Raw genomic sequence first — 280,261 nt, 5'->3', positions numbered from 1 at the left:
TTGATGCACAAATAAACATTTGATATGGATTAACCTTTCATTGTGAATTTTACAGTTTGAAATGTTATTCAAGTTTAGTTAACTAAATAAATTAGTTTTTTAGTTATTATTCAGTTGTTAGCCTTAAGACTATACAGTGTATGTGCTTAAATGTGAGCATACTTTAACTGACTATAGAAACTGCATTTTCTCTCAAGGGTTACACCTTGAATTACCTCATACATAATAGCAATAAACTGACAACTGGTACATTTCTTATCATTAATAAACACTAATCTCCTCCTTGCATTTAATTTATGACAATACCCATGACACATTCTGAAATAGTAAAACAACAGATTGTGTGACAGAACAGAGAGGGGATCCCTTAATATCCATGCCGAGAGTGTTGTGAAAGGAACACTACTATATGCTTTGTATCTGAGAATGGAGAGGCTCTCATCTGGGGCAGACAAGCAAGGGGACACTGTTTACAGAACAGCTTGTGTGGTCTTTCTTCTTCTGAGACCAGAACCTTATATGTCCATAAAGACTTGGACATTCAGGTCAATCAGCACTTCTCATACCAGTCATGATTTAAGGCTTCTGTATACTGTTCAACAATGGATCTTTTTAGAGAATGTTGTCATGTAATATATAATGTTTCAGGCTGGTTAAGCTATTTGGACATTTCACTTTGAAAGATGGCTGTTAATTATATAATCAATTCATGATTCATGGCTTTTGCATGTTACAGCTAAATGTAGTTGCTATTACTATATAAACCTCTATTAGGGAAGTCGTGGCCTAATGGTTAGAGAGTCGGACTCCCAATCAAATCGTTGTGAGTTCGAGTCTCGGGCCAGCAGGAATTGTGGGTGGGGGGAGTGCATGTACAGTTCTCTCTCCACCTTCAATACCACGACTTAGGTGCCCTTGAGCAAGGGATCGAACCCCCAACTGCTCCCCAGGCGCCGCAGCATAAATGGCTGCCCACTGCTCCGGGTGTGTGCTCACAGTGTGTGTATGTGTTCACTGCTCTGTGTGTGTGCATTTCGGATGGGTTAAATGCAGAGCACAAATTCTGAGTATGGGTCACCATACTTGGCTGAATGTCACTTCACTCACTTAATATGGCTTTGGTATACCCCCCCCCCCCCCCCCCATTTATTATGCATTTAAAACTAAATATAGATAATTATACTTTTTTACAATTAAAAAAATATTATTATTATTATTTTTATATATATAAAGGCACCAGGAAAAATATATTAAAGTAATGTGATTTTACATTTTAGAGTAATTAGAAAATGGTTATACATTTAACGCACATAAATGAAGGCCATGAGACCAAAATAAAATTATATAAAACACAACTTGGCAAATATGTTTTAAACTACATTTACAGTGTTTCTTCTTTATTATCTTCTTTATATTCATTATGATTTCAAACATCAATCAATCTATGAAATCTACCAGACTAGACTGTGGAAAAAAAGACTAGGTCTGCCATCTCGTGGTAGATCATTTGACCCAACTATCCTCGTTTGAAATGCATAGGTGAAATGACGTTATTAGAGAGAAACGTAAAGAAATGTTTTTTTGTTGTTGTTGTTGTTGTTGTTATCTGTCTATAATCTCCATATAATATAAGATAATCATGAGGCCGGAATTGTAGTCTTTATTAAATCTTATTTAATGCTTGTATGACCTAAATATGACCTAAATATGGAACAAATGGACCAGTCTGTACATAAGTTGACCTGTATCTCCAGACAGATGACGTGATTGGCAAGTGCAGCAGACACGTCATAGTGGGCGGGATTACAGTAGAATCACTTCCGCATTACAGTTGTTTATAGTTTAGATTTGGACTCAGTTTCGCGTTGTCAGAAAAAAATTGACTGAGAAGTAGCTCTTTATTTCGTAAACACATTTCGTAACCATTCATTTGCATAAACAGATTTACAAGAATTAACTTAAAAAAACTGTAACTTACGTGATACTGCAGCATATTAATCAGATTTCAGTCATCCTGAAGAGTTAACTGCCTCATATCTGAAAGATGTTAAAAGCGATTATCATAATTGGGGGCCCTCAAAAAGGTGAGGCAGTGATTTTTTTTTTTAATGTACGAATGTTATGAATGCCAGATGAATGATACCACAACAACAGTGTACGATGACGTGGCGCAAAGGACGTAGCTACGTGAGCGCCTCCATTATGATAAAATCAACTTAGCTGTAAAAATGAACGGTCTTAATATAAAAGTAGAAAACATGGTGGAATATGGATATTAAAACGCATTCATTCATTAATATGCCCTGCTTTCAGGTACCAGGTTCCGCCCCCTGTCATTCGAGGTGCCCAAACCTCTGTTCCCTGTGGCAGGAGTTCCCATGCTGCAGCATCACATAGAAGCCTGTGCCCAAGTAAGACCGTTGATTGTGTTTAGAGCACACGTGAAGCAGCAAATTTAACATTATTCACAGTAATCAATATCTGTTTTGAAAGTTTGCCATGCTTTATTCTGTTTTATACAGGTTCCTGATATGAAAGAGATCATATTAATTGGTTTTTATCAGCCCAATGACGAACTTAACCACTTCATTTCTTCTTCTCAGCAGGAGTTTAAAATCCACAATACGGTAGAAACGAGTTCAGATCACTAGATATTTTAAATAAGGACAAATTGAAGCTGTTTATTGTGTTATATAATAACATTGCTGCTATATTGATATTTTGTTTTACAGATCTGATAGCTCTGTAATTAAACAAACAATTAAATCCGTAGACTTAAACACATTTTCTTCCTTTTTGTATCTCAAGGTACCTGCAGGAGTTTGCCGCCCTGGGTACAGGTGGAGGGATCTATCACTTTCGTGACCAGATCCTGTCTGGGGGTCCAGCTGCATTTTTCCTCATGAATGCTGATGTATGCTCTGAGTTCCCGTTGAAGGAAATGCTTCGGTTTCACCGTCAACATGGCGAGAATCATTGTGGAGTCTTGCTTGGAACTACAGTAGGTATACCGTAGAGAGATGGTAATATGGTCTTGGGAATTTAATCCAAATGTTTTACTGCAATAATATAATATTCTATAATATAATATACAGTACTGTTCTAAAGTTTACATTTAAAACAAACAATGTTTTTTTAAATTAGTCTCCAATGCTCACCAAGAGTGATTTTTTTTTAAATTAAAAATACAAGTGAAAGCATTAATATTATGACAAATTATTACTATTAAACTGAAAAAAATTTGTAAAAACTCTTTTCTATTTAAATATTTTAAAATATTGAAAATTGTGGTGCTGATTATTAATTTTGTGGAAACAGTGGTTAATTGTTTCAGGTTTGTTTCTGTATCTCTCTCATTGAAGGCCAATAGAACACAATCTCTGAACTACGGTTGCATTGTGGAAAACCATGAGACAAATGAGGTACTATAAATAAAACTGCAATATGATGGAAAAACATTCTGTTTAATAAATACCATTAAGAAGATGCTTACTTTTTCACAGTGCGCTAAGTATCGCTCATTTTCTTTCAGGTGCTCCATTTTGTGGAGAAACCTAGTACTTTTGTAAGTGACATTATCAACTGTGGTATCTATTTGTTCACACCAGATATTTTTGGACACATTGGGAAGGTTTTCCAGAGGAATCAGCAAGAGAGGATTCAGTGAGTGTCACTGACATAATTCAGCCTTTGCAGCCTTCCCTGGATAGATTTACGTGTATAAGAATAGGCTGGTCTGACCTGTTTGCACAGAAATGAATTATTCTTTTTTTTCCACAGGGAAGAGTTCACTAATGGCAAGCAGATGGCAGAGGTGATTCGGCTAGAACAGGACATCTTTACAACCCTAGCAGGACAGAAAAAACTCTTTGTCTACAAAACACAGCATTTCTGGAGTCAGATAAAGTCTGCAGGGTAAATCTGTCTTTCTTTCAGTTTTTACTTATTTCCCCTTTCTGACACTGTTTCTTATACATGATCTCATATAATGTAATACAGGTCAGCAATATATGCTAGTCGTTTGTACCTCAAGCAGTATCATCAGACACATCCCGAGAGACTAGCCACAAACCAAGACGGAACCCCCAAAATTATAGGTATGTTGCATGAAGTATTCACTCTCTTAAGAGCTTAGCTCTAATTAGGTGTGTTTTAGTAAAACATAATTTGCCTGTGTAAATATAGAACTGAATAGTTGTGTTATAAAACCATGTGCATCTACAAGGCCACTGAAAATGATCTTTTTTCCACCTTCAGGAGATGTTTATGTCCACTCGACAGCAAACATTGATCCCTCTGCTGTGGTAAGTACATTGACAACAACTTACCGTATTTTTCGGACTATAAGTCACACCTGAGTATAAGTCGCATCAGTCCAAAAATACGTCATAATGAGGAAAAAAACATATATAAGTCACACTGGACTATAAGTCGCATTTATTTCGAACCAAGAACCAAGAAAAAACATTACCGTCTACAGCCGCGAGAGGGCGCTCTATGCTGCTCAGGGGTAGGCTACAGGAGAACTGAGCAGCATAGAGCGCCCTCTCGCGGCTGGAGACGGTAATGTTTTCTCTTGGTTCATGTCTCTTAGTTCATTTCTCTTGGTTCATGTCAAATTAATTTTGATAAATAAGTCGCACCTGACTATAAGTCGCAGGACCAGCCAAACTATGAAAAAAAGTGTGACTTATAGTCCGGAAAATACGGTATATAAATATATGTTTCTGTATTGTACTCAATTTCTTTCTCTCTGTTCAGTTGGGTCCTAATGTTTCCATTGGCAAAGGAGTCACAATTGGAGGAGGCGTAAGAGTGAGGGAGTCCATCATTTTACATGGAGCCGTGTTACAGGTGGAGCTGAATGCTTCTGTTTTCATATTTGTAACAATGTCATTCAGACGACAGAAAGAAAAGTGAAATTGATCATTAAATATATGGGTCTCTGTTTCAGGATCACTGTTGTGTGTTGAACAGTATTGTTGGGTGGGACAGTACAGTGGGGAAATGGGCAAGAGTAGAAGGAACTCCAAGTGACACCAATCCCAACGACCCATATGCCAAGATTGACAGTGAGACACTGTTCAGGGAAGGAGGTCTAACCCCATCCATCACCATCCTTGGTATGAAAATCTAGTGGAACATAGATAGATAACACAGTATAAGATAATTCATCAATATCATTTTAATATGCTGATTTGGTGCATTTCTTATTATTAATGTTGAAAACTGTTGTGCTTCTTATTATTATTTTGGAAACAGTAGTATATTTTTTCAGGATTCTTTGCTGAACAAACCCCCCCCCCCCCCCCCCCCCCACCCCCCAGTATTTTAAATCTTTGTAACTATATAAATGTCTTTAATGTCACTTTTGATCAGTTTAATGCATTGTTGCTGAATAATAATTTATTTAAAAAGAAAATCTTTTACTGACGCCAAACTTTTGAAAGGTAATATAATATAATGTAGTCATATTGTAACTGCAGTTATTGATTATAACCTGAAGAGTGTTTTAAACACATCAATGAGATGTACTGGTAGGTTTAGTACAGAAGGTGGAGCTGTTCGTTAAGAAATTATAACCATTAATCATCCTGCTATTGCATGTATGTGGCAACAATTTTTCCACAACTGGAAGTTTGATTGACCATATTTACTCTATATTTCTGTTCTAGGCTGCAATGTGAGTATTCCATCAGAGGTCATTATTAGGAACTCTATCGTTTTGCCTCATAAAGATCTCAGCAGGAGCTTCCAAAACCAGATTATCCTATAGAAGACACTTTCCTCTATTGTGTTTATAAATAAACACTGTAGGGTCATGTAGAAAGTATGCCTAAAGATTGCACAAAGTATTGTTTATCATTATTTAATGTTTATGTATTTGTTAGTTACAGTTCAAAGAAAAGGAGTCCACTTGTGAGGTCAAATTGTGTTGCAGTAATATAGCATGAAAAATATGGTTCAGCTGTGAATTTTCCTAATAATTTTAGGACTGGGAATTTTGTACTGAATAGCTCATTCTATGTTGATACAGCAGCCTTATACACATACAGTAACATAACTAGATTTTAGTTTTATTCCTTCATTACAAATCACGCATACCTGTACTGCCTTTTTAGGAAAACAAGGAGTGAGCAATGAAGTATTTTTTAGAAACTGACACATCTGAAGCCAAATATTTTTGGCAGGAATGTAAAAGATGGTGATAAGGTTTAGTAAAAAAAAAAAGGTTGAGGATTTTAATTTTTGTTTTCTGTTGCAACAATGTATTAAAATCATTTAACTACAGAAACATCAGAACGTGTGGAGTTTTATCATAACAAATTGACGAGTCCCCTGTTTGAGCCACCAGACTGAGCCTAATGCTTTTATATTTTAATTAAAAGATTAGAAAAAATTAATTGAATACACCACAATGTTTTAAACATGTTACTGAAATTTCCATATATCAAATGATTGAGTAATGGAAAAAATAAAACTGATAGTGCCGTACGAGTGACCAGTCTGACTGGTTATGGGTTTCTTTGCCATTTACAAGTTTTTCTCTGGGTTTCAGTCAGCCAGTGAGAATTGCAGAATAATTTAGGGCTTAATAAAACATAATTGCCATTTAGTGGTTTTTATTTCATTTATTTTTATGACCAAAAAAGCATCGCTGCAAATGTGATATTGTATCCACTGACATTTTCAAATTAAGTTTACTTATGTACCAAATGTAAGTTAAATGAATGAGGTTTTCTTACTCCCATTATTTTTTTTTTCCATTTAATTTGTCTGCAGTTATATAGAAAGGGTCTTCTTATCACTCATTATGTTTCTTTGATTTATCTGTCTGGTATGTAATGTTGAAGTAGCAAAAATAACTGAAAGGATATTCTGTATAAATATCATATTAGTAAAGTATAACTACAACATTAACATACAATATCTATGTTTTCAAATATAACATAATATCTTCATATTAACAAAATATCTATAGGGCTAGGATGCATCTGCATAGTATCACTGTGGGAAACCAATGGCAAACTAAGTTCAGCTTTCAAATATAAAGATCATACATACATATATATATATATATATATATATATATATATATATATATATATATATATATATATATATATATATATATATATATATATATATATATATATATATATAAATAGTTTAAATTAACCCACTAATTAGGAAATGGCCAACTTATAAACTTTAATCGACAGATCTACCAAGAGAGATGCAATGATTTGTTAATTATATATATACACTTATCTTAAAGTGTGTGTCAGTTATTGCACTGTGTACATTATTTCATATCCTTTTTTTTCTTTAATTTGTTTTTAAAAAGTTCTATTCTTAGTGAAGGACTACACTACCCATGATCCAGCACATAAATATCTACCAATCACAGAACTCAGGCAAACTAATGGAACCGGAGGACCTCAGCAGCAGAACCCTTCCTGTAGGGGAAGCCTTCACGGTTAGCAAAAAAGTGTAACGCAGCTGGAGTACTGTAGACTGGCAAGAAGATGAGGCAGATTTATTTAAAGGCAACAATGGAGGAGAGGCTTCAATACGCTGAATAAACTTTTGCGAGGAACCACTTATCGCCTTATCATTTATCACTTTGTATTTCAGTTGACAAATTTGGTTATTGGACCAAGAAAGGCAAACATCACATTATGAATTTTTTTTGAAGGACTCACGATCTACCTGATGAATCGTGCTTTGAGAACTAATAGTGTAACCATAGTCCTACAAAGTAACTAGTTTTCAAGCCCCTAGTTTCAATTTGATACAAGTTCTTTAGGAAAATCTTTGTTATTCTAGTCTAATTTGTTGACCATTAGTTTTGTGTGTGTGTGAGTAATTCTGAATCTGCACCAAGCTTGTTGTTTAGCTTGCCCTTACAGTCAGGATACATGGAAATAACTTAATACAACAGAAGACCAATGTCATACGTAGGCTTGCATTAGCTCCGACAGACAGTTGAATTCTTCTTTTTTTCCCCTTCTTTTAGAATACACCACAGAGTACCTTATACATTTGAAATAATGCTTCATTGGTATACAGATAATATGTAATTCAGAAAGGTGACAGCCTCATCCTTCCTCCGTAAAATGTTGATTATTCACAGAGTGGAGCGGCTCAGAAGAGGTTTAATGGCTCCTTTGTGAGTGGATTCTTGCAGCTTTATCTTTACTCTCAACCTCCTCAGACACAGCACATAATTCCAGTTGGGACATAGAGTTCTTTTTCAAAGCCTTTTCATGTCAGAGTATTTATAAATAAAATAGCCTATTGGTGGTGGCAGGTTTGTTGAGAGAAAAACATGGGAAAAAGAGAAGATGGCTTTAAATGCAAAACCACTCAAACCCTTACGTATGTTACACAGCCAAAGGGAACCAGGGTGAACCATGCATGTGTGGAGTGTTTTGTCCATGTGTCATCGGTTAGTATTGTCACTATACTGTACATGGTTATAAAAATTGTATTGATCACTGTAAGGATTTTCTTCTCGATAGCTGAGCTAATGTTAACAAGCACAATTTTTGATTTCAGTAATGCATTAGTAAATGCTAAAAATTACATTAACTAAGATTGATGAATGCTTCAGAAGTATTGTTCATGCTTAGTTCATGTTAATTAGTTAACTAATGTTAACTAATCAACCTTATTGTAAAGTGTTATGTTTTTTAGAATGTGATCATTTACCTATTACCCCTTTTTGTGGAACTCTATGCTTAAACTTAACAAGAATAAATAAATACATAATCAGAAGGTTGTCCACCTAGAAAATGATTTGGACAACTGTACAAACCAAATATTAGCTAAACATTATTTCAGAGTTTATTGCATCAAACAAACATATATGGATTTTTTTTAAAGAGAAAATATGCATTTGAAACAAACATCTTGAAAACTTTTTGACGTCCTAAATTACTATATTATGTCATACAAGGCAGATTGCAGCATGAACCTTGGGAGATTGGAATGCACTTTAAGTATCTTTGAACTTACTACTGTAAGTAACATTAGCATTCTTCCCTTTAGTTTCCCTTTGGAACCAAAAATGATCTGCAATCCAGTTGAGTTTTGGTGTATCAGCATTCTTCATCATCTTTTATATATACAAACTAAGTTCACACAAGATAACATCTGAAGCCTGTGAATTTATCAGTACAGTGGTGCTCATTTGGGATTCCTGTCCTCTTTTGATGAGATAGCTTTTTCTGTCCTTCTTTTAAGTTCATTTCTCCACATACTCACTTAATCTGACAGCTTCAGGGTTTGTGAAGTTGGGAGGAGAACCTCTCCCTATCAGGATATTTACAATCTATTTTTCTCTGATAAGAGATTTAAAGATGTCAGGCGTGATTATCTTCTTTTCAATGTAAATAACTTTAGTCTTCAGTGTTTAACTCACCCCTCCAGTTTCGTCAGTGGTCCCTGTCAAAGTTCTAAGTTGTTAATCACACCAGGCTACTTCCATTGCTCCATTATCCAGTTCTAATGCTCACGTGCTTGAAGGCACTTTCGGTAGAGGACAGGTGTCATCCTGAGCACTCTAATCAGTCTGCGGCTATGCAGCCACATACTCAGCCAGCTGCGATGCATTGTGTGTTCTGACAACTTTCTATTATGGTAAGTATGAGGTTTTTCAGCAATTCAAGCTTCAGCAGCTCTTCTGTGTGATCAGCCCTGTAAAAAAAAAACTGTCAAAATGGAGCTGTGCTGAGCCCACTTGCAGCAGGGCCCTCTGCTGGGTCGGCAGCAGGGTTAACTCGTGGCTTGGAGATCTCTCTCGAACTTAACCAGCTAGTACAGCTCGACCAGCTGCAGGCCAGCCACTCTTTTCCCACGGAGTGATCAAGGGTAACATTTGTCACCTTGCTCTTGGAGGGGAAAGGGAGAGTGGGGAACGGCCATGTGGGATAGCGAGGATGACTGCTGCTCTTCCTTTGAGGCATTCTCGGAGGAGCTGCACAAGGTGTTTGATCGCTCAGCTCGGGTTTTGAGGTTTGAGCCTTGTCTCTTCTTCAGCAGGGAGAGCACTCCTTGTCCGAATATTCGATTCAGTTTCGCACGCTTGCCGCATCCTGTGGCTGGAATGCTAAGGCACTCTGGGATCACTCCCTTCAGGCCTGGCTGAGCACATGAAGGATGAGATCTATTCCTTTGAGATGCCCTCTAGCTTGGATGGGTTCATGGATCGATGACTGGATTGCTCTCTGTTCCCGGCACCGGAGAGGTGGGATTCCCCGCGAGCACATCACTATTGCCAGTCAGTAGTCAGTAGCGGCTTGTAACATGCAGTCTCAATGCCTCATCTGCCCAAAGGAAGAGCTGATGCAGGCAGGGAGAACACGGCTAACTGGGGGAGAGCATATGGTGAGTGTCACTACTACTTGACTGCCATGTGGTGGTCGTTCAGAGTTTCAAGCCTCATTACAGTTTAGTGGAGCTGTGTTTCAGGTGTCTGCATTAATCAAAACCCATTTAAGCTAAGACACTTTTTGGCACCCTTCTCACATTACCCATGTCAAGTTTGTTATGCTAACTCTGTCTGGTAATCATGCTGGGGAGATCCAGTTTCTCCTTATTTACTCGGGTCACACCTGGTTGGTTAAACATAACCCCCATATTGATTGGGCTTGCAATTCTGTTTTGCCTTGGAGCCATTTTTGTTTAGCTCAATGTTTGGGTGCTGCATTTTCCTCCGTCATATCTTTGTTCTGTGCTGCAGGAGGAGTCAGTGAGCCTGGCGGATGTACTGGAGGCTTACAATGACTTAAGAGCGTTTTTCAGTAAGTCTGAAGCTTCATCTCTGCCTCCACACTGCCCGTACAACTGTGTGATTGACCTGTTGCCTGGCACTTCTCCACCTAAGGGGTGCCTTTTACTCTCTGTCCGGACTAGAGAGGGAGACCATGGAGAAGTATATTCACGATTCTCTGGTAGCAGGCATAATCCATTTCTCTTCCTCTCCAGCTGGGGCGGGGTTCTTCTTCTTCACGGTAAAGAATCATTTTCCTTTGTCATCGATGTCATCAGCCTTTGAGCTATTGCAGGGAGCAAACTTCTTTACAAAGCTGGACCTCCGCAGTGCTTATCACTTGGTTTGGATTAGGGTGGGAGGTGAATGCCTCTATGGGGCATTTTGCATATTTGGTCATGTCATTCGGGCTTTCAACTCACAGGCGGTACTCCAGTACTCGTCAATGATGTGTTTTTGTTTAAATCGATGACATCCTGATCTTCTCCCAGAACTAGCACAATCATGTCCAGCACGTCAGGCGAGTACTCCAGCGGCTGCTTGAGAATTGTTTATTCACCAAGGTGGAGAAGTGAGAGTTTCACACACGGTCGGTTCTATTCCTGGATTTTGTTCTCTCCCTTGAATGTATCTGTATGGATCTCGATATGGTAAAAGCAGTTGCAGATTGCCCGACCCCAGATAGTCATAGAGTGGTCCAGCGTTTTCTGGGGTTCACCAATTTTTGTTTCCATTTTTTCCCCCAGTAAAATCAAGCCCATCTTTTGCTCCCCACTTCAGTCCCTGATCTCTGCCACTCCACCTCCTAGGCTCATCGAGGGGTCGTCAGCCTATCCTGTGCAGTGGCTCATCTATGTGAGGCGTAGGGGTAGAGGTTACCAGTACCTGGTAGACTGGGAGAGTTATGGTCTAGAGGAGAGATTATGGCTTGCAACATTCTGGATCGTTTTCTCATTGATCAGTTTAATCAGCATCATGATGAGTCTTCCAGGAGGCTTCCCTGATGTTGGGGGTACTGTCACAGTTCAGGGTGCCTTCTCGGTTCCTCTTGCTGTCTGTGTTGTCCTGTCATTTTTGGCAGCTTGCGGTCTGGGCAATCAGTACTAATCTTGCAGCGGGAGTGCACAGATCATGAGCTGACTCTCCTCCACCTGTTGCTTATTCCCCAACTCCCATATATGTCTCTGCTTTTCTGTTCTTCATCGTGAGTAGATTGTTTTGTCTTTGCTAGTTTTCTGTGGATGAGTGCAAGCATAATTTTCTTACCCTCTGTTCACCTGTGCATCAGGACTTGTAGCAAAGAGATCTGGCAGCTCTGGAATCTCCTCTTACCTGAGCAGTATTTAATTATTGTTTATGTTATTTTGTTTTTGTGGAGAGAATAAAGCATCTATTTTCACACAGCTCCTCTGCATCTGAGTCCTCTTTCAATCCCAGGCCATGACAGGTAAGTTTTGAAACATGACAGCTGGTTTAAGCTGGTCCTTATAATGTTTTTTAATAACTCCTGTCCATGTCGGTAGAACAGCTATTTTTTTTTATTTGTTCTAAGCAAACCCCAAAGTTAAACTTAACTTTTTCCTTGCTGCTTTACTAATTTCCTAACCTAGTCTTTGCCTGCCCTAGTGTCCTTTAACATAACATTACAATTAAACATTACAAAATTAAACATTACACTCATGCGCTGGTTTAAGTTGGTCCTGAGCTGGTCCTAAGCAACTAACTCTTACTCAGGACAAGCTTATAATCAGCTCATGACCAACTAAGGACCAGCTTAAACCAGCTCAAACCAGCTGCCATGCTTAAAACACAAGATTTTTAATTTAAGTATTACACAATAAACACACAAAACTCCTGTCACATCAACAGCCTGCATACATCTTTGATATTATTTGTATTTAAAGAAAGAAAAAGATCAGTGATATGCAACTGTTTTGGACATATTCCTTCATTAATTGGAGTTTTATGTTAATAAGACACTGTGTTATCTGAGGACATTTCTGCAACAGTGAACACATTAGTGAGGCTTTTATATTGTCCCACTGGCAATTTGTTTATCCATCATCTCTAATCTTATATTCAGTGGTTCACTCTATGATTAGCAGAAACATTCTACCCCTGCCCCTGTCTGGAGAAGCATTTTAATTTAAGTCACATGCGTAATTTGCTTTGTAAGTCACATACTCTGATCGCTAACCTATATCAAATTTTACGCTATTGTGATGAGTCAGTGGGCGTTAATTGGTTAAAATACTGGTGTAACTGAATCTGAGTTGTGCTTTAACACTTTTGGCACTGCTTTGCCTGATTTCCCCAAGCATGGAACTTACTGAATTTTTCCTTTCACACACACATGCATGCATAAAATGTGCATGTATGTAAACAAATTTGAATACATCTTAACTGGTGTGGGTCAATGGATGTAACAGGATAATTGAAAACTGTAGACACACGCCCCAGAGATGAATCTTCACCCATCAATTTTGTGTTTAACTCTTCATTAGAGGAATTAAAGCATCTAATAAAATACTTCAGGAAACTAGCAGGAGATAAGAACAAAGGGCTCGTCTGGACTATTTCATAACTCAGGTTTTAAAAGATTTAATATGTAGCATTAACTGTAGTTCCTGCCTTGCCCACTCACTGCCCTTCGTAATGGCTCAGCTGGAGGTAGATGGCGAAATATAAATTGTGTCTGTCTGTCTGCTGACGAGAAAATAATGTGTTTTTAAAGTGGTGACAGCACTTAAAGAGAGAGACGGAGAGAGTAAGTGAGCAGTGATGCATAAGGGTCTAACTTACACAGAATTGCCTGCTCTTCTACAGCAGGCAAGGCTGCCTAGGTTAAACTAGCTCATCTAATAGCTTGTATAAAAAAGATTTACAAATTAGTGACATTCCCTCTATTTTTTTTAAACCTATGACTATGGTTTATGAAATATTAAATAATCCCCCAATTTATAATCAATAATACATTCATTAGTACTGAATATACCCAACGGGATCATTATTATTATTATTTTTTTTTTTTCAATGAGCAATGGATGTAAATTGGTATAATATTAAAGATTGGTACGATGCCTCGTATTCATGCACACATATAAACCAATTAGCCGCTAGATTTATATTGCATTATAGACTTATCTGGCTGTTGCAGTCAGACTCAGAGGCAATCCGTGTTAGTAAAATCCCAGAGAATCTCTACTATGAATGCATTTTAACAGCGCACTACAACCTAACCTAAAGTTATTTTTTCACCACACACTAAAATCCTCTTAATGTACACTTAAAGCAGTATTGAGGAGCAGAGGAATAATTCCTGAAATTCTGAAACATCTACTCTTATTTAAAGACTGTCTCTTTGCTAATCATGTGATCTTGCCCATCAGAAAATCTTTGAATCTGTTTTATTTTGAAAATTCTGTTGGTAAATTAAATTGTGCAGCTAGTGATCAGAGATGTTTGCAGTTCATGTCATGTGTTCTTCTGTTGGTGAAAGAGATGAAGATAGGATAGGTGAAAGCAGGATATTATGTATAATAAACAAATTTACATCCCTAATCAATTTTTTTTTTTACAAATGAGCATGCATGATGTGGAAAGCTGGTGGAATAAGAACAAATGTCATTTCGTAAGTTCTGAGAGAACAGGTAGAGTTGTTTAGTTAATCCTCTTATAGATTGAGATTCATACAATCTGTTTTATTTTCATGCCTCACCTGTTTTTGTACACTCTGAGCTTCTAAATAGGGATGCACCGGTTAACCGGCCATAAATTGTAACCGTTTTTTTTTGGCCGATTTTTCCGGAAATGTGGATGCATGCACATACTACACTGTAATCATTCGCTATCATGTCATTTGTGTGGAAGTATTTCGAAATCTGTGCGCACGACACGGGCAGCCGTTCAGCACTGGAAGTGCAGAGCTACATGTCAGGCACAGATAGCAGTAAGCGAACATATAAGAGCCCCTTCCCTGCGCTCACTGAAGCTGCGCGAGCATACCTGTCCGCGCCCTGCACAAGCGGAGACAGTGAAGGGATCTTCAGCTCAACTTCTCGCTTGTTGAAGATGAGAAACAAAACGGACTAAACTGTGACAAAACTGAAATGCTTTTGTAAGTAGAACTTGTATACATGTTTGAAAAGCCAGAAGTAAATGTCAGTTCTGTATAGGATGATTATTTTTATTTTACCTTAGAATTACATCGACTTAATTTGATTTAAAAATCACCTGCTGTAGCACACTGAAAAAAAAGTGTTTCATTCATCCAATAAAATCTATCTAAATTTTTTTTTAACTTGAGTTATTTTTCATTGGCTCAAGTAAAGAAATATAGATGTGAATCATTACCCTATTTTTTTTTCTTAATTAGACGAATGAAACACTTTTTATCTTGGTTTTATTCGCACCAACATTATTTGATTTTAACATTTTGGAATAATTTATTTATATAGGATACTTTTATTTAGTCTCACTGGTAAAGATCTTTTTTTTTTAAACCAAATTTAAAAACTGGATTGTAGAACGCTGCAGTTTTTTGCCTTTAAAAAAAAAACAAAAAAACAAAAGCTAAATGCTGATGTCTGTACCGTCTACGTTTGTATTGAATGTAGGCTACTTACTGTGAAGTTTCTGCCATTAATTTCAAATGTTTACAGTTATTGTTTTCAGTAGCCAAAAGCCAGTTTGGCCTATTAAATACCAAATAAACATCTTGTTTATGCATACTTTTTTTTTTTCTTGTTTGTTGCTTTAAAGAAAGAAAAAAAAAACGGGAAATCGGTATCGGAATTGGCCAGTTTGCTTGTAAAAAAATCGGTATCGGAATCAGCAATGAAAAATCATGATGGTGCATCCATACGTTTAAACAAACCAAATGCTTTTAACAGACACAAATCTGTTGTTTCACTCTAAGTGGAAATTAAAGGTCATGTGCCTAATTTAAAGGCATTAGGCTTAATGGAAAATTACCTAAATGCACTCCAATTTCCAGAACGGTAACTATACATTCTGATTACATTGACAGATTATTTTAGCATGGTAATTCTTATATTATAACATCAAAAAATGATTTATAAACTAATACATGATGCTTGCTTACAGAACCAGCTCCATATGTATGGCTTGCCACAGTGTTGCCACATTCACGTTCACCTGTTTCGGATAACTCTAAAAGCGCATTAAGAGCCACTTACTGGACATCATTTTGCAGAAATGTTGCCATAGGCAGGTATTTCCAATGAGCCTTAGATGAACAGTCGTGGCCAAAAGTTTTGAGAATTACATAAATATTAGTTTTCAAAAAGTTTGCTAAACTGCTTTTAGATCTTTGTTTCAGTTGTTTCTGTGATGTACTGAAATATAATTACAAGCACTTTATACGTTTCAAAGGCTTTTATCGACAATTACATGACATTTATGCAAAGAGTCAGTTTTGCAGTGTTGGCCCTTCTTTTTCAGGACCTCTGCAATTCGACTGGGCATGCTCTCAATCAACTTCTGGGCCAAATCCTGACTGATAGTAACCCATTCTTTCATAATCACTTCTTGGAGTTTTCAGAATTAGTGGGTTTTTGTTTGTCCACCCGCCTCTTGAGGATTGACCAGAAGTTCTCAATGGGATTAAGATCTGGGGAGTTTCCAGGCCATGGACCCAAAATTTCAACATTCTGGTCCCCGAGCCACTTAGTTATCACTTTTGCCTTATGGCACGGCGCTCCATCGTGCTGGAAAATGCATTGTTCTTCACCAAACTGTTGTTGGATTGTTGGAAGAAGTTGCTGTTGGAGGGTGTTTTGGTACCATTCTTTATGTGTTTTTGGGCAGAATTGTGAGTGAGCCCACTCCCTTGGATGAGAAGCAACCCCACACATGAATGGTGTCAGGATGCTTTACTGTTGGCATGACACAGGAGTGATGGTAGCGCTCACCTTTTCTTCTCCGGACAAGCCTTTTTCCAGATGCCCCAAAATATCGGAAAGGGGCTTCATTGGAGAATATGACTTTGCCCCAGTCCTCAGCAGTCCATTCATTATACTTTCTGCAGAAGATCAATCTGTCCCTGATGTTTTTTTTGGAGAGAAGTGGCTTCTTTGCTGCCCTTCGTGACACCAGGCCATCTTCCAAAAGTCTTCGCCTCACTGTGCGTGCAGATGCGCTCACACCTGCCTGCTGCCATTCCTGAGCAACCTCTGCACTGGTGGCACTCCGATCCCGCAGCTGAATCCTCTGTAGGAGACGATCCTGGCGCTTGCTGGACTTTCTTGGACGCCCTGAAGCCTTCTTTACAAGAATTGAACCTCTTTCCTTGAAGTTCTTGAAGATCCTATAAATTGTTGATTTAGGTGCAATCTTAGTAGCCACAATGTCCTTGCCTGTGAAGCCATTTTTATGCAACGCAATGATGGCTGCACGCGTTTCTTTGCAGGTCACCATGGTTAACAATGGAAGAACAATGATTTCAAGCATCACCCTCCTTTTTAACATTGGGTTAGAATGTCTGCCATTCTAACCCAATCAGCCTGACATAATGATCTCCAGCATTGTGCTCGTCAACATTCTCACCTGAGTTAACAAGACGATTACTCAAATGATCTCAGCAGGTCCTTTAATGACAGCAATGAAATGCCGTGGAAAGGTTTTTTGGGGGGGTTAAGTTAATTTTCATGGCAAAGAAGGACTATGCAATTCATCTGATCACTCTTCATAACATTCTGGAGTGAATAGCATTGCATTGCTGAATTTGCATTGCTATTATAAAAACTTAAGCAGCAACTTTTCCAATTTCCAATATTTTTGTAATTCTCAAAACTTTTGGCCACGACTGTATATGTTAAAATTAGTGCTATACCAGAACACATTGAACAGGGCGCTATGAATAGATTCCTTCCACTGTAGCGTCTCACTGTTTAAAAATTCTCCTTATGTCTTACATATTCCTTTCAACCATCCGTTGACAACCCCTTACTGTGAAAGTAAATGCTCTTACAAGTGTCAAATCCTCAATACATAAGCACTTTGCCATTGTGCTGCCTTCTTGTGGAACAATTTATATTCTAATGTCTTATATTCACACTGAGCCTGTGAGCCGAGAGCTTAGAATTTATCGTTTTAGCCATGCTAGGACTTTAAGACTTGTCTTTGTTTTGGAATGGGGCCAGTAACAGTATCATAGGGGTCCTGTCATCTTCTCATTGATTGGCTGTGTTTTGATTGCAAATCATGTTGATGGGACTGCATCTGGCTTACATTACTGATAGTGTTTCCTTTGCAATTTATCCATATACTGCCATGTTGGTCTTGGAGAATGCATATTTTCCCTCATTATTACCTGACCATGTACCAGAATCTTTTACTAATTGTCCTCCCCTTCAAATCTCCAGAGACTATTACAGTATCTTATTTACCATACATACCCTGGCTACCTGTGCCCTGACTAGACACAATCTGCCCTGTGATCTTTCTGACCTTTGGTATAATTTGCGCAATTTCTACAGCAGGCCACATGCAGATACTCCCAACCTAGCTTCAGCCTGTCTTATAGTTCCTCATGAGACTTGACCTTTAACCTCAGTATTGTTCAATGTTTTTTTCTATGCTTACTCTGTGCATTCATTAGGATTATTTATATTTTTAATGACATTAACGGCTGAGCAGAAGCACACCTGGGTTCATCCTTTCCACTTACTTCTATGAAAAGAAGGCTGTCTTTATCATGGTACTTCATTCTTGCTTGTTGTGTTGTTGTACCATTAGCTTTTTTGGCAATCCTGCAATTGCATTAACACTATATATTTGTGGGTGTGTGTCAGTGTATGTGAACAGTTTTCATATAACTTAGCAGTCTGTTCTTTCTCTCTACTGTTTTAGACTAAAAATAATTAGAGGAATGTTGGCAAAACCCTGCCACACCTCACAGAGGGAAAAAATAGAAATCAATACTCTCATACCCAAATAAGCCTCTCTCTGTGAACTGAAATCAGTTTCCTGTGGAGTTTTTTTGTGTATTTTTATTCATTCATTAATTTTATTTTTTTGTAGCAGTTTAGGAAATGTTTAGCAAGTCTAATAGTTGTTTGCAGGGTTTGGTATGTGATTCGTATGAAAATGTTTGTTGTTGTTTTTTATGAATATCTTAACTTTTTGCTTTCTTATTAATATGTAGTTGTTAAGTTTAGGTATGGAGGAGATAATTTAAGGGATCTAAATTATGGTCATGAAGAATAAGCCATTAACATGTCCTTTATAAGTACTAATAAACACACAATATGCTTGTAATATGCTAATAAGTCATTTGTTAATAGTGAGAATTGGTCCCTAAACTAAAAGTGTTACCCTAAAGTTTTACCATGTTGTGTTTTGGGAGATGTCTGTAAACTTAATAGATAATGTCCTGGTACAAACTTACCACCATCTGTTTCAACTTTCTACAGATTTTTTTCTTACTGTGTACAAATGAAGTCATAAAAAATCATACGCATTTGCAACCAATCAGAATGTTGGCACTTTAAACCTGTGGTGGTTGGGTGACACTGAAAAACTGCAACTTAAATGCTTCATAGAGTTTGTTGTTACTTTTAGAGTAAATCTTTTGTGGAACTAAAAAAATATATATGAAAATCAAAGTGTCTCACTCATTCCCTTGCTGTCTCTTTGCAGCTGTTTTTTCCAGACATTTTGTCCTTTTCGTACCCACCCACACTGCTTTTCTTCTCGTTTTAACTGCCATAGATGGTTATCACCAGGTAATGGAGTGTTCTGATAAAATCAGTTGAAATCATTTGTCCTAACAATAAGGAATCTGCCCAAAAGAAGTTTCCTCACTTCAAATGTTGTGCCAAAAAGTACATTTTTGGCTTATTGCCCTTATCAACTTTTCAATTATGATTATTATGATTAAAAAATTTTTAACAGGCTGAAAAAGTGCCTGCAATTTTCCTGCAATGTAACAAGAAACATTTACCACAACTGTACTGCAAAATATATTAACATTTATTAAAATAAATATTGTTTGGAAGCATACAGGATTGGAAAACAAGAAAACATAAATATGGTGATGATGTTGAAAGCGGCATGATTTTATCATGATAAACTTTGATTTGTAGTGTTGGCTGCTCAAGAGTAGACTTGTATCTACTCTTGAGTGTTCTGCTATGCATACAAAGCATATTTTTAATGATGCATAGTGAACCACCATTCAATCAGGGAGAAAAGCTATCCATTCTGAATGCTGTGTTGGCTGAAAATAATGCTGACTAGCAAACTGACCCAAACTATTCATTAACATCCTCAAATATACAGGAGTGTAGGCAAAAAAATAAAATAAAAACATTTAAACGGTTTACACAATGGTAAATTCTGCCTTACAAACAAACTCTTTCAAATTGACGGATTTCATTCCTCTACCTAATCAACACATTATTAATCAAAACCTTATAAATTTTAATTAACATAAGTTCCTTCTGATCTGTATATTGTGATTTTTGTTTTTGTTATCTCTGCGTTTTTCTCTCCCATTCAGCCGTGCTGCAGGGCTTCTTGTGTTTCTCTGTAATTAGCTGCTGGTGTTTGGCCTTCATCCCCCCTGCAATCATAATTACTAATTAAACGCCCATGTTCATTGTGTAATTTGCTGCTTATTGTGACATGATTAGTTTTTTTATTTTTATTGAATTCTCAAATTTATTAGGGTTGCAATGCACCAAGGTCATTTTAAGGTAGTTTGTGTCCCAAACTTCCTGAAGAAGTTAAAAAAAAGGCCATTGATATTGATAGTTATATGTGAATCAGTATATCATAAGCATGTATTTGGACACTAACAACCAGCTTCATGCATTAAACATCGACATTAACATTACATTAAATGTAGTGGGTATGTAACATTGCTGTGTAATGCACTCATGCATCTTACTGTATCTGTTAAATCTACCTTGTCATTATGAAATATCTTCTTCTGCTGAATTTTGTTCTAAAGCATTAAAAGTTGCAATTGTTCTCTGGCAACTTGAGAGACAAGGATGAAGTTTCTAAAAACAAAGAGAATAGTCAGTGTTCACTGGTTTTTATACTCCATTCTGGGAATTTCTAGGAAACATTTTAGTGTAATGGAATAATTGACAGCACTAAAAATGGCTCACTAGGAAACTCTCAGACTCTGTAGTACACCGTTTCAGAGCAGGAATCATATCCCCAAAGACCTTCTAGCAGATGTTGTTGAAGAATACACCTTATAGTGAGCTCACTAAGAATTTTCCTTGGGTCTAGTGTACAACTTGTTATTGGATTAGGAGCATTTCCCACCAGTGCCTTTTTGAATTGTGAAGGCGTGGAGGAATGGCAGCCAAGCAAGGAAAGCAAAATGATGATAAGGGATTTTCGAGTGAGCAAAAGCACTGATGTGAACAAACTTAATATATCTAACTCTTGAGAGACTCCTCATAAACCTGAAATAACCATTTGTAATAGTCCTTCAGATGTGAAGAAATCTAACATTTTGCACAAATTTGCTTATTTCATTAGCCAAGTAAAATTAGTGCATATTCATATACACACACATATTCCTTTTTTATGTCTTGGCATGTTGCCTTTGCCGATAGGCATGATTTCTAAAGGTAACTGCAAGTTATTAAGTGCTTTAACAACCTCTAATTTGCTTAAAGCTTGAAGCTATATGTTGTCATCTCTTTGGTTAAGATCATTTTTATTCATGAGAAAATTAATTAAATCTACAGTTGCATTGATATGGATGGTCTGGCTGTGCCCATGTTTGCGTAACATTTCGTGGCAAATGTCAATATAGATCAGTTTGCATTGCAGGCATAAAATGTCAAATTATCATATGTTTGGTGTTTCAGAGGTTTTCAGTAGACAAAAGATTCCTCCTAGATACAGTTTGCAGTAACAGGAGAAAATGGTAAATCAGATATCATAATAGTGGGTGAACCAAATGATTGAGAAGTATTACACATCCATTTCTGTGTGTGTGTAGATACAGGTGCATATGATTCTGCACACCAGCCTTCGGGCACCCAAGAGTGTCCATCAGTCATCAGGGTGTTGAGATGATGCTGTTTCTGTGTTTCTGTGACAGAAAATCAATGTCTTTCTCCCCACAGTGGCTGTTTAACAGTCAGAGCAGCATGCTGTGAAAACTGGGTGTCTGTTTTAGTCAATGAACCAGCACTGAAGCCTTGTAACTGAGTATGGAAACGCAGATAGAAAGAAGAGGTCAAACACATTAGATCAAGAATATGTAAATCTATCTTCTCTCCTTGCTGTCTTTTCTCAGAAATGTTATTCCATTATTAGCAAAAAGCAAAAACATAACTTCTTCTCTAAACACACCTTACTTAAGATCACTTTATGATGTGGAACCTGGTCTCAAATTTTCTAACTATGTATTATCCATTAAAAAGTCAAAAATTATTAAAGCAAACGTGTTTAATGAGGCTGTAGCAGCATGCTAATGGCTACATGTCTGAATTTTTCAAAGACTCGTGAAAAGTTTTACTTTTCAAACTGACAGTCTAATCTGAAATGTAGCACAAAGTGCTCTAAGTACAAAACCATGAGCAAGTTAGTTACTAGCAAGTCTAGTGAATGTAACGCAACAGCTTAATTAAATTTTCTGCACTTTTCTTTATGCTGTGCTCCCTAGTGAAAAACTTAAAATGTATTTGAAATACATTTATTTTGTGCTAAGTATACTTAAATTACATTTACATATTTATGTGCTTAATAAAAATACCATTATTAAGCAGCACATACCTATTAGTGGAACTATTGCAAGTATACTTCAGGTACACATTAAATATCAGAGATCATACAATCCGTATTAATAGTGATATTAAAACACATTTTAGCATAATATTAAGAAATGTGTGCTGTGCAATAAAGAAATACTTCAAATAAAGTTATATAATTATAATTCTATATCAGTAAGTCTTAAGTGATATCTCAATAAATATTTTAATGGATGTGAATTATACTTAGTATGAAATAAATGTATTTTAAATAAGTTTTGGCATAGGGTTTTTTAAATGTATTTATTTATTTTAACTAGGGCTCTAATTCTTCTTTCACTGTGTCCCTCCCTCTTTCTTTTTGATCTTAATAATAGATCAGGGCCCGGTTCCCCGATAACGTTCACTCTTAGCGCGCTAAGAAGACACCGAAAGATATATCTTACCAAAGTTGTTGATGTTTCTAAGTGTGTTCCCCGAAGTGTCCCTTAGGAAGCTTCTTAGCACGCTGCCTCTTACGTCCGACGTTACAAGAGCGCTGTCCAAAGTCAGGGTGCTGAATTAGTTGGCATCGATTGCTCATGAATCGATTTTCCACTTCACATGAAGGTGCATTACAGCGTTAAGAAAGACAACACGTTCTATGCAAATGAAACATTCCTCAAATTATTACAGTAACATTTATTTTAACAGTTTAAGTTATCAGTAGAATATAGACTATAAATTAAATTATCAAATGGTCAGTAATATGTTCACACGACATGTGGTGACGGTTAGACGAACCGGGTATCCCTCGCTAATCATCCACCCTCCTTATCCCGTTGTGCCGCTTTTTGACATGGGTTTAACGACTTATGAAAATTATATAATACACTTTTATATTAATGGTAAGGTACTTTACAATTAGAATTGATTGGCAAGCAGCTGCAGTTACTTCTGTTTAATGCGGTATTGATTGCAATTGGTTTATGTTTTTAATAAAAAAACAACCTATCTACAATGAACAGAGAGAGAGAGAATTAGATACAAAATATGCTGGGGAAGCAACGTAAACAAGGGCACCAAGCTTCTCGTCAGGGAACTTGAAGTTTTGCTGGACCTTGCCACCAAGTCGAAGATCACACTCCTATGGTCCACATAACCTGCATGTTTATGGTCGCGTATCCCTTTCGCGACATTTCCTCCCGATCAATCACTGATGGATTGGCGATAGGGATGAGTGTGCCATCCACCAGGATGTATTCCCCGGCATGGCGCAGAAGGGCGTTGGTGACTGTGTGGACACACCTCCACACCGAGGTCTTGATTAGGCCGTAGCCCTCTCCCACGACCTTGATGAAGCTCTCTGTAGCAAAATAAATAAATAAATAAATAATAATAATAATAAAAAAACGTAGCGCTGGGCTTCAGGGCTTAAAGCAGAATTCCGCCGCGTTAGCCTGGCCAGCGCAGGTCTGGGAAGGTCCAGCTGCTCCACAATGAGTTGTCTTGGGAGGGGATTTTTTTTAATATAGCCACGTCAGGCAAAATGTCGAAAGGGCTTATAAGTTTTGCCGAATAAAAAAACTGACATGGACTAAACGGCTCCGAGTCCGGCTCCGTCTTTGATTCAATACAATGACACGTTGGATCGCTGCCATAGTTGGTCGCTTACTGGACACCACCATGCTTACCCATTTAAAGATCTTAGCCATTTAGAGCCAAATTGTTTGCCAGATTTTAATTATCAAAAAAATGATTGCCAATTCGCTTTAATTACATTACGAAAAAGCCTAGGCTAATTACCACCATATTAGTTCTGTAACCACATAAAGTCAACTTCATAAATAGGCCTGTATCCATTGCGAACATAATTTATTATGAGTCTTAAAAAATAACAGAAAATCATTGTTGAGCCACAAAATTGTCAACATACCATAGTTTGACTTGTACTTCGCTGCGCTGGTTTCTAAAGACTGCTGTACAGTAGCGTCATGAGCTCAAACAATGCTAAGAGAGAGAGCTACGAATGGTCCAGACCAACCTTACGAAAGTGTGACTTACAGAAGATATACTTAGCGTACGAACGTGTCGGGAACCGTGCCATAAGGTTAAGAAAGAGGTTAAGGAATAAGTTAAGAACTACTTAGCGATAAGAACGTTTTGGGGAACCGGGCCCAGGACTATAACTGCATTTTTTCTGAAAAATGATTTTAGGGTAAAATGGACATGTTGGAGAAGACATTTAACAGACAGATATTGTTGTTTTGAGCATTTCAAAACACATCACTCTGTGTGCTTGATTTAGCATTTGTTTGAGTTTCTCCTGTAACCATTGTAGAACTAGTGGACCAGCACTATAACTGTTTATTGTCTCTGCGTTTCACAACTGCTGACAGAGATGAAATGCTTGCGCTTGTGTTATGTAATGTCCACTTTGTGTCTCTGAACCCAGTGTCAAAGCCATTACCAGAGAGGACAATGGGAGTATCTGGGGACTTCCTCACAGAATCTCTCCCTTAGAGGTCACAGATCTTGAAACAGTCTTTCTTGACTGTTAAATATGCTTCCCTTATCATAACCGTAGATTGACTTCAAGTCAGTGAAATCAGAGCAGACAGATAATCCACTTAATAGCTTATAATTTACAGCAAAAGGTGCCTGTAGAAGTGCAGATGGACTACTAGTGGGGAAGGATTGTCAGAAGATGTAAAAGAAGTTGCACCTGGGTGCTTGTTAGTGTGCAGGTGCATGTCATTATGTTCTCTGTTGCCCTCTATTGCATGAGTCCTGTTAGTGCTAAGATCAGCTTTATTTGAGAAGCAGATGTACCAGGAAGATATTTAGTATTAATGCCAGTGCTACACATACATACAGACAAGCTTATTCCCCATTATTTGCTATTTAGTCAGGCACATACTACTATAGGATCAGAATATTACCTGTGTAAAGTTGCACCAGCTGTTCATAATAATGAACTTAATAATAATAAACTTTATTTTATAAAGTGTCTTTAAAAGCAACTCCTCAAAGTGTTGAACATAATATAATCAATGCAAAAAAAACAAAAAAACAAAAAAAACAATACAAAATCAACAGGCAACTGCAAGTTGAATTTTAAAAACATCATAATTCTGAAGTTCAAGAGGCAGAGAATTCCAAAAGACAGGATCATAGAAAGAGAAAGCCTTATCAACCATAGACGTGTTTGAGGAACAACTAACAACTTTGACTGAGAGGAACGCAATACAATTCTGTGTTATGTGGTGCCAGACCATGTGCTGTGTTCACACCAAACGCGAATAGAGCGTCTGGCGCGAATGATTTCAATGTTAACTCAATATAAAGGGAGGTCTCGCAGCGCGAATGATGCGTTTAGCGCGGCGCGGTTTGTCTAAGGGGCCGTTCACATATCGCGCCTAAAAACGCGTGGAAAACGCTAGGCGCGCCGCTTTCTCCTCCTTTCCAAAGCGCTCGGGCAGAAGCGCTCCTGAGGCGTCTGCCGTTGCTGAGCAACCATGACGTGCTCTCTCCATGAAGATGCAGAAATTTCAGCAAAGGATAAATGGATTTGCAGCTCTAAAAATCGCTTGCAGTAGCTCTGCTACTAAATTTATTTCAAAATGGCAATCCATATACAACTATGGTCAGCTGTTCCTTCATCTTGGCTGAGCTTTCAACGTTGTTACGGGAAAGGATGAAGCTGATTGGTTAGTTCTTGTGACCTGCGGTGCGCTTGCGGCATTCTGAAAAGTTGAGATGTTTTTAACTCGATGCGGTGCGGACGCGCCTGGAAAAAACGAGCGCGTCGCACCGCGTGCGCGTCGCGTCCGCGTCGCTTCCATTATGAGAGCGCATACCGCGCGCCTACATTGGAAATAACGAAAATGAGCGCGCAAAAGACGCGATATGTGAACGGCCCCTAATTCGCGTGAATGACGCAAATTGAGCGGTTTTTTAGATTAAAGGAACCTAACCTCACCATGATGACTGCAGGATAGGTCTTATAATGTATCCTTCCTATAATATGAGGCTGAAAAAAAAAAATAATAAAATGAATATTTTAGACGATGCGAAAAATTTTATTTTGTCAGCTTTGCCCGTGAAATTAGTCATAGCCCAGCTCAGGAGGGACATGCGTTTATCGCATGAATTAAATAAGACATGAAGTGTCTAAAATAAATGTGCACAGTTCAGCTGAATGATGAAGTTTACTTTGTATACTTTGCACAATATTAACAAACTGTGGTTCATTCATGGTTTATCTGTCAATCAGATGCGCTCTCGGCCACTGATCCATGCTCGTGACGTGTTCTTTTGTAATTTTCATTGGCATAGCCAGTTCCACCGTAAAATAACCTCTGAATTGTATATATATATATATATATATATATATATATATATATATATATATATATATATATATATATATATATAATAAATAATCTTTTATCTCACAATTGTTGTAATTATGGCTTTGGTGAATTTTGCTTCTGAAACGGAAGGCTACCTTCAAAAATTCTTCTTTCTGTTTATTTTCGTGAATTTAAATGTGTGCAGCCTTTGTCGGATGCAGCCTTCCGTTTGAGAGACTCCCATAGATAAGCTCTGTTGAACTGAAAAAGACTCTGAATGAGGAGTCGATTCCCCTTGATGGAATCGATTCCAACCATTGGTTTGGAATTTCCGCAACTGTAAATTTTAACATAGGATGTAATCTTGCAATATTTCTTGGGTGAAAAAAAAAGAGGTTTTAACAGTACACTGGACAAAAGAATCAAAAGACATAGTTGTATCAAAGATAACTCCAATGTTTCTCACTCGACTCTGGATTTCCAAGACAGAGCTGTCAAGAGTCAGGGACAGACAACAAGCTGTAGAAATTTGATAATGGGAACCAATGAGCATAAATTCAGTTTCACCATTCAACCACAAGAAATTATTATCCATCCATATTTAAATCTCATTCATGCAGTCAGACAAATAAGCAACATCAAGGCACTCGTGAAGTTTTGAATGTATATAAATCTGCATGTCGTCTGCATACAAATGGTAATGAAGGCTGAGCGATCTCAAAAGGTGACCTAAAGGTGACAAATAAATTCTAAAAAGTAAAGGACCTAAAACCGACCCCTGAGGGATGCCAGTTGAGACAGAGCTAATCTCAGACCTATAACCACCCATAGAAACAAACTGGGAGCGGTCAGTAAAATTAGACCTTAACCACCTTAAGGCAGTCCCAGACACACCAAACACTCTTTCAAGTAATCGACTGTGATCCACAATATCAACATGGCTCTTAGATCAAGAAGAATAAGAATAAATGTTGTACCAAAGTCAGAAGCGATCAACAAATCATTAGTGACTTTGACCAATGCCGTCTCAGTACTTTGAAATTTATGAAAACCTGACTGAAGAGTTTCGAAAAGATTATTAACTGTGAGATGATTACACAAATGAGAAGCAACAATACGCTCATGCAATTCTGCCAAAAACTGGAGATTTGAAATAGGATGAAAGTCATTGAAGTCCTCCAGTGCAACATTTTATTTTTTTTTTGGTACAGGGGTTACAGCAGCAATCCTCTGAAAGAGGTACAGAGTTGTGTGACAGACATAGTGATTGAATTTGCAGTACACATTGAGTGTTCCTGTGACTCAAGCTGTAACACATTGTGTTAGCAGCACAAGGTTGTGGGTTCGGTTCCTAGTCAACACATGTTAGCTAAAAAATGTTAGCCTGAATGCACTGTAAGTCACTTTGGATAAAAGCGTCAGTTAAATTTATTACATTTACACAAGCCATGGACGGTTAAGACAGCTGACTCCGCTGTGTGACCCTATCTTTCTCTATCTCTCACACACGCACGCGCGCACACACACACGACATGCAAAACTCCACACTCCACATTTGAACATTCAATAGTAACAAAACATTTTTACAGGAGCTGATTCAGAAGTGTCAGATTGTTATAGCAAAGTCAGAATTACCTCCTCTCCTAGGTTCATGAAATGGTCGTCCATAAAATGCATTGCTGTTCTGTTAAAGATTCCTAAATGCATCTACTTTCGGAAGGCCAAATAAAGTGCTTTTTCTTTCACCTAGACGCATGCAGCATCTCCCTGACATTGCTGCTTCAACACTAACTCCAGTTACTGAAACCACGTCTTCTTTCTTTGCTTGAACATTTGGGCGGCATTGCGCAAATATTTCCACATAGTGACGTAGACATGTGGGTGTCACACACCTGGACTCATTTTGTGTGTTTTTGCCCCTGTGACCCAGTTTCTGTCTTCCGTGTTCGGTTTGATTAGTTCCCAGGTGTGTCTATTCTATTTCCCCATGTGTTCCATGTCCCGGTTAATTTAGTCATGCCATCCACCTGTGTTTTCCCAATTATCCTTTGTATAAAAGCCTTGTCCTTTCAGTTCTGTTTTGTCGGGTCTACTCGTTACTAGTCACTTGTCAACCTTTCTACTTGTCCACTTGTTACCTGTTACTTGCCACTTGCCACCTGTTGTTTACTACTTACCTTGCCTATGTTTTATTTAATAAATCCTTGTTTCGTTTATCCCTCGGCTCCGTGTTCCTTCCAGCAGCGTAAGCCGTGACAGAAGACCCGACCTAAAAAGTTAAAAACTGCGTGTTTTCCCTCCGTTTTGTTTTCCGTTTTTTCACTGTCTTTTTCTTTCCGTAGTGTGTAATGGATCCCCTCTATCGCCCCGAATACCTCCTCCTCCTGCTGGAGCAGGAGGGACTTTCTCTCGAGGACCATACGAGACGGTTTCTCTTCCTAGCTAATGCCACCAGCTACCCGGACCACGCGCTCTGCACCTTTTATCACGCCAGCCTGAACTCCAGGTGCAGAGCGTTGTCGCCCGAAGATGGTCCTCGGGAGGATTTCGCCGCATTCATAGAGTGGAATCTGGTGAGAAATGGGTCACCTCTCACGGTCGGCCCAATGGAGGATCTCGCCAGGTCCACTCTGGACCCAGAGCCCAGCCTACAATCTCCCCACGGTACGAGGCATAAGCCCGAGCCCACCGATGACGGAGAGCCAGAGAGCAACCCGTCAGACCAGGTGCGAGAGCCGGCGACACTGCCCACCACGAGGGAGCAAAATGTGGAGCGCCAAATGGGTCAAAATGAGGGGGTTTCCAATTCACCTATGCCAGATCCTCTGTTAAGCCCAGGAAGGGCTCCTGATCCTCTGTTAAGCCCAGGAAGGGCTCCTGATCTTCCGTTAAGCCCAGGACGGGCTCCTGATCCTCCTGTAAGCCCAGGACGGGCTCCTGATCCTCCTTTAAGCCCAGGACGGGCTCCTGATCCTCCTGTAAGCCCAGGACGGGCTCCTGATCCTCCTGTAAGCCCAGTACGGGCTCCTGATCCTCTGTTAAGCCCAGGAAGGGCTCCTGATTCCCCGTTAAGCCCAGGACGGGCTCCTGGTCCCCCGTTAAGCCCAGGACGGGCTCCTGTTCCCCCGTTAAGCCCAGGACGGGCTTCTGTTCCCCCGTTAAGCCCAGGACGGGCTCCTGATCCTCTGTTAAGCCCAGGACGGGCTCCTGATCTTCCGTTAAGCCCAGGACGGGCTCCTGATCCTCCTTTAAGCCCAGGACGGGCTCCTGATCCCCCGTTAAGCCGAGGACGGGCTCCTGAACCCCCGTTAAGCCCAGGACGGGCTCCTGAACCCCCGTTAAGCCCAGGACGGGCTCCTGATCCTCCGTTAAGCCCAGGACGGGCTCCTGATCCTCCGTTAAGCCCAGGAAGGGCTCCAGCCCCAGAGCTTACTCCAATGCCTGCTCCTCCAAAATTCCCACCCTCCCACCCACTCCTGCCTCCTCCTCCGCTGGCGTCTGGCTGCCCCTCTGCTCGCCCTCAGCCTACCATCATTGTGGTGCGAGCTCAGCGGGACCGCCATCCTCCAGCGACGCCTTGGTCGGCATCTCCCTCACCTCCGCCTCCAGCCTCTGAGGCCTGGACTCCGCCTCGGCCCGTTGACCCGTCGGCTCCACCATGGCTCCTAGCTCCTTCCTCTCCGCCGTGGCCCGGCAGTCCGCAGGCTCTGCCTGGCTCCCTCGTCCCTCCGGCTCCGCCTTGGTCTGGCGTCGTCCATCCTATGCCTCGGGACTCCACTCCTCCGGCTTCGCCTCATCCCTCCGTCCCTCCGGCTCCGTCAGGCTCCTTCATCCCCTCGGCTACACCTCAGTCCTCGGTCACTCTGGCCTCACCGCGGCCTTCCGGATCCACATCGCCGCGTCAGTCACCAGAGCCATCAGTTCCGCCTAGGACCTCCGGCTCCTCCCCGTCACCCTGGCTCTTCGGCTCTCCGTCTCCGCCTCGGGCTCCTCCTCCACTTGCTCCGTTGCCGTGGGTCGAGTCCCTGGAGTCGGTGACCATTCCTCCTCCATGGCTCCTTCCACCGTCGGCCCCACCTTGGGCCGTTATGGCTGTGGCCTGGGTCCTGCTGGGTACCTCCTGCTTCAGATCCTTCCTGTCTCCTCCCTGGCTCCTCCCTCCGTCATCTCCTCCCTGGCTCCTTCCTCTGTAGTCCCTGTCTGCTGGCCCCCTCCTGGGAGGCTGTCCTCCACCGGAACCTCCTCCCAAGTTCCCACCCACGCCTCCCTTTGTTGTTTCTACGGTGCGAGGACGCACCTACCGGGAGGGGGGAGTACTGTCACACACCTGGACTCATTTTGTGTGTTTTTGCCCCTGTGACCCAGTTTCTGTCTTCCGTGTTCGGTTTGATTAGTTCCCAGGTGTGTCTATTCTATTTCCCCATGTGTTCCATGTCCCGGTTAATTTAGTCATGCCATCCACCTGTGTTTTCCCAATTATCCTTTGTATAAAAGCCTTGTCCTTTCAGTTCTGTTTTGTCGGGTCTACTCGTTACTAGTCACTTGTCAACTTGTCTACTTGTCCACTTGTTACCTGTTACTTGCCACTTGCCACTTGCCACCTGTTGTTTACTACTTACCTTGCCTATGTTTTATTTAATAAATCCTTGTTTCGTTTATCCCTCGGCTCCGTGTTCCTTCCAGCAGCGTAAGCCGTGACAGTGGGGGCGTGTTTGAATGAGCCATTTTAGGGGGCGTGGCAGAATTTTAACTTTAATAAAGAATATCTCTTTGGATTTCAGACTTTAGTCTTTGCAACTTTACAGAGCTTGTAACACTCCAAATAGAAAGAAAAAATTTAAATTGCATCATATGACCCTTTTAAAGGGGTCTTATTATGCTCTTTTACAATGTCTTGAATATTTTTAATTGGTGTACTAGAACATGCTCTCATGCTTGATGGTTCGAAAAATGTATTATTTTTTTTACATTATTTACATTATTACAACACCTTTCTCCCCAGCCTTGCACAAACGGCTTGATTAGTTCCGGGTTTAATGAAGGCCCGTCTTCTGAAAAATTTGTGTGTTTTGACTAGCGAACAGTTTAGAGGGTGTTTTAGTACTGCCCGGCCCCTTGCCAAAGCAACAAGTTCCATTTGCTCTGGTATAGTTAAGGATGGTGTCAATATTGCTTTATCAATTTTTAAGCCGGATTAAGACCCAGAGAATATTGAACATGAGGACTATGCAGAACCTTTGCAAGCATGGATATTGCAAGACATATCATCGTGGTAATGTTATTGTTGTTTATTTTTTGTGGCTAAATCACCTTTTAGATAGGATGTCAACAACCGCTTAAAAATAACTGCTTTTACTATGTAGAGATAAGTGCGTATGTATTATTTTTTGTATGTTATTTAATTCTAACATTATAACATGAATTGCAGTGAGACTGTTATACAGTTGAATTTATTTATACCAAAGTCCAGTGTTTCCCAGGCGGCATATGTATGCAAACTCATTCTCTGCCAGCAGGAGGCACTGTTGGAGTGGGAGGGATCAAGGTTTCCCCGGTAACCACTGTACACAAAGCAGTGCTCCCGGTCAAAAAATCACTGCTTTATCAGACATAACATTCAAGATTAAATGACAATGACATTCAATTTTCTGAAGACAGTCGGTTTCCTTCAGAAATACATGGATGGGAAACACTATAGTCTCATAATTGAAGTGTAATTTCAGCAGATTACATCATTGTCCAGTATGGTAATGTCAGCAATTTATTATAAAAATGTTTTTATTATTGTAACATACATATTTACGTACATAATTATTCAGATGCATGTGTAATAACTTGTGACAACTTGAGGCTACAGCACTTCTTCTTCGTCATCTTGTCCCCACCCCCCAACCATTCGAATTTCCATAGACAAGATTTATTTTAATTATATTGTAATTGGCCGCTTTGTGATATCACAAAACTCGGAAAACAAATGCTGTAGACCAAACAAGCCGTTCGTTGTAGTTCTTGAAAAGGGATTTTTAAAAAACGAAATATCTCCCTTTGGGGTTGACTTTGAGATTTGTAAGTTTGAAGATCATTTTTATGCCGAAACATAGCCTACACACTACACACCGACTAAAATTCAAAAAGTGGAAAAACATAATAGGACCCCTTTAATGGTTCAACAGCAACCTTCAAATACGTTAGCAGAAGTTGTGTTGAAATACTGTGAATTTGAGTTTATCATTAATTCTAACTTTTTTTTTTAGCCATATAGCTAACTGATGGTAAAAAAAACAATGTTTCTATGAAATATGATAGCCTACTACTTTATTATTAATAAACTAAGAGCTATTTTTATGTCATATTAAGAAACAGTAAGAGTGCACCTTTTTGTGCACCTTTTTAAATTTATATTTATAAATTTAAACCTTTTAAAATGATTAAGGATCAATAAATAAATACTGATGAAAAACATGATAAATTACACTTATTTTTTATGATTGATTTTATTTAACTTTTGAGGTCATGTTGAAGAGCCGTTCACATAATTTTCTCTCTTAAAATGAAAACATTTTCATATAATTCTAAATGTTTAGTTTTTTTTATTAAACGTTTTAATTAAAAGTAACATATTTCCATCATTTTATTATTATTATTATTTTAGTTGTCGTTGTTGTTATATGAATATATGTATCTGTTTTATTTAATTTGAACTTTTGTTTTATAAAGGTTGCATTAAAATTGTCTTGGAAATGGCCTTTATTTAATTTTGCTACTTTTTAAAGGCCTTATATATTTTATATTTTTACCCTTGATGTTTAATTTTAAAATATGAAATTCCATCATAAAAATGTTAATTGTTGCATTTTAAAACTATGTTCTAAACAAAAGAGTAAAATAAGCATTAACTATTAAAATATTTAATGTGTGAAAATTATTTTTACACAAATTACCACTGTCCTTCAAGCCTCACTGTCATGGCCAACAGTTATGCCACTAGCAATTTTATCAGAAGTTTTATCAAAAGTTAGTGTACTTGGCAATCAAGGATAAAAAAGTCTTAGCAAAGAACAGCCGTAAGATGCAATATGTGGTCAAACATAATAAATAATTTAAACTGTAGTGGAAATGTTCATGACAGAATTCTCTTTTATATAGCTGTACTGTTTGACATTGTTAGTGGCAAATTAATAGAATGTGAATCTGTGAAACTGTTTTAAAAGTTTATTTTCTAAAAGTGCACAACTGGGGCAATAGTTGAAACATAAAATACATGCAAACGGAACAAGGTATAACTGCAGAGATGTGTGCAGTGCATAGCTTTGAAGGAAATTCCTACTTGTGGTGAAATTTCAGCAATATTATTTTATGATACTTCTTTCGAAATGTCTAGTGAGAGGTACTAATCATGCGATCAATTTTATCCAAAACAGAATGTGAATCTAGCAATTATTTATTTTATTTTTTTACACTGGTGGATGTATGTATCGTGGCAGTTTGGAAATGAATTGTCCGGTGAGTTGCGCTGCACTATTGCACTTGAAAATAAAATACCACCTACTAACAAAACCAAACATGAGGTGAAACATATTTGCTGAAGCAGCCATGCTAATTTAGCTTGTTTCTTCAAGTCTTTGCGGTTTGCGTGACTTATGTTTCACGTGACTCCAGAGTGCAGTATGGCAAATGCTGCTCTTTACCAGGCGAGGTACTGAGCAAGTTTACTTCAGCAGAAAAGCCAAACATATGCAACTGGTTTTGAGATGAAAATGTCAAAATGTATTAGCTGACCAATAATGCACTGTTCTGAAGTCATATTCAAAGAAACAGTGAGGAAATAGTCTTTACTAATGTATAATCTGCCCCTCTAATCATAATGTTGTTTTAAAAGAAAAAAAAGTTGTTAGTGTTTTTACTGCCTCTAGTGTTAATTTACACTAGAAACTGCAGTGAATGTTTATTTTTATTTTTTATTTTTAGGTTTATCTGAGTGCACAGGGCAGAATTAATGCAGTGGACTTTTTGTGATTGTTATCTGTCTCAAAGGTCATTGGTTAGGTTAATTACATTTTATTCACTTGTTTTGCATCAACATGATCCACACCCAGCCATTTTCTTAAAGTTACTACATTCTCATCATTGTTAGATATGGGGGACAAACAAGATTTACTCAATAACTTGAACAGATTTTCACATAGCCCAATGATTGATTTTGAAATTCTTGCATTAGAGTACAGCATGCCCAAGGCCAGAACACATTTCAGCTCCACAGGCCACTGCAAAATACCATTTCATCATCAACCTTGTCCAAAGTCAAGTATCCTCTCTATGACTGTTGTAATTTGTCAACACAAATTAAGTTTTTAGTTACTATGCAGAGACTGAATGAGAAGATAGATGGAAAGTGGAATATATTTTAACTGACAGTACTCCCCAGGGAAGAGCTTCAGGCCATCCCTGCTCAGGCTTGTATAAATCAAAATGGTTCTGTGTGGCCAAGTCACCTTACTCATCTCCTACTGTAACCTAAAAGATGATGTGATGTTCTCCCAAGGTGCAGAGAGATGCAGGCGACAGATGTGGTTATGAAAAAACAAAACAAAACAAAAACCCAGACCTTTTTTGATGAGTGTGAACAAACATTGCACAATATATACCCATGGCATGTTCAGTCAACTGTTCTCCTGGGTTCCTTCTATCAGAGTATTGCTATTATGAGATGAAAGTAGACAGGAACATACATTCTGGTTTCTAATAATCTAAATTACAGAGTGAGAAAAGATTAACATTAATGCTAATAACAACCGCTATTGTTACAGAATCCAAAACTAGAATTTTCAAGAACCTGTAAAACACATCATTTTAGAAAACAAAACATCTAATCATATTCCAGAGTGCTCTCTCACTTTGACAGAAAAAGGATAGAAGTGTGTTTAGAGCTAAATTGTCCACAAAGATGTTCCTAGTTAATATATTCATGTTTCCAGCACCTCTTTATTTTTTCCTGCATTGCGAGCATCAATAATGGCATTCATCTTCTCATTTAGACATGGTGCCTGAGGCAGTCCGATAAACAGAAATCATTTGCATAAATATGAAACACCTCAGTTTTGAATTGGCATGGGGTGATCTAATGAACCCTCTTTCTCCTGTGTGTGGAAGGGAGATTGATTCCTAAATTAGACAGACAGGTTGTTTTCCATCGTTCTGACTGAGGCGGTCATATAGAATGTTTCTTAAGTGTGTGTTATACATGGACTTTGCCTGAGTAGAGTTGTGTCTTTATTATTTATTTAATCTGAAAGCATTCCAAACTTGTGTTCAGACTATAAAATGCCATCTAACTCAAACCTATTTTAAGATGCAATGTTAGTCTTAAAAAAACACAAAAAAAACTAATAGAGGCTGTACGATATTAAAACACTGACACTTTCACTTACCTCAAGATTCATTAACTCCTCTTGATGATAAACATATTTGTTAAGTGCTCATGCCGTACACCATTTACTGTGGTTCTCTAATGTGGTATTCAGGGACACCAGTGTACACTAGACATCCTTCAACTCACTGCATCTGATGTCTTTGATCTCACACCTAGACACCTGGATATGAGCAGGGAGCAGTTACAGATAACAGGTACATATAAATCCAGAGTTTCAGAAGTAGCTTTCCTCATAGCTGCTTTTTTGCACGTCTGAGGTGTGATTGATAGTAGCTGATTTTCTCTACCAAGAGATACGAGAATCTTCTTACCCTGGAATTGCACATTCCCTGATCAAAGAATAGGCCAAAGCCTGATGCATTTACTATGTAAGCTGTCTCGGTTGATCACAGTGATTACAATGTCCCTAAAATACCCAGATGATGCAAAAGGGAAATCAGGTTTTCTCTTACATCACAAGACATCTGCGTAACTGCACTAAAGCCTATTCATGTTTTGTAAATTATGTTTAATATATATAGCGCTACAGTTCATTCAAACACTCTGTACACAGCAGGACACATCATTCTGCTTTCTCCCCACACTCATTCAATCCTTTCAAAATCCAATCCTTTATTTCCTCTGCCAATCATTTCTTTCTTGTTGCTATACCCTCTGAGTCATCTAGCAGTTCTTCATGACGGATGAAGCAAGGAACCAAACAGAGAGCGATGACTGAGAATCACATTCCATTTAGATTATCAATAATGATAGGTTCTGGGTAAGATGGATTCAAACATACTTTAAAAAAAGTATTTTCTTTTTCCAAATTAATTGTAATTTTGTTTCAACACAAATCCACAAGGTTACAGCACTATTTCTTTTTAATTAAGTAATTCTGTTTGAATATGCTATTTGCTTTTGTAAATTGATGCATCCCCAACATAATTTCTTTGATTTTATATAAACTTCAAATCAATTACATGTTTCTAGGTAGCTAACTACTATAGTGGGAAGTACAAGCAGGAGGTGATCAGTCACTGCACTGGCTTTTGTACATAAATTGCTCACTTTTAGGGAAATTAAGAGGATTTCTGTTTTTACCTCAGTATCAGTTGTGAATGCTGTCTGCGTTCTGAAAATATATGTAGCGGGATCTTATTTCAGTGGGATCTTATGCGTTTGTGCACTGTTGATTTGTGTAAATGACCGAACTACATGAAGCCAATGGGAATGTGTCTCTATTGGCGTGTATCTTCACAGCACCCTGGGGGTTTTATTTCAAAAACTTTCATTTTTTTATTTTTTATTTCAGTGCATAACTTCTTATACTATTTTAAAAGCCTTTTTTAAGCTGTATTTATTTTCACTATTATAAGGGTCAAAGGCCCTATAATTACAAATGCGACATGAAATGTAATAATGTAATGTGGCTATAGTATGTACATGTACTATACTGTAAGTACATTCATTTTATCTCCCCTTAAGTTTTCAAAAGATAGCATGCTGTGAATTATAAAGCCCCTCCCCAGTTTCAGTTGATGCCAACAAAAATGATTCATGCAACTGAATTAAATAAATTTTTATTATTATTATTTTAGAACTTACTTAACATGCAATGAAATTACATTATGACAAAATGAAAAGCAAAATGTATTGCTTTACAATAAATTTAACAATAATAAAAATAAAAATTATATATATATATATATATATATATATATATATATATATATATACAGTACAGACCAAAAGTTTGGACACACCTTCTCATTCAAAGAGTTTTCTTTATTTTCATGACTATGAAAATTGTAGATTCACACTGAAGGCATCAAAACTATGAATTAACACATGTGGAATTATATATTGAATTATATACATAACAAAAAAGTATGAAACAACTGAAAATATGTCATATTCTAGGTTCTTCATAAAGCCACCTTTTGCTTTGATTACTGCTTTGCACACTCTTGGCATTCTCTTGATGAGCTTCAATTCAATTCAAAAGTTTATTTGTATAGAGCTTTTTACAATACAAATCGTCACAAAGCAACTTTACAGAAAATTATGTTTCTACAATATTTATTAATAGCTTATAAGTGGTGACTGTCAGTTTGTGCACGTATGACATGATTTGTAGAAAGATTAATACAAGACGTAGTCAGCCAGATGATGAATATTATTAATATTATTAATAATTAATAATTATTATATGATGCAGTCACACTTGTAGCAATATTTGTTAGTTCTGTGGTTGATTCAGGGTTAGCATCATCTGAGGTCCTCTGAGGGTCAGCATCATGCATCAGCATCACGGAATGTAAATCCCGTGGCAAAACATAGAAACAAATAGAGACATCATTAGCATAGCTGCTGTTCCAACAAAGTAAAATTAATTAGTTTAACCCAAGCTTAAGAATAAGAATGCACATTTGATCAGATACAACTATACTCACAATTTAAGATACATTATTCAAATGCTTGGCGAAAGAGATGCGTTTTTAATCTAGATTTAAACAGAGAGAGAGTGTGTCTGAACCCCGAACATTATCAGGAAGGCTATTCCAGAGTTTGGGAGCCAAATGTGAAAAAGCTCTACCTCCTTTAGTGGACTTTGCTATCCTAGGAACTACCAAAAGTCCAGCGTTTTGTGACCTTAGGGAGCGTGATGGATTGTAACGTGGCAGAAGGCTAGTTAGGTATGCAGGAGCTAAACCATTTAGGGCCTTATAGGTAAGTAATGATAATTTGTAACTGATACGGAACTTAATAGGTAGCCAGTGCAGAGACTGTAAAATTGGGGTAATATGATCATATTTTCTTGACCTGGTAAGGACTCTAGCTGCTGCATTTTGGACTACCTGTAGCTTGTTTATTGAAGAAGCAGGACAACCACCTAGAAGTGCATTACAATAGTCCAGTCTAGAGGTCATGAATGCATGAACTAGCTTTTCTGCATCAGAAACAGACAACATGTTTCGTAGCCTGGCAATGTTTCTAAGATGGAAGAATGCAGTTTTTGTAACATGGGAAATATGATTTTCAAAAGACAAGTTGCTGTCTAATATAACACCCAGATTTTTGACTGTAGAAGAAGTAACAGTACATCCGTCTAGTTGCAGATTCTAATCTAAAGATTCTGTGTAGTGTTTTTTGGTCCAATAATTAATATCTCCGTCTTATCCGAATTTAATTGGGGGAAATTATTGGTCATCCAATCTTTTACATTTTTAACACACTCTGTTAGCTTAGATAATTTAGAGGTTTCATCTGGTCTCGTTGAGATATATAGCTGAGTATCATCAGCATAACAGTGGAAGCTAATTCCGTATTTTCTAATAATATTACCAAGGGGCAACATGTATATTGAAAATAGAAGGGGACCTAGGACGGATCCTTGTGGCACTCCATATTTTACTGATGATAAATGAGATGACTCCCCATTTAAGTAAACAAAATGGTATCGATCGGACAGGTAGGATCTAAGCCATCTTAGAGCCTGCCCTTAAATACCTGTATAGTTTTGTAATCGATCTATGAGTATGTCATGATCTATGGTGTCGAACGCAGCACTAAGATCTAGTAAAACTAGCAATGAGATGCAGCCTTGATCTGACGCAAGAAGCAGGTCATTTGTAATTTTAACAAGTGCAGTTTCTGTGCTATGGTGGGGCCTGAAACCTGGCTGAAATTCTTCATACAGATAATTTTTGTGCAGGAAGGTGCTCAATTGAGCAGACACAACTTTTTCTAAAATTTTAGACATAAATGGAAGATTTGAAATAGGCCTATAATTTGCCAGTTCACTAGGGTCTAGTTTTGGTTTCTTAATAAGAGGCTTAATAACTGCCAGCTTGAATGGTTTTGGGACGTGACCTAAAGATAGCGACGAGTTAATAATATTGAGAAGCGGTTCTTCGGCTACAGGTAACAACTCTTTCAGTAATTTAGTGGGTGCAGGATCTAATAAACATGTTGTTGGTTTAGAGTCAGTGATAAGTTTATTTAGCTCTTCCTGTCCTATATTTGTAAAGCACTGCAGTTTATCTTTGGGTGCGATGGATGAAACTGAAGTGTTAAACGCTGTAGAATCTACATTCGCTATTGTATTTCTAATGTTATCTATTTTATCAGTGAAGAAATTCATAAAGTCATTACTATTTAACGTTGGTGGAATATTTGAATCAGGTGGCGTCTGGTAATTTGTTAATTTAGCCACTGTGCTAAATAAAAACCTTGGATTGTTTTGGTTATTTTCTATGAGTTTGTGGATATGCTCTGCCCTAGCAGTTTTTAGAGCCTGTCTATAGCTGGACATACTGTTTTTCCACGCAATTCTAAAAACTTCCAAGTTAGTTTTTCTCCATTTGCGTTCAAGACTGCGAGTTACTTTCTTGAGAGAGTGAGTATTACTGTTATACCATGGCACAGTACGTTTTTCTCTAACCTTTTTCAATTTGATGGGGGCAACAGCTTCTAATGTATTAGAGAAAATAGTGCCCATGTTGTCAGTCATTTCATCTAATTCATGTGTATTTTTGGGTACAAATAGCAGTTGAGATAGATCAGGCAGGTTATTTGCGAATCTGTCTTTGGTGACTGGAACAATAGTTCTGCCCAGACGGTAACGCTGAGACATATAGTTAATATCAGTGATACGTAGCATGCACGATACAAGGAAATTGTCTGTAACATCATCACATTGAGGTACGATATCTATAGCAGTAAGATCGATTCCATGCAATATAATTAAATCTAGTGTATGATTAAAATGATGAGTGGGCCTGGTGACATTTTGCTTGACTCCAAAAGAGTTTATTAGGTCAGTAAACGCAAGTCCTAATGCATCATTTGTATTATCAACGTGAATATTAAAATCTCCCATGATTAGCGCCTTATCAACTGTAACCAGAAGGTCTGAGAGGAAATCTGCAAATTCTTTTAGGAATCCTGTATACGGCCCTGGTGGTCTATACACAGTAGCCAGAGCAAGAGATACATTAGATTTCTTTTGTATGTCTGACAGTGTAACATTAAGCAGAAGTATTTTGAATGAGTTAAACCTGTATCCCGTTTCCTGGGTAACATTGAGAATATCACTATATATTGTTGCAACACCTCCGCCACGACCAGTCTGACGGGGCTCATGCTTATAACAGTAGTTTGTTGGAGTCGACTCATTTAGACCAAAATAATCATTTGGTTTTAGCCAGGTTTCAGTCAAGCAGAGTACATCAAAACTATTATCTGTGATCATTTCATTTACAATAACTGCTTTGGGTGTGAGTGATCTAATATTTATGAGCCCGAACTTTAAAGATTGTTTTTGTTCATTTACTTTACAAACATTTACTTTACATGTTTCTGGTTTAATCACGATAAGATTTTTTCTAGATCCTACATTAAATTTATATTTTGACCTCACTATTCAGGGAACAGACACAGTCTTAATAGATTGTACAGCGCAAGTACTTTTATCATTTAAGCGGGTGGAACAAAAGTAATCATAATAGTTATTTGAGAATTGTCTTACTAGTCACATGGAGCGAAGTGTCCTGGAGATGTTGTCAGAGAGCAGCTCCGCTCCGCCTCTGCTGGGGTGCAATCCATCAGCGCGAAACAGCCTAGGACGCTCCCAGAAAAGATTCCAGTTATTAACAAATAGCAGTTTCTGTTCTTTACACCATGAGCTTCAAGAGGTAGTCACCTGAAATGGTCTTCCAACAGTCTTGAAGGAGTTCCCCGAGAGATGCTTAGCACTTGTTGGCCCTTTTGCCTTCTGTCTGCGGTCTAGCTCACCCCTAAACCATCTCGATTGGGTTCAGGTTCGGTGACTGTGGAGGCCAGGTCATCTGGCGCAGCACCCCATCACTCTCCATCTTGGTCAAATAGCCCTTGATCCCTTCAGTGTGACTCTACAATTTTCATAGTCATGAAAATAAAGAAAACTCTTTGAATGAGAAGGTGTGTCCAAACTTTTGATCTGTACTATATATATATATATATATATATATATATATATATATATATATATATATGTATATATATATACATGTATGTATATATATGTATATATATATTATATCGATTTATGTACATGTGCAAGCCTGCATCAGAATTGTATTTCTTGTAAATGAATATCCACCATTACTAACCATTCATTCCCTTTCAGTCGGTCCCAATTCATCGGTACATCATTCATATCTGTGCATGTCCAGACAAAAGTAACTCTGGGTGATAGTAGTTACAGACAGTGTAAGAAGTCAAGCTGTTAAATGAACAGTAGTTTCATGATCTACATTTTGCAATTCATCACACTCTTGTCTATCTTTGTTAAAGAAATGAGAATTAATGTGCTGTTTAAATGACTGCCCACAATCACTAAACTGTAGCGTAATAAATGACAAAAGCATCTCCGTTATTTCCAGAAGAAATTATCAGAAAATATAGAGAGTAGTGCAGGAAAAGAATTTTGGTTTTTAGAGGGGTCATAAATTAAGAAATCACATTTTCCCTGATCAATTGACAACAAGAGGTAACATATTGAAACATACTGAATTTAACTCAGAATTCAAAAATATATATAGAAAAGAAAAAAAAAAGAAAAAAGAAAAAGAAAAGTAGCTTTTACAACTTGTTTCTACTTCAGGGCTTTTATTATATAGCAGAGATGAAAGCTCACTGACTGCACTGTTATAATCAATGATACAGTCTACACTGCTCAATGAATCTCTTATTTATATTGTGTTTTCTCTGTGTTAGTTATGATGAAAGCATTCCAGAGATTGCAGAAATTAAGTTTGACTAGTCAGGGTAGTGCCAAATGCAATTTTTTGACAGGAATGAAAATGAGTCTTTAAGGGATAGAAATACAGTGCATTCAGAACATACAAAATGCATGTTTCTTGATTTAAAAAAAAACACTTTACATGATTAGTTAATCTGTATTAAAAGTTTTCAAAACAGTCCACATGTAAAAATGCTACCCAAACATATCATTTACCCTGAAGGCTTAAAAAAGACGCTTCCCTTGTAACACTGTTCAAATCAAAGAGCTAAAATCAGGATAGAAAATGGCCTTTCATTTCCTAAATTATGTTTTTAATATAAAAATATTTTTTTTGTTTTCTTGTTGGGACAGGATGTAGAGATGGAGGGTCAAAAATCAAAGCACACTCCAAATCTGATGTTCTCACTCTGTGTTTACCAAATATATTTGAGGACAGTCATTCAGGGAGAGTCATCGCAGGGTAAATCATGCGTGAGAGGCATTTAAAACTTCTTCTCTGTCAGTCGGAGTGGCTTAGAGTGGTTGATGCGTGGAAAGAAGTCAGAAGTGGGGCGCTATCAGAGCAGTGCAAAAGGAGAAGTGAAGCAGCACTTACTTTCACCTCAAATCTTTCTCAAGTTGAGTGTGTGTATGATTACATGTTTGTTTGTGGGGGAGGCATGGATCACTGCCAGTGTTGCTTCCTGGGGGGAGATTAATAATTCATAAGATGGTTGGTGAGACTGTCAAGTCTTTGTTACATGTCTTTGCGTGTTTGTATGCCACAGTGCAAAACGTAACATTCTCCCCACAACGAGAATAAATGATGGAGCACTTCTCTTCGGAACATCTTGAGTGTGTTAGACAGGCTGCTTCTCAACCTTTTTTCAAAGAACAAGTCGAAAAGAGTAGCTTTAATGTTCAGACTACACAAAATTGGGACGAGGTCAAAATGTCCTCAAAAATTTAGCCCCAAGACCCACCTCAGTGTTTTTCTTTGAATGAAATGCTGTCAGACTAAATCACTTCATGATTCACAGGACCAATTCTGTTTAAAACTCAGAGCTGCTTTTGAAAGGCCTTTATTAGAAGGCAGACCCCGGTGGCCTCCGATTTTCTAATGCTTTCTCTGTTGAGATGGATGCATTTGTTCAAATGGAAAAGTCAGGTAGGCAGTTTTGTTGTAAAACAGAACTGTATATAATACATATTACACAAAGCATTTTTTTAAGATGACGGATGAAGAGTCAATGTTGCTTGAATGTACTTTTCTAAACACAGTGTTACATTTCACTACATACGTAGAAAGCATCCTCATGGTGCTCAACTATTTATTGCTCCTTTTTTACTCTCTGATACTTGTCATTTCAGTTTTTGTTGGCCATATTTCAGTTCAAAAGACTCTGTGTTTAATGTATTGATGATTATTGCATTTATTTTTGTGTTATGAATATCTAATGTTCTTTAGGAACTGCTTATAAAGACTTTTCCCAAAAGGACTGTGTGTGCTTGTGTTTGTTTGTGTGTGATCACACTACTCCTTAATCACTTGTTCTCACGTCTATCTAATCAATGGGCTGTCAGTCTCTTTTTTTCCAGCAGGGAGGGACATTGATCTTCAGGGGTCGCCTAAGACTCGTTACAATGTTCTCAGTCTTCATTAACACCACCATTAGTCTCACGTTGTTGCTCTCTAACACAACAACACAAACAACACTTTGGCAACAACATGCATGAGGAGAGTGGAATAGAATATAGTATGCAACTTGGGAAGAATGATTCCCATGTGCATGCACAAACAAAAATACAGACATACATAAACACTGATTAAACTCAGTCAGCGTATAATTTCATTTGATACATATATTCATATTTATTCATCTAGCAGATGCTTTTATGCAAAGCAACTTACAAACGAGGAACATCACAAGTAATTTGTCATAAGAAGCAAAAATATTTATAGTATGCAATAGAGTGCTGCAGCCGTGACATCAAAACCCCGAAGACTTATTCACCATGGGTTCCATCGTGATTTTCCTATGGGTTTTTATAATGGGGTTTTTCAATTTATGAGTAAAACAAGGTCTTTGGTAAATATAACTTGATGATACTTGGAGGTTTTGCTGTTCAATGCAAATTACACACACGGATACTGAAAACACAAATTTTGAATCATTTATGTATATTTAAAAAAAAAAACATGTCTGTAATTAGTAACTACATAAGAACATTTGTGGTGTGATTGTGTGCATTTTACATTGTACAAACTGTCCAATTATCATCAAAATATGTTTACTATTATTTTACTGAAAAACCTATTATAAAAACCCATGGGAACATCAAGGTTCTGGGTTTTGATGTTATGACTGCAGCACTCTGTGCCATGGTAAACTAATAGAAATTAATTTGTACACAAGATAGAGTCGAATGTAACCAAATTGACAAGATTTTTAAACCTAGAAAAATGTAAACCTCACTACCAAAAAGGAGTACATAGAAAAGTTATGATTTACGATAAATTTAACATTCTGCACTTTTTCATTGTAATCTCATTATTAATTTAACATTCATATGTAAAGTGTGTGTTCTAGCTCACATACATTTTCAGACATTTGCCTAGACACTAGGAAATACCAAACTGATATATCATAATCTAATACACATTTCACGAACAACTTAATTTAGTGTTTATATTTAACTTTATATAGCGACTAAATAGGTCTTCCTATTCTTTGTTTTAATATTTTGGGTTTAAATTAGAGTCTTAAAAATTGTTGTAACGTGTTGTACAAATTCATTTGCATAATTATAAAATATATATATAATAATAAAGGATTTTTTTTCATTTCTAAAACTGTTAAGCATTTTATGCTTTCAATAAATTTATACTGAGTACATACAGAATTGTATGTATAAATTGTATGTACATATAACCTAGTGAAAAAAATACTAAAATGTATTTGAAATAGGTTTATTTTGTGCTAAGTATACTACAAATACATTTACATATTTCCGTGTTTAATAAAAATACCATGCAATTGTACTTTTGGTATACTAAACTGGTATACTTAAAGTCTGCTAAATTGGAACAACTAATTTTGTACTTAATGCACTTTAATTGTGCAGAAACTGCGGTCCAACTGTATACTTATTTGTGTATTTTGTTATGCCGAAGTGAAACTATTGCAAGTATTGCAATCTTATAAACCTAATTAAACAAACCAACCTGTGATTTTCTAATGATCCTGAACACATCATTAGCAAAAGTTTGATTAGGGTTAGAGCTAAACTCTGCAGGAAAGTGGATCTCACGAGCCAGATTTGAGGATCACTTGTTTAAGTGAACATTTATTTATATAATGCTTTACACAATCCATGTTTTTCAAAGGAACCTTTTTTGTGCAACATACTTGTAAAGTGTGCTGTATTCAAACCATGAAGGATTTACCAAATGTGATGCATTTTCTCAATCAGACTATTGCACCCACTTTACCTACAGTACAGTTACATTCACACCTCCTGGTTAAAAGTAAGATAAAGAAAGAGCAATGAGTGGTAGAAAGAGAGTGTCATGGTGCAGACAGTGAGTGACCGCTGTAAGTGGATGTAACAACCTGCTGCTGTGAGAGGAATAAAAGCTCTAGTGTGGTTTGGGATGGCTCTTCTCCACTGAAGGGGAAATAACCCCTGCCTTCTCTGCTCATGTAATATTAAACATCTCTCCTTCCACTTCTCTCTCTGCCCCTCCTGTTTCTTGTAGGGCATGTAGAGAGGGCAGTATTTGTACTCTCTGTCTTTCATATCAGCTCTCTCTCCGGTTCCCTTACTCTCTCCATCGCTCTCTCGCTGTCTTTGCGAGAGGAGTTCGGGCAGTAACTACGTCAGCCTTCAGCGAGCAGCTGAGGAGATCTGTGGAACTCATATGTGTGTGTGTCTCTCTCTCATCCTTCTCTCATAGTCTCCAGCTCATGCCTCTACTCTCTCTGGAGTCTACGACCGTGGCACATCCTGGGGCACTGATACGGCGAACGAAGCACCTCCTCTCACCATCTGCACTCCACTACTCAAACAGCAGCAGACCACAGCACAAACCAAGGAGAAAAGAAGGAGAGAGTGGAAGCAAAGGATGGAAGAGAAGAAAAGAAAGATGGGAATCTGAGGAAAAAGTGCGGAGGTAGGAGAGACGGATGGACAGAGTAGAAAAAGTGAGTAAAGGAATAGTATTGGAAGAATAAAACCGAGATGAAGTGGGGAACACAGAGCTGATAAAGGCGAAACTGATAAGAGAAATATATTTCTTATAAATAGGAACGTAGCTGGGTCCGGCAAAGAATAACAACCTTAGAGAGAGAAGATTTAGAAAAATAAATTCTAACAGTCATAGTGTGGTAGAAAAGCTGGTGAAACGGAAAAGAGCAAAGGCTCAGGGAGAGATCAGCAGGGGGGATCAGAGTCTTTTGCAAAGGACTCTTCAAACACAGCCCTGGCAAACCACATGCCCATCGAATTAGTTTGTAAAATTAAGTTTGCTAAAGGCCACGAAGCCAAGGGGGCCTCAACAGAAGGAGGCGGAACGGTTATGCTAGATGAAGGCCTTCGGCGTCAAAAAGGAGGTATGGCTGACCTGGCGTCCTTTGCGAGTTCCTCTTCGCTACACGGTCTGGCTCGGGTATTGGGGACCTCAGGGCACATGGGATTCAGACAGACCCTTTGGGGACTGGCACTGTTGGTCTCGCTTGGTCTCTTCCTGTACCAGGCGACATGGAGCATGGTGACTTTTCTAGAGCGACCCCATCTCGCAGCTATGAGGGAAGAAACCCGCCGTGAGCTCACCTTCCCAGCCATTACCCTCTGTAACGTCAACCGATTTCGCTTCTCAGCCCTCACCGATGCGGACATCTACCACTTGGCTAACCTCACCGGCCTGCCGCCCAAGAGCCGTAAAGGACACCGGCCAAGTGAGCTCCAGTACCCACCCCCTGACATGCTAGACATTTTCCAGAGGACTGGCCACCAGCTGGAAGACATGCTGAAGAGTTGTAACTTCAGCGGGCAGAACTGCTCGAGCAAAGACTTCAGCGTGGTGAGTAGCACAAGTTATGAAGGGATTAAGTTAATTTGTGTGACTTGAAAATCCTCCCTTTGCATGAATCTCTTTGTTTGGTGACAACATTTTATAATGCCTCCTTTAGTCTTTTCTCTATGAGAGACAGCTAACAGCTAAACGATTTGTTTGGAAAGAGGAAATTAAGCCCCATCCATCTGTGTCTAACCTCCATGCTGGGGCAACAGACAGTTGAACGATGCAGTTATTTGCCATCTTAATGGAAGATCTGCCACATTTCTCTCTCCCCGCTTTCTACGTCCCTTTCTTTTCTTGTTGCGTCACAGTCTGTCCCATTTGATGCTGAGTCTTATTTTGGCCAGAGAATAGATGAAAAATTCAGGAGAGGGACAAGCGACATGATTCCTGCATTAGCCCAATCGGCCTTGAGGAGACATGCACTTAAATCTCCAAAGAAAGTTCCTTTCTTTACTTTGACATTTTTTGCTTGTCACAATGGTGTAATTTGCTTTAGTTTTGCTGTTGTTGTTGTAATTTCAGTCAGTAATTTCCTCTTAGGGCTCTATCAATCTAAACAAGATTAGATAAGAGAGATATCCTTGATATAGACCATGAGACTTCAGTCAAGGATATCACCTCTCTCTAGATTTCGAGCCATCCTCTTATAACTAATTTACTCCTTTTCTCTTCTCTCCTACCTCCTTCACTCTTTTTAGTCTTTGTTTCTTATGTAGAGTTTTTAAATATAAACATTTACTATGTGATTTCAAGGGGTTTTCATAGCGAAGGCTGGTGATTTACTTTATTGTCCTGTTCATATATTTGTTTGCCATGTATAAATTTTCATTGTGCTCCATGAATTACCTGAATTTCTGGTTTCTATATGCACATCCAAATTGTTGCAGTTTTGTGCATATTGCTGATCGTAACCTGCCCTCATGAAAGTATTTTCCCATGTGCACTTGGAGAGCTTTAGTCAGTATTTTAAATCAGCTTGTGTTTTGCAAAACCTTTGGAAATCGTTATCTTAAAAGTGTATTTTAATTGTTATATTATTTTAGAGATTGTTTTATTTTTATATTTGCATTATTATTCATTTTGTTAATGTCACAAAGATAATAGAAAAAATATTTTTTAGCCAATATTAGAATGTGAGAAAGTTGCTGTGCATTTGTATATCTTTGGCTTGATTTGCTCATTTAGATCCATCACAACAAATGTAATGGTCGTCAGATTTACATGTGCACATTGGGATTTTAACTGCTTTATTATGTTGCAGTTGTGAAAACTGCTGCCAGTTGCTGTGTTATTTAATTAGCAAAGACTAATTTTACTCAAATTTGGTGCTTGTTAGTTAGTTTTCAGTGTTGAGGTATGGTTATTCTGTTGACATTCTATTTAGTTTCATGCTCTTAGCAGCTGTTATCTCTCTGATGTCTTCAGATCTTGAACCATCCTTATTAGGCCTTTTTGTTGCTCAGTTATAATTTCCTGTTTTGTCAACAGGTGATGTAGTAGTGCTGAAATGCATTTAACACAGTACCTGTGAGGTTAACACATCATAGTTTTGACATAAAGCCCCTGTTATGTTCTGACTTTGCAGCAGGATCTCTTAAAGTCTGCAGAATTTGAGGTTGCTTGATGCAATAATGCATCTGTAGACATCTCATTGCACAGATATGAAATAGTGCTACTATTCTAATTGTTATTTAAAAATTAAGGCATTCTGTCGAAATTTATTTCAGTGTCTGTAAATTAGTGCTTTAAAATTGAAAGTTTCATGTGAGATAAGACTGAACATAAAAAAAGGTTTGTGTTGTCAATACAATCAATTGCTTAGATTGTTGTGCCATATTGGAATGAGCTATGACAGCCTATCTATTTTAAACTTTACCTGCCTGTCAAATCAGACTGAATTTACTGGATGACCTAGTGCTGACTAAATGTTCCTTCATTCAATTTCATCCATCTAAAGCTTTTTTAGAGCAATATTCAGTAGAGATGTGAGACAGACCTCTCTAAGTAGATCTATCTGTTCTCCTGTCTTCAGAGATCGTAATGGCCTTTTTTATGTCTCTTACACAAAAATTGTGCCTGCCTAGTTGTCCATCTCTTATGATGAACTGGTTAAAGAGCCTTTAAAATCTTTTTTTTCAGTACTAAAAAAAGACTGCTGTAAAGGCTTAAAGGCAACAAACCATGTGTGAACTCTTTGTTGACACTCTCACTGACCAATAAAAGAGTGTGTGTAATCAAACCTTATGCAATCCACCTGGCACTTCTAAAGAATGATCATCATGTTAGTTAGAATCAATGAATACCAATGTCAGTTTAAACAGGATTAATATTTGCCGTTTATAGCAAAACATGTAATGTTCAAGGACATTTAATAATAAAAACAAAAGGCATAATAAAGCATTATAAACATGTATCAAATTGTATTACAATATAAAGATGTAAATGCATTGTCAGATTTTTTATATATAATGAAAAATATTAACAATATATTATTCTGTATATTTTCAATATACATTAAATAATTTAACACATAAATGTCATTATATTAGGACATATGATTTATTTGCATAACACCATGTCTTCACTGCCAAGGCCGTAATCAGGGTTTGAAAATTGGGGTCCTGGGTGGGATTAAGAATTGTGCTATTCACCTTTTTCCCTTAAGAGTGGGCGTGGCCATTTGTCAATTACATGGGACTGGCTTCCGGTATTATCCGCTTTCAGCTATTTTTAGCTGTACAAAACAGCTTGTTTTGCTGCTTGATATTGCAAACTGGTGTGTCTTATTATTTTAATGTATTATCATAATTATGAGCACACTGGTTTGTAGTGCAAACAGTTTTACTGTTTACTTGTACTTTGTTATTTTTCTTGTTATTTCCCTACTGCAGCTAATGAACCAGAAGTCTCGCACATTCACAGAAAACGGCTAACATCCGCATTAAAAAATAAGGTGGATAATATCCCCTATAAATACTAAATACCAACTTATTATATATGTTAAAACTTTAAAAGTGACAGTAGATGTTTGTGGAAGATGTTTTCTCTGTTTTGGAGGGATGAACAATGCTAAATTATACCATATATCAAAATTTGTTAAAAGTCTACTTTACTAAAGGTTAGGGGTGGATATTTTTTATCAATTGTTTATTATTCATGCAACAACGCATAGGCTATAACTGTTGTTCTGCCAGATAATATTATGATGTTTTTTTTTTTGCGTTTGCCTTACAGAATGTGGTATCCTGTCAGCAATAATCTGTCCGTGGGCTTTTTTAATTAGGCTACTGTCAGATTTAGTGCCGGAGATGCAATGTTGCCAGATATTGATAATGAAAACAAATAAAAACCAGAGAAAACAAAAATCTAAATTAGAAAATAATATAATATAATAAAGATATCAGATAAAGATATCACTAATCCTAAACTGCAACTTCCCATTTTATTACCTTTATAAAGTGTCAAATCAAGTGGAAAAGACAAGTCGAAAGACGCTTATAGCTGGATCTGACCATCACTCCATCACTCACAGCTCTCAAGCCTCATTGTCTCGTTGACTGTGTGATCACTTTCACACCACAGACGCTAATCATTCTTGCAAACTATCTAAACTGAAGGTGTCCGTGATTTCAACAAGTAAAACATGTTCCCGGATCAACATTCTTCTCGTCAACATCCAAAAAAATAAACAATTACCGTCAATACAGACGTTGCATGCAGTTTATAGTCTTTGGCTGCACCCATTGCATCCAACATGTTTTCTCACTGACACGCCCCCAATTCTGAAACTCCTGGCTTAAAGGTGCCATGTGCAAAAATTGAGGTAAAAATATCCTAAAAATGACCTACACGCATCAAAAGTATGAGAAGAAATAAGGGCGATGATGTCATTAAAAAAATGTAAAGTTATAGTGCTGCAGAGATATCAACCTTAATTAGCAGTAGCATTACTAGCCCCAGCCCGACAGGTGTCATAATACCAGTTTCGGCCATGGGAGGCGGTATGCGGGCAACATAACCACCAGCCAACCTGCAATACACGAATAACTCGCACGGCTTGTGGGCGTACCTGAACCTGATGTCAATCGTGTGGAAAGTACAGCCCACTACTTCATTTCAGTTCAGGGAAGAGAGCGGAAGGATGACTTAAGTCCTTGGCAAGAGACCACCACCCGCTACAGGGAAACAACCGTGCTCGGAATCACAAATCAAATCCGATAAGAAAAGGAGCCGAACCAGAGTAAACATCGGCACTGCTTTCAATCGCTGGAGACAACTGATGGACCTGAAAGAAATGAGGTTCGACACCGAACTTGCAACATTTCTTTTGGATTGGTAAGTTAGATGCTGTTAGTATTTCGCTAGAAGTTTGTTTTATATGTTTGTGTATTTTTTTTTCGGGAAGTTATAACATAGAAATGTATCGAAGGCTGTTCTATAAACGTGCTAATGTTAGCGATGGCTAACCGTAGCTGCGTTTGATAATTAGCTAGCTATAACTTACTCATTTTTTTATATCATAAGTAACCTGCTCTGTCTAGTCTGTTGGTCCGCGTGTCCTCTTTACTTCGTGGTTTTTCTGTAAGTGAGAAAATTGATGTGTGGCGTGAAAGCGTGTGAAAAGAGTCAATTGCGTGTGTCTCACGGTGAATGCTTGAGAGTTGGCAGCTCTGGTTACGTTGGTTGGTGCTAGCTTGGTCAACATCAGCTGTCTGATGTTGACCAATGATGTTGACAGAATGCTGTCTGTCAAATTAATTTAATTCAAATAATGTGTATATACAACTCAATGTAATATGAACAAAACGAATATGAACATATTCACTTGTAAAGGTGAAGGGGAGTAGCTTGAAGATGTCATGTTTCAAAATCACTTGACATCACCCAACGTTCCTCTGGAGGCAAAACGTCCTCTTATAGCAGCGGTTCTCAATTCCAGTCCTCGCGCCCTACTGCTCTGCATATTTTGCACGTTTCTCTTTAACACACCTGATTCAGATAATCAGCTCGTTAGAAATGAACTCCGTGCATGAACTGTTTTTCAATTGTTCATTGCTCCCTACTCTCTGTGCAGGGGAAATCTGTTGAAGTTTACCTCACATCGAAACATTCATTCACTGATTTGTGCTGTGCAGCGTCTTTACACATGGACAACTGTGACATCATATACCTCTGTAAATCAATACAATTTAAATTCACGTCTTGCACACTTCAATGTACTTTGATTGGAACATATAGCTACGTTCACTTCGAACTGGAATCATGGCTGAATATCCTGTGATGTCCACTTCGCAGGGCACTTATGTTCGAATAGAACAAATGTCTGAAGCGCTAAAAGAAACGTTCAAAATGTGCAGAGCAGTGGGGCGCGAGGACTGCAATTGAGAACCGCTGTCTTATAGGCTTCAGCTATGCTCTAGGGTTGTTGTGAAGGTAGGGGCGGAGCATAGAGACTATGCCGTTTCTCGTTTGTTACTCTAGAGTAGACCAATACACTTTATTGAGGCATACTGCCCCCATCTGGTATGGAATGTGGAGTATGACTTGATTTTTTTGCCAGATATGACAGATGGCACCTTTAAAGAAAATGTTTAGTTTCCCACTTGTAATATCAACTTTGTGGTGACGTTCATGTGGATTCAACTCATAAATACGATTTATCTGACATGACTTGAATGCACTATATCAGTAGCTCTGTACATCTGTGGTTCCACCATTACTAAAGAGATGAAAACTTATTACATAATTTTCCCATACAGATACAGATATCATTTTCATGCACTCAACAATAATTAGATAATTTATAATAATATGATATTATTAATCCAATAGTCAAAATGCATTATATGTAAACCAGTTTGCTTATACAATGGCACTCAGAAAACACAAAAAACACAAACAATTTGCATTTCCATTCTATTTCCATTCAAATCAAACCAGGTTGAATTTGTAGCAGCCAGTGGTCGAGGTGTGAAGGTTGCAACATCCCAGTTGTCAGAGATAAATGTTATTACTATTTTTGGCATACAAGAAAGTCAGCAGTAATCATTTCTGAAAATAATGACCACACAAAGATCATGGGGGAACAAGAATTAACAAGCCCAGTGGAGGTCAAAGGATCAGTGCTCCGGTTTCCTTCCATTCTTTAGCTCTGTAATGATTTTGCATGCTTGATTCTCCGCAGTATAGTGGCATAGATTAGTGAAACTCACATGAAACATTCATCAGAGCTTCCTACCACTGAATTGGCAATGGATGGCTCCTTCCTGCCACTCACACATACCGCCACTGAAACACTTATACTGACCATAAATTTAAAGCAAGTTTCTCTTACATTCAACAAAAATCTCATTACATGCATGAACACAAACATGTATTTTTTTTTGTTCACAGAAATACAAATTAAATATACCATAAACAGTTACTTCACACATTCTTTCCTCTTTTCTGTCTTACTCCATTTGTCTTTTCCCTCTTAAATATATGAATTAATGTAGTTTTAAGAAAAGAAAAGAAAAGAAAAGAAGAAAAAGAAAAAAGGAACGAAAACAACAAAATCTCCCAGCAGCAGATATGTCAGCTGTAGTCTCAGACTGCAGATGATTAATGTGTGTGCAGCGGGTGATGTTAACAAACTCTTTGGCTTTCACATAGCTTTTACAGTTCAGTTAGTTCAAACATGAGACGTCAAACTGAGATAATGTTTAGTTCCTTCATTTTACCAACCAAGAAACAGATTTTACTTAAAGGGTTAGTTCACCCAGATAGCAAATTTATGTAATTAATAAAATACCCTGATGTTGTTTCAAACTCGTAAGACCTCCGTTTATCTTTGGAACACAGTTTAAGATATTTTAGATTTAGTCCGAGAGCTCTCAGTCCCTCCATTGAAGCTGTGTGTACGGTCTACTGTCCATGTCCAGAAATTTAAGAAAGAAGCATCGAAAATACATTTTGGTCCAAAAATAGCAAAAACGACGACTTTATTCAGCATTGTCTTCTCTTCCGTGTCTGTTGTGAGAGAGTTCAAAACAAAGCAGTCTGGATATCCGGTTCGCGATCGAATCATTCAGTTCACCAAATCGAACTGAATCGTTTTAAACGGTTCGCATCTCTAATACGCATTAATCCACAAATGTTTTAAGCTGTTAACTTTTTTAATGTGGCTGACACTCCCTCTGAGTTCAAACAAACCAATATCCCGGAGTAATGCATGCACTCAAACAGTACACTGACTGAACTGCTGTGAAGAGAGAACTGAAGATGAACACAGAGCTGAGCCAGATAGCGAACAATAGACTGACTCGTTCACGAGTGAAGAACCGGTTGCATCGATTTTCGGATCACCAGTAGTTCTTTCGGACAGTTCGATTCAATAAACCGGTTGAAGAAAACGGTTCACCGGTTCTTTTGCGCTCGACGTATAATGGCGTTATTTGCGATGATTGCCCTTGATTCAAGCCTTCGGTTTACCCGCGCTCATAACACTAGCACAGAATCAGTTCAGAATCAATCACCAAAAGAATCAGTTCAGTTCAGACGCCCTGTGTGTCAGTTTGCTTCACGCTTATTCACACATGTGCAGTATCATCAGCTCGAATCGGACGCGTCTGACAGAAACGGATCTTGACTCGTGAACGAGTCAATGTTTTGTTCGTTATCTGGCTCGGCTCGGTGTTCATCTTCAGTTCTCTCTTCACAGCAGTTCAGTCAGTGTACTGTTTGAGTACATGAATTACTCCGGGATATTGGTTTGTTTGAACTCAGAGGGAGTGTCAGCCACATTAAAAAAGTTAACAGTTTAAGTCATTTGTGGATTAATGCGTATTAGAGATGCGAACCGTTTAAAACGATTCAGTTCGATTTGGTGAACTGAATGATTCATTCGAAAACTGGATATCCAGACTGCTTTGATTTGAACTCTCTCTCACAACAGACACGGAAGAGAAGACAATGCTGAATAAAGTCGTTGTTTTTGCTATTTTTGGACCAAAATGTATTTTCGATGCTTCAAAAAATTCTAACTGACCCCCTGATGTCACATGGACTACTTTGATGCTGTTTTTCTTACCTTTCTGGACATGGACAGTATACCGTACACACAGCTTCAATGGAGGGACTGAGAGCTCTCGGACTAAATATAAAATATCTTAAACTGTGTTCCAAAGATAAACGGAGGTCTTACGGGTTTGAAACAACATGAGGGTAAGTTATTAATTACATAAATTTACTATCTGGGTGAACTAACCCTTTAAATTCATTTGTTTTATTTCTTATCTTTGAAACAGGTTTTCACATGGAGGAGTAATTGAGGGCTTCTGGTCTAATCCAGGGAATGTGAATCATTTACTCTGATTAACTGTGAACTGTATGAGCAACTGTGAAGTGAACTATCTTGGACTGCTATATTTTATGGTCTGTTAGTAGCAGCTACCCTGATCTTCATTGAACCTAACCCGCTATCAGTTGTATTTCTATCTTTAGGCTCTCACACAATTCAAACAAATAGCATTTGTGTTTCACATCTATTTTTCACAATTCGCATTGCACTTCAAAAGTGTAAACTGCTTGAGGGTCATGTCTTTCATTCAACTATTTTGAGCAACTTTTCAAAACTTGAAATCATTGTTTTTTTGACTGCTAAAAGGAGGGTTCTTTGTACAAATGCTATAACAAATTTGTGTGACTGAATGCTCTCTAAACATCTTAGTATGCAATGCTTGTGAGGTACTTTTATGCTTTTATTTTATTTTATTTTTTACATAAAATAGTCTTAAAATAGTTATGCATTAATAAATGTTTACTGTACCTATGTGTTGTAATTTGCACAGAGCACAGAATAACTCATTAAATTTTTATATGTTGTATTTTACAGAAAAACACAAATGTGTTCAGAATACAGTGCATGTGTGCATAATTTAAGACAGAAAGTGAGCTGAAACAGGAAGCTTTCAGGTGCTTATCTATCAGTTATTTACTTGGTTGATGTCTGGTCTTGGGTGTAATCCACACATTGTTTATGCACAGTGATTCTCATAGCCAAAATCAAGCTATGAATCAAATCAGTGATGTGGTAGATGATTGGTGTTTTCAGCAGGATCTGTGATAGCATTAGTGACTAAGTAAGTCCAGGAGACAAGCTTATTGCATTATTGCATGAGTTATTTTTGCATTACACCTGTGAGGGAGACACTGATCTCACCTGGTTTTCACTTCTTACTCACTAGAGCAATGTGGCATTCATCCTAAAACCTCACAGACACAGGTTTTGTGCATCCACAAACCTTAATTGTAATACAAATAATACATATCATAATAAACAAATTATAATATAGTGATATATCATGCACTGGCAGCCAAACATTTATAGAAAAAAGTCAATAAAAATACAGTAAAACAATAATTAATATTTTGTTAAGTAAAACAAGAAATATTATAAAGAAATATATATATATATATATATATATATATATATATATATATATATATATATATATATATATATATATATATATATATATATATATATATATATATAAAACTGATATATAAAGCTCAAATTTTAGCAGCCATTACTTTAGACTTTAGTGTGCCATGATCCTTCAGAAATCTAATATGCTCACTTGGTGCTCAATTATTATTTGGTACTCACTTAATTATTATTCAATTCAATTCAAGTTTATTTGTATAGTGCTTTTTAAAATACAAATCATTGCAAAGCAGCCTTACAGAAACTTAGGTTTCTACAATATTTTCAGTAGTAGCTTATAAGTGGTGACTGTCAGTTTATGTGCATATGATAGGAATTTTCAGAAAAATTAATACAAGACGTAGTCAACCAGAGGATGAACACTATTAACAGCAATTATTATGTGATTGCATAGTTAGAAGCAATATTTGTTAGTTCTATATGTTGTTTCAGGGTTGGCATCATCTGAGGTCCTCTGAGGGGTTGGCATTATGTCTTCTCAGGTGTTCTGGATCCAGACTGGAGCTTGTGTAAATCCTAGTTACATCTTGTGGCAAAACAGAGAAACAAATAGAGACATAATTAGCGTAGCTGCTGTTCCAACCAAGTAAAATGAATTGGTTTAACCTAAGCTAAAGAATAAGAATATACATTTGATCAGATACAGCTGCAGTCACAAATTATGAGATGCATTATTCAAATGCTTGGTGAAAGAGATGTGTTTTTAATCTAGATTTAAACAGAGAGAGTGTGTCTGAACCCTGAACATTATCAGAGAGGCTATTCCAGAGTTTGGGAGCCAAATGCGAAAAGCTCTACCTCCTTTAGTGGACTTTGCTGTCCTAGGAACTACCAGCATGGAGCATGATGGATTATAGCGTGGTATAGTTAGGTAAGCAGGAGCTAAACCATTTAGTGCCTTATAGGTAAGTAATAATAATTTGTAACTGATATGGAACTTAATAGGTAGCCAGTGCAGAGACTGTAGAATTGGGGTAATATGATCATATTTTCTTTACCTGGTAAGGACTCTAGCCACTGCATTTTGGACTACCTGTAGCTTGTTTATTGAAGATGCAGGACAACCACCTAGTAGAGCATTACAATAGTCCAGTCTAGAGGTCATGAATGCATGAACTAGCTTTTTTGCATCAGAAACAGGTAACATGTTTCTTAGGTTGGCAATTTTTCTAAGATGAAAGAATGCTGTTTTTGTAACATGGGAAATATGGTTTTCAAGAGACAAGTTGCTGTCTAATATCACACCAATATTTGTGACTGTAGAGGAAGTAACAGTACATCCATCTAGTTGCAAACTGTAGTCTACTAGATTCTGTGTACTGGTTTTTGGTCAAGTAAGAAATATCTCTGTCTTATCCGAATTTAATATGAGAAAATTATTGGTCATCCAATCTTGTACATTTTTAACACACTCTGTTAGCTTAGATATTTAGAGGTTTCATCTGGTCTCGTTGAAATATATAGTTGAGCATCATCAGCATAACAGTGGAAACTAATCCTGTATTTTCTAATAATATTACCAAAGGGAAACATGTATATTGAAAATAGAAGAGGACCTAGGACAGATCCTTGTGGCACTCCATATTTTACTGTTGATAAATGAGATGACTCCCCATTTAAATAAACAAAATGATAGCGATCGGACAGGTAGGACCTAAACCATCTTAGAGCCTGCCCTTGAATACCTGTATAGTTTTGTAATCTATCTATGAGAATGTCATGATCTATGGTGTTGAACGCAGCACTGGCATCCCCTCTTCCCCTTCCCTGAAAGAGACGACATCTGGATTATACCTTTCTGCATTGATGGTGCCTTCCCCATACCATCAGAGATGCAGGCTTCTGAACTGAGCGCTGATAACAACTTGGGTTGTCTTTGTCCAATTTAGTCAGGGTGACATTGTATCCCAGTTTTCCAAAAAGAACTTCAAATTTTGATTCGTCTGACCACAGAACTGTCCACTATGCCACAGTCCATTTTAAATGAGCCTTGGCCCAGAGGAAATGCCTGCGCTTCTGGATCATGTTTAGATGACTTCTTTTTTGACCTATAGAGTTTTAGCCGGCAACAGCGAATGGCACGGTGGATTGTGTTCACCGACAATGTTTTCTGGAAGTATTCCTGAGCCCATGTTGTGATTTCCATTACAGTAGCATTCCTGTATGTGATGCAGTGCTGTCTAAGGGCCCGAAGATCATGGGCATCCAGTATGGTTTTCTGGCCTTGACCCTTACGCACAGAGATTGTTTCAGTTTTTCTGAATCTTTGAATGATATTATGCACTGTAGATGATGATAACTTCAAATTATTTGCAATTTTTCTCTGAGAAACTCCTTTCTTATATTGCTCCACTATCTTTCACCGCAGCATTGGGGGAATTGGTGATCATCTGCCCATCTTGACTTCTGAGAGACACTGCCACTCTGAGAGTCTCTTTTTATACCCAATCATGTTGCCAATTAACCTAATAAGTTGCAAATTGGTCCTCCAGCTGTTCCTTCTACGTACATTTAATTTTTCTGGCCTCTTATTGCTACCTCTCCCAACTTTTTTGGAATGTGTAGCTCTCATGAAATCCAAAATGGATATTTGGCAAGACTCACTTTCAACATTTGATATGTCATCTATATTCTATTGTGAATAAAATAGAAGTTTATGAGATTTGTAAATTATTCCATTCCTTTTTTACTCCCAATTTGTACAATGTCCCAACTTTTTTCGGAATTGGGTTTGTATGTTTGTGTTTTTATACTAAATTTACACAGTACACACATATATTATGTAAATAAAAACTTTGATTTTGGATGTGATTAATCACGGTTATTCATTTAACAGCACTAAAATATTTATATAATATTTAGAATATATAAAAACAAAACAGTTTCAGTAGTAATAATATTCAATATTTGATAATATTTCACTTTGATCAAATGAATGCAGACTTGGTGAGCATGATAGATATAAAAAAAATCTTAATTTCAAAAGCATAAAGCAACAATCTCTCAGAATGATTTTATTTAGCTCTTCTCTATCCATATAGTTCTGCAGGCAGTGGGATCTTCAGAAAAAGTGATGTAAATCTGAGATAGAGATGAAAATATGAAAAGAAAAATATGAAATATGAAAAGATAATCATAAAAACAGATGGAACAATAAAGAGCAATAAAGCACAAATCCTCAGAAGGTTAAATGCTGGTCAGCTTTGCAAAAAATCCACACCGTATGACTCTAATAACATAATTGAGATCACATAGTGGTCATTGTCATTTCATCTCATTGCGAGCCTAGTCGTGGAAATATATCAGCAAAAACACACAGTACCATAAAATTATTTTTGCTGTATGATTGTCTTGGATTCCTTCCTTCACCTCTGTTTTGGACCTCGGAATTATGATGATTACTCCTAGATGGTTCTCTTCATTCATGACAACTTCAAAGGCAAACTCAGTATAACAACAGGATTTAAAGATTACAGTCTGGGCTTGCTCTAAAATCAATTGAGTGTTTGAAGTTGCTTTAGTATGAATGTAACGTTTCCCATTACACGGCATCATGCAAATTGAGGGGCAACAAGAGGATGAGAGAGAAAGAGATGGATAGATAGATACTAAGCAAGTGAGATCTGATGAACTCTACCACTGCCTTTAGATGATTTAAAACACTAATCACATCTCCATCAAAGACTGCTTGAGATAAAAGGAAATCACTTCTCTTCTATTAATACAATCACTTTCAAATGGCATCTCATTAAGGTCTAATCATCTTTCATTATCTTAGGTGTCCAGAGATTTTAATCTGTAGTACAATGATTAAGACTTTTTTTTTTGGCACATTGACATTTTTATGTAATCCTGGTGAAAATGAACACATGACAGTTTATTTCTTCAAGACTCATCAATGGATTGAAAGTTGTTTTTGTGTGGCATCTAAAGTGTTTTTTTTTTTTTTACATTCTCTGTGTACACAGTCTGAATGTGCAAACTAATTGCCTGAACACATTTTCTGCTCCTCATTTCTGATTGCTTGTTTGATGAAGCATGTGCGAGCATTCAGCCACACGCTCGAAAATAAACTGTAATGACAGCACAATATATCAGACTCCTTAGATAAATATCACACAATCATGCTCATCTGTTCACTCACCAAAGCTGTCAATGCAATGCCAAATCATAGAAGATATGGAACCACTATGGTATGAACAAAGCTGTTAATAGAATTTGATAAAATGTTTTTTTTTTTTTTTTTTGTAGAACATGTTATTATTGCTTGTTAGGAAATCACCATCCTATCATTTCATGAAGAAACACAATGGGTTATTTATGGGTGACGTTTCTTTCAATTCCCAAAAATCTTTTTCCATTTATTTTGTTTTATCTGTTTTCTTTTTGCTCTGTTTCTCATCGTCTTTTAAAATAATCTTTTCCCCCTTAGATATCAGTGTAAATAACCCATTATATCACAGATGTAGCAGTTCGAGTGCTGCGGTATGCTGACACCCTCCATCACCCAAATGGCCGTAACCAACCACGGCTGTCATAATTACACAGAAATGACCTGTCACCAAGCAGACACATTATGCACAACACAAACACAAAGGATTCAACACTGTCATTGGGTTCTTTGATCTGTTTCTTGATATGTGGTGGAAAGCGCTTTTGTTCAGACAGGTTTTAAATTGCTGAAGGAAATCCTTTTTAGTTCAAAACAAATTCATACAGTTTTAATGTCCGGAGCCCTGAAGACACCAGACATGAGCATGTGATTCTCTAGAAGAAATTGAAGCAACACAGAGCTCTCCTTTTTGTTATCGGAGATTTTATGGTTTTATATGTAAAAGTCTCAGAAGGGATTCGTGTACTCGGTCCATTTTCCCTCCTCTCAGCAACAGAATAGATGTACTGACATTTCTTTTGACTCTAGGCTGATTCTCTGTGATGTCCGTGCAGTGTTCCGTATGGTTTTTCCAACAGACAGAGCAATACACAAGCAGAATTTTATTCTTGCTGTTTCTGCAGTAAAAACTGAGATGTACTGTAACTGACACAATGTTAGGTCTAACCTTTACATAATTCGATGAGACATTATCTCTTTAATGAAAGGTTTGAGGGCTGAAACTGACAGACAAGATGATTGCTGATCTTTGTGCTCAGGAAAACATGGCCAAAAAAACTAAACACAACAAACACAGATAGATATGTGAGTAATGGCAAGCTGTCCCAGTGAGAGTTCATTATAAGGACAGGAAGAGAGAGTGACAGACAGAGGCATTAAAAGAGATAGAAAGAGATCCAGAGGTTTCAAAGTGGGATACTGGGATGTTTTTGTACATCTCGCCATCTCTCCAATTGCAGAACCAAACAGGTCAAACTATGCCTCCAAATTTTATTCAATCGAAAAGACTAAGTAGCATTTCTGTCAGCACCTGCCTGTTTCTGAGTGGTAAAATGAGTCAAAGACAAGCCCTCCAGCTCTGATGCAACATCTGCCTCTGAGTTCCAGGATGTCTTAAACTGCCCAAGGCAAAATGAGAGCACACTTTCAAAACATTCAGCTCTACTACAGAAACATGCAGAGAGATTCTAACCCACCGTTCAATGAATAAACTACACACGTACACATGCTTGACACACTATCAATCAGACAGGTATAATCACATTTTGATTATGGGTTGTTTAATCTCAGTTTGAGACATTTATTGCTATTAAGTTATGAGAATCCATTAGTGTTTTGCATCATCTCATTGTAATTTGTCTTATTGGGAGTTCATCACTGTCAATAAACAAAAGCACATGCTGTTTGTGTGTACACTATTGTACACATGACAAGTTGAAATGAAAATGATATTTTCTTTCCCTTAGTATTACAGCAGTGTTTTGATTAGAAATGTCCCTTTGTAGTTCTTTTCACCCAGATATTTATTAATATTTTGTAGTTATTTGATTGAATAAATGTATGTGCACTGTTCAAAGGTCTGGGGTCAGTAAGTTTTTTTATTATTCTTTTTTTAAATTAAGAAATTAATACTTTTATTCAGCTATAGGATGCATTAAATTGTTCAAAAGTGGCAGCTATAATGTTACTAAAAAGGTCTATTTCAAATAAATGTCATTCTTTTAAACTTTCTATACACCAAAGAATCCTGAAAAGAAAAATAGTTTTCACAAAATATTAAGCAGCACAGATCTTTTCAACACTGTTAAGTTTCTTATCAGTGATCAGCATTTTAAAATGACCAGATCAGCATATTAAAATGATTTCTGAAGGATCGTGTGACACGGAAGAGTGTTAAAAATTAACACATGCCATAAAAATAATCTAAAATAAATAGAAAACAGTAATTCCAAATTCTAATATATATATATATTTCACAATAGTACTGCTTCTACTGTATTTTTTTTTTAATCAAAGAAATCCAGCCTTCATTATGGAATTACATTTAGTTCTATAATAATGAACGAAACTTTACAAAACGGAACTTAACTTTTTCAGAAACAATCAAAAATATGCCAAAAACATAAAACAAAAACAAAAACAAAAAAACATACAAAAGTATAAACATACATCACATAATATCAACCACAAAAAAAAAAACAATAAATAATAAAATAGAAATAAAGACAAGAGGGCCAAAATCTAAACAAAATTACACAAGGAGATCAAAGGCAGAGCAAATTCTAACAGTCCTTATTAGCTTTCTTATTAGTAGATACTGAAATTACATTCACATAGTTTTCCATTTCTTTTAGGAAAACAGAGAAGACAAGTTTACAGTTGGAGAATTTGCATTTGTAAATGTGAAATTTGTTAGGAAAAAATGTAAATTAATAACAAAACTGTTATTTTCGTTTTGTGGGGTCAGAGTCATAATACCCAAATATAATGTTTTTAATATGTACTGAGAAGCCTGGCAAAATCTTAGAGTTGACAAACACACCAATACAATCCCAAAGTTTCTGAGTCTAGTGACATGACCAAAATAAGTGTACAGTTTCTTCAGAACTCGAACAAAAAGAGCTTGTAAGCAGGGCCGCTGCTGGCCAAATGGGTGCCCTAAGCAGGATTGTATTTTTTTGCCTCCCTTCCTCAAATATGATGATGGAAAAAAACACCTACTATAGGGGTGAAAATAGAACTTTAATCAAATAAAAAAGTAAATGAATAAATTGTATTATTTACAAATTACAATTGTAGCTCTCGACATTTACCTATGGCTATAACTTTATTATGACTAATTTATTTTATAGTCTCAAGCATTCAGAAATAATGCAAAAGGAAATTAAGCAGTTTTACTATGATAAAACCATACAGTAGTTTATTTTTGTAAGGGTTGTGATATGCACATTTTTTGTTGAAGAAATTATAAAGGCTGTGTCATCTATAGCAAAAAGGTGTCCAAAAATGAAAGATTAAGTGAATATTTGAATAAAATGTTTGGTCAGTAGCCTAAACAAGGATTTGATGTAAGTATAACAGCAGCAATTACATGGCATTTGCCTCCCTTTGCAGGCATTTGTAATAACATGTACATAAATTGTTTATTTTGTATTTGCCTACATTATGTATTTAAACAGTGTTATTATTAACCAATCATTATTGCATCATTGTTTTTTTATATAATGCATTTAAGTCATTTTAAAGGCTATTGATGGCTTAGGTCTGTTTTTATAGAAACAACAACAAAAATATTACAGTATATTAATACTTCTTTGTAAATTATTATTTGAAGTAACAAAACCATGGCTAATTTGCATTTACCATGGCTACAAGAACGATTTGTGGTGTTACTGTTAAAACCATGGGTAATTTTCGTAAGAGAACCTGAAAAAAAAACAAAAACCTTTCACAGGAATGTGCCTGAAAGTGATAAACGGGCCTCGTTTTTACCTAAATGATTTATAATTTATTTTAATATATATAAAAAAATCTATAGCCTAAAGTGTGCATTGTAGCTGACACAAAAAATAAATGAACACATTACAATTGTTTGATGACTACAAGTCTTTCTCCTTCAAATGCTATTGAGCTTCAAATTTGCGTTTGAGTCCATGTGAAAACGTAGCATAATTTACATATGATTCAGCCGCAAACATGAGGTGGGAGCGGTCGCGAGCGCGGATGGGAGAATGGCGCATGTTTTTTTTTTTTTTTGAGCAACTGGGATGGTGCCCCCTCTGGGAGTTGGTGCCCTACGCAGACTGCGTATTCTGCGTATAGGAAGCGGTGGTACTGCTTGTAAGATCAATGTCAGATTTAAATATTTGTATAAACTTCTTTACAGGGTAGAACCTGTGTATGAGCTTAAAATAAATATCTGTGAAAAATAATTTTTGCGGTAGAGTTCAGATTTAATCAAATCTTTCCCATATGCACCCAACTGAGTAACGTCTGTACTTCCCAGTCAGAGAGCACCTGTCCATCAAGAGCTCACTATCCAATCAGAGTAGATCACTGTTAAGCCCGCCCCCACGAGAGGTTTGTGTCAAAACACCAAACGAAAATCTGTGGCAATGAATTCAGAATCCACGATTAGCGAAAACGAATCTTTGAAAAACATTAACAAAGAATGAAGCATATTTGAAGAGCCTGCTAAATTTGTGCGACAGTTAATTTTTTTCCTTTTCATTGTGTTTTTCTTCTTTTGTAATGGCATATTTTTGATAGTTTCTGAAAAAGTTAAGTTCAGTTTTATAAAGTTTCGTTCATTATTATTGAACCAAATTTAATTCCATACTTCGTAAGCATGAAAGACTCACCAGTCCTACCAACCCCTAACTTTTAAACACTATTATAAGTAAATATAAAAAATATCAAATAAATACCAAAACAGCATTCCGCATCATGCACATTTGTTATTACATATTTGGAGTATTTTCTGTTGTTGTGCTATAATGTATAAAGCACAGACTGTATATAAGGCAAGCAGATGCGGTACTAAACACAGCGTGGTGTGTGAGTCAGGATGACAGAGAGACAGAGAGGTTCTAACCTCAGCAGGGGATCAATCAAGCGATCATTAAGTGTGATGTTGTGCATTGATTAAGCTCAGCATGAGGCCAAGAGAGTGATGGAACAGATTCTATATAACCTTCAGCTTCAAGCATATTACACACTGGTGGAAAATTAAACAGGTCAATGCTAGCTAACCTGAAGTGAAGCAAACACATATTCCTGCACTGTAAAACATTTCACGTTGGTTAAACTTATAAACGAAAGTTCACCTAATGCCTTAGAAATGTGAGTTAACTCAACTTACAGATACTCTTTGTTTCAACTCAAGGAGATAAGTTTTACATTTTTTTTAACTAATGGTCATTAGTTGTTTCAACTTGATGCTCTGAGTTAAAACAACTTACTATGTTACATTATCAGTTCAAGAAAACTCAAATCAGCTCATAATAAAGCTTTATAATGAAGTCTTTTTTAGGACACTGTGCTGTAAACAGTATTTAATTTTCCTTTTCTTTATTCGCTCATAACAATATTTTAAGGTTGAAATTTATTTAAAATAATTTCAGTACTAAACGTAAAATACTATAAATAATTGCGCATCCTCATGCTATTCCAAACCATTCGACTTTTGTTTATCTTCAAAACACAGATAAACATAATGAAACCCGAGAGATTTCTGTCCCTCCAAGTAAATCATAAAGACATCGTAAAAGTAATTCATATGAATCAAGCTATTTAATAGCCTACAAGTCTTCTGAAGAGATATGATCACTTTATATAATAAAAATATTACTGACATATAAACATTGGTAAATGAACATAGAGCATATCAAATATGGTGAAGAGATGCTCAACTGAACTTGCCTGATGCAGTAGAACAAACCTAATTTGGTTTTATTGGTTTTGGTTTAACTTGGATGGACATGAATTTTCAGGTTTCATAAATACTATTTTAATTAGTGTGTTATGGCTTTGAAACACACAAGGGAGTAAATGGTGACAGAATTTTAAATTTTTTGGGGTGAGCCGTCTGACCTGCATTGTGTCGCAAGCTCATTATTTAAAAATCATTTAAAATCATTATTTTTGATTGGATAAAATGAATTAATATTTTTTAAAATAACAGTGTCTGAAATAGTTTGGATTTGAATATTTCAGTCGTGTATATAACCCTGACTCGTTAGCAGCCTTTTAAAAGTGTTATAATTAATCTGCATATTTTAGATAGGAGCGTAAAACAAACAAATTATTCTCCAAAAATGTAGTTGTGACGAACTGTACTGAATTGAAAGAAATAAACAACAGTTTGTAATAACGAGCTTAGGAATGTGATGCTGAGTTAACAAATGTGAGGAGTAAATAAAAAACGGGAAATCCCAAATGAGAGTGAATGCCTGAGGAAGACCTAATGGGAACAGTAGAATCCATACAGTATGCCTCCTGTGTTCACTTCCGCTAAGTTGCACTAACCGGTCATAACCATGATTTTTTTTTTTTTTTTTCTTTGGTACAGTAATATATTTAAATAAAGCAAGTCAATTGTATCAAATGTAAGATTGTGCTGTTTCTGAGGAAACAATACATGAAGAGCCTTTAACATCCATGGAACCTTTCCATTCCATAAAAAGGTTCTTTATAGTGGATACATTTAATAATAATAAAAATAATTCTCTCTTCTATGGCATTCATGTGAAAGCCCCTTTTTTGTACATTTATTTTTAAGAGTGTAAGTGAAAAATCATTGTTAGGAATAGGCCTCAGATGCTGAGGCAATGTTGTGCAGCTTGAGGTGAGACATTTGTGTTGTGATATGTATTTATCGTCAGCAGCACCTTCACAAACACCCGAAAGGAAAATCACTCAGTAACAATAACAAGCATTGCCGCAGGCACAATTAAAGACTACACGCAAGTCTGCTGTCAGAAAGAATTAACGTAGGAACACACACACACGCTCTGTCACACTCTCTTTCTAAATCTTACTCTTAGACATTCTCTCTCTCTTCTTTGAACCTGAACTACTTCTGACTGGAATACGTTCACACATTACTTCTATCCAGTTAGCATACTACTCATGAAATATGCATCTCACATCCATCTCTGCGTAACTTACATGAGAGTCGGTCATGTTGTTTTTTATTCCCACACTTCTGAAGCTAGTTTGGAAAAGTTTTTATCATAATGCCATTTGTTTGTTTACATGAGGTTAGTATTTTCTTTAATAGGCTTCTGGAGTTCGCTTACCATTTTGTATAATACCAGAGTGAGTATAGCATTTGTTTGAGGTGTTTTTTTTTTTTGTCTTTTCCTGACCTTTAGAATAAACCTTAGGTTAAGCTTCTCTCTCCTGTCCTTTCAATAACCCTAAATAGGAACTGTGTGTAATGAAAATCAGCTGCAGTTTAACAAGGAAGTGGGAGATGACAGATACAAAACAAAACTGATGCACAGGTAAAAGTGATATAAATATAAAAGTGGCACATACATATCAAGATCTTAATTATGGACTACAGAAAAAGTATATAATGTTGCTTTGTCTGTCAAAGAAAATAGTGATCCTAGGATGAAAAAAAAAGATAGGTTGATATTCTCTCTTCCTGTCTGCAGGAATTGTGATTTAATCCCTACTGTCACTCTGAACAGTACCACAGTACCACAGATGCACATAATTAATTGTCTGGCCAGACACATGCATATAAAATATGTTATACACAGACACATCATCCACAAAAAACATGGGTCACACACAAGGGACTAACTATAGAGGGCATACGTTTAAATAATTACACAACATTTGTAATATTGTCTATATTGCCTGAAGAATGCTTTCGAGTTCTGGCCTACAAGAATACATCACCCCTGCAGCACTCTATGAGCAGCTGAAAAGCATTTCAAAACAAGAGTCCCTGTTGTTGGGCTTGTTTATTAAAGCATGCATCAGTTTTATAGATCTTGTCATTGTAGATATGTTGGTTACACAAGGAAAGACAAAAACATTACAATATTCAATAGATTCAGTAGTATCAGCACAGTCTATTTATCCACATTCTACTTGACAAAAAAGGTTAATCATTTTCTCTACACAGTGTTTGTGTACGTTTACATGTCTCCTCTATCCACCACATCTGTTTTGTGAACCATCTCTGGTCATTGTAGAATTTTACACCACCTTGTCTGTTATCAGAATGACTTGTGGGAGGATGACTTGTGGCTCTACATGAGTATTTGATTTTCTCTGGGGGAACGTTTCATGCACTGAAAAAAAAAAATGTTTGACTACGTTTGAGTGACAGTACTTTGTACAATGTGAAATCTATTTTATCAGACTAAATTGGCCTTTTGAAGAAGGAAAAGAGTTCTCTTTTACATTCAAGGCATTTAGCAGATGCTGTCTTTTTTTATAGCTTAAGCATTGCAATTTGGAAAGCTTCCTATACCAGTACAAAAAAATAAATACCAATAAAATAAAACCAATAAAAAAATAAAACTTGTCTGCATGAATTTGATGAACAATGGAGCACTTGGAAGTTCACAATATCATTTTTGTCATCAGGAGAGAGAGAGAGAGCAGAAGGCGTAGGTGGAGGGTTGAGTATGGAGTAGAAGGTGCAGAAGAGTTTCCTCGGGGCAGTAGCGTCAATCGTTGCACCATAGCTTTTCGGCAAGATTGGAATATGAGGTGAAGTCATCTGGTGTTCCCTTATGTGCTGCCTATAAACTTGCAATTTCTTTTCCATGGCAAAAAAAAAAAATGAATTGAAAAATGTTAAAATAAAATTCAAAGAAAAAAAATCCAGAATTGTGTGATGTACACTTGCTATAATTGAGGTAAAGTCAAATCGTTTGATATAAACTTGTAATTACAATGTGAATTTAAAAGATAAAACATAGAATAGGCTTGATTACCTTTTTTATTATATATATATATATATATATATATATATATATATATATATATATATATATATATATATATATATATATATATATTTATTTTTTTATTTTTTTATTTTTTTTATTTTTATTTTTTTGTGGTGGAAACAAGTTTCAACCAGGCAGAACAGAGAGTCAGAATAAGAGAAAGATGCAACAGTTGATGCTGCTGCTTCGATAATGGATAAATCCTAAGGTGATGGTATGGATAGGAAATCTGAGAGGAGTGAAGTGCCATTTGCTAACACCTTTCTATGAAGATTTTGGTGTGTGTGAAAAAGACTAGTCAGAGAAGCACAGTTGTTGAGGTGTTTCCAGTAGTGCAAATATCTCTAATACATGTTTGTGTCTGTGGTCTGCAGGTGTATACACGGTTTGGGAAATGTTACATGTTTAATGGAAACAAGACGTCACCCAAGCGGGTAAGACAAGGCGGCACAGGAAATGGACTGGAGCTGATGCTGGATATTCAGCAGGACGAGTATCTGCCCATCTGGAGAGAAACCAGTGAGTGACAAATGGATCTGCTGCCAATTTACATCTCATTTAACAATTATATTGAAAATGACTTTAAAATATTTTCAGCATTAATTATACTATTTTTTGCCAAGCTGATTGTTTTGTTTTGTACAATGAAATTTTGTTCATATACTACCATTTAAAAGTTTGGGGTCGTAAGATTTTGAAATCTCTCTTATTCTCACCAAGGCTGCATTCACATATTTGACCAAAAATATAAAGTACAAAGAGTAAAATTGTGAAATATCATTACAATTATAATACAACTACAGTATATTAAGTTTTCTACTTTAATACATTTTTAAATTACATTTATTTCTGTGATGGAAAAGCTGAATTATCAGCAGCCATTACTCAATGTCTTCAGCGTCACAAGATCCTTCTCAAGTCTTATCAATATGCTTAATATGCGTGTACCTTAATATACTGTGTATATATATATATATATATATATATATATATATATATATATATATATATATATATATATATATATATATATATATATATATATATATATGACCCTGGTGGTGTATACTACTAGTTAAGTATGTACAGGTAAAATTAGAAAATATTTTCAAACCTTAAATCTGTATTTTATGACCACTTATACTTTTATTTATTTAGCACACAATCATGCAATAATATACAGTTACATATTATTTTTTGCATAATAAACCCCAAAAGATTGATCAGGACTCCAACATGGAGGGGATTCGCTCCAATTCACCTTCAAAAGAAATGTAGTGTCTGTCAGACTTTTTTTACCCATACAATTATTCCATTTTCAGATGAGACGACACTGGAGGCAGGTATTCGGGTTCAGATTCACAGTCAGAACGAACCCCCGTACATCCACCAGCTAGGCTTTGGGGTCTCTCCAGGATTCCAGACTTTTGTTTCCTGTCAGGAACAGAGGGTAGGCTTGACTTGGGTAAAATGCATACAAACTGCTAAGGTCTAAATTCAAATGCAAGCTGTTCTAAACTTGAATTCCAGACATTTTAAATTAGGAGCTAATTTACAACAAGTCAAAAAGATTTCAAGGCTGACTGGTATATATTCTAATTGAGACTGCATGTGCTAAGAATTTCAAAGCCATAGAGTGCACTCAGGCAGACAAAGAAGAAGAGACACACAGACTTTTTCTCTAAATGTCTGCTGTTTTTGAAGGTAACATACCTGCCACAGCCGTGGGGAAACTGTCGGGCTTCGTCTGAGCCTGTGATCCCAGGATTCGACACATACAGCATCAGCGCTTGCAGACTGCACTGTGAGAGCACACAGGTGCAGAGAGAGTGCAACTGCAGGATGGTGCATATGCCAGGTGCGTGCAGTAGTATGTGAGTGGGAGAGTTGTCATAAAAACTGTCTGTATGAGTAAGAACAAATATGCCGTATTGGTACTTGTCACGACACCACACAGCTCCTCTGTAAAATCGTTCTTAAAACTGCTGACAGATTGACAGCTGCATCCCAACATTCCTTGTTTCCCTGTCAAGACAGTGGCTTTCTTGGAAACACTTTATGTAGCAGGCTTCTGTAAATATACAAGCCCCCTAACTGATGTGTTGGTTCAGTTGTTTACATATCAAATATCTCTCTTCAGGTGATGCTGATATCTGTTCACCCAGCAAAATCAAGTGTGTTAACAAGGCGTTAGGTAAGGTCATCACAGACATCTTAAACACATAATTATAGTAATGCTGATTTATTGATCAACTCAGTTAATACATTTAAAGGGATAGTTCACCACAAAATTTAAATCCTGTCCTTATTTACTCACCCTCATGTTGTTATAAACATGTATGATCTTCCTTCTTCTGTGGAAGATATTTTAAAGAACTGCAAATGATGTAGATGAATTGTGTGAATGATTTATGATTAGTATTGATTATTCATCTCAAAATCATTATATTCAAATGTCAAATCACTGTGGAATTTAACTGAATATAATATGGAGGTTACAGTATATTGGTTTTAGTTTAACATCTGCTGAAAGTTTTACATACTGTAACTGGGACTTTTTAGATAGATCCAAGTGCAAGCTTTATTAACACAAAGGCGTAGTTGAACAGGCAAGGTCAAGATCAAGCATACAGGATAATCCAAGGCAGTGGCAAAAGAGTAATCCAAAAAAAAACAGGCAAGGGTCATAATCCAAGTGAGCAGTCCAAAGTAACAAATAGCCAAAACAATGAAACAGGGTAATGGCAATAGCAAATGAAAATGCTTGGTAGAGTCCGCAACAGCAAAATAATACTTCTCTCTCTCTCTCTCTCTCTTGTCCGGAGGCTCTTGAAGCGCCTCCCGGAGGGCAGGAGGTTAAACAGTCTATGGTCAGGATGAGAGGAGTCCTTAAGAATGCTGCGAGTTCGACGTAGACAGCGTTTTCTCTGGATGTCCTCAATGGCAGGAAGTGTAGTCCCTGTGATGCTTTGGGCAGTTTTCACCACCCTCTGCAATGCCTTGCGGTCAGCAACTGAGCAGTTCCCATACCAGACTGTGATACAACTGGTCAGGATTTTCTCAATCACACACAGATAGAAGTTCACCAGGATGGCTGAAGACAACTGGTTCTTCTTCAATGTTCTAAGGAAGAAGAGGCACTAGTGAGCCTTCATGACCAGGCTGGAGGTGTTTGTGGTCCAGGACAGTTCCTCTGAGATGGTGGTTCCCAGGAACTTGAAGCTGGAGTCACATTCAACAGCCATCCTGTTAATGTGAATGGGGTCATGCGTGCTTCCTTTCTTCTTCCTGAAGTCCACAATGAGCTCCCTTTGTCTTACTGGTATTAAGGAGCAGGTTGTTGTAAGTGCACCATGTGGCCAGGTGCTGAACCTCCTCCCTCTCATCGTTGTCTCTGATGAGGCCAATCACCGGTGGTGTCATCTGCAAACATAATGATGGAGTTGGATCCATGCATAGGTTTGCAGTCGTGGGTGTAGAGGGAGTAGAGGAATGGGCTCGGCACACAGCCCTGTGGTATGCCATTGTTACGTGTGATGGTGGTAGAGCAGGTGTGGCCTGACCTAACATGTTGAGATCTGTTAGTCAGAAAGTCCTTAATTCAGTTGCAGAGGGAGGTGTTAATGTCCAGGTCTCCAAGTTTTGTGGTCAAATTGGAGGGAATGACAGTGTGAAATGCTGAGCTGAAGTCAACAAACAACATCTGTGCATATGTGTTGTTATTGTCCAAGTGTGTGAGTACAGCACTGTGCAGCACTGTGCATACTGCATCCTCTGTGCTCCTATTGCTAAGGTAGGCAAAATGGTGTGGGAGGCAGTCCTTGAGGTGTGCAAGGCCATCTCCTTGTTGTCACCATTGAAGCGAGCATGAAAGTAATTTAACTTGTCAAGGAAGAAGACATCTGTGACCATTGGAGTGGAGTTGCTTGGCTTGTAGTCACTGATGACCTGGATGCCCTGCCACATGGGTCGGTGGTTCGTTCATAGCAAGCTTGGCATTAGAATCCATCGGAATATAGGCTGCAGTTATAATGGTGGAAGTGAACTTCAGAGGATCTCATGGGCATTCCAGCTGGGGATCCTGACACATACTCAGAACTATAGAAAAAATAATGACAGATTTCTTTATAGTTTTTCCATAAAATAAATACTAAAGAAAAAAAAGAATTCTGTACAACCTCTTGTTTCAAAAGTCAGTTTAAAGGTAAGAACTTTTAGAATGCTGATACCTGAGTACATTTTTGGAAATAGTATCTGTACTTTTATTTTTACACCCATGGTAAATAATGTCAGTAAATAATAGTGATTTATTTATTTATTTTTAACAGTGATTATACACAACTTCACTTATTTGAAGTAATTGGGGATTTGAAAACTTACTATTGTATTCTAAACTACTGAACACTGAGAGCTTGATTATTGAGGATAACTATAACACCATTCATTGCAGTTCTTGTCCTCAGTAAATATAATTCATCAATATTTCCTGTACACTTCTGCAGCTTTACTCCAGAAGAGCACAGGTGACTCATGCCCCTGCGAGACACCCTGTAATTTCACTCGGTATGGAAAAGAGCTCTCTATGGTTAAAATCCCCAGCAGGGGCTCCGCTCGCTACCTTTCTCGCAAATACCAAAAATCGGAGGAATACATCAGGTAAGTCTTATGAAAAACGGCCACACATGCACACAGTCTCATGGGGTAGTTTTCATTCTGCTGCAGAACATTTTGAACATTATAGTTTATACCCTCAGACCAGCCAGAGAGGAAACAGACCCAGCATTTCTTTCATAGGAAACTTAATATGCTTCTGCAAGGATACCTACACAGCATATTTTATTTATTTATTTATTATTATTATTATTTTTTTTTTTTGCAAAACCTGCTTCTCTCACAAATTCTGTCATCATTTTTAATAACTATAGCAGGATTCCTATTGTCTTTGCAGGCTTTTTTCTGTCAGTTGTATAATGGGATGTAAAATGTAATTGTGGTATTCCATTCATTGGCTCAATAGAAAAAAAAAAATAATAGACTGATCTATAATTACATTCTGTGGTTTCCACTAATTATTATTTTTTAACCATTTTTGGTGCTAATCCTTTTCTTTCCATAATACAAAAATAATGGGCTCATTTCTATACTGTTTGCAGTATTAAATCTATACCTAATGCAGGGAATTAAAACATTTTTATTAAACTTTTCATTGTGCAGAGACAACTTTCTCATCTTGGATATTTTCTTTGAGGCCCTTAATTATGAGACAATTGAACAGAAGAAAGCGTACGACATCGCTGGTCTGTTAGGTAGGTTTCCAATCCCCACACACTATAAACATCTGTACAGCATCTGTTATGGTCATCATCCTTCTCAAAAAAGTATTAAATGGATAGTTCACCCAGAAATGAAAATTGGGTCACTTTCTTATGGACAACAAAAGAGATGTTTTTCATATGAAAGACAATAGGGTCCAGTGTTGTTTTTAGTAGAAAATCAGAATATTAGAAGGATTTCTGAGGGATCGTGTGACTGGAGTAATGATGCTAAAAATTCAGCTTTGATTTGAGAAAGTCAGCTTTGATTGTTCCTAATAAACTGTTTAACTGCACTTGCAAGTGAATCTCAAATAATTTTGTGGGATAATGAAATATATTCTAAATAAACTTCAAGCATAAAAATATATACATTTATTTTGTCATCATATTCTTTCTTGTAACTCTTCTCTCTCAGTAACACACCTGACTGAAAGGATAATTATGCAGTTTATTATGCGGTCCGTTGTCTTCTTAGGTGTAAATCACAGTAATATTCATGATAGTTGATGCCTACTCGCATATGCCCTTTCGAAAACAAAATGTTTCTTAGAATATTTTAATCAATCTATTGTTTTCTGTGAGTGAGTAAACAAGATGATTTTCACATCATTTTGAAGCAAAAATTCTAGGCTACAAGCTGTAGGTTTGACAGTCTTGTGAACAAATGTTCTGTATGTGTTTTATGACCTTATTTCAGCAACTTTCAAATTTTAGTTTTTCACTAACCATGCATAAACGTTGTTTTCTCAAAAACACAATCATGTACATACATGCTATTTATATATTATTGTAGTCCAGTTTGTATTGAATACAGTGTTTTAAGACTTTAGCTATGTGTATGTTTATAAGCAAGTGAAAAAATCACAAAAGTCAGGTCATGTCAAAACTTCAGGCCCCCAAAAACCCCTTAGACCTCAGATGGTTAAAAACCCTGGAAAGGGGAGTAGTCACTGAGCTATAAAAACAGCTATCCTCAGATAACTATCCTCCAAATGTCCTAACTGAAGATTGCCAAGACCACAGAGAGTGGGCTATCTACTTAAAATCCTGGCAGGGGAGACAGCACAGTCTAGGCAAGGGGCTCAAGGAGACAGCTATATAAATACCATAATAAGGGGAGTAGTCATGGAGCTGAAACACAGCTATCCACGAATAGCACTTTCCTCAGACAAGGCTTAAGATTGCTCAGAGCCCTAGGCGTGGCAAGGGTACGCAGTGTCTCATTCCCTCTCAGGGTCACTTGTGCAACCCGAGATGTACCCCTTCAAGGGAACTCACACTGCATCCCCAAGAGAACAATTTGGGGAATGAAAAAACCCTTGCTATTGTGCATGCCTGTCCATTTGAAACCTTAATACACTGGAGATAGCATGATAAATTAGGAAAACTGCCTGCTTGAAAAATGAGAAAGCCTAGCACAATAGAATGGGACCTAAGGGGGACCACCTACATGAAAACCCTTGAAAATAGGGAGGGAACCCATGCCCTCCTTCCTAAATATTAGGCAGGGAGCTAAATAACTTGAGCTAGCTGGAAATATAACTGTCCTCAAACAGCTATGTTTCTAAAAGCAATGAGCTATCTACCTGAGACCCTAATACAGGAAAGACAGCTTAAAGCATGGACAAACAAGGAAACTGCCAGCACGAAAAATACCCTGAAATCAGGGGAGGCAGCCTAGCACAAAAGAAGCAACCAAAGGGGGGCATCTAAAAAACCATAGAAAACGGGGAGAAAGCCCAGCTGTCCAAGCCTCATCTAGCCAAGCTGGAAACATAGCTATCCTCAAACAGCTAAGTTTCTAAAAGCAATGGGCCATCTACTTGAAACCATACAGGGTAGACAGCTCAAAGCATAGAGGGATTACTTGAGAGGGCTTGTGCCAAGAGGAACAAAACCTAGTCATAGAGTTATTTCACAACTGTTACACAACGCAAGTTCCCTAGAAGGGGAACTATATGCTGGGTAAAGGATTTTTTCATTCCATGATATTTTGGGAGATCAGATGTATTGGGAGTGAGAATGTGTTTTAATTTTTTTTTATGGATGTCAAAGGAGGACAGATTTCAATATACCGATTTCAGTATGCTGTCTTCTGAAAGAGAACAGCTGAACATATTTTGAATTGATAATAAATATAAAACTAAATATATTTAAATCTTAGCTGTGGTTTGGATAATATTTTTTATTTCTGATGTTATTGTTTTGACTAATACATGTTCTGAATGGTCGGTAATTTAAAAATTTAGTCTGCAAATAAAAAATAATAATTTCAAATCCTGATTAGTTTGCAAATTAATTCTTTAGAAAATAGATGATTAAAACAGAAGAAAGACTTAATTATTTTATGTTTTTTTGTTTATTGATGTTTGGTTTCCATTTACAGGAGATATTGGCGGACAGATGGGGCTCTTCATTGGAGCCAGTATTCTTACTATACTGGAAATACTTGACTATATATACGAGGTATCTTAACTTCATTGTGAAATGACAGTTCTATGACATTCACATAAACAGATTATCATAACACACACACATATCTTGTCCTTTCAGTCTGCTTTTAATCTTTATCTCTGTAGGTGGTCAAATGCAAAATCAAGCAACCCCTGAAACCTAAAAAGAGTCAGAAAAAACAAAACCAAAGGAACTTGATTCAAGAGCAGATCCAGAGAACAAAGAACATGCGAGAACTGAACCTGCGAACACAGCTGGCAGATAGAACTATAGCTACTGTAAGATTTGAAGAAGTCAAAGTCAAGGTGAGTCCGAGAAAAAGAGAGATTTTTGGTGGCTTATACACATTGCACCTTATAACTGATGAGGCACATCACGTGATTGGTTTGTCAACAGGAAGCTAATGAAGTGGCTCAACTCCACAGTGCACATCCAACTTCAATATTGCCAAATCATCACAATGCACAAGCAGTTGTACAGCAGGACTTGGCTTGTTAAGGGATGCCTCTTCTTCTCTTTATTTAATTTTCATATCACTGAACTTTGAAATTGGGATTCTGAATGGACCCTGCAAACTGAAATACAAATTTCATTTTTTTCCCACTTATAAAAGCTAAAGCCAAACCTTAATCCAGGGCCAGGAATCATGTGAAACCTGCTCAAACCAGTCACACCATCACTGGTCTCATTGTTCAGGTCAATACCAGATGAAGAAATCACACAATGTGATTCACATGTGCTTTTGTTGATTTTTTTCCCCCATCTGGGTTGTCCTATTATGGACTTCAAAGAAGAAAGGACCAGAGAGGATCACATTCGATCAGAATGTTGCATTTCACGTAAATTAACTATTTGTCAGGACAAATAAGAACTAAATGAAAGTTATAAGGAAAACAGAGAAATGAAGCAAACATACAGCTGTTGCTAAGTGCAGAAAAATGGGTTTCTACGTGATTCTTCATTTGGTAATGTACAGTGTTTGCATAATTTCACCTTTTACATTTCTTAATAACATAAGGAGACTTCTCAGTAGGAGAACAGCTAAAATATACCACTTGGTTATCTGTAGGAGTAGGTGTTTGTTTGTTTGTTTGTTTTTTGGTCTTATGTAACTTCTTCATTTTGCTATAGTCCTTATAATGAATTTGCTGAATATCCATAATTTGCATCTGGTCATAAATCTTAAAAATAAAGATAAATCAATAAATCAATCTGAAAAGGACTAGAATAATGACTACAGCTGAAACAAAACTGTCAGAGTATTATCTTAAAATTACCATGAGTTCTTCTTCTTCTTCTTTTAAAATTCATGTCTTGAATAATGTATTGGAGACTGGTTTTAAGCCAGAGCCTTCTGACTGAATATGCAGAATTTCTACAATTAACCTTGTACATGAGGACAATATTTCAAGGAGAAAATAAATCTACTTCTACTGCCATCTAGTGGGACTAACACTAAAACACAAAGACCTATCAGCTTCATCAACACCACTTTGTATGAACTTTGCAACACCAGTCAAAGTCTGGTGGCTCCATGATTACTGTGGAAGTATTTGGTGAATAAAAGTTTTTTTTTTTTTAAACAATATTACATGGGTGGGCTAAAGACTGTAATGCAAGTTGTGAGCAAATTGGTTGTAAATGCATAATAATAATAATAATAATAATAATAATAATGAAAATGTACTGTCACCTACAGTGACACATTTTCAACAAATAGAATTGGAGCTTCTTAAGCTCTTCATCTGTAACTTTTCTGTTAGCAGCAGCACAGCGCTCACAGTAAACATCTGCAGTGTGATGCACTTTAACTCAATAACCTCATTACAACATGTCAGTTCCAAAGAGCCCAACACCTGGTTCTCTGCTCACAAACATCTTTTTTTTTTTAAAGAAATATAGAAGGAATAAATAAACAAACCACCTAAACACCTGTTGCTATGACAGCATGGTAGTACCCTTGCTGTCTATGGAGGGTCAGAAAGCTCTTGGATTTCATCAAAAATATCTTAAGTTGTGTTCTGAAGATGAACAAAGACCTTATGAGTTTGGAACAACATAAGGGTGAGTAGTTAATGACAGAATTACATTTTTTGGGAAGTGAACTATCCCTTTAATTTTGTCTCTTTTTTAATTTAATAAAACATACTGCATTTGAGAAAAAAACTACAGTGCCCTCCACTAATATTGGCACCCTTTTAGCACACCAGGTCGACTAGGAGCATGTAATTGTCCAGCCATGGCTTCCTGTACCACGGGATTATAAATATGAGAAACACAATGGCCAAATTCCTTTAATCATCCATCACAAGTAAAAACAAAGATTATAGTTCTGAGGTACAGAATAAGATTGTTCAGCTTCATAAAATAGAATATATATATATATATATATATATATATATATATATATATATATATATATATATAAGAACATGACCATATTTTCATAGAAAGCACATTATTCCATTAACATAATCATGGTTTCTGGACACCCACTTGTTTTAGTGAAGTGACATGACATTCAGCCAAGTATGGTGACCCATACTCAGAATTCGTGCTCTGCATTTAACCCATCCAAAGTGCACACACACAGCAGTGAACACACACACACACACTGTGAACACACACCCAGAGCAGTGGGCAGCCATTTATGCTGCGCCACCCAGGGAGCAGTTGGGGGTTCAGTGCCTTGCTCAAGGGCACCTAAGTCGTGGTATTGCCGGCCCGAGATTCGAACCCACAACCCATAGGGTTAGGATCCAAACTCTCTACCCAATAGGCCACTTACTGATGCTTTATTTTCAGGTCACTGCTTTTTTGCGTAAATGTCCAAAATTAAACACCTAGACTGTCCTTAAAGACATCATTATTGTTTGTCATGATTGGATCTATCCATGATTATTCTGAACTCTGAAGTTCGCTTGACTGTGTAATTGAGTTGACCAATGAAAGCTGTTTGGCTTTGTATTTAACTGGTTTGCTTCCAAAAATTTAAAACCACTAACTGATTTCTAGTTTACAGCATTTAGTCTACAAATAGAAAATATTTATATTTTTTATGAAACCATGTGGTTTAATTATTTTAATTGGTCTGAATCGACAATGATTTTGCATTAGCTTACAATTTATTTAAAGTTTTCTTGAAATAAAAATGTATATTTACAGAAATAGCAAAAATTGAAAAGAAAAAAAAGTTAAAACAGAAAAAGCTTATCAAGCTTTAACATTTCTAAATGCAATTACAGTACAACTAAAACGTCTTATTTTTGTGTCCCTGTAACATTACTCTTGTGTCAATGGGCTACAGATGTATTTTGTGAGACATGTGGTTCAGAGTATCTACACTACCATTACAAAAGTTTTGGCCCGGTAAGATTTATGCTCACCAAGCCTGTATATATTTTATTTAAAATAGAAAAAAACAGTAATTTTTTTTTATATCATTCAGATGTAAAATGACTGTTGTAAATAAATAAATTATATATATATATAATATTTTAAAATACTATTTATTCCTATATATATATAATAAAATATTTTAAAATACAATTTATTCCTATATATATAATAAAATATTTTAAAATACAATTTATTCCTATGACAGCAAAGCTACCAGTACATTTTCAGAAGCCACTACTCCAATCTTCAGTATCACATAATCCTTCAGAAATCATTATATGCTGATTTAGTGATCAAGAAAAAAATCTTATTATTATGAATGTTGAAAACAGCTATGCTGCAAAACTGATAATGATAATTTTTTTCAGGATTTTTCGACAAAAAGAAAATATAGCAAATAGCAGCATTTATTTACAAATATAGTATTTTCTATTACTGTCGCTTTTGATCAATTTTATGCATCCTTGCTGAATAAATGCATTAATTTCTTTACATTTTTAAATTTTGACTTTTAACACATTTCAGCAGTAATGCATATATTAGCAATTTGCATCATGCAAAAAAACAGAATTCAATCAGATCAGGCTAAGAGCGCAACAGTTTTCTTTCACCTCTACTAAAAATTTAGTAATTTGGGACCAGCATAAACATGGCCAACTAAGGGAAACCAGCTACATGAAAAGTCCACTTTTTCAACACAGGCCTGTTTTCAGCATTAGCCAGGATTATCTGTACATAGTTCAGGCTCTGAGCCCCCCAATACCCCTTCTCCCTTCCTTCAGCTTATTTCGGCACACAGCTCTCTTAGCCACATTTCCCCTAGGATAAATACTATTTGAGCTTGTGCCTTATTGGAATCTCATGATATGATAAATGTAACTGCCTTTGTGATAACTGATTAGAGGAAAGCAGAAGACACGATCTGATCCTGGATTGAGATTTGGTCATTTAGATTTAGATTTTGGATTTAGATTTTGTAACTTCTTTAAAAATGACCAACAAGAATTAAAGGAACAGTTCACCCAAAAATATTATGTGTGAAAAATGTATAATATCCATCCATGTATTTTCTAAAACTACCTATCCTACGCTGTAGTCTATGCCAGTGTCTCAGGCTGGTAATGTAATATGCTGGAGATTTAATTTCAATATAGTTACAGGAATAGTTCATCAGAAAATAGATGAGTCAATGATGACAGAATTTTTAATTCTAAATGATCATAAAAATATAATGAGGTTTATCATTACCTCTTACAGCGATCAAGCCACTCATCGGGTCTGATGCTTACCATGTCAGTCCTGCATTGCTCCAAGAAAAAATGGAGCTTCAGAAGTAGTGCACGGGATAGTAGAAATCCTGGTCCACTGTGACAGTACCTCCCCTTGGTTTCACCTCCTATGAACTCTCTGGGATGGCTCAAGTAAAGCTGAAGGTCCATGCCCAGGTGGCTTACTAAGGTACTAAGGTCTTCAGCCTTTCGGGCTTCGTAGGTATCATCCTGGACAAAGTAGAACCAATCATAATTGGTAATGTGATGTTCTAGAAGATATTGGACAGACTGGAACATGTTTGGATCTGGACGCTGGTCACCGTGGGCTACCACAAACATTCCATTAGGGAGTTTATGATTGCGATTGCCTGGAAACAAGATGAGATGGCCATCAAGGTGGTGATTGAGGGTCTGGTTAATGGCCACAGCTAACGTGTGAGACAAAGAGACATTCACAGATTACAAGCTCTGTGCTGGCATACTTGGCTCTAAAGAGAGGAAGATTGAGGATATATAAAAACAAGAATAATAAATAATAACATGAAGAGTAAAGAAATATAAATCACAGCACAGTTACATTAGGAATTCATAAGGACAACTGGGTTTGATGTGCCAGTTGGTCAAATAAACCAACACAACCATAAATAACATACCACACACCGAAGTCCAAAATAGGCAGCAGTTGTGTCATTTAAAACTTGTCTGCTGTCATTTTTTCCATGAAACACAAAATAATTATCATGCAGCTCTTTCTATGACAGTTCAGAGTGATGGGACAAACCAAAATCTGAAACATACTGATAGTAGTTTCGCGTAAAGAAAGGTTTGGCCAAAATTTTAAAGAACATTATCTCCCATTCTCAAATCTCATTCTTCTTTCCACACGTTTGAATTGGCATGTTGTGTTCAGTTATGACACAAAGATATTTTGGCGTTCTTGACCCTGAATGTGAATGCAAACTAGATTTCAGAACTTCAGCGAAGAGGAAGATTAGTAGTCGACGATGTGATGACTTAATTTTCTATATTCCTACATAAAGCTATTGTGTGACTTCATTGTAAGTTTGAAATCCAATAAACTTGATCAGCTTTATTTACTATGCAACACTTTTGGAAAAGTGCTGCATAAAGATTCATCAAAATTCCTTTTGTGTTTCACAAAAACAACAGCAACAAGGTTGGTGTTGAAATATTAATTGTAAAAATGTGCTTAGATTATGTTACAAACTATAGTAATTGATCATGTGTATTTTATGTTTAAAACATTTTTTTCAAATTGCCAAACATGTTGACAGGCAGTTTGGTATTTATTCCACAAAGTTTTTTTTTTTTTTACTTCTAACTCTGCAGAAATCATTCTGTGTCCTATTCACTCACACTTTAGATGCCATGTCCCTTTGATGGAGTAGCCATTCTTACAGGGTTTTCCCTGCTAATGGCCTGATATGCTGGGATAGAGGATATTTTCTCTCATTTGTACATCTATTGGTGTCTGACATTTTCTTTTAACCCTCTGGAGTCGATTAACGCGGATACGCGTTTTGAGTCATTTTCTCCTGATAACCCCGAAAAGAACTTAAATTACACTTTCAGTTTTAATCGTACAGATAAGAACAATACATCAATCGAATCTGTAAAGGGTCTACTTTTTTTTGGATACAGACATAATAACAACAAAACTTTGTGCACTTATAAAATAAAGATAACAAACAAGGTGTGCTGTCTGCAGCCTTTGTCTGCGCTGATCTTCATTTACAAACACGTCATTAACTCCTGTTCTCTCATCTAACATGCATTAACTTGATTTTGTGAATCTTATTTTAACCAAGAAGTGAAATGTTCATGTTTTGCCTTCAATCAATCAATCAATAAATCAATCAATAGCTTTTGGTCCTGAAACAGGAGTTGTCAATTGCATTATCTCCAAATACACACAAACATAATCATATGCTTTGCCTTTGTTCACACCAATTTTTCCCCCAGAAATCAGCTATTCACAGGCAAATAATTACACCACTCTCAGACTTTAAATGTGCACAAACATGGTGCAATACACACAAAAACATAGCTCAGACCTTGCTTTCTCTTTCATTTTGTCCTCCCCTGGAGCATCACATCTGTTCCTTCTACTGCATGCCTGCAGCTACAACTGAAGAACAAAGTGGACTCCCCAGAGCTTTGCTGTGTCTTTCTGTCCCATAGATGTTACAGAGGAAAAAAATTCTGTGGTTGTTAAAACAGTAAATAATCTGACAGTGGGTTGGGTTTGTTACGGGATTACTTTGTAAATGAATGGTTATTGTACATTTGATGTGATTCTGTGTGTGTAGTTACCAGCTTTGTCATTTTCAACAGTGCCTTACATTTTTCAGTGTAAAGCACCCAAAACATATGTAAGCTGAAGATCAGATACAAGAGAACTATTTAGTCAAGTATTTAGTAGTTTTATTCTTCCTCTAGGTGACAGAAATTCATTAAACAGAGTGCCATAAAATTTCCCCATTACATTTAGATGAATGTAAAAAGGGAGCAAGCCTAAGGAGTGCCATGTGTAGAGATGCATTCATGCTTTGCAACATTTTTTTAAACCGTAATGTGAACACATGGTGAGAACAAATCTGGAAATTATTTAGAAGAACTTGCTTTCATATTCCATATTATACAAACTCATATATGAAATGTGAGATATTGATGTCATTGTGAGGTACAGTGGATTAAATGAAAAACTATGTAACACCAATGAAACTTTGTGAAACTGTTTACCCATTTCCCCCCAGATGTCCACTTGTCCACCCAAAAAAGTACAATGAATAAAACCATAGGAATACATTTGAAGGTCAAAGACCTTTTCTAGTGGATGGAGATGATTGTCCAGGCCCACAGTTGTGGTATTCACAGTGTATGGGGCTCTGAGCCAGACATTGTTCATTCACAGATCACAGTTTTCGTCTGAACACCGAGGCCGTTTACTTGTCTCTGGGATAAACACAAGGATTGTATGGCAGAGTTTACTAAATAATGTGACTATGCCACCACCTCCCTCGGAAAGCCCAGATCATATGATCGCAGAGGCTTCTGCCTCTTCAACGCACCCAGTGTTATTTGAAGGACTAAACGGAAAATCAGAACTGTTCCAATAAAGAAACAAACTCATCTACATCTTGCCTGAGAGTGAATATTTTTTCAGCAATTTTTTTTTTTTTTTGGGTGAAGAAATTATTTAATTAATTAAATTTCACCCAGAGTCACTATCTGAGCATACAGCAAGCTGTTTGGAGAATGCATGGATGGATATTAAGTTTTTGGTTTCTGTGTTTTTGTTTCTGAAATATGCCCGTTCAGTTTAGAAATATTGTATTAATATTTAATAATTAAATGTGTTTTTAGAAGTGTCAGGTCATCGATTCTTGGATTTCTTTTTAGTATAACTACTATGAATTTCTAGAATGAAGTGTCCCTTTCCATGTGTGCATTGTATCATCAAAATAATTGTCTGCCAATTGATTAATTCAAGCACTACATCTGATTATGCTGGCATCTTGCAATAAATAAATTAACTAATAAATTAAAGAGGCCGATGCAAAACAAAATGTGTATATATATATTCATCAGTGGCCATGTAAGGCTTCCCAATTTATCCCAAGATTGTCCTAAGAGAAAGACTAGAACTCTTATCAATTTTATCAAAGTTTGATAAACAAGAAGATGATGAAGCAAGGGGCTGTGGAGATGATGTGGACTTTGTCTATGAGAAGTCTCCTCAGTTCATGGACACCAGGCAGCGAAAAGGCAAGAGTGACATCAGGACACTTATCGACCTGCACAACAATGAGGCAGGAAGGCTGGTACTTTCCATTTCAGGGTTTGGCTTAGAACACAGAAGGACAACATTGTACATGGGACATTTTAGTAAACATAACTTTTGCTTTCTCATTTCCTTCAGTAACAAAAGGGAAAGAACACTATTACATTTGCACAACTATTCAAAAGAGGAAAAATATCTACAGAAGGCTGAAAAGAGAAGAATTTTAAATCTACATCACTCATTCAACACCTGCAGTGTTATATATATATATATATATATATATATATGTTGCCTATTTTGATACTGTTGACAAAAATAGTCATTTTCATTGCTGAATGAATCAGTGATTTGAATGAATCTACTGAGTGAATGACTTGCTCTACTGAATGACTCACTCTTAAAGACTGATACACCTACTGGCGTACCATAGCCTGATGTAAAGTTTGGCATGTATTTCTTTCAGTACCGTCTGTGGTTGCCAATGTTCATATATTATAGTACTTTTTATGCAGTCTGAGATTCTTCTAGAATACTAGAAATTTCACTGGTATTCACAGAGATTCTTATTACAATTGTTTATTAAATAACTAATAATATAGCTAATAAAATGCACACTAAACAATATTCAAAGCAGTCAACATACTGTACAATGTGTTAGTTTTTGTCGAAAATTATTTATGGTTTAATTTAAACTTTAATTTATGTAATGATAATAAAAAAACATTCATAAAAGTAAAAACATTTATTATAAAGACCATAATTAATACTATAATTGTAAAGCTTTTTGATCCTTATATTCACAATAAACAAAAGTTAGCTATATTTCCACTTACTTTTTGCACTCACTAAATTCTGTTAGTCAGTGTCTAATTTAGTTTACTTAAATAAAAAACAACTTTGAATGACCTTAATATTTATATTTACTGTGATTTATTTTTTTTTAAATATGAATATTCTCTGTTAAGTACCAATACATGAATAAATAAATGAACTAAAAAGAAAACTGATAAAACCAACAATCATTTCTACAGTCAGTAAAGGTAGCCAGTATGTTTTTTGCACATCAATTTGTGAATTTTTCATCATTAACACTGTTATTTTCCTGTTTATTACAGTGAAACTACTGTGAAAAAGTAATTGTTGTCTAAAGCACTGTATGAATAAATGTGGCTTATGAGATATCTGAACAAACTCACCCAGAGGTGCTTTTAATTTAAAAGACTGGATGAAATGCAGGACAGATGAACAGATGAAGAAAAAGTGCAAATGTTGTCTATTTTCTCACTTTTCTCTCTTGCCTTATGTGCCTACAGGCCATACGGATATAAATGTGGACAGAGTGTAAATGTCATGGCCTTTTTGGGTCCTGCACTCTTCACAGCTGCTGGAGGAAGATGCCTCTCTTCCATCAGGTTGGTGACTACCTCATGCAGAACTTCCATAAGGCCATCCGCGTGATGAGTGGGAATGATGGTAAATTGCTTGTTCCCATCGATCCAGATACCCCTCTGCTGGATAGTAATGTCCTCATCTATTCAGCTGAGTCACCTGATTTCTGTCATGCCAATCAAAGGGTTGGTACAGAAGGCACACAGGGTTGTGTGTGTAACAGCACAGAGACAGGGCAGGAAGGCTGTGACAGCTTGTGCTGTGGTAAAGGATTTGCAGACAATACACTGGAATATGAGGAAAACTGTCATTGTAGGTTTCACTGGTGCTGTGAGGTTCAGTGCCAGAGATGTTCTTTGAGAAAGGACGTGAGCCTTTGCTTGTGAAGTCTGCTCAAAGAGATAAAAAACAGAATTGCGCCTGTAGTAGCTGTGTTTGAGCTGGAGGTGCACATTTGTTTTCTCTCCTGTGTATATACAAATATAATATGTGTGCATTGATGACTATGAATTTCATTATTTAAAAAGTTCCTTACTGTTACATTAAAATCAGCCTCTGGAATGAATAACAGCCGCATTTCAGTGCTAAGGAGGAGAACTCATACATGCCTCTGAAATCTACTTATAGCACTCATTCAAACAATCTGCAATTCCCTTGGCATTGATAGACAGAGAAACATCATCATCCACTAAATAATCATAAAACAGTCACACAGTTTGTCCTATAGGTGCCAAAAACTAACAAGCCCAAATACGTCACTGTATTTTAGAAACAAGCCCCACACCCCCCAAAAAATACATCCTGTGACTACTAACATAAATAAGAAATTTCATGAAAAAGCAATCTCAAAGTCGCTTATGTGTGGATTTTGCAACACTGGGTGGGAGTCTGGGCTTGTATGGCTGCTTTCAAAAATAAACATTAATCATACTGCCACCTACTGGTACTGTCCAAGGTGCTGATCCTGACTGAGACAGTTGATTTAGATTTAGAACAATTGTTGGTCTAATTGTATATAATTTGTCCATTATGTACCTGCACATGCTTTTTATTAACTGTATACATTTGTTGCTAAAATTATGCTGAAAAATGTAACCAAAAAATTCGTGAATCAACCTAAATATATTAGCATATACCAACAAGGCTATCTTTATGGGTAGGAAAGGGTAGGGGAAAATAGTTTGAAATAGAGAAATACAAAGTTTCAAACTTTCTCTTTTTTAATATTTGAAGCTTGGAAATATTTCCACAAACTCGTAGAAATAGGTTGAAAGAGGGCATTGCATTTTTTTCCATTTACATGCATGCAAATAAATCCATGTTTGCAACATCAGAGGTCATATATTAAACAGAGGAAATCTTGTATAACAATAGGAGAAATTGTCTTCATTTTTACGGACAACTAGCTATTTATATCAAACATCACAGAAAAAGAAAAAAAAAGAATATTAAAGTGTTCCAGGAAAATAATGAAATATCTTTAAGGTAACAGTTGCATGTCTACCTCTTTTTACAGTGTATAACAACATCTCTAAAGATAATAGTGGGCTTTTTCACAATGCTGATATTGACTTTGTGTTTTATGTTATGCTTGTCTACAAATGAATGTCCACAAGGTGGAGCATAATACTGCGAACGTGTCTGAGGCTGCTGTAAGCACTGCGCCGGTGCCCTGTACCACTAGGGTTTTAAATGACCGCTTTCTTGTGTTATGATATCTATCAATTTAAAAAGTAAGAATGATCTAAATATTTTTTTGGGGGGTTAGTGAAATACAATTACGAATACACAATTAAGAAAAAGTGTTGGATTTTGTTATTATCTATTTTTCACACTCGTTATTCTTATTTCCCTTTTTGACTTGCACAGTAAAAACATTTGGTGTATTCACTCAGAAATTGCTAGTAATTTTGAAGAAGGACTGATTTTCTTTTTCAAAAAATACTTATTTAAAGAATTGTATACAGTGTAGCAACTGTGAGACATAATTTCGTAATATATTTTGTGTCTGTGTTTGTAAGCTACCTTTCTAGCTGACATGTTGAACAGCTGCAATAATGTGATACAGTGTTCAATTGTTGGGAAAAATCCATAAATACACTCTGAAGCACTTGTATAAAAATAGAAGTCTGAAAGAGACTGTCTAGCCTATATACACACTCATATAAGATGTGGGCAAATGCTTTTCAGGCTTCTCTGGTTGGTGAAAGCAGACATCAATCCTTTCACTCCGCGTCAGGATTGGCAGATTGAGAAGGCTTATCCCGGTTTACAGGTCTGTACCTTAAGTTTATTTGCCCGGCTACACATTACAAAGTCCTGCCCATTGCTCCCACTGTCTGAGGCTGCGCGCGCAGTGGGATGCAGAAGGAGTGGCGGAGAGAGCGCGTGTGACTGAGGCGAGCATCGATTATTATATAGGTACGGTAACCTAATCAACTCAACTGCTGTTTTCCCCACTGTATACCCAGTGGTCACACGAAACATAAATGGACGTAAACCTGTGACTCTGAAGTCGCAGCTCCCCGAGGCACTCAACGGGACGAAAGGCGAGACAGCGCATTCCGAAGGACCGGTGGGTGTTGGTCGTCAGTGGAAAAGATGGGCACGGTGCTCTCGATTTCTCCCACGTCCAGAAAAGGAGGGATTCTGGATGAGAAGACGGATGGAGCTAGCGGCAAAACAGAGAAGAGTCTCAAGCGCCATTCAGTGCTATTATCAGCTCTGACGTGGAAGCGGTTAGTCGCTGCCTCGGCCAAGAAGAAGAGTGCCAAGAAAGTGAACCCTAACCCACCCGTTTCTCAGATCAATAACCCCGTTGACCAGCTAAACACCGACAATCTTAAGAAGTCTCAATCAGGCTCGGAGCGCAAGACGAAGCCTGGGCCACTTGCAGTGCCAGTCCCTACAGTACCGGATAAAAGCCTTCGATCCAATCAAACCCAAAATGCATCACAGAACGGAAAGCAGCTCCTGTCGGTCCAGCGGCAACCGAGCAGTCGCTCCATCATATCGCCTAGACGAGTCATCGTGCAAGCCTCCACAGGAGAGCTCCTTCGCTGCCTGAGCGAGTTCATGTGCAGAAGGTGCTACAAACTCAAAGAGCTGAGCCCAAATGAGATCATCCTGTGGTTCCGAAACGTCGACCGATCACTGCTCATCCAAGGTTGGCAAGACCAGGGTTTCATCACTCCTGCCAACATGGTGTTCGTCTACCTGCTCTGCCGGGAGGCGGTGACCGAGGATATTTCCAGCGAATACGAGCTGCAGGCCACCTTTCTAACCTGCCTCTACCTGGCTTACTCTTACATGGGCAATGAGATCTCGTACCCTCTCAAGCCCTTCCTGGTGGAAACCAACAAGGAGGTGTTCTGGGAGCGCTCCCTGCGGATCATTGACAAAATGAGTGCCAAAATGCTGCAGATCAACTCCGACCCGCATTTCTTCACCGAGGTCTTCCAAGACCTAAAGAACGAGGGTGGCTCGAGCGATACGAACGGAAGATGGAATAATAACCTGGACCGCTAAGTTTGTCTCGTTTTAAAGGGAGAGAGAAGCTCTCCGATACCTCTCCACACCCTTCCTTAAAGGGTGAAATGAATGTAAGGCCCGACTGCTGAAGGTGTGAAGAGTGTTTCACTCTATTACTGGTTTATGGAAACGGACGGGGGATTTTGCCTCACCTCCATGAGAGGAGGTTTACGTTAATGTGTAAAATACAACCTTCATGACCCAGTGAATGTCACGAGCGCGATCTGGGGTTTCGTCATAGTTTACTTAATGCATGCTTAAAGTATTCTACTCGTATCATCGTGGTTTTTGAAGAAGAAACAAAATAACGATATCTGGTGCCGAGCTAAAGCGAGAGATGTAAATTATTAGCCTGTGCGTCAGTGTTGGGATCTTATTTTTCTATTAGTTTCAGAAACGATGTTGTCATCGACGCTGAGCTGTCCGGGGTGCTGGCCTGCAACAGACACTCTCCTCTTGTCTCCTGTGGCGCCTGATGCTATATGAACGCTGAATGTACTGTTTTACAACAAAACGATTCTCTACAGTCATATGTGCCAATTGTCATAGTATAAAACGTAATGTTTTATATTGTATATTTGAAAATATATGAATACAAATAACCCCAGACTCTGCCACTTCTTTATTGTTTTGACAATGAAAAGGGGACAGTCGTCCATACAGCGGTTAGTGATTGAAGTGTCCTTGTTGCTGCGTTTTTCATCTAAGCACAAAATAATCAAGGTTTTGCTGACATTGGCTGGCGCTTGCATAATATTGCATGCAGATAAAGACCTGGCTAATCTGATTTAACTAAAAATGATTTGCTGCTGCTCATCAATATTTTAACAAACTCGACCTGGATTTGTAAAATCTGCAGTGAAATCACGCATGAGAACGAGCAACAGTGCAGAGATAGTGTCTACGTCATTCCTGTGCAGGCAAATGACCGCATGCTTGAAGATAATCAGTCGGATAAGCAGCACGGTAACAACATAAATGCAGTGCCTGAATTCACCGGATCCTTTTTTTATGTTATTCAGGACAACATACACCTACTAAATTTAATCAATCGTTCGTGACTTCTGTGTAAAAATATGTGTCGGGTCATTTTTAATAATGGCTGGATGCTAGCCGTGGTGCTGAAACTCTCCTTTAGTTCCTGCGTTAGTTTCGTTAACAGGCCCACAAAGATATGGGTTGTGCATCTATGGAAACTAAGTCTAAAGTTGACTAAATATGGGGGGACCTTGAACTTTACTTAAGTAATCAAATTGTTAGTTTCGTAATAGGATTAAAGTCGGGATTTAAATATGTATTTTAATATTATATGATCCAATGCAGACCATAAAAATTAATGTGCTTTGAAACATTTTAACATGTTTATATGTGTGTGTGGTATATATATATATATATATATATATGCTGACACCTGTACAGGTAGTCCTCAACAGAAACATCTTGTGTGTGAAAATGGCCTTAGGGGTGCATGAGTCATTGAGCGAGTAAGAAGCATCTGGTTTGAAGCGAGAGAACCCCCAGAATTTGTGAATAAAACACGTGGTTCGGGAGTTCGAACATTTGATTGGCTGGATTTTGGTGCAGTCTGATAGAAGTGTCATTGTGACGGAAGGCTGCAGAACCGGGCCATAGGAATTCTGGGGGCGCATTCCGCTTTGTCTCTATGGCAACGGCTATATTAGTAAAAGGGTCTGATCCAGATCGAACGTGGGCTGAGAAACGTTAACAACAGCAGCCTTCTCTGTATAAGAAACCCGGACGCCCCAGAGTTAAATTATTACCTATAGTGCCTGTAAGCATATCATCTCGCCCAGTGGCGGTCTTAACATAGAGGCATAGGTAGGCGGCTGCTTGGGGCCCCCTACCAGCGGTCGTAGAAGGGGGGCCCCCAACAAACCTCAAAAAAAAAAAAAAAAGAAAAGGCCCCTTATCATCATGAATGCTTCAAAAGCAAGGTACACTTTATTAATATTCTTAAGAAATACGTTGAAACGTTGAAGTAGTGGTTAAAATGTCCAGTTCATGGTTATCTGTCCCTACACATACACCCCCTGTTTTCACAATGAAATGGACTAGTCCATAACGCTGCGCGGCGCGAAAGATAAACACACAGTCAGTGACAGGAGGACTGAGAAATACACAGAGACGACGCAAGGCAAATCAAAACGGGAAAATGAAAAGAAGTTACGAAAGCGGGTCAATTAAAAGAAAAAAGCGAAAAGACGCCAATAAATATTTGGCAACGCTGCCAAAGTTGACACACTTTTTTACGGCTGCTAATACAGACTGGAACAACAACATCCAAAGCGCTAACATTACAGCAGCAGCAGCAGCAGCTAACGTTAGCTGTGAAGTGGCGCTAGGTGAGGAGGAGGATAACGCTGACCAAGACAATGAGGACATCACGTTGTTGCTGCCCGCCGTCACCGACAGAGTTATCGAGGTTGACACAGATGAGGTGGAAGAGTTGTCCAGTGATGGCCATTTTGACACCGATGACGGGGATTTGGTGAGTCAACCGCCTAGCCTAGTTCTACTGTTAGTGTAAAAACGGTGAAATTTACGGTAAAAAAAAAAAAAACGGCAGATGTGGCTGATGTATTTTACCATGAAAAAAAAATGGTGGCAACCTTTTATGTTTTACGGGACTTAAATTTACGGGCAAAAAAACAACAACAACAACACAATTTAAAATAACCCTGTGAAATTTACCTTTTTTTTTTAAACTAAGTTAATTGTAGTAGACTTATGATTCTACAGCATGTGATCCATCCGTGTTGTGATAATCTGAAGAATCTGTAAAAAAAATTTGCACAATAAAGGTTTGAACTACTGTATTTTTCAGACATACACAGACATCAAGATTCAGCATATGAATCTCAACAACGGGGATATAAGTGCAGTGCATGATGGGAGCCATCAATCAAAACTCAATCAATATCTCCCAACATGCATTGCAGCATGAATAAATTATGCTGAATTGCCTTAGTATTTTCTTTTATTATTATTATCTGCTTTTATTTTTGCTGTTGTTTTTGTTGCAACTTTTTAGTAACTTGTTTTGTGATGTTCAGAGTTTTATCTGATTATTTTGTTGATTGTCACCGTTGTTGAGATTCATACGCCGATTCTTGATGTCTGTGTTGATCTAGGCTAACTCATATAACGTTAGAAGTTTTAATCCTTTTTTGTACATCGTGTGTTTTTAAAGTTCTTCAGATTACCTGTTTGTCACTGCTAGCTTGCATGCGGTAGGGTCACAGAGCTATAATACTCAAAAACATGAAATATTAATTAGTATTAAACATTCCCCATACAATGAAAGATAAGACTCTTTATGAGCTCAGTGAATCAGGCCACTACATGACGATTATGCCATCATCAATAAATAGCCACAATGTTTTTTTACGGTAAAATTTAGTTCAATGCCATTAAACATAAATGTTTCTAAAGTATTTTTTACGGTAAAGTATTGGCAACCACAGCTTCCAGTTTTATACCTTAAATTTTATTTTTATTTTTACGGTAAGGTACGGTAAATGCAATGGTAAGTTTATGGTATTTTTTTTTAACAGTGTTCTTCCAAAATCTGTACATTTAACAGTATTTTACAGTAAAATTACATGAAATGTCCTGTGAGAGCTATTACAGTTTTTCACTGTAAGGGTACATACTGTTAAGCAATTAATTAACATACTGTTAAGCATTTCCGTTGCTTTTTTACAGTTTTTTACTGTTAAAATTACAATTCTTTTTTTTACAGTGTAGTAATAGCCCTAGCTGTGCTAATCCTGCTGCCACCAACCAAAGCACTGTGGGCTTGCTGACAGATGACCCGGCTCTCTGGCCTAAGAAGCTCACAGCCGAGGAGAGATGTGCGATCGTTCGCAAAGGTCCCATACAAGCCGGTGTAGAATTCCCCAAAAATCAAGAGGGGCGGAGATTTACCAGTAATAATTACTGCATCCAAATGAAGAACGGGGAGAAGATTAATAGGACGTGGCTTATCTACAGTGAATCAGGGGACTGTGTTATGTGCTTTTGTTGCCGACTTTTTGGAGAGGGGAACACACATTTAAGTTCAGATGGTTTTAACAATTGGAGAAACCTCGGAGCTCACCTGAAACAGCATGAGAGGTCCGCTGAACATGTGTCTCATATGGAGTCCTGGCACACACTTACCCAAAGACTTCAGACAGGCACAGCCATTGATCAGCTGAACCAAAATGCAATGATGGCAGAAATTGAGAGATGGAGAAATATTTTAAAAAGATTGCTTGCCATAATTACCCATCTAGCTGAGCGAAATCTTGCTTTCCGTGGGCATACGGAGAAATTATATGAGCATGGCAATGGAAACTTCCTAGGACAAGTACAGCTGATGGCAAAATTTGACCCATTCATGAAAGAACATTTAAGAAGAATCCAAGAAAAAGAGCTGTCAGACACTTATTTGAGTAAGCACATCCAGAATGAATTGATATCACATGTGGCAAAGAGCACCCTTGATGCCATTGTTGAAAAAGTGAAGAGGGCCAAATATTATGCAGTCATAATGGATTGCACACCTGACATCAGCCACAATGAACAGCTGTCTGTGGTCCTGCGCCTAGTTAATTGCGAGCTGCACAAAGACGTGTCCATCCACGAGCATTTTGTAGGCTTTCTTTTGGCAGAGGACACAACTGGCAAAGGCCTACTCGAACTTTTTCTTGGACATCTGGAAACACTGCACCTGGATATCTCTGACTGCCGTGGTCAATCTTATGATAACGGCAGTAACATGCAGGGAAAGAAGCAGGGGGTACAAAAGAGGGTCCTTGACCTCAACTCCAAAGCCCTCTGTGTCCCGTGTGGAAGTCACACACTGAACCTGGTCATTGGGGATGCTGCCAAATCATCCACAATATCCCTCAACTTCTATGGTGTGTTACAGAGACTCTACAATCTTTTTAGTGGCTCTGTTCAGCGGTGGGCCATTCTCCAGGCGAATGTGAAGGATTTTACCATCAAGGCCTTGTCAACCACCAGATGGGAATGCCGTGTGGAGGCTGTAAAAGCTGTACGGTATCAGCTTCCAGAAATTTTGAATGCCCTGGAGGCTTTACATGACTTTGCCATAGAAAAGAGTGATTCAGAGTGTGCATCCAGTGCTTCAAGCCTCTGCCGGGAACTGAAGAAATGGCCATTTATGGTAAGTTGTGTGGTGTGGTACAATGTATTGTACGTTATCAACAAAGTTAGTAAGATCCTACAGGGCCCCAAAGTGAGCATTGAGACCATGAAGAGGGAAATCTCTGCAGTCATAGACTTCCTCCAAGATTTCAGGGAGCACGGATTCAATGCCGCCAAAATAGATGCCAGGGAAATTGCAGAGAAGATGGAGGTGGAGATGATCTGGGCAGACATTCGGCAGAAAAAAACAAAAAGGCAGTTTGACTATGAGGGCACAGAGGAGACTACTTCAACTGCAGAGGAACGTTTCAGAAGAGAGTTCTTCTTACACCTAGTTGATACTGCCCTGGTCAAGACTAGGGAGAGATTCTCCTACATGGAGAACTTCTTTAAGTTGTATGGATTTCTCTACTCCACTGATATAATGAAAAGCACCATACAGGCAGGCAATCTAGATGAATGCTGCAACAGGTTTGAGAAGGCAATGGAGGATGTGGATGCAGGGGACCTAAAAATGGAAATTACAGGTGCTGTTAAGTCTTTCCCCCCACACATCTCATCACCATTGGAAGTTCTTAACTACATATACAAAGAGAATCTCCTAGATCTGTATCCAAATCTTAGCATAGCCCTGCGGCTCTTGCTTACTCTTCCTGTTACAGTTGCATCAGGTGAGAGAAGTTTCTCTACATTGAAACGACTGAAAACATATCTGCGCTCATCTATGTCCCAAGAAAGACTGTCATCCCTGGCTGTCATTTCCATCGAACATGACATAGTGGAAACTGTTGATACAGACTCCATAGTTAGAAAATTTGCTGAGGCCACTTACTCACTCACTCAGACACTCACTCACTGACACTCGCTCACTCAGACACTCACTCACTTACTCAAAGACACTCACTCACTCACTCACTCACACACTCGCTCACTCAGACACTCACACTCACTCACTCAGACACTCACAGACACTCACTCACTCAGACACTCACTCACTCACTCACTCAGACACTCACAGTCACTCACTCAGACACTCACAGACACTCACTCACAGACACTCACTCAGAAACTCACAGACACTCACTCACTCACTCAGACACTCACAGACACTCACTCACTCAGACACTCACTCACTCACTCACTCAGACACTCACAGTCACTCACTCAGACACTCACAGACACTCACTCACAGACACTCACTCAGAAACTCACAGACACTCACTCACTCACTCACTCAGACACTCACTCAGACACTCACAGACACTCACTCACAGACACTCACTCAGAAACTCACAGACACTCACTCACTCACTCAGACACTCACTCAGACACTCACAGACACTCACTCACTCAGACACTCACTCACTCAGACACTCACAGACACTCACTCACTCAGACACTCACAGACACTCACTCACTCAGACACTCACTCAGAAACTCACAGACACTCACTCACTCAGACACTCACAGACACTCACTCACTCACTCACAGACACTCACTCACAGACACTCACAGACACTCACTCACAGACACTCACAGACACTCACTCAGACACTCACAGACACTCACTCACAGACACTCACTCAGAAACTCACAGACACTCACTCACTCAGACACTCACACTCACTCACAGACACTCACTCACTCAGACACTCACACTCACTCACAGACACTCACTCACAGACACTCACTCACTCAGACACTCACAGACACTCACTCAGACACTCACACTCACTCACAGACACTCACTCACTCAGACACTCACACTCACTCACAGACACTCACTCACTCAGACACTCACACTCACTCACAGACACTCACTCACTCACTCACTCAGACACTCACACTCACTCACAGACACTCACTCACTCACTCAGACAATGACACACACACACACACACACTTTCTGTCATACCCTGTATCCTGTACATGGGTCTGCTTATGCAATGGCAATTGCAACTTCAGCCCTCTCTCTCTCACACACACACACACACTATTATGTATATCATGTATATCATGTACATAGGTTTGTTTGTAGAATGTTTGAAATGTTCAATCTCAAATGTAATGTCAATTCACTTACAATATCCTGTATCTTGTACATGGGTTTGTTTGTAGAATGCAATATTTGCTAAGTATATGGCTGTTTGTGGGGGTTTACCCTTACTACTTGTCTTGCTGGTTATGTTAATTTGCTCTTATAAAAAATAATAAACAGTGCTGGTTTTCCTGGCATTTTGGCAAATTTTGTTATCTGTTATCTGTTGGGTTCAATCGTGACTATTAGTTTGTGTAGTGCTACACTTTGTGTGGTCTCTGCTTTCCATCTTCATTTTGGAGTAAAGAAGTGTATGCAGGGTTCAAAGGGGAAGTTTTTTTTTTCTCCTCTTCAAACTTCACTTCCCCGTAGATTAGCTTTACCTGCCTATCCACAATTCAGTCTTTTTTTTTTTTTTCGCTCTTTTTTAAAAATCGGATGGGGGGGCCCCATACATACCTTCGCCTTGGGCCCCCAATTTGCTAAATCCGCCACTGATCTCGCCTATTATTATTGTTGTACACGAATGCTCTTCCTATTAAATCAATGTTCTTGACAATGAAGCAGGAGAGGCTGGAGACATGAATGTTAATCTGTGTAAGGTCCGTATAGCTCTTAAAGCCATTTACAATTAAGAAATGCACCAGCAATCATGAATTAGGCAGCATTATTCCTGAATGAACCGGTAATGTGAAGATCATTCTTGTTAAGTAAGCTGTTTATGTAAGTGTATACTGCTGGAGCCGTAGCAACCACGGACGAATGCAGCCCTATGCGGTTGCCGTGGAAACGCCAGCAGCGGGAAGCAAGATCCAGGGACCACTGAACGGAGGAAGTCGGCAATTAATAATTTACAGTATTTCTTTCAGCTTTCTGTTTTAGAGATGACTGTCAAAACTTTGGTGGGAATGTGGGATTAGTCCCCAGAGAATGCCACAGGCTACATGTAAAGAAGCCTGATTAATACTGAATTCAGAAGGTAGGCGAGAAAGACAACAAGAGAGGTAGGGAGAACCACCAGACAGATTCTTTCAACCATTCATGTTTCCACTGAAATACAAATAAACAGATGCAGTAATGCTACTTACCTGAAAGTTATAATACTGTTGCCACAGGTTTTGGCGGAGAATTACTGGACATAAAATAACAACAACATACAATTTCAAACTAAAAGCACATTAAATGCTAAAAAAATATTAATTATTATTATTTTTATTTGCTCTAAACAATATATAATGTATCAAAACCCCCCAAAACTTTGACTTCTCTAAAACTTATGATAATAATATTTTAAGCCTTGAATCTTTCTAAATTTTTGCTTAATGCATTAGACAAATCTAAAATATGCACTTCTTGTTACAAAGTTGTAAAAATCCCTGTGCATTTATTGACTCAATTGGTGATGTCTGGGGTCATTCTGTCCCCATTACTTTTTTTGGGGTGAAAAAAAAATTGCTAAATATAAATTATGACTTGGTATACATTTTAATTTTACCATTACTGTACTGAATATGAATCTTTGTCATTTTCAGAGTTCCATATACCTATTTCATAACAGTGTGTTTACAAACACTGTATACACATTTTTACAGGCATCTATCAAAAAAAAAAAATATATATATATATATATTGTTGTTGGGTTTCTATATATGGGGACTTTCCTTTGACATAATAATTGTTATACTCTACTAACTGTATTTTCATTTCCCTAATCCTACCAATTACACAAAACATCCTGCATTTTTTCATTTCCAAAAAATAAAAATAAATAAATAATAATAATAATAAATCAGTTTTCCTAATGGGGACCAACTAAATGTCCCCACAAGCTCAAAGTAAAGTCATTTATGATATATTTAAATATTTGGGGTCAATTTGACCCCACACATTAAAAACATGGTTGAAATTTGCACATAACAGGAGGGTTAATTCAGCATGATTGGGACATTGATTTAAATGACAACAAACTATAACTTAACTATGACTTTTGTCTCATTAAACTAATAATTTACTTCTTATTAGTTGTTAAGTTTGGATATGGGGTAGAATTAAGGGATCTAAAATATGCTTATACACAATTAAGGCATTAAAATGTGCTTTATAAGTACTGATAAACAGCCAATATGCTAGTATGAATTCCAAAAAGCAACTAGTTAATAGTGAGAATTGGTCCCTAAAGTTTTACCTTTAAATTTTTACTAAATATTTAGTTAAATAGAAATGCATACAACTACTTTTGCTACAATTTTTGGCAGATATATACATACACACACACACACACACACACACACACACACACACATATATATATATTATATATATATGTGTATATATATATGTGCTCCATTCCCACTCAACTCTCTCTCTCTCTCTCTCTCTCTCTCTCACACACACACATACACACACACACACACACACACACACACACACACACACACACACACACACATATGTAATTATTATTATTATTATTATTATTATTTAATGCTTTTCACCTCAACATTCTGCATACTTTTTCAAACTAAAAGTAAATGAATGGTAAACTGATACTCAGTGAATTGCTGTCCAATCTTTGTCCAGCAGCAGGCAGGTCACAGGACTCATGTCCTACAGTTTTTTACAATCACTTTGTTACTATTTTCAGAACCTTGATGTAATTTTTCACAACTCTAGACACAAAACTCACAACCAATGATCAAAATGCACATTTTTCATACTCTAACCCTTTTCTCAATTGCTTGGATACAATACACATAAAACTTAGATCATTTGTTCATTCAACAAAAATCACCTGTTCAATATGACACAACTTAACATCAAAGTGCTACTATTTCAAAACGCAATCCACACATTACATTTCAAATGAGTGCCTATTCATTTCCTTACAATGATCTAACTATCAATTGATACAACTGCTCAAAATGATAAGTAACTGTTGCATTACTCTTAGTATGGAAACACACAAACAATCTTCCATGTTTACTGTAAATCATGAACGTTTCAAGATAACGAGATTCATTGTCACCAATTAGTGCGGAGCATGAACAAATTAGACTACAATATCCATGGATGTAGCCTAATATTTTATCATAATGCTTCATCAGAAACTGTGTCTATGGCCCCAAATACTGTACCACCTTTTCAGACTATTTACAGTATTGACAGTACTTTTGTGACCAGGCCAAATAGTGGAGGCAGAGGCAGAATTCTAACTGACCAACAAGAGCAGGCTGTGGTCGATTTGGTTCGGGCCAGAAATGATATTCGCCTTACAGATATTTGCCAGCATATCTTGGACAATGAAGACCTGTTCAACAATGTGGGATCCATAAGTTTACCGACTATTGCACGCATACTGAAAAGGCACCAGGTACTGTATCTATAAAACAACTATACCGTGTGCCTTTCGAAAGAAATGCAGACAGAGTGAAGCAAATGAGGACTGAGTATGTTCAGGTAAGTTCAGTTTCAAGATGGCTGTTGTAAAAACATTCCCAAAAACTCTACATTGTACAGTAATCTCTAAATCTCTTTCTAAAACTTTTTTTCAGAGGGTGACGGAGCTGGATGCTGATGATGACCATCACAAATTCATATATTTGGATGAGGCAGGTTTTAATCTGGCCAAGATAAGGGGGAGAGGTTGGAATTTTTAACAGTAAAGTTGTGTTTTGAACCAATGATTGTGCAAGTGCAAGATTTCTTTAAAGATGTGAATGCGCAAGGCAATGTTTTGAACATTAGACAGCCTGTGTTACAAGTGATAACCGTTTTGAGTTTTGTGTCTAGAGTTGTGAAAAATGACATCAAGGTTCTGAAAATAGTAGCAAAGTGATTGTAAAAAACTGTAATCAAAGTCAAAGAAGGCAATGATTACACCAGTAGCATAACAAATAATTTTAAGTATAAAACAAACTGCAAACAGAACGTCCTTGGCCCTATACTGTTGTTGCCACTTTGTAAAGAGGTCAGAATTATTTTCACTGTCTCTCTCTTTCTCTTTCTATCAAAATACAAACACTCTGGCATCCCAAAGAACCCATATAGCACAGCTGATCTATAAGTTGCCCTCCTAAGGCTGATGTCTTCAGTATTAGCAAGAGTTTGTTTATCTTTGTACTTCAAACATTTTCAGCAGAGGACTTATGTCTCTCTGTACTGCAGGCTATATTGGTATATACTAATCTTGGCTATGAGATTATTCCCTTGTCCCAGTGCATGCAGTTAGCCCCTCTGAGACACTCAGCTAAAAGTGGAAGACATAATCCACATCTTTGAAAATATAATTTGGGCCAAGACAAAAGATTAATAAAAATTAATAGAATAGACCTAATATATATATATATATATATATATATATATATATATATATATATTGGGTCTATTCTATTAATTTTTATTAATCTTTTGCATATATATATATACAAAATAGAAATTATATATATATATATATATATATATTTAGAAATATTATATATATTATATATATATATATATATATATATATATATATATATATATATATATACATATATATATATATATATATATATATATACTAAGAAATTATATATCATTATACAATATTATTAGATGCCCATGCCATTAAATTGTACCTGAAATAACAAAATCTATTCAAACTTTGAGGTACATTAACAAGCTTTTATTAACAAGCTATTGTTATGACACAAGGGTTAATGCAAAAGAAAGGGGAAAAAAACATTGAGGCAATGTTATTTATATAATTCAACATTCGTGAAACTTTGCCAAGGACTTCCAACAAAAACAACTCGCCCACATATCGTGGTTAGATAATGTGAAAGAGGGGGAGTCATCATTGCAGCTTTGATGATTTCATACAAACAAAATGAGGATAAAGACTGCATCAGAAAAATGGCTTGAATCAGTTGTTATTATTAAAGATAATTTACTTTGGAAATTACTAGAAAACATACTGACATTGATCATAACAGTGATACTGAAGGACCCATCCTGCCTTAGCTCAGATCCAATATTGCACCTTTTTAAAAATTATTATTATAAAAGACCTCTGCACCAATTGTATCACAATATGTCTCTTTCCCTTCATGGCAAGTGTCAAGATCAATGCATTTTGATCTTCCTCATGGTCTTTCAGAACCCCACAGAACATTCTCAATGCTCTCACAGTAAGACTCAATGAGGATTAGTCTTCTTCCACCCACCTAGCACAATTATGAATAAAGTCTCAGAGCTGAGAGATATGATTATATATGCCCTGAATTTAAGCTCACTCAGCATATTCAGGCTTCAGCTTGTATGTACAGGGCAAGTCAGGGCAGAAAAGGGCATCGTTTTACATGTGTGTACGTTTTCAGTGGGCTTGATCTCATCAGAAGGTTTTGTAAGTTATTTAACCCTCCAAAGCCTACTGTATCATATCTAATACGCAAAGTTCTAACGCCTCAACATTACCAACATGTGTCACAGTCTTCAGCTGGTGTGCCCAGGATGGCGACCAGATGACACTGTTTTTCTGTGAGCACATGGCTTGTGTTGTGTTTGTTTGGTGCCATGTGCTCTCTCCTGTCTATTGTCTAATCCCACCCATCTTGTTACGTCATTATTGTTTTAGTTGCTCCACCTGTGTCTCCCTCGTTACCCTCCCTCGTTTAGTTTCCTACTTATTCTCCTTGTGTCTGCAGTCCTCTGCTGCTTCGTTAATTAATGTTATGTTTCAGAGTATTGTTAGATGTGTGTATGTTCCTCTTGCCTTGCCTTGCCGTGCCCTGTCTTGGCCTGCCTGCCATTTTTTGTTGTAGTTTTGTTTATATTTTACTATTAATAAATGCTCTTATCTTCCTGCATTTGAGTCCTCGCCTCATCCCTGCACCCAACCATGACAACGTGATCATGAAACATGAAAACATGAAAAATCACAATCACAAATGTACACATTATGCTATTTTTTAGAAAGTATAAATTATAAAAATGTACTTCGGTTTGTAGTTTAACTATTAACAAGTTGCTTATTAGCATGCATATTACTATCATATTGGCTGTTTATAAGTACTTATAAAGCACACATTAATGGCTTATTCTGCATGACCATATGTCAGATCCCTTAATCCTAGCCTATAAATAAATTTAACAGCTACCTTATTAAATATTAATAAGCAGCAAATTATGAATTTATAGAGACCAAAAACATAGTCAATAGTTAGTTAGTTTTGAGAATTGGTCCCCAAATTAAATTGTGTTAATATTTGTATGCTATAATGTTATAAAGATCTCATTATTTTACATTACAAACTATTAGAATTTCATTTGACTTTTTATCCATTTATATATCAGCAACTGGACCATATTGTTCAGTTTGGCCCTCTGAATAAAATGTAGGTGTTTTTTCTCCACAAAGCCTTAATTATCAAACATGATACACATATAAAAACATTTGTAAAAGATATTTAATAGATATTTTACCTAAAGTTTCAACTAACTGTTCCATTTAAAACTATATTTTTCTGACTATAATTTAATATGTCAGGCTTTACAGGGTTAAGTAAGAATGTAGCTGTATGATGCTTATAATAGAAACTAAGGAAGAAAGACAGGTCTTCATATCTATTTTGAACCATATTTTAGGAGATACTGTATATAAAAAGGATACACTTATCTAAAATGCTAAATTTAATCTGCAAATAAAAAACAGTAAAAATGGCTCCATTGCTTATTGTTAATTGGTATTTGAGTGTTGCCATGGTAGCCAGCAGTGACAATAACAGCAGAGTGAGGAAAAAAGAGTGAAAGATACTGGCAGCTGGGAAGGAGCGGAAAGAAGGGGGAACGTCTGGTACTGTTCAGAACACATAATAGAACAGAAGAGAACATAAGAACATGAATGGGGACAATATAATGATAGATGCACAGCAGAAAGTTAAAATAGGCTCAGAAGTATGTTTTTGAGGGTGGTGGGCAGTAGAGATGATAGAGTGGTGGTAAGAGGGTGATTTGAGCTCTTAATGCCTGATTAAACTCTCCTGATGAAGAGACTTGTGTAATGGCTCGTACAATTAGTGTAGCAACAGATGCAGTGTTAGTCCTTTAACGTGCAGAAGCCTCATTCTGTCTTAAGTCGATGAGTTTCCATCAGCATCCTTGGAAGATTTCACCCATTCAGTTAATTACAGAATGTGTAGTAAAATTTATAAAAAAAAATATTTTCTATTTAATTTGGTGTTTTAAGAAATATCTATATTCAGTTATCAATTTAACGTATTTGGTCAACCCACATTTCCCCTTCCATTTGTTTCTCTGTGACAAATTTCCATCAGAAATACGTAAATTTACAATAGATGTTATGTTATTAAACTATATTTTTCAAAATGGGTAATTTTAATGTCCACAGGGATTGCATGCTAAGTGATGAATTAAACTTAAGAAAACGCATTTTCACCTTTAGACAACGTAAAATGGGTGACAATGGCCGAACGTTTCAATGCAAAGAGCCAAAGCGCCATCATGTGGCAACATGGGTCTGGGAGATTTGCGTTTTGCTTTAATTTAATATAAAGTGTATTAGGTTGTCCTAATTTTTCAAATCATATATATATATATGAGGGTGTGGTCCTGGTCAAGACAATCTCCTGAAAGAATGCTTTCAGCACCTTGTTGAATCAATGCCACGTAGAATTAAGGCAGTTCTGAAGGTGAAAGGGGGTCAAACACAGTATTAGTATGGTGTACTTAATAATCCTTTAGGTGAGTATGAATATATATATATATATATATATATATATATATATATATATACTACAGTGTGTGTGTGTGTGTGTGTGTGTGTGTGTGTGTGTGTGTGTGTGTGTGTGTGTGTGTGTTGAAATATAATGCAAATCATTAATAATAGCCAGACGTCATGATCATAACCCTTTTGCATTGCTAAACATTTTTATTCTAATATTGTAAGGCCTTTTTTATTCAAACATACATTTTCGTAATACGGGTTACTAAATAGGCCTTACTTTATATTCTTTTGTCTGCCTAGATAATGTATATTTTGTATATGTATATACAGTACAGACCAAAAGTTTGGACACACCTTCTCATTCAAAGAGTTTTCTTTATTTTCATGACTATGAAAGTTGTAGAGTCACACTGAAGGCATCAAGGGCTATTTGACCAAGAAGGAGAGTGATGGTGTGCTGCGCCAGATGACCTGGCCTCCACAGTCACCGGACCTGAACCCAATCGAGATGGTTTAGGGGTGAGCTGGACCGCAGACAGAAGGCAAAAGGGCCAACAAGTGCTGAGCATCTCTCGGGGAACTCCTTCAAGACTGTTGGAAGACCATTTCAGGTGACTACCTCTTGAAGCTCATCAAGAGAATGCCAAGAGTGTGCAAAGCAGTAATCAAAGCAAAAGGTGGCTACTTTGAAGAACCTAGAATATATTTTCAGTTGTTTCACACTTTTTTGTTATGTATATAATTCCATATATAATTCCACATGTGTTCATTCATAGTTTTGATGCCTTCAGTGTGAATCTACAATTTTCATAGTCATGAAAATAAAGAAAACTCTTTGAATGAGAAGGTGTGTCCAAACATTTGGTCTGTACTGTATGTATATATTGTAACTATTTTTTAAGGCATTTAAAAAAAAAAAAAAAGCTAATAGAAACTTGAATTGTATTGATTAGTCATTTTTGCTCTTCTTATATATGTGTTATCTTGTTAAAGCACTTATCAACAAAATACGCATTTTTAGAAACGTTTTAAAATTATGGCTAAACTATTTGCGCCAATTGAAAAAAATGAAAAATCAACCAGCAGAGGGCGCTTAATGATCATCTCGTGTGCTGCCAGACTGCTATTTTATGATATTTTAATGCGCCCCGTTAATCACAATATTATATTTGCTAGACCTTTGTAACTGATTGTGTTATAATGTTATGTGTGCTGTTTTAAAGCCGCTGTAGATCCGCTTCAGTCATACGTGCTGACTACATTTTCTTATTCTCTCTAAGTCTTCTTCATTCATTCAAATCGAATGGAAACTTCTGTGAAGTTTAGAAGCAAATGAAAAAATACAATGCTAGTACATAGATCCCAAATATTATTCATGATTTGTTAGTCTTGCGCTCTATATGCAGCTAGAAGATGTCAGCACCGTGGACAGCTCTGGATGATTTACTTATGTGATCAAATCTGATCAAATGTAGAGATTTAAACAAATTAGATGTATTATTCAAATAACCAACGCTAAATCATCATTATAAATAAACGTTTTGAGCAGCAAAACACAATAGATCTGGCAACACTGCACACAGTAGAAACACTATAGCCATCATCTCGTGCTTTTGTTTATTGAAAATAAAATACAATCCGACAAGAACAATATACATTCTATGTCTGACATTAAGAATAAATAAATAAAATAAAAACCTAATCTAAAGATGTCTAATCTGAAAGCTCTGTAAATAATATATTAAATCTATATCCTGTAAGTACAAAGGCCTGTTTTCAATTTCTTATAAAATAATAACACTCCAGTTTTTAACGATCTAACGTTAAATTTTCTGGGAACTGGTTGAATAAATAAAAAAAGGAATGGCGACAAGCACACTCTTTTTTTCTGGAGTTTGAAAAAGCGTTTATTGCCTACTTTGTCTCATGTAATAACATGCTATCACTTGATACACAGTAGCCAATAGGAGAAGACTGGGGGCGGACTTAGTGCTGAATTCTGCGGATTGATTGGATCTGGTTGCTGTGGGCCTGGGTGCCGTACTCATAATATTTCCTGTATTCTCCTTGACGTCTGTCTCTCTCAAAGATATATTGGTATCCACGGTAACCTGGAAACTGGTAGCCCACCCAACTGCAAGGGTGAGATGAAGAAGAACATATTATTATTGAGATAAATCTATGTGCAGAGAGAAGTAATAAAAATATAACTTATAGGCCTACTGGAGCAAATGGAGGATGACTTACGCTCCAGAGTTGACTTTGATAGAAGGAACCTCCTTACTGCACCAGCCCATGCCTTGAAGAGAGGGGTAGTCATCGCACATCTCAAACTTGCGTCCCATCATGTCCTCACACTCATACAGGGTAATTTTACTGTCACTGTGATTCTGGTGATGAAACAGGACAAAAATGAAGGCCAAAAGCTATATTTTGGGACGTTCATATTTCAGATGCAAGATGCCTTTTTAATTATTTAGATGTAAAATTATCTGCACATTTCATTGGAACGGGTAGATTGTAGGCGTGTTATTTCTTTATCATACATTGCCATTATCAGCATTATCACAATATTAATTTTGTGATATTTCACACACACACACAAAAAGATTTATTATAAAAATCTAATGTAAGTAAATGAGACACTTAGATGCATCAAATGCAAAACTTACAGCACACTTAATGGGTCTGAAGGAAAGCAGGTGCTCAGTGCGGTAGCTGCTGTTTCCGCTCCAGGCCTGATAGCAGGGATAATCTCCCTTCTCCAGGATGAACTGCTGACCCTGATACTCGGGGTACTCATAACCAACCCAGCTGCAGAAAATAAGATCAATATTTATATTATCTCCCTCAAAGCATGTTTACACACACACACACACACACACACACACACACACACACACACACACACACACACACATATATATATAGAGAGAGAGAGAGAGAGAGAGAGAGAGAGAGAGAGCATTCTAGCTTTTTGATATAGATTTTTGATGATTTACATGCATGTGAGACACTAATAAAAGCAATAGATGAGCTCTCACACACACTTACGGGCCGTTGTCCACTTTGATAGAACGAATCTTTTGGAAATCCCTGTCCAGAATGTTCGGGCACTCCAGCATGAACTCACAGCGCTTGCCCTGGAAGTTTTCCTCTTCCCACACTGTGATCCTCCACTGCCCCCGCTGCTCCATCTGCTCTCGCTGATTCATGTCTGCTCTCTCCAGCTACTGCCAACATTAAAAGATAAGGTTAATAATACAACAACACCTGCCAGATTATATGAACATTACTATTCAACATTCAGGCCTAACCTAAGACCTCAGTGCTTTACTTTTAGTGTCAAGTTATCAAAAACAAGATTAGTGATAATTCAAGAGAGAATTTGTTTTAGGTCACTTAAGAATATTGTACTAGGCCCTTTCAGTGTAGCTGCAACAAGAGAAAATTCTCAAACTGACACATTTGCACTGAAACAACCAGAGAATACCAATAGTTGTCAAACATAATGGGGGCCCCATGAATCCAGCGATGGCTGAAACATCTCAGTTCAAACATTGCTTTGAAAATTAATTTAGTAACCACCAGAAATGGGTGACTTTTCAGTCCATGCAAAGATTCACAAAGGCCTCTATCTCCCGTCATTCATGATGATCCATGATGATTGTGTCCGGTCAACGCAAATGAGCATCAGTTTATCAATTTTCACAGTTAAACCCGCTTTCATGAACTTTATGATGTTGATTTTGACAGCATGACGGCGACTCATACTCACATGCAGTTTGTGGGAGAGATTTGGCGTAATTAACATTGGGGGTCGGTCCAATACGGAGTGTTTATATAGCCGCTGTCACTGCAGTTACTGCAGAATGTGCAGAGGGACTGCCAGCTCAGCAGCATGTGTCAAAAGAGAGCTTAAGTCCTGTTATTGTCTAACAGGGGCTTAAATTTTCTGACTCATCAAAAAACAAGGACCAGCTATACAGTTTAACACAGACACATATACACACTCTGAATGCCCTTTCAATGTCCAATGACTGCAGATTCATAGGGTTCAGTGAAGAAACGGTAAAACAGTGTCAGAAAATGATTCAAATCACTGATTTTGCAGATATTGCTTCCATTTTTCTTCTTGTCAGAAAAATAACAATAATCTGCAGGGAAAAAATATCAACCAATCAGTCATCAATCTCAGATAAAAGGTATTTTCAGCAGTGTCACATCAAGTGTAATCTAGTATTAATCCTGTTGTTTATTACAGTGGATCATCTATCCATTATACTGTATCCTCTCAGAAGTTCAGGAACATGATTGCACTATTATGAGAACCCAAACAAAAGGTATTGTTGTTCAATGGTCCTCATCTTTTGTGGGGGTAAAATCATTGTACCACCTACAGATAGACTACAGATATTCATGTCTTTCATTTTACTTCAAGCATGTTCTAGCATGCTGAATATGAACTTCTTAAAAACACACTTTAAAGTGCTTTAAAAAGAGATTCTGGGAACTATTCTGAGAGAGCACCGAAATTCACTCTAAACTGAGAAAATATGCATTAAATGTTTCATATTATTTGCACAATTTGGATGCTGTTATTGTTAATACATCTGCTATATGGGTGTTTATTTAACTTTTATGTCCCAGAGGCTGATATTACTTATTAATCAAATTAAAACTGTATTGGAAGCTTTTTAATGCCTACATCGTTTGCTTTTGCCACTTTTTAAAATGTGTATAGATTTTGTAAAAACTTTGTCCCAGACCTAAACTTTCAATCTTGAAAATACATTATTACATGTTCAAAAAAAAAATATATATATATATATATATACATATATATATATAAACTAAAGACCAAGTTTGAGATTAAATATGAGATGTGTGATGAACAAGATTATTTTCTCTTGTTAGTAGTATATGTTTAATTGTGTATCATTGACAAATAAGCTGTAATTCTGCCAAATGATTTAACTGTGTTTAGGATACATAAAATGCAGCTATGAGACAAAGGAGAGAACCATTTTGTTCCAAAAATGTTGAACAAAAAAATCCACTGCTATTATTTAAAAAAGACAAAAATTAGAAAAAATGTGATTCTCTTCTACACAAGCTTTCCTCAAATACCAAAGAAATGCAAGACAGAGAGTGTTGTAACACTAGGGTAGTCAAAATTTTTATAATGGACCAACAAACATTGTGCAGAATGAGACAGCACGTAAGTCTACGTTTGCTTTTAGAATTGTATGCATGTATTTATACTGATTTGTAATACATTGTGATGATCAAAATGTCAAACAGATGTTTGCTCATGGATTACATACTTATTGAATTAAGTGAGAAGTGTTTCTATGCTTCTATGGGTGTGAGACAAAGGAGTTGGCAAGCTTAGTCAAGGCCGCAGGCTAATCACATCTTTCCTTGCATCACTACAGCATTCATTTCACAGTAAAATTAGTCAATTTACATCACAGGCCAGCCTACTCTCTCTCACACACAGATAACCATTCAAAGTAGTTCAGTGAGTCAGCCAGGTCTTTATGAACCAGATTAAGACAAGATAGTTGGTGCTCACAATGTGGGGTAAAACTTTTCCCCCGAGAATCATTCACTCCACCTACTCTTTAAGACTCAGGGGCTGACACATGTAGTCTGAATGTACTATATGGAGCTCAGTGTTCCTGGACCATCACCTACTTCTCACTTCCCTGGTCATTCAGCCATTACACAGAACAAACAGGTAGTGTTTACACATCTGCCCCCAGTCCTGCAGTCTGCGTGCTACACCCTATACCTGTGTGTGTGATGAATGTTGATTAGTGTGTATCTCATTCCATGTGTGAACGACAGGGTCAGTTAGTATGCAAGCGCTTTGTGTGTGTGCGTGTGTGTGTGTCTCTTTCATAAATCCATCTGTTCCATGGTAACACTCTTCGTCCCCTGTTCTTTCTGTGTCTCTGTGAGATGGCATTAGCATCCTCATGTTGTCAGGTAGGCTCTGAAAAACAAGAGCTGTCTATATGACGCACATCTCCAGGGCTGTTAACCAGTCATCTGTCCTTGGAACTATATTCGGTGAAGTTTACAAACACCTTGAATATAATATCCACAATACAGACACGCAGCACAACAGTTACACCAATTTCACTGCCAAATTTCTAATTTGCATTCATTTTAAAGATTCTATCTTTTATGTAAATGCAACAGACAAAGAAGTATGGATATGTTTACTGGCATTGAAAAATGGAAAAGAAATACATTTAATACATATACGTTTTACGTTTATATGTTAAAAATAACATTTACACCAAATTAAAAGAATTTACCTTTTTTTTTGTTATTATATATATGGATTTATAACAGATGCTTCCTTCTCCAAAATGTAGTCTTTATTTTATTGCTGTCATTATGGGATTTCCTCATAGACAATGGCAAAACTGGTGCCTTTTTCTGCTTGTAGTACAAAGCTGAGGGCCAAAACCACCTGCCACATGTTCACTGGCACCATGGAAACTAATCCTGCTCTGTGTGTGGAAAAACAGGACCTGACAGCTCAAACTCAGACATCTGCATCACCAAAAAATATGCTGTGACTCTCACTCTGGATATTTGTTTTGAGTGATAATTATTTTTGTGTATGTTTGCAATTGTGTGTTTCTGTCACATGCATGTTTGTTAGCCACAGCATATTCAATATAATAGTTTTTTTTATTTTTATTATAACATTACAAAAGATTGCGGTTTGAAAATTTAAAATGCTGTTTTGAATTTTATATTCATCAAATAATTCAAAGGGGTAAAAATGTATCACAGCTTCAATATTAAGCAGAACTATCATTTTCAGCACTGATAATAATAATGTTTCTTGAACACAAAATATTAAAATGACTTCTGAAGGATCATGTGACACTGAAGACTGTAATAATGGCTGTGGATTCACCATCACAGGAATAAGTTATTGTGAATTAAATCACAATAAATGGTAACAATATTTCACAATATGTTTATGATCAAATAAATGCCTGGGATAAAAGACATAAGAAAATAAAACACACACGTGCACAATATTAAGTGCAATTATAAGAATGCATGCTAAAATGTGGCTAATAAGTGCAAATATGTTTTTGAGACACTGTATAAGGCTTGTATATGTGCATGCGTTCTATGCAGGTTCGTTTATGTTTGTTTGCCAGATCTGTCAGTAAACAATTCAAACAAAAAGACTCCTGCTAATTGCTTTGGGCATATTAAATGTTGACCTCAATATTTCTCAGTTTAATTGGTGATATTGAAGATACTTGTATGACCAATCACAGGCTGTGAGGCAGCCTAAAGGCACTTGCATATTTCATTAGTGGTATTGTAATGGTCTTTGGCTGAAACACATGGCCCCTGTAGCCTATTTAGTTGCCGTAACTTTCAGCATCATCAGAGCAGAACATGAAATTCTGATCTAATAACAGCCCTCTGATTTCACATCTGCTATAAACTACGTTTTGCTTTCAGCTAAACTGCTTTTGTCTTATTGCTTTGCTTGTATGGTCTTTGAGTTTTGTTGTAGGGCTTAAAAGAATCAACAGATGGAAAGAAAACAATGTGCTTAATGCTATAACAATTAATATAATGCAAATGTATAGTAAATACAGCAGAGATGTGCTATGAATCTGCACTTTCTACCTTATAACAGCCACAGATATTGAATGGCTTTATGTGTGTGCTATCCAGAACTGTTGCGGTACTAATGGTAATTTATTTGAATTAATTTGACTTGAAAGATATGGACTCCATGGTGACTGAGTGTGAATCTGTGTGAAACAGCCAGGAGCAGTTGGTTAGACTGATGGAGAAGGAAGAGAGAGTCTTGTTAATGTTTTACCTGTCACCTATTAGTGCCGATTACCCATTACCCCTTCTGCACATCAAACTCTCCATTGACTTCTAGATTTCCATAGTAACCATATGCTTCCACAGTTGCCAGGCTAGCATACGTGTGATAACTCAACATACAAACATTGAGGAGTTAAGAAGAACTTTATTTTGCCATTACATCACTGCAGCATATGTGAGAACTTTGCCCTCATTTACCAGCACAGAAGAGAGGAAGTGGATAACTCAACAAACATGATGTTGGATAACAGGTGACATTGTAAATCATGACCATTACATAGGACAAGTTATCAGTTGTGGCTCATTCATTTGTCTGCGAATCTCTCACATTACACTCTTATTTTCCATTTAAAAAACAATTCCAACGGAAAGAGCATAGCAGTTATTCTGGCTTCTTATCTAAATATGTCACAGACGTTTGGCATCGAAGAAGTTCTGCACTTGCTTAACGCGAGCCGAACGAACAAAACTGAATCCACATGTATTGTGCGCGTGGCTCAACGTAAAGCAAGTGCAGTTTTATCCATCGAAGTTCTGGAGGTGCTCTCTGATAAACTCCAAAATTACTGTAGAAAGTACAGTCCAAAATTTGAATCTGAAGCTTTTCAGTCATCTAATTTTTTCAGGTGTGCTCTCTGCCCATTACCTGCAAATAAGTAACAATTTTAAAAAGGATATTCTAGTATTATTGTGTATTTATTTTATATTTAATGGTTACAATAAGTTTCTTTTCCATCCATTTAGATTTGAAATTATATATATATATATATATATATATATATATATATATATATATATATATATATATATATATATTCTGCTTTCAAATAAATTAGCAAAATATATTCTGCAAAATACAAAAATCATAGGATAGCATTAAAGCTTATTTTTGTTTTACCTGTCTTGATCACCTCTGTAGTTTCATATCCAGGTTGATGGGAGGCCTTAGTAGACATGCTCGTTTCCGTACCTGCAGGTCCTATGAATCAGACTGGCCAGTGACGGGTTTTTATAGTCGACAAAAATCATGCCCCCTCTTCTTTTCCTGCAGCTGTAAAGGTGCTGATCTCTCCTCGCACCTGTCGCACTTTAGAGCAGGTCTAATGTTGACCGAGGGGCGGAGTGAGATGGCCCTGCTGAAGTAGCTATGGTTTGGGCCTCCAAGGCTTTAGATGCAAATTACCTTTTAGCTAGCCTACTTCTGCGACCTGATATATACCGATATTTTATGCGGATCATCCGTGGTCGTAAGCGGTTAACGCGTTTGAACCATTCAGTCACTGAATCGTTACAAATAAGATGACAAGGAAGGACTTGCTGTTTCACGCAGGGCGGGTTTAATTTGCACAAAATTTACATGACACTTGCAAATGCCTTTTTTTCCTGATTCAGATCAGGCACTAAAAAATAGTAACCCAGTGGACGTCCAATATACTACTTTATATAGCGATGTGCAGAGAAAATGTCTCGTATTAATATTAGGCTACAAATATGAGTTAGAGTCAAATAGCCAGCATATATCACACAAAAAAATTAAAGTTACCTCAGATAAAATATGTAACTTTTTTTTTAAGATGAAATGCGATAGAAAAGATGTAGCCTATGTTGAACATCCAAAACCTTCATCTTCTCGCTTCAATTATTGTTTGTTTCTGCTCGGTCGGTGCTTGTAGCAGGAATATGGCGCCATCATGTGTTGAAAAATGAAAAAGACGTGAATTTCTGTGTGTCCATGTGACACACAAAATTAAAACTTTCATATTATGTATTTAAGAGATATGAGTGTATAAAAGAACATTGTTGGATGTCCATTAGGCCTACTGCTTGGGGACTATAGACATGATTAGATGTTACAGTTAACTGCCTTTGATAAGGTGTTAAACTTATCTTATCTTTGGGGTGCTCCTTTGGGGGAATAAAGGGGGGATTTTGGAGGTTATCAACTTTGGGGTCATCAAGTGGGAACCCTCTTTCCTTTGTGTTTCGTTGATATGGCCACGACATCAGAGAGTTTAACCGTTAACCTATAGCAGCTACAAGTCACCATCCTCTTACCTCTTTTCAATTTGAGGCCTAAGTCTTTTTCTTTTTCAAGTTGTCACTTCTCTGTGCAGTGTCAGTAAGGCATCTGAAAGCCTACCATTGATGTTTTCCTCAGACTCACATTTGTTTCAGTTGCGTAGACACAAATTATGAACCCTCTTTCCAAAATAAAAATAAAACCAATTTACTCCATGCTGCAGCAAAAATGACTGGCCACTGCTCTGGGTGAGGGTGTGTTTGTTCACTATTCACTGCTCTCTGTGTGCACCTGGATGGTATAAATGAAGAGCACAAAGTATGGGTCACCACTTGGCTCTATGTCATGTAACTTTACTGTTCACTGATATATATATATAATGATTTTACATAATGACCTGCCTCCTCTTGCTGTTTCACTTCCACTGATTTTCTTCTTGAGGAACATTGTTTTATGCCATGTGCCAGTTTAGTTGCCAGCTGTACCTTGTTGCACGCATCATTACAATATCTCTATGTCTCCAATCCTGCTACTGGAGAGCTACAGTCCTACAGATTTCAGTTCTAACCCTGCTCCAACACACCTGCCTGGCCTGCAATTATGAAGTAACCCTGAACACATTGGTTAGTTGGTTCAGGTGTGTTTGATTGGGGTTGGAGCTGAAATCTGCAAGACGGTAGCTCTCTAGGAGCAATTTTGGAGACATTTGACATCTCTGTTTGTGTTCCATATTTGGGTGATTTAATCATTTAAAGGGATAGTTCCCAAAAATGAAACGTATCCCCTACTCACCCTCAAGCCATCTTAAGTGTATATGACTTTCTACTTTCAGATGAATGCAGTTATATAGTTATATATATATATATATAAATGTCCTGGCTCTTCCGAGCTTTATAATGCATCCATTCATCACAAAACGTGCTCCACACTAGGGTTGCACGGTTTGCAGTACTACGGTAGTACTGACTGAAAAGATTTTTAAAATTAGCAGTTTAATCACTGCATTTTAAAATAATAACTTTCTATATAGTATGGATATATTTTTGTTGCTCTTTTGTCCACCTTCTGGATTAATGGTTTTCATTCTTTGCAACAATCTTTGCAACGAAGAATGTTGTTATATTCATTAACATGACGACATCTGCAGTCTGTTCTCGTCAGCCCTTTATTCATTTCTAATGTTAAAATCAGCTTGTTTAGTTCCTAAAAAATATTTGTTTTGAACGAACTGGGTGAGTAAATTGTTAAATGAGCCATTCAGGAAGTTTCGTGTGAATAATCACTTGCTTTATTCCTGAAGTGACCAGACGTTTCTTTTGAATGGCTCTGTCAATAAATTATTTTGAAAGACTGCCACCTATTGGATGTAGTGGTTTCCCATTTAAAGGTAGTCCATAAAATAATATTTTTTTTCAGCATTTCATATATATTTCATGTATTTGGCATTTCATATTTAAGACTTCACATATAAAATAAATACTCATTATTTATGCAGTTGTAATTGCAGTGTCACTTAAAGTGCAGCTTCTGTGCCAATTCTGGAGTTCTAAAATGTATTTTGCTTACACTGATTTCATTTGATTAATAAAAAAATGTCGTATCAAACTGTTTTTATTTTATGAAATGTACAGTACTAACATACAACATAAATGTAAACATTTTCTGTATTCTATTGTATTGAAAAAAAATGAAATGGGCAATTGAATATATCATTTTTTTATATATATTCAAAATTTTACAGAATTCAAGTACCGTATTTTTCGGACTATAAGTCCCACCTAAGTATAAGTCGCATCAGTCTAAAAATACGTCATGACGAGATAAAAAAACTAAATAAGTCGCACTGGACTATAATGCCGCGTTTCCACCGAAATTACCCGGAACATTTGTACCAGGAACTTTTTTTCCCAGGAACTTTTTTCCCCCCAGACCTGTTGCATTCTGCATTTCCACCACGGTGTAAAGTACCGGGAAGATTAGGCAAATAGTCTGGTGACGTAGGTCTGCGCACGTTTCTCAATACAAAGTACGCTGATTTTGGACGTGCATCCTCGGTAGTTCAGACTTTGTGCATTCGACTCTAGAGAGTGATATCCGCGACGACGCAAATCCGGTAAATCTGCAAGCAGCAGCGTACTTGATAACATCAGTCAGCTGACCATGGCTACTGCAATTTTCCTCTCTGCATATTTACCATAACATGAAATAGGATATCAAATACAACTGCCTCCTTTCGTTTTCATTTAAACATAATAACAGCTGCAGAAATGTACTTAGTTCATCGAAATGTGTATATACAGCCATTACAATGAAACGAAAAATTATATAAATTTGCCTTTTTTATTTTCATTTTAACATATAGATAAACTGAATACAGACCAAAGATAACCTGTTAGATTTACCCAAAATGAATTATATTTTATGTTTAACCACTAACAAGACATCAGAGCCAGTGGCACACATCAGAAGGTCTAGCCGAGGTGAGGCTGCTCTCTGCGGATACATGAGGACTGAGCTCTCGCTGATCATGTGGAGCTCACATCTCCAAGATTGGAGAAACACATTTTTAAATAGACGCTGTCCACAGATTTGAGTTTTAAACAACTACATTCTCGCCTGAAATACTTTTAAAATTACATTTCATGACACAATAACAGATATATTTTGAAAATGATCCGAATAAATGGTGGTTGAACCCAAACAATGCATGAACTCAACCAATCAGGATGTTTAGCGTCCAAGTCCCGCCCCCGAAAGTTCCGAAACTTTGAAAAAGTACCACCTCGCCAGCAGGGACTTTCTGAGGGGCATTTTTTTTACCCGGAACTTTATTTAGGTCCTGGTTCCTGTGGTGGAAACGCACCGAGTACCAAGCCAAAGTCTCTAGTTCCTGGGTAAAGTTCCTGCCGTGGAAATGCGGCATAAGTCACATTTATTTAGAACCAAGAACCAAGAGAAAACATTACCGTCTACAGCAGTGAGAGGGCGCTCTATGTTTTCAGTGGTAGACTACAGAAGCACTGAGCAGCATAGATCGCCCTCTCGCGGCTGGAGACGGTAATGTTTTCTCTTGGTTCATTTCTCTTGGTTCATGTCAAATTAATTTTGATAAATAAGTTGCACCTGACTATAAGTCGCAGGACCAGCCAAACTATGAAAAGTGTGATTTATAGTCCGGAAAATACTGGTGCCCAAAGCCACACAGTTAAACCTGCCACCAGCAAGTCACATCCCACCATCGACAGCCTCTGAGAAATCCAAGAAATTAAATTCTTAATGCAGTGTTAATGCTTAGTACACTGAGAAGAGTTTCAATTTGCATGACTTCATTACTGTACAGATGGAGTACATGCATGCATGACACATTTTAATTAGTTGCTTCATGACTGTTCTTGAGTTTTTCAAAGAGCCAGTTATTCAATATATGGTGTCTTATATGGTGTCTTGATACTACTTGGTATCATGACTCTTCAGCTGGTATAGTATCGTAACATTTGTTTATGGTATCGTGACAACCCTACTCCACACAGCTCCAGGGGGTTAATAAAGGACTCCTGAAGTGTATCAATGCATTTGTGTAAGAAAAAAAAATCCATATTTAAAACTTTATAAACAGTAATCTCTAGCTTCCGCTAACTGTTGTTTGTGCATACAAGATGAGAGTCGCGTTCCAGCGTATGACGTGGGCGAAAGCATAGCGTAAGCTCCAGTGAGAAGTGACGAATGTGAAAGCACAGAGGAGAGACCAAAACAAAACCCCTGTCATGAATTAGAAGTACAATATGAGGATTTGTAAAGTCAAATGTCAGAGGATTTACATATAAGCCAAGAGCAGACTGGTTTCCCCCCCAACTCTGCAGTAAAGTGCATTTTGTGGGCCAGATTTGAGGATCACTTTACTATTTAATCACAACAGCCAATCACTGCCATTATAAAGCTGGGAAGAGCCAGGACATTTTTATAACTCCGATTATAGGCCTCGTCTGAAAGAAGAAAGTAATATACTCCCAAGATGGCCGAGGGTGACGTCATCGGACCTCAGAAGACTACAGAGGGTAGTCCGGACTGCTGAGCGAATTATCGGTACAACCCTCCCATCTATTCAAGAACTGTACTTATCCAGAGTGAGCAAAAGGGCTGTTAAAATCACTCTGGACCCCTCACATCCAGCACACTCCCTCTTTGAACTGTTGCCATCTGGTCGACGCTACAGAGCACTGAGCACCAGAACGACCAGACACAGGAACAGTTTCTTCCCTCAGGCAATCCATCTTATGAACAGCTGATAATAACTGTGGGACACACTACACTATTTATATTTATATACACTACACTTTTTATCCAACACACATACTTAGCGTACACGTAAATCTTTTGCACATAATATACATGTACATACATGGAACACACTATACTACTTATATTTATATTTATATACACATACACTTATTTATCCAAACACACATACTTAGCGTACAGTTACAATTTTTCCACATAATATACATGTACATACATAAATGCTCTTTTTAATATACCTGCCATACATTGTCAATTTGTATATTGTCAATCCTTACCCACCTATTTGTATTTTTTATTCCTTATTGTGTTTTTTGTTCTGTCGCTGTTATGTTGCACTGCGGAGCTCTGTCACGAAAACAAATTCCTCGTATGTGTGAACATACCTGGCAATAAAGCTCATTCTGATTCTGATTCTGATGGGGTAATTTTTATATTTGGGTTAACTATCCCTTTAAGTAACCATAATTTCCGCAGTTCACTTGAGCCTTACGTGTCTATCGACCAGAGGGCAGCAGTGTATTTTGTAGGATACTTTCTTTGTCAAGTTGCTCACGTCATTGTTTTCCTTCGTCTGCTGGATTGTTGGGCTGAAATGTTTGAGTAGATACTTAATGTGAGGACAACGACAAATAGTTTACAGTGACATATTATATATTTAATCATGTCTTGTCTGATAAATGTACTAGCAGCATGCTTTGATTTTTGAATCTACGCATTTTTGCCAGTATAGGCACTTAATTCACATTAAATTAAATTAAATGTTCTATAATCTGTAAAGGCTATCGATTGTGTAACTACTACTTATACGGTTTTTATTTATTCTTTTTAGGAATCGATGAGAAAAGCAAATGAGCACGACAGTCTGAGCGTTTTATTACATGGATTATGCAGATGTATTGGTTCTTCTCAGATTTGCCCCCGATGATCCTCCCGAGTAGAGACTCCCATTAATCGGAATGAATTCCATGGATTTGCCCCTGTGTTCATTCAAATTCACGATCATCCGCTAGTAGCACTCGCGTGCCTATATCTCCTTGACCCCGCCTGCTCCGGTCAATACGGTCCGCCCAGATTCAGAGTGAGTAGGTAACATCAGTATTTATGTGTGTTTCGGCATCTTTTTGATCAGTGACTGTCATCCCACTAAAGCCACTGTACAGTATGGTATAATGTAGATCATATTTGTGCTTTATCAGTTTTAGATGACTTGTTCACAAATGCAAAACAATAGCCGGTGCGTGGTCTAATTGGCAGCACCCACGACCAACGGAAAGCCAATCGGGAGTCGACGGAACCTCGGGAACCTCACCGGAGCTTTCTGTCAAGACAAGTGCTTTCTCTCAAGTGTGCAAGGCTGCATCGATAGGACTGGAATGTGTCTGTTTAGATTAGACTGTCGGACGAACGAAGCCGAAGCACGGGACCGGGATCTGGGAGAAGCAGGATGCTGAACCGCGATCAGGGTGAGCGCATATGGCCACGTCTGGACGCTTTGTTCAGAATAACATCTTATGACAGTCGCTGGGTTGTTTTAAGCATACTGACATTGTCATTCATGCAAAAGACGCGTGTCAGTGTAAATGGCTGTACATCAGTAGCACAGGAGGATTTGTTTTGCGTGTTATGTACGGGATCATATCAAGAAAATAATGCCGTGGCCTACTTCGCTCACGGTGTCTTATCTGCACACACAGTCTAGATAAGTTTATGCATGAGATTTTAGTTCATTTAAAAGAGCATATGTTACGACATCGGTATGGTTTACCGCAGTCCGTCATTCATTTACACGCAATAACGCACGGAAATCTCCATGCATGTGAGTTCATATTTGCGGGTAAAGTGAATATGACCTTGTTTACATGCAACATTTGGGCATTGGCATGTCAGACGAGACACGACTTGCCACATACACATACTCACAAACTAACTTGAGTAAGACAGTCTCATGAACTTGGAAATTATTTTTGTTATTTGTTGGATGTATTTCAAGTGAGTGTTATAGGAAATTCAATTCATTTCATTTTAGTATATAACCATATAAACATAATTTTCTTGCTCCAAAGAAAATAAAAGGTGGGATTTTATTTTATTTTTTATTTATTTATTATTATTATTATTATTATTATTAAAAAAACAGAACATTTATTGAATTCCGGGATTTGACCGTTTTCATGATTTAAAGTTCTTGAACATTTTTGGTTATTGAACATGCGTGTATGGACTGTGCAAAAAAAAAAAAAAAAAAAAAAAACCTTGACAAAAAAAACCCTTTGACAATATATTCTGACCTATTATTAAACGTTACTATTATTGGCGCTTTTCCACTACACAGTACCAGCTCGCCTCGACTCGGCTCTGTTTGGTTTTCCACTGTGTAAAAGTTGTACCTGTACCGGCTTCCAGGTACTTTTTTTCGTACCACCTCCGGCGAGGTTCCAAGCGAGCTGAGGCGATACTATAATGTGACGTGAAAACACAGCAGACTGCTGATTGGTCAGAGAGAATCGTCACTATTCACTGCGTCATCATTACACGCGCCAGCTATAGTATCCAGATAGTATCCAGAATAACCCCGCCATTTTTAAAACAACGTTTGTCTTCTTGCTGTGAGAAACAGCCACATCCCGAGGATCAAAAACAACATGCACTCGATTTCCTCCATTGTCCTGTGTGTGTGGGTAGCGGGTGTGTGTCGCGTAGAAGATTACGTCACGGCAGTTTCCTGCAGCGTCGCTATGACAACCAGGTACTATTGTGGAGGTACTATCTGCAATGGAAAACGGAGCGAAAAGCGAGCCGAGCCGAGTCGAGTCGAGCTGGTACTGGTAATGGAAAAGTGCCATATAACACCACATTAACTAAACATACAGCACAACAAGTGTTGTCTGATTCCTGAGCGCATCCACTTGTGAACTAGTCATTTTTAGTGAACTCAAAAGAGCACAAGCAGCGCAGTCTGATTCCAGAACGAAGAACGTTTTTTGAGCCAGTTCTTTTTATAATGTTTTTATATTCAATAATGCTAGTTTAAAGTTAACTAAAACAAAGATTATTGTAATATGTTTTACATTTCGAACTTTTATTAAAACTTAACATTTAATTCAATGTAATACTTTATTGTTTCCAATTGTTCGTATTTTACAGTATATGGGTATCTATATACACATTTTCTGGTAACATTTCTGAATAATGACTCACCAAAAGTGAAATGAGAGTGTCATTCCAGTGTTTTTCATTTTATTTGTAATTTAATCTTATTTACGAACCGTGCTTTTCCTAAAGAAGAGTCAGTGATCTTGATCAGTGTCCTGTACATGTATATCCTCTTGATCTGCAAAAAATAATAATTTTTGCATCATCTTATCACCATGTCCTCCTCAGTTTTTTTGTTTGGTCTGATCCCATCAGAGTACTCATGCATTGTTGGTACATGCAATGAAAAACCAAAACATACCATATCAAGTCTGTTCACTGACAACAACAACACATTCACACACTGGCATTTGTCTTTCTAAACCGTCTGTTACTTTCTCATCCTCATTGTGGTGATCCAAGAAAATTGTAGACTGTTGCTTTAAAGAGTTGGTGACTGGCAGCACGTGTGCTGCTGACGGTTTTATATGTGTGTCTTTTGGCCTTTAGCCTGTGTTCCCTGGGAACATTTGGTATTGGCACATGTCACCCTTCGATTGCAGTGGTACAGTAAAGCAGTAGTAGTGGCACAGCACAAATGATGCCCCCAGGACAGTCCCCATCATTTGTCCTAAATGTCAGCACACATATCGAATCAGAGTTAATTCATCATGTCTGGTGAGGCTGTTCCTGTTTAGACAGCGTCACATTTAGCAGAGCTATCATGTGACACCACAACAGTGTTTTTAAATGGGTGGGAGCTTATCATTGCTATGCTTAGGTTACTATGATTAGTACCTGGTATATTATTGATTATGCCTTGGTCTGTTGTCAGGTGTTAGCGTAATTAATGTTGATAAATGTTTAATTCACATTGATTTGGGTTGTCAATATGGACATCAGATAAGGGATCACACTCAAGTGACATGGCTTCAATACACACATGCCTTTTTTAATCAATTCAGTAATCAAGTGCATATAACCATATAAGGCCTTTTAAGTCAAAATCCTGTCATTTCAATAGGAATCCATACAACGTAAGAACATCTTTAGTTTTCATTTTTGCATGAGCATTTTCAATGATTGGATGCATTTAACAAGTTGCTCATGTTGTTTGTACCACCATAATTTGACATATTGCTGCAGATATTGATGTGGTTTAGCTCTGTTTGCTGGCTCAAATTCCATGAACACAGAAACAGAGAAAAGTATTTTCCCCGGATGCAATTTATGATGAACAGACAGATCCATTGTCCTGCAGGCCTCTAGCTAGTTGGTCACATCAGAGTCTTTCCTACTCAGTTGTGTGTGCCACATGGGGATCTCTTTGTTCCATGTGCAAATCACCAAAAGACTTGTTATTCTTTTGATGTCCACCAACTCTTAACAAATATATGTTTCATTTTTATGATGAGAACAAGAGATTTCAAGTATGGAGAGCAATCTCAGCACAAAGGGAAAATGAACTCATTGCTTTGTTTTAAGAAATCTCAATCAGTCTGAATGTTTATTCCCATGTTATGTAACAGTTGTGTTGGTTGCGGAGCAGATTGTGGTAATTTCTGCATGTTGGCTAAATGGGTGTTTGAGGATCGGTGTTCATAGCATTACAGGGTAATAATGAACAAAATGATGGAGTTAAATGGTGTATGCAGCGAAGTCACAGGTGGTTAGGTGGAGGCATTCCTTAAGCTCTGAATAAACCCAACAGAAGAGAGCTGAAAAGACAGATAGGTGTTATAAAGTTGGCTCTTAAGAAAAACAAATGTGTAAAGTGAGGGTGGAAGGCATTGAGGTCATAATTCTAATAATCCACTCAACACAAGCCACATGTACTGCAGAATCTTATTACTGTAAATACCAGCGTGCACAAACACAGTTGTTGAACTAGCATCACGCTTGCATTTTCACTATTGTGTTATGAAAACCGTTACTTGTTATTGGATGGGACATTTCTGGAATTTTAGTCTGTTAATTTTAAATAGTCATTTATGAAATAAAAATGGACATGTGTACAAAGGACAAGGGTAGACGGCAGTGTTAATTTGAAGTAAATGAAAGCAAGGATTTGTGGGATGGTACAGTCAGTTTGAAAAGTTGTTCTGTTGAGAATCTTAGTGTAGATTGTTCAGCCAACAGAACATAAAAAAAATTCTAAGGATGTCCCAATCAGGTTTTTTGTGCCCCCAATCAGAACGGATCATTCGAATCTGCTTTATTATCAGTGCTGGAAACTCTTAACTTAACTTGTTGCTTAATATTTTTTTTGGAACCTGTGATTCTTTTTTTTCCAAGCTATTTGATTGTCATTATCCTTCAAAATATCTTCTTTTGTGTTCAACAGAAGAAAAGGTTTGAAACAACATGGTGATGTGTAAATTATTATTTCATTTTGGGTGAATTATCGCTGTAAGACATCAAAGCTGTACTGGAATAGACTCCAGTATGTCCATTCTTTATAGATTGTATAAAGGTCCATTGTGATGCTTTTCCGGGAAATAATCTAATTATTCATGTCAGTTTTCCTGCAATTTAGTTATTATTTGGCAGTGCTGTAAAATAAACTGTAATGATACAGAATAATGTATTTCAGTCTGATTCAGATTTTATGAAACCTTAAATAAACTGAATGTGCCATGGATCTGATGTCCTTGTTAGATTGGTAGCATTCCCATCTAAAGTCTGTCATCACTGATCAAATCTGTTTACTACAAAGCTCTTCCCTAGCTGGCTGTGATATTCAGTGGTCTGAGCAATGCCATAACTTATTTGTGTTGAGTTGTAGTGGAATAACCACAAAAGCTTTTGTTTGGCTCCCTGTCAGAGCCAAGCATTGTAGTGAAATAGGTTGTTGTAATCTGAGTATTTTCTTTTTTCTTTTTTTTTTCTTTCATTTCAGGTAGATGTCATGTGCATTGAATCATCCTGTTGCCCTGGAATGATCTGGTTTTATCCTTTTAGTATTTTCTCTGAACATTCATTTGACAACCAGATATTAAATTTAACACGTTGTCCATCATTGTTACTTTAAGGATCAATTAACCACCAAACTGGACAAATTTGGGGCCTTGAAAACCATGAATCAGCATAAAAAAATGCTAAATTTGTTCTTATATTATCAAAAAAATGTCCAGCCCATAGTAAGCATTTGTTTTGCATGTGTGTCTCTCTCGTTTTCCATTGATGTGACCTCTCTTTATTTAACTGTAGTTTGCCTCACGTGAGCATCCCTGTGGGTACAATTACAACTCTGACGCCAGAGGAACCTGGATTCAATTCAGAAGTCACAAGGTTTCTGTAATGATACATTGTATTCATTACAAGTGGTAGTTCGATGGGTTTTGTGTTTTTCCGTGTGGTTTTTTTAAATTATTTTTTTTAAGTTTTTTGTTTTGTCCAGATTATTTATTTTATATATATATATATATATATATATATATATATATATATATATATATATACACACATCTGTGGTATTTGCTTTGAAGTTGTCTGCTGTTTTGATACAATGTGTTTCCTGTAGACTAAAGCCCTATTCGGACGGGACTAGTTTTCTGAACTACGTTTGAGTTTCGATTCTTACTACCTGACGTCTGCGATTTTCATGTACAAATTCAGACGGGACTAACATCTCCGTGTTTATTCCATGTGAAATAAAATATCACCGGCAATCACAGACATTCGCATTCGGACGGGATTGGTTTTCTCAGAGGATCACTGAGTTTGCTGAAAAACTGTAGGTAATTTGCTCTGGAATTATCACAGAGGTTGTGTGAGAAAAACACAGACGTGGCAGATTCGGACGGGATTAAAATCACCAAGTACGTCTGTGAAACACATACAGTACAGACCAAAAGTTTGGACACACTTTTTTTATTCAAAGAGTTTTCTTTATTTTCATGACTATGAAAATTGTAGAGTCACACTGAAGGCATCAAGGGCTATTTGACCAAGAAGGAGAGTGATGGGGTGCTGCGCCAGATGACCTGGCCTCCACAGTCACCGGACCTGAACCCAATCGAGATGGTTTAGGGGTGAGCTGGACCGCAGACTGAAGGCAAAAGGGCCAACAAGTGCTAAGCATCTCTCGGGGAACTCCTTCAACACAGTTGGAAGACCATTTCAGGTGACTACCTCTTGAAGCTCATCAAGAGAATGCCAAGAGTCTGTAGTGAATCTACAATTTTCATAGTCATGAAAATAAAGAAAACTCTTTGAATGAGAAGGTGTGTCCAACCTTTTGGTCTGTAAAACTAGCCCCCTGTAAAACTAGTTCCGTCCGAATAGGGCTTAAGCCATGTGGTGTCAAGAGTATTGAAGCCTTGTCGTGCTGCGTGGCCCAGATTTTGGTTGTTTGAAACTACACCAGGAGGTTAATTTCCTTGTCATTCGGAGAAAAAAGTTATTGTTGTTAAAATAAGTTCTTGTCCACATTCATGCATTTTGGTCAGCTTTGTAAAACTCCGTCTGAAGAGTTGTGAAATCTTTCATCTGATTCCATTTTCTAGTTCTCTGCACAACCAGGCTGTGGGTTCCTTTCAGCCTACGTCAGCAGATATTGCAGGCGACACATGAACAGAATGAGCAGAGCGTGACTGATCCATTATGAAGGAGTTATGCAAGAGGGAGATCTCTTATTCTTCCCCCCACACACACTTTCACCCTCTTCTTAATTGTTTTATTCTTCACATTATATTCCCCTCTAAGTCTCTTACACTCTTTAAAAAAATCACTTTTTTCACTCATTGCCTTTCAACACAAATTCTTTCCTCTTTTTTTTTTTTTTATTCTGTTCTCTCTATTCTCTACCCAGCTTTCTTCCACTGGCAGTGTTCCAGGTTCACCCACACACATATACACACATTCACTCACACTGATCTTTTCCGGAGTGGAATTCTGTAACTCCACGCTGGGTGTTTGGCAGTGTCCAAACCGCAATGGGATGAAAGAAAAACAGCCCCTGCAGGGTTTGGACGAGACGGCAGACTATTTTAGTAGCAGCCTGTTCCGATTCATGAAAATAGAAAAATCAGCTAGTGGTGGGTTATCATTATGATGATGGTTGTGGTGTGTTGGGCGCTATCTATATAATGTGTGAACGAGATTCTGCTTCCAGGTCTGTGCAAATACGAGTGTTTGTATGTGTTTTTACATCGATTGAAACAGAGAAAATGTGAAAATGTTTGTGAAAGGAAAAGATGGGGTGTAGTTTTTGGCATCTTTGTGAGGATGTGATTTAAGCTTACAGCTGGACAGATGCTTTTCTGAGATTCTGCAGCAAACTAAGTCTAGTAGACAGTACTGGAACAAAACACACAGTTCGAGTCCAGAACTTTGAGTCTGAGTACATGAGCAAAACTGGAAAGAAAGTTGGCAAAGAAGACAAGCAACTCTAGAGGCTAGATAAGATATGCGATACAGTAAGAGAACACTATGATCTTGTAGAAGGGTGATGCATCAGTCTAGAACCCTGTGCTCTGATGAACATACACACTGTTCAACCTATCAGCCAAATTATTCACGAACTGAATGCTTTCCAAACACGACACTGTCTAAAGCACGCACACACATACTCACAATATAATCTGCAGCCAACGCATGCTGACAGTGCTGTAGGTGGGTTACTTCATAGATTATTGGTGTTGGGTGTGGGTGACTAAGGGAGTCGTGAGAGAACGTAGCCCACAGACAAGGCCCTGCTGCTGGGTAAGACAAGACAGCTTGTAGGGGGTGTAGCAGGTGGTACCGGATTGGTTTCTGCTATCAAATACCACTCACATAGTGCCACTCATTCAGTACATCATCAAACACTTACAAACAAATTACTATGGCATAGTTATTCATGCGTGAATCAGTCTGGAATCAGTTGCCCTTTTTGTTTTTCAATTGGGACATATTCCAGTATTGACTGTTATTATAAAAAAATAATAATAATTATATGATGTTAATTCTACACATACTGTATGATAATATCGTTAATAATCCAGCGATAGTAACGTATCTGGTTGACAATCCAACATAATGAGTGGTGGTATTGCACCTTAAAGCTAGTTGCCACCCATCAATAACATGGGAAGAAGTCAAAGATAAATTTGACTAATAGTATCATTTATTTATTTAAAAGGTCTATATATATCACAATAATATTCTTGCCCTAATCACACCTGAGCATGCTAATCAGTGTCTTCAGGATCATTAGAAAATCACAGGTAGGTGAGTTTGATCAAGGTTGGAGCTAAACTCTGCGACGCATTGGCCCCCCAGGACAAGATTTGAATAACCCTGCGTTACACCTTCTCTGACTTTTAGTATTAAAGGAATAGTCCATCCAAATCTGAAATTTCTGTTTACTCACCCTCAAGTTGTTTCAAATCTGTATGCGTTTCTTTCTTCTGTGGAACATAAAAGACTATGTTTTAAAGAATGTTGATAACCAAACAGCTGCCGGTCTCCATTTACATTCATAGTATGAAACAAATACTGTGGAAGTCAAAGGGGGAGCAGCGACTGTTTGGTTATCCACATTTTTCAACATATTTTGTGTTCCGCTGAAAGAGAAATTCATTTAAGTTTGAAGCGGCTTGAAGGGTGAGTAAATGATGGCAGAATTAGCATTTTTGTGTAACCTATCACTTTAAGTTCCTCCCACTAATGTATCTTTAAGACTTGTTAATAAACTCTGTGTGCCAGTGTAGCTCTCACTGTCACTCATCAAACAAAAGCTAGTTACTGAATACTGAATAGGTGTTGATTTGATATGTGGGAAAAAGTATGTAAATGTCTTCATGGTTTTAATGTCAGTAACGTGAAATTCTAAATGACACTAATTTTTCAAAATTTTTGTAGCTTAGTTTTCATAAATGGCATTTCCAGACTAGTGAATTGTGAATAGTCATATGCTGAGCATATCAAAGTTTTTTATTTCATAGAAGCCTGAAAATTCCAGTTTTTCACAAAACGTCCTCTTTAAACATGTTCTTTTCTGTGTTAAAGGTTTAGTTCACCCAAATATAAAAATTATGTCATTAATGACTCACCCTCATGTCGTTCCAAACCCGTAAGACCTTTTCTGGTGCGCCCAAAAACAAAGATAACACGTCAATGCTGAAGACGTCAAACGAGAAGACAATGCTGAATAAAGTCGAAATTTGTGTTAATTTGGACCAAAATGTATTTTTGATGCTTCAACAAATTCTAACTGACCCTCTGATGTCACATGGACTACTTTGATGATGTTTTTATTACCTTTCTGGACATGGACAGTATACCGTACATAAATTTTCAATGAAGGGACAGAAAGCTCTCGGACTAAATCTAAAATATCTTAAACTGTGTTCCGAAGATGAACAGAGGTCTTACGGGTTTGGAACAACATGAGGGTGAGTCATTAATGACATAATTTTCATTTTTGGGTGAAATAACCCTTTAAGTTGAAAGGTTAAAACAAGATAATTTCATGGAGGAGGTGGCAACATCTCCATCTGTAAAGTGTTTAGCTATATTTGCACTAAAGCAGTTTATCAAGTATACAATGGTGCATCTCCTCATTGCCTTTTATTCAGAACAGCCACTCATCTCCCGGTTGGATGTTATTCATTTTTTTATTTATTTATTTTTTTAGGGGGAAGGTTGGACTATTTCAGTTTACTGGAATTATGGGTATGTAAGGGAAAATGAACAAAACAAAGAGATTTAATCTCATTGAGTGCTCAGCTTTTACATAAAATGGTGAAAGATGAATTGGATGGTTGTTTGAACATGCTATCTGAGATAGAATTTACCAGGTGGCTAATGTTGGACCAGCGGATGATGAATCATAGTGTTTGTCAGTAATCTGATTATGTTGTTGCTATGGAGGACAGATAAACACAAGAGTGTGACTGTGAGGTTAATCAAAATGCGTTAAGGTGAGAAACTGAAGCACAGGTGTCCGAATCCACTAAAACACCTTCAGGAATTGAAGATGGGGAACGCTAAGCCTTAAATGGAAAGAAGTGCAAGTTGAGGTAAATTACCACAGATGAAAGTAATTAATGAGCTTTACAGAAGAACAGCAAGGGAGGAGGAGCAAAATACAGTGGGAGGATATGAACTTAGCAAAAGGAAGGCAAACAGAAACAATAGAACAAATTGAAGCCAGACAAACCTAACAGCTGTGTCAGATTATGTTACCACGTTTAAAGTGTCCATCTCACTGGCCAACAACAGGCGGGACAATACTCTTAAGAGGTCATGATATCACCATGACCAATAAAGAGGTGTTGTCTATTTGAATGTGGTCACCCCTGTGACCTCAGGTAACCTCTGTAAAGTAACAGAGTCAGAAAGTATCAGAATTCACAGCAGTTTAACTCATTTCACCGTCACCAGAGCCCAGTAGAAGAATGGAGATAACGGTAATACTTTAGTATAGGGACCCATTCTCAGTATTAACTACAGTAGTTGCTTATTAGCATGCCTATTATTAACATATTGGCTGTTTATTAGTACTTATAAAGCACATGTTCTGCATCGCCATAAACCCTAATCCTAATCCTACCCAATACCTAAATTTAACAACTACCTTACTAACTATTAATAAGCAGCAAAATAGGAGTTTATTGAGGCAAAAGTTGTAGTTAATGGTTTGTTAATAGCAAAAATTGGACCTTAAAATAAAATGTGACTTTGCACATGAGCAAAGTCAGTCTCTTATGCTCCCCGAGGATGCATTTTTTGATTTAAAAAATACAGTCAAAAAGTTATATTGTGAGCTGCTATTATGGCAATTTAAAATAACTGTTATCCGTTTTAAAATGTAGTTCATTTCTGTGATGGCAAAGCTAAATTAAGCAGCCTTCAGTGTCACATGATGCTGATTTAGTGCTCAATTAACATTTCTTATCAATATCAATGTAGAAAACAGTTGTGCTGCCTGCCTGCCTCATATATTTTGTGAAACCATGATACATTTATTAGAATATTTTGATGCATAGAAAGTTCAGAAGAACAACATTTATTGGTGATAATTATTTTTGCATCTTTTTTTATTTTTTATCTAAACACTTCTCATTTCATTCTCCATTAAAAATGATGTGTAAAACTGAGTCTGCTGAGTAAAATCTTCGGTCTTCCCCAAACATTTTCCCATTTGTCAGTCTTTAACTGTCATTACATGTCAAACTTGGACTCTGTGATTTAATTAGACTAGTGGCTTCTTGTGTAGCCAGATGTGAGTTCAAGCATTTAGGAGAGCGGTAGTGTATGTCTGTGTAAAGCATGAATGAGGCTATGGTGGTTAGTTCATTTTAGTTCCTCAGGTTCCACAAGCTAGAATGACTCTGATTGGCTACTGGTCTGTTGCTATGGAGGGGTAGGCTGTCTTTGTATTGGTTAATACTGCCTGTCCCTGAGCCGGTAAGGTTTGCAATCCTTTCATTGTTATGGTCACAGACAGGAAGTGGAAGGTCATTATTTTTGGACGTCTGACTGGATAGGCTGATCTGTTGATTTATAATGAGGAAAGAATGGCTGTCTTTCTCTCTGTGTCAGATTGCAGTTTGGTTTGGCAGGGATCCTCTGCCACGTGAGGGTTTGATGTAAACCAAGCTTTGATTATCCCTAAGTTAAAGATAATTACTAAGGCATGTGTTTTGTATGACAGAGCAGGGGAGAAAATAGCCAGGGAGTGTAAGCGAATGAAGAATGTTCTCACGTTCAACTCGGATTGGCTTCAGGGGAATTATGGGCTAGGGATATACAACACTATAGTTTCATAATCTACTCCTCAGTGGCTTTTCTGAATGACTAGTTGACTAGTCCGTCTCAAGGAAGCCCTGTATAATTAAGTTGGTTTAGGGCCATGCCCACCAGATCAGACGCGTTTCGTATGATGTGTCTCTGCATTCAGAAACAGCACAGCCATATATAACACTGCAGAATGGGAAAAAAGCAGCACAGCTTTTATGGCTAATTTGGCATTGCTTTAAAAGAGACAGTTTTTTTTCTTGATTTAGTCATTACATGATTCACTTTCACTATTCAACTATAGTAGTCAATTGACTGCAATAACAATGTCTGATTTTTATGAAATAATTGTCCTTTCAGGCATTCTTTTCAGGCATTCTTTCAACACAAACTTCTCAGAGTGAATTGTGGACTTATATATCGTAGAGTCAGCCTTACATGACCCAAAATCCTTTCCGAGGAGATTCACACATAATAGTTAAGTTCAGGGGACAGAGTAAACAGAAAGAAGGGGGAAACCTCTGATCTGTTATGGATTAGGAGTGGAGTGAGGATTATTATAAACCTGTAAAACTTGAATACTGTGCTAGATATAGGCCTTGTTGGATTTTCTATATTCTATGTAGCAAATCTTAACTGCTTTCTTTTGGTACATTTTTAAGATGGCCTGAAGCACACTGTCATACTGAAGTAAACACAAAAGACACTTAAGTAACTGTTTACGTAACTGTTTACGCGTTCATTTATAAGCGAAAGCCAGCTAATTCCTGAGTTGGCGATAAGCAGGACGAAGATGAGGAGACCGTAAATATATTTTATACAGAGTAAATTAACATCTCTTGTCTCTTCACCAAGTGATCAAAGAAATACTGGTATGTAAAATCTTTGAAGTGAATCCCAACAGCGCGAAATTATGACAAATGTCAATCTAAAGTGATGTACAGTTGCATGAATACCATTTTGGCTGTTAAGACCGCGTAGCAAAACATCTTACTGACCTTAATCAGATTTAGTACCATATATGGACGTGGCCCAAAAGATCAGATTCCATGTTTGTGCTGTTTACACTCTTATGAAACGAAATGAACTGAGTCAAATATGAGATTTGGGCCACATTTTCCTGCAGTGTGAAACTGTGAATGTAGCGAAGTTGAATATAACCAAAGACTATAGAATTCCCAAGACATGTCACGAGTATTGTTTTGAATAAGGAAAAATGCAATGCTCAATATGGCCACTCAATCACTGGAAGCCCCACCTTCTAAATGAAAGAGCCTATCGGTGAAGTCACCCCGTCACTGCAGCTGCCATTAGAAGTCCCGGTAGAAACCATTAGCGCTCTGAGACATGCTCCTAGGTCTGCGCATGCGCACTGGCTGATCTAGCTTGAGAAATAAGCTTTTTATAACGCTATTTGAGCAAAAGTAAAAAGATTTATGACATAGATGTTGTCCGATTGCTTTGGTGAATTTCAAATATGAAATGTAATCCTAAATTTAGTGAAATTTTTTGGAGAATTGGATGTTTACCCATTCAAAGAGATAGGAGCTGCACTTGGATGCCCAAGAGGCACTTCAAACATTTATTTTCATCATTTATTTTCCTATCTCTCTCTCACAGGTAGATTTATGTGGACTCGAGGTGTACCCTGATTTCCCAGCCCCTAACCCTTCCCTCCATCACCCCCACCCTACAACCTGTTTATTCCATCCAGCACACTACAGTCACCATGACGTCCACCTTGCAGACAGTTGCCCTTAAGCTGGCCCCTCCTTCAAGAGAAGCTGGACCAGAGCAGTTGGAGCCTTGTAATGGAGCGGGGCAACGTTATGAGGTGGTCCCCTCAGTGGTCTGCTCTATGTGCTGTCTCTTCGGAATAATCTATTGCTTCTTTGGTGAGTTGAGTTTTCATGGAGGTTTTGAATGTGTTTTTGTCTATTTCTGTGTCAAAGCCATGTTCTTATTCTAAACCCCCCCCCCCCACTTTTAAATATTTCATGAGGTTCTAAATAAGGTCATGGCTTGTATAACTGTACTGCACTCTACATGAGATGGGCACAGATTTAAAGGGGACATATTCCATTATTTTGCTCCATTTGTCTTTCCCCCTTAAAGTCCACTTTTCTTGTTAGTCATCAGCTGTCATGTAGAATTTGTAGAATTTAATGGATGTTTTTGATATTGTACCTTTAAGCCTTCCCTATCATGAATCAGAAATGCAAACAATAGCGTTTAATGGACATTGATTAGAAAATGTGGGTGATCATGTGTTATATAATCTACATTGTAATATTTTGATGCATTATATATATAAATTAAATAATGCTCTCCTAAACTTGGTTTTTGCTTTTCCCTTATGTTTTTTTTATCAATCTGTAAAAGAAGTTTTACCATGGTGTAGAGCTGGCAATATTATACATGAAAGGTCCTGAGTGATTAATCCTCAAAATCAATTTTCCATATTGTTTTGGATTTTTTTTGTTCACTGACAACACTGGAAAGTGTTGAACTGCTAATAAACTGAGCAGAAACATGGTCTCACACTATTGTGCTATTCTTGAGCTGTGAAATCAGCCACTGCATGAATTTCCATCTAGCTATTTGTATCTTTTTCTTCTACATCCTTCACTCTTTCTCACATTTTTTTCACTCACTCAGTTCTCACCTCCTGTTCTTTCTCCCTTTTGCAGGTTACCGCTGTTTTAAGGCTGTACTCTTCCTGACGGGGCTCATGTTCGGTTCTGTAATCATCTTCCTGCTCTGTTACAAAGAGCGAGTATTGGACACACAGCTGAGCATTGAGGCCAGCGTGGGCATTGGCCTGGGCATCGGCACCCTGTGTGGCCTAGTGACCATGTTGGTACGCAGCGTTGGGCTTTTCATGGTGGGGCTGCTCCTGGGACTGCTGGTGGGTATCGGGACCATGATAGGAATGGAGGAGCTGTCGTCCAACCCCCCGCGGTCAGTATGGGTGCCCCTGGGTGTCCTGCTGGGGCTGGGCATGCTGTTCGCCGTCCTCACCCTGCAGTGGCAGAGGTGCTTCACCACCCTCTCCACAGCTGTGTTTGGGGCTGCAGTGATAGTCGTGGCTACAGATTATTTCGTGGAGCTCTTCGCTCTGGTGAGATATATTTACGAGCGGGTGAAAACGGGCCCCCGGGAGCCAGTGTGCTGGACTACGTGGGTGGTCCTGGGAGCCTGGCCTGCTCTCGCCCTGCTGGGTGTTTTGGTGCAATGGAAAGTGACAGCAGAGGGCTACTCCCACACGAAGGGTGAGTCAGGGACGAACAGAGTATTTGCATTATATGGCCCACTGTTCTTGTGGATGTACTGTACTGGAGAGGGAGAGAAGGTTGTATGAATGTGTGCAGCACAGCAGATGGATCTTGTCTGTTGGTGTGCTCTCAGGCCTGTGTGACTAATGATCACAGAAACAATCATGCAGAGCATCTCTGTCTGTCTGTTTCCAGTACAGTAAAGTTGTGTGTGCACTGACTGGTTTATAAAGTCTTTCTTCTTAAAGAAATAGTTCACAAAAACATGAAAGTTTGGCACTATTTCACCCTCAGATCATTCCCAAACTGTATGATTTTCTTTCCTCCATGGAACACATGAGGAGTTTAATAAAACATGCAAAAGGCTCTTTTGAAAGTGAAAGAGTACAGATGCTGTCAAACTCCAAACATGACAATAAAAGTACCATATAAGTAGTCTATACTAGGGCTGAATGATTAATCTAAATAAAATCAAAACTGTTTTTAACGGCTTAGTGCAATTATCAAATAGTAAAGGCTGTGATTTAAGTAAACAAATATATACAAAGCTGGTTTTAGAGCAAAGTGTGGCACTTGTGTTTCATTACACACATGCAGCTCATGATCCAGTGTTTTTAGTGTTTTGGAAGCATCAATAAAATATTGTTGTAGTAGTAGTTATTTTTCTTTTTCTTAAATAACATTAAATAGTAAAATAGTATTATTACAGAAGTAATATTTCTTATTTTTGCCATTTAAGGGATTAAGATAAAGTGTTACACCTGGGTTTGTGCCAGAGAATGTGGCTTATGTAGACATGTAAACACAAATGTAGGTTTTTGAAAAGTGTGCATGAGTAAAGAGAAGAACAGATAACTAAAGTAAAGGTAGTGTGGGAAAAGCAGCTTACTGGTGGATCGACATAAATATGCAGGTTGGTAACACCGTTAACACAGTGCATGTAAACATGAACAGCGCTTTTATGTCTTAAGCAAATTTATTGCAATAACAAGAAAGCCGATGTGCATGTTAATATACTCTGTCTGTGCAAACATGGGGCAATCGACAAAAAAAAAATTTTTGCATGCAAGTCATAAATGTACATGAATGATGACCGTTTACATTTTTTTATAAATAAAACATAATGTTCCATATGTATGTTGCTGTTATGCAATGTGCTCTCTCTCTTTCTCAGTGATGATCAGTCGCCAGCAGCGGCGAGTTCAGCTTATGCGTATTCGTCAGAAAGAGGAGAGGAGGGAGAGCAGCAGAAAGAAAAAGAAGAAGCAGCCGCAGAACTCAAACCACACACATGCCGCCAAAGCCCTGCACCCAGAGCCCGCCTACCGCAGGAAACCCAACCCTATACGACGCTTTGATGGAGATGTGCTTTCTCCTGTGAGTCCACACACAACATCCTACACGTTCCTGCTTGCTCTAAGAGTTGAAATTAATTTGAAGGTGACAAACACCACCGCAACCTATTATGTGCAAAAGATTGTCCCCTTAGTTAATTGTTTCTTGTCAACTGTTTTTTCAGCCTTGTTAATTTTCTAATTATCTGGATGGATAATATATTTAACCCTTTACGCAATGATCGTATGTGTAATGATCACTCAAGGCTGGTCCCTGACTTGTAGAATCACACCAGTGTAATTAAAACATTTAGTACGTCGTGTTCAACTGCTGAATTTAAATCTGCTTTTTGACTGGCACTGAGACAGAAAAGAGACTTGCTTAGCACTTGTCATTTATCACAACTGTTCAGTGTTTAACCACATAATGTTTGTTTTAGGTTTAAGACATTTAAATACACATAAGGTCTACCAAAAACATTTAGAGTTCATAAAATGCACGTTGTCGTTTATGGAAACTAATAATAACAATATATATACAGTACTTAATTTGTAAATTGCGAGGTCCCAGAAAAAAATGGGGTAAGGGATACAGCATGTGATTACAGAAAGGAAAGGTAACGGAGCATTCGCGCAATCACATTGGTGGACCAGTTTAAGTGATTAGGAGCGTGCATCAAATGCTTTTAGGGTCTGTGCCATGAATAACCTGGAAATGCCATGCAATTTTAAAACAGCAAATTCCAGGCCTAAAAAAAAAGTTTTAAAAAAGTACTGGTATTTTATTTTACAAATCTCTGTAATAGAGTTATATTTAGTCAGGTCCTAAATATAGGTGGGGGAGTGTGTGTAGCTATATCGCATGGTTTATCGCAGCTTTCAAGTTCATAATGAGGGAAATCATGCATTTTTTCAACATAGCATGTAGGTTTGAATAATAAAATAAATCCACACAAACTGATTATAAAGTAGGAGTTTATATGAATTGTATCTCTGAGGGGAACTGACTTCAGAATCTTCAGAAAAGTTGACTTTGTATTTTCTTTTCATCTTGCCTCTGAACAATGCATATTAAAGTAGTGTTCATAAGCAGCTCTGCTTTATTTACAGCGGTAACCCAGGAAACATTGAATCATTGCTGTTCTTAAGCGCCACCTGCTGTCAGAGAGTGAATCTGCGTCTCATTCAGCACGTCTGCGGTTTCGTTCAGATATGTTTTATGTAGTATAGTTTCACAAAACTAAAGTCAGACCATTCTGTTTTTGCTTCAAATTTAGAAATAATACAAATGTAATAATACAAATACAAGTGTAATTTAGATTAAAAACTGCTCATGCTGCATGTATGCTGCCTCTTTGTTTGGATCATGGTTAAAATCCAGTGGTTGCCTCTAATTTTAAAATGGAAGAGCACAGACAAAGCCTTGTTCATATTAAGAGTTATTACGATTTGTGTACCTTACTAAAATTTCAAATTAGTTTTGTTATATTTCAGTTTCACAAAGAAAGGTGCAGCAATAGCCTAATAAAACGACACCTTTTCATTTACTGTATTATGTCTTCAAACTCATTTTGTTAAAAAAAAATTGTTAGAAAATCAAGTCAAAATGAATCGTTGAGTGAACTGTTGCATTCCTAGATTATTTTTTTATATAATGTAGTAATATTTTGGTTTTTGTTCTATTTATGTGTTTTTCTCTCTGGCAGAGCTACATCCAGAGTTTTCGGGACAGACAGGTGGATGGACGTGCTTATCCTGTGGGTGGACTGATGACTTCGGGTCACACAAGTGTGGACATGGACTATGACTGTGGATCCAGGGTCCCCCTCACTTCTGGGGTCGGACCACATGTTCGAGTCTGACCACTTCTTGACAAAAACACACACCCAAACACTCAAATCCGGTGCTGCCCTGACCCTGGGTCCTGCACACACAGAGGCTTGGGTCTCCACATCATTCGAAACCAACAATGAAAGCACTTCTAATTATAATACTAGACGCATCATTCCGAGACCACGTTTGTATTAAAAAACGCTGCTTTAACACACTCAATCACACTAACACACTTGACCTGAACATGTGCCTGAGACGTGGCATTCTGTTCACCTAATACTGAAACCATCATGAGGTGGTCCAAAAAAAAAAAAATCTGGTCACCATTCTGTCAAATTTTCTAAAAACGTCTGTGGTGAATTAGCGTGTTGCCCGTTCATCAATGTTTCCCGATATTGCATTTCTGTTTGTGAAAAATTCGTCAGTTGGTGCTGAATCTTGTCTTTGTACTACAACGCCGGCTGCCATTTTGAAGTCAGCCGTTCCTCCTCTCATTGTGAAGTCTGTGGATTCCACCAGTCAGTGTCTGTACTGTGAGATCCTGCATTCCAGCCCAGGACTGTACCAAATACCGTCAAGCAGGGGTGCCTTCGAGACACCACTAAGAAACTCTCTCAGGAGAATCTAACTCCTTAGCCTTGCTTCAGAAAGGCTGTAGGGCAAAGAGCCATATTACTGCTGATCAGAGCCACCTGGTCCACTCTGGGATGCAGAGCTGAATGCCTGGTGATGAAAAGAACGAGGACAAGATGGAGGAAAAGAGCGAAGATGATACTCAGGGACAGCGTGGATGTTTTAGAATATTGGGGGAAGATCTATAAAGCTCATGGACAAGAAATGATGATGCAAAAACTGTAAATTTGTCCCCTCGGATGCAAGTGCAAATGTATGTCATCATGAGCGTTCAGTTACTGCGGTGTATAAAACTACTTTGCAAGTAAACATATAGGGTGGAAATTAGGGTTAAGGAGCAAATGTCCTTCTTAAAAGATCCCCACAATCCTTTGGGGCAAACTGCATGACATAAACAACCCCATTTTCCTTTCCTCAGTGCATTGTCAGGCCCATCTTCATACAGACAGTAGAAATGAGCAGTTTCCGCCATGGTGTCTCTTTTTTTTATTCTGCAAAGCAGAAAAGTCTATGTTATGTACATAAAATGCACATTTAGTATATCCATTTCAACATGGGCTCTCATATTTATTAGATATTGGTTTATTTCTAATTAATTTCTTTTCAAGGGATTCTGAGTCCCGACAGGTAGATGGATGGTGGTATTTATTAGTTTGTTCGGTTTTACATGCCTAGTTATGTTTTCTTTATAACTTACCGTCTGATAACGGAGTGTATTCTTAAAAAGTCTTAATGCAATGAAACCGTTGACAATCTGACATCAACTTTGTTTTTTGTTTTTTGTTTTTTTTGCACTGTACAACAGCATGTGTTAGTATGGGCCTGGTTATTATGGTAAACTTTGTGAATTCACTGTCTCTTGTGATCTATGATTCATCTCTCTATTTCTGTCTGGGCATATTTATACTCGTGTATACAGTAGGTGAACAGACGCACACACACACACACACACACACACAGAAAACATTAATGGAATGTGTTGGCTTAGGTATCTTTTAGTTTATTTATTTTTTCTTATGCTTGGCATCATCCTCACAATTTACTGCACTCCCCTCTTTTTCCTTCCTTTACTATTTCAGTCCTTCTCTTACTTTACACCTACCTCACATTCTTCCAAACTGACATTTATAACTGGAATAAAAATGCTTAAAAATACATATATAACAAAAAAAATGTGATCGCAATGTGATCGCTCTCTTTTCCCTCTTATGCAGATGTGCTCATATCACTTTTTGGATGTGTGGAAAAAGAAAAGTACAGAAAGGGTTTTATTTTCATCTTGGTTTGATTCTTTGGTTGCAGCTCCTTGTCTGAGGTTTACATGATGTCCTTCTGGTGTTGTGTAGATTCACTCACCACCTGTAGGAGGCAGTAGACTTTAATTTCAAAGACAGATTTAATCACCTTTCAAGGAGGAAATCACTCCTTTTTAAATTGTATTTATTGATTTAAATACTGTAATCAAATATTTTTAAGTTTTACTTAAGTAGTTTAACAACTATTTTTATTCCACCAAAGATTAACCTAATATTGTAAAGGCTATTGAGGTTGAGGTTATACGAATGAATTAAGAATATAGCACACTGGGGTGAACTGAAATTTTGGGTGTGTGTCTGTGTGCATATCACACCTCCCCATCACGTGTCTCAATGGTCTTGATTAGGACGGTTTTCTTTGAGTGCATTTCAGATATTCTCTGTTGATGTTCTGGACTTGTCTCTGTTGAAAATTGTTTAATAATAAAACACAACACACACACACATATATACACACACACACACATTACCAATCAAACGTTTGGGGTTAGTAAGACTTTTTAATTGTCACTTGATTCTTCAGAAGCCATGAGCTGATTTGCTGCTCCAGAAACATTTGAGTAAGACTTTACAATAAGGTTCAAGTAAACATAGTTCATGCATTATCTAACATTAGCTAAGAATGTGCAATTCATTTGTTACAGTGTTCATTAATCTTTTTAAATGTTAGTTAATAAAAATACAATGTTATATCAGGTCCATCTGTAACATTAACACATACAACTTTTGATTTTAATAATGTATTACTAAATGTTGAAATTAACAACAACTAATAAATGCTTTATAAGTATTTCTAACTGTTAGTTAATGTTAACAAAAATAACCTTATTGTAAAGTGTTACCAGCATGACATATTATCAATGTTGAAAGTATTTTTATTTTTTTGGAAACCTTACATTTTTCAGGATTCTTTGATGAACAGAGTGTTCAAAAGAAGATAATTTATTTGATTTAGAAACCATATAGTATGTCATTTTGATCAATTTAATTTATGAAATAAAAGTTTTAATTTCTTTTAAATAAATACCAATTATTTATTATATTTAATATTTTATATATTTAAAAAAAATATATAAAGTATACTACCTGTATTTAAATTTAATTAAAATCACAGTTCAGGTCATGTTTTTTATAATAATATTTATAGTAATAATGTTTTTTTAAATACACACAAGACGAAGTTGGTCAGGTACAACACCTTCCAGTGGCCCCTGAGTAAACATTTCTACAACATTTCTAGTATAACTATCACGAGGTTTCCATCTTACCTCTAAAACTTATAGTGGAATATGACTGCATGGGCATCACAATCCTTTAACATGAGAGAGGAAGAAAGATAAAAAGTTTAAAAAGCCATCAGAATAAGCAGAAAGTATGGAGTATGTTAAAAACAACTAAGAGACATCCGTTTTATTTCCTTTGTACCTGCTCTCCTCTCCTTCTAGCAGCTTCCTGTAGGTGGCGATCTCCACATCCAGGGCCATCTTAATGTTGAGCAGGTCCTGATATTCTCGCAGGTGACGTGCCATCTCGTCCTTCATGTTGGCAATCTCTGCCTCCAGCCTGGCGATGGTGTCCTGAAAAGCACCAGCTTCACGACCGTGGCGATCCTCCATATCTCTCATCTGCCTCATGAGAGACTCGTTCTACAAAGTGAGAGACAAAGAAATGAATGCCACACGGAAAAAGACAAAGAACATTTATATCCATCGCATTGGACAGAACAGATAAACATACAGTGCCCTTGAGGGAGTCGATCTCACAGGTGTAGGACTGGATCTGGTGTCTGTACTCCATGGAATCCAGCTTGGCTTGTTTGAGAGCCTCGTTGTTCTTGCTCACTGCCTGGTTAAGGTCTGACACCTGATGGTGAAAATGCAACGTCAAAGATCAGCAGACTTTCCTTTTTGTATCTCACTAAGCTCAGTAGTCCCTGTTTGAAAAAAAAAAACAGCATATGCTGGTTATCTATGTTTTGAAGCATGGCTGCAGCTTTGAGCTGGTTTAAGCTGGTCAGTTGGAATCGTTGGGGGTTGGGTGCCTTGCTCAAGGGTCCCCCCTCAGTCAAGGTATTGAAGGTGAAAAATAGAACATTGTACATTCACTCCTTGCATCTGCAATCGTTGTCGGTACCGAGACTCCAACCCGTGACTTTTGGGTTATAAATTTGACTCTAACTATTAGGCCACGACTGCCCCATATTACCACCAAATCTTGGATACAATTTTGAAGCCAACTTGTTTTCTTTTGGTTTGTTTTTGAGTGAAAAATAGCATTATTTGTGGAGTATTTTTTGCAATATTAACTCAAAATCTGAGTAATTTATCTCAGGTCAGTGAAGCCTATGATCAATACAAGTCAAAAAAGAAATAAAAAAATCTGTTTTAATTGAAAGAAAACAAGCTTATTAAAAGAATGAATCCAAGATTTGGCAATAAAATAGCATAAGGAGAAATTTATAAGCAATTATTTTAGACAGGTCATTTTTGCTTGAGAACACCACAAGTTTAACAAGTTGAGAAAAAACGTATAAGAATTAATCAAAAAAAAAAATGTTTTTTAAACTGGGTTAGTTGTTATAACCCGTAAGCTTAAACTGAGTTTTAGTTCACTGCAATACCTTTAACTAACATTTTCAGGAAAAATAAAATCCTCTCCGGGTCAAACTGATAAAAAAAAAAAAAAACTACACCACAATTTTACAACTAAAAAGTAGCTACAAGTTACTAAAAAGTTGGGACTGGCACAGAAGGCCCCAAGTAGCATGTTGTTACTAGTGTTATTTTTGTATTTAGGATTTATTGCAATTCATTCAGTAATTACATGAGATAGACAGCTTCACTTTTCAATAAAACCTATAGACTAATTAAGATAAATAATTTGATTCGAATTTATAGTGTTACTATTATGACATATCTTAAGTTAAAATAGAAAAAGTCACATATGTAAATATTGCAACATAAATTGACCTTTAAGATTAATCTTTTATTGGGATTCTGCTTTGTCTGTCAACAGTTACTAATAATTTAACTAAATTGTCAAAGCACAGTTGTACATAAGAGTTGATTTAGTATTTTATATCAGTGACACTTTAAAATATATTTAAATATTAATAAAAATTATATGAAAAGTAATTTACACTTTCTGTAAAAGTTTACCATAGGCAGTGGGCCAACTTATCTGAGAAGAGAGCTAAGATTGCCTATTTAAATAATTTTACATTTTGTTCTATGAAAACTAATTCAGCAAATGTTTCTCTTAATTTCCCTTAATAACACTACTTATATTCCTTAAATGTAAATGCACATTGTTCTTCAGGGTAGACTGATTGAAGTCTGATACATGATGGAGAAAATCAGAAAGTTCTTTCATTTCTTCTGTCTCACCTTTGACTTGTACCACTCCTCAGCCTCTGCAATGTTCTTTGCAGCGATGCCCTCATACTGAGCACGAATGTCCCTTAGGGCAGCAGTAAGGTCCGGTTTGGACATGTCCATCTGGATTTGGACTTGAGACTCTTGCATTTGGGCCTGCAACTCACGGATTTCCTACATACAGACAAAAGAAAATGCTTGTGTGTATGTGTTTGTTTTAATAAAGCAGCATGACATTACTGAAAGGACTAACGGCAGGACTAATCTCAAACATCCACACACAGCTGGCCCCGAAAAAAAGGCCTGTGATGCTGTTTTAAAGTAGCTGTGTAATCTACAGAAACAGATGCAGCTCTGTAGAAGAGCTCTGAGATTCACTCAGCTCAACAATGTTAGGGAAGCTATTGAAACTCTAATTTTAGGCTTTTAGGTACTTGCAATTTAAAACCACAGTGAAGCTACTTCTTTTGGGGGAAAAACAACTACACATTACTAATGCGTTAGTCTCAGCCTCAGACGTCACACCCATGGACCGTTGGCTAAACATCTGATGCATATGGGACACAAAAGTGGAAACACTTCAGGAGTGTCGAAGTTGTCACAGTATGGTGACATTTCCACGCCTTGAAACATGATGATGAATGAAACTAATTCCGATTAGTTGTTTGACATGTCAGTCAAACCGTCTCATGCGTGGGCACTGGCCAATGAAAGTTGCCATGAAAGCTGCCATCTGGCTGTGTGAGACTACTAATGCATTGCTAACCACAATGTAGCTAGACTGAAGTTCTTTATGAAGAGTACTTTAAACATAAAACTAATAAACTGTATAATTGTTCCCTCTTTATGTTACGGGTCTTTACCTACTATATACTACTACTACTTGTATATAATTTTGTGGTACAGTGTATTTACTGTGTTCAAAACTATTTTGCTGCTATTGAGGTGCAATATGAGTAAAGATAGGAATGGTAATTACATTAATTATTTTTTTTACGTAAGTACAATGTAAAAATATCTATGTACATAAAAAAGGAGAGGGTCTGAATTATGGTGACAACATTAAACAAGAATAGGTTGCTTTATATGAAATACTAAAAATTAAACTTCATATACACTACTATTAAAAAGTTTGGGGTCAGTATGATGTTTCGTAAGTTTTGGAAGTTTCTGTGGAAAACTACAGAACGATATCCATTCTTCCATTCATTGTAAAGACACTTGAGCGAGTAGTGTTCAACCAACTCTCTATGTTTCTCACACAGAACAACCTACAACAACCAATCAGGCTTCAAAAGTGGCCACTCAACTGAGACCTGCTCTTGGTTACTAAAGCCTGGCAAGAGCAGCTTCCAAATCCTCAGTACTCATCTTGCTGGATCTGTCTGTTGCTTTTGACACAGTTAACCACCAGATCCTCCTATGCACCCTCATGAAGATCTCAGGAACTGCACTACAGTGGTTAAAGACTTATCTCTCAGGTAGGTCCTTTAGGGTGTCTTGGAAGGGTGAGGTTTCTAAGTCACAACTTCTTAATACTGGGGTTCCTCAGGGCTCAGTGCTTGGACAAATCCTCTTCTCCATCTACATATCATTAAGATCTGTCATTCAGAAACATGTCTTTTTCTGGCACTGCCATGCTGATGACACTCAATTCGACTTCTGATTCCAACTAGATGATCCGATGGTAGCTGTTCACAATGCAAGCTGTCTGACAGACATTTCTGTCCATTTCTAAAAAAAAAAAAAAACATCTAAAGACACATCTTTTTCATCAGCACCTATCAGTACCTATTCTATTCTATTCATTTTTTGTTTTCGTTTTTATAAAAAAAAAATGCTATATGTACTGTGCTAGACTGAGACTTGTCATATCACTTGTATATTGTTGCTCTCTTGCGTGTCTGATTTTTCCTATATTGTTCTTCTCATTTGTAAGTGCTTTGGATAAAAGTGTCAGCTAAATGGTTAAATGTAAATGTAAATGTGCTTCCCTAAAACAAACTGAATTTTCAGTTCTAAATATTCAAATTAATAATTTTGACAGATGACTCACTGATTGTCAAATAACTTTTTGACTGAAGAAGGTTTGTATGAGGCAGCAGACAAAAATATGTTACATTTTAAATCGACTGTGTTTTAGAACATTTTATTGGCACAGACAATAACAATTAAATGTCCTTAAATTTGCTGACCTCTTCATGGATCTTCTTCAGGAAGGCGATCTCTTCTTGGAGAGTCTCTATACGTCTTTCCAGATCCAGGCGAGCCAACGTTGCAGCATCCACATCCTAAGAGTGGATGTAATACCAAAATAAAACTATGCAACATTTTATTATCCATTACTAATTAGAAAATAAAACAAATGGATATCAAGAGAGGGGGTTTGTGTTTTAGGGGACTCACTGCTCTGAAAGCGGCCAGATTATTCTCGGTCTCTTCCCTCAGTGCAATCTCATCCTGAAGCCTGGTGAGAAGAAGAGGGAGAATAGAAGAAGGGAGTCATGTATATCATATTTATTACAGCCAACATATTTCCTTTCCTTTTATAGACTGAAGGTTTACAGCAACCTCACACAAAGCTTTCTCTGCTGGAAGATGGAGTGGAGCCAGCACTTTTAGGCTGACTAACTCCTGAATAGGAAGTAAAGCTAGGCTATTGTAAACAACATGCTTGAATTGACAATAGCTTACTTTATAAAGGCAGTTTCTTTAAGCCTTTAATAACCTCTCTAGGCCTGATATAGCATTTAATTGGGCTCATAATAAGTTGGTAGACTAGATGAGGTCATGTTTAATAATTTATTATCTTAGGAACTACAGAGACAGGCAATTTGAAACTGTTTTAAATAGTAAAAAATAACACATTAGAACTCTCTAGTGACCCTAAAACACATTTGCCCAAAGGTCTCTCAGTGGTCTATCAAACCGATTATATAAATTATCTTCCTTTCCAACTGCTTTTGTTTGTACATTTGAGAAGACTGTCATCTTAACGCCTTCAACTGTTACATATATTCTACAAAAAATTACTGTAGAGATTCTTAATAAAATAAATTACCAGTACATGCTTTAAACAGCTGAAACTTTACTCATTCATTTAAGAAATTGCTTTAAATATAAACCGATATTTTCAATCCATGAAACTGGTCACTATTCTCTCTTCCACTTGGTAAATAGTTCACAAGAATAACCAGTGCTCCTGTTGCTGTGGTATTGACATGTTGTGTTATGTGTGAATGTGATGTTTATATTTCTCTCAGATTGTGTGATCTTCGCAGTCTGGGGCAGCAGAGTGTGTGTGAGATGTTTGCTATAGGGAGAGACCATGCTCGTTGATGACTCTCTGAATGACTCTGGATTGTTATTCAATCTACTGTTTTTTTCTAAATTTCTAAACGAAACTAAAGAGTGGGTTGACAGCTTGTATTTTTGAATGATCAAATAACATCTGTTTACAAGTGTACTAATTTAAGCTCCTTTTTCTCTTGTACCATGCTGAAAATAAAAGGTTTCAACAAGCTGGTTTGCTGGCCTGGCTAAGATGATCTTCAGCTGATCTTTTTGGACTCCTGGTCTGGTCAAAGCTCTTAAATATAAAGGTTCTTTATTGGCATTGATGATTCCATGAAGTGGAAAAGGGTTCTTTAGATTATTAAAATGGTCTTCACACTAAGAAAAAAAATTAAGAACTGTTAACTGAAAGTTTCTTTGGGGAACCCAAAATGGCTCTTCTGAGGCATCATTGCAAAAAATCCTTTGTGAACCTTTATTTTTAAGAGTGAAGCTAGAGTGAAGCTGGAGTTAAGCTGAGCAGCCAACTGATTTCTCGCTGCCTGACCACCTGGAAAGTGCCAACTACCCATCTAAAACAAGCCAGACTAGCCCAACTAGACTGTTAAAGCAACTTGGCTGGTTTAAGATGTTTCTTCCAGTATGGTATTCATGCTTCATGCATCTCACCTGAGTTTCAGTTTCTGCAGATCATCTGCCAAATTATCCCGCTCCACCTCCACACGTGATCTCTGACTGGTGACCACTTCGATCTCTCTTCTCAGCTCCCTCATCTCATCCTCATAAAGGTCAGCAATCCGTGTTGGCTCCCGCCCCTTCAAGCGCTCCACCTCAATCACCATTGCCTGGTTCTGCTGCTCCAGCATGCGAACCTTCTCAATGTAGTTGGCGAATCGGTCATTTAGGTGCTGAAGCTCAGCTTTCTCATTGGTGCGCGTTTGGAGAAACTCCTGGTTGAGCGCGTCAGCCAGGCCGAAGTCTAGCGTCTCACCCATCCCACCATAGGAGCGGTTATAGCCTGCAGACAAGTTGGGCATACTGTAGGAGGAGGCTCGATAATTGGAGAATCCAGGAGAGGAAGTTGAGGACTTGGTGACCTCGTAGACTCTGGAGTTTATCCGAGAGCTGCCAGACGCCCCGGTGGAGGCTCGGCCGAACATTGTACGGGACATTGGTGGCGTCAGGTAGCCGGGACCACCAAACATTCTACGGTATGATGAACAGGATGAGGAAGAGGCAGAGTGGCTCATGTTGGAGCACAAGAAGGACAGACCAGATGAATACAAACACCCTTCAGAAAGGACAGAGACAGAATGAGCGCATGGCATGCTCATCTGTGGCTATTTGTAGGCTTCTTCCCCCTCCCTTCCCAACTACCCCAAACTACTTCAGCCCACTTTCTCTATGCCGTATCATCTTCTCCATCTTAACCCTAACAAATTATTTCCCCCATCCTATCTCTTTCACTTACTACTCAGCTGTCTCAACTCTTCTTGGCACAAGAAGGTGAGCTGATTAACTATAAACTGAGAGAGAGATCAGACTGTGACCCTCATCACAGTGGTGGACTTATCATAGAAACTTAGCTGACTCTCTGCTGGCCAGACCAGCATGCTTGGGAAATGACAAGTACGATTTTTATTTTTATTTATTTTTTCTAACTAAAGGGATTGTCTACCCAAAATGAAAATGGTGTCATTATTTACCCACCCTCATGTAGTTCCAAACCTTTTGGACTTTCGACTTTCTCAAAAAAAACAACAAAAAAAAAAAAAAACAATGACAAATGCTATTTTAGACCCCACCAATTAATTGTATATGCCAGGTTAATGAAGTTAACTAAAAAGTTAACTAAAACAACAATCATAAAAACAATAGTATCTCAATGATACTAAAGTAACCCCAAAATGGGCAAGAACATATTAAATGTGATATTTTGTAAATATTAAATGTGATTTTTTTTTTTATAAGTTTGGACTGGAAAGACATGAAGGTGAGGGAACTGACGCCAGAACTATTCAATTTTACATTCCATTTATTGATCAGAAAAAAGCATTCACATTGGAATTCCATAAATTACCACACTGATGTCAATGCATCACTCTGCCATTTGTAAATGTCCTGATAACAGCTTGAGAAAATGTCACATTCTAATATTGTTCGTGCAGCACCTAAAGCTGGCATGAGCACAGATTGAGCAGAAGGTTTATCCAAGCAGCCTTAAAAAGGAAAGGCATGAACAGTAGAGGAGAAGATGCATGACTGTGTACCTTCTCTGGAAACAGCAGGGGAGATGATCCTGTCCTCCTGCATTGGTAAACTCATTGTGTCATTATTGACAATGGCATTTGCCACATGTCTATTGAAGGAGAGCAGATTCAAGATGTTCCCATACACATATAATATAATATAATTATCAAATTATGTTTCTCACTGGAAGGCGTCTTTGAAACTCAAAAGTCAATTCATTTGATTTAGAGACATGGTGGATTTTATTTAAAGTGGCAAATAATGCTATAGCTATAATGCTATAACCAAGGACTCTCTTTAGTGGACAACATGGAGAGCAAGGATTCCATGTTACATACTGTATAAAACTCAACATTGCATATGAATTCTTGCCTAAATTCGCATCTTGTACCATATTACTGTATTTATATTATTCTTACATTGCAAAGTCATTCAAATGTGTACAGTATATACTTATAATTAATATATTTTAGTTTCATTTAACACATTTTACTGAGGGAGGGACAATGAAACATTCTGAACTTAACCTTAACTTGGTCCTGATTCAGGCCTGCATCATAGAAGAAATAGTCAAAGATACATGTAATGACAAACCTATGTTTCTGCAGATGATCATTATATGCTGAAAAGGGGAGATCAAGACCTGTTTTCATGTACAAACTCTAATATTGTAAAGTGTGCATTTCAGATCTTTTGTAAGCTGATCAAATAAGGCATTTAATTGTTAAAAGCCTCTGGTGGTTGTCCATGGTTCTTCTCAAGCCTATTTATAGACAGTGTAATAGGACTGGAATTCTATCATTACAAAAGCTTCTTTGGAAGCCTTTAGCTGACAGGAAACAGAGAGACCACAGGTGACAGAGGATGTAAACACATCTTCTTTTCTTCTGCTTTCCCACTCTCCTCCTGTTTATTCACCTTTTCTCCCATCCTCTTCTATCTCTTACAGCTCTATATAAGGTGTACGAGTCTGAGCACAGAAAGGGATACTGAGAATGTTTACTTTGATAAAATAATGAAGATAAGTGTTGTATTTAAAGGTGCTTGTGACACAAAAACCATGTGAACAGGGCATTTCTAAAAGCTGAATAAACACAAAACAAATACATTATAAATGCTGGCCAAAATCGATCAGATTGTTATGAACTCAGAGCAGACGTGTCTTTAAATCCATAGCAAAAGACAAAGTTTCTGTTTTCTTTGAAACTGCTTTAATTAGAGAGTGTGACCTTTCACTATCAGATACTTATTATTATTCACATAGAAGCGTTGACATTCCACTTTTGTTCTGTGACTAAATATAAATGTGCTGTGGCCAAAACCATGTCACACCCGAGAAGTTCAGGGACATACAGCACATTGTTGTTCAATATCAATATTAATATCAATAGGCCTATCAAATAATCAGATATAAGGATAAGAAATCCTTGTTATATTGTTCTTTATTTCCTAAAATGTAAAAAATATTTTTTAAAATGCAAAATCATTTAATTTTCCTGTCCACAAAATTGACAAGTGGATTAAATGATTAGCTTAAATCGTTTCTAAACATTTTTAATTGGATAAATCCTATGCAGTATTTTATAAGACAATTCTTTAATTTTAACAGAATAGCATAGTCTCTTGTTTTTTGTTTTTTTTTTATATTGTAGAACTTCAGAAAATAGTCAGTCAGAAAATAGCATAGTCTCTTGGTTTAACGTCTCGGTTACATATGTAACCTTGGTTCCCTGAATAGGGAACGAGAAGCTGTGACAGCGGCTGCTACGGGAACACTTTTGGTGTGACGAATGTCTGAAGACCTTATACCATCATGCCAATTCATTGACCAATAGCGTTTTATCACCACCCCGCACATATGACACACATGCTATATCAGCGTGCTGCATGCTATTTCATCAGATTTTACATGATGAGTGAAGTGCTATCGAAGGTATGTAATGGCCTGCATCGCAGCATTTCGTTCCCTATTCAGTGGAATACTTAACCTAGACATTCCCTTTCATAGGTTCACTTCAGCGCTGCAACAGGGGTCGCTATGGGAATGCTATACCATAATGCCTTCTTGTACCTGAAGACAGCTGAAAGACCAAGGAAATCGTCTGCTCAAGCGGATAAGACCTGGGAGCCAGGAGCCAACCTTACGTCCAGACTCTATAATTTGATGAAATGCTGGGAGAGGACCATCCCGCTGAAGCACAGGTATTTTCCAACAAAGACCCTTTAAAGAGAGCCTAAGAAGAAACCATTGCTGTCGTGAATGAGCACACACCCCTAGAGGTGAAGATCAAACCACACGCCTCATAAGCAAAGAGATCTCCATTATCCAAAGAGACATTCTCCGTTTAGTGATGGCAGTTCTTTTGTTTTTATCACCAAACATACAAACAAATGGTCAGATCCACACCACTGGGCTGTGTGGTTGACATAAACGCCCTCATCAGGCAAGACTCTGCATCATTAGGGGGGAATGCCAACAACTTGCTGAAAGCGAAACTGAGTCGACCCAACCTAGGAAGTACTCAGGCCTAGGTCACAGTAAGACTTTAACCAGTCCCGGGGCTAAGCCCATTCAAGAAATGCTGATAGAAAGAGCCTGCAGATCCCAAATTCTCTTTAGAGATGATCGGGCCAACAAAAGAACCATCTTAGGGGTCAGCGTTTTCTGAAACATACTTAAACAGCTCAAATGGATGGCCTGCCAGGCCTTCCAAATGATAGATAGGTCCCAAGAAGGAATCTGTGCTGGGCGGAAAGGCCTAAGCCGTCTAGACCCCTACATGACAGAATGGCTTTTGTGATTGAGCTAATGCCAGCCACGTTAAGGTGACTCAAAACTCAGACACTCTGGAGCCACAACAGGGCCAGAGACATGTCCATTCTCCTTGTGTTTGAGGCCAGTTTAAATGGAAGAACACAGTTTTGGCAAGCTTTATTCCAAAAGCATGCCTGAGGAACTTTCTGTGACTCTTGATGATCTTGAGTAATTAGTAATTAGTCGGGCAAACTGATGCTTGTGTGGCATGTGTTAGGCTGCAGTTTTTTTCTTATAATGGAATGACAGGCAGCTTTTAAGAAAACCGACTACGCCACTCTGACATCGCTCAGAGAATAATTGATACACCTTATCTTAAGGCACGCAAGTTAGTTGCATTAGGAAGGAGCAGAGACGTGAATATCAGGCACAATAATTCTTTATTAGCAATAAAAATCTCGTTTAAAATCAACTGGACGTGCCAGACAGAGCATGCCACCACAACTGATCATTTATGTGATCAGAGAAGGAGACATGATCGTTTTAACAAACACTCACAAGGACATACAGTAATACTGCACTCAGGAGCTTTAGCTGAGGACTCAAGAACAGGTAATACCTGGCTTCACACACACACTTTAGGGCAACTCACACCACTGCACACAAAATCCGTGCGTCTCACTGCACACCACACCCTGTGTTCAAACCATCACCAATCCACAGAAAAGGAGAAGGGGGATTCCTGGCTGGAGCCCCCAGCATCTAGCAAAAGAAACACACTCAAAACACACACACTTCCACAGTAAAGAAATAATTTCAGAATTAATATAGACAATAAATTACTGTACTAATAAACCCAAACACTCGCCTGGGACGATAGCTCCCATTAACAAATAATTTCCAAAATAAAGAAAGAAACGAAACAAAAAAAAATTTATAACATCATCATTCCAATCATAAAACACAAACCATAACTATCAATCAAGGTGAACAGGCAAGGGAGAAATAGACTGTAGGACAACGGCGATTCCTCGCATTAAATAGGCCTTCTGAATCGAGTACAACAGATCTCAAACACCTAAAAAGTGCTTAATGTCTCGACCCAATCAGGAAAAAGCTTACCAGACAATGACGTCAGTCAATCGCTCATAACGAGCCACTTTTAGATGGTTTGGTTTCGCTTTGATCCTGTCACGTAAACTGGCCTGGATATCTCTGAAACAAGCCGCTGATGAAATCAGTCAAGCACTAAACCGCCCACCAGGTTATTTGATCTCACTTTGATTCCGCAGTGTCGTATAAATGAGTTCACACATGCCTGCAACAAGCGTAGACAATCGCCATTGTAAAAAGCACGCAATGGCTAGCGTAACACCACACTCGAAATGCCCGCACGTGGGAATGAAAAGGGAACCACCGAGTCAACAGGAAGCAGCGTATCCTAACCGACTGAAAGAGGCTATTTATAGCCAATCGGAAATGACGTGTCCCAATACTTAAAAGGGAAATTGACGGCGAGAACCTCTAGCTTAATTTGCATAAGTGGGAAATTGACGGCGAGAACCTCTAGCTTAATTTGCATAAGTGGGCAACATAAAAAAAAAAGAGCATTCGGTCACATCTACCCCCGACATTTTCATCGTCGACCCGACGATGGATACTTTATTCACCCAGGATTTTTAATGCCAAGGTCGGAACAAGGCAACCACCGCACTGGATATCGGACTATCGCCTGCCCCTCCCTCGTGCCATGGTCTTCCTACAGCTCGGGGGAGGCGGTGGGGATTAGGATGGTGTCCTGCCATCAGCCTTCTTGTGCGCCTTACCCCCGTATCCTGCTCAAGAGGAGTAGGCTCTGGGGACCGCACTCTGGCCACCACCTCACCTGTGGTGGGTGCTATAACCTCTGCATTCTCTTCCTCCTCGGGGAGATTGTCTGTAACCGTGTGGTCCCCTCCGGAACCCCCTACTGGGGCCTCGACCAGTGGCACTGACCTCTGCCCCCCTTGCGGAGCGTCGGGTACCACTACAAACCAGTCTCCGATCTCCTCCTCTTCCTCCGTAGATGCTATTGGTCCCCCCAAGTTACATTCAGGAGCGTTAAGCAAAGGACTCGCACCCACCCAAGGTTTTATTGCCGAGCGATGTACTCGCCTCACCTTACCCAGATTGTCCACTGGAGCAATAGAATATACTTGTTCACCCGCCTTCACGATCTGGTATACTACCGGGCCCCAGAGATCGTGTATTTTATGTCTACCCCTCACATTAAAAGCCCGAAGAAGCACCAACTGACCCTCCCGCAAAGGTTCCTCCCGGACATGCCCGTCATGCCGGACCTTGCGACGTTCCGCCGCCGTTCTTAGCTGCTCTCTCGCCCCCTCAAAAGCTACTTTGAGCCTATTCTGATGTTCCAGGACCCACCTCTGCACACAGCCAGCCTCTGGTTCCTGGACTCTCCCAAGCAGAAAATCAACTGGTAGGCGTGGCTCCTGACCAAACATCAAAAAATGCGGGGATTCCCCCGTACTCTGGTGAGGGGTACTATTATATGAAAATAGCACCTGAGGAAGGCACGACGGCCAGTCACCCTTCTGAGAGTCGGGCAGAGATCGCAACAAATCGTGTAAGGTCCTATTAAACCGCTCGCACTGTCCGTTACCAGCCGGGTGGTACGGAGTAGTGCGAGACTTCTCAACACCATACAAGTGGCAAAGCTGTTGGATGAGAACGGCCTCAAAGTTCCGACCCTGGTCTGAATGAATACGACTCGGAACACCGAGTCGACAAAACCATTCAGATACCAGAACCTGTGCCACCGTTTCAGCCCGCTGATCTCTGGTAGCCACCCCCCACGTGTATTTAGAAAATACATCCGTCATGACCATAATGTTCTCTATGCCAGACCGGGAGGGTTCCAGAACTGTAAAATCGATGGCCAGGACTTCGTTTGGCCGGGAAGCCAACAGGTGTCCCATAAAACTACTGTGTGCTGAGGGGAGGCCCTTTGCATGCTGGCACCTCTCACAATGCTGGCACCAACGGGCAATCTCAGAGGCCATATCCGGCCAATAACACCGTTGTCGAACCAGCTGGGTAGTCCGTTCCACACCCTGGTGCCCATGCTGCTGATGTAAATGCATCAGAACCTTGTCCTTCATAGCCATTGGCAATATGACCTGCAAGGATTCTTCCCCACCGTCTGAGCGTCTCACCCGACGATACATTACCCCATCCTGCTCCACCAAGCGGTCCCATTGCCGAAGCATGGTGACCACTGGTTTTACTAACTGCCTGCGTTCCCCCGATGTCGGGGGCGCTTGCCGTCGCCAGAACCGTAAAAGTTCTCCAATATGGGGGTCAGCCCTCTGACTGGAACGCATATCTCCCAAAGATGGGCCTGGGAACACTGTTACCTGGCTCACCTGGGCCACCGGTCCTGCCTGGGGTGCTTGAGCTATCTCTTCTGGGATAGCCAGCCCCGGAACTAGACTTTGAATGTCCTCCCTAGTGGGTGGATTCTGTCTAGACAAAGCATCTGCATTCCTATTGCAGCGACCCGACCTATACCTGATCTCAAAATCGAAAACAGCCAACTGGGCTGCCCAGCGCTGTTCGGTGGCCCCCAGCTTGGCTGTTAGAACGTAGCTGAGAGGGTTGTTGTCGGTGAATACCACACATCTATGGCCTAACAGGTACTCCCTAAATTTCTCCGCCATGGCCCACTTGAGCGCCAGAAACTCCAGCTTCATAGAGCTATAATTGTCCATATGGCGCTCAGTGGGCCGAAGCCCACGACTAGCATATGCGATCGGTCGTACCTTCCCTCCCTGCTCCTGGGACAATACTGCCCCCAAACCCCCATAGCTGGCATCAACCTCCAGGACGAAAGGCAAGGAGAAATCGGCATAGGCCAGCACCGGGGCCATAGACAGTCGCTGCTTCAACTCCTCAAAGCTCCGTTGACACTGTATAGACCAGGCATCGGCAAAGTCCTGCTCTGAACACCTCCGACGTTTTGGATTTGTCAGCCTTGCTACTAGCCCATGTAACGGGGCAGCTACTTTTGCAAACCCCTCCACGAACCGACGGTAGTAACTGGCAAATCCCAGGAAGGAACGCACCTCACCTGCAGTAGTGGGACAACGCCACTGAGTCACTGCCTCAATCTTACTTGGGTCTGTAGCGACCCCTTCAGACGAGACCACGTGACCCAAATACTTTACCTTCCTCTGGAAGAATGAACATTTTCCCAATTTAGCTTTTAATCCCTCCCGCTGCAGACGATTCAGGACCACCTCCATTCGAGAGAGATGTTGATCTACTGAGGCCGAAAACACAACTATATCATCGAGGTACAAAAGGAGAGACTGTCCCTGTTGATCACCAAACAGTCTTTGCATCAAACGCTGGAAGGTGCTAGGAGCGTTACACAGCCCAAAGGGCATCCTGTTCCATTCAAACAAGCCAAATGGAGTACAGAAGGCCGTTTTGTATCTATCCCCCTCCGTAACAGGCACCTGGTTGTACCCACTGGCGAGGTCCATGGTAGAAAACCATTGGGCACCCGTCAGTGAGTCCAAGGTCTCCTCGATACGAGGTAACGGAAAAGCATCCTTCCTGGTGCTCGCATTCAGACGGCGGTAGTCTACGCACAAGCGCAGACTACCATCCTTCTTTCTCACGAGCACGATAGGTGATGCATAGGGACTACTACTCTCCCTAATTATTTGTGCCTCAAGAAGCTGGTTTATGTGTGCTTTCACTACCTCATACTCGGACGGAGGTATCCGCCGATGTCGCTGCCTAATGGGAGTATGATCTACAAGGGGTATGTCATGAGAAATGAGACCTGTGCACCCAAGATCCCCCTCATAGGTGGAAAACACAGACTCATAATTCAACAGCAAGGCCCGAACTTTCGCCTGGTCTGCCATTGGCAGTACAGACAGATCAAGGGAATCAATCTGATCCCGCACCGGAGTAACAGGCCGCCTGTACGCTTGCTGACACTGCCACTGGCTGAACTTCGCTAATCTCAGAAGGCAAACTCACCACATCCACATATCTTAACGCACCAATAGTAACTCGTGGATACAGAACGATATCCGTTGTACCGACATTTACTACCGGTATATATACTGTTCCTCGGACCACTCTCACCAAAGCAGGGGATGCTAACAAACCTGCTGGGAGACCTACCTCTGGAGGTTCAAATAAGACTGTCCCATTGGAATACTGGGTTGAACAGGTAGCAGCTACTAGCTTTAATGTCCCCCCGGGAATACGATTCACCTGGCGACCTCGTACCCTGACTTGACCCCTGACAGTTATGACAGGCTTAATGTCTGCCTGATGACAGTGTTGCAGTGCCTGTGAAATAAATGAAGGAGCCTGTGACACAGCCGGTAGCTCGAAGAGAGCAGAGCCATGCTGGCCAAAGAGCTCCTGGTAGCAACGGCCCAAAACATTCATCCCCAAGACCCCAGGGACTCGGCCGGCCAAACCACCAGGAGGGTCCCAGACCACCAAAACCCCACACCCCGAGAGCGACCGACCACAAAGTTCGATATCTAACTCCAGGTACCCTATATACGGAATCGACAAACCGTTCGCTGCTCGCAACTGCAACCACTGGCATGAAAGGAGTCGTTCTGGTCCCCAAGGTTTAAAATAAGTAGTAAAACAACTTTCTGTGACAGTCGTCACCATAGAGCCAGTGTCCACTAGACAAGACACAGGAACCCCTCCCATGTGGACGACGAGCTGCGGATAAGACGACACCAGACGAGCAAGTGAGTCTGGGCTAATCAGGTGACTTGAGCCCCTCCCTTCCCCAACCGAGCGGTGGCTCAACCGCTCGGTGGGTATTAGTTTTCCGGCGGCTGGCCGGATGGAGCTGGTCCCCCTCCCCGGGGTGGACCTGCCGGCATGGTAGGCTGAAACTGGGCAGCTCTACGCTCCCCCTCGCACTCCCTTGCGAAATGTCCCGGTTGATTACACCGCCTACAAATGATATGACTGAATCGCTGTACTCCACCCCCCTGTTGAGTTCTCTGAATGTGGGCTAAACTTTGAGTAAGTTGATTTAATTGTTGTTGTTGCATTTTCATCATCTCCTTTAATTCACGCAACTCAGATGACCCCCCTGGAATATTACCGCCAGGCTGCGACTGTCCATGCACCCCATATTGTATACAGTGTGCCGTTGGAACAGAATAGCTACGTCCCCTTGCGCCCCCGGGGGTCCCCTCTCGCTCCCAACGAATTGCCTCACTACGCACTTCAAGCAACGTACTATCGGGGCTACGTCGAACTAACTGTTTTAACTCACGTCTAAGTGTATTATCGCTAACATTTTCAACGAACTGATCTCGTAATAAGGCCCCAGTATTGGGCATTTCATGTGGCGCCTGTTCCTTAACCTTCTCCCATAAGCTCATCAGGGCCAGGGAGAATTCCACAAGGGTCTCCCCTTCCTGCTGTCGCCTAGAGAAAAACAGTTCCTGTAACGCTACATATGATCGCGTACAACCATACAATTCGCGCAATGCTGCGATGATTTGGTCTGGATCTCGCCGCTCTACCCCCGAACGATAACGAAGCTCTTCACGTGCCTCGCCCTCCAAATGATCGATCAAAAAGAAGGCTTGGTCAACAGTAGCTATATGACGTGCCCTCATACAAGCGCGTGCCTCCTCTAACCATTCATTAATATCAATGCCGGTCCTACCATTAAATTTTGGGCACTTATGATCCCTCGGAATAAACACAAATCGCTCGAGTGGGCCAATATCAGGAAGTGAAGAACTACCTGCTGAAGTCGGTGCCGCAATAGATGGATTACTAGCTGAAGCATTAGGGGCTGGGAGCACTGCTGATGTCCCCTGGCGCAACTGCTCATTATCAGTCCGCAGCTGGGCCACCAATGCCCGCAGCTCCTGCAATTCTTCCTCCATACCACCGGGTTACCTGAATGGGCTGAGACTAAATCCCCAAAAAAAATAATGGCTACACCACCCGAGCACTACTGGCCGCACAGGGTCGCCGTTGTCCTATTCCTGTTCAACAAAGTAAAATAAAACAAAACAACAACACAAAATGAATATATAATTCACATCTCTGTCCCACACCAATGCTGACCCTGCCGACTACGCCACAATGTGGCATGTGTTAGGCTGCAGTTTTTTTCTTATAATGGAATGACAGGCAGCTTTTAAGAAAACCGACTACGCCACTCTGACATCGCTCAGAGAATAATTGATACACCTTATCTTAAGGCACGCAAGTTAGTTGCATTAGGAAGGAGCAGAGACGTGAATATCAGGCACAATAATTCTTTATTAGCAATAAAAATCTCGTTTAAAATCAACTGGACGTGCCAGACAGAGCATGCCACCACAACTGATCATTTATGTGATCAGAGAAGGAGACATGATCGTTTTAACAAACACTCACAAGGACATACAGTAATACTGCACTCAGGAGCTTTAGCTGAGGACTCAAGAACAGGTAATACCTGGCTTCACACACACACTTTAGGGCAACTCACACCACTGCACACAAAATCCGTGCGTCTCACTGCACACCACACCCTGTGTTCAAACCATCACCAATCCACAGAAAAGGAGAAGGGGGATTCCTGGCTGGAGCCCCCAGCATCTAGCAAAAGAAACACACTCAAAACACACACACTTCCACAGTAAAGAAATAATTTCAGAATTAATATAGACAATAAATTACTGTACTAATAAACCCAAACACTCGCCTGGGACGATAGCTCCCATTAACAAATAATTTCCAAAATAAAGAAAGAAACGAAACAAAAAAAAATTTATAACATCATCATTCCAATCATAAAACACAAACCATAACTATCAATCAAGGTGAACAGGCAAGGGAGAAATAGACTGTAGGATAACGGCGAATCCTCGCATTAAATAGGCCTTCTGAATCGAGTACAACAGATCTCAAACACCTAAAAAGGGGAACACAATGGTTAATACCCACGAAAGTGCTTAATGTCTCGACCCAATCAGGAAAAAGCTTACCAGACAATGACGTCAGTCAATCGCTCATAACGAGCCACTTTTAGATGGTTTGGTTTCGCTTTGATCCTGTCACGTAAACTGGCCTGGATATCTCTGAAACAAGCCGCTGATGAAATCAGTCAAGCACTAAACCGCCCACCAGGTTATTTGATCTCACTTTGATTCCGCAGTGTCGTATAAATGAGTTCACACATGCCTGCAACAAGAGTAGACAATCGCCATTGTAAAAAGCACGCAATGGCTAGCGTAACACCACACTCGAAATGCCCGCACGTGGGAATGAAAAGGGAACCACCGAGTCAACAGGAAGCAGCGTATCCTAACCGACTGAAAGAGGCTATTTATAGCCAATCGGAAATGACGTGTCCCAATACTTAAAAGGGAAATTGACGGCGAGAACCTCTAGCTTAATTTGCATAAGTGGGAAATTGACGGCGAGAACCTCTAGCTTAATTTGCATAAGTGGGCAACATAAAAAAAAAAAGAGCATTCGGTCACACTTGGTAGCAGGAAGCGCCAAAACCAGAGTGCAGGACATGCATCTGCTGCAGGACTCCTCAGAGTCCGTGCCTAAAAAAACATTACACGAACCATAGTTGGAAGCATAAGTGCCAACTCAAATGAACGTGTCTGCTTTTGCAAGCGTCGCAAGTATAAAAGAGATAGGAAAATATAGCTTGCTAACATAATCTTATACATGAGCTCATACACAGCACATCTTCGTCATATGGCTCACAACTGAAAGAAAGTATTGGTTAAGGATGGCCTCGAACGCAAAATCATTCATCACACGTCTCACGTCTTTCATCCAATGCACTACTGATATTACAGATGAATGAGCATCTTTTGTAGAGCTGTTTATAATATTTTTAATATTAATATAATATATTAATATTTAATATATTTAATATTTTTATTATTCAATATATTTAAAATAATCTGTACTCTTTAAAGCACTATATAAAAGTGATGTCATTAGACTTGATCGGAAACATGCTGTAGAGATTAAAGTACAATTTATGTCCTACTTACAATATTGTTTTTCGATACACAGCGATAGTTTGTAGTTTACAGTAACATGTATGTATACAAGTTTCTTATAATTACCATTCCCTTGCAGTGGATGCTGCAGAAATAGCGACTCCGCTATGCTGGCCATACAGGTGCAGTGGACTGAACACACTTGCCCCGATGGTGTTAAGATCACCCATGGAGTAAGAGGAGGCTCACTGAGCCGCGGTGATTGCAGGACCTATTAAATAAATAAAGGTACATAAATTAGGGGAAACAGTAAAAAGCATTTAAGACAGAAAGTGCCCAATTATTAGAATGGCTAATAAGAAAGTAGAGGAAGATGGGGAAATGGAGTATTGCGATAGGACACCAGTCGCTAACAGGAGAAGACAAAGAACAGGAGTAAACAGGAGAGGAGATGTAGGGTGGATTTCGAGTCAGGAAAATAAACGTAGTTTGGAAGAGAACAGCTCAGATGAAGTAAGTGGGTTTGTGCTGAAAAGGGCTGTGAAAGAGGATTTTTTAAATAATCCTCAGATTTAGAAAGGAAGACGAGTATGTTGGTTTAAGTACGATAGTGGTGTCTAGGGAATTAAAAAAGGAGATGTGGAAATGGCAAAGATTTTGAGAGATGGAAGCTTGTTGATAATAAGCAAAACAGAGGAACAGAAAAATAAAGCCCTACAAATTTAAAGTTTTTGCAAAAAAGTTATTAGTGAGAGAAAGGTTTTGGGTGAGAATAGAGTAACAAGAGGAGTGATAACAGGGATTCCTGTAGAGAAAGACTTGGAGAACCTCAAGCGCAATATTAGTGGAGGCGAGGTGAGTAGAATAAAGAGACTGTTGAGAACAATAAATGGTAAAAGGGTTGATAGCTTATCTGTTCTTCTGGAGTTTCAGGAATCCTTAATTCCAGAAAGGGTGAGAGTAGGATGCATGAGCTTTCCAGTTAGGCCCTATATTCAGCCACCGCTATGCTGTTACAAATGCCAGAGGTATGGGCATATAGCAGCAGTTTGCGAAGGAATGCAGAGGTGTCCCAAATGCGGAGGTGAGCATAGAGCATAGAGTGGAAGAATGTAAGGACAGTGTGCAGGATAAATGTTGTAATTGTGGTGGCCAACACAGGGTAACATATGGAGGATGTGAAGTCAGGAAAAGGGCTGTAGAAATTAGGGTGGGGTATCGATTTGGTTTCATTCGATACCGGTGCCATTTCGATACTTATAAAATGGTACCGGTGCCTAAACGGTGCCTGATTCGATACTTCTATAAATAAAATAAAAAAAGGCTAAAAAAGGATAACATTAAAGAACATTAAAAATATTTCAAATAAATCCATAGCATTCACACACTCCTTGGATGCTCTCTGTGGCGAGTGGGGCGGGGCCGAGGGACGTGGGACGTGGGAACCAGGAGTGAGGCCGGCAATGATTGGGCAAATCAGTGTCACCTGCGACCCACCGCCGGTCTCAAGTCCCACGTAGGAGATGGAAGGATATAAAACTGGAGCGACGACAGTGAAGGACGAGAGAGGACCAGGCCTGGGCATTAGTTGTGTTTTGGTTTTTATTTTGTGCGCATCAGTCGTCCGTGAGGGGCTGGTGCGCTGTTTTGTTTATTTTGTGATTATTAAAGTTTCATTTGATTGTCCGCCGGTTCCTGCCTCCTTCTTCCGGATGAATACGAAGGTTTTATCATTACAGTGGTGCCGAAGCCCGGGAGAAGGAGGGACGCGCTGCTGAAGATCCCTCGCCGCTGTGGTGAATCCGCGATGCCATCGAGCAGGCGAGGAGTGTGCCGCCATGGACGCTCGAGGCGGTGGGTTGGAGTGAGTTGCCGGGGACGGGCGAGCTCGCTGCCGGCCGCCCACGATATGGAGGGGCGGCTTCCGTCCGTGAGGGAGCGGAGGAGTCGGCGCCGTTCGCCAGGTGGCCGGAGCCTGCTGCCATCCACCAGAACGGGGAGGAGCAGGGAACGGGGGACTCCTGCCGGCTGCCCAAAACCGGAGGAGCTGTAGCCGTCCACCGGGCGGCGGAGGAGTGTCGTGCCGTCCGCCGAGGGCCGTCCAGTGCCACCGCCAGGCACCGCGGAGGAGATCACCCAGCTGGTGGAGGGCCGAGCAGCAGTGCGTCTGGGAACCGGAATTTTTTTTTTTTCCTCTCTCCCCTCTCTCGTCTCTGTCGCTCCTCCTTCCATCTCCGTTTCTCTCGCCTCGTCTGTCCTATCCCCAGGTTCCCGCAGGTCTCCGTGAGGGGTCCCCCCCGGATGGAGGGAAGGGGGGGGGGGGGCGGTAGAGCGCAGTCTCGAGGGTACCCCCCGGCCTGCGAGGGCCGATGGGAGTATGTGGCGAGTGGGGCGGGGCCGAGGGACGTGGGAACCAGTAGTGAGGCCGGCAATGATTGGGCAAATCAGTGTCACCTGCGACCCACCGCCGGTCTCGAGTCCCACGTAGGAGATGAAAGGATATAAAACTGGAGCGACGACAGTGAAGGACGAGAGAGGACCAGGCCTGGGCATTAGTTGTGTTTTGGTTTTTATTTTGTGCGCATCAGTCGTCCGTGAGGGGCTGGTGCGCTGTTTTGTTTATTTTGTGATTATTAAAGTTTCATTTGATTGTCCGCCGGTTCTCGCCTCCTTCTTCCGGATGAATACGAAGGTTTTATCATTACACTCTCATTTCCCAAGCTTCCCTTACTCTAAGGCTAATAAATGTATTTCACGATCTGGGACATCAATTTGGGTCAATCACTCTGATATTTAGTTAAAATGAGTGCTGTCTGTCACTGTCTTTAATCAGTTCTGTGAATGACTGTATCATTCTTTATAAAGTAGCAACAATGACGTTTGTAAAGTACAGTCTTAGGCAAATTAGTATTTTCATCTCAAAAAAGGGTTTTAAGCCTATTTATATCTTTTGCTTTAATATGTCAGCAGGAAATATCAGTTTACATTTACAAACATTTGGACAGTAGTGTATGTATAAAGTACGTATAATTAAATGACGTATATTTAAATAAGTGTAATTAAATTATGCGTTCATATGTGTTAAAGGTCCGTTCTTCATGATCCCATGTTTTAAACTTTAGTTAGTGTGTAATGTTGTTGTTAGAGTATAAATAATATCTGTAAAATTCTAAAGCTCAAAGTTCAATGCCAAGCGAGATATTTTATTTAACAGCATTCGCCTACAACCCGAATTCCGGAAAAGTTGGGACGTTTTTTTAAATTTTAATAAAATGAAAACTAAAAGACTTTCAAATCACATGAGCCAATATTTTATTCACAATAGAACATAGATAACATAGCAAATGTTTAAACTGAGAGTTTACAATTTTATGCACAAAATGAGCTCATTTCAATTTTGATTTCTGCTACAGGTCTCAAAATAGTCGGGACGGGGCATGTTTACTATGGTGTAGCATCTCCTTTTCTTTTCAAAACAGTTTGAAGACGTCTGGGCATTGAGGCTATGAGTTGCTGGAGTTTTGCTGTTGGAATTTGGTCCCATTCTTGCCTTATATAGATTTCCAGCTGCTGAAGAGTTCGTGGTCGTCTTTGACGTATTTTTCGTTTAATGATGCGCCAAATGTTGTCTATAGGTGAAAGATCTGGACTGCAGGCAGGCCAGGTTAGCACCCGGACTCTTCTACGACGAAGCCATGCTGTTGTTATAGCTGCAGTATGTGGTTTTGCGTTGTCCTGCTGAAATAAACAAGGCCTTCCCTGAAATAGACGTTGTTTGGAGGGAAGCATATGTTGCTCTAAAACCTTTATATACCTTTCAGCATTCACAAAGCCTTCCAAAACATGCAAGCTGCCCATACCGTATGCACAAATGCACCCCCATACCATCAGAGATGCTGGCTTTTGAACTGAACGCTGATAACATGCTGGAAGGTCTCCCTCCTCTTTAGCCCGGAGGACACGGCGTCCGTGATTTCCAACAAGAATGTCAAATTTGGACTCGTCTGACCATAAAACACTATTCCACTTTGAAATAGTCCATTTTAAATGAGCCTTGGCCCACAGGACACGACGGCGCTTCTGGACCATGTTCACATATGGCTTCCTTTTTGCATGATAGAGCTTTAGTTGGCATCTGCTGATGGCACGGCGGATTGTGTTTACCGACAGTGGTTTCTGAAAGTATTCCTGGGCCCATTTAGTAATGTCATTGACACAATCATGCCGATGAGTAATGCAGTGTCGTCTGAGAGCCCGAAGACCATGGGCATCCAATAAAGGTCTCCGGCCTTGTCCCTTATGCACAGAGATTTCTCCAGTTTCTCTGAATCTTTTGATGATGTTATGCACTGTAGATGATGAGATTTGCAAAGCCTTTGCAATTTGACGTTGAGGAACATTGTTTTTAAAGTTTTCCACAATTTTTTTAAGCAGTCTTTCACAGATTGGAGAGCCTCTGCCCATCTTTACTTCTGAGAGACTCTGCTTCTCTAAGACAAAGCTTTTATAGCTAATCATGTTACAGACCTGATATCAATTAACTTAATTAATCACTAGATGTTCTCCCAGCTGAATCTTTTCAAAACTGCTTGCTTTTTTAGCCATTTGTTGCCCCCGTGCCAACTTTTTTGAGACCTGTAGCAGGCATTAAATTTTAAATGAGCTAATTAAGTGGATAAAAGTGTAAAATTTCTCAGTTTAAACATTTGCTACGTTATCTATGTTCTATTGTGAATAAAATATTGGCTCATGTGATTTGAAATTCCTTTAGTTTTCATTTTATTAAAATTTAAAAAACGTCCCAACTTTTCCGGAATTCGGGTTGTACATCGAACGCCCAGTTTTGACTACATCCCTCTACTTCCTGCAGTAATGACGTCACTAAAACCGTTTTTTGACTAACTTCCACCCACAGGAATACACAAAAAAGGGGGCGTGGTCTTGTTGCGCTCCGACAGAGAAGAGGAAGAGTTGGTTTGAAGAGTGCTTTTGTCGCCATGTCGTCGAAACGCTGTTATTTTCATCTCGGAGTCCAATCATCTTTGTTTGGCCTTCCCAGGGACGCTGTACTTGGAGATTAATGGTTACAATTTGTTTAACTCGGTTCCCGAAAATTATAATCCACATGTAAAACTATGTGCAGCACATTTTGCTGAGGACAGCTTCCTCAATCTCAATCGGTTTAATGCCGGATTCACACAAAGATTATTCATGAAAGATGGAGCAGCTCCCTCTGTGTCTGGAGAAGGCGTTGTTTATGGACCACAACCGGTAAGTGTATTTTATTATTTAAGTTGGTGCGTTGAACAGTTTCTGTTACCTATTACACAAAGGGCAACGCTGTTTAGCTTTGTTAACTAGATGGTAGGGCTGTGCAAAAAAATCGTACGCGATTTTCATGCGCATCTCGTCAGTAAAAGCGTTCTGTGATTAGAGGTACATCTCCAGCACATGTGTTCAGATCAGGATTGCCAGGTTTTCAAAACAAATCCTGCCCACTTGCTTCTCAAAACTACTCCAAAACTAGCCCAATCGCATTTCCAGGAGGGCAGCATGCGCTCAGCTGCTGTCGAATCACAACATATGAACCGCTGGCACAATCAGAACTCGTTATATATTTCTGAAGGAGGGACTTCATAGAACAAGGAAGTCATCAGCCCGTTTTTATGACAGTGTAAACAGTGGTATACAGACAAGTGAATTGTGTGAAAAATACTGTTTTTTTACACGCAAAACATGAACACATGTTATATTGCACACTGTAAACAAAATCAAAGCTTAAAAAAAACACGAAAAAGGTGACCTTTAAGAGCTAGATTGTCACTGGAGGAAACAGCTGTGTGTGATGAGCGGTGAACGGAGACAAAACTTTACAGTAGATGAGAAACTGATTGCTCCCTCTTGATCTTTTGTCTGTATGACAAAGAACTGCACAGATACAGATATTCTAACAATCTATCTATAAACACACCTTGTGTCCTCTGTTTCTGTTTGAGCCCTCTCGCGCTTTATGGAGCTAAATGCTATAGCCCCGCTAAAAAGCCTAGCGACGCCCATGCATCTTGTGTACATTTCGGAGAACCAGGACAAATATTTCAATCGATTGCACAGGCATTTAATAGGCACCGAAATCTGCGTTCTGATTCGGTTCGGTGCATATCGGTTCCAACATAAGTTATGCAGAGGCAGTGAAGAAAGTACAAGGACAAAGGGTTAGAGTTGATACTGACAATGTTATCCAGGAGACGAGAGCAGATGAAGGTCAAACAGAGAAAACAAATACAGAATTGACAGTAGATAAGATTATTTTATTTGTGGCCTATGTGATCAATTGTACTGATCAAGTTAAATAAAATACGGAGAAAATTAAAATCATAGTTAAGGGAGCTGAGAAATTTTTGGGACTTGAAGCAGATGGGAAAGTGGGTGATAAGACAAGCTGATTATTGTACAATGGAATGCAAAAAGCCTAATAGTGAATGGTCAGGAGTTTAAGGGATTTATTAAAGATTTTAAAAATAAACCAGAAATCATATGTGTTCAAGAGACATGGCTTAAATCAGAAATAGAGTTTGTTATTAAAGGATATGATAGCATTCGTAGAGACAGAGGGGAGGGTAGTGAAGGAAGATGTATAATATTTATAAAACAAGGAATGCAATATAGAGTTTTGGGGAAAGGAAAAGATTTGGAATATTTAATAATTTAAGTATGGACTAGAGAAAGAAATATTAAAGTTGTTAACTTTTATAATCCATTTAATAAATTGTCATTAGAGTTTCTGGATGAAATGACGATACAGTTAGTAGGGAAGGTGATTTGCTGTGGGGATTTTAATGTCAATAGCACATTATGCATAACTGTAATGATACCAATGGAATGGTGATTGAGGAGATAATGGAGATGACAAATTTAGTGTGTTTAAATGATGGAAGTGGTACAAGAATTAATATCAGAACTGGTACAAAATAATAAAAAGATCTTACATTAGTGGCAGATTCATTAGCAGGCATTTGCACATGGGAAGTAGTTAAAGGAACAACAGTAGGAAGTGACCATTATCCTATTGTAATAGTAGTAGGCTTGAGTCTAGAGGAATATGATACAGTAGGATTGCAGAAATGGTCATTCAGTAGTGCTGATTGGGTTTAATTTAGGAATATTAGTGATCAAGAAATGGAAAAACAATGATAGAAATAAAGATGTTAATAACTTTAATGATTCATTTTGTAAAGTTGTCCTAGACGCTGCAAAGAAGTCAATAAAGATGAGGGCAGAAAAGTGCAAGAATAAGATTGTGGTGGACAAATAAGATGGTGGACAAAGGAATGTAAGAGCGATACAATTTAGAAAACCTTTTAAAGTGTTAAAAAGGAATCATTGTTTTCAGAATCTTATTGAATATAAAAGGTTACAAGCAAATGTAAGGAGAATTATAAAAAATGCAAAGAAAGAATATTGGAGGAAATGTTGTTGCTCAGTAGGAAGGGAGAAAGAAATTGGTAAAGTTTTGGGGATGATAAAAAGAATGAATGGGATAAAAAGAGAATATGGATACCCTGTCTTAAATGATGGAGAAAAAACATCAGTGAGAGATGAGGAGAAAGCAGAGATGCTGGCAAAAACTTTTGTAACAGTTCACTGTTCAAATAATATTAGTGAAGAAGGGAAACAGGGAGGGAAAATACAGTAAGGGAGAATGAAGAATTACAGCTAGAACAAAATTCAAAAGACCTACAAAATGAATCATTTACAATGAAAGAACTAAAAGGTGCTCTCCAGAAAAATAAGATGTCAGCACCAGGAATTGATAAGATTTGTTATATAATGATAAACCAGCTCAGTGAAAATTCAAAGGATGTATTACTGGAACTATATAATAAAGTGTGGGAGGATGGGAAATTGCCACGGAGCTGGAAGGAGGCTGTGGTAGTGCCAATACAAAAACCAGGAAAAGACTGTACAAATCCAGGCAATTATAGACCAATCGCTTTGACATTCAACATATTCAAATTAATGGAAAAATGATAAATGAAAGGTTAAAGTTTTATATGGAAAAGAAAGGATATATAGCCAAATATAAAAGTGACCTTATAAAAGGAAGAAATACAATGGATTCAGCTGTATGTTTAGAGCATGAAATTAGAAAAGCACAAGTGAACAAAGAAAGTGTAGTGGCTGTCTTCTTTGACATAGAGAAGGCATATGATATGATGTGGAGAGAAGAATTGTTAATTAGAAAGTGAAAATTCGGAATCAAAAGACGAATATATAGATGAATTTAGGACTTTTTACAAGGAAGATTAATACAAGTTAGAATAGGGAGTTCTAATTACAAGTAATTCAAGAAAATATATTGTTGAGAATGGAACACCTCAAGGGAGTATAATAAGTCCTTAATTATTCTTTATATTAATAAATTATGTGTTCAGGGAAATAGAGAATGGGATTTTCACTTTTTGCGGATGATGGGGCGATTTGGAAGAGGGGAAGAAATATGAAATTTATTGTTAAAAAGCTACAGGAATCTATTATGAAAATAGCGAAGTGGTCATATAAATGGGGGTTTAAATTCTCAGTAGATAAAACAAAGATAATGTTGTTTACAAAGAAAAGATTTGGTACGGAGGTTAAATTAAAGTTGTATTATCGAGAATTGGAAAGAGAGTAACATTTTAAGTTTTTGGTGTTATGGTTTGATGAAGGAATAACATGGGATGTACATATCAAGTACTGGACAAATGTAGGAAGGTGTTAAATGTATTGTGGTGTTTGGTGGGAAGTGAGGGGGAGCTGCAGAATAGCACTGAAAGCAATTTATTGTGGGTTAATTAGATCAGTTCTGGATTATGGTTGTGAGGTGTATGGATCTGCATCAAGCACATTATTCAAAAAAGTTACTACAGTTATATCCAGATTTACACAGATGCATCAAAGAGTTTAGTGGATAGGATAGGAGTAGTGTTTATTGTTCCAGAGTTTAATATTACAATAGTGAAGTGGATTAGCGATAATGTATCAGTATACACAGGACAAATGCTAGATATTCTGTTAGCAGTACAGTGGATAGAGGAAAAAAGACCATTGAGAGCTATTATTTGTTATTATTTGTTCAGATTCATCTTCATCATTAATCAGTCTACAGAGCAGTCACTCAGACAGCAGGGCAGATTATTTGTTTGAAATACAACAAACATTATAAAAAAAAAAAAAGTGAAGTGACATTCAGCCAAGTATGGTGACCCATACTCAGAATTTGTGCTCTGCATTTAACCCATCCGAAATGCACACACACAGAGCAGTGAACACACACACACACACACTGTGAGCACACACCCGGAGCAGTGGGCAGCCATTTATGCTGCGGCGCCCGGGGAGCAGTTGGGGGTTCGATGCCTTGCTCAAGGGCACCTAAGTCGTGGTATTGAGGGTGGAGAGAGAACTGTACATGCACTCCCCCCACCCACAATTCCTGCCGGCCCGGGAATCAAACTCACAACCTTTCGATTGGGAGTCCGACTCTCTAACCATTAGGCCACGACTTCCCTTGTCGTGAATTCTTATATAGAATTCTAATTCTTATATAGAATTCAAATTCTTATATAGAATTCAAATGATGGGCATTGTAGTTATATTTTTGTGGGTGCCAGCACATATAGGAATCATAGGAAATGAAATGGCAGAGAAGGCTGCAAAGGAGGCCACAAAAAGAGAATACGTCGATGTGACAGTCAAATGTCAGTAAAATGGAAATAAAGAGCATTTTTATACTATATTTATTATTAAATAAGTATTATACGTATGATATATATTATTATGGTATTAAGATTTTAAATACTATCAGCATGATATACAGATAGGTGTACTATGAACATACTATACAGGTGGATTATGTAAAAGTGTATGTACACTATAGGCAGAACTATGAACATAATTTACCCTATTTCAATGGACAGTAAAGTGCATAGAAATTTCAGTGTGCAAATGGATTATTCCGTGTTTCTGGATGAACAGACAGTAGTGCAAATAATAGATGTAGTGATGAGGAGGGGTGAGGAGTCTGTCTGTGTGGTGTGTGTGTGTGTGGGGGGGGGGGGGGGGGGGTCAAAGGGCAGAGTTCAGCAAGGAGACAGCTGTAGGGAAAAAGCTGTTCCTGAATCTGCTGGTTCTTGTCAAGAAGTGGTGTCCCTGTGATGCGTTGGGCAGTTTTCACCACCCTCTGCAGTGCCTTGCGGTCAGCCACTTTGCAGTTCCCATACCAGACTGTGATGCAACTGGTCAGGATGCTCTCGATCGCACACCAGTAAAAGTTCACCAGGATGGCTGAAGACAGTGTCCTGAGGTAGAAGAGACGCTGGTGAGCCTTCTTGACCAGGCTGGAGGTGTTTGTGGTCCAGGACAGGTCCTCTGAGATGGTGGTTCCCAAGAACTTGAAGCTGGAGACACGTTCTACATCCATCCCATTAATGTGGATGGGGTCATGCGTGCCTCGTTTCTTCTTCCTGAAGTCCACAATGAGCTCCTTTGTCTATTTAAAATAGGTAAACATAACACCAGAAGATGTACTGTGGGCAACAAGAGAAAATAGAACACGTCATGGTGCTCTGTAAGAAATATGAGTGAAAAAATTCGGAAATGATCTGAAACCTTAGAATGGAAAATAATTAATTTTGATTTAGTTGAAATTCTTAAAAAAAAAAAAAACAAGAAATAAGTGCTATGGAATCGTTTTTTATTATATTAGAATAATTAATATGATTGAGAAGATTTGAGTCTTAATTTTTGTTTTGTTGATTTTGTTTTGTTTGTTGATTCGGTTTAGTTTTATTTTTGGGGGGAATTAAATAAGTAGTAGTATTTCAGATCCACACTCCATACCAGTTGGTGGCGGTAACGCACCTTTTCGTTGTGTGCCAACCGCCAAGAAAAACTCCAGAAAGAAGAAGGAGGAGGAGGACTACTGCGCAGTGTTTAGACGTACTTCCTCTGAGCCGTGTGTCTTAATTTGATTAATTAAAAGTCATTTTCAACAATGGTAAACCGGTGCTGTATTGTGGGGTGTAAGAGCGCTACACATAATCGCAAAGGGGAAAAAATTGAAAATGGATTAACTTTCCACCGCTTTCCTGCTTGGAGACGCGACCACGGAGAACAAGTATCCCAGATTACAAAGAGTCGTCGGCTCGCTTGGGTCGCGGCTGTAAAACGTCCAAACATTACATTCCACAGTATCCCGATGTCGATGAGAGTGTGTTCCCTGCATTTTCATTCTGGTAAGTTAAATATGGTGTACGATTTGCTGACAGCAAATATTCCTGCTACAAAACTGCTGCATTAACTAAGCGAGTTGTGAAGCTAACGTTAGGTCTAACGTGACTTTGCTTACAGATTGGCGTGAAATTGTGCTCTCGCAACAACCACGCTATCTTAAAAAGCCCAACATCACGCTAAGTTTGCTTTCAAATAAGCAAAACGATGCTTTAAAAAAACATCTGTTTTGCTGGAAGGGCAAGGGGGTAGCAACAGGACAATAGTAAAGAGACCGACAGGTCCGATGGAAGGGCTAACGGGATATTTTACAGGAAAATACTGAGACTCCAATGACTTATAGCTTCGGAACTGTTCTGAAGTGTAGGCGCTCACAAAACAAACAAGGTAGCCGAAGATATCTGTTAACAAAAGCGAGGCAGCAAGTTCGTTGTCGTCGGTGCTCCACACTTTGTTGGGAATTTCATATGGTCCCAAACCGTTAATAGTGCCGATTTTGTCCATACATCGGTCCCTGGCATCCCTATTTAGCGTATCCCTGTAAATCCCACAACCTTTTCGCGATTTTAACATCTTTTTTCTTTCTCCCAACTCTGCTTCTTCTCGTTCGACTTGCAGTTTGTTTACATTCGCGAGGTCATCAACATGCCCGCCACGTCCCAGAATGCAACTCGGCACACAAGCCCTCAGAGGTCGGCATTTCGGTTTCCGGTTTACTTCACCCGCATCCGCTATAAACAAACAAGATGAGTGCTGCTGCTGTTGTTCGAAAAAAGAGATATAATGTGCGTGACACATCTAAGTTTCTAAAAACTGTAGGTGGATCTAAGGAGCACTGCTGTGTGCCACTTTGCTCTGCTTCAAGTCGATATAACACCCATTTGAGCTTCCACTGCTTCCCGAAGGACACCAACCTTCGTGCGCAGTGGTTGCACAAAATAAGGAGGGCACGATTTTCGGTGACCGCTCATACTAAGGTATGCAGCCGACATTTCCACGAGAATGAAATTCACACTACTGCTAAGGGTAGACGGGTTTTAGCAGTAGGCTCAGTTCCATCGTTATTCGAGTGGAATAACTACACTACGGTGTCACGGGCCGGTGTTTGGGAGCACCGATCTCGACCACCAAGTCCAGAACCTGACCCGCCGGGGCCTGATGAAGACATCGAGCAACCCGTCATGGTCCCGACGGTCGTGGACCACGACTACTACGGGGCTTGGGCGCCGCGTTCCAAACTTTTATACATAAGTAAAAGTAAGATTATATATTTATAATATTCTGCAAGGACGCGTGGAATTAATCAAAATGTATGTAAAGGCTTTAATAATGTTAAATGTTGAAATAAATGCTATTCTTTTGTAAATGTATCATGATTTAACTCTCCACAGATATATTATACAGCAAAAGAAAAATCAACATTGATGAGAACCATTGTTACTAATTAATCATAACTGAGCACCAAATCAGCACATTATAATGTTTTTTGAAGGATAACTGAAGTAATTAAGACCAAAGAAATTCAGCTTTACCATCACAAGATATACAATTATTTTACATTGTAATAATAATGAGTCACTTGTGTAAAATAAAGAAAGAAAGAAAAAATCTTGATAATTTCAAACTAGCTAGTTTGTCTAATCAAAGAAATTTCTGTTTTTTCTTTTAATCAGGCAAACCAGCTTATGAAATGTTTGAGTGTCATCCTGACTGGGCACCATCATTACATCTTGGGCACACAGAAGTTAAAGCAGTGAATCCTGAGCGGTATAACCGTAGGACAAAGAGAAAGCAAGGTCTCAAACAGAACACTGCTGCACCTGCAACATCACCAGATCTGCCTGACCTAATATTGGAGATAGATGATGTACCCCTGGTTAAAGAAGAACCACTGGATGAAGATGCACCACCAGATGAAGATGAAGTTTCACAGAGGTTACAGATGGATGAGGCTGCACCAAAGGATGACCTTGTAGAACAGAAGGAATGTAGTTTCTGTGACTGTAGACGTGCTGAAATTAACCGCTTATTAGAGGAGAACAGGTTACTGAAGGAAGAGCTCTCCAAAAAGACAATCTCTGAGGATTTTTTGGGAGATGATGAGAAGGTCGAGTACTACACTGGACTGCCATGTTTTGCTGTTCTAATGGGTGTGCTGACGAAGCTTCTTCCCTGCCTAGCACAGACACGATGCAAACTATCGCCTTTTCAGATGCTCTTCCTAACTCTGATGCGCCTGAGGCTGAATCTGCCAATTCAGCACGTTGCACATCTCTTCTGCATAGATCAAAAGACTGTGTCCACAACGTTCAGAGACACCATAGGTGCCTTGTTTACCCACCTCAGCCCTTTGGTGCACTGGCCAGAGAGACATTGCCTGAAGGGCGGCATATTACAACAGTTTGTAGAAATTTTTGGCAATCATGTTGCGGTTATTGTAGACTGCTTTGAAATTAACACTGAGAGAGCATCAAAAGAGAATTCTATAGCACAGACATCTTCACAAAAGCACACACTCAAGTATCTCATTGGCTTTACTCCACGTGGAGCTACTGCTTTTGTTTCTAAAGGGTGGGAAGGTGGTGTCAGTGACAAGGATGTGATTGAGAGTAGTGGCCTTCTTGATAAGCTATTGCCTGGAGACTTCGTGTTGGTGGATCGTGGATTTGACACCGGGGACGTCGTTGGACTAATGTGTGCTGAAGTGGAAAATCAAAAGCTGGTTCCAAAAGATGAGGTGGAGACACGTAAGATAGCTCACCTCAGGGTCCATTTGAAGAGCGTGATCGGATGTGTGCGCACAAAGTACACCATGCTAAGTGAGGCCGTACCAGTGAGCATGATAGCCCCACGTGAAGATGATGGAATGATATTCCTTGACAAGGTTGTGACTGTGTGCTGTGCCTTTACTAATATGTGCCCCAGTGTTATGAAACTGGAAACCATGACATAAACTGTACATACAACAAAATAAACGAGAACTGCTTATCCTTCATTATCGTGTCTCATACCACATTACTATAATAAATGATGAAAAATTACTACAGTTCGGTTTTTTTTTTTTTTTTTTTTGTAACGCTGAAGTAAATGTGTACAGTTCACAATAATAATAATAATAATAATAATAAATACAAGTAAAAGTGGCAGTGTAATCAAGTACAGACAACAGAGATCAAAAGGAAATAAGTTAAAATGCTGAATGTACAGTGAAAAACTACTGCACTGAAAAGGTCATCTATGTTGACTTGCTGCAACACTAATGAGCATCTGAGTCAAAATTGATAATCATACCTTCTAGCCTTGAGGAAAATTCAAGATGTGATCACCAAATCACCTTGGCTCTCTGATTAACTTTTCAAAGTGTACTTTGTTTCCTTTGTCTTAGAAAGATGCTCTCTCAGCTTCTACTGTTAAAAAATATTTTGTGAAAAAAGAGTAAAAGACGTGAGAGCAAAGCTGAACTGGTTATCATAAACGGGGTTATTGTTCTGCTTATAATGTCAAGGATTGCATGGAAACATAATGTCATTTGAAATTTTTACCCTGACATTAACTTTTGACTAAAGCTTAAATTAATGGTAAATTAAGAATGTCACAAGGTTTCTTGTATGAAGATATCAAATAACAGAAATAAACACTTAACTCTAATATAGAAATAGATAACTTTATACTAACTTGCATGTTGTTCCTAAATGAGTGGTGTAGGTTTTGGCTTTCTGGACATTTGTTTTTTAATCTTAATGTTTAAATAGTTATTTATTTTATTTTATTTTACACATCTAAACATTTCATAGAAATATGAAAAAAATACAATATATTAATATGAAATATAATAATTGCAATATAAGAATGCACTTTTGTTTTAAAAAGTATAAGAGCTTATGCACCTCCAACCACTAGAGGGCCTTCTTCTGCTACCACTACATCAAATCCCCATAGCTTCCTCCATTCTTGCCCTGAATGTTAAAGTCTACTTCTTCATATATGCAGGTAGGAAAGCTTGACGGGTAACTTTAAAAGTGCTGTGACTAGTGCAGAGAATTGTATAGTCTTTCTCGTCTAGTACGTGACTTGGGGATTTCCGGTATTCTGCAAGGGTTGTTGTATGGTTTTGTAGGTATCGATTGTGTGTGTGTGTGTGTGTGTGTGTGTTTATTTGCATTTGTATTCTATGTCGTTTCTCAAATATTCTCGTCATGTGCTTTAGTTTACTAAATCATGATTATAAAAATCTCAGGAACAAGAAAACAGCTGGTTTCACCCGGTCTCGAATACTGTAGTTGATCTGAAAAAGTATCTGTGCATGTGACTTGCTGCTTTCTCTGTTTGTACTTACATTTATTGTTTATTGTATGTTTTACACAGTCTTTCATCATGAAAAGCTCAAAAGAAGCTGTGCAGGCTGCTGCCAAAGAGTTTCTTAATTTTGTCAATAAGGGAGTTTCACCTTACCATGGTAAGAATGACATGAGATTGAAATGTTGTATATTGGATGACAACATAAATTGCATTGAAATGCATAAATTCTACTCTTCCTTTAGTTTGAGATACACTTTGTCAATACTAAGATTAACCAGCTTTACAGTCTTATGGGTCTGGGACAGCTCCTGATATGGACAGTAGATCTTGATCTAGACTTTGAAAAAATGTTCTTTCACAGGTTTTGTAATGTCAGTGTGATGTAAGCATTGTACTGAAATATGCATGAGTTTAATTGTATGTACGTTTAGAATTTCTATATCTAACGTTTACTTTCCTTCTTTGTCTCGCAGTGGTGGAGGAGTGTAAATCTCGCCTGCTAAAGGCTGGTTTTACTGAGCTCAAGGAGGCTGAGCATTGGGACATTAAACCTGCCTGTAAGGTGTGTGTGTGTGTCCTCTTCTTTAATCTTAACTTATAATTATACATTTTCAAAAATATATATATATATTTTCTGCTTTAAATTCAATATGTTGATGGGTTTTTGTTCATCAAAGCAGATTTGGAGAAATTTAGCATTACATGACTTGCTCACCAATGGATCCCCTTCAGTGGATAAAAACATGACAATAATCCACGACTCCAGTCCATCAATTGAGATTTGTGTGAATTGAAAAGCTGTGTGTTTGTAAGAATCAAATCCATCATTAAGCCATTTTAACTTTAAACGGTCACTTCTTTACAGAATATGAGTCTATAATCCATGATAACGCATCTTCCAATGAAAAAGTTCATCACCTGTTTTCCTCTCACATCAAAATCCACAAACATATTTGCAACTGTTTTAGACTATTTTTACAGTGCTTGATTTATTCATATTTCTCTCCTCATTCAGATATCACACTTTTTTTTTTTCTTTTTTTTAACTTACGGTTTTAAGTTAAAAACGTATTGATGGATTTGTTTATCACAAACACACAGCTTTTCACACACAAGACATTAACTGATGCACTGGGGCCATGTCAATTCTTGTGATGTTTTTGGACTCTCATTGTAACGGCACCCATTCACTGCAGAGGATCTATTGGTGAGAATGTAATGTAATGCTAAATTGCTTCAAATCGGTTCTTATGAAAAAACAACTTCATCTACACCCTGAATGGCATGAGGGTGAATAGATTTGCATAAAATTTTTATATATAGATGAACTATTCATTCAATAAACTCCTACAGCTGGGGGAATGACTTTTAAAGGTGCATATTAAAATAACAATAGTCATAAAATATTTTTGGCCATATGTAGCTTAGTCTGTTATTTCTATACAAAATGAGAAACAACTCAGTGCTGCTCATATTAAATATATTTTCACAATATCCACTGTAATTGTATTCTTTCCAGTATTTTGTAACCAGGAATTACTCCACCATTATTGCTTTTGCTGTCGGTGGCCTCTACAAGCCTGGAAATGGTTTTTCCATGATCGGGGCTCATACGGACAGTCCATGTCTGAGGGTGAGAAAAACAGACACAAGATGACCTGTGATGCTTTGATACAGATGAAATATCATCAGTTCTCTGAGTGTTTCATAGCTGTTACAAATATAGCAGTCAGATAACTGTATTCCACATTAATGTAAATAGAGGATGTATGCGGCTGTCATTTGTAATTTCTTGAGCTTGTGTGTTTAGGTGAAGCCACGCTCTAAGAAGACAAAGTTGGGCTTCTTGCAGATAGGAGTGGAGTGTTATGGAGGAGGAATCTGGAACACTTGGTTTGATCGTGACCTGACCATCGCAGGTCGTGTAATGGTTAAGGTAAGCCTCTGTTATGTGTCATACAGAAATGTGAAACATACCCAGGTTCCTCTGAATCCTTCATTGTCGATGATCTTGTATATGAATGTATGAATTATATATGAATAAAGTTAGTTTTTTGTTTTTACCAGAGTTGTCTGTTTGTATATTTTCGTACAGAGCGAAAGCAAGCTGGTGCAGCGTCTGGTTCATGTTCCCCGTCCCATCCTCAGGATCCCCCATCTGGCCATTCACCTGCAGAGAGACATCAATGACTCCTTTGGACCTAACAAGGAAAACCACCTGTAAGCACTTATTAATACATGGGAAAGAACAGATGGAGGTATGGGACACGTGGAATTGTTTTGTATCTATCTGTATTTTTGTCTGTTGTAGAGCACCTTTGCTGGCCACCGCCATCCAGGAGGAGCTGGAAACAGGATCTGCCTCCTGTGGAGATGCCTGTAATGCAACATCCGTTGTAAGATCATACAAATTAATGGTTGTACAGGTGTACAACAAAAGTTGAAGTATGTGCTTTCTGTGGAACCAAATGATAATTAGTAATGGTGCACTTAACAGGAAATTTTAGGCTGATAACAAAAAACAACATTTTTACACTATGATCGTCATCTAATATTGATCTGATGTTTTACAAAGTCCTTCATTCTACATCTTATTCTGCAACATTATGCATCACACTGTAAAATAGGGATGCACCAATATTGTTAAATACAATTTTTTGTTAAAAGGATAGTTCGCTCACAAAATGTTGTCATCGTTTACTCACCCTCATGTCGTTCATCTTCGAAACCGAAATTAAGAAATAATATAAAAAATCGAAAATATTTTAAGTTTCAAAAAGTTCACAAAGAAAGTTTCGTAAAAGTAATTCAAATGAATTCAACCGTTTACTCCAAGTCTTCTTAAGAGACATGATTGCTTTATATGATGAACAGATTTATTTTGGGCTTTTGTTCACAAATATACTTTGATCAGCGCACATAAGAACAAAACCTCATATGTTCTTGAAGGAGAACCTCATTGGTTCTCGCACACCAAGCAAGAATGGTTAGCAACTGATGACAGAGTTTTGGCCAAAAAAAATCCCTTTAAAATTCTGGCCAATACAACAAGCTGATAATTATTTTCCTGTTATAAGCAATATTAAAGTTCTTTAAAACATAAATTCAGTTGTTGAAGTATGCTACAAATTTATTTGGCCATTACAACATTAAAATATACTGTATGAAAAACTGATAATTTAAGATTTGCTAAAAATTACATTTAAGATTGTCATCAAAACATTCCAATTTTTAAAGATTTTTTCTAAACAAACATTAGATAACGGCAAAAGCAGTTTAAATTTAAAAAACAGGACGTGAGCATGGACAATAAAATACTGACTCTTTTCCAATCACAGTTCTAAGACAGATAGCAATAGGTAACCAATCCTTAATAAAAATGAAAAGTTTTATGAACACCTCTCTAATTATTTTGCTGTGTTCAGGCAGAGAAGCATCACCCTGCGCTGATCCAGATGCTGTGTGTCGGGGTCGAGCCAAATGCTTTACTGGACTTTGAGCTCTGTCTGGCAGACTCACAGCCTGGTGTAAGACTCTTTGTCTTCTTGTTAGACAAATACCCAAAAGATTTCAGTTTTGCTTTCTAGTCTTTTATTTTTTGCACAAATTGTGCTGACATAAAGAGGATTAGTATGTAAGGTCAATTTGTGCTCAGCAAAGAGGATTGCTCTTATTTTTACCCAACCTCTCAGCAGAATGAACCATTACTTTAGAGAATCACAAAGTAGAAGTCGAACTGATTATCATGAGTTGACTAGGTTTTTGTGCTCTGCAGGCACTAGGAGGTGTCTATGAAGAATTCATCTTCTCTCCTCGTCTGGACAACCTGCATAGTTGTTTCTGTGCTCTTACGGTATGCCTGAACACAGAGAGCAACATCTTATTAAATATTCAGTCATTCACCCACTCAAAAATGATCTGAGGAGTGATGATGAATAATTAATATATAATTATGTCCTCTCTCCCAGGCTCTCATGGACTCCAGCACACCTGATTCTCTAGCAAAAGATCCAAACATCCGTGTGGTTACTCTATATGACAACGAAGAGGTAAGACAAAGAGATGCAAATCTGAATCCACCTGTCTCTAGTCTCATCCAAATAATTGAGCTTTTATCTATCAATAGGTGGGGTCTGAGAGCGCTCAGGGAGCTCATTCTAACCTGACTGAGTTGATTCTGCGGCGTCTTGCTTCGACCCCTGACAATCTGACCGCCTTTCAGGAGGCAGTGCCACTGTCCTACATGATCAGTGCGGACATGGCCCATGCTGCACACCCTAACTACCAGTCAGTCTGTCACTATGGCAACTTATTTACCTCTATGGTAACACTTAAATTTGCAGTTTTTTTCTCCCTGGTACAGTGTGTCGTAATTGTGGTGACACCAAAATTTGTGGTTTTGTTTTAATAATGATCAAATTTCCCTGTCATGAGAAACACCTGGGAATATCAGGTATATATGTGTATATGTATGTATATGTGTATATGTATGTATATGTGTGTGTATATATATATATATATATATATATATATATATATATATATATATATATATATATATATATATATATATATATATATATATATATATATTGCAAAAAACTATTCAAAAGCTTGGGGTCAGTAAGTTTTCTGAAATAAAAATTGGCTTACATTAAATGGATCAAAAGTAACTAATGACTTTTACATTGTTACAAAAAAATCTTCTGTTTCAAATAAATAGTTTTTAAGTTTCAATTAATCAAAGAATTTTGAAACAAATTTATTGTGGTTTCCACAAAAACATTAAGCAGTCCATTTGTTTTCAACACTGATAGTAATGTTGAAAACAATGTTCATAGAAATATTTCTTGAGCACCAGCATATTAGAATGATTTATGAAGACTCACATGACACTGAAGACTGGAGTAATGTGCCATCACAGTAATAAATTATATTTTCAAAAAAAATTTAAATGGTAATTTTTTTTAACTTAATGGTAAGGATACGAGACTAATAATAATAAAAGAAATTGCTCCAACCCCAAATTTTTGGATAATAATGTATGTATATATGTGTGCAAAAAAATTATATAAATTACTTACCAGGGATTTCTTAATTTCTGCTCTAGTTGCCATTACTCTCTCTCTCTCTCTCTCTCTCTCTCTCTCTCTCTCTCTCTCTCTCTGTGTGTGTGTGTGTGTGTGTGTGTTGTTCAATATATGGTTTATAAAGACACCATATGTATATGGGTATTACAATGTAAACATGGTTTATGAGGATAATTCCTGTGACCTGGTAAACCAAATGGCTTAAAGGCATACCAAACTGTGTGTTTTTGTTTTGTATTTAGTAATTTAAAAATTTCTAGTAGTTTTCTGTGAGGGGTAGGTATAAAAACTAAGCCCACGGAGAGTTCCTGTACACAGCATATAAAAGTTTGTGTATGTGTGTGTTCAGTTTTGTAATGTATGATATACACATGTATGATTCTTCTTACAGGGAGAAACATGAGGAAAATCACAGGCCTGCATTTCATAAGGTAACAAACACACACCGGCGCCACCTCAATACATTCATGAAGACCTCAGCAGAGCCCAATCAGCTAAATCTCTCACATTGTGTGTCCTGGATCAGGGTCCAGTCATAAAGTTTAACAGTAACCAGCGCTATGCTACCACTGCTGTGACTGCTGCTATATTACGAGATATTGCTGGAAAAGTGGGCGTACCTCTACAGGTAAGCAGAACATTACCCCCTCTCTTATATTTCATTACATCCTGCTTCACCATCTGTCCTTCCCAAGAATCTTCTGCCATATAAATCGGTTAAAGTGATCCTCATTATTTAAGCTAAAATGATCTTCACTGTTCTGAAGAAGTGAAATCCAAGACAAGGAAATTGATTACTATTGTGTGGTTAGTTTTTGTTGGTAGGCATTTAGAGTGTTTGTTGATGTTTGTGTATATCAAGATAATATGATCTGTACAAACTATCCAAATGCATGAACACCGCTCCTAGAAACAGGTTTGCTCACAAGACCGTGTGGGATTTTTAAACAGAAGAGTGCAGCAGAGAAGATAGAACAATCTCTGGAAAATAGAAATTAGCTCTCTTCTCTCTGTGTGGAATGGACATTGATATTACAAACAGCATGATATAATAATAAAAATTATAAATGTAAGGTATTATTATTATTTAGCACTTTTCTAAGCACTCAAAGTGCTTTACAATGTCAGGGGGTATCTTCTCATCCACCACCAGTGTGCAGCATCCACCTGGATCCATGTGTTACGGTTTCGTCAAGTAAAAGTTTTTTTTTTTTAACCCAGGATGTGATGGTTAGGAATGACAGTCCATGTGGAACAACGATTGGGCCGATTTTAGCTGCTCGTTTAGGAATGGCAGTTCTTGATCTCGGGGCACCTCAACTTGCAATGCACTCCATTCGTGAAATGTGCTGCACAACGGGAGTTCTCCAGACCACCACCCTCTTTAAGGTAAATTTACAAACCATTTTTAAAAGGCCAGTCATTTTTGACCAGGAACACCAAATTAAGTAGAGGATTTTCAGCACAGCACAAGTGTTAAATAAGTAGTTAAAAAAAGAAATTTGTAATTTTACTGTCAATTTGTAATTTTTCTTAATGTAATTTCAAATCTGTATGACTTTGACATGGAACATGGAACACAGGAGTGTCACGGCACGATAGAGACGGCGCCGTGGAAAGAACAAGGTCTGGGTCCAAATGCAGGGAAGAGACACTTTATTATAAAACGAGAACAAAAATGCCAACAGGGCAAAAACAAGACCGAAACGAATCACAGGGACAAGCCGAAATACAAGCACGAGTAACACATGATATCACATATGACATTACATATAGCCAGGTGAGTGGTGGGTGAGACCAGAATATATGCTCGTGAACAAATGGGTAACAGCTGTGTTTGTGTAAGTGAGTGAGTGGATGCCACAGGTGTACAGAGTGAACCAGGTGTATAGTGTTACGGTGAATCCATCTCAGAGTCCGGGAGATGGGGAAGTGGCGCCCTCTGGTCCATGTGATTCGTTTTGTTTTTGCCCTGTTGGTATTTTTGTTCTCGTTTTATAATACAGTGTCTCTTCCCTGCATTTGGACCCAGACCTTGTTCTTTCCACGGCGCCGTCTTTCCATCGTGCCGTGACACTCCTGTGTTCCATGTTCCATGTCAAAGTCATACAGATTTGAAATTACATTAAGAAAAATTACAAATTGACAGTAAAATTACAAATTTCTTTTTTTAACTACTTATTTAACACTTGTGCTGTCTCTATCGCGCCGTGACAAGGAGAAGCTGGCAAAAAATCTGCATCATAATATTGAGTTTTTGGTGAAAAGTTATTCTGAGAGTTTTAATGTATTAAAAAGATCCAACACATAAGAATGATTTTAAAGTCTCATACTTTATTCATTGTAACTGTGTAGAAAGGACTGAAAAGTACAGTTTTCCAGTTTCAACTTTTCTGTATCATGGAAGAAAGAAACAACATGAGAATGAATGTTTGGGTGAACCGTACCTTTAAGGATTGTCTTATGAATGTTTGCCAAGTCGGTTTTGGGTTGTTCTAACTGTGTTATAATATGCAGGGATTCTTTGAGCACTTCCCCTCTATAAGAAGCACAGTAACTGTGGACTAGACTGTGAGAGGGACTCACCAGAACCACACAGATGGGCTTCATGGACGTCATTAATAGGGAAATCAAAATCACTGTCTTCGACTTATATTAATTTTGACATCATATCCATCATTGCCATCTGTTTGTTTGTCTTCAAGTGTCCATTCATTTATTACTTTAAATTTGCACACTCATATACTTTGGCACTTGAGAAGTGTTGCCATACACTCTACTTTGTGAAGTTGTTAATAAAACCAATAAAGCTATGCCTTGTTTTCATGTCTTCCATTAATGCTATTTTCTGAGCATGTTGTGTGCCTTGAAATGGTAAGCATGAAGTCTAAACCTCAGACCAGTAATGGCCAATATGACGTAATTTTTGTGTATTACTCAAAATAACTGCATTACTGTACTGATTGTCGTGCCCACTTTCCGGGTTTTCTGTCTGTCCGGTCCTCTCACCCCCGCCCTTCGAGAGCTCGCTGGTGCACCTTCTCCCAAACACTCATTTTTATCGCACTCTTACCCAAGTCTCGTGTTTCTGGAGTTTGGCACACGCACAACATTACACTGGTCGCTGTCATCTAAATATGTCGTTGTAAACGAGGAGAGAGAAGCCGAGGGAAGATGAAATCGGCGTGTATGTGGATTATTGTCTGTTTGGCGACTGCGTGTTGTCAGCTTGGCACCGGTGATAGATACGGTACGTCAAGAGCACGAGCCACAGGTTAACTTCAGCTGAATGTTGCATGATTAAGCTGCGGAAAATTATTAGTATTAAATATCAGCTTTTAGTATCGACGTCCCCTCCCCCTTACATTAAATGCACATGCTATATATATATATATATATATATATATATATATATATATATATATATATTACTCAAACGTTTACAATGTGACATTTATCAATTAGGTGTATTACGAATAAGTAAAAACCGTTTATGTTCGGCTTCTGATCACTTGTACCATCAGAAGCATGAACATGCATGTAAAACGTTATTTGTACAATTGTTACGCCCATTTAATTTTGTCAAAGAAAATCGAGCGTGCTTGCAGTAAATGTTGACGTCGATGAGATAAAACCTCTTCTCTGGTGGCAGCTATTGAAAATGTTTCGTTGTGGCGAAATGTGCTTCATGTTTTCACTTTTTATCTTTTAAGATGATAGTATTTCGATTAATATTTTATTAATAGTATTAAATTAGTCTAATTATTCTAGTCTTTTTTTATGACACCTAACCTATGCAACTCATCCCCAATGCATATTGTTTACACAGCATCTGTGTAGTAGTTTAATATATTGTGTATATTTCATTATTTGTATTAATTATCTTTTTTTATTACTCTTTTTTCCTATATTTCATTGTTTGTATTTAATTCTTCTTATTTTTTTCTCCTTATTTTTTCGGATAGCCTATTTCATTATTTGAATTAAATTTTCTCTTATTTTTTATTTATATATATATATATATATATATATATATATATATATATATATATATATATATATTTTTTTTTTTTTTTTTTTTTTTTTGCACAGTCAAAAAAAGAGAATGCCAGACCTACATTTCGCTGCTTGTTGTATGTCATATAACTTGTACGTGACAAATAAAATCTTGAATCTGCATGTGCTATTATAAAACTAACTTTGTTTTGATTGATAATTAGTGAAACCGGGGGTTCATTGAGAATATTAGAAAGCCTTTTTGTATTTAAAGCTTTTAATACTTTAAAAATGTATTAAGTGTAAATATATAATCGTATTCTCTGGAAAAATGGATGGCAGCGTTTAGCGATCTGGCGACATCATATAAGGACGATTCACAGACCGCGCGATAACGCAGCCTCTGGCATACTGTAGGATTATTTAGTGCCATTAATTACTTATGAGGCGATAGTTTCAACAGTTCAGCAGTCCTCTGCCTTCATAGACATTTTACGACTTTCATACACAGTCATAGTACATTGCTGAGAGGTCTAGTTCTGTTTCTTATGGAATAAGGATTCAGCACCATGGACAGCGGAAGTAGTCAATCTTTAATGGCGAACAATGGGTCGATTTGGGAACAATTGCTTCAAATTGATTTGAAGTTGATGTGCGTATGAGTGCGAGAGGGGTCAGAGTGCATGTTTCTTAGAGCGATTGTATGTTCGCTTGTGCACTGCATTTGTATTAGCTCCGCTTCTGCAGGCTGACTCACCACTGACGATCCACCCCACGTCATTCTTATAACAGCCGTCACTGTGAGGGCCCACGTCACTCAGAAGCTCTATGGGAATGTTTCGTAAAGCTTTGAGAGAGATGTTGTGTAGGAAGGCGAACAGTATAAACATTTATTTGCAAGTGTTCAGTACCGCCGCTCCCTATACGCAGTCTGCGTAGGTCACCAACTCCCAGAGGGGGCACCATCCCCTGGCACCATCCCAGTTGCTCAAAAAAAACATGCGCCATTCTCCCATCCGCGCTCGCGACCGCTCGCACCTCATGTTTGCGGCTGAATGTTGATATTTATTAAAACAAACTGTATATCATATGTAAATTATGCTACGTTTTCACATGGACTCAAACGCAAATTTGAAGCTCAATAGCATTTGAAGGAGAAAGACTTGTAGTCATCAAACAATTGTAATGTGTTCATTTATTTTTTTGTGTCAGCTACAATGCACACCTTATAGATTTTTTATATATATATATATATATTAAAATAAATTATAAATCATTTAGGTAAAAACGAGGCCCGTTTATCACTTTCAGGCACATTCCTGTGAAAGGTTTTTTTTTTCAGGTTCTCTTACAAAAATTACCCATGGTTTTAACAATAACACCACAAATCGTTCTTGTAGCCATGGAAACTGCAAATTTGCCATGATTTTGCTACTTCAAATAATAATTTACAAAGAAGTATTAATATACTGTAATATTTTTGTTGTTGTTTCTATAAAAACAGACCTAAGCCATCAATAGCCTTTAAAATGACTTAAATGCATTATATTAAAAAAAAACAATGATGCAATAATGATTGGTTAATAATAACACTGTTAAAATACATAATGTAGGCAAATACAAAATAAACAATTTATGTACATGTTATTACAAATCCCTGCAAAGGGAGGCAAATGCCATGTAATTGCTGCTGTTACACTTACAGGACAATCAAATCCTTGTTTAGGCTACTGACCAAACATTTTATTCAAATATTCACTTAATCTTTCATTTTTGGACACCTTTTTGCTATAGATGACACAGCCTTTATAATTTCTTCAACAAAAAACGTGCATATCACAACCCTTACAAAAATAAACTATGGTTTTATCATAGTAAAACTGCTTAATTTCCTTTTGCATTATTTCTGAATGCTTGAGACTATAAAATAAAATAGTCATAATAAAGTTATAGCCATAGGTAAATGTCGAGAGCTACAATTGTAATTTGTAAATAATACAATTTATTCATTTACTTTTTTATTTGATTAAAGTTCTATTTTCACCCCTATAGTATGTGTTTTTTTCCATCATCATATTTGAGGAAGGGGGGGCAAAAAAATACAATCCTGCTTAGGGCACCCATTTGGCCAGCAGCGGCCCTGCATGTGTTAAAGGTGGCAGAAGATATTGTAACTGTTGGTTCCAGAAAAAGAAAGGAATCTTGAGGGATGTGTTCAAGTGATAAGGAACTGCACAATAATCTCTTCTCCCCCCCTCTTGGCTCATAAACAATCTCAGTATTTATTTTGATAGAAGAGTCGTACAGCAGACTGGTGCAGGAACTCCCACTCGTGTAACCAACATTCATCCCAGTGATTCAATTACATATGACGAGTTTGTCTGCTCAACTCTCAAGTGTGTGTGTATGTTTTAGGAAGCACAAGGATACTGGAGGAAATGGAAGGTGGGCAAAGTGTGTGATATTGTGGTATGCTTTGAAACAAATATGAACAATTGAATTGTCCTATAGACCTTGATTTTGTACGTTTTTCTTTCCATTGTTTTTCATTCGTTTCAATCGTTACTTGTTTGTTTCTATGGTGTTAAATTGACTCACAGCATCTTATAATCAATTGTATACACTGACGTGCTGAAATTGTCAGAAGTGTGCTGGTGGTCTGTATTTAGCTCTTTTTGGAACTGGAATTCATATCTATGGGATGTTTGTGATGCTTGAGCTAAAATAAATCTTGAAACAACCTACTCGCATGAGGAGAGGGTCTGTGTTGGCCTATTTTGTCAGAAAAACAATCACCCTTTCATACTCTCTCTTCTCTTTTTCTGTTTCTCTCTTTCAAGGTTGTCTGTTTGATGAAGGCCTGTGCTCCAGTGGTCAGGTTTGCTGGGATGGTGAGTGCTGCCATATTTAGTTTCAGATTTTGAACCTCCTAAAATTTACAATAAAGAAAAGACTTGCCATATTGCCCCAGAGTCCCTGTAATTATTGCACAATATAATAGCATCATTGCTGTCATTTAATATTTAGTTTTATTTGGCTTTCATGCATCAGTCTTGTCCTCTTTTTGTTATTTTGTGTGTATATAATTACCTTAATTGGCTTTATTATCATGCTGATAAATCTACGGACTTTATTACAAAAACATGTACTGTAATGATTGTTTTGTGTAGGTTTGATCGCTGACTATTTTGTAGCTGTCAGTTAAAGCTGGTATGTGCAGTAAAGTGTGTAAAAAAAACAACAAAAAAAACACATTGACTACACAGTAAACACTTACTTTCACCAGCACCTGGTCTTACCCAGTCAGTGTTCTTCAACCGTTTCCAAGGCAACTGTGACATTACAAAATTCACCCTTTCGTAGTCTCTGTTTATGTCAAATAGAGTAAGGGTGAAAAAAGTAAGAGATCCTCATAGAAATGTTTATAATAACATGAAAGCTAAAAAGCTGCACAATATGCAGTTTGATCTCAGCAGACCATGTCCACTTTCTGTATTTCCTAAAAGAGACAGGATTCTAAATGTGTGTTTCAGATGAGCTGTTTGGTCAGTGTCTTACACAGAAGCAGGAAAGGTTTCGCTACAGGGTGACTGCAGTTTTACTGGACAGACTGCAGTCATTACTGCAAACGCTTATGAAGGATGGTGAGTTTCAAATAGAAATTTAAAAAAATTCTTCTTCAGTGCAGACTGAATTACTTAGCACTCTTGTACAAATGATGGTTGCCATAGAAACAAAACAATGTAAACACAATGGGCAAATTGATGATTCAACCACCGGCATGTGACAGAAAATCATCCACATGTTGCCACAGTAATCAAGGTCAAATTAATATTTAATATTCAAATTTAATATATAGTAAATATATGCGTAAACATACCCAAGTCAATGACATGACATTTTTTGATGACATGATAATGTCATTTTTTGTCTGGATCTATTAATTGAATAGAAAAAAAAAGAAAAAAAAGAAAACCTTTTGATGATATATCATAGAGAGGACTACTGCAGACAATTGTGAATCCTTACCTTGAGAAACTAAGCTTAAATTTTAATAACTCATGATATTTGTCATTAATCATTATTTATTTTTTAAGCTTTCAAATATAATTTTCAAAGTTATATGTACGTATACAAGCATTTACAAACAAGTATACAAACATTATATGCTTTTTTGGATGCTCTGAGCTGATGTGAATTATTTTGCAGGATTAACTTGGCAGGATGATGTCACCCAATCAATGATTAAGAAAGAGCTTAGAAAAGTTCCACAAATCCTACTGTCTTCTGGGCTAAAGAATGACCCATCCACAGAGTAACACTTACAATTTGTCATGTAATCACATTTCTCTCACTTTACTTTTTTCACTGCTTCATTGATTATTTCTGAATATCTCCATTATCAAAGGTCTTGGAGTGACCCTACAAACCAGCTCAAACCCAAAATTGTGCAGCCCAATATGGACTACATGATTGTCGATCCACCTCAGTCATCTCTCCATATGCAGAGTCTGGATCCTTATAGTTACCAGCGAGTGAGAGCCCAAACACAAACAAAAGCCCTTTTGTTACACTGCACTGATTGTAGCTTGGAGCATTGGATAGTCTACAGCTACTTCTCTTTAATTCCAGCATCATGTCTTTTTCGCTTACAGTATGGCTACCAAGATGAAGAGGAGCGTTCTTTGAACCTGGTGGAGGGAGGCAGGTACCCACAGCCCTCTGCTCGTATTAGGGGAAATTCACCACTTCCTCCATCTCGAGATAAAGATGATCAGCTTCTGCAGGATCTGATGACTCTACTCATTTCTTCGCCTGCACAGCCCACATCACGCCATCATGTGGCAGCACCTCACTCCACCTCATCTTTTTTCCAGGATCTGGACTTCCCGCTTGACTTCTATAGCAAGGACTTGTTTTCCCAGGATGAAAAGAACAATGGCCAACAGGAGCAAAAGAAAGGTCCTCAGAAGTATGGTGTGTTTTCTGGGCACAGTGATAAGATAGTGTGGGAAATTATTAACTAATAGTTTTCCCTGAACAAACTTCTAATTTGTTGCTTATTAATAGTTATTAAGGTAGTTGTTAAGTTTATGTTTGAGGTGGATTAAGGGATCTAAAATATGGTCATGCAGAATAAGGCATTAATATGTGCTTTATAAGTACTAATTAACAGCCAGTATGCTAGTAATATGCATGCTAATAAGCAACTAATTAAAAATTGAGAATTGGTCCTTAAAATAAAGTGTTGCTGATAGTGTTAATGTTTATACTTTCAAAATGTATTCCTACAAAGTATTTGCATAATTTAGCAATTAATTCTAAACTCTGACTCCAGGACCCACTCAACAAAGTCTAAATAAGCTGCTCGTTCAACATGGATTTGATCTAAACCACCTGAACTCTGAAGAGATGGAGCGTCTGTTCACTGTCCTTCAGCTCCTGCAAAAAGAACCAACAAATAATCAGAGAAAACGTGAGCGCCCTGAGATTTCACTTTTTATAGAATATAAGTATTAAATTCCAAAATATACTCACCATAAAGTTGGAGCTCCAAAAAATATGTCAAATAAACTGCTTATTTTCATTCACTCAGCTGAAATAAAGGATTCCTCTGTGTCTCCAAAAGTGGTGAGCATCAAAATGTTTCTGTTTTTAAGTGATTTAAGGTTGGACTACTCTACTTGACTTTTAAATTCTGAATAGATTTAAAAAACATTAGACATCATTCACTGAGGAAAAACTGGACATCACACCCTAAAATGAGTGAGGATCATGCACTACCAGACTTTCAGTTCATTCTGATAACTAAACTCATGCAGAAAAAATTATTGGTGACACATGACAAATGAAAACAAAATGTATTCAAAAATAGTCTCAAAATATCAAACATGTTTGATTTCCGACGACTGGATGGAATCATAGTCTGAAGCTAAACATTGTGCCCATCATACACTATGCAATTTACTGTGAAATCTGTCAGCTCTAGACTGGCTTTGACTAGTTCAAACTGTAAATTGGTGCAATAAAAAACAAATCTGTACAAAAGTCTTATTGAGTATTCCAGCCTTTAGTAATATTACAAGGTTGGGTTAACCTCAGTAGTAATGCTATATATTACCTGCAGGGGGCAGCAAGTGTAAACATAAATAAATGATATGTAAGAAACATGACCCATGATTATGTGTAATTTGTTTTGTAGGTCTTTTTACCCAACATTAGTTAATCTTTGCACACAGTATTTTAGGTGCTTTAGTACTGCTGCAACATGATATCTTTCCTCACCCTTTCGGCCCTGTTACATCAGTAATCATTGTTGGTTGGAAAATTAACAGACACTGCTTTATGGCCCTCTCAAAAGCATTTTAAAGAGAAAAAGAGAGAAAAAACTAAAAAGAGGAACATTATATGTAAAATAATTTTTTTTACGTTGCAAATAAAACAAAGACTAACTCAGTTTTTCTACTTAAAAATGTCATGTTTAATTCAATGTGTTACTTGCCATTTCTTTGTAACTGTTTGTGAAATTTACATGCAATTTCTAACTAAAAATTGTTTCTACACTGATTTTCTTTTATTTTCTGTGTACATACATGGAATAATTATTATCTGTAGGCAGTTAACCTGACATGGCATGTCTTATGTGCTCTATCAGATGAAGATTATGGAGGGAGAGATGACCCATGTGATGGAGAAGGCTTCTGCACAGGCTATTAATTCCTCCATCCATTCTCAACTCAACCCCGGGTCTGAAACCTCCTCTAAAGGGTCCCAAGGGGCCTCCGAGGGTAACTACATCCCATTGGGTGCTGATGTATTAGGGCCTTCATCTCTCAAACAAGAGGAAGGACGACTTGGCAAAGGAACCTTGAGTGTGAAACCAGGAAAGAATGAAACCAATTTAAAGGAGGAAGTTGGATACACTGTCACAAATCAGAGGTACAACTAACAGTTTAGACTGTTAGACTGAGTGTTAGTCTATGTGGGTGTTCCTTTTGTCTGAAAGTAAAGTATGGTCATGTGGTATTTGTTTTCAAAACACCACATTAAGGACAGACCTGGGGCCACACATCAAACTGGCTATTCAGTGGAGAGTCTGTTTGTGTGTTGTTTTCGTGAGTTCTGTGTTTGTTTGTGCTTGTGAAATTGTGTATGTGTGTGTTGGGGGGGTGTATGAATGCATATGTGTCTCTTCTCACTCTGCCTGATGGGGTTCGTCTACTGAAGAACCTTGCTGAGAGGATCCATCTCACCACTGGCTCTTTCATCAATATCAGGTAGGCCTAGGTTTAGAGCAGGGAGGCGGCAATAGCTGAGTAGAGTTTTGCTTTGGTGGTGGGCCTTGATTAGATCTTGAAAGTATACTAACCCTATACTAAAGCTTGCAAAGGAATTTGCCAACACAGAATTTCTACATAGGCAAGTTGTTTAGCCTTACTTAACTTAACCAATGCATTGCTAATTTGACATAATGTAAACAGTCTTGATTGCTGTTTGCTGATGTGGTTAGGAAGCAAATGCTAATCCCACTAACCCTTTTTACTAAATCAAACTTTGGTGAGCTGGAACCTTGATCCATTGCCCTTGGAGGACAGAGGGGGGTGGCTAAGAGGAAAAGAATGAAAGATAGAAAAGGGAATGGAATGAATTGGCCTTTAAAAGTGGATTTGCTCCACTACTTGTCCTCCCCTTATTGCTTAGATCCCAATATCTAACAGACATTAACACCCACCAACTCGCCAAATGGGGATGAAAATCAATGGTGGTGGGTAATGCATATAAACTCACTAGCCAATTTGGCAGGTTATGATTAATAAATTATGTCATCACTTTGCAATCCATCATTATCAGAGCCCTTCCCCTTAGATTAGCCTTCAAGACAAAGCTTAAAGTCGGCATGAAACAGAAGTTTATTTTTCCTATTGTGACATATATCTGAGTGAAATGTCTTCTGAAATTACAACAACAACAACAAAAAAAAAAAATACAGGACGTGGACTTGATTTCTTACTTTGGGAATTAATTGGATGGTTGTAAGTGGGGCGTTGCTAACAAAATGGAGGCAGAAATGAGACAGACCCCATTAGCCCCACCTTCACGCCATAGCATGACAGGAAGAGAAGTTGTTTTGAGGGGGTAGGGAAGGTTAACGTATTTGATTGAAGATTATGAGGGTACATCAATTTTTTTTTAAATAATTAAGTGCACAGATAAATCATTTATAATAAACACTACAATATTACATATAAAATTAAGATTATATATTATATTAAATTTAAAATTAAATTAATTAAAATAAATTTACAATTAAATTTATGGATTTAGAAGATGCTTTTATCCAAAGCGACTTACAGTGCATTCAGGCTATCAATTTGTACCTATCATATATATATTAAATATTATTATTAGGCCTAAAAAAAAAAATTGTTTGGTTCCGGTTTCCGACCGACCCTGTCAATTTATGTGCGACCCAAATTTATTTTATGAGACTGGGGAAGAACGGTCTTTCACACATCTTTAATTAAATTACAGTTTCCTTTAAATGCTGTTTTACACTTAAGTAATCCGTTAAAAACCATTAAGTATTGCATCAAAACCCTTTAACTGTCAATTCCTAAAGTGAGCTACAACTTAAGGTTTGGAAATCGTAACATTAAGAGAAACACGGGGGGAGGGGGGAGTCAACAATATATCGCGGAACAGAGAGGGCACTGACAACATGCTGACAGACAGGACATTAACATAACCAGCTTTACTATACTTTTAATATGAAACAAAGTCTCATTTGGTTATTTCACCTTTCAAATGTGGTCATTTTTTAAAGAAATGTAAACAATAAATACCGTTTTGTGGCTCTTGAATGTGTCTAACAGATCGCTGTAAGTTAGATCATCAGTTAAAACTAACTGATCGTCTCTTGCTTCTAGTTAATTTATAGCATCAAAATCAAATAAACCACATAAATGAACATCATAAAGAATGTTGTTTGACTACAAAAAGATGTCTGTACACTCCGTTTTTCAAGTTCAAATCCTCCATGTTAATCTACTATGAGATCGCCTGTCAAACTCCCGCTAAGGATTTTTGTGTGTGTGTGTGCGTTTTGCGTGTCTATGGCAACAACAGACTTTAAACGGGAATACAGAATCACTGTTGTAAAAGTACCGGTACACACATTTAAAATCAGCGCGCGCGCGTGTGTGTGTGTGTGTGTAAAACTGCCACTGGAGAAAAAAATAAATAAATTAAAAAAAATAATAAATCCCTACCGACCAATGACCTCAACTGACAACCAACCGGAACCAAACTTTTTTTTTTTAGGCCTTATATATATTAAATATTAAATATTTGCGCAATGGATGAGAAGCACCAGACCATGGAATTATTTTACAATTTGAATATGTGAAAAGTCACAGAGAATTTTGTTTCTATTTTATTTTTATGGTATTTACAAACAATGATTGACGGTCGTAAAAAAGAAAGCCAATAAACGAATCTGAGTCAGATTTAAAAAATAAATATATTTAAATCTAAGCTTTAATTTTGATCATCTGGTTTTATATGTAATAATATAAATTGTGAATGGGCAAAAGTTTTGTTGCCAAATTGGCTGGTGAGTAAAAAAAATATTACAAACCCTGCACATAATCATACAGAAAACTTGAATGTGATAAAAAATTCTGCTCTACAGTGAGGTTGGTCCAGCTGTCACTTTCCGGGTGCTCCCGAACAGTCAGAATTTAACCGCAAGTGAGGTGTCCGAAAAGGCTGGTAAGTAATAAAGACAATGTTTCATGGCTATTAATAGTTATGTCTGTCACACAAGTGTCTCTGAGACACACAAATGGCTCAATGCCAGTCATGCAAAATAATATAAAAATAAAAGACCTTATAGGATTTGTTTTTATTATCTTGACATAAACAGGATATTGGGGCATGACAGAGCAGAGGGCTTTTAAAATCAAATTAAATAGAAAATGCCAGCTAGGAATGCACATTTTTCAAAGGAGAATAACTTACTGTAGAACTGTTTTTCAGACAACAAAGTATGTTAACTTAGCATGTTTCTTAAATATCTGCAAACATATTATGGTATTTTTATGCTTTAGTAAAGTGAAAAACTTACAATATGCACCTTTGTAATGCACAGCACCTTTAAATATGGATGAAACAGTTATTTTGGCAGCAGTTAGATGTACACTAATATAGCTGTCCTCAAGAGCTACACTAAAGTCACTTCTGAATACATACATGTGACCCACATTTGCTGAATTCTATATTAATGTACTAAGCCTATATAGGACTAGTATAAATAATTAATGCAAATAGATATTAATTGAATACTGGTATATTTTATCATATTGCTGTTACCACAGCTTTATAATAGCAATATGCTACTTGATGCCATGCATTACAGTGATATATACCACTATTTATAAAAACAATTCTACTGAGAAAACATTAGAATAAGCTGTCTTTGTCTTCGCATTTATTTTTTTACATGCAGTGGCTCAAAAGAACCTTCTAGAATCAGAGACTGGTCTGAAGGTGCTTCAGGCAGGTGTTGGGGAGGTAAGGATGTGCAAAAATGGTAAAACTTCTTAACTTTTGTGCCCCTTGTTTAGTCCTTTCCCATGAAGTTCTATTTCTTCTATGTTTTAGCAGGGAATATCTCACAAGACCCCAGACACCCACCCCCTTCTCATTTGCTTTGTTGCTATGACAACGACATCATACGTGTCAAACTGTCAGGCGCGTACACGACTCAAAGCGCGCGGCTGATTGGCATCCCAAACGCTTCTCCCCTCACAACGCAACATCCCCGCAAAACATCACGATGTCCGTGCCAGGGCTGAGCTCCGTCACCGTTGTTCGTTTGCCGCGAACATACATTTACAAACGTTACAGCTCCTAACAAAACTGAACGAAATTTAAATATCAAACCGGCGGAAAAGAGCTCTACAGTTATTGCACGTACAGATTTGAGCTCATCTTCGGTGGATCACCGGGCGCGAGCGCTTTTCGTGCTCCATTAGTTTATTGATTTTTTGGTGAGTTAAACTTTAACTTGAACTTAATTACATGTTACGTTGTATTAATGTCATGTTACCTTATATTAAACATGTTTATTAATTAGATAAAAGCTCGTACGGGGCAGTAAAACAAATAAATTAGTTTTTTAATCCCGTAAATAATCCACCTTCCTGTCATTTCAGTACACTCGTTTTTGGTTACCACATTTGGCGGGAAAAAAAAGGAAAATGTGACCGTTTTTACCACATACTTTCTACTTCTTTGGTTTTCCCAGCATTCATTTTACTCACCCTTCGAAGTCAGTGGTTTCAGGCTCATAAAACAGTATTGCAATAAATGAGTTATTTGCCACCGAGCCAACCTGTTTTTATTTGAATCTAGGAACCTGCAGTAAACTGTTTTCCTTGAACTGCTCAGTGATTTGTTGAAAAAAAGATCACGCAATAAAAATGACCAATCAGAATGATTCGCACTCAGAATCTCCGCACAGACTGTGATGTCAGGTAAAGATGGTTGCTGTGGCGACAAGGTCAGTGCGGTGTGCAGCGGAGTGATGATGTAATGCCCTGGCTCCTGTGTGGTGGTCTGCATCATTCCAGCAGAGTACCAGCGTATATTATGCGATTCCTATGTGTTGAAATGCCTTGTAATAAAGGATTTATGTTGTCTTTTCCTCTGTTTTCTCTCATCTGTTACTTTTTTTTCTTTCTATTGTCATTTTAACGACAGTGGTGCTTAGCCTACATCAAACGTTGTGATGTTGCCATAGCAACCAGTGACCCCACTGAGATACTTCCAGATAAGAGGGTGGGATTGGTAGTCCTGTTTCAAATGTTCATTTTTATTACTTGTCTTTTTTCATAGACCCTCTCTTCTTCACTTTTCCATTTCAAAATGTTACAAATGCACAGTCACAGACACAGACTGTTCAGTCTGTGTTAGTTTGATGGCAGCAACATTAATTGGGGCTATGGGATGTATTAATGATTTGTGAGTCATATGTTTGTTTTTATCTCTCTGTTTTTGCAGAAGAATGATGGCCATGCATTGCCAGTGGCAACACGTGTACGTGACAACACCCAATGGGTGTTCCTTATGTTTGTGGGTGTGGCTTGTGTGGGTGGACTCCTGGTGGGAGCACTGACCATCACCTGCCTGCGCACCCATGCCCGCCAGTTGGCCTCAGGGAAACTGGGACTTGGACCTGAAGCAGGAAAAGTGACGCATTATGAGTACCAGGTTTGGAACTGTTTGGCATGCGCACTGCATCACATCTCTGCAGGGCCGCTGCTGGCCAAATGGGTTCCCTAAGCAGGATTGTATTTTTTTGCCCCCCTTCCTCAAATATGATGATGGAAAAAAACACCTACTATAGGGGTGAAAATAGAACTTTAATCAAATAAAAAAGTAAATGAATAAATTTTATTATTTACAAATTACAATTGTAGCTCTCGACATTTACCTATGGCTATAACTTTATTATGACTAATTTATTTTATAGTCTCAAGCATTCAGAAATAATGCAAAAGGAAATTAAGCAGTTTTACTATGATAAAACCATAGTTTATTTTTGTAAGGGTTGTGATATGCACGTTTTTTGTTGAAGAAATTATAAAGGCTGTGTCATCTATAGCAAAAAGGTGTCCAAAAATGAAAGATTAAGTGAATATTTGAATAAAATGTTTGGTCAGTAGCCTAAACGAGAATTTGATTGTCCTGTAAGTGTAACAGCAGCAATTACATGGCATTTGCCTCCCTTTGCAGGGATTTGTAATAACACGTACATAAATTGTTTATTTTGTATTTGCCTACATTATGTATTTTAACAGTGTTATTATTAACCAATCATTATTGCATCATTGTTTTTTTTTAATATAATGCATTTTAAGTCATTTTAAAGGCTATTGATGGCTTAGGTCTGTTTTTATAGAAACAACAACAAAAATATTACAGTATATTAATACTTCTTTGTAAATTATTATTTGAAGTAACAAAACCGTGGCTAATTTGCATTTACCATGGCTACAAGAACGATGATTTGTGGTGTTGTTGTTAAAACCATGGGTAATTTTCGTAAGAGAACCTGGGGTGCGTTCTCCGAAACTACCTTAACGCTACGTCGTTCTTAAGTTGTACCTTAAGAAGTACCTTATCGTTAATACGTGGTTTCCGAAACCTTCTTAGTTAAGTATACCTTCTGTAAGTCATGCGTTCGTAAGGTTGGTCTGGAGCGCTCTTAGCTATACCTTATCGCTGCTTACGGTTCATACCGCTAGTGGCCACCACTACGCAAAAAGATTTTTTACATCGCAGTTTAATTACACATAGAAAATTTTATATGAACTTTTAATATAAAATCTGATTTAGAATTAAAATTACATTTTTACTTTACTTTAAAATTATACACATAAAATACTTAAGTTGTTATAGCCTACACCCAGTGTATGGAAGTGTTTTCATTAATAAAGTTTCCATACACTAATGGTTGTTAGCTTTTTTAATTACTATCCTAAGGCACATCAGCTGGCGAACCATTTGACAGAAAAGGCTTAGGAGTCTATATAAAGAAAGATGAGTTTACACAAACTTTATAGCTATGGCAGCGAGACAGCGAGTACTTGTTTTAAATCAAAGACGGCGGCGTCCGCGGAGCCAGTTAGTGTATGTCAACTACTTTATAAGAGAACATTTTAGTCCACTGACTACCATGTCAGAAGAGACCATTGTAAAAAAAAATTTGCCTGCCACGGGAGCAAATTCTGCAGCTCTTGCATCTTGTTGGCCCAGATTTGTCAAGACAAACTCGACGGAGCTACCCCCTCAGCCCCGAAATTCAGCTGCTGGCGGCTCTTCGTTTTTATGCTGTGGGGAGTTTTCTGGAGGTTGTTGGGGATGGATATGGGCTGAGTAAGACCTCAGTGTGGCTGGGCGATCTCTTTTTGCGGACTTTTTTCCCCGACATAGTGAATGTCGGTATGTCTCTCATGTTTGCGCTTTTATTGAGGAAATCATCCAATTACACAAATGAGCGATTTACGCCAATAATGTGATACGGCTGGTGGATAATCAGCATACGTTGTGGAGAACATTAACACACTTATGGCCGTGAGGGTTTGGGATTGTACACTTGCTAAATTATAAACACATACTCATATTTATTTCTGCATGTACGTATTTCAATAAGCCCCGATAAATGCAGTTTGTACTATTTCTAAAACGCTTCTTTATAAAGAACATTGTTTTCTCAATACTTTACCTATACCGCTGTGAAGGAAAGAGCGCACAATCGATCATCGAGGCGTCGATATCAACCTATTCAGCGCCTCCACCATGGACAGCAACTGCTAAGGTCGAACTTAAGAAGGTTTACCTTAAGCTACATCCTAAGGTATAGTTCGGAGAACACACGTAGCAAAGGTATACCTGTAGTTAAGGTGTACCTTTTGAGTATTCGTAGCGCGCTAAGAGACAACGTTATCGGAGAACGCACCCCTGAACAAAAAAAAAAAACCTTTCACAGGAATGTGCCTGAAAGTGATAAACGGGCCTCGTTTTTACCTAAATGATTTATAATTTATTTTAATATATATAAAAAAATCTATAAGGTGTGCATTGTAGCTGACACAAAAAATAAATGAACACATTACAATTGTTTGATGACTACAAGTCTTTCTCCTTCAAATGCTATTGAACATTCAGCCGCAAATATGAGGTGCGAGCGGTCGCGAGCGCGGATGGGAGAATGGCGCATATTTTTTCTTTTTCTTTTTTTTTTTGAGCAACTGGGATGGTGCCAGGGGATGGTGCACCCTCTGGGAGTTGGTGCCCTACGCAGACTGCGTATTCTGCGTTAAGGGAGCGGCGGTACTGCATCTCTGCAATACAGACATTCTCTGCATCCAATCTATTTTTATCCCAACAGATTTTAGCAGCTTTGCTTGTGATGGCATGTTACTGTCAGACACTAATGTGATCAGATTTATTTGATTTGAGCATAAGCAAACCAGAGCAAATTGATTAGCTGAAATATTCAGTTACTGTGAATTGCATGTGCTGCAATTTGTCAGTAGTCTTTTTCTCACATCCTCTATTTTCTTGATTTCTCAGGATCTTTGTCGGCAGCATATGGCTGCTAAGTGCTCTCTTGGAAGGCAGGACTGCAGGGTTGGAGCTGCAGGTAGTGCCGGTCCAGGAGGAGGAGGAGGTGGTGGAGGAGGAACAGGAGTCAGCAGTGTGTCGTCACAGTTCAGTGATGCACCTCAGCAAAGCCCTAGTTCGCACAGCAGCACCCCCTCCTGGTGTGAGGAGCCAGCGCAGTCTAACATGGATATTTCTACAGGACACATGATACTGGTAGACACACATAACCCTATTTACAGATGCAGAAAAATTTACATTTAGCGCATAACATTAATGGCCCATATACATAACTATATTAGCATCCACCACAATGGACGATAACATTTTGTTTATTATAAGCACATACTGCACTTTAAATCCTTCTAATAAGATGGCAACGTTTTTATCATTCATCATCTGGAAAATAAAAAAAACATTCTGAAAGGTATTCCAATGATATCGTTCCTCTGCCATTATAATAGTGTTAGTGTTTGACTTCCCTATTTTCATAGAACTAGAATAGTGATGCGCGGGTCGTCTCGTAAAAAGAGTGTCTTATGTGTTATGTCTTAAGTCAACGAACGTATTTACTTGTGACAAAAAACTGATTTGGCTTTATTAAAGTGTGTGCATGATCGCATTAAATAAATAGTCTAAATAAATTGTTCAGATTAACAAAGCACGAGGTTTTATCTGGGATTAAACATGGAGTTATGTTCTGTATCCCAAATATGAAAACAAGCGTATGTGCACCAATAACTGCGCTTTGTATCTGCTGATCGAGATTTACATGCTTGGCCGACTGACCCTGTATACTCTCATTCATTTCATTCACGAAGATGAATACGAGATGTATTATGATTATGTAAACGAGAACGATTCGTTCACCTAAAAGATTTGTTCACGAACGAACCATCATAGTGCAATTACCTATAGCCTATATTGATAAGGTTACGATACGAAGGTCTAAGTAGCAACGCAACTTCCGTGATGTCCCCGATGCACGGGGTGGGTCGGGGCGGGTCAAGAAATTGTACTTTATTTGCGGGGCGGGCTGGGGCGGGCCAAATAATTTCATAAAAGTGGGACCCGCGGGTTGGAAAAAACCCTGACCCGCGCATCACTAAACTAGAACTATTATTAAAAATGTATAGGGTAACACTTTGTTTGAAGGTGAGTTACTCCTGTTACATGTAGTAAAAATTCTATAGTAAAAAGAGTAATTTATGCATAATTAAAAGTAATAAACCAAACCATAACCTTAACACTATAGTAAGTACATGTAGTTAATTTATTTGAATCATTACTTGTTGTTTAATTACACTGTAACAATATGTACACCAGAGAGTTGCACGGGTCCGATTTTGTAAATCCGCACCCGCCCGTACCCGCAGTGCTTAAAACCGCATCCGACCCGTTTTCTGACAGCAGCACTAATTAAAATCCGCACCCGACCCGACCCGCTTAAAATAGAGCCGACACCCGACCCGCACCCGAAATCAAATCAGTTAAGCCAATCACATTAGACACACTTTTTTCTAATTTTATTGCCAGGTCATACAGAAGTTATTTATGGAAAACTCTTTTTAAAAGATATTCGTTTTTTATACATTTTATCTTAATTTTAATCAATGTTTTATCAATCAATTGCCCGTATTTAATAAATAAGAAGCAAATATATAGCAGACAATGTAATAACCTTAGTGTAATTGACAGAATTACTAAAAAATATTTTGCTACCTAAAAGTTAAAATTTTTTGTGTCACGCATGCATGCATGTCTATTTCCCTCATATTAAATATAAAACGCATGTGGACTGATATTTTTCCAATGTCTGGACTCCTTTATAAATGGAGTATATAAACAGACGTTTCAATATATTGGTATTAAATGCATTTTCTGAGAATTTATATTTCACGTTTTTACTGCAAATGTTGAAATACGTGCTCTTTGGTCCATCAGTGCTTGAGTCACTGATCATATTAGAATAAAATATCTCATAATAAAATACAAAAGTGACTGATTTATGAATGTATATGCATAGTTCTCATCAATCAGAAATACAGATAAATGCTTTCATTTGTTGTATTTTTGATCCTGAAAAAAACGGAACAACAAAAGAGCGAATCATACCACCGTCTGAGGTTGTGCTTCAAGTCGAACGCATCGCGAGAGGCGGATCTGCGCCAGAGCGCACATGTGAATGAGCTGCACAAAGTCATTTTCAGATGCAATTAAAAAAAAAAAAAAAACCCTGGATAGCCTAGATTAGGCCCATATTCACAAATGTGTTAGCTATGGAATGAAATATCTGATATTCCGATTGTCAAATACATGCAAGTGGAAGTGTATTGTTGTTTAAAACCTTTATAACGATCGCGTTAGTTGAGCTGTATGCGCGATATAATTTTATGACACAAATTTTGAAATAGGCTTAAATCAAACATTCAGATTCTATATATATATAGGCTATATATATATATATATATATATATATATATATATATATATATATATATATATATATATATATATATATATATATATATATATATATATAAACGGAAAACAAAGACAACGAAAAAAAAACAGCTGGCTGATCTTTTACGTCTGTTAACTAATGACTCATGCAGCCGTTCGCGCGGTTGTGATTTTTTAAAAAGTGGAACGTAGGCCTATTTTTACGTTTGCACGTGACTGTTTTGAACCCGTGTTTAGACCCATGTTTCCCCTGTGTCCGACCCGACCCGCACCCGTATCCGACACAGTTGGATATTTTTCACCCGTTTCAGCCAAATTTGCGGGTCACCCGTCGGGTACCCGCGGGTACCCGAACCCGTGCAGGACTCTAATGTACACTGTACAATTGAAGTGTAACTCTTTGTAGTTACAGTTATAGTCCTTGGTGTAAACAATGCTTAATTTTTTGCCTTTGGTAAATGCTTCGAGTATTAATTGCCCTCCAGCCGGTTATACACATTTGTATGTACTACATGGTTTTACAAAAGAATGTTTTGTTTTCTGTTTTAATTTAGTTGGTATAATAGCATTTTCAAAATGTTCATGTTTTTTTTTAAGTATCACATGAATGAGCAACTGAGTTTGTCTCTCTCTCTCTAATGCCTTCTAGGCATATATGGAGGATCATCTGAAAAATAAAGACCGTTTGCTCAAAGAGTGGGAGGCTCTGTGCTCCTACCAGGCAGAACCAAGCACCATCTCAGCTGCCCAGAGTGAAAGTAATGTCAAGAAGAACCGCTGCTCTGATGCCGTGCCCTGTGAGTAAGATCACAAAGCTTTCCCAACCCCCACTTGTTTTGAAACTCTTTCATTTTCTATGTAAATGTGCCTGAAGGGTTAGTGTCCACTTTGTTTTTGAGGAAATTTTCAGTAAGAACATACAAGTCACTATTTATACAAAAAATGGCATAGAATATTGTATAAATACGCAAACTGGAACGCATCCTGTGTCTCATCACACAACCTGATTGACTTCTCCTCTTTTTAATGGATAAGGTGTGTAACAGTCAGTTGTTTTTGCAGATGATCATTCTAGAGTGAAGCTGAAGGTTGAGATTAACCCTTCCAGGACAGATTACATCAATGCCAGCACCATTGTAAGTATGTGCACTTGATGAATCTCTTTGCCCTGGAACTCATCATGAAACATGACAGTTTAAAGAGACTTTATTATGGTCCCTTTCCTCCTCTCTTTAGCTGAAATCTAAGATAAAAATCTAAAGCTAAAAAGCTTTAGTTTCCTTTCATCCCTTTTTGTTACCAAGGTGATAATCCATTTATTCCTCATAGATTTCCAAGGCTGCCACTGGTTTTGGAATCCCTCTCTCTCAGTGTTGCCATGGTTACATTGTATTGATCTCATTCAGGATGTTTATGTTGGGAATCTCTTGCTGCTCTGTTGTGGTCGAGAACAAGGCATCATCAATAAAGCCTTCATGCGCATTGTATCACAGTAATGGCCTGTTGTCACGGTGATGGGCAGATTCAGGGTTAAGAAGGGCTAAAACGCTGACCCCTGACCTTTCGTCTACTATTGACCTTTTAGATCGAGCATGACCCCCGGATGCCTGCGTATATTGCCACCCAAGGCCCTCTCTCACACACCATCGCTGATTTCTGGCAGGTCAGTCACATGTGTGTGGAAATAATAGTTTGTAATCATTTGATATAAAGAAATACAAGTTGCATGAAATTTAAACTACCATTGAAAGTTTGGGGTCAATTAAATGTTATTTTTTTCAATGATATTAAAACTTTTATTCATCAAGTATGCATTTAATTGATTTATAAACTTGATAAAATAATCCTGAAAAAAAATATCACGGTTTACATAAAATATTAAGCTGCACCACTGTTTTCATGTTTAATACTAATTAATAGTTTCTTGAATGATTACTAAATTATCTTGTGACACTGGAGTAATAACTGCTGAAATCTCAGCTTTGCCCTCAGAGAAATATGTATTTATATATATATATATATATATATATATATATATACAGAGTATACACTCTGCTGCTACAGTATACATATATATATATATATATATATATATATATATATATATATATATATATATATATATATATATATATATATATATATATATAAACTTTAAAATAATTAATAACTTTAAAAATAGTAAAGTGAAGTGTTGGTTTTGTAGCCTTGGTGAACATAAAAGTTTAATACAAATTTTGCTACATATTTGAATGGTAGTGTATTTAGAAAATGTTAAACGGTTCTATGTATGAATTAGCACTTATTTGCTGTGCATTCATATAAATATTGCATGAATGGCATATTTTGTAAGCCATGTATGTTGCACAGATGGTTTGGGAAAGTGGATGTACTGTCATAGTATTGATGACGGCTCTGGTTGAGGATGGAGAAAAACAGTGTGATCGCTACTGGCCTGATGAAGGCTCCTCTCTCTACCACATTTATGAGGTTTGAGTGAAAATGTTACTTGTGAATCTAATAAGATTTCTTGAGATGTTTGCTTTATGTAGTGTAAACTACATAAAATATTGTGTTCACCTTTAATTATCTCACTCAGGTAAACCTGGTGTCTGAGCATATCTGGTGTAATGACTTCCTGGTGCGGAGTTTCTACCTGAAGAACGTCCAAACCCAGGAAACTCGTACCCTCACTCAATTCCACTTCCTGAGCTGGCCTGCACAGGAAATACCCACCTCCACACGGCCTCTGCTGGACTTCCGCAGGTACTGCGCATGCTTGCTTACATACTGTACATAGTATGTATGTACTTCTATTTTTTGTGGATATATTGCATTAAAGTATATATCACTATTTACACATCTGTGTAGGCCTAATCATCACCTGGTCATGATAGTTTGCTTTAATGGTAATAATTTGAGGTAACCACAACTGTAGAACAAATCTGAAGAGTGTACAGAAAATTGCTGCATAATAATAGTAATAATACTATATAATAAAATGAGAACATCTCGGTTACGTACGTACGTGTCGAACGACATGTGGGGTCTCACTTGGGAGGTCAGTAATCTCTGAATTTAAGAGAAAACGTCAATAAAAATTGGCTAGTGGATTTTGCCTATCTGAGCCACTTCCAGTGCCTACAGGTATAAATAGGCGACAGGTGCATCCACTCTTCAGGTTTTATGCTGATGAGCCGAGAACGTGTCCCGGCAACAGCGAATGGTTCAAGGTTGTGTTATGGGGACATAACATCTCTGTTCTCTCCATTCCCTATATGTTGGTCACTACGAGTTATGTCGAACGACATATGGGGTCCATGGAAAACGCCACAACCTGAACACCGTCACAACCCTGTGGCGCTGCAATTGTGGACAAGCTGCGGCGTATAACAAAAGGTCGCTTAACCTTCCCAAAGCCCCAGTGCCAATTCACTGACCTTGGTACCGAAGGTACTATTGGTTCCTGATACGTTTTGGCCATGTAATATTCTAATTAGCATATCTGCATGATAGATAAGTGATTACAAGTCCAATTATGTATTAAAGCAATTGGTTACAAGCATATTTATGGGAAAAATATGTACAATTTCCCTTAAGTACAGGTACATAAAAAAAAAAATAGAATATCATGGAAAAGTTCTTTATTTTTTGTAATTTAATTTAAAAAAGCAAAAAATTTATATTCTAGATTCATTGCACACAAACTGAAATATTTAAAGAGTTTTTTTTTTTTTGTTCTGATGGTTATGACTTACAGCTTCAGTATCTCAAATATTTGTAATATTTTCTCAAAGATCAATCAAAAAAAGATTTACAAAACAGAAATGTTCAAGATCTCCAAAGTAGGTTTAATTATGCACTCAATACTTGGTTGGGGCTCCTTTTGCAATCACTGTCTGTGGCACTGCAGGTTGCTTTGATAGCGGCCTTCAGCTCCTCTGTATTGTTTTTCAGATGTTACTTATCTTCCTCTTCACAATACCCCATAGATTCTCTGTGAGGTTCAGGTCAGATGAGTTGGCTGGCCAATCAAGCACAGTAATATCATGGTCAGCAAATCACTTGGAAGTAGGGGTGTAACGGTATGTGTATTCGTACCGGACCGTTTCGGTACAGGGCTTTCAGTACGGTGCACGTGTGTACCGAATGACGGAATGCAATATTTTGTGCGCGGAATATAAGTACATTTTCGTGTTTCCAAACGAACATATTAAGTGGCGGAAGTCTCCGCGTTCAGCGCAAATCCCACCCTGCAGCTGATTCTAAGGCCGGCGACACACTGGATGCGTGGCGCAAGCGTCTCAGCTGCGATTTTCAGATATTGCACCTGTCAAACATAGTCTATTTTGCCGTCAATACTGTTGACGGTGTCCTTTATCAGTAGGCTTTATATTTATGCTCAACATGAAGTATAGATATTGTTGTCATGAAGACAAGAGCCTGGTCTGTCGGCGGTCTCCCTCTATGTCACCTACAGTAGCAGCAGTGTGCCAGCGCCGCGTCAGGCACGATTCTGGTGAAGCAGGCCTACAAGCTGGGATTGGTAATGCTGCACTGTAATCATAGTTATTTATTTATATTTTTCATTATAATTTATTATATGATATTGGTTTGAGACTGAGAGTATTTTATTTAGTGGAGAACTTTGCAGCAGTATTTTATGTCTTATTCTTTTTTTTATTTTATATATATTTTATTAAAAAGTATTTAAAAAAAAAGTGTATAGTAATAACCTGCAGTTTAATGTTTGCATTTCTTTCCCTTACTGTACCGAAAATGAACCGAACCGTGACTTTAAAACCGAGGTACGTACCGAACCGTGATTTTTGCGTACCGTTACACCCCTACTTGGAAGTGGTTTTGTTACTGTGGGTAGGTTGTCAGGGTTTTGCACTGTCACTTTGTTTTATGTTTTGTTTCTTGTGTCTAGTGTCAGCACATGGCCTTTTTAATTGTTTTCTCGCCCATGTGCTCCTTTAGCCCCTCCTCCTTGTTTCCTTTTTACCACACCCTCTTGTTAGCCTGGTTAGTCTTATTGTGCTCACCTGTCCCTCATGTATTTTCCTCCCTATTTATAGTGCCCCTTACACTTCTGTGTTTGTTGGTTCATGGTCATTCTCACCCCACTCTGGCGCTAGCTGTGGCCTTGTCTGGTTGGTCTTGTGCCCTTGTCTAGTCCTTGTAGTTCTATGTTTTTGTCTTGCTCCTTATTTTAGTAATTTGTTTGTTCTTGCTTTTATTTGTAATATTTATTTAGTTTTTCTAGTCTTGATTCTTGGTTTTGTTTGATTCTAAGTTGGTTAAATTGGTAATTTCGTATATTGTTACTTAACCTTTTATTAGTTCATTGGCTTATGTCTTTCCTTGAGTTTAATATGTGTTTTTGTGGAGCTTTGTCCTGTCTAGTCTTGTGTTCGAGTTCCTGACCTGTCCCCGTGTGTCCTGCCCTGGTTCTACCTACCTGGCACTTGGTCTGTTTCAGAGTCTGTGGTCAACAAGTGTCTGAGCTCTGCTTTATGGTGCCTTGTGGGGTCTTCTCCATTAGCCTGGTTTTGCTGCCCCCTCTGTTGCCAAGTATTCTGCCAGTTGCTTCCTGAAGCTTTCCCAGTGGCCTCCCCTAGCTGTTCCTGTTTACTGTTTTCCTGTTGTGGTATCTATAGTTCACTTCACTACCCTCTTGTATCAGTCTGTTTTGTCAATAACACCTTATTACCTCACACTGCAATTGGGTCCTCCCTCCTAGATCCCTGACATAGGTGCTAAATTTCTGCTGCAAAATTAAATCAGCATCTCCATTAAGCTTGTCAGCAGATGGAAGCATAAAGTGCTACAAAATCTCCTGGTAGATGGCTGCATTGACTTTGGACTTATTAAAACATAATGAACCAACACCAGCAGACGTCACGGCACTCAATCATCACTGACTTCAGAATATTCGCACTGGACTTTGGATTCTGTGCCTCTCCAGTCTTCCTCCAGACCTTGATTTACAAATGAAATGCAAAATTTACTTTCATCTGAAAAGAGGACTGTGAACCACTGAGCAACAGTCCAGTTCTTTTCCTCTCTACCCCAGGTGAAATGCTTCTAATGTTTTTTTTCTGGTTCAGGAGTGGCTTGGTTTTAGGAATGTGACCGTTGTAGCCCTTTTCTTGAAGACATCTGAGCGTGATGACTCTTGATGCACTGACTCAGGCTTCAGTCCACTTCTTGTGAAGCTCTCCCAAGTTCTTGAATCTGCTTTTACTGACCATCTTCCCAAAGGCTGTGGTCATCTCTGTTGCTTGTGTACCTTTTCCTACCACACTTTTTCCTTCCAGTCAACTTTCTATAAATATATTTTGTTACAGCACTCTGTGAACAGCCAGCCCTTTCAGCAATGACCTTCTGTGGCTTACCCTCCTTGTGGAGGATGTTGATGATTGTCTTCTGGACAACTGTCAAGTCCGTAGTCTTTCCCATAATTGTGGTTGCATGTTCTGAACTAGCCCAGGAGGTACCCAGTATTTATACTCATAATTAATAAAACTAATCAAGCTCAAAATGGAATATTCTAATTTTTTGAGATACTGATTTTTTTATTTTCCTAAGCTGTAAGTCGTAACAAACAGAATTAAAACAAAAAACTCTTGAAATATTTATGTTTGTGTGCAATGAATCTAGAATATACAAAAGGTTACTTTTTTTAATTAAATTACAAAAAATAAAGAACTTTTCCTTTTTTAAAGTAGTCAAGGATACATTTTGTTTGAGCAAAATGGTATACACTGTGCTGCCAACAATATTACAATGAGTCAAGCAATATCAAATGTCAGTATTCTCTTCCACCATCTTCTGAATTGCTGAAAATTGTGAATTTAGTTTTGTTGGGTTTAGTATAATGCCACCTTTATACTCAAAAACATCTATAGAGGATGCATTACATATGTATTACCTTATTAAATTGAAATGAGTCACCATTTTAGAGGTTTCACACACATGCCTCTGTTCGGGCTAATACAGGGTTGTTTATGATCATGCCCATCTTGGACACCATCTTGAAAATTACACCTTTCTAGTGGTCAAACTTTGGTAAACTTTTAGTATGTTATTAAGGACACCTAATACTACAAAAAACAGCTGAGAAACCTTTTGTTAGAATTTTTTTAGGGTTAGGTGTTTTATTTTCATATATGCAGCCGCCTAATGTGCAGATACTGATATGGACTGACCGAGGGGGTCTCTTAGGCAGGTTCTACCTTATAATAGGGATGGAACAGCTGCCAGAAAAGACTGACAGAGTGGGTCTGCCAAGGGAAGACACAGGGAAGAATACACATATGGTATTACCCATATGGAATCAAGCCATATGGGTACCTAGCCCAGTACAGGGGCTGGCCGGGACCCCCGGCATGCTAACACCAGTACTGGGCCTGGCGACAGACTGCTCCACCAAGTCTGACCGCCGAAGGTGATGGAGATCTGCCTCCTCCTGGGGCAGTGCTTGCAGGTTCACCACCTGGTTGCTTAAGGGAGTGGTGGGAACCTTGGGCACGTATCAAGGCCAGGGTCTCAGGACAAAGTGAGAGTAAGCCGGCCCGAACACAAGACACTCTTCACTTACCGAAAAATCCAGGTCCAGGTGGGCCAGTAAGGCGCAACATACAGGACCTTGCACAGTGTCTTTGTGAGCAGGCTCACTTGGGCAAACACTTACTTGCGTAGAGCCAGAGGCCAGCTGTGTTCCAGTGCATCCGTGCCCAGGGGGGCCTCGGTCAGGGAATAGCACAGCTGACAGTGGGTGGACTCATGGGATGCAAACAGGTCTACCTAGACTCCAGACTCCAGATCAGCTGGACCATCTGGGGATGGAGTTGCCATTCCCTGGTGAAAGTGAGCTATAGTGAGAGCATGTCGGCTGCGTGATTGAGCTCCCCTGTAATGTGGACAGCACGCAGTGACTTGAGCCCATTGAGTCGGTTGATGTACAAAACAGTGTAGTGTTGTCCGTGTGGACTAACATGTGCTTGTCTAGCAACAGCGCCTGAAACCGCCATAAAGCTATATGCACTGCCAGCAACTCCAGACAGTATATGTGCCAAAGCAGTTTAGGTCCTGTCCAGGACCCTGAAGCTGCCTGCCAGTTGCACGTCGCGCCCCAGCCCACGTTGGAGGCATCTGTCATGACAACAACATGTTCTAAGGGCACCCCAGCCCGTGGAAAGGCAAGGTCCAACCAGGGGCTGAATAGGCAGCGTCACATTGGTGTGATGGTGACATGATGTGACACGATGTGTGGCCATGCCTATCTTGGGACTCGGGAGTGTAACCAGTGCTGAAGTGGTCTCATATGAAGCAATCTGAGCGGCTTGACTGCGGCTGCGGATGCCATATGCCCCAGGAGCCTTTAAAAATGTTTCAGTGGTACCACTGTCCTGCCTCTGAAGGAAACTCAGGCAGTTCATCAACGACTGGGCATGCTCGCTGGTGAGACGTGCTGTCATGCTTACAGAGTATAACTCCATACCGAGATAAGTGATTCTCTGCACAGGGGAGAGCTTTTCTCTCAGTTGACCTGAAGCCCCAACTGACTGAGGTGCCAAAGCACCAGGTCCCTGTGATCGCACAACTCATCTCGGGACCAGGCCATGATGAGTGAGCCATCTAGATAGTTGAGGATCCTGATGCCCCACAAGTGGGGCAAGGGCACAGAGGACCTTGTTTTGCAATACCCGACCCTCAAAGGCAAACTGCATAAATGGTCTGTGGCTTGTGCAGGGCCCAATTCAAGACTTACAGATCCAGGATAGGTCGAAGGCCACCACTTGCAATCTGAGTCATCACAGCAAAAATGTTCCCAGAGGAACTGGCCAGAGACGCGTGGAGAGGCGTTGCGTCTCCGAACCCCGACCTCTTGGCTACTCTCGATTGGGGGCGTTGTGGGTGAGAATGAGAGGGCAGTGTGTCGCTCATTGTCAACTTAGGAGCCTTGCAACTTGAAGGAAAGGGAAATTGCTCTTTTAATGAAAATGTGGATACCAAAAAGAAAAGTAAACTGAAGATTCTCCACCCAGCCCTCCACCAGGGGGAAGGAGTGGAGCTGTCTCCACCAACATCTGAAGTGCAGTCTCCCACATATCTGATTTGCCCATGTCAGGGCCACTTTGTCGTTCTCTTGGACAATTTTGTGGCCGGATATGACAGGGGATGGTGCTCTCCTGCGTGGGGCTCGATGTGCCAGCCTCGAAGAACTCTCAGCGTGGGGCGGAGCCGTTGTGGAGGATGCAAGCAGGCTGAGGCACTGCCCACGACGGAATGGTGGCAGCTGGACGATCACATCAGGGTAAGATGTGTTGGATGGCTTCAGTCTGCCTTTGCACCGCTGAGAACTGCTGAGCAAAGTCCTCTACAGTGTCAAACAGGCCCGCCTGGGAGATGGGAACATTGAGGAAGTGAGCTTTGTCTAAGTCTCTCATCTCGATCAGGTTTAGCCAGAGATAATGCTCCTGGACCACTAACGTGGACATCGCCTTCCAGAGGGACCGCACTGTGATTTTCCATAGCGGCAGCTGCACGGGACATGCGCTGCGAGAGGAGTGAGAGGTCCGTGGGGCATGGCCTGGCAGAGAAGCTCTCACAGTGACCGGCAGCCCCCAGTTCCAGCCAGGGAAACCGGGACGGGTAGCGGCAGAGGGGTCTGCTGCACTCCCCTTGAGGAGTGAGAGATGCGATTGCAGCAATACACCCACAACAGACATTTGAGTCATCCCCGAGCACCGATTTACCTAAAGACAATGCTTGTGACTGTCAAACAAGGACCGGAAACAACCACATCCAGAAGGACACAGACGAAACGGCATCTTGAAAAGATGCGAATCGTCCGTGATTTGCACTTTTAGGAAATACTGCTCTTTCAGCCGAAGCGCCCAGGGGAGTTACTGCTGCAGGGACCACCGCTGTACTGCGCCGTCACACTGACCAGTACCAGCTCTCCACAAACACAGAGATGAATGGCTTTGTAGCGAATTTATATCATCGACTACTCGCTCCGAAGCAAATATCTGAAGAGTGGATGCACCTGTCACTTATTTATACCTGTAGGCATGGAGAGTGGCTCAGGTCTGCAAATTCTGCATTTACTACACAGAGTGAACACTATCAGTGAACACTGGCTCTGTGTAGTAAATGCTGCTCCACATGAAATCACGCATGTGTAGTAATACACAGCTGATTACAGAACTGGCATGACTGACAAGATGCGCATTAAATATCGGGCAATATTTATCATGCATCCCTATTCATAATGTAGTCTGTATTTATTAGATTGTGAAAAAACTATTTATCAGTTCCACACACAGAGATATTTATATTCTACATTTATTTAAATGGGAAAAAAACCTTCACTGGTATTGGATCTGTATCAGCCAATACTGAACCCTAGGTATTAGTATCAGAGGTGAAAAAAGCAGATCGGAGCATCCCTAAAGTCTACAGCTGGAAATTATACATTTTTCAAATTCAGGGTAAACAAATAAGTTCTTAAAGGGCTCAGCAGATGAACTTTTTTCCACAAGTTGGCATGATTTATTAGGATCTTCATGAGTGTCTGTTACATATTTTGATTAAAGACACTCAATGGCTGTGTAAACAACACTTTTTTTTGCAGTTTCAAAAACAGCTCTGCTCACACCAACCCTTTTTGGTGTATGGTTTTCTGTCGCTCCGAAGCAAACAAGCTGAAGAGTGGATGCACCTGTCACTTATTTATACCTGTAGGCATGGAGAGTGGCTCAGGTCTGCAAATTCTGCATTTACTACACAGAGTGAACACTATCAGTGAACACTGGCTCTGTGTAGTAAATGCTGCTCCACATGAAATCACGCATGTGTAGTAATACACAGCTGATTACAGAACTGGCATGACTGACAAGATGCGCATTAAATATCGGGCAATATTTATCATGCATCCCTATTCATAATGTAGTCTGTATTTATTAGATTGTGAAAAAATTATTTATCAGTTCCACACACAGAGATATTTATATTCTACATTTATTTAAATGGGAAAAAAAACCTTCACTGGTATTGGATCTGTATCAGCCAATACTGAACCCTAGGTATTAGTATCAGAGGTGAAAAAAGCAGATCGGAGCATCCCTAAAGTCTACAGCTGGAAATTATACATTTTTCAAATTCAGGGTAAACAAATAAGTTCTTAAAGGGCTCAGCAGATGAACTTTTTTCCACAAGTTGGCATGATTTATTAGGATCTTCATGAGTGTCTGTAACATATTTTGATTAAAGACACTCAATGGCTGTGTAAACAACACTTTTTTTTGCAGTTTCAAAAACAGCTCTGCTCACACCAACCCTTTTTGGTGTATGGTTTTCTTTTTTATCACAATGAGTTACTGCATACCCATAACCCCCCTTCAGGATTTCAACTAAAATTAAAATAAATCCACACCTCTCTTGTCTCCTTTGAGACTGGGACTCTAAATAATAATTTGTGTTCATCTCTGCAGCCAACGACAGAACATTTAGCATGTTTTCTGCAAATTTTTGCCATGGCGTCAGAACAAGTACACCGCTGTCACTTGCAAAAAAAAACTGGTGGCTGAACACTGTGGGTTGATACGTGCAGATAAATGGATGGTAATGTTATAATAAGTACCCCTTCCTACGTCCGAGGGGGAGTGAAATCTGATCAGCTAATTTTCTCACATGCTTGCAGAGAAAGGCTTACAAAACCAAACTTACTGGGTTATTCTTTTTCACGTTTTCTGAGTTGGTAGATGCAAGGACGTACAATTATAGCACTTAAACACGGAAAAAGTCAGATTTTAATTAGATGAGCCCTTTAAGCTGTTTGTGTAATAAGTTTACATTATAAGTGTCATACACATAAAAAGATGAAATAATTGCAATTTTTATAAGGCAAATGTTATTGTACCCAAAATATAAAATTGTGACCGCTTTGTGTATATATGTGTATGTCATTTCCACCACAAGTTTTCCATTTGCTCTCTCTTTTCTTCCAACTGTCATTACATGATATCAATCCATCACTCTTCACACTTATTTATGCCATTCTCTTCATCTTCTTTACCACTTTCTCTTTGAACCTCTTACCCACTCTCTGTCTCTTTCTGAGAGCGATGGAGCGCAGTAGCGAGTATTGCACAGCTGTCTGTGTCATTTTTGTGGTTTGCAGCTAGTAGTCTGGTTCCAGTTGCATAGTCATAAAAATGAGCACAGACAGGTGTGGCTGCAGCAACGCTGATGAAACGCTCCATCGCCTAACTCCCTTCTCCCACTTTCTCTCTGCGTGATTCTCTGTTGACATCTCAGTCGTTTCTTATTTCCTTCTCTGTGTCTCTCTTTTCTTCATTCACGTCCTTCCATTTCATGTTTTTCTGTGTTTTGGTTGATGTGGCTTGTATCTTACCACTGTTGACTGTGGTGTAACTCTGATTTTTTTCATCTTTCTGGCTTTCTTCTGTGAAGTGGTCCTGATGTTTTCCTCTGATCTCTGGGTTTTCACTGTAACAAAATTTCTCTCATCTTTATTTATTTTGTTCCTCACAAATATTTGCAATTATTTTAGCTTTAAACTACTTAATATATCCCACCTCAGAGACCATTTAAACTTTGTTTCGTAGGTAATTGGAAGCTTTAGGTGTGCTGTGCTATCTGTCTAGAATTTATGTATCCTCTGAGAAAAAAATCTAAATCCAAGCATTTGTAATCCTTATCAATACTAATTATAATCATAATAATATTATATAAATACTAAAATAAAAAATACCCAGAGCAACATGTTTATATTTTTTGTAAACTTTAAATATTCTGCCATGATAAATAAGGATCACAATCATTGTAATACTAATATAAACAAATGTTTTGTGTTTTGTAAACTATAAAAATGTAAAATGTCATCATCATCATCAGTACAAATCACAATAATCATTTTATTAATAGAAGCATTTAAAAAGGAAAAATAAACATATATAAACATATATGTTCCTGTAGCTCAATTGGTAGAGCACTGCGTTATTAAAGCGCAAGGTTGGGGGTTCGATTCCCCGGGAACACATGATATGTAAAAATTGATAGCCTTAATGCACTGTAAGTCGTTTTGGATAAAAGTGTCTGCTAAATGCATACATTTATTTTATTTATTTAATATACCCCATCGACTTAAAGTGCATGTGAGTCGATATATAGAAAATTAATGTAGGAACTAGATTTTCTTTAAACTAAACATTAAAATATGCTATTAAGGCTTCTGGAATCGTTTTTGCAATGTCAGTTCAGACACTGAAGAAATTTTAAGTGTTTATTTACACTTATGACGTACAACAGATACAATTATGAGACTGTTATGTAGCCAAGAGAGCAGGGACAGGCCAGGATTAGACAGAACAACGTTCAGAGTAGACAAATTGAGTTGTGCTGTGAGGAGAACAGGGTAGGTGTCTTGGATTAGAGATCAGTGTTAGCTTACAGATATACACAAATTAGCTAGTGATACTTAATAAGGCAACAGCAAAGCTAGTATTGGTCATCTATGAGTATTGATACTTACCACTAACAGAAACTATTAAGTGTTCATCAGGCGTGACACACTCGTTAATATCCCGACACTAACGTTACGTTGTATAGCGCTTTACATCACTGCAGGTGAGAGATAAACACGTTTTTGTTACATTTTTTTTTTTGTTACATTTTTTTTTTTGTGGGAAATGTGAGGTCATGGTCACAGCTGAGGAAAGTCAGTGCTGCAGGGAGTTAGATGCATACTGGGTCTTAGTGGAGAATGTAACCCTCACACTTGATGTGCAGCGTCTGACCCTGCACCCAGGCTTTGAGGCTTGCTGTCTGAACCCACATGTGCTACAGAGAGTCTATATGCACTTCAGACAGGAGCATGGACCTCTCCAGGCCAGCAGACACATGTATGTTTAGGGCAGATGTCATTTATTATTCTGAGATATATACTTGTATTTATAAATACATAGTAAATTAAAGATTTTAATATGAAAAACATTTAATAATTTTTTTTCCACCAAGTGGAAAAAAATGTCCACTTGGCCTCCATCACATCTGCATCTTCATTAGGAGCGGAAGCTGCAGTCCAGTAGAGGTGGTTAATAACAGCTGGCCTTCACTGCTTCAGATCTTCACACTACCTCATTACTTGCAATGTCTCCCAAAGCCTTATAAACACACCACAACAAAACAAAATAAACAAAAAAAAAAACACGCTGTGCAAACAATGTCACTAAGCTGTACCTAGACTTGATGGTTATAAAATTAGCAAACTGAGGTTTAAATAATTATGTTCACTGATTTGGTAGGTAGCAAATATTTAAAAACAAGACTTGTGGTGCACAGTTGACGTTTTCGTGGAGCAGCATCTCTGATGGATTCATGAGCATTAGGTGTCTCCCACTGGGAACCGAGCCACAGGCAGACCAGGACCCGATGAAGGTGCTTTGTGCAACAGCTCTGAGTCTCACTCGCTTGCCTTGGTATCCCATGTTGAACTGCATCATATCGCCGGGATGATAATCCCCCGGTGTAAAGTGATCACTAAATTACACACCACAGCGTTTCTTGAAGCAGATGCATTTAGTGGTCCACCGATATTGTTTTTTTTTTTTTTTTTAGGCATTGCCGATATCTTGGAAAGCAGGTGTGCTGATATAATGTTTATTATTATTATTCACATTTAAGAAATTTAAAATCATTTGACAATGGATTAAAAAATAAAAGTGTAAAATAAACATACTTGTAATTTAGATGTAGTTTTCACAAATAAATAAATATGTAACAAAAATATAATTAAAAAGGAAGTAAACGCTGTAACCAACAGGGAACTCAGTATTTTGAGAAGTTTGTGTCCATTGGGAATCATAATTTTCAAATAAAGCTAGGGTAAAACTCAGTTTACATACAGCACACAGTGAAAATTACATGAATATTACAGTGGGCAAATGCATAAAGCCCAGCATAATTTGAAATCACGAGTTTAAAGTTGAAAGCTTTTAATTCACACGACCGACCGTCACAGAGGTCATGTGATTATGCTGGATATACATACACGCTTCACAAGATCTCACAGTTGGATTCTACTAAGTCTGCTAGGTTTGTGAAATGAAATGTGCATTAGTCATTCAGAGATTTGTTTAAATTATATAAATGTGTATTTGCTTAATAGTGGCGGCAAATGAGAAAGTATTATAATATTTGCCTTTCTATTACTAATAATATAAAAGCAATCGTTATAATACTTTCTTTATACATTAATTCCTTTGCTTAACCATTATATTTGATTATCATTATATCGCTGTTTATATCTGACAACAGCGAACGAGGGAGAATGTGAGCTGTGTATGCTCAGTGCTGCTTTCAGTACTGTCAAAATAAAAGTCCTGCCTCAAACATATCAGCCAAGCCGAAAAAACGGAATATAACGTCCTTTTTCTTGTTAGGAAACCTGTGGACTCTATGTCCTGACAGGCTGGAGTTAGAACAACATCCACAACACAAAAGTTTACCATGATAATGATATATTGAAATAATAACTACCAAAAACACACTGACTCATGCCCGCTCAAAGCAGAGTGTGGCACTTGACTCCCTCTTGTGACGTAATATGACGTAATGTTAGAAAAAAAGCAGTTTTTGAGAACTGTCAAGGAAACAGTCACTTTTTTTTCTAAATTTGTGCCCTCTCGTCTTGTAAAACATTTTCAAATTCTGCATTAATGGTTCATATGGTGTTTTCACACAAGGTTAGATATGAATTTGAAAACGTTTTTTAACCTGCAATATGCACTTTAAGACTAAAGGTTTTGTGGTCCAGGGGCACATATTAAAACAGAAAACAGTTTTCTAATTGTTTAATTAAATTACTTTTAATTCATTTTCAATCAAACCATCTAATTTTCATGGCAAATAAATGTAGCATTGATGAGCATAATAGACTTCAGAAAAATAAATTAATTAAACAAAAAATCATACCTATTGCAAACCTTTAAACAGTAGTGTATATACAGTATTATTTTTTTTTTAATAAAGTTAAAAAAAACTGACTTCTATAGGCATTTATTCAAGTAAAAATGTAGAAGCAAAAAAAAAAACTATATTGTTTGTTGTTTAACATGGCAGATTTGCATAATGGATTTTGATTGATCTTCTGCAGGTAAACCTTTATACTGCATACACCTTTATAGTGTCATGTGTATTCTTGTGCACAGCTGACCAAGAGTGACATGTCATGACAACTGCTGATCTAGTCCTGAGCTAATCTAACTTTAAAACTATTGCTGCCTTGCAAGCAGTGATATTTCCTTCAGGAAATCTCTTTTTGTCCCTCAGGAAAGTCAATAAGTGCTACCGTGGCCGCTCCTGCCCCATCATTGTGCACTGCAGGTATTTTAAACACATTGATGCATTTGAGGAATTAAATATTTTTTTTATAAATTGAAAATTAAAGAATATAGTTTGACATGTTTTGGAGACAAAATGCAAGAGATGCAGAGCCATCTAACATTACATTTTATTAGGTGTTTTTTCACATCAGATGTATTGCTCACAGTAACAACCTTTCTGTGCAGTGATGGTACAGGCCGGACTGGAACATACATCCTTATCGACATGGTTCTGAACCGCATGGCTAAAGGTCAGCACATATTGGGAAACCTGTAAGGTTGTGAAGAAATAATTTAGTGTTTAGGAAAGTAGGGCATACTGAAAATGTTTGTTGTTTTGTTTGCAACTCAGGAGTAAAGGAGATCGATATTGCTGCAACCCTGGAACATATTCGAGACCAGAGGCCAGGAATGGTGCGCACCAAGGTAATGAAGGACAGCAGCAGAGTTGTTCTCAGTTACACCACAGAGCCCCATATCAAAAATCAAGGCACTATTATACCTATAAAACATCATAGCATTAGTAACCTCTCCCATTCCCCTGAGTTGCAGTGACTGCTGTATATCTTTTTTATTGATTCTTATAGTGTTATTAAAAGAGATGCTGATCTATGCTTTTTCTCTCTTCAGGATCAGTTTGAGTTTGCACTGACCACTGTGGCTGAAGAGGTTAATGCTATTCTCAAAGCTCTACCGCAGTGAAATGAATGCCCATGACTGAGCAGACACACAAACACATACATACACACTCACAAATTACACAGCAACTACATGCGTTTATGCATACATGCCTATGTGGCCACTGAGGTTAGTATTAGGGATATGCATGAGTAATCAACTAGTCGAGTACTTGTTCTACATCTAACTTCTTAAATAAACTAATTGCAAATTGTTTTTCTTTTTGCTGAAATGAACATTCTTACTAAATCCTTCACTTAAATCATGTTGCAGCTACAGTAAGTGTGCTGGGTTGCACTGTGCTATAGAGAGGTTAGAGACTTAAAGGGTTAGTTCAACCGAGAATGAAAATTTGTCCATCTTCTACTCACCCTCGAAGCATCCTAGGTGTATGTGACATTCCTTTTTCAGTAATATCCAATTGAAGTTATATAAAAAAATTGTCCTTGCTCTTCCAAGCCTTTCAATGGGGGTAAGCAGGTGTTTGTTGTCAACTGTTCAGAAGACGTGAAATAAAGTGCGCTCATCTGTAATAAAATGTCCCTCACACCGGAAGACATGGGTGAACATTCTCGGGTGATCTAACCCTTTAATTGTGCATTGTTTTAATCTTTATGGTTCTTGTTAAGAGTCAAGCTTTCCACTAGATAAAGATCCACTTTTATGGTGGAAAGTGTTAAACTACAAGAGTTGCGAGAAACTATTTGTGCAGCCTTTTTACACAGAAGATTCTATTGTAAGAAAATTTAAATGTCAACTTAAAGCACTTGTATTTCTAGATAATAATTTAAATATTAAAATATATAAATATCAGTAATAAAACAAAATTAGATTTCATTATTTTTAACCCATTGGGTAATGAGTTTTTATGATTATCTTGATATATTTATTTTTAAGAAATGCAGTTTAATTTACCTTGTGAAATCATTCTAAGCGTATACTGTATGTAGGGATTTATGTTTATGATTACAACAGAAAACTAACATTTTATATTCACAATTTTATTTTAAATATTCAAGTAGACATAAATGATTCTTGGTTTCAGTTACAGTACTTGACTAAAAAAAATTCTGAGTGCCATCCCTACTAATTTTTTGCTGCTTTACTGGCCACTCAGAAACACATATACCAATCAGTTCTGCCTTCCTACAGCGTGTAGTATCAAATCTACTTTAAATGAATGCTCTCACACACACACACACACACAAATATACTACTTGGACCTGTATTTAAGATATTCAGCATTGGATTTCTTTCTTGCCTTCACTCTTGTTAACAAAAATGTAGTTATCTAAAGAGAAGTGCATTTTTCTGTTTGCTTTCTCTAATGCTGTCATCTGATTCACTGTGGTGATGACTTAGTCCTGTTACTTACACATCATCAGTGTTATGTGAGTTTGTTTCACAATGCTCTTGTTTATTTGGGTGGTGGTTGTAGGGGGAAGGAAAAAGGTGTCTTGAGGATAAGCATTGCTGTTGTCAGGTCTCATGTTCAACTTAAGCCATGATCATGTGTAGGCTTGCATGGAATGTGTGCCCACAGAATTCTACACTTCCTTCTGCCCTTTACATGTTCATTCATTTCCATTTTAGAGTTTGAATCTGCCCGTACAAGCAGAGCAGAATGTGGGAAAAGGTGCACGGATTCCATTTAAGCCTACTCATGTCTCCACTGTTCATCCCAGTGACTCCACATTTCTGACAAATCCCTCACTTAATTTCATGAAAACTTCAAGTCAAACACTGACATTACAGGAGGTATGAAAGTCGAATTAAAGGGGAAGATATGTTGCATTTCAGATAAAATTTTGTAGAAAATGCAAATGGAAATTATGGAATTATGATGCAGCCATTGATTCCCTCTTTTTATTTTCTTTTTGGTTAAAATCTCTTTCTCTACTTTTCTATCTTTCTGGGTATTATCCACAGTTTAAATGTTCAATTCCTCTTGCAAATGAGTAACAAAAAAAAATATATATATAAAAATCGATTTTATATATATATATATATATATATATATATATATATATATAAACATTTTGTATCTTGTGATGACTAATAAAACTTCTGTTTGTCAAGTGATGCAGCAGCATCATTGTGTAAGTCTTTTTTTTTTTATTCCGTGTTTTATTAGAATTTTATTCTTAATTATATCTGATATATAGAACCATTTTGTTTTGCATATTAACTATACCATTAATTCTTCTGAAAAAGAGAAACAGAAATTGCTCTGCTGGTGGTACATATTTGTACTGAATATATATATATATATATATATATATATATATATATATATATACACAGTACAGACCAAAAGTTTGGACACACCTTCTCATTCAAAGAGTTTTCTTTATTTTCATGACTAGAAAATTGTAGATATAAGGGTTGTCTAAACAAACAACCCTTATATCAATATGTAAAAACAAGAGACAGAAGGTACTTTCATTGCTTTATTATATCCTTCTAGATCAGGGCTATTCAAATCTTGCCCCAGAAGGTCAATGTGGTGCAGAGTTTGGCTCCAATCCTGATCAAAGTCACATGCATGTGATTTTCTAGTGATCCCAAAAACATTGATTAGCATGCTCAGGTGTGTTTGACTAGGATTGGAGCCAAACTCTGCGCTGCATTGGCCCTCCAGTGCAAGATTTGAATAGAACTGCTCTAGGTGCTATGATTTGTACTACTTACATGAACCACAACAGTCTTCACTATCCTTGCCTCTACATAATGTCAGAACACAAATCTTTTAAGATGTACCATGTTTTATTGGCAAAATACATGTAAAGTGTGTCTTTAAAGAGTTTATAAAGAACGAATATGAAAAAGATTGTTTAAAAACAACTGCATACTTTGACAAATAAAAATTTTAAAGCTATTTCAGTCCAATATGCTTTACTTCTGTTTAAATTATACTGGCCAATCAGCAAATAATTTCAAAATGACCATACAATAAACATAATAGCTTTACACATATTTCTCTGCATTTTCAGTTATTCAGTGCTCTTCCTGAAATGCGTACTGTACTTGTCATTAACTTCCTTTAGAGAGACATAGTACACAGGATGAACTGCAAGAGGAAATTGAAGATATTGTTACAACATGTTACAACAGCTTCCCATAAGCTTTTAATGAAGTAATCTATTTTACTTCCACATTTATTCAGTGTAAACAAGCTGTCTCGGCTAAAAGAATCTCAGTATATATATATATATATATATATATATATATATATATATATATATATATATATATATATATATATATATATATATATATATATAAAAAGTGCCAGTGAGGCAGAAAAACAGGTACGAAATGTGGCTAATTAGTTTAACCATCACTTACATCATCATACTGGAAGTTCACCATTCCTTGCTGCATTGCATCTCTCCTCTTGAAATTTTCTATAGAAAAAAAAAAAGTCTCATATTGTTTGTTTAAAAAAAAAAAGTATAATCATTTCAACAAAACACTCTATATCAGTAATAAAACAGTATAACTATTATAAGCTTGATTATATCAACCAAGTTCGCTCCCTTACCTGTAAGTGCCCTTAGCTTCACAAAACAGGCCACATAGTCATCAAAGTAGATCTTTCCTGACCTGCTGAAGCGTTTAATGATGGCGTTCAGAGCCTGAGGGCTGATTCGGTACCCTGTGCAATCGTGACACAAAATATTCAGTTACATCACTGTCTTAGCCATATAGTACTTTTAGTGCAACTGTGTTGGCTAAGAGATACCTTCTAGAAAAATGTACATTGCGTCCTGTAGTTTTCAGTTTGATTTTATCTTAAAGCCCCAAATGAGTGACTTATTTAATCTTTGAGATATATTTTGCCCTGAGAATTAGGTATATTTTCTTCTCAGTCGATAGAAATAGTTCATTTATATTTCTATCAAAGTTCACACTGACCCATGTTAGCAATACACTGGGACATCTCATGAGGTTCCACCGTTCCACTGCCGTCCCTGTCCACCATTACGAAGTTCTGCTTCCAGCCGTTCAGCACCGCAAACAGTTCTTTAAACTCATTGAAACCCATCTTCCCTGAGTAATCTTTCTGCACACACATCTTTAAAGAAACTAAACAACAACAAGGGAACTGTTGGGTTACTGGGACTAGCATGTAGCAAACATTTGACTCAAGTTGGAGAGATAGGAACAGAGCCGGCAAGAACAGATCAGTTTTATGATTCTGTGAAGGATACATCCAGCATGGCAATCATAATCCTGCAGGTTTCCAAACTGAAGGCTGGGGAAAAAGCAGTGAGATGATTATTTTAGACTTGTTACATCTCAACTAAATCTCAACAGAGAATTAGTAGACTGTTAGGGTTAGTAGAATAAGTTGACCTGTTCTTGTAAAGTTACTTATATTCAGTAGAATGTCTGCTGACAATCAAGATAAAGTGTTAGCAGACTGGTAGACTGATAGTTGATATGTGGTTGCAAAGTTACTTGTAGATAACCATGTCTAAAGTGGACTATCAAAATAGTGTTAACAGATGATCCACTCACTCTATATTAATCATTTGTTAGTCCAAGCATTTGGAGATGCAATTTCTTTCTCTACTCTTTCTGTACTTACGAGTGTAGGAGCCACTGATTCCAGTCTGGGTGAGGCACCTTTGAAGTTCTTCAGCATCAACTTCACCATCCTGACATAACAATCATGTTCCTACATGTTACAACATGAGGGGACAGAAAAAACATTATATGTACATTAACACAGGCTGCTCTCACCTGACCAGCTACTGCTGTGAAATAGCCCCACATTGGGTCCTGGGTAGAAGGAGCAGGAAACGTTCCTGGGTAACCTGCATATTGCTGTGCAGGGTAACCACCTGCAGCAGGATGCCCTGGCATTGCCATACCCTGAGCAGGAACTCCAGGCATTGGTGGACCACCAAACTGCAAGAGAAAGAGTGACACTTTTTATTATCAATGCACCAAAATGAATGTTTTACTGAAACACTGAAACCGAAATGAACTTTAATTGAACAAATATAACAAAATTTATATTTACTTTAATTAATGATCCAATTATGTTTCTACCTTAATTTGTTGTAAATATGAACATTTAAATTGAGACTGCAATAAAATATTGTATATATATATATATATATATATATATATATATATTCTCTCTCTGAGGGGAATTTTTTTTCCATAATTAATTTTATTTCTTTTATTGGTTCTTAATAAATTTTGTTTTAGGGATGTTTATTTGTTTTTACTAGAAAAAAAATGCTTCTTTTTTGTAATGTCACGGTAAAAATGCCCTTGTAAACCAATTCCAGCGGGCAAATATTGCCCTGTAGTTAAAAAAGTTAATTTCTGAAAGGGCTGAAGAATGACTTCCTGCATGTTTAAGTTTATGCCTAATTCAAATGAAAGAAAATGCAATTTATTTGGTGAAACTATTTAGGGCGTCATAACACATGCTATCCACATTTCTCAGCCAGTTTACCGTCTTTTTAAGCTAATTATATATTTTTTCCCCCACATTTTAAAAGCTGTAACTGAACACAGAAATGTAAGTGATACTTACGTTGTTATATCCTGGATACGCCATACTTTATGATCGCACTTGAAATGAATAAAAACGACTTAAAAATCTTATGGGAAAGTTTTCCCGCAGTCTAGATCACTTCCGTATTTTTTAACTGTGACGGGAAATGAGTGGATGACGTCATTAGAGGGCGGCACTTAACTGACAGTGAAAGGATGAGCTTTAGTTTCACTTTAAGTCCTAAAACTGACTAGCAAGCGTACAGATGCACGGAATTCTTCTGGTCACGGAATTCATTTGACTGATAACCTTTGTGGCCAGTGTTTGGGGGTAGTTAGTAAAAAAAAAGGTTTCAATTAAATTATAGTTACTTAAATGTTAACTGTATTGTTAACTTTTACAGAGGGGATTATATCGTTCTTTTTTATCTGAATATATTTTACACATACAGATTTAATTGATTTATTTCCAAAATTATAATTTTGTAAGATGAATTGTTTGTTGTTGTGTTTCCCCCTAATGCATTGTTAGATGCCAGTGTCCCCTATAGCTTTGCAGAAATTTAATTTCAAAAACACTATTAAACTGTTTATTATAATGATTTTAAATCTGTATTCAACCACAGAACGATCTCAAAGAGAAAAGAGGTAATAAACAGTAATTGTTTAAAAAATGCAATACCATTATCAACCCGTTTAAAAAAAAAATTCCGTTTAAACGTTAGGTGAATTGCCATAATGTGGCATTTTTTTGCATTTCAGATTTCGGTGACATATTGCGATTTGTAGCCAAAACATTAAATCCACACCTAATACCATTTCAAAAACCCCAGGATGTGTCCCAAATAAATCAAAAGAGAAAATGAAGATACCACATTCATAAAATAATTGATAGACATATTAGTGCTCTTAGTGCAAGTCGTCTGAGAAAATCTGCAGCTTCCTAATGTGGGACAGATGTGTTCCTAATGTGGGACACTTAAAAGTCTATGATAAAAGGCCAAAATCACCTTTCATGTAGAACAGTCAAATTTTAAAAGTAAGTATTTCTCTTGGTTATGGATGGATAAAATAATCAAACATCAGACAAATAATACAATATGATAGTTTTGATGCATTTATTAAGACATTAATCAATTGTTATCATAGACCTGTGTTATGTTATGTAGATATAATTCCTGACTGTTCTCTAGTTCAACAAACACATACAACCACAGCAGGCATAACCTTGGCCTGTTTGAAGGCAAAATATACAACCACAGTTGAGGCTTTAGGTTAAGTTAAATTTAACTTTAGGCCAGATCAACCTTGATTCGGAATTCATGAACGTGTTTTAAGACCAATTTGCCTAATTCTTTCTCATTTAGTAAACAAACATACACTCGTAACTGTCTTTTTGAAAACCTCTAGCTAGCCTGCACAGAACTACCTGAATAAAAATAACCTACAGTGGTTAACTCTTTACATCTCTGAAAACAAGCAGTCCTTTGCATGTCAAGACACCATCATCATCATCATCATCTATAATCCCATCTGCAGTAACAGCATTCTAATATTGGATAACAACACTAAAACTCTGTAAATAATCATTTTTGCCCCACAAACCATGCCCCTCCACACATTTTTGACTGAATGAAGTGCTGTCCCACATTAGGCTAATTATTCTGTCCCACTTTTCGAAACCATATTTCCTAAAGTGGGACAGTAGGAAATTTGATTAAAATATAAAATACATAGTTTATAAAAAGTTAGAAACTCTTTTTTATTATTTATTTATTTATTTTTTTAATGGACAAGCATTTAATAAGCACATTAGGCCAAAAATTAGTAGGATTGTTTTGTTTAAAATTAATTTATACTCCTTAATATAAAGTTTATCAAAACTCTATGCCACTGACCTTTGGGCGGTCTTCACACAGTGTGCTTTCAGTTTTGAGGATTCCTCCACCCTCATTTATGACTGTACATTTGAGAAGTTATGTGATTTTGATCACATGACACCACAGCTTTGGTAACCCAGAGTTTCACTGGAATTCATGTATTTATGGGGGAGCTACAAACAAGAAACCTTAAGTGTCCCACATTAGGTAGTGTCCCACTTTAGGGCAATTCACCCATTATACCTGTTATTTTAAATTATACATGTGTTGGGATATTTTTTTATATAGATAAGAGGCAAGAGAGAAGCACCTGCATTTGAATATTACTTAATCTAAGTAGAATCTTCCTGATTTCAAAATTGCATTGTAGAATTATTCTGATGTGAAATTTAGTGACGTACGTGCTTATATAACATCAACCTGTTATTTACGTTGAAATCCACCAGTCGGCGCTATTACACTAAAAGTAGTCAGCAGCTCGTTTCCTCAACCCAGGCAGCTACAAGACTCAATGGAGATACGTTCTGGGCCGTGCCGGACGTTTCCTTCCATTCAGGATGTTTTTAGGGTGTATAAAAGTTTTTGACGTCATAACTCATTTAAAAACGTATCTGATATAAACGCAGTTGTGAGTGCGATACTGCTTTTGTACATGTTATATAGATAAGTAATTGATAGAAAGTATTTACATTTCTGCCAAAAAATTGGCATGTTTTTGTCATTTTCAGTCCTGGTTTGTCTGCCAGTCAGCACGGTTCACAATCTGGAACTCCATGAACACATACAAACTGAGTTATACAAACACTAAAACATCCCAGTGCTGTTATACTAGCTACATATAACCATACTTGCAATGCCACTTGGCCAATCAAATTTGAGAACTGGAACTGTTGTATAACAGTAAATATGATACTCAGTCCCTAAAGTACAATCATACATTTTAAGTATATGTAACTTTGCACCACAAATTTTTCCCTTTATTCCTCACACATGCAATCAGCTTGAGTTCCTTTATGATGATCAGACTATATGACATTTTAATAACTCGGTTCAGTTCTCTGGCTTCACGAAACGAGGTCACCAGCAGGATTAAGACTAACTTGCTAAAGAAGACAGCAGAGAAGAAAGAGAATGAGCGTCACTCAGTTATGCAATACCCTGTTACTTTGATTCGCCTCGTTACACAGGCTTTGCTGGGTTAGTTTTAGTGATCAAACTGAGAGGTTCCTGGAAAGATAACAGGTGCACATAAATGAGATTCCTCAATGTTTCATATGGACTGAATAATCAGCATGTAAAGGCTGAAACAGACCACATTAGGCCATCATACATTTGTCGACATTGTAAATTGTTTAAAAAAACTAGGCATAATGTACACAAAAGGATTGAAGATCACACACTACCAGACTTTCAAGTTGTTTAGAACACAATTAATTAAAGGAATAATTAACCCAAAAATCTAAATTTGCTGAAAACTTACTCACCCTCCATATATGCCATCAAAGATGTATTTTCTTTATCAGCATATATTTGAAGACATTTTACCTTGTTCATTTACCCCAAATACATCTTACATCTATTCTTATCTGGTCCAAGTTAAGTTATTAAATGACCCCCCCCTCCCACCACCACCACCCAAAAAAACAAAACGGGAACCACCATATCTGTTCATGGACGTTTATTTATACTGTACCATATAATTTAGAAAATACAGATCTGTAATTGTACACCAAAACTGTACTTGAAAATTCTTAATGAAAGAAATTGTCTTCAAAAGACAACGATACAACAGTTTTATCCACAGTGAAACAGAACTAGGGATCTGTTGTAGCCAGAACAGACAAATAAGGTTGACCGTGAAGGTGGAAAGAGCTTCTTGCCATGCTTGTTTATTACTGAGCAGAGATCAGACAGCCTTGCTATAATCCTTTGGTAAACAGTTAAAGGTCGCGCAAGCATGACTGATCCTGAATCAGGCATTTCAGTTGTGATTTTTCCCCATATCAAGAGCTGGTTTGCAATTTCACACACACCACTGTACAAAAAGAACAGATTAGAAGTGATAAAAGTCTGTTGTACAGCTTATACAATACACTTCAATTTAGCTTTTGCAAAAATATACTCATAATATACATAGATTTCACTTTTTAATTCCCCTACCCTCTTTTTTGCCCATTGACCCCATATCCATAAAAATCACCTTACAAAACCAATTGAATTTACTATTTCTGAACAGGTATAAACCATTTTACTTGGCCAGCTGGAGAAAAATGTTGCATTTTTCCAGATTATAATCAAAGCTATATACACTCTGATAATGACAACACAGCCTGAGGTGCATTGTCAGAAGTTGTTACAAATCTCACTAAAGCAGAGCATTGAAAAAAGACACCAGGCCCAATACACAAAGAAAGCAGTGCACAAAAGCCATATTTTAAAATATACACTTATTTTTATGTATATAAAATCAAAGATTATACTGAAAAATACTGTTGTGTCCCTTTAAGGTTTTTGTTTGTAAAAAAAAAAAATAAATCCATCATGGAACCTGTGTAGTAACAAACAAACAATAAAAGTGTGGCAAGAAAGTCTTGAGACTTGTCAGCAGGCGCTACAGATTCCTCATTGGAGTGTTTACAATTTGACATGAGCTGCACTTGAGTGCACGGATGCATTTTTGAGTTTTTCTGGTTCACTCATTGGTGGCGAAGCAGTTCAGAAAGCATAATGGTCAGGAAAGGACGGCCCCACTAAGCACTGGTCCCTGACATCTCCTGGATAGGGGACACCGTTAGTCTCATCAAATTGTGAGAGCAGCACAGTGTCGTCCTCAGGAACCTGCAGCTCATCAGGGTCTGCTTTCAGACTGGGCCTCTGGTTATCAGGGAATGCCATGGAGAAGAGCGCATCGGGATCACACACAAACTTGTACACATATCGCTCTCCAGCAACCTGCATATGAACAAGAGAAAGAGACATGTCTCAGGAAAACTTACTTGAGAAAAGATGATATGCTTTGATGGGGTGGATCTGACTAACTACAGTTAATGAGGGAACTAAAATCTAATGAATAAGGGATTGAAAGAAGAAAAATGACATTGGAACGTGAACGTGCCTTTACCTTCTGCATGATGCCCTTTTCATAGTAGTAGCGCAGGGAGCGGCTCAGTTTGTCATAATTCATTGCAGGCCTGTTCTTCTGGATGCCCCAACGGCGAGCAACCTTTTGAAAATGGGTGCGTTAATTCTGCTTGTTGGCTAAATAAATGGTATATTAAGCCATTTGCTTTCGCAATAAACTGACCTCCTCTGGTTCAATGAGTTTAAACTCCAGCCCACGGCCAGTCCAAGCAATGAAGTGGCCGTTGGATGGGTCGTCCAATAGAGTGACCAGGAACTGCCAGAGTTGCAGAGACCCCCTTCGTTGATACGGAGGACCCTCCCGGAAAACTGCACCCTCCTGTTTTAGCTTTCCCTCCAGGCGGTCTGGCACTACACGAGCATCGTCATAATACATGTGGGATTCTCCATCATACCCAAAACCTGCAATCGGCAGCCAGGGGAAAAATACAAAACATGAATTTAATATGGACATAAGACTAATCAAAAGCGGTTTCTTATTAAATCATCTGCACCTCAAGGAAGTAGTAGATTCAACTAAACTGACAAAAGTCTTACCCTCACTGTTGGCGCCGTAGAAGTTTGCTGATTTGCCAAAAGATGACTGGCAGTTCTGTACTTCTGAAATACAATTGAGAAGTTGATAAAGTTAGATTAAAATAATAAATTAAATAACACAATGGCCCGGTTTCACAGACAGGGCTTAGACTAAGCCAGGATTAGACCATAGATCAATTAGGACATTTAAGTAATTTTTATAAACATGCTTAGAAAAAAACATTACCGATGTGCATCTTAAAACTAAAAAGGCACTGATATATTTTTAAGATCAGTCAGTGCAAGTTTATTTAAGTGGAAACAGCTCAGACTTACATTTTAGTCTAGGACTAGTCTTAAGCCCTGTCTGTGAAACCAGGGGTATGTAATATAAACTAAAGTTTTGGAGTTCAAGCTCATCAGAATTATTATTATTTATTTATTTATTTATTTAATAAAATCACATTAAAAGTAATAAAAAAAAAAAAGTAAAACAAATTTGGGAGTAAAAAAAATACAAAAATATATATTAAGTCAGACATTTTATGTTTATCAGATTTTCATTGTCTAAATAATGCTATGGTCAAGTATACTGTTGTCTGCTGAATTTTCGCAGCCAATAAGAGTCACTTCAATAGAAATTTGCACTGGAATTTCACTTGAGCACAAATGATTGGTTGCATGAATTTGTCAAGTTGACCAACAGAAAGTGACCGTGTGAGCTGTGCTCTCTTTTGCCTGTGAAATTTCACCATTACGACAGAAGTTTCACAACCAACAGTACTTATTTTAAAGCATCTCTCTTGAGAGATGTACACATACCTGAGTCAAAGCTGTAGTCTCTGGGCTCCTGTTTGATTGACATTTGGTGGAACAACGGTGCACGTGGGGGTCCCATATTCTGCACACGCTGCTCATTGTAACAGGGATCCACTATTTCCTTTTTGAATCCCTGGGGAGGCATTGGCACCAAAGGCTCTGACATCTGCCGCTGATACGGGGGGCGGCTGTGTCGGGCAAAATGACCTCGGGCCTGCGGGGGGTAAGGTGTCTGATAGCGGCCTTCGGACTGCGGGAATGGCAGACAGGGCTCAGAAAGCTGCCGATGGAACCTAATGAAAAAGAAAAACAAAATATAAAAAATTGTGTAAGAAGTTATTATTCCCGAAACCAAGGGCAACTGAGATCATGATGAGTTTCACGTCAAAGGGATAGGTCTGGTGTTAAAGCTCTTTTTTCCATTAGTTAAACCTTGAGACTTGAATGGAATAAATATAGAACTTCTTTCCAGGTCAGTGTGGCGTCTTTAACAAGATAATACCAAATGAAAGGCTTAACCTGAGCTGATTACAGGCACTTTCAACAGGCACGAGCGGCTCATGCAAGAGGTAAAGATAGGAATGAGGTCATAAAATGATCACTGTGACCCGAAAAGTGATTATGAAGCGTCGGAAACAAAATCATCCTAATAGTACAAAGATATTTTTTCCAAGCAAGCTGCCATACCTGTGGTCTGTGCTGTAGGAGGCATCTGGGTGATTGACAGGTGGGCAGGGCATGGCAAAAGGTGGACTCTGACTGTGGAGTGGAGTCTGTGCTCTCTGATGTGGAGGTGTGGAATTGAGGTTGGGACCAGGCAATAGTGGTGGTACTTGTGTCTGAGTTTGAGCTGGTGGCATCACTCTTTTTTGCACAGGGTGTGTTGCTGTGCAGGTGGAGGAGCCAAAGGGTGATGCCGGTGTAGGAGGAGGAGTGAGTGGCTTGTTAAAAGTAAATGGCTTCCTGTCGAAGGCACTAAAATTGAATGAAAACATAGAAATAAATATGATTCAGTGAGAAAAAGTGAGAGAAACAGGGAAAGATGGGGAAAGGATAAGGAAATATATACCTGTAGCTATATAGGCACTTTTCTCCATATGGAGAGAGTCTCTGCTCTTGTCCACACGGGGAAAACTCTCTGCTTGGGCTCAGTTCCCGCTTTACTTTAGTTTGAGGGAGTCCATGGAACATCACTAGAGAGAAAAAAAAAGTGTGTTAAATTTCAAAGAGTTCTTTTACTTGGAACCTACAACCTACAGAACATTTTTTAAATAATAATTATATTTGTTTTTATTGATAAGTCTCTTATGCTCACTAGTGATTCATGTATTTGATAAAAATACAGTAAAAACAGTAATATTGTGAAATTTTACAATTTGAGAAAAGAACAGTTTTCTATTTTAATCATTTTAAAATGGGATTTATTTCTGTCATTGAATTGACAGTCAGTGTCAGTGTCACTCAAAATGATCATTCAGAAATTATTCTAATATGGTGACTCTGTACTCTATTATTATTTTTTTCCCATGGTCAATTATTAATACTGCTTATGTTAAAAAAGTTTTTGCTACTAAAAATATTTACGGAAACCATAATTTACAGCATTTATTTAAAATAGAAATATTTAGTAATATTATAAATTCTCTACTGTCAACGTTTGACAAATTTAATGGATCCTTGCCGAATAAAAGTAGTAATTTCTTTCTTTTCGCTCTCTTTTTTTAATCTTACGTACCCCTTTTGAACAGCGGTGTAGCACAATAATATTTGTGTTTTCAACATTGATAATAAACCTTTCTTGAGCCCCAAATCATTTCTTTCAGAATGATTTCTGAAGGATCATGTGACACATTGCAGTAATGGTTGTTAAAAATTCAACTTTGTCATCACATTTTAAATTACAAATATTTTATAAATTACATTTTTAAAATAGATTAAATAGAAAACTGTTATTTTAAATTGCAATATTTCATATTACTGGCTTTACTAATGGAGCGTCTGGGAGCATTAAAGACTTCTTTCAAAAACATAATTATTTCATACTTTTGATTGGTAGTACAGCCTATAGTGTCATCTGGTGTCAGGTGTTTGAGGAATATGTACTGTAGTACTTGACTAAAAGAAATACTCCGTTTTAAAGGAGGAGTTGAAAAAAGCCTTTTCCCTCTAGAACAGGAGGTTGCATGTTAGAACTCACAGACTATCACGTGGTTCCTATGTAAAAAGGGCCCCACTCCTCAGCTGTGGTGAAAGAGGGGCCTGTAAGAGCTACAGGCACGATGCCAGATCAGGGGAATTGTGCCAGACAAACACACACACCCTCTCACACACAACTTCTATGCAAACATCCATGTGCATTCACCTTCTACAATAAACACCATTGACACCATTGAAAATGCACACAATCAGGCTTATTCAGAGCCAAATGGGAAGAAAAACTAACAAGGGAAACAGCCAGAGCACTGTTCACCAGCACATAATAACCAGAGTGTGTGTGCGCTGAGGATCCAGCCCCATTAAAATGTCACCAAGCTGGACGCTGCCGTGAGTTACAGCACCGCAGCAGCAGATTGGGCCTCACATGCTCACACACACACACACACACACACACACACACACACACACACACACACACACACACACACACACACACACACACACACTTTATAGAAACATCTCAAACTAATCCTAGGAATTGTGTTTGGCACAGAAACTTTTGGAATGAGGCGTTTTGAGATTTATTTAATTGATTTTCTTGGTTTCAAGGAGGAAGGTGCCAGGATTGCTGCTCAAATTCAAAGTCAGTTTCTATTATTAATAAAGGCAAGCTCTATAGAATATTCAAAGAGCACTCACAGTTATCCGACTGGAAATCTGGAACAAACTGTTCGTCATCAGGTACCTGGGCTGCACATGGAGAGAGAAGACAAAATGATTTAATTATTTATAAAAAATAAATTTAAATGTTTAAAGTGAATATAAATAATGTATATATTTATATATGCTGTAATGTCTTGTCCCATTTCAATAGGGCCCCAGAGATTAACCACTGGATGATGCATTAACAACCAAGTTGTGTTTTAACAGTAGTTATGAAATGTATTCCATAACCGTGACTATTCTAGAGCTTTGGACTGTTGTTGTACCTTCTGCTATCCAAATCTCTTGTAGCTGGCACAGATCTTGAAAGAGCTCTGTGGGACACAAAGATTGATTTGTGAATAAACAGCGTGATTTGTTTGGGCCTGGGTTAAATGATGTGCTTTAGAGGGATCTGGATGGATTGATTGCATGTTCATTTGTTTACCCTCTGTATCCTGTGCCAATTCAGTGTCAACAAACTTCCTTTTTCGGTCACTGAATGGTCTGCAAGACGGTTCCTGCATATGAGACTTCTGTAAAAAAAAAAAAAAAAAAATCTTAAATTAAAATTTAAACAAGTTTTTTTTTTTTTTTTTCATTTATACAAATGAAAATTTGAACAAGTGATCACTGTTCACAGCCATCCAGTTGGGATGGATATGCTGTAGTAAAACATTTGAAAGTGAACAACAGTCACAAAAGTGAAGAAAATAAGGCCTGACAAGTTGAAGCAGAGACTTACTCTGGGGGGCACAATGAAGGGGACCTGCTGGTCGTAAAACCCATCCATGTCACTTGCTTCTCACTGCGGGGCTGTTGCAGCAGTAGGGAAAACAGGAATAAACAGGGATAAAGTGAGGTGATAGTCGCCTGTTGGAAGAAGAGCCGAGAAAAGTGGCACTTAGAGAAAGACACACACTCTGTGAGGATCTGATACAGCTGTCAGTGAACGTCCCGGGTCCTGACAGTCCAGGACCAACTGTCCCTTTGATCTATGAAAACTTCACCTAGCCTGTTTGTTTGTGTAACACTTACTCTTAGCTCAGATGAAGTGTGCAGCATTAGTACAGGACAATTACACTCGCTTACCCTCAACTCCTCTCTCTCACACAAACCATTTAAGGCTCATGGTACAGAAGGGGGTCCTTACATAACCATAGAGAGCCATCTGTTGCCCATGAGACTACCCAAGACTCCATACTCAGAGTCTAAATAAATAAAAATAAGCAGCTTTTTCTCTTAAAATAAAAAAGGTTCAGTTTTAAAACAGTGGAAAGACTGGAATAAAATAACGAAGCCTAAGCTTTTCATCACTCTTTATCATACACGTGTGTTTATTTTCCCTGACGCAAGTGTTCAGGCCATTACTTCTGCCTGGCCAAGAAAACACCTCACAGCCAACACTGTCTAACCCATCTGGACCAAAAACTAATTAAACATCCATCGCTTAACATTATTGCTTCCTGAAGCTTATCAGACCTTTATAAAACAGGAGGAACGTGCGTCTGCACATTTCATGCTGAAAATAGAGTTTGTGCTTTTAAAGATTTTATTGGCGATAATAAAGGCTGTCAGCGGAAACTATAGCTAAGTAAGTAAATCAAGATTATAGCATTACAACAGCGAGTTAACAGGTAAAGGAACGAGTTCAAGAAGTTCAATCCTCCTCCCCACCTCTCGCCCATTATCGCCGCGCGATACCCCGCCCTTCCCTCTGCCGCTTGTTTTTCTCAATGAGGTGAAATTTGATCCTCCGTGCGCGCGACCCCGAAAAAACCTCAGTCGTTCCATTCATAAAAATACCAAACGCGCGAGGAGCACTTCATTAAACCGCATATGGAGTTTGCAGAGCTCAAACTGCGATTATGACGGAGTTAAAAGAAAAAGCTTTTTAAAGTAACTGAGAAAACAAACAGCGGGGAAATGGTTGCCAAATATGCGCACAAAGAAAATGGCGTGCGAGCCAGAAAAACTAAACGCTGCGTTTAAAGTAAATACAACTTTATAAAAATTAAAGCAAAATATTAAACTTGCATTCGGGGATAATTAAACAATACAAAACTAGAGCAGTGTGCAGAAAATACTCACCCAACGGTGATTAAATCCTTTACTTGTATAAAAAGAGTGATTTGATAAATCCCAGAGAAAACCCGTCTGAGTTTGCGATCTGTAATAGGTATAGCACTCTCCCTCAGCTTGACGCGACTGAATTTTTCTCAATGGGATCGCCTGCTTATGCGAGAGCATCGGTTTAACACTGTAGCTCACGCTCATTGGTTAGTCCTCCACGTCATTCAAGCTACTGACCAATGGCTGTCTCTATATTACCTACGCCATCATGAGGCTGCAGTCAGCCAATCAGAGCAGGTCTCTCTCATGTTTTTATGAATGGCTGGGTTTCATTCAAAAGCCAGATGTTTCTCCACAGCAAAGAGACTTTTAAAGGGCCAGAAGCGAGACTAGAGTGAATGGCCAGCTGAAGCTCTAAACTTGCGATCCGCTCTGACCTTCATTTAAGTAATTTCTGAATATAGTAATAAATAAAGACTGTGAGTTTGTGAGATAATTTGTGTACAGTACAGTAGAGTCTAGCTTTTGCATTTTGGTCTGAATATTGACTGAGTTTAGGAAACCACTGACCTCTATCTTGGTTGACAGAAGAGTGGACGTGTCACTGTTGACAATGACTGGAATCCTTTGTGATAATCTCATTCTGGCCAATGAAAAAGTTTCCCACATCATCTCTGTTTTTGATCACTATTTAAATCCCATTCACAGATCATTTATATTAACACAAGGTTTAAAAACAGGCAACATAATACACCACCTTATATCCCCAGTCCGTAGGCAGATTATAAAATCAGTGTTGCTGCCTGCTGGGAAACTATACTGTGGGAGAACACTTTGTTGTCTGATCTATTATTCATGCCAGTACCTCAAAGAAACATCTGCACATCAGACAATGATGTCTGATCTCTGGTTTCCCCTGCCTATAGGATACAACCATAAAAACTTCAAAGCTAATATGTCTACTCTACTCCATTTCTCTGCTATACTTATATTTTAATTCATTTATTTTTGGAACACAGCACAAACAATGTAAATTTGAGCTCTGAATTTAACCCATCCAAATGCAAGTAGTGAACACACACCCATAGTATCCAGGGGTTCAGTGCCTTGCTCAAAGGGTCTTACCTCAGTCGTGGTATTGATGGTGGAGGAGGGCACTGGTCATTCACTCCCCCCACCTGCAATCCCTGTCTGTAAAGAGACTCGAACCTGTGACCTTTGTGTTACAAGTCCAAATCTCTAACCATTAGGCCACAAACACAAATGTCTTAATTTGTGGAAGGCCATAGAAGAAAATAAAGTATTCACAACCGTTTTTATTTGTTATTAAAATTTTCATAAATTGTTTATGCTATCTTCAGTGTGTGAAATGGAAAAATCTTACAGGTGCGGTCCGTAAACCCAGATTTGTGGATAATTCCCAAAAACAGACAACAACAGTCTGCTCAAACAAAGAATCAAAGGTTTTTTGTCTATTTATTTATTTATTTATTTATTTTAACAATAAAACATTCACAGAGCAGGATGGAAAGAATATTGGCTTCTTCAAAAGCTATCTGGAGTTTAGTATGTGCTAACATGTAAATCTAAATGATTCAGTTACTTTTTCTTGTAGTTGAATCTTAGGGTATAATTAGTTTAAACTAATATTGTTTATTACACAAAATATTTGTGCGAGAATGAAAACTGGTGTACACTCCGGTTGTGTTGATGGCAACATGAATGTTACAACCCACTGTAAATAGGTGAGTCATCTTTCAGCCCTCTCTCTCTCTCTCTCTCTCTCTCTCTCACACACACACACACACACACACACACACACACACACACACACACACACACACACACACACACACACACACACACACACACACACACACACACACACACACACACACACACACACAGGCTTCCTCAAAAAGAAAAGGAGCCTAGACTTTTAAAAAGCTGTATGAGGGAATGAAAGCGCTCACATACTCATTTAGGGATGTGTCTATGCAACTTCATTAAGCTGTTACAATAGCACATGAACAAAATGATACGTTTTGTCAAGGAGATAAGTCAAAAATCTCATTAACATTGTCTCCTACAAGAAACAAATCAGGACGAAATGTCAGGAAACCCTTGGTTCTCAGCTGTTTTTGAAGTCGGCATGAATAGAAAATGAACCCTTTATCTTTTTTTTTTTTTTAAAAATTCATGCTATTAATATTATTATAAACAATTCACACATTTCACACATGAATTCGAAAACATTCAAGCATGAATTTTTTTGTTTCACCATGATGTAAAAAAAGTGAGAAAGTGAAAGTGACGTGACATACAGCCAAGTAGGTGACCCATACTCGGAATTTGTGCTCTGCATTTATCCCATCCTAAGTGCACACACACAGCAGTGAACACACACTGTGAACACACACATAGAGCAGTTGGCAGCCATTTATGCTGCAGCGCCCAGTGAGTAGTTCGTTGCCTTGCTCAAGGGCACCTAAGTCGTGGTATTGAAGGTAGAGAGAGCCACAATACAGAACGTCACAATAGAAGAAAAGAACTGTTTCTACTTCAGTTACATCACAACTTTAACAATATCCCAGACACCAGCAAATTCATTGACTATTTTGTTTTTTAAATATAGAAAAACCAATCCAAAAACTGCTTGAGGGCTGATATCCGTCAATGAATGCTAAACAACTTCATTAAACTGTGAGAGTGCTTCTCATAACCTGAAATAAACAGGTTGCCACAGCTTTCATCAGCATTCCATGTGACTCGCTGCGAGGCCACTCTAAATATAGCTCTCAAACGCCTCTATTATATAACAATATGCTCTAAATTCAATTCAAATGGCACCACGCTGCAGTACCAAACGTATCTGCTTCTTCTGCATGCTGTAGGCAAAGCAACTTTACATTTCTGTTGAGTCATAAGCATTCTATTCATGGACGTTCATCACTGACTCATGCAGAGGTTGAACTTTTTGTCTGAGATTGGAAAAGCAGTATGTTATTAATTGACTGTTAATATGTTACAGAGCCTTGATCTGCAGTTGTGCTGGGTGTGAGTCACAGTGTTTGTTTTCGTCTTCGGGGAGAGCTAAATTCATTTCACAGTCCCTGGTGTATATCATACTAAACAGGATACATCAAACCTGTGATTGCCTAGTGCTCCCTGTAATTGAAGGGAACAATTCTCTTTCATTCAAAGCTGTATTTTTGAAAATCTCTCTGTGATTGATGACGGATGAGCTTGGTTATGTGAATGTGTGTAAAGGCATATGAAAGCATTTAATCAAATAAATGCTTCACAAATGTGTCACAGTAAAAATAATGACATTTACGAGACAGATAACATATACACAAAACATTTTATTATTATTATTATTTAATCCTAATGATTCAAGTAATTCTAAATTGTAAATATGTGAAATGGAGGATTAGGTTACTTTATCAAAAAACACTGAGGATGACCGAGAGACTGTCAATTCATCAAAATCTATAAAACTAATGAGTATCTACGTATAAACCAGTGCACTTACACACACAAAAGTCCTCTTCTTTTTTATTCTCTGCATTTCTTCTCTGCTCTAGCTTGTTTCTTAATCTAGATTTCGAATAAACCTTGCATTGTATACTTTAAAATAGTGTTGGCTCTTTGACACTTATGTCCATTATTGTAAGTTGCTTCTGGTAAAAGCATCTGTAAATGCAAAAATGTAATTGTAAATATCTAAACAGAGTGATTAAAAATTTACCTAAGTGACTTTGTAAAAAGTTTATTTCTATTCCAATTAGTCCAGACATCCATCCAGGATCCTGTAGCCATAGAGATAACCTTGGTCATGAGAAAGAGAAAGAGCACCATAGAAAACAGAACAGAGCTGACTCATGGAACTACTAGATTTTCAAGAAGCAGAGTGACCCACAAAGCAAAAATAGCTTTGTGAAGACAAAAGAAAATGCAATCGTTCATTGCAATTGTTCAAGAAAGACACCTTTGAAATATAATATAAAAGACTCTTTGTAGTTTTTTGGTTGTTTTAATAGCTGATGCATGTCACTTTTTTGCACGAATACGACTGGATGCGTAGGCTTTCTGTGAAAGTTCTTCAGCGACTGCCAAAATAGATTGCATGAGACACATTCTAGTTGTGTCACCACCTAAAATAACTGTGACTATGTAAAGTGTAAATCTGCTGACTGAAATTTCCAGGAGGTGGTTATTGTAAAAAAAAAAATATATATATATATATATATATATATAGTTTTTTTTCTTTTTGCCAAATAAACATATTTTTCAGGGGCCAGAACAACCTCTTATCTGTCTATCACTCAATTTCTATCTGTCTCACTTGGATGGGTGTTTCAGAGGCGGTCTCTTCACACCATCTCCATTGTCATTCCTCTATTTGAATCCATTTACACCCTCACCAACAGTCTTGTGTTAAGAGCTGCAGGTTTTCACGCATGCTGATGAAGCCGGGGAGGGCACCGTGTTGGCTGGGCAGGAGACTGTTGGCTGCCTGGGGGAGGAGTATGAGGTAGGTGTAGGAAATGCCAGTAAACACATTAAGCCCACAGGGCTCCAACAGTGTTTAGAGTGAGATCAGGAGCTCCGGAGGGTCAACAACTACCCTAAAAAAGTTAGAGCATCTATCAGAAACATCAACCCCTTCCCCCAAAACCTTTGTCCCAAATGCAGCTCAAAACTGATTGAGTGTGTGGGGACACGGCTTTGGCTAATAGACTAAACCAAAGTAGGCCAGCTGTCGTGCTGATGTGTCTAAATGGCTGCTATGCCTGCTTGCTTTAAGCAAGCTTCAGGGTAACTGGATCGTAAAAGAGATGGGAGTTCAATGCATGCAATCAGATTAAAACACACGAAAACACCAATTTTGTTCAAAAATAGTTTAAATTTTCTATTTATTTATTTTATAAGTAGCAATTTTTGCAACTAATACGGCTAATACTGGAACATCAGGAGTTGAAACCTTAATTTGTGTAATTTGTCATTATTCTCAAAAAAAAAAAAAAAAAATTCAGCAAACATAAGTACATCCTAAGTAAAAGGTTGTAATAAATTCAAAAATTCACATATTGAGTAACAATAACTACTCAGTATAGGGTCTAGATTGGACCACAAGTTTGTGACATCTTTCAGGAGTTTCTGAGCAGATGAGACGAGACAGTAATAATGAACCTCTCTTATTATTTAATACCGGTTTCCTCCTTTAGCTTTTTTTTACTCTTCCTTTTAGCATGACCTCAACAGTACAACGTCTGGTTCAAAATAGCAGTCCGTAAAACAACATTCCTCATGAACACAACAAAGCTGGTTTGAAATTATTAATAAACCTTTTTCTTAATTTAGTGCTTTATTTGAATTTTATTTTTCATTATATTTGATAAATTGAATCATTATGCTTTGCACGTTCAGTATACAAACCATTTTAAACTGATTGATCTGAAACTGAAAATAGAGGTGGACCAACTAGACTTGAATTTGTGGAAATTGCCTCATATTTAGCTTAGTTATTACCATACAAACTTTAGTTATGTCTATATTGCTAATGCTTTATTGCTTAATCTAACAGACACACAGAGTTAAAAACTGCCCTTTTTACCTAGTTGAGAGCTACCGGTGGGACAATTATTAAAGAGTATAATGTGTGATGTTGGAGTGTATATCAGCTCTTATTGTATGTAAGAAAGTCTGAGATAGATAATAGACAATAGTGTTACCTAATAGATAGTGTTTACCGTGGCCACTAAAACTGCATGGCAATCAGATGTGTTTCTTTTTTTAATTAGCATACAGTGCACACTGAATGCCTTGCCTAGTCTAGTACAATCTCCTCTCCTAATTGAAACCTGTGTTGCACAACCATGTGTTTCTGAAGGTCTGGCAACCATGACTAACTTACATTTTTATACCACTGTATGCTTGAGAATATTTTCACAGACTATTACAAACTACAGAATGCCAATTCTTTAGGCCCATCTTATCAAGGTGCTTAGTAAGAAATAAATACAATGATCGCAACTGTCCATTTTGATGAAAGCCATATAACGCCTTTGTAAGGATGCTTCACTTGGCACAGGGCACTTTTTACAAGTTCCTTGCCACACTCCACCAGTGTGCCCCTGATGACAGATGGCATTTCACAATAACCTGCCAGTGCTCCAGTGACGCAGAGTTGTTTTGATGTTGCTATTTGATCTTTTTTACAATGTGGTGATAGAAACCGAGCAAGCCGCTGAAAATGTCAGCTCCGCATTATTCTCCGCACTACGAGATAAATAAAAAAATAGGCATGTGGATCAGGAAGGAGAAGAGGTGGAGGAACAAAAATGGACGAAGAAAAGAGTTAAAAAAAGAATACTGTCTATAATTAGGTGAGTGACCTTTTCAATAGAGGAGATGGAAGTTGTGGTAAGGTGATGTTCGGGTCACCTCTGATAAAAGATGGCAGTGATTGACTTGTAAAGATTTCAAACATTTTTTACTCACAAAGAACAGTGTTTCATGTCATAAGAAACTATAACTGTAAAGTCAATTATTTTGTTACCTGTAAGAGATACTAGTGCAGTTCAATGATGAAAGATATAACAACTTAAACATTAAAAATAAGGAAATATGACAATAAAGGAGTACAATAAAAAAGTAGACATCCTGTCCTAAAAAACAGACTGCCATCAGCATGCTGTCAAATTTCCACTGACCTTTAGACCATGCCATCAGCAAAACACACACACACACACACACACACACACACGCACGCACGCACATACACGCACGCACGCATGCACACACACTGCGGTTATCCGGAATCAGGGAGTTAACCTTTTCAACTTCATCGCTGAATATTCAGTCACTGTGATGGTTTGCATGGAAGGTCAATAATCCTAACACCTACTGCCTATTAGAGATAAAGAAAATTATTGGCTGACAATTTACTCAAATTCAAGAATGATTACAGCTACTGACCTGAAATAGAGGTGCGTGGTCATTCCCCACTGTGTCCATTTTATGTGCTCTATTATTTTGAATGTAACATGACTGAAATCTTATCACACACTGGGTCTATAATAGTGGAAGAATGCCAGTTCATTGTCAAACTGCTTCACTGCACATACTGACACAAGCGTGAAACACGTTAACTCAGCAAATTCTATAATGCTGGGTGAACTTTAAACATCGTAATATTCACTTATTGTGGATTGCACAGTCTCAGATTCAGATTTCAGACTTTTTATTTATTTTTATTATTTTTTGCTTTGAAAGCATATTGCGGGTTTAATAACTGACAACGTGTGGCATTATGTTGATTAGCACGCTCAATTCTTTTTGAACTCATTGCACTTCACAATAAGGTTCCATTTGTTAACTATGCATGCCATTAACTAACAATGAGCAATGCAGGTGTTACTGTATTTATTAATCTTTGTTAACATTATTTAATATAACTACAACTGTTCATTGTTAGTACAAGTTAGCTCAGGTGCATTAACTAACATTAATAGATAAAAATTTTCATTTTAATAATGTATTAGTAAATGTTGGAATCAATCATTAACAAAGTATTTTCTATTGTAAAACACTTACATGAAAGTTGCACTATATAAATTAAAACTAAATTTCATTTTTGAGCATCAAACTCATTTTAGTGCCTTATCCCGATTCACTACAATAATATTATTATGCAGAGATGGATTTTCCAGGGAAATTCCATGGCTATGACATTCGCTTTTGCATGTTTATATCAGGTTTGTAAACACAGAAGAAGGTCCGGTTGTTTCTACAATAAATGTTGTTCAAACTAGTCAGCTAGCAAGCTTTTAATATGGACATTTCTGAATGAAGACCTTGGTTGACCCTTTGGGAATCAAAATCAAACTGCAAAGAGTCAAAATGGGAAAGTGACAGAACTCTTGCCAATTAAAACAAGATGCAAACCACATACAACACCAAGTGGGACAGTTAATTGCTCAGATTACATTTTTCTGATATATGCTTTGTTAAAAATGTTTCTTACTGTCTATGTCTGCTTTGATGCAGTGATCATGGTAGAGATTCACAGTGCTGATGTTAAAACTGATGTTAAACAACTACTCCACAAGTGATATGCAATTTTTTGTTTCAATTTCATGTCACAAATGGCAATAGAGAGACGACTCAGGCTACAGCATGCAGCTTAAATTCTTCATAAAATCAACATTATGCCATAAGTGCTATCGACTGAGCCTAACTTGTGTTAAGCCCTGTTTGAATGAAAATACTGCATTGAACTTTACAGTAATTGCTTTGGAATAGGGTCTTTAATTTTGGACTTTAGATATTATGTTTCATCAAATGCTAAAGATCAGTTTTGAAGACAAAGGCTAAATGACAAGCATTCTTCTGAAGTCTACTCTCAGTATAAAAGGCAGAAAAAGAAAGAGGCAGAGAGAGGCTGGAGAACAGGCTTGATTTTTTTTCACACTCATGTTGTGGTGACTGGACTCATCATGAAACAAATGTGTGACCATCTGTGCTTATGTTGCTGTAGTGCTGTCTCTCTATTAGTGCCTATATTAGCACATGTATTGTGTAATGTCAAAAAGACTATATATTATATTGCTCAAAATGAAAATTTATCTCTCACTTTTGACTTAATTTTAGGGAACTCTGTACTAAAAATAACAGATCTGAGCATGTTGCAGCCCAGAAAGGCTAGATATGTTTTTTGTTGTTGTTGTTTTTTTGATGATGATGGATGAGCATTCCCATGAGCCAAAGTCAGAGGAGGCAACACAGCTTATGTAATGTTTATGTTGCATTTGCCAACGAAGAAGAGTTAGAGGGTCTATGAAAGCACTCCTCCATGTTCTGCATGTAATTCTCTGGTTCTAGAATGCACAAAAACACTGATTATATAACTGATTCATTAATACAGTATAACAATCTTGTTATACACCTTTAGATAATAACTGCCTGGACTTGATCACTATAGAATAATTAGTTTTATTTAGTTAGCCTCAGAATCAAGACTACTGTTAAAAAGTCTGAAGTCAGTGAGATTTAGTGTGGCAAGGATGCATTAAATTGATCAAGTGACATTTATAATGTTACAAAAGATTTCTATTTCAAATAAACACTGTTCTTTTTAATTTTCTGTTCAACCACAAATCCTGAAAAAAAAATGGATCAGGGTTTCCATAAAACAGTACAACAGTTTTCAACATTGATAATAATAATAAGAAATGTTTCTTGGTCATCAAATCCTCATATTAGAATGATTTATGAAGGATCATGTGATATTAAAGATTGGAGAAATGGCGGCTGAAAATTTGACTTTACCATCACAGCAATAAATCCCATTTCAATATATATTAAATATGAAGAAGTTATTTTAAATATAGTTAACAAAATTAATGTTTTTACTGTCTTGTGTTTTTAAAACTTACTGACCCCAAACCTTTTAATGTGTGTATCTTCTAACAATGCCACTCAATGATTTTGCTTAGTGAAAAAAAGATCAAATGAAAATGTGTGATTATATTTTTATTATGTGGTGAAAGTTTTATAAAAGCAAGAAAGGCAAGGTTGTTCTATATACAGTTATGATTGAATCGGTTGCACACATGACACACAGACCTTTTGAAATTTACAATATATAAATCTCCTGTGTTGTCATTCATTGCTTAAATATTCTTCTCTTTTCCGAGGTCTCCGTAGCCACCTGGATCCAGTCCGTATCCTTTATATACATAAAGATGCATGACTTGACTTATGAGGTAAAGTATAGGCCTACAAGTATTTTTGTACAAGCAAAATTGTAATTTCTAAGTTTATTTTCATCAGTTCTATACTATAATAAAACGCTGATTGTACAGTCATTATTTGTATTTTATTTTTTTGTAATGCAGCTTCATCCATGTGGCCATTTCTATTATGAGCACTAACCACCTCATTCAATGAAGAGGGGAAATTAAATGTTGCCTGGCAACAACAAAGAGCACTTTCCTTAAAAAGTAGGTGTTGGTGTAATCTGCAAAGCCAAAAGCACTTATTTTAAAACGTTGTGCATTAAACGGCAGATTCGCTTCACAGTAATCCTATTATTGTTATTTTCTCACGTAACAACCCCTATTAAATAATATCTGGAGCCAGAGAACGGTAATGGGGGATATTTCTGTCAAAATGATAAACAAGCTGGAGTAATCAAGGCCATAATATTTCATTAATGTTCTACTTTTAAACATGGTAAACACATGAAGTCTAGGTCCTCACCACAAAGGGAACATTCTGTCCAACTGCGTCTTTAAAAAGGATTCTACATTACAAAGTGCCTTTAATCTAAAGTGCCTTAAGAAGAAAATGAGAGAGGTTGAGAGGGAGAGAAGGGTCGCTAATGGGGAGGCGCATCAGCGAGAATCAAGACAACACCGCTCCCTACTGGTTATAACAAGAAATGTTTTAAGTGCGAACTTTCTTAAGGTCGCATGATCTGCTTTGTCAGAAAGCCATCTGACTATTATTTTTTTCTTCTTATAATATTAGAATACTTATCAAAGTATTAATGAAAGTTTTGTAAGTATATTTAGTTGGTCCTCAGTGTCGCCATCTGTTGTGTAGATACAGCTCTGCACACAATGCATATTTTCTCAGTAATGTTTTACTGAAGCTTAAAGGGATATTTCACACAAAAATTAAAAGGCACTTGCTCATTCAGAGTCCAAACTTTTAACTATTGTATTCCCTGCAAATAAGATTTGATATTTCTGTGCCGACAGTCACTATTAATATTTTTAAAGATGTAATTGCTTAAAGAGCATCGGTAAAAACGTATTGTGCTTTATATGCCACCCAGAGGCAGCAACGCGGATATTCAGGAACTTATTAATTTAGTGGTATAATGTTCCACGTGCACGAGAATACACCGTTTATTAAATGAAGTTAATAATAATGCAAGTTGCTTTTCTTGGTTGTTGTGGCCTTACAATATATTGGTCACTTTACTAATGTCTGACTCTTGTGTACTTTAATAGTGTAATTGCTTTAACTTTTAGCTTTTTAATAGCTGATGGCAGCTTTGTTCTATTACAACCTGTTCTGCTCTATTTTTATTTTGTTACATTGTGGCCACACTAACAAAAACATGGTAACATTCTATGCCTTTTTATTAGTCTTCTGTATTTTCAAATGTGGCTTCCTGAAAAGAGATGAGTTCTGTGAGGTCAAGGAAATATCTATTCCTGTTAGCCGTGTTACTATTATTTTGTCCAGTAAGCTGTTGATGGAAATATGTCTGTTTGTAAAAACATCAGCATTAAATTCTAACGAACAGGTTTGATTTTGAGCCTTGTAAACCTTTACATAGCATAATATATAATAGTATCTAGAGATGTTACAATGTAGTATTTTTTAATGCTTAAAATCACACAGAAATGTAGGCTACTTTGTAAACTTTTTAAAATGCAGCGGTTTAGTCATTAATTTTACTTTATTCTTACCCTGGTATGGACATGGCTTTTGAAATGCTAATGAACTAACGGCAGCAAAAAGTCGAAAATAAATACATATGACACGGTTTCAAAATGACCATTTATTTTTTCTTCTTTTCTTTTTTGTAAAAGAACTTAAATACTGCTAGATTTGCCTTTTACATAATTGTATTCCATAAAACATTTTATTTCAAATTTATTATAAATTAAAATGATATGCATGCATTTTTGCATTTCCATCTTTAATTTGCAAAAAAAAACAAAAATAAACGACATTTTTATTTTTTATCTGGAGCTCAAATGAAGCTGCTGTGAAACAGGAGAGGAAAAGTTGATGGACAGGTATGAACAACATTCCTGTTTTACAGAAAATTCCATCTGATTGTCTCAGGCAGCGAATTCAGAGATACATTTTTTTTTGTTTAGACAAATGGGCATCGACTGCCAAATTCCTCATTCATCCTCATAATTAACAGAGAAGCATGCTCATAGACAAATGCAATACAGAATGTACTCGTTGTGGTCCTTAGTTTTTCCGAGATTTTTCTTTAAAATGTGTTCTTTTGAAAATGCACAAACTAGCATTAATCAGTAAGGCGAGAATATGCAGGCGAGGAAATCCATGGTTTGCCAAGACGTTGGGTCTGTAAGTTTCAGGTCCAGGTCTGAACTGCTTCCATATGTTGAGGATCTACTTGTCCTCTGCCAGTCCCTTTCACATTGAAAATGTACAAGTGGAACAACGACGGGGTCGGGTTTAGTCTGTAGCATTTGAGATGTGGCGAGCCACCCCGGAGCGGTCGAGGAGGTCCAGTTGGCAGGGTGGAGCACAGGGTGCCAGTCACTCCTAAAGAACTAAACTGACCTGTTCATCCTAGAGTTATATGTATGCTGTGGAAAATGTTATTTTTATTTATAGACACCAAGCACCCTTGAGATCTATTTAAATTACAGTGTACCAAAGTGCGATAATTTCAGCTTTTAAATGATGAAAACTAGTCATAAGATGTCAATTCTTGCTAAGTTTACTGAGGACTAGATCACAGCAACACTTTTGTTCAGCATTCCTATGTTACGGCTCTCTTTAAGCTGTCTTCCCAACTAGAAAATAATGCCTGGTAAGAAATGAGTCCATGGGCTAGAATGCAGTGCACCAAGCTAACCTGCAGAGATGACTGGCTGGCTGGGGCCAAATCTAAGATTCCTGCTATTTATGGCAGAATTTATGTGGAAATTCCACCGCCTAGGATTTCGAGGCTGTGGAAAACTCCAAGATCATGGTTTTAAAGATTCCATTTCTGTAAGAAAAGACAGCTGGCAGTAGGTTTGTGTTACATTACTGAAATGTTCCAGTTTGTCAGCCACTTTCCTGGGGGCCTGCGTGTGGGCAATGATCAGAGCATCATCCTATGTCCTCTCAAGTTATGCACTAATGAATGTGGAAGCATGCGGTCAGGTAACATGCTGGCAATATGACATGACAAAGGCTAACTGAGCTCCTTGTTCAGTTTTCAAGGATCCTGTATACACCCTTTACAACTCTCTGATTCTCGGCTATTGCTAGCTTCACAGAATTTTTGCTTAAGGACCAACAAATCATTTCATTTTTAAGTTAAATGGTTGCTTGGTAGAAGAAGTAAAACCTGCCCTTTTGCAACAGAATAGACAAAAAAAAATCAACAAGCATATTAACACGTGAAAGCATAACAAATGTAACATTTCTGCTCCATGTTGAAAGGTTCCCTTTTCCCAGGCAGACACGTTGAGCCTTGTATAAGCATATGTAAATGCAGGCTTTGGTCAGATGGTTAAGGTTCAGAAGGGGTTAAACAGTTTCTGCTTTGTAGCTCAAGAGACCCTAACAAAATGAAAATATAATGGAAGATGTATACAATTCTGGACAGAAGCCATCTTGGCTTGGTGGCTCTGTGGCTCAGGCTTGGAGGACGAAACAGGGCAGGGTGGCTCAGAGCCGGTGTCGTGAGTCCTGGCTGTAGCTGCCTGGGGAACTGCGGTTGCGGTGGGGCTTGTAGGTGTCCTGGTAGGGGTCCTGGTAGCCCTGCTGCTCTTCCATGTAGTGGTGGTCTCGACCGCTGCTGCCGTGCTGCGAGCCAGAGGAGCCACGGTTCCGTCCCTTGTGCGCTCGTTCGTTGTGGTAGTTCTCGTCTGAGGTCGTCAGGTTGCGGCGTTCGTTGGGGATGGAGTGGTCCCCAGTGTGGTTGGCATGCCGTGTTTTTTGCCCCTGTTGATTCTGATGTACAAGTACCAAATAAAGTAAGAGCCTGCAATAGCATTACGTTTTTATCTTTTTAATATAAGCACTACCATTTAAACATTAAAAAAAAAAAAAAGCATAATGTTAACAAAATTTTCTATTTCAAATAAATGCTGTTCTTTTGAACTTTCTATTCATTAAATTACCCTGAATATTTTTTTGCTGAGAAATCAGCTTTGCCATCACAGGAATAAACCTAAAATTTAAAACATTTCATTTCAATATTGTCATTTGACAATATTAATGTCTGAACCATATTTTTGATCAAACAAATGAAGCCCAGGTAAGCAGCAGAGACTTCTTTCAAAAACATTAAAAAGTTCTGAACAGACTTTTGAAGGGTAGCATTTGCAGTATGTATTAAAGACTACTGTTTGAAAGTTTGGGATCAATAAGATTTTTTATGTTTTTGTGTCTTATGCTCATCAAGGCTGCATGCATTTAATCAAAATACATTAAAAACTAATATTGTGATATATTATTACAATTTAAAATAACGGTTTTAAAATATAATTTATTCCTGTGGTGGCAAAGCTGAATTTTCATCAGTCTTCAATGTCACGTTATCCATCAGAAATCATTTTAATATATTGATTTATTATTATATATATTGACTTCATATTCTTTGATGAACAAATAGTAAAAAAACAAACAAACAAACAAACAAAAAAAGCATTAACTGGATTTTCTTGTAATAATATATACTACCTTTCAAAGGTTCGGAGTTAGTATGTTTTTCTTTTTTTTCTTTTCTTTTTTTAATAAAAAAAGATAGTAAAACTTTGTAAACTTTAGTAAAAATTGTTACTAAAAATTTATATTTTGAATAAATACAATTTATTTTATGCAACATCATTTTTCTATGATTATATACGATTGTATGACATTATATTAAATCGAAAGTCTAAATTGAATATTTGTATAAGACTTTTAAAACACACCACAGGACTATTTAAAATGAACCAATGTTTAACCAATCAAAACATATAGGTGATTTAACTTTGTAAATTCATAAGAAGTTTGACCAAATATCTTGGTATTGATTATAAATCTATAAACACCCTAAAAATGCCTATTATGTGAAGAGTGTGTTTGGGATTGCGTACCTGCATGCCAGATATGGCAGATGTAGTGTAAGGGGCCAGGGCAGCAGGGCCAAGGTTTCTGCCCAGCAGAGGGTTGAGTGGGGTACTGCTGGAGGTGTGGGTTGCCTTCCAGTACGCCTCAAGATACTCAGCCAGGTGCTCACATGCATCTTCTAACTGATTCTCATCCAAGATGATGTCAAACATCTCCTGTTAAAGAGGAACACACACACACACACACACACACACACACACACACGACTATGTCATAACTGGGTAAAACTGGAGTAATTTCTGTATTTTTCATCCATATGTGTGTATGTTTCTACGTAAGAGAAGACGCACCGGAGGACACTGTGCTAGTTTATCTGCGGCTACGAGCTGTACATTGAGGTGTTTACTCTGTGACTTTCCTCTAGATTTGACGAGCCGCTGGAGGACCTACAGGACAGAAGAGTTAATTACTCCATCAGATTTTGAAGTCTGATCGGTCTTTCTCTAATGCAACACTAAAACCATGACATGAGTTTCTCTGAATGTCACACCTTTGGCGAGGACACTTTGACATGGACGATAATGGGTGCTAGTGAAGTCTTCAGCAGCTGAGCAGGATGGTTGATGGTGTCTGCATCCAACACAACCAGCTGGAGCGAGCGAGCGAGTTCAAATATGCGCTCAATCTCGCTCTGTACCTCAGCTGTACATGTATATCACACAAAGAGTTATCAGTCTACAGTTCGCACACAAATAAAACAAAAAGAGAAGTGACTCATTTTGATACTGTATTTGATGGCAGTATGTCAGATTAAAGGAATATTCTAGGTTAAAGTACACATGAAATCAAAATTGACTCTATTTACTTTGTTAGCGCACACTGCTATTTTTGTGGTGAACAATTCGCCAAAAAAAATAGTTCTTAAAGTACACTTTCAAACTTTCAAGTGCTTTCACACTTGGTTCGCTTGATCCGAACCCGAGTTCAATTGCTCCCCACTCCCCTTCAACCCGCTATTTTATATAGGTCCGAACCGAACGGTTCGCTTGCGTCATCAAGCCAGCAGCTGTTTACCCCGTTGTTTAGTAACGACGGTGCAGGAGAAGGCAGAAAATGCATAACATTACCCTCTTTACTTTTATGCATTTACGTTTCTGAACCGTTCGGTTTGTTTACAAAGGTTTGGTACATAACGGCACTTGTGTCTGTCTTATGAATGTACTGCAAATGCTCTAAAGAATGCTGAAGGCGAACAGAAATGAGATATACAGCTCTCTGCTTGCAGCGCGTCAGTCACACTTGTCAGGAAAGTGAGTGAAACATGCACATAAACATATTTTCATCAAATAATACATCATTAATTGCGTTCACATGAGTAGTGAACCGTACCAGAGTTCACATGAACCAACCCCAGACCACCGCTTTTAAGCGGACCTGGGTACGGTTTGCGGGTGCTCACCCAAGTTTGGACGACAGCGATCACATCATCCAAACGACCCGAACTCTGATGTGAATCGAACCCGGGTGCGCACCAAAAGTTCTAGTGTGAAAGCACCCTTAGACGTAAGCCCCATTTAAACCAAAAATGATAACTATAAAGATATAAGAGTCCACAGCAGATAATGATATCATCTGTTTTATTTTAAGCACACGCTCGTCTGCCGCTTTAAATTCTTGAGCTCGTTACAGCAGGAAGGATTCTGATTGGCTGTTAAATTTTTATCGTTCATTAGCTGGAGAAAAATTATTTTGAAACTGATTCCATATATATTGTTCCTCTTTGTCTTTATTTTTATAGTTGTTGTGTGGACTCAAACAATTTTTAGAACTTATCTTTATCATTATCTTTATAGTTATCGTCCTTGGTGTGAACGGGCCTTTACAGTACACTTAGAACCATAGACTTGAACAGTAAATGCATTACTGTACATATAGCTTTCCTTGTATTTATAAACTAAGTCAAAATTATTTTCTAATGTAACAGATTACATGTCTCAGATACTGGTGACCAGAACTTGAATTTAACCTGGAATATTTATTTTTAATAACCTTCTGTGAGGTATGTTTCAGCTCTTTCTGTATCTTACCAAGGCTGGATCTGGTATTTGAGCGCTCAATAATGGCTCTCTTGCTGGGATTGTTAAGCACTGATCTCTTTGCCAGTGAGATATCTGCAGTCACACGTGTGATAGTTATCCTAGGACAATAAATACATTATCTGTGGTTAGCTGCAGTGAAAACCTGTTATTAGGGCCTTTTGCACCGCTTTAGTTCCAGAACTAAATGTAAAGTACTAAAGTACTGGGAAGATTTTGCGCAAAATATTTCCCAGTACCATTTAAAGAGTTGCATTCGCATTGATAGTGTGTACTAGGACGTGATGTAAGCTGGTCGACAGCGTAATGTTTACAGCATGTTTCACACAGCGTTTTAAATCATGGCGGGTGAGGGCATTTTCGAACGCATCTGGCCAATCAATGTTTACTTGCGTCACGGATTGTACCAGTTGTGCTGTTAGTTGTGCTGTTAGTTGTCCTGCTCCGGATTAGGAGCTAATTTGGTTCTCGAAAAAGGCACCCAGTTCCAGCGTTGTGAAAATGCCCAAAAGTGGATAGTTCCACAATTAGTTCTGGTACTATGAAAAGGTTCCCGCGACGCAAAAGGCCCTATTATAACATATAAACCACCCTATCTTCTTTATAACAAATTATTCCATATTTTCAATTTCTAAGTGATGTTCAGGAACATAATGAAATCTATAAACCAATTTTGTTACTTACCTGCCATCAAACCGGTGTTTCAAGAAGTCAAAAAGAGCTTTCTGCATCATATCAGTGACCTGCACAAAAGATATAAAGAGTATTTCAGTGTGATTGAGAATTACTAGAATGTAGTTAAAAGTGTATTTATATCACTTTACATGATACATGTCAGTGTTGTTGACTTTAGTTTCCTTGTTTTGCCCGGTCTTAGGTTCTATTTTCCTTGTTTGGTCATGTTTCCTGTTCCTGTCCTCAGTTCCATTAGTTCCAGGTGTTCCCCGTTTAGTTCATTTGGTTCCAGCCATGTCCCATCAGTGTCTGTCTTTAAATAGTGTTCTCAGGTCTTAGGTCTCTGTCTGCTGATAAATGTCATTTATCGGTTCCTTTGTTTGTGACTCCTTGTGGATTGAATTACAATTCATACATCTATATTCTCCTGGATCTTTTCGTTCCTTCTCTCCAAGTCAAGTGTGACAGAACAGCGGACCGAACATTATGACTACGGCTGATGAGAGACTGTGACGTCAATAGCAGGGCAGTCGCAATTTGGATGTGTATGTGGAGGAGTTCCTAGAGCTCTCCAACCAGGTGAGCTGGTTAGATTCTGCACTCCGTGTCTGTTTTCGGCTGGGGCTGGATGAAGACGTCATCAGCTTTGATCTTTCCACATGTAGTTTTCCCTTGATCAAGCTGGTAAATCATGTTCTATTTTATTTAAATGGTTCTAATTTCGAGGTCGAAGAAGCTTGGAGCAATCTTCATCTAGTCCCTCCTGAAAACCACCGAGTTGCCCCAGCTCACCCCTCCCCAGGAACCTCCACATACCTAGCCAAATGGTCCAACCACCCATTTCCTCCCAGCACTGTCTCTGTCCTTAGCCCATATACGCCAGCAACATGACTTTCAAGCTCGCCAGCCACTCCTAAACTCACCCCCAACCCAAGCAAGGAGGATTAAGAGACTGTACATCCTAGCCCCAGAGCTCGCCCCAGGGCATGCTCCCGATCCCCCGTTAAGATCAGGGAGGGCCCCAGGCCCCGAGTTCAGCCCCGTCAGTTTACCCGAGTTTTTTTTCTTTCGGGAGGTGGGGGGGGGGCAGTAGGGATCCAGCCATAGAGGCTGGGTCCGCAGCCTTATAGGCTGTTCCGCCATGGCCTCCAGAGCCGGCATAGCCTCCCAGGTCTCCAGCTCCATCATGTTCTCCAGAGCCACCATGGCCTCCCGAGTTGTTGCTGCTCTGAAGGTCCACTGTCCTGTGTCCATCCTGGAGAAATTCCAGCATGCCCCCCCCCTCCCCTTTGGTTGTTGTGGCGTGAGGTCATGCCTTCTGGAGGGGGTGTCATGTCAATGTTGTGGACTTGAGTTTTCTTGTTTTAACCCCGGTCTTAGTTTCAGTTTTCCTTATTCGGTAATGTTTCCTGTCCTCTATTTCATTAGTTCCAGGTGTTCCGCGTTTAGTTAATTTGATTCCAGCCATGTCCTATCAGTGTCGGTCTTTAAATGGTGTTCTTAGTTCTCTGTCCGCGGTTAATATAATTTTATCAGTTCCTTTGTTTGTATCTCCTTGTGGATTGAATTAAAGCTCATACTTCTATATTCTCCTGGATCTTCTCATTCCTTCTCTCCAAGTGAAGTGTAACGACACATTCATTTTTACATAACTTCATATTTAAAAAAATATTTGATCTGTTTTAAAACAATAATTGTGTGTGTGCCATGTTTATGCTATAAGGGTATTTTACTGTAGTGAAGCAACATGCTAACGCCAAACTCCATTAAAATAAAGTGCAACAGTGCCAGCCTATGGGGGTTTTTTGTGTGTTTTTTTTTTTTTTTTTAGAAGCCATGGTTTCCGAAAGTATTTTTCCCTTTTTTTTTTATATGTATTTTAAAAATTTGTTATAAGCTATGAAACCAAGCAGCTACAAGGAGAACCACAACATTACACATTTTAATTTGAAACAAATCAAAGACAAAGTTAAAAACATAGCTTAAGCTTTAATCAAGGAAGTGTACAATCCCATGAGGCATTGCAAAGGACCTAATTGAGTTCTATAATATTTAAAAAATATTTTCATCTGGCACTATTTACTTGATCTGGTTCTTCGATTGGTCGAGATTTCTGAGTAATAGGTAATGTATTTTTCACTCATAATTCTTCTGTCAAACACCGTTATTTAGAAAAATGTATTAAAATAATGTGGGCTGATAGCTTGAACAAAATCATATACCATCGATTAACAACCTCGTAGCTCACAGTAAGTCTGTCTTTAAAGGTCTATGAGCTATCATTTAATATTAATTTCCCTATAGAAAGAGGTGAAGAACCCAATTGTTGCACTCTAATAATTGCTGGTCAGTTCTCCTGTGCAAAGTGCTGCATATGTTGAGCATTCCAAATTGGTCACTTAAGGTTCCATACTGGTCAATTTTAAGGAACAAAACTCCTGCCTCATCAACTCAAAAATGTACTTAGTCTCAATAAAACAAGCCTCCCTGTAATTTATACACCAAGCAGCTGCGTATATAAATGAAATCCTTACAAAAAAAAAAATAATATTCTGCATTCAGTTACTCCCTATAAATTGTCTATTGCATGCCTTCATTCTTCTCAACGATTCCCTCCCTCCATCACTGTTCATGTTATTCTCTCCCTTTTCTGTCTCTTTCTAATTTCAAACCGTGCTCTACTTTCTAGCACTGACGTCTCTTGGACCCCGGAAGGTTGTTTCCGTGGTAACTGAACGGCGGAGAGGAGGAGTATGTTTTTGTTTTCTCTGTGTAGAGTTGGAGAGACTGGAATAGATAATATATTTTGCTGGTATCAATAACCCGACATGCACACACACAGACACACAGCCAGTCATAAACAAAGAATGCTAGCTCTACGGCCTTGAAGGAGGAATTTTCTGTTCATTGTTATTTTATGATGAATTCGCTGATTCACCTGAAAAATCTCTACAGATCTTTGACAAAAGCATTTTTCTGTCAAAAACAGAGACCCAAGTTTGATGACAATATACCTCCACCACATGATTTAGGACAACCCACCTCATATCCTTTCAACGACGGCCCAATGAGCACCACAGGCCTCATGGAAGGCACAACATCATAGGGAGCCACATGTTCAGTCTGTAGATTATATCATAGGTAAATAACAAAGCACTACATGGTCAAAGTATGTCACAATAAGAGTTGTTTTGAGGAATGATTGTAGAAAGGAATTTGAGTTGAGGACAGTGGTGGCAGAAATACATCTCTTTAATGACTGGACAGGAAGGCAAGGTGATGATTCTTCCATCGTGTGGACACACTTACCACTTTCTGTTTCTGCTTGCCTGTAAAAAGAAAGGAAAAAGAAGGGAAGTCAGAATAAAGTATAAGCAAGTTCTACAAATGTGAAAAAGCCATTCAAGTCATTCATGGTCCACTGTCCCATGCTCACAAGAGCCTTATGCAAGACAGTGTTGAAGTAAAATCATCCACTGATGAATTGCCTACGATTCCGTTTTTTTGGGGAGATTCCTGTAACCCCACCCCCATCTCATAAAGCCCCACCCCCAACAGCTCATTGGCTCACCTGATGACATCACATCCCCCAAACTAGAGGAGGAACTTCCACTGGACTTACTAAAGAAATGAGCAGACAAACAGAGACAGAGATAGAACATTTTTAGTCATTGTGTCTGAACACACAAGTGGACTACTCTAAATCTCTATATATTCCTGTACTTTTGGATCATTTCAAGTTTTAAGTTAATTGTCTCATAATTTGATACTGGGTCTTTCATCTGGTAGTATCAGCGTCAGACTCATAGACCATCTGATGGATATTACTAAAATCGCAAGAGCTCTCCAAAATGGTAAGCTTAAATCTAATTGGTTTCCTAGTAATTTCCAGGGTGCAAACATTTGTATAAGTCTACCTGGAGAGAGGGAGAGGGAGAGGGAGAGGGAGAGGGAGAGGGAGAGAGAAAGCTTGTTTATATACTGTAGTACCAGGCTTGAACAATGAACAATATTTGCGAGGTTAATAGAACTGAATCTTCAAAGGTGCCATAGAATGCAAAAATCACTTTTATAAGGTGTTTGAACATAGTTGTGCAGCTGCAGTGTGTGAAAACAAACAGCCTATAATGGTAAAAATCCTTGCACTCATTGTTTTATAATACCTATAAATCATAAACAGTCTCTCCACACTAGCAGTTCCAGATGTCTCACTACTATGATGTCATACTCTGGGAAAGTCCCACCCATTTGTGATGCTCTCTGCCCTATTAGAATATTTACAGCCCTGAGTGAGAAGCAGCGGTCCGCCATTACTGTTTTCTTGCTGTAGCGGCTGGAGGTACAATGTCAGCGTCAAAGAGCCATTAAAAGTGTCATGTGTTGGGATGCTCCAATGAACATAGGAGTTTCCTTAGACCGCTGAGGATATGGTGGGTAAATTTCATTTTCGAAGGAAATGTCCCGGCAAAAAAATTAAAAGTCCTACACATTTGTGCTAACATTTTACACCGGACTGCCTCACAAACTATGTTCAGTGCTGGAGTTGTGCAAAGATTGCTTCTGAAAGATGGATCGATACCAACGCTTTTTGCGCAAACGTCCAGACTCCAGACAAAGTAAGTATCACACGTTTTGTCCCCCCAAAAGAGCTTCTTGGCTCTCTGTAAGGCTAATGTTGCTAAAGCTGCCATTGTCTCTGTCTGTTTTCACTAATATCGCCTTCATGTGCTACCAGAATGACCGCAAATAGGAATGTGGCAGTTAAAAATTATATTTGGAAACAATGTGAGGTCAGTAACATGGTCACCACCAGTTAAACCGTAACACCGGTGGTATGCCTGCGAGCATGAGCTCTTGAAGCTCTGTGCTCTTCTGAAAAGGGAGACGGGAGCACCAGTTCATTTTCATTCTAATGGGACAAACACAAAAAAATGAGCGTTTTTGGCTCATACCCTAAAAGTGGCAATTTCAACAAGCTATAAAAAATTATCTGTGCGGTATTTTAAGATAAAACTTCATGTACACACTCTGTGGGCATCAAAGAACGATTTAAAATATTGTATCAATGCATTCTATGGAACCTTTAAAATATATTCAGCTGAGACACCATATCCTATGTGCACAGCTGTATATTATTTTTATTTCATGTTATTTCCACAAAAAACTATTTACTACTAATTCTTAACATCAAATGTATTCCTTCAGTGCCAGTTCTACAACTGCTTGCAGAAACTGTGGCACCAATATTTAATTAGTATTTTGTTACTCTCTTGATTTAATCATTTATATTTTTCCAGTCTTTAAATGTCACACAAAACAAAACAAAAACTAAACACAAGACACAAAGCAAAGCAAAGCAAAAAACACAACACATCATTTTATATTTTTCCAGTCTTTAAATGTCACACAAAAAAAAACAAAAAAGAAAACACAAGACACAAGACACAAGACACAACAAAACAAAACAAAACAAAACAAAACAAAACAAAACAAAACAAAACAAAACAAAACAAAACAAAACAAAACAAAACAAAAAACAAAACACAAAACAAAAAACAAAACAGAAACAGAAACACAATGAATGCTGACAGACAGATTAAGTGGATGTTCTTGGCCAGAACAAACTGCACTGTAGACTGGACTTTATGTCGATACCCAAAAGTCTGGCTCTGGTTCTGGATTTCAGTAAGCAAAACATGGTAAATATGAGCAACAGTGAAAGTACAGTAAAATGTGATAAATGCACACACAACTATCGGGTTCAAATTCAAGCCATGATGTTTTTGGCCAATATAACAGTCCTGATTACATAAAGTAACAGGCAACTGGAGAAAAACAACAACAAATGGGTGAAAATTCAGATCTGGTGTGAAACTGAAATGAAAACCCACCATACTTTCTGGTTTTAATCTGGGTGTCTATCTAATTTCAAATTTCAAGCAATGCCATGCTCCCAGATTAACTGATTGAATGCAAGTCAATTTTCTTTATGATGCCATCTCTGTTCTTGAAACCCACCAATTTTGGAATGGAATATTTTAAGAATAATTCCAAATCATTTTTCATATTGTCTATTGTATCCTATAATAAGACTTAATATTTTGTTGCTGTATCCACAAGTTGTAGTATCTGCTGTACCGATAGAATAGCAACTACAGAGCATTTGGTTTTCTACACATGCAAATGGAATTAAAAACTTTTTATTAACGGATCAAAGATTGCATAACACAAATGAGCCTATAAAATGTAATGGTGCACATCTTTAGATATTTGTGAATGTAGATATAAAATGCAATTTAAATGTGTTTACTAATATCTATTTTTACACACTAAATTTACAGCCTGTTCTTGTCCACCTCATTGACTCAGTGGAGTGGATATACAACAAATAGGGTGGACATATGAATTTTTTATTGCCAGGTTGATAAACAGACAGAATATTAAAGACTAAGAGGTTGTGGAAAATCAAATGCTCCATTGCCCTAGGTAAGTATGTATGTTCTCTGTCTGCTTACCCTTGGACACGGCTTTTCTTCTGTTCCAGTTGTGCTCTGATATTCTCCAGCTTCAGAGGACTGGGGATAAAACCAATCTCACAGCCTTCTTTCACCAGCCTCCCAATCCACCAGTCATTATTAAACTTCTGCATATGGAGCACAGAAAATAACAAAAATAAATAAAAGCTAGGAAAAAAAACTTTATCCCCACCGAGCATTTTCTATATTCAAAGTCATCAGTGAATCTGAATCAGCAGTGACCTGTTCACTAATGGGCCAGCATGCCACAGTACCTCTTTGATGTGCAGGAAATCTTTTGCATCAAATGAGATGGCAGTTCCTGGCGCAGGCACATCTTCATCCAGTGCTCCACAGTAACTGACATTTGTTTTCACGGCAAAGGCCACCGCTTTAGCCTGTAAGTTGATATTTTTGAATAAAATAGATAAATAAATTATATATATATATAAATAAATAAAGACACGCTTAATATGTGAAAATGTAACACTTGAATGTATGCCCATTCTGTTACTATGACTTTTAGCTTAAGATTGATGTCAGCTATATTAATGTTTTCCTTTATTTTGTGATGTTAGACATTTGTGAATGTAGATATAAAATGCAATTTAAATGTGTTAATGTCTATTTTTACACACTAAATGTACAACCTGTTCATGTCCACCTCATTGACTCAGTCAACAAATAGGGTGGACATAATACTTTTTTTAATTTAATTGTACTCATACTATAAATTCTACTTATTTTATAAGTGTAATCATAATAGGCATTGTCCACACTGTTATAGATGTGTCCACCCTATTATACTAGAATTCCTATGGCATTAATACATATTAAGTGTGATTTGTGTATGTCGTGACCTTTGCCCTCTCGAGCTGCAGTGCAGCCTGTTGTTCTCGCTCCTGCTGGCCCTGACTAACCCCCTCCGGCCTCTCCTCCTCCAACGACACATCTGAATCAGACGGCCTGCTAGTGTAGGAATCAGCTGAACCCTGTGAACAGACAGCACATACTAAATTACTTGCATGTATACAGTCTGGTCATGGCTGTAAAGGAGGGAGGTCATAAAAATGGCTAATTTCACTGATTAACCAATTACTGAAACTTCCAAATGTTATATGTAAGTCAATATTTATTCAGTATTCAGATACTTGGCATGCCCTGATGAATGGCAGACTGTGATATCCCACTATGTAAAACAAATCATAATTGATTACATTTACATATAGAAATGAATGTAAATTAATTTAATCTTACAGGTCAGAATTAGGGTAAAAAAAATTCTCATGAATAAATTGAATAATGATCATTTTGTGGTTAAGAACCCTTGCACAACCTTGAAGTGGTACAAAATAGTACAAAAGTGGAAAATAAGACATACATTCCAAATATGAGAATGACAGAAAAGAGATTTACCTGAAACTATTTTGACATTTGACAACATTTGTGCATAAAAAAAGATCAGACCATCCACACTGTACAATATGATCAAAATTTGAATGGTAAAAGACTGCAAATATCCTACAGTAAAAACCTGTAATTTATTTACGGTAAGTTTCCTTACTCTGCATGGTGAAAAACTGTAATAGATCTAATTGGACATTTCATGCCATTTTACAGTAATATACTGTTAAATATACCATTTTTGAAGGCGAAAAGAACAAGTCGTCTTGTAATTTACAGTGAAAAAAACAAACAAACTTAAAATTACATTTCCAGACTTCTGTGTGAAATTACGGCATTTAGTTTTGACGTATCAGTTATGTACATTAGGGTTTACATCTTATGCTGTTAAATTAATGTTTATTGCTTTATTTTTGTGTCATATGTGTTACCATGATGCTGTTTTGTGTTTGTCCGACACCGTGCACCTTCTATATATTCCTATTTACCTCAGTATTTAACTTTTTATGTGTAGTAACATTATTTCACTGAATATTTTTTTTTTCTCTTAATTTAAGGTCAATCTGTAAATTTCACTAATTTATTATTATTTTTTATTTTTTTACAATGCACTTGGACCATCATCCTTGGTCATTATTCACATTGGTCTGGTTCTGCTGGATTTTCATTATGTCTGTGATTCTCATTTTCCTATTCTGATCGCTGCAAACCTAGGTCAGCAACAACGCACCTGTACCTCTGTTACTAGAGCTGTCACCCACATAGATACATGCTCCTTAAGCAAGCAGAAAAATACACCTGCGAGCTGAAGGTGACTTCAGGTAAACACCTTTTGTTCACAGTCTACTTTACATAGTCTAACAGAGAACATAACAGATACATTTATTTCATATGTAATTTTTAATTAAACTTTGTGATTGGTATTGTCACAAACATGTGCGGTGTGTAACATGGATACGATAATGTGAATTATTAATTATGGATAAATATCAGTCATCAAATATTTTCATGTGCAGAAATAATTGATTTGGATTCTCACCTTGAGGCACCTGTCACTGTGTAAGACAAATATAAAAATAATGAATTCTAAATTGAGTAACAGACTATGAAACTTATCTTAAAATAACTGCAGCTGGATAGAAACCAATGATCTTCAAAACAAAAACTATAAATATGCGTAATTATGAGCTTCCAGCACCCTTTTCTGACATATATTCATTTCAACAATGGGTTTCCTTGTCAGATTCTATCATCCATCAATTGTCAGCAAAGTTCATAAACTACTCCTAATAATAATAAGTTTACAGTAAGAGTTCAAATAATTCTCAAAAGAAGCTCTGAAAAGCTCAACAGACTCTAGGATATCCTCTCTGCATTCTTATTCAACAACATGCTTCCTTTGAGCATACATACCTTCACTGCTTGTTTCTCAGGACCATGAAAAACTTCACAATACACAATCTGAACATTTTCACCTGAAAAAAAGTCCTCAGATGGCTCCATAACGTTCAAGAGAGAAGCAGCTGATCCTTATCAGCTCGATAAAAACATATACCGTAAGGTATTCACACTTTCCCCTTTTAAGATAATAAAGAAGATCCAACCAGCATGTACATAGTCCTCTAATTAATGAGATACTGCTTAAAGTGAAGTGAAGCTAGGAAGCTGTATTCTGTTAATCCAATTTGGAAACAACATAAGCTTAAGTCGGTGAAAAGAATGATTGGGTCAATATCACATTAGAGAGAGAGAGGCAGAGAGAGAGCTAAAAAGCCTCACAGTCGGCTAAAAAAATTTCAGCAAGCTGCCTATGGCGAAACACTTTTTCCCTGAAGGCAGCCGCTCCGCACAAGCTTACTTCAGCAGGGACCCAATTGAGGCCGGTGCGTCCAATCACAAAACGCCTGATTCGGGAAACAGAAAATGCACAAGTTTGCTTATCTTTCACAGCAGAAGTGATGATTGTGAGCAAAAGAAAGAAAAAAACCACAACCAAAATCGAAATGAATGGCTTTCATCCTCGATTTTGACGAGATGACATTCTTTTTGCTGAAGAGTGACTTTAGAGGGCCTTTAAAGATTCATATATAATGTCATAAACAGCGACAATGGCGCAAAATGAAGTTAAACAGATATTTGTCTAACTAAATTTAGCTATATATCCACAATTTCACTGGATTTGCAACGCAAAGCGCAATGAACTTGGTTCAAATTAATCTGGATTTTATTGGTAAACAAATATAAAAACTCCTAAAACCAGTCATACACTGTAAGAATTGTTTTTAGTACACTTTACAAGAAATACTATCTCAGTCTTTATACTTCAAAATTTCGCTTTTAACTCAATGTACTACTTGTATTTTTTTTTTGTAATCAATTCTGAAATTATAATTATAATATATTTTGTGTTTGAATAGACTGTATACATATATATATATATATGTGTGCATTTTATTATTAATTTTAAACATAAACATTGAACATATGTTTCTTGAACATTATACATGCCGATTCATATCTTAAAATGATTTTATGTTTGCTTGTTAAAAGTTATATGTTAATACTGATTAAATATACAGACAACATGATATACCATATGTTCTTCCACATGAACCTGATTATGGATTATGATGTGTATCTTAAATAAATGGTCTCTATACATTTAGAACATTGAAATAAACACATCAGATGAGAATTACAGTGGGTTCTAAGGGCCTCCAACTTAGACTCACACACAATCCCTGACAGCTTTTCCAGACTTCTGGCTTGATTTCATTTTAAGGCGTTCAAGTGGGGCACCTAAGCCATGTGACTCATTACATTCTTCACATCAGCAAGAAAAGGCTCTGTCCCCTAAACAACCAGACAGTATCTTAAAGAGATCAGGCAGGTCCTACAAAGACACATATTGTAATCCAAAAAAAAGTCAAACTGTGAATAAATGAGAGACATGCTTTTTTATATTATTATTAATCTTTTTTTTTTTTTTTACATGCCATATGGAATAGGAGTTTATGTTCAATGGGAATGGGAATGTGTGCTATTAACAACACATACTGAAAGACACATACACACAAGCCTCTGAAGAGCATCTTACAAAAGTACACCCACGGAGATCGGTGGGCTGCATCTTAGAAAATCATGGTACACTGAGTCTCATAGGCCCTGAATGTGCAGCTCAGCTGAGCCAGTGTTCCACCACACACACACACACACATAGCCAGTGGGGAAAAAACTATATATAGCAATAGCCAATTCTGATTGCGAGAAAAATAACTCACCGCCTCCGAGTCTTCAAATCCATGCAGGTACAAATTGTCATACATGGAGGTTTGCTATTCCAAAGAGGTCCTCTTGAAGAATAGAGAAAAAAAAGAGAGAGGAGGAGGAGGTGGAGATGGAGAGAGAGGGGGAGGAGGAAGAGGAAGAGAAGGAGGGAGCCACCACCACGAAAAAGAATTGATGGGGGGGATGACGATCCCCTTGCTCCACAGAGGAAGAACAAGGAGGGAAAAAAAGGGTGAGACAAGCCTCACGAGTAAGAGAGGATGGAGATAGAGAAAGAAAGAGGGAAAGCAGGCCTGTGCAGACGGCTCGGCCTGCAGGATGGAGTGGATCCCTCGTTCAGCCACCAATTCTCTCACATCCTCAGGCAGGGAGAAGCTTCCCTACGGCTCTCTGACGCGGACGTTTCATCATCTCTCAGCAACACACTCACACACACACACACGGCACAGTGCTGCTCCCCGCATCAGAGAGAGAGAGACAGAGGGTAAGAGAGAAAGAGAGAGAGAAAACCCTTCCTCAATCTCAGGCTGATGACACAGTTGACCAGCTGCGTGCTGATTGGCCGAGCAGCTTTCTAGTCAGAGCTGCTGCTGACGTGTTTTCTCCTTGACTGTGAGCGCTGATGAGAGAGAGAGCCTCCCTCTGCCTCTTTCATTCTTTCTTTCCGTCTGTCATTTTATTTGAATGTACAATCATTTTTTTTTCCAGAATTTCTCCAAAATGTTTATTTATTTTTTACAAACATGTATTTTAAAATCTGACCAAATTTTAACATAACATTAACAAATGAAATCAAATAATTTGTAAAAATATAAATACGTTTATATATATATTATTATATATATATATATATATATATATATATATATATATATATATATATTAGAGAGAGAGAGAGAATAAATCAATTATATATTTATGTAATAAATAATAATAAAAATTCCATTTAATTTTTATTATGTACAAATATATAATTAATATATAATATATTTTTATTTCCACTTTTATTAATATACATTCTCTCTATTTTTAAATCTCACCAAAGTTTAACATAAAATGAATAAATTAAAACAAACATTTTAAGAAGTTTTTGTAAATAGTATAAATACATAAACAATAAATACAAATATATACAATAAATGAATTATATGTATATTTATATATAATAAATTATATATAAATATATAACAAATATATTTTAAGTTTCATTTCCACTTTTATTAACACACTTTCTAATAAGTTTTTAAACTAAACCCCACATACACATACAGATATGTTTGTGCGTGTGTGTAGTAATTAAAGGGTTAACAATAGTTAATTAAAATGTTATGCTAACACTTTACAAAAATGTTCCATTAGTTAATGTTAGTTAATGCATTATCTACCATTAACTAAAACGGAGCAATAGATTTGTTAATGTAAGTTAATAAAAATGCACCTGTTAATTGTTAGTTCATGTTATCACAGGTCCATTAAATAATATGTTACAACTTTGAGTAGTGATTACAGTGATTAGAGTGGAAGAAAAAAGGTTTTAGTTGATAATTCAAGCATCATTCCAGATCAAGCCTACAGGTGCATCTCAAAAAAATTGAATGTTGAGGAAAAGTTCATTTCAGTAATTCAACTCAAATTGTGAAACTCGTTTATTAAATAAATTCAGTGCACACAGATTGAAGTAGTTTAAGTCTTTGGTTCTTTTAATTGTGACGATTTTGGCTCACATTTAACAAAAACCCACCAATTCACGATCTCAACAAATAAGAGTACTTCATAAGACCAATAAAAAAAACATTTTTAGTAAATTGTTGGCCTTCTGGAAAGTATGTTCATTTACTGTACATGTACTCAATACTTGGTAGGGGCTCCTGCTTTAATCACTGCCTCAATCCGGCGAGGCATGGAGGAGATCAGTTTGTGGCACTGCTGAGGTGGTATGGAAGCCCAGGTTTTTTTGACACTGGCCTACAGCTCATCTGCATTTTTTGGTCTCTTGTTTTTCATTTTTCCTATTGACAATACCCTATTGATTCTCTATTGGATTCAGGTCTGGTGAGTTTGCTGGCCAGTCAAGCACACCAACACCATGGTCATTTAACCAACTTTTGGTGCTTTTGGCAGTGTGGGCAGGTGCCAAATCCTGCTGGCAAATGAAATCAGCATCTTCAATAAGCTGGTCAGCAAAAGGAAGCATGAAGTGCTCCAAAATTTCTTGGTATACGGGCAGGGGCGGCTCTACGTGGTGACCAGGGGGGGCCCCCTTGAAATTCGATTGGCCACCCCAGGTGCCCCCCCCCCCATAAGATGTCTTGTGATTGGTTCATTATACAGCCAATCAGTTTATAGACTCTACTGAACTTCGCGATTCAAAGAAGTGCAGCGTAAGAGAACCAACGGTCATCGCGGACTTGGACTTTTACTTTTCAAGTGTGGGAAGTCAAGACACAAAACAAAGAGCTGGTAGGTAACCTTTATGTATGGTTTAATATGTTTATTGTTTTCTCAGATCAATGTTTTTACCCCGTCAGGCTCTTCTCGCGTTGGTCGTGGTTGATTTCAATGGAATGTTCAGTCAACGTTTAATAAAACACAATAAAAGTAAAATACGCTGGGCGCTATCAAACAATATACACTGTCATGGTGATCGGCATATTTTCTTTCAGTTTGTGACGGTGACCATTTTTAGCTTTGCTAGAATTTATGAATGTGATACTGATGACATAAAACATGAACTGGAGGAGGGTGTTAGAAAGGAAATTCTGATTTGAATTGAATTGTCTAGTCTCCTAGAGTTTACCATCTTCCTTGAGCCATTCAGAGAAGTGTTTTATCAGCTTTTTCGTTTGTGCTGCATAGCTGTGGTCTTACCAGTCAGCAGTGCAAGTTGTGAGCGCAGCTTCTCTGCACTTAAGCTCATAAAAACACATTTACGCACTACCATGACTGATGACAGACTCAGTAATCTTGGAGTCTTAAGCATTGAGGTGAGGAAAGCCAAATGTCTTGACTTAGATGATTTTGTTAGACGGTTTGCCAGTCACCACCGAAACAGAAGAATCTAGTGGTTTTAGTTGAGGTTTGCCTTCTTTCTTTTTCGACTCTCTTCCTCTCTCTCTTTCTGCTACTGTTTTATCATTTCTAAACTAAAGACTGTTCTTTTATATATTAGCAGAGCACAATGTAATGGTTCCATTTTGTTTTAAACTGTGGTGTTTTCATTTGAACTGTTACAGTGCTAAAACTAACTCTGTGTTACTTAGCTTTTTTGTAAATTAATCTGAAAGAAATGATGAATGAAACACTATGATGTTTTGGCCAAACCATTTGAATTATTAAAGTGGGGGGAAATTATTATTATTATTAGTTTTTATTATTATTTGAAAGAGATTGTGAATAAAACTACTGTATATTGTAATGGCTAAACTACTTATTAAAAGAAAATGGTTGACATCATTTCTGCTTCTGGGTTTTTAAAATTGCTCATTATTAAAATTGCTTTTATTTTATAAACTTGTTAGTTTTATGAAAACACTAAAAATAATAAACACTGGCTCTCAAATTTAACTTAATGGATATATACAGGGATGACAAAAAACTAAATTAATTCAAAATGAGCTTTATTACTAAATTTGTTTACAAGTAACTTTATTCAAGTTAATAAAATAATAATAAATAATAAAATCAATAGGATTTACGTAATAAACTGTAGAATTTAGCTCTTTTTTTTTGTCACTGGCAGCCACCCCATTTTGAGGCAGTGCCCCAGCATGCCCCCCCCCCCCCCCCACTGAAAAGGGTTCTAGAGATGCCCCTGTACAGGTGCAGTGACTTTGGTTTAAAAAAAACACAATGGACCAACACCAGCAGATGACATTGCACCCCAAATGGTCACAGACTGTTGAAACTTAACACTGGTCTTCAAACAACTTGGGCTATGAGCTTCTCCACTCTTCCTCCAGACTCTAGGACCTTGGTTACCAAATGAAATATAAAACTTGCTCTCCTCAGTAAACAGGACTCTGGACCACTGGGCAACGGTCCAGTTCTTCTTCTCCTAAGCCCCTCTGATTTTGTCTGTGTCTTTCAGGAGTGGCTGAACAAGAGGAATACGACAACTGTAGCCAAATTCCTATTCTTGATACCTTGACCCCAGCCTCAGTCCAGCCCTTATGAAGTTCACTCAAATTCTTGAATAAATTTTGCTTGACAATCCTCATAAGGCTGCGGTTCTCTTGGTTGGTTGTGCATCTTTTTCTTCCACACTTTTTCCTTCCACTCAACTTTCTGTTAACATGCTTGGATACAGCACTCTGTGAACAGCCAGCTTCTTTTGCAATGAATGTTTGTGGCTTACCCTCCTTTTGAAGGGTGTCAATGATTGTCTTCTGAACAAATGTGTTTGCTACACTGACCTTTAAATGTGTCTGATTATTATCCCTAATGTTTAGTTGACTGATCTTGAGGTAATCATTTAATTAAAGGTCCCCTTCTTCGTGATCCCATGTTTTAAACTTTAGTTATTGTGTAATGTTGTTGTTAGAGTATAAATAATATCTGTAAAATTCTAAAGCTCAAAGTTCAATGCCAAGCAAGATATTTTATTTAACAGAATTCGCCTACAAAAAACGACCTGTTTGGACTACATCCCTCTACTTCCTGCAGTAATGACGTCACTAAAACTAACTAAAGTTTTTTGACTAACCTCCGCCCACATGAATTCACAAAAAGGGGGCGTGGTCTTGTTGCGCTCCGACGGAGAAGAAGGAAGAGTTGCGTTTGAAGAGTGTGTTTGTCGTCACGTCGTCAAAACGCTGTTATTTTCATCTCGGAATCCAATCACCTTTTTTTGGCCTTCCCAGGGACGCTGTACTTGGAGATTAATGGTTACAATTTATGTTTAACTCGGTTCCCGATAGTTATAATCCACATGTAAAACTATGTGCAGCACATTTAGCGAAGGACAGCTTGCTGAGGACAACTTCCTCAATCTCAATCAGTTTAATGCCGGATTCGCACAAAGATTATTCTTGAAAGATGGAGCAGTTCCCTCTTTGTCTGGAGAAGGCGTTGTTTATGGACCACAACCGGTAAGTGTATTTTATTATTTAAGTTGGTGCATTTAACAGTTTCTGTAACTTATTACACAAAGGGCAACGCTGTTTAGCTTTGTTAACTAGATGTTAGGGCTGTGCAAAAAAACAAATGCAATTTTCATGCGCATCTCGTCAGTAAAAACGCTCCTGTGATTATAAGTACATCTCCAGCACGTGCTCCTGCCCACTTGTTTCTCAAAACTAGTCCAATCGTGTTTCCAGGAGGGCAGCCTGCGCTCAGCTGCTGTCGAATCACAACACAGGAACCGCTGGCACAATCAGAACTCATTACGTGTTTCTGAAGGATGGACTTTATAGAACAAGGAAGTCATCAGCCCGTTTTTATGACAGTGAAAACAGCGGTATACAGATAGGTGAATTGTGTGAAAAATACTGTGTTTTTTTACACACGAAACATGAACACATGTTATATTGCACACTGTAAACACAATCAAAGCTTCAAAAAAGTGTGAAAAACGGGACCTTTAAGCCAATAAAGGAGTCAATCTATTTTTTAATAGATCCAGACTGGCTCTGAGAAACAGGGTTGGTCATTTTCAGAAATGGGCCATTTCTTTACCTGTCTCAGGATAAAACTGGTGGAGGTGGTGCTGCCATCAGACCTCTTCAGTCGACTACGCCTTGAATATGTTCCTCTGTTGACCTGTAGAGGAAGCAATAATGAAAACATGAATGAATTGCTTCAGATATGGCGGATCATTTCTCAGCCATTTACCTCGGAGAATATAAAATTAGCATTAGTCTTATATTATTTTTATATTTGATATTAATAGATCAGAATCTGAATAAGCAGCATGATAAGCTTTTAATTTATTACACAAATATAATTTAATGAACCTGCTGAGATCCTAAAAAGGTTACAAAACACTTTCAAAACATAAAGAATAATATCAGACAGAAATATAGACTGAATGTTGCATAGAAATCAATTAGACATAGGTAAAATATGAATAGACTGGACACGGTGTAGAAACATGGAAGTTATCCAAATGTGGGTGATGGGAGGGAGAAGGGTGCCAGCAGATAAAACTGTGCAGTGCATTAGTGACCATTAATGAGGGAAGTTCATTCAGTAATGAGAGCCAATTGCATCAATGTAAATTATTATTAATGGACTGATATAACAGCAGGCCTACAGAGCGGCCATTCAGCTTAAGGTTACATAAAGATATAAGATTAAAAAAATAAATAAAATACAGCTGTACATAAACACAAGTTTGAAAAAAAAAGTTTGAAAAAGCAAGAAATTGAAGGAGAGTGAGAGAAATAGAGAGATAGGGGTGGACTGACAAAAGAAAAAAAAAATGTGACTACTGGGACACATCAATTAGCCAGGTCTGATTGGTTTCTATTTCTAGGGTTCTCTAGGGCTATATAGTACTGTTGAGGATAGAAAGAGACCTTGTTCTTTTTAAAGTGTATAATAGGGCCACCAAAAAGTGGGTCAGTGAGCTCATTTCACTGCATTAGGGTTGTTCTTTATGTAGTCAGATGAGCTTCCTTCACTGTTCGTGTCAAACCAAAAGAATTCTCTATATACTCAAATAATAATGCAGATATTAAAAGTAACTTGCAAAATGTGTTACTTCTGCTTGAATATTTCATGTGATTTGATAAAGTGAATCATATAGTCTCTGCGCTTTATTTCATTCAAGTGCCCTTGACACCTTTATTCAAACAACAAATTTGCAGAAACCTCTGAAAACAAAGTTTAGTTCAGTTTAGCATCACTCAAAACAGTTCTACTGAGTATAACAAGCAAACACCAACTAAAACGATTACATTGCTATATTAAATATAATAATAGCGGTGTTTGTTTAGTTATATGAAGTTATCCAACATAATTAAAAAGTAACAAATATTTCTTATCTCAAGTCTTAACATTGTCACCTGAAATATGGGCGCTTGGATTCCCTCGCCGATCTTATTCCTGATATAAATGTGTCGAGACATCTCGGCCAGCACATCGGTCCAGATTGGCGGTTGCTGGCCTGCTGGCCCGGCCCAGTGGAAGTTTGGAGGGTTTCGGACGGCTTGATCCAGCTTCGGTGATCTGTGTGTGTTTGCGTTTCTCCTCGCTCATGAAGATCCGCTCTGCTCCCGTGCATCAGAAGAGCATGAAACTCGTCACAGTGTGACAGGTGTCAGGTGCGCGCGCACCACAGAACTGCGCGCTCGTGTGGTGGCAATGAGCGCCACATTATTTATTTGGTTGAGATTAAATGAACATTGATGTAAAAAAAGAAAAAAAAAGAAAGAAAAATAATCGCGTAAAATTCCCATTTCATCATATGAATAACACTATCAAACTGAAAAACAAATTGAGAGAACAGAAGGTAAACAGTCTACTCTGTTTTGTAATTTTGGTAATAAAAACTAAGACAAATACATGATGAATTTATGGAACAGTAGGCTAGCACATAGCACCACCATCCTTTCTCCACACGGTGGCGCTATTGCTTGAGCAGCTAGGAAATCCTTTTATGTATGATTCATAGTAACATACGATCACAAATCAGATCAGTTTTCTAGAAACACAGAGAGAAGTGGACAGGATAGGTAAGGTATCAGGTTTAAAGGTTCAATAAAAAGTACAAACTAAACTAAATTATCTGCACCAGTGAAGACACTGAAATGCCATTTTAAATGAGGACAAAAATTCGCAAAATAACATATATTTGATGGTAAACAGTAGGCCTATTATGGGTTATGAAGGTCCATGAGAAACACCCCGCAAACCAATAGCACCTAGGGAAATGCGGCAGAAAGTATGGCATGTAATTTCAGATGAATCTGAAACATTGCTTTTTTTCAATGCCAGGATAATGTAACAAAAGATCCTAAAACAATCGGATGTTTGAAAAGCAATTTGTTACTGTAAAGCAATTCATTTTTGGTGAACAGCAGTGTATTAGATTTCGATTACAACTAATTACAATTACATAAAATACAAATTTCTAAAATGTTATGCATGTGGAATAGATTGACTATTATGAACCATACATAATATTCCATACATATGATAATATTCCTTATTTTTCATACATAACATTTTTATTATGTTCCATACACTGTAATGAATAGTGAACAGAGAAATTCTGAAATGCAAGTTTGTCACCTGATGAGGTCACAAGGGCTCTATCCATAGTAAATATTGGCTTATAAAAATAAAGTTTTGAATGATGCTATTTTTTTGGAGATATCAAACTACGTCACAGGAACAATGCTGCATATTTTTTGAATGCACTTAACAAAGGTCACTTTAAGGAAGTATTTTGCATTTTGCATTGTATTAGCATATATTTAGTAGATATTTAACCAATTTCTGCACAGAGACAAAAAGTACACAAGAGATGTCAGTAGTATTATATTTTCTCTTTAATGGCATCAGATATTGATGACAGCATTTTAATACAGCAGAATTCTGTTTTAGACAGACATATCTAAGAAGGCATCATAAAAGATATAAGATTATTACCATAAAAAGAAATAAATACAAATCAAGATCAATCCAGAAATCTGTGAACATATCTCTCCTAAATAACATTGTATAAACATACAGTAACTGAAACAACATCACTGTCAAAAATGAGAAATTACAACAGTGATATGTACGGCAAAATAACTTTTAACAAACAATGTGCACAACTGTAACAGATTCACATTTGCACAGTCAATTTCACAAGTGCCTAGTACTATTCTGTACTCTCTCAATGTACCTATATTCCATGTATGAATGTACCTCTTGTTAAACAAGTACAGCACAAAAAACAGCATCACCTATGAGTCGTTGCTGGAATCTGAAGACAGTGATACACTGATCTCACACCGCCTTTAACATTTTCAATGCTCCACAGAAGAAACGTGCCAGAAGTTCATTCTTCTTACTTGAAGAGGGCATTGTATTCATAAAGGACACCCTCAAAGTTAAAGCAACTGAGAGGATCGACATGCATGATCAGTCTGAATGTATGAGGTAAAAAAAAAATGAATAAAACACACAATGCTAACCTAAACAGTTAGCACCTAACACCTTCACCAATTCTCCTGCTGGTCTATAGGAGGATGGAAAATGGAACTTGAAAATGGTGGAACATCAGTGTACAAACACCACGGGAGAGGGATAAACAAGGCAAGAAGAGTCATGTGACAACTCTAAGCCATGACACTGAATACTGTAATGCTGCAGTAAGTGTTGCTTAAACTACAGTTTGCTATTGATAGTCAAGTAAACAATATGAAATACAGCATAAATGTCTAAACTCTCCACTATGCATAAAAGGCCAAGATTCCGAAATATCTAGCCAAAATGACTAAACCCTTCATTGTGCATTATATAGAGCCAAGAAGATAAAATACAGCATTGCATCTATGTATATGTGTGGTGATATTGGGCTTATGAAAGAACTGGTCAGTCTGCAACTACTAATACAAATCAATGCAGTCAACCTTTTCAATTCAAACTCACGCTCGAAATGCAAATGTGCAGTAACTATCGGTGGAAATTGAAATAACCTATGCGTTAAGCGGATTTACTGTAGCTTAGTTTGAAAAAGAGAAGAATGTGAAAGACTTGTGTAACATCATAATTAATGATCCAACTGTCTTATAGCTAACCAAAAGTCATCAAGTATCCACTTTTCCAAAAGTGCCATCGGGAGGTCTGTAATGTTTAGGAAAGGCCTTCAGCTGCAGACAGTTAAAGGCATACTTGCGACATCCAACGTTCTTCATGGTATTCTCACGGCGGCAGCCCTCACTGGCAGGAGAAAGGGGAGGGATTGAATGTGTGGAAACAAGCAGAAAACAAACAGAACATGAAGCCATGTTTAGAAAAACCATGAGCAAAAATTAGCACAGCCACAAAAAAATGGCAGCAGACATTTCAACAGTGTTATGAGCATGAGTATTTTGGGTGAACACAGAATGAGGGTGGAAAAAGCAAGTCATCAACATAAAAAAAGGCTGAATAAACAAACAAACCAAGTCACAATACAGTTAACATGAGTTGAAAATGCTAATGCAACATCCCTCTGGGCATAAGAGAAGTGGGTCACTAAAAGTTCACTAAAGTCACTAAAATGGTAGCACACAGGCAGTTAATGCTCTGATAAAATTTTACGGAAATTAAAATAAATCATTAAGATCAGAAGGCTACATTGGTTGTTTATTATGGTATGGTAAACAACTGTCTATGGTAAATAATTATAGTTTTTTTTTACATATAAAAGATATACTTTCAAAAATGTGGTTGCACATAAATATCTTCGTAATATCCAAGTAATTCAATTAAACATATTCAGTGATACAGCTGTTATAATGTAAATGTAAATGTAAATGATGTCAGTTTGCATGTTCTGGTACGATTTACAGGGGTAGGCCTTTGTTTACCAAACTGATCAATTAGAAATGAAACCGTGCAATCTGTCCTTCTCATATCATTCCAAACCCATACGACTGACTTCCTTTCATGAAACACAAAAGGACAAATTCTAAAAGAATGTTCATGCTGAAAAGTCATATGAAAAAACTGTATGGAAAAGAGTAGCTTGGAGACTCTGCTAAATACCTTTTAAATTCCACCGCATAAAGAAACACACTAAGGTGCATATATGATCACAGAATTCTCATTTTTGCATTTATGAATGCTGTAAGAAGCATAAAAATAACACTCCATATAGTATATAACCTTTCTTAAATAGGATTCAATTTTTCTGAGAATTAAAGTTGAATAAAAACAAAAGACCAAACCTAACCATCCACAAAACTATTCCCTACTTATTTATTTCTCAAAACATTCACCAACATAGTCCATCAATTAAAACTAAGAAACTTCTCTCTAAAACTAGGGCTTCATATTTAATCTAAAAACTTTTGTTTATTCACAAATAAGTCAAGAAAAGCATCTAGTACAACATTGTTTTAGAAAGTTTTTTTTTCTCGATTGAACATTGTAACCAATCACAAACATATGTTGTGTGAATCAGTCACATTTATTCTGTAATAACCTGTATTTCTGTTTTAAAATACATTTTATCAAGTGAAATTCATAACTGAGATAATATCGTGGGAAATAATCATAATAATATTAGAATTTTCGTCATAATGCAGCCTTACCTAAAACCAAGGCTCAAAATGTAAAACGATCATACTTAAACTGAGATCAATCTTTAAATTCTATTCGTTTAAACCTACCAATGACATTCAACTAAACTGAGACTGTCTCTATCTAACCTAAGTCACCAAAACCTTTCTCCAACTTGCTGTATAAGATTTAATCTCAGAAAACAGCTAGAAACATTATCCATCATGATTTAAAACATACAGGGAAAAGTCTAGGCACATCTCTCACATTTTAAAGCAAACTTAGCAAAAACAGACTCTCAGAATTGCAACATCATTATAAATAAATTAATGGAGATATTTTGAGACAGTCGTTTTCTTTAGTGGGTCAGTTGAAATGCACACTTTTCTGTAGCCTGGTGAGGGTTATTTTTTTAATAGATAAAGTTCTTTTATTGGGCAGCATTTTAGAGCATGTAAGATCAAGCAGTGATAACTTGTAAAAAGCAGATGTACTGGCCGTGGAATGCCAGACACATTTTTACAAAGCACAGAGAGGCCATTTCTAATTTGGCACAAACGGAAGCACAATTAAACCGAGTCCTGTAAAATTATCTAATATCCAATCATTATGGTAAACATTTACATATTAAATATATTTTTACATATAAAGAAGGGAAGAAGTCTGATGATTTGCAGCCTGTATGCAATGGTTAGGAAATAAAGTGAATCATTTTGGTAAAAGAACATACATTCTGTCATTACAACAATCATTACTGCATAAGTGTCTTTACTTAAAGCAACATGTGGATACTCTTGGTATCTAAACAATTACATCTTAAAAGACTGTTCCAGATTTGACAAGCAAGAATTCAACCAGTGCAATAGCACATCGTTAAACAGAGAAATCTGCAGTGATGCACTTACAATGAAAGCTGTACATGGTTGTATTTTCACATTTTTACATTTTACTCCATAGACTTTCACTGTTAGTGCATTAATGTAAATAAGGTTGTTTGTTTTTAAAAATTGAGAGACAAATCGAAATGATTTTGTAATTGGTTGGATGCTTTAGATGTGGTCAACGGATCTTGTGCTGAACCCAGAACATTTTTTTACACAAAATACCCATTAAACCTATTGCCAAGTACCTCCTGTCAGCTGACAGTGAAAACATCTTTATAGACATGAAACAAAATCTCAATGAAAAGTAATTCTCAAGTGCATATTTCGATATCCCTGACGGAAAATACAATCTTATCTGGCCGAATTGAATTGCGTCATTGGAAAGGCTGCAAACAGGTTAGTGCAGACCAATCTTGGTAATAGAGCAACAT

General features: G+C 37.8%; 13 protein-coding genes, 1 long non-coding RNA gene and 1 pseudogene across 21 annotated transcripts in view; 8 read left to right on the top strand and 7 right to left on the bottom strand.

Moving 5' to 3' along the window:
- Window positions 1-1,852: 1,852 nt before the first annotated feature.
- On the top strand, window positions 1,853-6,495 carry LOC132152035 (mannose-1-phosphate guanyltransferase alpha-B-like). Its single transcript, XM_059560675.1, has 12 exons — window positions 1,853-2,084; window positions 2,314-2,411; window positions 2,523-2,614; window positions 2,788-3,001; window positions 3,363-3,422; window positions 3,533-3,663; window positions 3,781-3,915; window positions 4,000-4,097; window positions 4,258-4,304; window positions 4,762-4,854; window positions 4,955-5,123; window positions 5,676-6,495. Exons 1-12 carry the CDS (start codon window positions 2,045-2,047, stop codon window positions 5,774-5,776), a joined length of 1,278 nt encoding a protein of 425 aa, XP_059416658.1. The 5' UTR covers window positions 1,853-2,044; the 3' UTR covers window positions 5,777-6,495.
- A 40,358-nt stretch (window positions 6,496-46,853) lies between these two features.
- Window positions 46,854-79,332, top strand: LOC132152034 (acid-sensing ion channel 4-B-like). Of its 2 annotated transcripts, XM_059560672.1 has the most exons (10): window positions 46,854-48,116; window positions 70,851-70,995; window positions 71,799-71,926; window positions 72,181-72,334; window positions 72,617-72,670; window positions 74,979-75,132; window positions 75,691-75,782; window positions 78,178-78,257; window positions 78,371-78,550; window positions 78,642-79,332. In XM_059560672.1, the coding sequence occupies exons 1-10, from the start codon at window positions 47,529-47,531 to the stop codon at window positions 78,741-78,743; spliced, it is 1,677 nt and encodes a 558-aa protein (XP_059416655.1). In that variant the 5' UTR covers window positions 46,854-47,528; the 3' UTR covers window positions 78,744-79,332. The 2 variants fall into 2 exon arrangements, with proteins under 2 accessions (XP_059416655.1, XP_059416656.1); XM_059560673.1 differs by lacking the exons at window positions 78,371-78,550; window positions 78,642-79,332 and having other exon boundaries at window positions 78,178-78,266.
- Window positions 79,333-83,299: 3,967 nt separating this feature from the next.
- LOC132151424 (protein Wnt-6-like) lies at window positions 83,300-88,495 on the top strand (annotated as a pseudogene).
- Window positions 88,496-90,439: 1,944 nt separating this feature from the next.
- LOC132152033 (cyclin-dependent kinase 5 activator 1-like) lies at window positions 90,440-92,242 on the top strand. Its single transcript, XM_059560671.1, has one exon. The coding sequence runs from the start codon at window positions 90,711-90,713 to the stop codon at window positions 91,635-91,637; it is 927 nt and encodes a 308-aa protein (XP_059416654.1). The 5' UTR covers window positions 90,440-90,710; the 3' UTR covers window positions 91,638-92,242.
- Window positions 92,243-108,180: 15,938 nt separating this feature from the next.
- Window positions 108,181-240,611, bottom strand: LOC132152032 (beta-crystallin A2-like). 2 transcript variants are annotated; one of them, XM_059560670.1, is made up of 5 exons: window positions 240,594-240,611; window positions 109,632-109,810; window positions 109,250-109,391; window positions 108,825-108,967; window positions 108,181-108,711 (listed from the first exon to the last, which is right to left on the bottom strand). In XM_059560670.1, exons 2-5 carry the CDS (start codon window positions 109,790-109,792, stop codon window positions 108,564-108,566), a joined length of 594 nt encoding a protein of 197 aa, XP_059416653.1. In that variant the 5' UTR covers window positions 109,793-109,810; window positions 240,594-240,611; the 3' UTR covers window positions 108,181-108,563. The 2 variants fall into 2 exon arrangements, with proteins under 2 accessions (XP_059416653.1, XP_059416652.1); XM_059560669.1 differs by lacking the exon at window positions 240,594-240,611 and adding an exon at window positions 110,356-110,482.
- On the bottom strand, window positions 114,593-115,573 carry LOC132151350 (uncharacterized). The gene is made up of 2 exons (XR_009436392.1): window positions 115,366-115,573; window positions 114,593-115,113 (listed from the first exon to the last, which is right to left on the bottom strand). It is a non-coding gene; the product is annotated as an uncharacterized LOC132151350 (long non-coding RNA).
- On the top strand, window positions 121,291-141,576 carry LOC132152024 (transmembrane protein 198-B-like). Its single transcript, XM_059560648.1, has 6 exons — window positions 121,291-121,399; window positions 121,616-122,249; window positions 135,265-135,539; window positions 136,335-136,916; window positions 138,094-138,296; window positions 139,960-141,576. The coding sequence occupies exons 3-6, from the start codon at window positions 135,374-135,376 to the stop codon at window positions 140,113-140,115; spliced, it is 1,107 nt and encodes a 368-aa protein (XP_059416631.1). The 5' UTR covers window positions 121,291-121,399; window positions 121,616-122,249; window positions 135,265-135,373; the 3' UTR covers window positions 140,116-141,576.
- LOC132152023 (desmin-like) lies at window positions 141,764-150,005 on the bottom strand. Its single transcript, XM_059560647.1, has 9 exons — window positions 149,373-150,005; window positions 147,816-147,876; window positions 147,605-147,700; window positions 145,422-145,583; window positions 143,773-143,898; window positions 143,461-143,681; window positions 143,304-143,347; window positions 142,350-142,438; window positions 141,764-142,078 (listed from the first exon to the last, which is right to left on the bottom strand). Exons 1-9 carry the CDS (start codon window positions 149,951-149,953, stop codon window positions 142,037-142,039), a joined length of 1,422 nt encoding a protein of 473 aa, XP_059416630.1. The 5' UTR covers window positions 149,954-150,005; the 3' UTR covers window positions 141,764-142,036.
- LOC132152030 (uncharacterized) lies at window positions 173,696-177,049 on the top strand. The gene is made up of 2 exons (XM_059560667.1): window positions 173,696-174,013; window positions 175,682-177,049. The coding sequence occupies exons 1-2, from the start codon at window positions 173,773-173,775 to the stop codon at window positions 176,959-176,961; spliced, it is 1,521 nt and encodes a 506-aa protein (XP_059416650.1). The 5' UTR covers window positions 173,696-173,772; the 3' UTR covers window positions 176,962-177,049.
- LOC132151422 (aspartyl aminopeptidase-like) lies at window positions 177,993-186,157 on the top strand. The gene is made up of 15 exons (XM_059559530.1): window positions 177,993-177,998; window positions 178,374-178,464; window positions 178,781-178,869; window positions 179,827-179,940; window positions 180,118-180,243; window positions 180,403-180,527; window positions 180,619-180,703; window positions 181,733-181,834; window positions 182,083-182,160; window positions 182,276-182,356; window positions 182,434-182,594; window positions 183,789-183,828; window positions 183,924-184,025; window positions 184,619-184,786; window positions 185,915-186,157. Exons 1-15 carry the CDS (start codon window positions 177,993-177,995, stop codon window positions 185,963-185,965), a joined length of 1,419 nt encoding a protein of 472 aa, XP_059415513.1. The 3' UTR covers window positions 185,966-186,157.
- Window positions 186,403-222,342, top strand: LOC132152026 (receptor-type tyrosine-protein phosphatase-like N). The gene is made up of 22 exons (XM_059560661.1): window positions 186,403-186,647; window positions 190,234-190,284; window positions 190,927-191,037; window positions 191,603-191,708; window positions 191,802-191,928; window positions 192,049-192,370; window positions 192,732-192,869; window positions 192,990-193,024; window positions 194,049-194,332; window positions 197,085-197,164; window positions 197,901-197,965; window positions 199,457-199,666; window positions 202,535-202,780; window positions 205,677-205,824; window positions 206,090-206,163; window positions 206,613-206,690; window positions 207,398-207,517; window positions 207,627-207,793; window positions 221,396-221,449; window positions 221,635-221,699; window positions 221,801-221,874; window positions 222,079-222,342. Exons 1-22 carry the CDS (start codon window positions 186,572-186,574, stop codon window positions 222,148-222,150), a joined length of 2,703 nt encoding a protein of 900 aa, XP_059416644.1. The 5' UTR covers window positions 186,403-186,571; the 3' UTR covers window positions 222,151-222,342.
- Window positions 224,934-227,813, bottom strand: LOC132152031 (sorcin-like). The gene is made up of 8 exons (XM_059560668.1): window positions 227,684-227,813; window positions 226,876-227,043; window positions 226,721-226,790; window positions 226,341-226,384; window positions 226,045-226,192; window positions 225,671-225,784; window positions 225,475-225,533; window positions 224,934-225,196 (listed from the first exon to the last, which is right to left on the bottom strand). Exons 1-8 carry the CDS (start codon window positions 227,705-227,707, stop codon window positions 225,170-225,172), a joined length of 654 nt encoding a protein of 217 aa, XP_059416651.1. The 5' UTR covers window positions 227,708-227,813; the 3' UTR covers window positions 224,934-225,169.
- Window positions 231,971-239,095, bottom strand: LOC132152028 (ETS translocation variant 5-like). Of its 2 annotated transcripts, none has more exons than XM_059560662.1 (12): window positions 238,950-239,095; window positions 237,604-237,731; window positions 237,307-237,394; window positions 237,146-237,193; window positions 236,856-236,906; window positions 235,069-235,192; window positions 234,687-234,974; window positions 234,003-234,292; window positions 233,202-233,264; window positions 232,828-233,066; window positions 232,639-232,746; window positions 231,971-232,475 (listed from the first exon to the last, which is right to left on the bottom strand). In XM_059560662.1, the coding sequence occupies exons 2-12, from the start codon at window positions 237,649-237,651 to the stop codon at window positions 232,239-232,241; spliced, it is 1,584 nt and encodes a 527-aa protein (XP_059416645.1). In that variant the 5' UTR covers window positions 237,652-237,731; window positions 238,950-239,095; the 3' UTR covers window positions 231,971-232,238. The 2 variants fall into 2 exon arrangements, with proteins under 2 accessions (XP_059416645.1, XP_059416646.1); XM_059560663.1 differs by having other exon boundaries at window positions 232,645-232,746.
- Window positions 240,612-251,226: 10,615 nt separating the features above from the next.
- Window positions 251,227-274,978, bottom strand: LOC132152029 (voltage-dependent L-type calcium channel subunit beta-4-like). Of its 2 annotated transcripts, XM_059560664.1 has the most exons (14): window positions 274,752-274,978; window positions 273,421-273,504; window positions 263,916-264,047; window positions 263,331-263,453; window positions 263,056-263,183; window positions 260,112-260,161; window positions 259,850-259,869; window positions 259,583-259,663; window positions 256,550-256,608; window positions 255,857-255,966; window positions 254,320-254,471; window positions 254,120-254,215; window positions 253,796-253,984; window positions 251,227-252,665 (listed from the first exon to the last, which is right to left on the bottom strand). In XM_059560664.1, the coding sequence occupies exons 1-14, from the start codon at window positions 274,812-274,814 to the stop codon at window positions 252,381-252,383; spliced, it is 1,572 nt and encodes a 523-aa protein (XP_059416647.1). In that variant the 5' UTR covers window positions 274,815-274,978; the 3' UTR covers window positions 251,227-252,380. The 2 variants fall into 2 exon arrangements, with proteins under 2 accessions (XP_059416647.1, XP_059416648.1); XM_059560665.1 differs by lacking the exons at window positions 273,421-273,504; window positions 274,752-274,978 and adding an exon at window positions 267,741-268,252.
- Window positions 274,979-276,895: 1,917 nt separating this feature from the next.
- Window positions 276,896-280,261, bottom strand: part of LOC132152025 (inositol polyphosphate-4-phosphatase type I A-like) — a 48,701-nt gene continuing 45,335 nt past the window's right edge. For all 4 annotated transcript variants that reach the window (XM_059560654.1, XM_059560658.1, XM_059560660.1 and 1 more), the window contains one exon: window positions 276,896-277,620. In XM_059560654.1, coding sequence (XP_059416637.1) covers window positions 277,488-277,620 — 133 coding nt within the window. In that variant the 3' untranslated portion in view covers window positions 276,896-277,487. The remainder of the gene's footprint in view (window positions 277,621-280,261) is intronic.

This window comes from Carassius carassius, chromosome 10, assembly GCF_963082965.1.
Source record: "Carassius carassius chromosome 10, fCarCar2.1, whole genome shotgun sequence".
Lineage (NCBI taxonomy): Eukaryota > Metazoa > Chordata > Actinopteri > Cypriniformes > Cyprinidae > Carassius > Carassius carassius.
This window is presented reverse-complemented; position numbering and strand designations above follow the sequence as displayed.

What these genes read in the sequence shown, in the direction of transcription:
- LOC132152035 (XM_059560675.1), top strand. Translation starts at nt 2,045, where the DNA reads ATGTTAAAAGCGATTATCATAATTGGGGGCCCTCAAAAAG. An exon ending in GAGTCTTGCTTGGAACTACA is followed by an intron (nt 3,002 to 3,362) that starts GTAGGTATACCG and finishes CTCTCATTGAAG; the next exon opens with GCCAATAGAACACAATCTCT. An exon ending in TACATGGAGCCGTGTTACAG is followed by an intron (nt 4,855 to 4,954) that starts GTGGAGCTGAAT and finishes TCTCTGTTTCAG; the next exon opens with GATCACTGTTGTGTGTTGAA.
- LOC132152034 (XM_059560672.1), top strand. Translation starts at nt 47,529, where the DNA reads ATGCCCATCGAATTAGTTTGTAAAATTAAGTTTGCTAAAGGCCACGAA. An exon ending in CGAGCAAAGACTTCAGCGTG is followed by an intron (nt 48,117 to 70,850) that starts GTGAGTAGCACA and finishes TGTGGTCTGCAG; the next exon opens with GTGTATACACGGTTTGGGAA. An exon ending in CGACATCGCTGGTCTGTTAG is followed by an intron (nt 75,783 to 78,177) that starts GTAGGTTTCCAA and finishes TTCCATTTACAG; the next exon opens with GAGATATTGGCGGACAGATG.
- LOC132151422 (XM_059559530.1), top strand. An exon ending in CAGGTCGTGTAATGGTTAAG is followed by an intron (nt 180,244 to 180,402) that starts GTAAGCCTCTGT and finishes ATTTTCGTACAG; the next exon opens with AGCGAAAGCAAGCTGGTGCA. An exon ending in GTTGTTTCTGTGCTCTTACG is followed by an intron (nt 182,161 to 182,275) that starts GTATGCCTGAAC and finishes CCTCTCTCCCAG; the next exon opens with GCTCTCATGGACTCCAGCAC.
- LOC132152033 (XM_059560671.1), top strand. Translation starts at nt 90,711, where the DNA reads ATGGGCACGGTGCTCTCGATTTCTCCCACGTCCAGAAAAGGAGGGATT.
- LOC132152032 (XM_059560670.1), bottom strand. Translation starts at nt 109,792, where the DNA reads ATGAATCAGCGAGAGCAGATGGAGCAGCGGGGGCAGTGGAGGATCACA. An exon ending in ATCAAAGTGGACAACGGCCC is followed by an intron (nt 109,392 to 109,631) that starts GTAAGTGTGTGT and finishes TATTTTCTGCAG; the next exon opens with CTGGGTTGGTTATGAGTACC. An exon ending in ATCAAAGTCAACTCTGGAGC is followed by an intron (nt 108,712 to 108,824) that starts GTAAGTCATCCT and finishes TCACCCTTGCAG; the next exon opens with TTGGGTGGGCTACCAGTTTC.
- LOC132152026 (XM_059560661.1), top strand. Translation starts at nt 186,572, where the DNA reads ATGAAATCGGCGTGTATGTGGATTATTGTCTGTTTGGCGACTGCGTGT. An exon ending in TACACTGTCACAAATCAGAG is followed by an intron (nt 194,333 to 197,084) that starts GTACAACTAACA and finishes TCTGCTCTACAG; the next exon opens with TGAGGTTGGTCCAGCTGTCA. An exon ending in TGAGGTGTCCGAAAAGGCTG is followed by an intron (nt 197,165 to 197,900) that starts GTAAGTAATAAA and finishes TTTTACATGCAG; the next exon opens with TGGCTCAAAAGAACCTTCTA.
- LOC132152028 (XM_059560662.1), bottom strand. Translation starts at nt 237,651, where the DNA reads ATGGATGGGTTTTACGACCAGCAGGTCCCCTTCATTGTGCCCCCCAGA. An exon ending in ATTGGCACAGGATACAGAGG is followed by an intron (nt 237,194 to 237,306) that starts GTAAACAAATGA and finishes TGTGTCCCACAG; the next exon opens with AGCTCTTTCAAGATCTGTGC. An exon ending in AGAGATTTGGATAGCAGAAG is followed by an intron (nt 236,907 to 237,145) that starts GTACAACAACAG and finishes CTCCATGTGCAG; the next exon opens with CCCAGGTACCTGATGACGAA.
- LOC132152031 (XM_059560668.1), bottom strand. Translation starts at nt 227,707, where the DNA reads ATGGCGTATCCAGGATATAACAAC. An exon ending in AATCAGTGGCTCCTACACTC is followed by an intron (nt 226,385 to 226,720) that starts GTAAGTACAGAA and finishes CTTTTTCCCCAG; the next exon opens with CCTTCAGTTTGGAAACCTGC. An exon ending in TGAACTTCCAGTATGATGAT is followed by an intron (nt 225,197 to 225,474) that starts GTAAGTGATGGT and finishes TTCCTCTTGCAG; the next exon opens with TTCATCCTGTGTACTATGTC.
- LOC132152030 (XM_059560667.1), top strand. Translation starts at nt 173,773, where the DNA reads ATGGTAAACCGGTGCTGTATTGTGGGGTGTAAGAGCGCTACACATAAT. An exon ending in TTCCCTGCATTTTCATTCTG is followed by an intron (nt 174,014 to 175,681) that starts GTAAGTTAAATA and finishes TCTTTTAATCAG; the next exon opens with GCAAACCAGCTTATGAAATG.
- LOC132152029 (XM_059560664.1), bottom strand. Translation starts at nt 274,814, where the DNA reads ATGTCTCGACACATTTATATCAGGAATAAGATCGGCGAGGGAATCCAA. An exon ending in GGGGGATGTGATGTCATCAG is followed by an intron (nt 259,870 to 260,111) that starts GTGAGCCAATGA and finishes TTCTTTTTACAG; the next exon opens with GCAAGCAGAAACAGAAAGTG. An exon ending in CTGCCATATCTGGCATGCAG is followed by an intron (nt 252,666 to 253,795) that starts GTACGCAATCCC and finishes CTTGTACATCAG; the next exon opens with AATCAACAGGGGCAAAAAAC.
- LOC132152023 (XM_059560647.1), bottom strand. Translation starts at nt 149,953, where the DNA reads ATGAGCCACTCTGCCTCTTCCTCATCCTGTTCATCATACCGTAGAATG. An exon ending in AGGAGTGGTACAAGTCAAAG is followed by an intron (nt 143,899 to 145,421) that starts GTGAGACAGAAG and finishes TTTCACCATCAG; the next exon opens with GTGTCAGACCTTAACCAGGC. An exon ending in TTCCACTATAAGTTTTAGAG is followed by an intron (nt 142,439 to 143,303) that starts GTAAGATGGAAA and finishes AATTTTCAACAG; the next exon opens with AGACAAGTCCAGAACATCAA.
- LOC132152024 (XM_059560648.1), top strand. Translation starts at nt 135,374, where the DNA reads ATGACGTCCACCTTGCAGACAGTTGCCCTTAAGCTGGCCCCTCCTTCA. An exon ending in AATAATCTATTGCTTCTTTG is followed by an intron (nt 135,540 to 136,334) that starts GTGAGTTGAGTT and finishes TCCCTTTTGCAG; the next exon opens with GTTACCGCTGTTTTAAGGCT. An exon ending in ATGGAGATGTGCTTTCTCCT is followed by an intron (nt 138,297 to 139,959) that starts GTGAGTCCACAC and finishes TCTCTCTGGCAG; the next exon opens with AGCTACATCCAGAGTTTTCG.